This window comes from Panonychus citri, unplaced genomic scaffold (assembly GCF_014898815.1).
Source record: "Panonychus citri isolate SS breed McGregor unplaced genomic scaffold, ASM1489881v1 Contig00134, whole genome shotgun sequence".
Classification (NCBI taxonomy): Eukaryota; Metazoa; Arthropoda; class Arachnida; order Trombidiformes; family Tetranychidae; genus Panonychus; species Panonychus citri.
In genome coordinates, this window is record NW_026515539.1 from 464,380 (window position 1) to 752,737 (window position 288,358).

At 30.4% G+C, this 288,358-nt stretch overlaps 27 protein-coding genes, 1 long non-coding RNA gene and 1 other non-coding gene across 55 annotated transcripts; 14 read left to right on the plus strand and 15 right to left on the minus strand.

Annotated features, from left to right (window-relative positions):
- Nucleotides 1-2,936: 2,936 nt before the first annotated feature.
- Nucleotides 2,937-4,681, plus strand: LOC128391194 (solute carrier family 25 member 16-like). The gene is made up of 6 exons (XM_053351042.1): nt 2,937-3,210; nt 3,279-3,371; nt 3,456-3,589; nt 3,673-3,961; nt 4,075-4,206; nt 4,281-4,681. Exons 1-6 carry the CDS (start codon nt 3,168-3,170, stop codon nt 4,544-4,546), a joined length of 957 nt encoding a protein of 318 aa, XP_053207017.1. The 5' UTR covers nt 2,937-3,167; the 3' UTR covers nt 4,547-4,681.
- On the minus strand, nt 4,630-5,911 carry LOC128391193 (hemocyanin G-type, units Oda to Odg-like). Its single transcript, XM_053351040.1, has 3 exons — nt 5,531-5,911; nt 4,976-5,328; nt 4,630-4,884 (listed from the first exon to the last, which is right to left on the minus strand). Exons 1-3 carry the CDS (start codon nt 5,891-5,893, stop codon nt 4,632-4,634), a joined length of 969 nt encoding a protein of 322 aa, XP_053207015.1. The 5' UTR covers nt 5,894-5,911; the 3' UTR covers nt 4,630-4,631.
- Nucleotides 5,912-8,650: 2,739 nt separating this feature from the next.
- LOC128391067 (serine-rich adhesin for platelets-like) lies at nt 8,651-25,015 on the minus strand. Its single transcript, XM_053350910.1, has 3 exons — nt 23,644-25,015; nt 13,301-14,242; nt 8,651-12,107 (listed from the first exon to the last, which is right to left on the minus strand). The coding sequence occupies exons 1-3, from the start codon at nt 24,416-24,418 to the stop codon at nt 9,781-9,783; spliced, it is 4,044 nt and encodes a 1,347-aa protein (XP_053206885.1). The 5' UTR covers nt 24,419-25,015; the 3' UTR covers nt 8,651-9,780.
- Nucleotides 25,016-43,146: 18,131 nt separating this feature from the next.
- On the plus strand, nt 43,147-78,694 carry LOC128391062 (T-box transcription factor TBX2-like). Of its 2 annotated transcripts, none has more exons than XM_053350905.1 (6): nt 43,147-43,702; nt 73,425-73,692; nt 73,911-74,057; nt 75,641-75,717; nt 75,833-76,146; nt 77,764-78,694. In XM_053350905.1, the coding sequence occupies exons 1-6, from the start codon at nt 43,458-43,460 to the stop codon at nt 78,414-78,416; spliced, it is 1,704 nt and encodes a 567-aa protein (XP_053206880.1). In that variant the 5' UTR covers nt 43,147-43,457; the 3' UTR covers nt 78,417-78,694. The 2 variants fall into 2 exon arrangements, with proteins under 2 accessions (XP_053206880.1, XP_053206879.1); XM_053350904.1 differs by having other exon boundaries at nt 43,148-43,702; nt 73,908-74,057.
- On the minus strand, nt 43,697-44,856 carry LOC128391063 (uncharacterized). Of its 2 annotated transcripts, XM_053350907.1 has the most exons (3): nt 44,502-44,856; nt 44,106-44,300; nt 43,697-44,033 (listed from the first exon to the last, which is right to left on the minus strand). In XM_053350907.1, exons 1-3 carry the CDS (start codon nt 44,514-44,516, stop codon nt 43,995-43,997), a joined length of 249 nt encoding a protein of 82 aa, XP_053206882.1. In that variant the 5' UTR covers nt 44,517-44,856; the 3' UTR covers nt 43,697-43,994. The 2 variants fall into 2 exon arrangements, with proteins under 2 accessions (XP_053206882.1, XP_053206881.1); XM_053350906.1 differs by having other exon boundaries at nt 43,697-44,300; nt 44,502-44,847.
- LOC128391060 (ATP-binding cassette sub-family G member 1-like) lies at nt 66,333-69,682 on the plus strand. The gene has a single exon (XM_053350902.1). The coding sequence runs from the start codon at nt 66,921-66,923 to the stop codon at nt 69,216-69,218; it is 2,298 nt and encodes a 765-aa protein (XP_053206877.1). The 5' UTR covers nt 66,333-66,920; the 3' UTR covers nt 69,219-69,682.
- On the minus strand, nt 78,674-82,644 carry LOC128391061 (uncharacterized). Its single transcript, XM_053350903.1, has 8 exons — nt 82,444-82,644; nt 82,007-82,183; nt 81,277-81,457; nt 80,910-81,193; nt 80,705-80,841; nt 80,470-80,642; nt 79,880-80,388; nt 78,674-79,092 (listed from the first exon to the last, which is right to left on the minus strand). The coding sequence occupies exons 2-8, from the start codon at nt 82,166-82,168 to the stop codon at nt 78,685-78,687; spliced, it is 1,854 nt and encodes a 617-aa protein (XP_053206878.1). The 5' UTR covers nt 82,169-82,183; nt 82,444-82,644; the 3' UTR covers nt 78,674-78,684.
- Nucleotides 82,645-97,195: 14,551 nt separating this feature from the next.
- Nucleotides 97,196-98,794, plus strand: LOC128391611 (uncharacterized). Its single transcript, XM_053351527.1, has one exon. It carries the CDS (start codon nt 97,220-97,222, stop codon nt 98,567-98,569), a length of 1,350 nt encoding a protein of 449 aa, XP_053207502.1. The 5' UTR covers nt 97,196-97,219; the 3' UTR covers nt 98,570-98,794.
- A 149-nt stretch (nt 98,795-98,943) lies between these two features.
- On the minus strand, nt 98,944-134,427 carry LOC128391609 (cGMP-inhibited 3',5'-cyclic phosphodiesterase 3A-like). Its single transcript, XM_053351525.1, has 9 exons — nt 134,287-134,427; nt 132,215-134,103; nt 107,582-107,842; nt 101,991-102,166; nt 100,540-101,900; nt 100,138-100,439; nt 99,858-100,061; nt 99,379-99,763; nt 98,944-99,297 (listed from the first exon to the last, which is right to left on the minus strand). The coding sequence occupies exons 2-9, from the start codon at nt 132,242-132,244 to the stop codon at nt 98,981-98,983; spliced, it is 3,036 nt and encodes a 1,011-aa protein (XP_053207500.1). The 5' UTR covers nt 132,245-134,103; nt 134,287-134,427; the 3' UTR covers nt 98,944-98,980.
- Nucleotides 102,135-104,150, plus strand: LOC128391613 (uncharacterized). Its single transcript, XM_053351528.1, has one exon. It carries the CDS (start codon nt 102,488-102,490, stop codon nt 103,526-103,528), a length of 1,041 nt encoding a protein of 346 aa, XP_053207503.1. The 5' UTR covers nt 102,135-102,487; the 3' UTR covers nt 103,529-104,150.
- On the plus strand, nt 105,610-107,678 carry LOC128391614 (uncharacterized). Its single transcript, XM_053351529.1, has 3 exons — nt 105,610-106,794; nt 107,345-107,411; nt 107,537-107,678. Exon 1 carries the CDS (start codon nt 105,645-105,647, stop codon nt 106,560-106,562), a length of 918 nt encoding a protein of 305 aa, XP_053207504.1. The 5' UTR covers nt 105,610-105,644; the 3' UTR covers nt 106,563-106,794; nt 107,345-107,411; nt 107,537-107,678.
- A 99-nt stretch (nt 134,428-134,526) lies between the features above and the next one.
- LOC128391610 (GDP-Man:Man(3)GlcNAc(2)-PP-Dol alpha-1,2-mannosyltransferase-like) lies at nt 134,527-136,340 on the minus strand. Its single transcript, XM_053351526.1, has 3 exons — nt 135,311-136,340; nt 135,112-135,235; nt 134,527-135,025 (listed from the first exon to the last, which is right to left on the minus strand). Exons 1-3 carry the CDS (start codon nt 136,204-136,206, stop codon nt 134,660-134,662), a joined length of 1,386 nt encoding a protein of 461 aa, XP_053207501.1. The 5' UTR covers nt 136,207-136,340; the 3' UTR covers nt 134,527-134,659.
- Nucleotides 136,341-139,124: 2,784 nt separating this feature from the next.
- LOC128391142 (spidroin-1-like) lies at nt 139,125-139,946 on the plus strand. The gene has a single exon (XM_053350989.1). The coding sequence runs from the start codon at nt 139,125-139,127 to the stop codon at nt 139,944-139,946; it is 822 nt and encodes a 273-aa protein (XP_053206964.1).
- Nucleotides 139,947-141,419: 1,473 nt separating this feature from the next.
- On the minus strand, nt 141,420-155,834 carry LOC128391094 (E3 ubiquitin-protein ligase UBR4-like). Its single transcript, XM_053350940.1, is given in 4 exon segments — nt 141,420-147,828; nt 147,831-149,013; nt 149,101-155,042; nt 155,600-155,834. Coding segments are annotated over 4 exon segments (13,467 nt in total). The 5' UTR covers nt 155,640-155,834; the 3' UTR covers nt 141,420-141,526.
- Nucleotides 155,835-161,640: 5,806 nt separating this feature from the next.
- LOC128391096 (85/88 kDa calcium-independent phospholipase A2-like) lies at nt 161,641-164,377 on the minus strand. The gene is made up of 2 exons (XM_053350942.1): nt 163,968-164,377; nt 161,641-163,903 (listed from the first exon to the last, which is right to left on the minus strand). Exons 1-2 carry the CDS (start codon nt 164,287-164,289, stop codon nt 161,736-161,738), a joined length of 2,490 nt encoding a protein of 829 aa, XP_053206917.1. The 5' UTR covers nt 164,290-164,377; the 3' UTR covers nt 161,641-161,735.
- Nucleotides 164,378-164,517: 140 nt separating this feature from the next.
- Nucleotides 164,518-166,018, minus strand: LOC128391099 (TIP41-like protein). Its single transcript, XM_053350945.1, is given in 5 exon segments — nt 164,518-164,838; nt 164,922-165,017; nt 165,105-165,324; nt 165,326-165,523; nt 165,690-166,018. Coding segments are annotated over 5 exon segments (831 nt in total). The 5' UTR covers nt 165,851-166,018; the 3' UTR covers nt 164,518-164,682.
- Nucleotides 166,019-167,424: 1,406 nt separating this feature from the next.
- LOC128391104 (uncharacterized) lies at nt 167,425-168,867 on the plus strand. Its single transcript, XM_053350950.1, has 2 exons — nt 167,425-168,070; nt 168,269-168,867. Exons 1-2 carry the CDS (start codon nt 168,064-168,066, stop codon nt 168,583-168,585), a joined length of 324 nt encoding a protein of 107 aa, XP_053206925.1. The 5' UTR covers nt 167,425-168,063; the 3' UTR covers nt 168,586-168,867.
- Nucleotides 168,868-170,091: 1,224 nt separating this feature from the next.
- On the plus strand, nt 170,092-171,550 carry LOC128391101 (alpha-tocopherol transfer protein-like). Its single transcript, XM_053350948.1, has one exon. It carries the CDS (start codon nt 170,521-170,523, stop codon nt 171,295-171,297), a length of 777 nt encoding a protein of 258 aa, XP_053206923.1. The 5' UTR covers nt 170,092-170,520; the 3' UTR covers nt 171,298-171,550.
- Nucleotides 171,551-171,706: 156 nt separating this feature from the next.
- LOC128391100 (alpha-tocopherol transfer protein-like) lies at nt 171,707-173,056 on the plus strand. Its single transcript, XM_053350946.1, has one exon. It carries the CDS (start codon nt 172,097-172,099, stop codon nt 172,922-172,924), a length of 828 nt encoding a protein of 275 aa, XP_053206921.1. The 5' UTR covers nt 171,707-172,096; the 3' UTR covers nt 172,925-173,056.
- A 1,218-nt stretch (nt 173,057-174,274) lies between these two features.
- Nucleotides 174,275-178,159, plus strand: LOC128391097 (protein disulfide-isomerase 2-like). 2 transcript variants are annotated; one of them, XM_053350943.1, is made up of 7 exons: nt 174,275-174,719; nt 175,001-175,575; nt 175,813-176,139; nt 176,210-176,330; nt 176,581-176,759; nt 177,095-177,184; nt 177,988-178,159. In XM_053350943.1, exons 1-7 carry the CDS (start codon nt 174,578-174,580, stop codon nt 178,045-178,047), a joined length of 1,494 nt encoding a protein of 497 aa, XP_053206918.1. In that variant the 5' UTR covers nt 174,275-174,577; the 3' UTR covers nt 178,048-178,159. The 2 variants fall into 2 exon arrangements, with proteins under 2 accessions (XP_053206918.1, XP_053206919.1); XM_053350944.1 differs by lacking the exon at nt 177,095-177,184 and adding an exon at nt 177,293-177,382.
- Nucleotides 178,160-178,668: 509 nt separating this feature from the next.
- Nucleotides 178,669-179,527, minus strand: LOC128391103 (RNA-binding protein with serine-rich domain 1-like). Its single transcript, XM_053350949.1, has one exon. It carries the CDS (start codon nt 179,446-179,448, stop codon nt 178,783-178,785), a length of 666 nt encoding a protein of 221 aa, XP_053206924.1. The 5' UTR covers nt 179,449-179,527; the 3' UTR covers nt 178,669-178,782.
- A 108-nt stretch (nt 179,528-179,635) lies between these two features.
- LOC128391095 (putative uncharacterized protein DDB_G0282133) lies at nt 179,636-195,353 on the minus strand. The gene is made up of 3 exons (XM_053350941.1): nt 194,686-195,353; nt 180,789-183,919; nt 179,636-180,677 (listed from the first exon to the last, which is right to left on the minus strand). Exons 1-3 carry the CDS (start codon nt 194,695-194,697, stop codon nt 180,230-180,232), a joined length of 3,591 nt encoding a protein of 1,196 aa, XP_053206916.1. The 5' UTR covers nt 194,698-195,353; the 3' UTR covers nt 179,636-180,229.
- Nucleotides 195,354-212,737: 17,384 nt separating this feature from the next.
- On the minus strand, nt 212,738-230,587 carry LOC128391633 (galanin receptor type 1-like). Of its 2 annotated transcripts, XM_053351551.1 has the most exons (3): nt 228,920-230,587; nt 228,101-228,658; nt 212,738-214,291 (listed from the first exon to the last, which is right to left on the minus strand). In XM_053351551.1, the coding sequence occupies exons 2-3, from the start codon at nt 228,576-228,578 to the stop codon at nt 213,354-213,356; spliced, it is 1,416 nt and encodes a 471-aa protein (XP_053207526.1). In that variant the 5' UTR covers nt 228,579-228,658; nt 228,920-230,587; the 3' UTR covers nt 212,738-213,353. The 2 variants fall into 2 exon arrangements, with proteins under 2 accessions (XP_053207526.1, XP_053207525.1); XM_053351550.1 differs by having other exon boundaries at nt 228,101-230,587.
- A 149-nt stretch (nt 230,588-230,736) lies between these two features.
- LOC128391634 (phospholipase A1-like) lies at nt 230,737-238,180 on the minus strand. 3 transcript variants are annotated; one of them, XM_053351553.1, is made up of 6 exons: nt 237,856-238,180; nt 237,293-237,743; nt 237,189-237,223; nt 236,586-236,828; nt 232,983-233,864; nt 230,737-231,631 (listed from the first exon to the last, which is right to left on the minus strand). In XM_053351553.1, exons 4-6 carry the CDS (start codon nt 236,668-236,670, stop codon nt 231,183-231,185), a joined length of 1,416 nt encoding a protein of 471 aa, XP_053207528.1. In that variant the 5' UTR covers nt 236,671-236,828; nt 237,189-237,223; nt 237,293-237,743; nt 237,856-238,180; the 3' UTR covers nt 230,737-231,182. The 3 variants fall into 3 exon arrangements, with proteins under 3 accessions (XP_053207528.1, XP_053207527.1, XP_053207529.1); XM_053351552.1 differs by lacking the exon at nt 237,189-237,223 and having other exon boundaries at nt 237,856-238,179; XM_053351554.1 differs by lacking the exons at nt 237,189-237,223; nt 237,293-237,743.
- Nucleotides 238,181-238,287: 107 nt separating this feature from the next.
- LOC128391636 (tachykinin-like peptides receptor 86C) lies at nt 238,288-261,771 on the plus strand. 13 transcript variants are annotated; one of them, XM_053351564.1, is made up of 13 exons: nt 238,293-238,512; nt 238,678-238,813; nt 239,085-239,251; nt 239,541-240,185; nt 240,349-240,814; nt 240,915-241,059; nt 241,157-241,340; nt 241,516-241,645; nt 241,882-241,991; nt 242,185-243,845; nt 254,350-254,568; nt 256,169-256,516; nt 260,743-261,771. In XM_053351564.1, exons 10-13 carry the CDS (start codon nt 243,208-243,210, stop codon nt 260,855-260,857), a joined length of 1,320 nt encoding a protein of 439 aa, XP_053207539.1. In that variant the 5' UTR covers nt 238,293-238,512; nt 238,678-238,813; nt 239,085-239,251; nt 239,541-240,185; nt 240,349-240,814; nt 240,915-241,059; nt 241,157-241,340; nt 241,516-241,645; nt 241,882-241,991; nt 242,185-243,207; the 3' UTR covers nt 260,858-261,771. The 13 variants fall into 13 exon arrangements, with proteins under 13 accessions (XP_053207543.1, XP_053207541.1, XP_053207539.1 ...); XM_053351567.1 differs by having other exon boundaries at nt 241,516-241,635; nt 241,882-243,493; nt 243,602-243,845; XM_053351559.1 differs by having other exon boundaries at nt 241,516-241,635; nt 241,882-242,547; nt 242,870-243,845.
- Nucleotides 261,772-263,730: 1,959 nt separating this feature from the next.
- Nucleotides 263,731-266,051, plus strand: LOC128391036 (actin-binding Rho-activating protein-like). The gene is given in 4 exon segments (XM_053350864.1): nt 263,731-264,110; nt 265,577-265,671; nt 265,674-265,735; nt 265,801-266,051. Coding segments are annotated over 4 exon segments (486 nt in total). The 5' UTR covers nt 263,731-263,943; the 3' UTR covers nt 265,963-266,051.
- On the minus strand, nt 265,410-265,483 carry Trnat-agu (transfer RNA threonine (anticodon AGU)). Its single transcript has one exon. It is a non-coding gene; the product is annotated as a tRNA-Thr (tRNA).
- On the minus strand, nt 266,052-282,816 carry LOC128391035 (uncharacterized). Of its 4 annotated transcripts, XM_053350863.1 has the most exons (7): nt 282,677-282,816; nt 282,505-282,586; nt 281,903-282,407; nt 280,760-281,276; nt 277,642-278,062; nt 267,960-269,710; nt 266,052-267,875 (listed from the first exon to the last, which is right to left on the minus strand). In XM_053350863.1, the coding sequence occupies exons 4-7, from the start codon at nt 281,241-281,243 to the stop codon at nt 266,896-266,898; spliced, it is 3,636 nt and encodes a 1,211-aa protein (XP_053206838.1). In that variant the 5' UTR covers nt 281,244-281,276; nt 281,903-282,407; nt 282,505-282,586; nt 282,677-282,816; the 3' UTR covers nt 266,052-266,895. The 4 variants fall into 4 exon arrangements, with proteins under 4 accessions (XP_053206838.1, XP_053206835.1, XP_053206836.1 ...); XM_053350860.1 differs by having other exon boundaries at nt 266,052-269,710; XM_053350861.1 differs by having other exon boundaries at nt 266,052-269,710; nt 282,486-282,586.
- Nucleotides 282,817-282,958: 142 nt separating this feature from the next.
- LOC128391038 (uncharacterized) lies at nt 282,959-287,347 on the plus strand. 6 transcript variants are annotated; one of them, XR_008325738.1, is made up of 5 exons: nt 282,959-283,170; nt 283,296-283,501; nt 283,606-284,170; nt 285,294-285,383; nt 287,128-287,347. It is a non-coding gene; the product is annotated as an uncharacterized LOC128391038 (long non-coding RNA). The 6 variants fall into 6 exon arrangements; XR_008325736.1 differs by having other exon boundaries at nt 282,959-283,132; nt 285,294-286,406; XR_008325735.1 differs by having other exon boundaries at nt 282,959-283,132; nt 285,294-286,374.
- Nucleotides 287,348-288,358: the final 1,011 nt, after the last annotated feature.

Genomic DNA, 288,358 nt, shown 5'->3' on the forward strand with positions numbered 1-288,358 from the left:
AAGAATAAAAAGAAACATCATCATTTCTCATCATCATCTTCTTCGTCGTCGTCATCATCATGGTTCCTAGGAGGAGGTTGAACCCTGATGAGATTGATCTTGGTTGGAAAAGGTCGTTGACTTAAAAGCCTATATGAAAGAGAGAAGATGATGAAGAAGAGAGAGAGAGAGAACATGGAATAATTCACAGAGAGAGAAAAAAGAGAGTGGGAAAAGAAAGAAACATTTGGGAGGAAAGAGAAGAGTGGGAGAGAAAGAGAGAGAGAGAGAATATGAAAGAATAAAAAGAAACATCATCATTTCTCATCATCATCTTCTTCGTCGTCGTCATCATCATGGTTCCTAGGAGGAGGTTGAACCCTGATGAGATTGATCTTGGTTGGAAAAGGTCGTTGACTTAAAAGCCTATATGAAAGAGAGAAGATGATGAAGAAGAGAGAGAGAGAGAACATGGAATAATTCACAGAGAGAGAAAAAAGAGAGTGGGAAAAGAAAGAAACATTTGGGAGGAAAGAGAAGAGTGGGAGAGAGAAAGAGAGAAAGCATGGAAAGAGAATGAGAATGAGAAGAAAAAGTTAACTGTACATGAAGAAGAAGATGAAGGAGGAGGAGGAGGAGGTGGAATTGGGAGGAGGATGATAAGGTGGGAGATGGAAAACCGGGTGATCCATGGATGGTGATCGATATTTTCGTGGAGAAGCATAAAATTCACCATTTTTTATTAGGTGTGTTCCAAGTCAAATGTTGTTGTTTTTTTCCCTGAATGATGATCCATGAGAAGTAAATTCAATTTCAGATTAGAGAGAGAAAACTTTTCGTTTCTTTTTTTATTTTATCCTTGAATTGAAGTAAATTGAATTAATTGTTGGCCAATAACTTGATGGATGAAAAAGCAAAATCATATTTAACTAACTGAGATTCAATTTGTTTACTTCGTATTCGTGATAACGAACAAAACAAATGTCCAAAAACGAAAGTTTTCTCGAAAATTTGAATTTCCATTTGCAATTATTACGATGATTAACTTTACTCTCTCTCTCTCTCTCTCTATTTATTGTTTATCCATTGTATCGGCTCGGGTAATTAGTTAATTATTGGGTGATTAACTTTTATATGTTCATCTTGATTAATCCTGTTCGACTTTGTAGCTTTGGTTTTAATTATAATATGAGAGCGAAAAATAAAAATAGTAATCAAAACAAAGTAACAAAATTAAGTTAATTGTTGTTGATGTAATGTATTAGTGTTGATTGTGCTTCTCTGATAATATTATTTATGTAGATTAATCATTGAGAAAGTAATAAAGTGATTAACTTTTAATTGTTTGTCTCTCTTGCTCTTTTTTTCCCTCTCCAATGTTATTAATTATCTTTGAGCTTTGACTTTCAATCTTTGATTAATTTACCGTCCAAACAATTAATTAAATCTACTTAATAACTTATTAACTTGATAAATATTAGATTGTGTTGAATAAGATCAAATATTATCATGATTAAAATGATCGCTATTAATTTAAACATATACATAGTTACGATATGAACAATCAAGGAATCAATTATCACCATAATTATAATCATTTTTTGTACAAGCCAAATGTCAATTAACTGACAATTATAATTAATTGTTGATTAAGTGTATCATGTATATGAGAAATTGATGCTTGTAATTAACTAATTAAGAAGCTGTTAGTTCACCAATTTCACTCATTAACATGATTTAAGCTCTCGATCGGATCTGTTTGAGTTTTTTTTCAAGCAATTAACTGATCCAAGTAATTAAAGGTTTAAGATTTAATTATTATTAGGAATCATCAATTACTGAATTAAAACTTTCAAAGGGTTATCATTATTGTTAATTGTTATCCTTTCGTTGGTATTATATTTAAGATGAACTGGATTAAGAAACAATCCGATTTTTCATTGTAAATTGTTTGCAAATCAAGAAACAATTAAAGTTACTTTAAATTTGATTTCAACAAAAAGTTAATTTGATTGACATTCTAGCGACATCTAGTTTTCTTTGTAAAAGTTATTTGATTGTTTGGTTTAATTTTTCAATCGTTTAATAATTAACTTGATGTTCAATTGTTCAAGGAACAATTAACTAATCATGTGATTACACTGATTGTGATTTAACCTTAATCATTATTCAACTCAGGTCACCAGCGTGATTAATAAAAGTATATTATTAAATTATATTGATTGTTGGCTAATAACGTGTTGCCTGATTAACTGATTGTTGTGATTTGATAAGAAACAACACAATTAATTGTAATATGATTAGTAAATCATGTTGAGATTAGTGTAGAGTGTATATTAAGAAGTTAATTTAGTTAATCAGACAAAAAAAAACAACAAAGATTAAGAGAACCAACAATTAACCATTACGATCAATTAAAGTTGATTTAAACAGTGATTGTGATTAACAGAAAACACAGTAAATGATTAACTAACCATCGTGATCAATTGATAATAATCACTAATCACAACAAGTTAACAATGAAAAAGTTTAAATTTGTTTTTGTAACTTTTGAGAAAAAAAGAGTTGATTGTTTCAATTGATTGTTAATAAACATCCACTGTGATTAAGTTAATCACGATTAATGAGCCAATAATGGATGGAAGATGATTACAAGTGAATTGATTATGATTGAGAAAAATAAATTAAGATGAATGAGGTAAACAAAATTAGTTGATTAAATCAGTCAGTTAATCGTGATTTGGTCATTACAATCAACGAGATGGAAAAAGATTCAAAACACAATTTAGATCGAAAATTTTTCTCCAATTAACTGTTCTCATTTTCATCCAACAATTAGAAATGATCGTCAACCTCTGAAGAAAACAGAGATTGATTAAATTCAATCATTTTCTTCAACAATTAGTTTAATTAATTTCGATCATTTGTCTCTCTTAGCGACATCTAGTTTCTTTTTTCGAAAGCATTTAGAGTCATGTGTTTACTTGTATTCTTACATCATGAGAATTGATTGTTACCATGCTTTTTGTAATCTTCTTCCCGGTTAATTGTTGTTAATTAGTGTTTTTTTGTTCCTAATTATCGCTGTTTAATTGGTAACATTTGTCTTTTTTTCTTCTATCTTTCAATTAATTTCTATCAACTGAGATTTTCTTCATCTTTAATTGTGACCTTTTGGATCTGTTGAGATGGATAAAAATAATGCTCATCTTAAGACTTTCATTGCTGGAGGTGATATTTAATTGTCTCTAATTAATTTCTCCTTTTAACTAATTCTTTTGCACTTTCTTCTTTTTTAGGTCTCGCTGGAATGGCCTCAAAAACAGCGGTAGCTCCGTTAGATCGAGTCAAAATACTACTTCAAGCTCATAATGAGCACTATAAGCACAATGGTAAATGGAATTTGGAACTTTTTTTTTCTTCTCATCTTCTCATGTTTCTTTTTTCTCTCTCACTTTCCTTTTCTTTTTTTAAAGGTGTATTTAGTGGCCTCAAAGATATTGTTCAACGTGAAAAGTTCAGTGGACTCTATCGAGGAAATGGAGCTCAAATGGTTAGAGTTTTCCCATATGCTGCTGTTCAATTTTTCACTTTTGAAATATACAAAAAGGTAAATAATGGAAACCAGGTTGTGTATTAATAGAATAGAAGTAATTTTCTCTATTCTCTTTTTCATATTTTCTCGAAATTCAGTATTTACGTGATAATTTTGGAAACAATCAACTATTCAAACTGTGTGCAGGATCAGGAGCCGGTATAACAGCGGTCATAATGACTTATCCATTAGACTTGGTTCGAGCTCGTCTTTCATTTTCCGTTGAATTTTCCTCGACCAATGGAACCGTTACAACGGGACTTTTTTCATCTCCCCCTGGCCTAAGAATCTGGACATGTATCAGAAATATAATACATAATGAAGGTGGTCTTTCCGCTTTATATCGAGGCATGACACCCGCTCTCATGGGGATCGTACCTTATTCTGGTAAATACAATTTCTCAATACTATTGATCCACTTGATTCCATATTCAATGTTCAATGTTTAAAATGTCATATTAATCACTTTCTCCCTTTCTCTCCCGATCTTTTAATTTCAGGTCTTTATTTTTATACATTTGAAGAGTTCAAAATATTTGTATTGAAACATTTGCCTCATCTCTGTGGAACCCGAAAAGATGACAAACTATTTTTAAATATACCTTCGAAGCTCCTTTGCGGTGGACTTGCCGGTAAATTGAACTTAAATGATCAACAATTGAACAATTAACTTTACTAACTTGATTACCATTGTAAATTATTCTAGGAGCTGTTTCACAATCTTTCTCGTATCCATTGGATGTGGCCCGACGACGGATGCAGCTCAGTATGATGCAACCAGAGACAGTTAAATACAGTAAGGGTGTTTTACCAACGCTAATTTTGACCTACAAAGAACACGGAATTGTAAACGGACTTTACCGAGGAATGTCTGTCAATTATTTAAGAGCGATACCAATGGTTGCAGTCTCATTTAGTGCCTATGAGATAATCAAACAATCATTAGGATTAGATACCAGTGTTAATGCTTAAGAAATTGTTTTGAATTTTCATGGTATTTTTGTTTTTGCCAATTTGTTGTTGAGAAAAAAAAATCGTTAATAGTCAATATTAAATCTCATTTAGTTGAAGACAATTTATCTAAAGGTAAATAATCATAAGTGTAACATAAAGGTTTCTCCTGGATTCTTAAAATCTGGTCCAATGTAACATTTTGATAACCATCTAGTTCATAATCTTTGGTTAATTTAATTAATGTACCATTTAGTAACCGTTGATTACCATTAATCATCTCAAATCTTTGAAAAGATGATAATTGCCATGTATATAACCATCGGTCCAAATTTGCGTGATGAAGGTAAAAAATTGGACTGTAATTGTTGAAGAAAATTTCAAATAATAAAAACAGATTAAATAGAAAATAACGATTAAAAGATTAAAAGAAATGATGATGAAACTTACTCTAAAGGTGAAATCGGTGAATTCATATAACCATTTGCATCTAAACCACCCAAACCTTGGTGAACATCCAAATGAATTGAATCTTCCATGGCAACACGAAATTTTTCCGAATCTTTAGATGATTTAATAATGTCAACAATTTTCTGAGTGTCATTCCAAGGGTCCAATGTACCAGCCACTGATCCATAATAAGCACGTTTGATACAATTTGCCTTTCCATCAGGTAGCCTTGTGACAAGTGATTTAAGAAAACCGTTTACCACACAATGAAATTGTTCCTCTCCATTTCCACCGAAATATTTATCCGATAGAACAATACTCTTGTGTGGTTCCTTATATTCTTCAGAAGCATCCTAAAAGAAGAAAGAGAGAGAGAAAAATAGAAATTATAAAAAAAAAGAAAAAGAGAATTTTTTTCAAGAGAAAACAAAGAAAAAAAAATGGAGGAGAAAAAAATCAAAAGCCTAAACTCTTAATGGCGTCAAAAGAGAAGAAAAGAACAAACAAATGTTCTCTTTTGTTTTTCTTTTCTCCAGAAGAAAATATTAAACTTACCCAATATGGAATAGTTAATCCTGGTTTAATCCGTTGTAATTCATTTTCAAATTTCCAAATAAAATATCGATGCCACCAAAAGATTAGCGGTTGATTGTGAGACGAATGATAATGAATCCGATGAAAAAAAGCTAACCGATCAATGGTTCCATCTAAATATAATCTTTTAACACTGTTAATGTAATCAGCTAATTGTGATTCATTTAAAGTTAATATATTACGACGAACACGAACATTTAAACAATCATTTAGATTGATTAATCTACTGGTCGGTGAGAAATTAACTAAATTAGAATCAAAGTTTCTTTGATTATGTAAAGATGGCGGAGAAAATAAGTTATCATGTGAGAGCGAATCGCCCATGGCAACGGAAGAAAACAAATCAACATAATGACCGATTAGTAACAAAAAGAACAACAGATTAAGATGGATGATCATTAATTCTTTTTATTTTCGTTTTTTTTTTCTTCTGTTAATTGTTACAATAAACCGAAAGGCTAATTAACCAACAATCAACAGTTTAATGTTAATCTACGTTTCAGTTAATTTACATTTGGTTTGTTTTTCTTTAGTTTTTAATGGAAACCAGAAAGTGAACAATAAATGCAAATGGTAACCACAAGTGTAACCTCAAATTGTGAACAATTAACTTATTCCAAAGGTTTGATTAGCAATCTATTTGTTAATATGATCCATGTATAATCCATTGTCAACATTATGTGCCAAGCTACAAGAAGATTAAATTGTCAATCTAATTGGTTATGTAATTAGATCATTCCAAGTGTTTTCTTGATTTGCTTTTTGTTTTCACTCTCTGGAATTGGTAACATTTCATGGATTAAGAATCTAGTGTATTAAGATCAATACGAGATATGTTTAGGTGTAATCGGAGGAGAGATGGAAAAGTTTCACCAAACTGAATTTGCAACTAATTATATGGATAAGGAAAAAGGAGTAACCTTAGGACGAGAATAAAGAAAAGTGGACCTGAGGCCAATTTTCCGCAAGATCAACAATCAAGTGTGAAAATAATGAAAACGGAAAAAGAATCAATTTAAATTGATACCACCAGATATACGATAATCAATCTCAAGGATTGAATGATGTTTGAATCGTTAATCTGACATTAATTCATCGTCAATGATTAATTGTAATTCTTATGACTACCTGTTGATGATTAAGAATTAGGAAGGGAAAGAAGAAGCTTTTTGTTTCTTAACCAACAATTTAACTTGATTACACAAGGAGAAAAGGATTGAATTAGGTTAATTGAATGAAAGAAGATTATATTTTTACAATTTCTTACAATCAAATTAACTGTTGTTACTTTGAATAAATACAATTAAGTGTTAAATATTAATTGTCTAATATCATTAATAAGTAGTTTCCAAAAACAACAACAATGTTACAGATTTTGTCCAACAATCAACAGTGAAAAAGTTAATAACTATTAACCAAATTGTAACTTAATCCCTAAACACTAACTACAATTAATTTAAACTCTAACATGTCCTAATCTACTTACAGTGATTAACCAAATTGTACGCAAGTGGAAATGATTATAATTATTTGTTTGTAGAAATTTAAAACAATCAGTTAATTTGATTTAGAACAAGTCAAAGTGACTAATTCAATTTGCGACTTAATTGTAATGAAAAACTTTTTACTCTCAAAAAAGTTAATCATAATCTTTACAATTAACTTTCTCTACAATTCAAACATCAGTTGATATTAGGTAAACAACTAAGTAATGGCCAAAATTTTTTCGAGCTTACATTTGGCTTGATTGTTAGAAAACTTTAGATTTTTGATTAATAAATTTAGTATAATTAGAGAGGTTAGATAATAAGCTTTAACATGATACATAAATGATCATTTTAGGATGATTAGTTTAATTACAATTTAATTTTATCTAAAGTGATAGAATTTTTGTTTTTCGATCTTTTTTATTCGGAGGTCATTTTTTCGATGAATATTGAACTTTCGAAGATTAAAATTAAAACAAAATATTCATTGGATATCTGAGCTACTATTAAATAAATTTGAACAATTAAAACGATCAAGTTCAAATTTTATTTAAATTTAATCAAAAAATCATTTACCATTGATTTTCCATAAAGAGCCGATTTTCATGAAGTTCTTGATTTAGAATCAATTTTCATGTAAAAATCTCCATAGACAATGTCTCTTCAATGGTAAATGATTTTTTGATTAAATTTAAATAAAATTTGAACTTGATCGTTTTAATTGTTCAAATTTATCAATAGTAGCTCAAAATCAAAGAATATTTTGTTTTAATTTAATCTTCGAAAGTTCAATATTCATCGAAAAATGACTGAATAAAAAGATCGAAAAACAAAAATTCTATCACTTTAGATAAAATTAAATTGTAATTAAACTAATCATCCTAAAATGATCATTTATGTATCATGTTAAAGCTTATTATCTAACCTCTCTAATTATACTAAATTTATTAATCAAAAATCTAAAGTTTTCTAACAATCAAGCCAAATGTAAGCTCGAAAAAATTTTGGCCATTACTTAGTTGTTTACCTAATAGTTTTTGATGAATGAATTGTTTTCATTCATATAAAAGTTTGAGTAACAATCAGCTGATTAAGAGTCAATTCTGTAAATATTGTCATAAATTGAGAGATAATCAAATAATGAAAAGGAAAACGAATCAACGAGAAACAATTAACAATTAAAAAGATCAGCGTGTAAGTTTAATCAACTTAGTTGATTGTTGATGAAAACAATCAAAAAGAAAAAAATAAATCTAAATCACTTTCTCTCTAAGGATCAATGATTAAAACGAGTGAAAGTTAATTGTATCTTTCTCTATGGTTCAGTTGATTGTTGTTGTGAAAGCTAAATCATGTTAACCAATAACAACAATCAATAGTTCTTAATATAAATTGTAACCATTAAATTGATCAAAAATCTTTTGGTCTATGATCATGATTTAGTTTATCAACAGGTAAGAAAAACAAAATTAACTTACCAATGTTAATTATCATCAACCAAGTGGAAACATTGGTGAATTGAATCAACCAACAACAATCAAGTTAATTTGGTAATTTAGGAAAAAAATCACCAAATTGTGATCTCTATGATTAGTCAAGGAAGGAAGCAAATTTGTGAGCCAGTTTATTATTTTTGATTGTTGAGAATTGATTGTTAACAATCAACTTCAACAATTATCAAAAGCTTAAGATGAAGTTCATTGACAATTTAAATTGGTGACATTTTAATTGTGGATTAATATTGAAAGAAATAAAATTTTCAATTCTTTTCATCTTTGATTAGGTAAAATTGTAATTAAATTGGTGTAAAAAAAAATGATCATTTACAATTAGAGAAAAGGAATTAAACAAAATGAAAATACAATTAAGGAAATACAATCAAGGAGATAATTAAACAAACACATTGAGATTAAAAATAGAAACAAATTAACATTGGATTTACATAAGACAATTTGATTTGATTAAAAGTGGGGGGAAAAGTTAATTTTGATACATATCGTGTTAATTGTTGACATTTAATTTTGTATCATAATCATAATATAATGATAACTTTGAAATTAATAGTTTCCTTACCATTTATATTTTCATCGTTAATATTAAATGTAACGATGAAAATGAAACTAAATTAAAGGAAAAGTGATTTAGCAATTTAGATTTTTTTTTCTTTACAATGAGCAAGTCACGCTTAATGAAATTGGTTAATCATAATCAAAAATACAATTATGATTGTAAATCATAATAATAAAGATTTAGCTTGGCTTCTGAATCTAATATAATATTAACCTCCATCAAAATATCATCATCATGAAGACAATTTAACAAAGGCTAATTTAATTTTTACCTTAGGTAAATCACTTTGCATACAGATAAATGTATTAAATAATGATGATAATTCAGCTGATGATGATGATGATGACGATGCAATTAGAAGATGAGGAAAAAAAGTTCTAACTCAGTTCTAACCCCACAGAGTAATCATTTCTTAAGGCTCATCTAAAGGTGTTTATGATGAGGAAGATGAAGATGAAGATGATGAAGCTCAGTGAGAGTCACGTTATAATGAAGATGAGAGAGAGAGAGAGAAAGGATCTCCTTCAATTAAACTCTCTCTCTCTCTCTTGTGATGATTCACTTTCAATCTTATATAAGATGTTGATGATGATACTCTTTATTCATCATTATCTTTTCATCATCATCAACATAATTATCTTCTTATGATGATAATCAACAGGTTGAGGTAATTTTGGTTGATTCACCTCCAGCAGATGAGGAATTGAAAAAAGCTGCTTTTGCTTGGGCCACTTTTTGCCTTAAATCGCTGATGGTTGTTGGTGTTTTAATTAATCCATTGGTCAGTGAATCGGTTTGTTGATTTTGGTCAGTTGTTGGTGAATCAGATTTACATTCAGTGGTTCCATTGGATAATTTGGTTGTTGTCATTATGGAAATGCTTGTTGGTCCATTCATTTCCGTTTCTTCATTTTCATTAATTGACTCGGATGAATTGAATTGTTGATTTGTTGTTATTCCAGATGATGATGATGATGATGATGGATAATCATTGTTGGCATTTGAAGATGAGGTTGTTGTTGATATTTTATCATTAATTTCTTGTTTGTTGATTGTTGATGTCTTATTATCATTTGTTGAATTAACAGTGCAAACGTTAATTGTTGATGTACAATTGGTGACACTGGTTAAATTAGTTGTTGGTGATAATAATAATGATGATGATGGACGATTATATTGATTACTGATTGATTTAGATGAAAGTAATGATGATAAATCTTTCGGTAAGTTATCAGCTGATTTTTCCTCAAAATTAGTGAAACTTTTAACCAAATCATTAGATAGTAAAGTTTTTGTTGTGGTTGATGTTGTTGTTGTAGTTTTAGTTGTTGATGATGAATCTGATTGTTGATTAGTTGGTGAAGCGATTTCAATTTTAAAATTAAATGAATTACCAATGGTAATACCGGTCTCTCTTAATTCAGCTTCTAATTGTTTACCACCAATTTCATTCCATAAACTATCATTGGTCAATTCTTTGGTCATTTTCATTGAAATTGGTTCAATTTTTGTGGCAGTCGAGGTTATAATTGACGGAGTGGTTGTTGCTACTGTTGTAGTGTTGATTGTGGACTCATTGAGTGGACTTTTAATTACAACCATTGACCGATTCTTATTTACATCACCAATGGTCAGTTCATTAACTGTTGTCATTAAATTTTTCTGTGGTAATTGTGTCGGCCTTAAAAGAGATGATGATTTACCAGATAGTCCATTAGTCAATCTATCAGTTAATTCAGATGAATTTGTTTGAATTGTGATTGGAGATAATTTCTCAGGATTGTTAATTGTTGATGATGATAATGGAGATGAAGGTGAATAGGGTGTTGATGGTGAATGGGCCAAAGATGATGATGGTGTTAACCTTGAAGATGAGAAAAAATGACCTCCAGTAGCACTACTTTTAGTTGACCTTAAGGTGGGTGAAAGGGTGAACCTTGAATAAGGTGAAGGTGGTGGTGATGAAGATGATGGAGTGGATGATGATAGAGTAGCACATTGTCTTGAAAGGAAAGAGGAAGAGGTAGATTGTTGATGATGATGATGATGATGATTAAATTGATCAGTGATTGGCGGTTGTTGTTGTTGCTGTTGGGAAGATAAATGTTGATGTTGGTGTAATAATGATGAGGGTTGATGACCAGGGTGGTGATGATGATTATGTTGACCAGGGTGATGGTGGAAATGTGATGAGTAGAGACGAGATGATGTTACCGCTGATCCAATTGAAGATGATGTAACATTACCACAATCAATATTAGTACAACAATAAGTTAATGATGTTAAACATTTGTCACAATTTGGATCAACAATCGGACCGATTGCTGGTTGATAAGGATAAGATGGCGATCCGATACCATTGGGATAACCATTTGTTATTGAAGATGGCGGGATGACCGTTGATTGTTGGCCTGTTGGGGTTAAAGATGATGTTGGTGAATTGATTAAATTACACAGATCACAAGCACCCTGATTACTCTGGGCTAGTGGTGAGTGATTATTGTAATTATGTTGATTAGATCGTTTGGTTTTACCGGTTGAAATTGTCCGTAAGGTTTCACAGTAAATACATGAAGTAGGATTACCATAAGGTTTACATTTAATCTGTCGACTATTATTATCCAATGTTGATGATTTTCGTATCAAATTAGTGTTAATTGTTGTTGTCTCATAACCACAATTAATAGATGACAATTTACCGTTGGTACAATAACATTTATTTGACCTATTTCGTTGTAAAACCGTCAAAGATGATGATTTATTGTTGACCGATGTTGTTGTTGTTGTTGTTGTTTGGGTTGATTTAGTTTCTTGACTAGATTGTGATATATTGTTACTTTCATCATTCCAATCACCAGTGGCCAATTTACGTTGATTTAATTGTTGATCATTTCTCAACGATTTAGGTCCAATTGTTGTCAGTCCATTTCCACCGCCGTTGTAACTTAAACGAGCCAAAAATTTAGTAAACAATGATGGCTCTAAATTAGAGACAAAGGAATTAAAAAAAAGGAGGGAAATTAGAAAACGAGAACAATTAACAATCAAATCAATTGATTGTCTTTTATTTTCTTCCTCTAATTAGTAGAAAGTTAAACTAATCAACCATCTCATTTATTTATAATAATAAGAGAAGAATATTTTTAATTGTCCAATTTAAACGAAAGGAAGTTAATTGTTATTGTTAATTAAAGAAAAATAATCAAAGAGGAAAAAGTTTTTCCATGGTAACAATCAAACTTTAATTGTAAATTATTTTACCATTTAAAAGTTTGATAGAATTGGAAAATATTCAATTACAATTTACCTTGAAAGTTTTCACGATGAAATTGATAGTTAACTAAATTGTTATTCTGTTTGGATCAACAATTAAATTTGATGAATGAAAACAAAAACAAGATCGAAGTGGTAACAATGAAAATTATCAATTTCCATTCAATTGATTGGTAACAATCAGGAAATTCAATAGATCACTATCATAGTCTTATTGTTACAATTAAAGAAAAACAATATTAAGAAGAGATTCTTTTAAAATTAATCAACAATTTAACTGATTAACTGATTGTGCAAATTGTGTTGGAAAATTATTATTATTAAAATCGGAACAACAGGAAAAAAGAGGTAAGTGAATTACGATTAATATTTAGGTGAATTATTAAATATTATTGATTGATTGATTATTCTAATTGTTGGACATACAATAGAGAGAGAAGTTAATTGTTGTACTCCTTGTTTTGCCTAAGAATTAACAATTAATTGTTGTAATATCCACACCCAAACATATCCGGATATATCAACATGTTGATAACAAGGGGATAATCAGGTAAATCTATCAGCTGCTTATTAACAATCAGTTAACTAACATCAACAATTAAATTTATATTCTAACGGTAACCAAAAAAGTGACCTATTAATTGTTAAATTGTTATTGATAAATTAACAAGTGGATCAGTTGAAAAGGTAAAAATTAAAGAGACAAATTAACAAATCAAATTCTCAACAGGTAAAGTGTATTTACCATTAAAGAAACTGAATTAAAGTTAATCATAATCTTTAACTTTCTCATTCTAATCTCAGCGTGTGAGTTAATTTAGTACGTTAATTGTTTGGTGTTAATTGATTGTAAGAAAAACATCTCAAGAGTTTAAAGGGTTTTCTGCCAATTGTAACTTACTTTTAATTGTAACATTAATTGCATCGGTTTTACTTGAAGTTTCACTTGAGTCGATTGTCATTGATTTGTGAGCGTTAATCTTTTCTTTATGGTGATTAACCATTCTCAATGATTTAGATCGGGAAAAAGGTCCACCACCACCACCAGAAGTGAGAGTGGTTGATGATGTTGTCGATAGATTGGAAACTAATTTAGTTGAAGTATTATAATAATCAACGGCACCAACACGACCGCCGCCGGTACTATTACATCCGTTTTCTTGAGTCCGATTGATTGTTGCCTTGGACATTGACGGGATTCGTAAGGATGATGATCGTCGAAGTGAAATAATGTCACTTGCATCATCTTTTCCACCCAATAACATGGCCTGATTATCAATTCCACAATCCCAATTAACGGTAACATCCAAACTTTCGGTGGGTGTAATTAAATTACTTTGATTATCACTAATCACTCCACCGGCTCCATTGGTAGATCCATAGTAAGCTGATTCAGCTGAAGATGTTGGTGATCCATGGAGTCGGCTGATAACCTCATCGGGTGTCATAAGTGATGAATATAATCGAGCTGATTCCCGTTTAATTGTACTTGAAGGTGATATTGGTTCAATTGAATTATCTCCGGCACCATTTCCACCTCCAAGAATCACCGAGGAAGATGAATTAACCTCTGAACCCATTGAAGGTTGAATTAAACAGTAACCATCAGAGGCCGAGAATCTGACCTTACCTTCACGTTGTAACGAACGTAAAGTTTTCTTAATCATCTCCACCGTTGGTGGAGTAATATTTGGATAAGATGAACGAATCGAATCATTTATTTCACCAAGAAAACAATTAACTGATTGTTGATTAAATTCATTGATACATTTACAAAGAGCTTCAGTTAAAGGAGTAAACTTTGTCTGTCCAACCAACGACATCTCAACCAAAGGAACATCACCTAATCATCAAATTGAGAGGGGAAAAAAGAGAAATCAATTAAATTACAATTAATCTCCAACAAAACAATCAAGTTAATCAGCTAATCCACCGAGAAACAATTTAAATCCATATAATATTAACAATAGTAAATCTATTGGTTTTTATAACTTTTAATTATGAAGAGATTTGTTTTCGTTATCATTATCATCATTGACAACAATTTACCGGTTAAATTGTAACTATTAACAGTTTAGATTAATCATTATTGGTAAATTGTTGACCTTTAATTAGTGTGTAAATTGTATAATATAAGTTGAAATAAATTGTCCATTTAAACTCATCTTAACAATCAACCAACACAATTTATTATTATGTTAATCGTTTCAACAATATTATTTGAGTATATATATTAGATTTAAATTTAATAATAATTTTGAATAATAATCAGAATAACTATTTTCATTTAAAAGAATTTAATTGAAACTATCAATTTGAAAATTAATTAATAAACATGAAAAAACGAAATTATGATTGTAGTAATTATTGATATTGAACACAAGTTTTTGAATTGATGAATATGTTAATAAATAAAGTTGAAATAAACTAAATAAATTGTCATTAAATCAAAAATAATCAATCAAATTAAATAAAATCATTCATTAAGTTAATTAAATTTAACGTCAACAAAACAACAAATTTATTGAATTATGAAAAATTAAATTGATTTCATAAATTAATTTTATTTGTATATTTATATATTGAGTATATATTTAACCTTGATTTAATACTAATTTTAATTGAACAACAATTTAGTTATTCATAAATAATCACAACAATTAACAATAATAATCAAAACTAAATCTATTTCTCATGAAATTGGATAAACATTTTAACCCAGAAAAAAAGGAGAAAAAATCAAAATTCAAAAGTAGATTAACATGTTCACACCCCGAAGTTAACCCAAAAATAACCAGAAAACCAGAAAAAAATGACCAGTTATTTGAACCAGAACTTGTGGTCATCACTAGAGATAGTAAATCTTTGATAGTATTTAATTGTGAACAATCAAGTGTTTGCAATTAACAATCAATGAGATGGCGAGTGAAGCAAAATAAGAAAGCAAAGTTTGAAATATGAAAACAAAACTAGAAGTTCAATTGTTTCAATAAATTTAAATTGTTGTAATCTAATCCTGTTAATCAACAATAAACCAACAAATCACTGACCTAATTGTATAATTAAAATAGGTAAATATCACCGCCACTAATCAGTTAATTTAATTTAGGTCGAGTGTACAAAAAACAACCAACAAGAAACTGTGAAAATTTATCATTGATAAAGTAAATTAAATAATCATGATATTAGTCCCATGATTAATATTATATTAACAATTAACTAATTGTGTGTGGGCTAAAATAATCAGTATATTGTTAATCAACAGACAACTGTTATAATAATAAAAGTAAATCAATGTGTCAACAATTAACAATCAAATTAAAAGGACCCAAAGGTTTTTCCATAAGCAGCAAATCAAGTTTAATCATGATGGTGATTAAGATTAAATCAGTTTCCAATACAGGAAAGTTAATCCAAATTGTTGTTGTCGATTTTTTTTTGCGGCAAAAAAAAACTTGATCATCAGCAATTAGAAAAGGGCAACAATCAAGTTAATCATTTCCAGGTCACACTATTTACCTTTCAAACAGACACACAAACATACATATTATAATCATCGTAAGCTTAATCATCATGCTGATCATCATCCATCATCATCATCAAGCAAGAAATCTTGATAAGATGATGAGGATGATAATCATCTTAATCATCCTCATCATTTACCTGGATTTTGATTTTTACCCAAGAAAAAAAATCCAAATTAAGTTCAATTACTTTTGAATGGGAAACTGATTTACTTTTCTGGTAACCTATTAATTTTCACTATCAACTTTAATCACTTTTTGATTACGACTCAGCAATTTACTAATCACACACTTATTCAAGGTTATTTTCATAGTCTTCATACCATCATGATTAACTAATTAAATTTGCTTAATACCAACTAAATTAACTTTTTCTCTCCCATTTTGATTGATCAATTTGTAGCATCCCAGTTAATTGTTTCTCGTAGACTTTTCAATCAAAAGGTAAATTTATTAATTACTATTGGTGGTTTATTCAATTTCAAGTAAATCTCACATTAATTAATGGTTAAAATATTTGTTGTTGGTAAAATAATAAATCACAATTAGCAAATCACTTTAATCTAAGATAATTGATATCAAAGATAAATCAAATCAATGAGAGATAATTAATAAAAAAAAGTTAATTGTAACCGCAAGTTTTATAATAATAAAAGTTAATCAGATTAACTAGACTCATAATCTTACTAATTAAGCTAAATTATTATCTTAATAACTGTATAAACATGATTAACTTTTAATCTTATCAATGAATTGATTACAATTAACGAAATAATCGAGACGAAAGTTGAAAAGTTTCGAGTTACTAACAAAAAGTTTTTCGAAGCAAAAAAAACTTTTTTTTTCTATCCAAAAGTTATTAGATTTAATTTCACTTTTCTCTTATAATCTTACCTTTTATTATTCAGATTCATAATGAATATTAATTATCACAATTAAATCATGATGATCATCATAATCATCATTAGCTTAATTACTTCCTTGAGAGTCATATTCATCATCATATCATTTTCATGTTGATGATGAAACCTTTGATTAATTGTAATATAATACAATCAACAATTTTGTTAAACAACAATTAATAATAATCATATTGTACAAACAGACACACACACACACATACAAATATAAATACAATTAATTAATATGTTAAATTGCTGTTAAACACAACAACAATTGAATCAGAAATTGTAAAACACAATCAAATTTCAGGTTCACAATTTATATAAATCATGATAATATAAATATAAACAATCAACCTACAAAATACATTACAAAATAATGATAACTATTATATTCATCATCGTCTTTGATCATCATCTTAATCATCAACAATTTAGCTTAAATTGTAGGTCAATGTTGGAGAGTAACATGTTCATCTATCAATAATAATAATGTTAATCAACATCAACAATCAACTAACAATCAAAAGTCAACAACAATTTAAAGGGTGTTAGTTGATAGCGAGAAGAAAAAAAAAAGTTTTTCTTATATATAATATTTTATACTCATCACTAATCCTTAATCATCTTCAACTTAATCATCGTAATCAACATAATAATAGGGTAATTGTAATCATGTTAATTTAACAATTGTGTACAAATCAACACAACACTAGATTAAATTGTTTGAGACGGAAGATGTTGATTATAATTGAACAATATAAAAACAAAATTAAACTTTTATTTACCATCATCATGATTAACTGGATTTGATATTTGATAATAATAAATGATCACAATTATGAATTAAGATCACAGTTTCTTTTAGAGCTGTTGATTGTTGTTGTTTGATGATCATCACAACAATCAACTAAATAATTGTATAAGTGTGATAATGATTAGTATCAACTCATCCTCATCGTTTAATACAAACACAATCAACTATCATCACCATCACACTTTAAATATGATTAGTTAATCAACCATGAGATTGTCCAGTTAATTTAACAATCGTAACCATTAAAATCAAATTGATCAAACTGATCAGATTTAATTGTCATCATATTTGATGGTAATTAGGTTGATCAGGATACTATTAATATTTTGTTTAATCATCACAATTAATTTTCATTTCCTTCTTAATTGTCAGTTAATTATTATTTTCAATCAAAATCTTAATTGTATCATTATAATGATTTAAAGTAGAAACTTAATTTTTGTTGTTGTTTTGATTGTTTAAAACTTTTCTCAGTTAATTAGTTGTAATAATTTTCCAAAACAATCAAATTTAATCATGATAACAATCATTTATCTCATTAATGATTAATGAAAATTGTTTGATTCAATTGTTTATTAGTTAATTATTTTTGAAACAATTTAATTTAAGGATCAACCTGAAAAATTGACTTGATTTAAGGCATTAATCAAATATCAAAAGTTAATTAATGATTTTCTGATCCAATTGTGATTAAAATCAAACCTAAGGCTTTAAACAATCAAACTTAATTAACCATCAATATGAGTTTAAATTATCAGCAATTAAGTATTAATATAATCAACACAACGGTAATATAACCGGAAGATCAATAATAATTTAATATCATCAAAAATTTAGTCACAATTAGAAACTAAATCAATCAATATTTAAATCAATCTGCTTCATTTCCCTGTTAATTGTAATCATATTAACTAATTAACATGAAACAATCAACAATCACCCTTATAATTTAATGAAATCAACAAAAGCCTAAGACTAATAAACTAACAATTAACTTTAATCATCTTCCGGAAAACTATCAAATCAAATGATCATCCACCCAATCATATGATACATTTAATTTTGAGCAATTAAGAGACTTTCATTTGAATTAAATGGTTACAATTAAACTGAAAATTGAAATTAAAATTAACTAAAAAGATTCACTTTTAATGTTTATCTTAATTGTTGATCAAATTTAAATCATTTGAATGAAGGAAAACTTTTCATTTAATGTCTTTGGGTTAACTTGTTATACTTTCAGGCTAATCAGTTAATCATAAACCATCATGATCATTTAACTTTAATTGTTGATTAAATCCTCTAATGCGTTGGTGTAACCATAATCATAGGTAAGATGATTAACTTGATTAGGTTGATGATTAACATGAATTGGAAATTAAATTGCTAAAAAAAAAGTTTGACCTTAATTCAGTTTAAGCTTTTTGTTTTCATCTAATACTTAGTTAGTTAACTGATTGTTGTTGGTCAATTAACTAATTGTAGTTATCATTGGCAAAAAAAAGTGATTTAAAACTTGATTGTGAATCTATTTTTCTGCTCAAAGTTTATTATTAAATCACTTGATCAATGATAATCCATCATCAACTGAATTAGTTTTGATTGTTTGATTAACTATTTTGTTTGTTATCATCATCAATATTTGGTTATTTATGATTAACTGAAACAATTTAAAAGTTTAGCTTGATTTAGAGTTAATCAAACAATTAAGATTGATTTTGGATCATGATCACACACCTTAATTGTTGATGATTAAATGATTGACAACACTTTGATTATTTGGTTAAACAATTAACTAGACAATTGATTGAGTTACAATATTAAACCATTATTGAAAAGTTAATTGCAATTTTTCAAATATGGTTTTTAATTAGTAATTTAATTCAGTTTCTTAATTTAATTGCTAATTAATTCATAGTTATTTTTTGTTTTAAAAGTTAATTGTTGTTGGTTGAATATGGTGAAAGTTGATAATCACCAGCAGTAATATAAGAGGTTAGCAAATTGTTTTAATTGTTATAACAATTTAGGTTAAATTGTTTGACTAAATTAAGATTTCCATTGATGATTGCAAACAATTTAAGTTTGCAAAAAAGTGTTCATCATAATCAAACAATCAAATCAATTTGCAAATCGGGAAACAATTAAGATGAGTAATGATTTACCGATGAAAAAAAATACTATTCAAGGTTAACTGATTAAGTTAATTACAATTAACTTCATAATTATCTAACAATTAATCCTCTAAACAATTAACCACAGTTTCCAAAAAAATTTAATCAAAATCATGATAATTGTTTCTTATCCATAGCAATCTGATTGTTGATCACAATCAAATTAACTAAATTGTTGTTTATGGTCACACTCTGGAGGGTAATCAATGTGTGGGCTTAACTAACAATTGAAAATCGGTAATTAAACAATTTAGCCAACAATTAACGAGCCAAAAATCCTAAAATTTTAAACTATGGGAAATTATGGTTATCATGTATTAACAATTAAAGTTAATTGTTACGCTTTGATTTTTAGATAATCACAATCAGGTAAACTTATATAGCAAGAGAAAAAGTATCAAATTATCCTAATTAAATTAGCTGGAAAAGTTAATCAACAATTAAGATGAACAATTTAAAATTAGAATCTGATTGAGAGGCAAAACTTTTCTTAATTTAATTAACTTTGACTATTTTTTTTTCTTTCTTGATTTTGATCAACATGATTTACATTTTGATGAGAAACTAAATTAACTTAAATCAGTTTGGAAAAGGAAAATGAACCAACACCAATCAAAGTGAATGATTTAAATGATTACTTGATTGTTGAGAATCTAGAAAACTAAATCTGATTGACAATCGATCACGAAGATCAAGAAGAAGATGATCAATATAATCAATTGATTATGATAATGATTAAAAATTGTGAGAAGTGAGAAAGACACTTATTAATCAATTGATTTGATCAATTTTTCCATGACTTTGATTGTAAATCAACTAGTCGATAATCAAATTTAATTTCAATACATTTAAAGCTTTGACCTCATCTAAAGTGTTAACCAGGTAATCAAAGTGTGATCCCTTTTAAAACGATGAAGATAAACGAGGATAAATGATGAGGATGATAAAAAGCATCAGAATCATTATCATCCTTAATCCAGACGATGATGAGGATGAAGAAGACGAAGAAGATGAAAAAAAATAGAACGAAAAAAAACTTTTTATCACCGAAAGTCCGAAATAAAAAAAAAACTTATACGATATGAACACCCAAAAGTTTTTTACTCTCATCATAATGATTCATCATCTTCATCAACATCTCAGTGTGATTATCATCATCATTTATCCTCATCATTTATCATCCTCATCATCCAAACCACCTCCACCTCCTACTTAATTTCAATAACTTTACTAATATATTAGCATTACAATCATATCATAATCATGTTAATCTTAATCCTCATCCCTTTCTCACATCATCTATACACTTTCATCATCATCATCATCATTATTATTTTCATCAGAATCATTGGTCAGTCTGAATTTCATCAAATTCAACTCACATTCAAACTCTGGTTACCTACTGGTAAGATGACCAACATCATAATCTTCATCTAAATTACAATCTTCATCTTGATCCTCATCCTTTCATTACACTCACACTCACACACACACACACACATCAGGAGGCGATTGTGTCAAGATAACAATCAACTGATTTTCCTTTTTAAATTGTGATTAAATTAACTGATTGTGTGAATGAATAAAACAGTTGATTTATTACAATAAAACATGAAGAAAAAAAAAACGATACGAACTTTTTGTTTCATCATTATCATATATTATCTACCTGGATAAACTTTAGGGTGTCCACTCTCATTATTATTATAATATTGTGTTTATAAATATCATCACATACAATGAGTAATAACAACAATGACCAGGTAAAAGATGAGGATAAACTTTATCCTCATCTTCATCATCATCTTGAGGGATAACCAAGAAAAACAAAATTCATAAGCACGATTTAAACACTTACCTTGTTTTTATTTTTTCCTCTACAATTATCAATATATATTCAAATATACATTTCCTTTTCATCCTCATCCTCATCTTCATCTTTTTTATCAATTTAAATCCTAATCTCTCATTTGTTATTTACTTTGAGAAAACCCAAAACCAAAACCACTAATCAAATACAGTTAATCGTTAATTCAATGTAATTGAAAGTTTTATGTGCATATAAATATAATTTATAATCAAATAACTTTTAGGACAAATCATGATTTAGTTTGATTTGTTTGATCTTCAGTTATGTTTATTGGTATTAAATTTGATTGTGAACTTAACTTGATAATCTTAGATATTAACAATACGATTTAATTGTTGCAATATGTATAATTACATTGGGAGGTGATGATAATGTTAATTGTGTATTAATGGAAACAGGAAATTCAATTGAAAAGCTTTTGGTTAAGTTAATTGCAATGATCAAAGTAAATTGTCACTTAGATTTTTTCATCATCATCATCATCATCTTTGGATGCTGTTGATAAACAACAATGGTTTTTGATGATGATGATGATTAAATGTTGATTAAGGAAGTTGAATGATGATGAGGACGATAAAAAAAGGTTTATTGTAAAGATATAAGGAAGAGGGATGATAAATTATCATCTTCATCATCATTGTCGTTTGAATGAAACAAAAAACTCTGTTGATTATATAATATGAATGGGAGAACCTTTAATTTTAAGGTTACTAGTTTTTTTTTCTTCTGCTGATTTGCTTTGATGATTTTACAATGATGACAAAGGTGGAAAGAGGGCCAATGATGATGATGATGATGAGGATGATGATGCAAAAAGGTACATTTGAAGTTGGGAGGAGTAGATTTATCTTCATCATCTTCATCATCATTTTGAATCCAATGTTGGTAAACGTTTGTATTACCTTGGGATTGGGGAAAAAGGCTCTTATCATCATTTATCTTCCTCATCTTCATGTACATTGGTTTCTTTTATTATTATTTTTCTCCTTCTTCTTATCATGAGCATTGGAAGATGATGATGATGAAGATGAAGATGAAGATGATCACAATAGATTGTGGTTCTTGGATGATAAGTGAGCGATAGAGAGTCAAAGGTGGGAGAGTAATTGGTTGATACTCTCTTTCATCTTTTCATCTTTTTCAAAAAGAGAGGGAATATTGAGTGAGAGAGAAAAGGGGAGAGAATGATGATAATGATGGAAAGGTAAAAAGAAAATAAGTGAGTTCATCATCAATTTATCTTCTTTCTTTTTCTCTCTTCACCTTTTTTATTTTCGCTCCTGCAACACAGGTAAAGAGAAAGTGACTTCAGGGCGTTTTTTATGTAACCATAAAAAAAGAGGTAGACAGAGAAGATAAATAAAATAGACAGAGAAGATGCATAATGATTAAGAGAGAGAGAGAGAGAGAGAGAGAGATGTAGAAACTAATAATAACAATTGGCAAAAGAGAAGAAGATGAAGTTTACTTTTGGAGAGAGAGAATGAAGAAAATAGTGAAAGATTGACAGACAGAGGATGAGAAAAGATGATGAAGACAAAGAGGGTAAGAGAAGAAAAAACAGCTAGAAAGAGGGAGGAAGATGAGAGATGAGAGATGATAAAGAAACATCCAAATGAAGAGAGAAAAAGAAAAACAATTTTCAGTTCCAATTCTCAGGTAACAAGAAAAAAAAGAGAAAATAATTTCATAGACTTTTCCTTGATGATAAATTTAGTAGATTCTCAAAGTTCATCGTTGATTGTTGTTGATTGTATACAATTAACTTTACTACTCAGGGTCGTTCAGTTAACCATAATGGCCAGAACAAGGAAACTACCGAAAAAGAAAGTTTTTCTCACTCGAAAACTTTTTTTCTCTTTTTTCTACTAAATTAGGTTTACATTATTTACCAATAATATTACTATGGATTCACCTTGTTGATTTACTTGATTGGAATGACAATTAGGAGACTTACCTAAAGATTGTATCAAATAGCCTGTGGGTGGACGGATTATCCGCCGAGCATAAGCTGTTCGTATAACCTCATAAGCGTATTCGGAGCCGATCATGATTATGGTGGCGGGAAGTAAAAATCCTCGGTAATTAAGGGACGAGACACTTGAAACTAGGGACGGATTCCAGAAGCATCGGTAATTGGCCTCAACGAATGAAGTGAAAAGTTCTAGACCAGAGAAATCGATGGACGATGAAGAGGGTGGGGCAGGAGCGGTGGTGGAATTAGATTGGACTGGACATGTACAAGGTGGTGATAAGGATGATGTTAAGGATGAGATTGGTGATGAGGATAAATCAGAAGTGGTTGATAAAAGTGATGAACAATTTGTCTTATTATTATCACAATTTGTTGTGTTAATTGTTGATATTTGTTCAGTTTCATTTTGATTTAACTGTTGTTGGGGTGGTGAAGATGAAGATGAAGTTGATGATGATGATAATGAGGTGAAAGGTGAGGATTCATGAGAAGATGATGATGATGATGAGGCTGTTATACAAATCGCATCTTCAGAAATTGTTTTCTCATCAAATGATTCACCTGATTCATGAACATTATCATCGATATAATTTAATCCAGAGCATCTTTTACATGATGATGATTTAGATAAAGACGATGAGCCTGTTAATTGTGAACAATTAGGATCCCTGATGAAAGTAATTGCCAAACAATTACGAGCAAGAATTAAATTGTTCTGAGGTTGCCTTGAGTCAACTGAACGGGAACGTGGACTCATATTTGATATAAAACAAATTAACCGACCACAATTAAGTAAATTAAGGTGTAATAATTAATGATTAACTAATTAGACACATAGATATTTATTCATATACATATAAATATGAACATCTATTTACAGGCAACAATTAACTTTAATTTTTACTCCAAAATTGAACACATTGATTGGTAGTGATTAATATGAATGAAAAGATGAACAAAGTTACACAGAAAACAAAATTAACCAAAGGAAGGAAACAATTTATATGTAACAATTAGTGAACAATTAATCAACTGATTAGTTGGCAGTGTGTGTACAACAATTAATAAACAAATAAAGATCAATGAAACATTTTAGATGGATTAATAAACTTTTAATTGTGTCTGTTGATTATGATTAAATAGATTGTCATGAAAATGAGAATATAAATTGAAAATGATTCTGTTGCTTTCTGAGTTTTCATCTCAACAGCAACAAGTTATCATCTGGGAAGCAAGTTTTTCATCCTCATCATCCTCATCATCCTCATCATCATCATCATCCTACGTTCCTGGTTCACTCTTGCGCACTCTCTTGAACCTGGTTATCATCTTTATCATCATCAACATCATCATCCTCATCATGAACATGGTGAGTAAAAGTTTCCAGGTAAAGAATATGAAAAAACAAAACTTTCCAAAATTTGGAATCCAAATTTACCTTTGAGTTTTTTTTTTACTGTTAATCATTTGCTCAACAATTTAGCTCTTGATTTATGCAATTGGACAATTTAAAGGTTTACAATTAGTCATTGGGATTGTGACCAGTAATTGGAAACTTGAATTAACAATTAGCTTAATCATTGGCTGGATAATGAGATCAATTTGCTGGTTGGGTGTTTAAAAAATCAATGACTTTTAATTGTGATTAGATTTACATTTGGTCAGATTTAAACTTTGTAAGCTGATTAAGTTGATTATTGATGATTATCAATGTTTGATTTGATTGTTATTGATAAGTTTTAAGTTTTTTTTTTCTTGTTGATGGTGTTGATGATGATGATGATTAACTTATTATTTGATTGTTTAGTTGGTAATCAAACAATTTAATATTATGAAAGTGAAAACAATGTTATCTGATTTATTACAATCAAAAATGAAAATTCAATTGATTGTAATTAGTTACAGTTTAACTGGTTTTCTGGTTAAATTGAATGTGTTTAATTTGTTGTTGTTGTTGTTGTTGTTTTGATTGTTGATTCATTCATCAAAAGTGATTAACATTAACCACCACTACCACCACCACCCAATTTGACAATTACAATTAACAATCAACAATCAACTGTAACAATCAATATATCAAATCCTTTTGTAAATTTAGGTTGATCAATTAAGATATTAGAAAATGTTTAATTTAAATCACTGGAAATCAATTGATCAAGACAATCAACAAAAAGAGAAACAAATTGTGATGATTAATTGTATTGTCTTGTTTACCTCCTGTTGGTTAGTTAGTTTATTAATGATTAACAATTAAATCACATCAGGTTAGTACAAAAAAATGACCGGAAGCCAAAAAAACTTAGACTGGACATCATAATGATAACCAAATCAAAGTTTTTAATTGTAACCTAATTACTTTTTTACTTCAACGTTCAATGATTAAAACAATTAAAAGTGAATCAAATATTATGTGTAATTTATTTAAATTAATTGTGGTTAATCATTTTACCTCTTGGAGAGTTAATTGTAATAACGAGTGACCAGAGAGTGACCAGCAATTTAGGTTGACACATTGGGTTTCCTGTTGATGTTGATTTACCTTTGACTTTCAGCCTAATTAAATGTTTTAATTGGTTAACCGTTGTGTTTATTTTAATTAATCAAAAATTAAGAAATTTATAATTAAATTAATTCAATTGGTTTGCAGAATAAAAAAAAACCAGAAGTTGGTTATAAAAAGGTTTCCAGGTTAATAACAATTAGAATTTAAATTTTTAGGTTAACAATTAATCAAAATGAGAAATTAATTTATTTGATTAGTTAATTGTTGTTGTGTGTTGATGAGTTTTTGTGCTAATTGTGTATTTCAATTGATTTGTTAATTGTTGTTCAACTCATCACAAGTTAATTGAAACTTTTTGTTTTCACTTTCAAGGTTAATGGTGAACAAAAAAAACCACAACAACAACAATTAACTAAATTGTGATTTACTTGTATGTAACAAATGACCATAAACAATTTGTAAATTGTTTGTTTATGTCAGTGTGCATGGACAATTAGGTTTAAATTTGATTGTTTGAAACTAATTGTGGTCACAATTTGAAACTTGGACAAGGTTTTGTTTTTGTCTTTGTTGGTTGATTACATTAAATTGTTTGATTGATTGATTTGCAATTTAGTTGATTGTGTAAAGGTTATACGATATAACAATGAAGATGAAGATGATAACAATTTAAATCACTTACCAATGTAACAATCAACAGAGAGAGAGAGAGAGAGAGAGAGAGAGAGAGAGAGAGAGAGAGAGAGAGAGAGAGAGTTAATTGTTTTCTTAAATTTCGTTCATTTAATTTCTCGATCATCAATGTCAACAATCAACAATCAAACTCAACAATATGATCAACATATTCAATTGTTTTCATGGTCAAGGATAAGTTTACCAATGGACTTTAATTGTAATCAACAATCAGTAAATCACAACAATCACCCAATCATAATCATGGTCAGAATATGAAAAAATTAAATAAGCCAACAATTAGTGGACAGATAAAGTTATTAGTTGTGATAATTATTCAATGATTAGTAAATCATGAACTGAAACAATTAATTGTTAACTTGATTGTTTTATATTGGCAATTTGATTACACCTTGAAAATTTATTATTCATCTGATTAATTAACTTATTTATATAAATCAATTTGTTTTTGGACATAATGATTAACTTTTATTGGGTTAATTGGGAAGAAGTGAGTTTTATAATTAACAATCAAATCAAAAATTGATTGAAATTAATTGTTTTCTTCTTGTTTTGTTGATTCATTTCAGTTAATATTTAATTGTTACATCAAGATAATTAATCGATTACCAAACAGACAATTAACTTTGAATACAGTTAAAGACAATCAAGTTAGTTAATATTATATAATAGTGATTTGGGTTAATCAATTGATTGTTGATTGAATTAAATTGATTAAAATTTTTGCTCAACAACAACAATTTAAAAAAAGTTAATCATGAAAATCGTGGTTACCATTTAATTTTAAATCAACACAATCAAATATCAACCTACGTTAATCATAATTTTGCTTTTTATGATTAAACATTAAATTGTGAATTAAAATAATGTTTAAAAACAAAATCACAATTAGCTACCGTATTTTAATCATAGTATAGTTAACTAATCACGATAAATTGCTTTGAGCACAATTAAAATCGCGAAAATGTTCAAAGTAATTAGGTAAACATGTTGATTGAATACAAAGTAATGAATATTTTGTTTTAATCATCTTGTTTTTTTCCCAATAATTAGTAAATCAAAAATCATCATTAATACACTAAAATTAAATCACATTGATCATAATCAAAAGTTGATCACAATCAAACTGTTAATTGTTACAATTAGCCAACAAAAAGTTTGCTCAAGAAAAAGTTTTATTGTTAAGTTGAAAAGTTTTATTGTTATAATAAAATTGATCAATTTGAATGAAGAAAAAAAAAAGTTAATTGCAATTAACTAACGGTGATTTAAATGTTATCGATGATTAAGATGATGATGAGCTCCTGTTGAGTAATGAATTGAATAAGATGATAAAGATGATGAGAAAAGGATGAAGATGAAGATGAAGAGGTGGATAAAGAGTAGAAAAGATAAATTCGAGATTAAGATTTCGAGTTGTAAGTTCTAAGATCATCTTCATCTTTTGATCGTACCGTCTTTATCTTCCCCTTAGGGTATGATGATGATGAAGATGAAGATGAAGATGGAGATGAGGATGGAAAAGTTAATAATAGTTATCTGGTTATCCCACCCAACTGAATAATCATCTTGTGAATGTGAACACAAAATGAAACAATTAACAGAAACTCGAGCAATTAATAAAAGGAAGATGATGATTAAGATAATTATGATTAACTCGATGATGATGATGATGATGATAAAGTCAACCCATTCTCACGACACCAACACATATTGTTCATAATCATTGAGATTAATCTTAATCTCGACTTGTGAATGAATAAAATAAAAAAGTTCTGAACATTTGAATAAAGTTAGAGAAACTTTTTTTCTTATTAAATCATAATTTAAATTCAGTTTAACAAACTTGATTATCATCATGATTGTGATTAATTCAATTTTAAATGGTCATCTCATTTTCTTGATATGTTGTCCATTTGTTACTTTACTGTTAACTGATTAACCCAAGTTAATTAAATTGTCGTGAGAAATTGACTAATCAGTTTTAACTGTTATAATTTAGTAAGTTAATCATAATCAGAATTGACAAATTACTTTGATTCTCAAACGTTAATCAACACAAATGATTAAAAATAGTTTTTGTTTGACTCTAATTGTTAATGTGTAGGTTTGGACTTTTTTTTTTATTATCCTTAATTGCTTACAATTAACTAGTTTAATTTTATCCTGATAATTGATTAACTCATAGTAATTGATTTGGTTACTACCAATGGTATTAATCAACTAATTGTTTATCCATAATTTTGATTTGTGGCTTTTGTTTTCATAATTAATTAACCAAAGCTTAATCGTGATTAATTGTAAGCTTAAGATAACAATTTGTATTGTAATTTTGTAACAATTAAACATCATAATCAACACGAAAAGTGATGTTAATACAAGATTTACAATTGAATTAACCGGATAATCAGTAAATTGTTGCTATTATCTAATAAAAATTGAAGGTGAACCACAACAATAATGATAACAATTAACTTTCAGATTATCATCTTAATCATTATGAAAATAAAGTAAACTAATTACCATTTGAATATTTAATTACAAATCTCCAGTAATCAAAGTAAAATAATAATTCATTGATTAAAGTTTAATCATATTCAGCAAAAAAAAGTATTTATTAGTTAATCAGACAACCAGAATTCAGGTTGATTAAGTTAACAATTTATTAATCATTTGCAATCAATTCTCAACATGAGACCAGACAATCAAGTATATTGAGAGTTAATTATTCATCTAAATAATTTTTAATCCAGTGAATTTTGATTGTTAATCCATTTAACTGATTAACTGTCAATAATCAAGGTTAATTTTTCTATGTCTTCTAATTGTGTAACTAATCAATTGATGATTTAAATTGCTGGTGCAACAATTAACTTTGTTTTTCTCGCTTATATTAATAAGATACAAATCAAATTGCAATTTAAATTTCAGATTCAAATAGTAACAATTAACAGTGTGAATCCAAAATTTAAATTAAGTTTCACAAAAGTTAAAATATTTTCAACTGATTTAGTTGCTTAATTTTGAATGGGAGATAATCAAAATTAATCAACAATTTAGAATGCATTTGAAACTTGATTGTGATTAAGAAGTGGCAGAAAAAAAAAGTTTTATATTGTAACAATTAATAAATCATTTGATCAATAACATTGTGACCTGGTCTGAATTGTTAATCACAATTAGTTAGACATAATTAGCTGATATAATAATCAATCTCAATCAATTGATTAGTTACGATTTAATTATTGTATTAGTTAATTGAAGAAGAGCAATAAAAAGAAAATGGAAATTCAATTTTAGTTAATTTGTAACGAATCAACAATTAACTGTTAGTTAAATTCAATTAAATCTTTAATAAGGTAACAATTTATCAAAGAAACAATTAAATTTAAAAGTGGAAAACTTTTCTCGAGTTCTAATATCAAAGTCGAAACGTTTGAAAATAAGTTCTAACGACTCGGACTCGAACGTGCGTCACACTTATTTTATTATATCGATTGGACTGGAAAACATTGATGAGGAAGATGAAGATGATGAGGATAAGGATGAAGATAATGGCGATGAAAGGATGAGGAAATGAGTTCAATGATGACCAGTCAACTTAAAATGACCTAAACTATTTAGGATTGAGACGAAATTAAAAATTGATCATCATCATTATAAATAATAGACAATTGAGTTTACCAATCAATGATTTTTTTTTGGTATAACAATTATCATAACCACCCCCTTTTTAATATGATGATGATGATAATGATAATGAGCTAAGCTTCATGTGTCCAGCGCACCTTTATCATCACTTGACCATCATCTTAATCAGCTCAACTGTAATCATGTTGATTGTAAAAATTGATGATGAAATTATTTCTTACCTAATCTTTTGATTGACTTTGATTGATATCATGTTATTGTAATCATATCATAATCATGTACACCTTATCATCCATATCATCATCCTGATCATCATCAAATATAAACAGCAAAAAATAGTTTTTTTGTAATGGTCAAGAGACCAGAAAATTTAACTCGTTTGGTCAATACAAATATCGTGATTTTTTAACCTTGGTCAATATAAAGAAACTATTGATAATGATAATGTTGTTGTTGTTTGTTCTTAGTGATGAAGATGATTAAAAGGATGATGATGATGATGATGATTTCTTATTGGTCATTCTGTTTACGTTCAAATATCATCAACTTACCTTGGGGGTAGGATTGGTCATCTTATATTAGTAGATCGTGAATCTTATCATCAACAATCAAAGCGTTTTTTTTTGTAAGATTGAAAATTCATTTCAATTTAGTTTCGTGACTCGATTGGACCTTTGATAACGAGCCTGATGATCAAGACAACAAGAGGGTGGGAGGGAGATGATGATGATGATGATTAAATTAAAGGATTGATCAATTGGAGGTCAACAAGTTGATCAACTCTAAAACAAACCCAATAAATGAATAACAAAACGGACTTTAAAAGGTTAATTGATTTTTAAGGTCAATTCTTAATTTTATTACTGGTCAATTAATAGTGTCAACAGCAATCAGCTACAATAACATGTCAACGTGGTTACAGTTATATTTAATTATACATCTTTCATTTATTGATATTTGATTGATTGATTAGTTTTTAATTCATTTTTAATTTGACAAAAAGAAATCAAAGTAACTGGACAATCAACATGAACTTGAATGATAAACTGGACACGGGAATGAGAGAGGAAATTGATTCTGATTCAAATTGTATATTAATTACAGTTGAATTTACAAACTAATATGATGATGATGAATTTTGCTTTTGGGTTAACCAAACTGACCAGACCTTATGTCCAGTGGTGAAGGTCAGCTCATAATAATACCCTGAGCGTGAGTTGTAAATTTCAATCACCTGTTGATTGTTGTTGGTGAAAGTTGTTATTAGTTAATTCATTGAGTAATACAAGGTTGAAATACTTAATTATGATGATTATTATAATCAGTTAAATCATTATCATCTGTATCAGCTGTTCCGTGATGAGGATGATGAGGATGATGATGAGAATCTAAGAGAGAGAGAAAAAAATTTTCTCTTATTTTCTTAATGTAATCATTTCTTACCTGGAAAAGATTTGATCGCCTTTATAACAATTAAGCTTTTCATAGTAATTAAATAATCCAGGTAACAATTAAACTCTCACTTGTTACAATCAGTAAATTGTTCAATTGGTAGTTTGCATTTTTTTTTGTATATTTTAAATACAAATCAAGGGTCATCAGTATTAGTTAGTGAATCTAATTTGATTAAAAGTTTCAACTTTTTTCACAATCGGATCAAGGTTACAACTAATTAGATTCATTGATTGTTAAATTTGGTTGCTTACCTTTTATTGTTAATGTTTGTGAACAATTAAAATTTGTCATCGTATTTAATTTGTCACATTGATTAGCCTTTCGGTTGATGATCAACAATTAAACTCAAGTGAAAACAAAGCAAACACCTTAATCAAATTAACTACAAATGATTGATAAATCAATAATCGTCAATACCTTAACGATTAATGTTAAATTGTTGTCGATGTTTAATTGTTTACCATTTATGGTTAAGCAATTTAATTTGATTATTCATTAACTTTTCTTTTATTATTATCAACCTTTAATTGTTAGATTTTCAAGATCAAAATTGATTGTTATTATCTGATGACCTTAATATATAATTATTAATAGTTGGGCTCAGTTAAAGTTAATTGCAAAGATGATTATGATTTAGTTTTAAACAATTAACTCTTGATTACGCTCAAAGAGTTATTATCATTTTCTTGGGATCGATTTGATTTCCTTCCAGCAATTAAATGTTACAACAATTAAAAAAAAAAACTTTCTCAGTGACAATTAAATGAAATTCATCCAATTGATTTAATTGTCGATAATCAAGATTATATTTATCCAATTGATAATTGAACATCAATCTAATCAACACAATTAAAGGTGATAGTTTGATTACGATTTTGTTATTATTTATAATCAACTTTACTAATTGTTACTTAATTGTTTTGATTGATTGAAATTGTTATATTACATTAAACCATTCAGATAATTAATATAAATGACAAATTTTTAAATTTCAAACTGTTAATTTGCCCTTGAGCAATTAACTTGATTGTTAATTATTATCAGGAAAACTTTTTGACAAAAGTTTGACAACTAATAATAAATTGTTGATCAATACAATTAAAATTTTAATGAAACTCCCGATAAAACTTCAATCAATTTAATCACAATTTAATAAAATGATTATAGATGAAGAAACAAATTACTAAAGTAGCAATTAAACTAATCATTAATCATTTAGAAAGGTTTAAATGAAAATGATAATCTTAATCCAGTTTCATTTTTGTTAATTGAAGTTGCATCAATTAATTAAACCATAATTGTCAATAATTTACCGTTATAATTTTAACTGTACCACAAATAAATATCAAGATTGTAGTTACAATCAAGTTTGCTGTGATTATGTTTTAATCATAATTACGATGATGTTAATTAAAAAAAACTTTCCGATTCTCACTCATCTCCTTTTACTCAATTAAAAAAATACTTTTCAGTAATCAACTTGGTACACTATTAAACAACATTTAACGAAGTTAATTGTTTACATCAAATTAAACTAAATTGTGAACTATTATGATTAAACCCGATTTGATTACCTCAGGTGATCAAAGTTATAATTGTTTATATAAATAAATTCGATAAAAAAAGTAAAAGTTTTTCACAATTAACAAAATAAAGATAACGAGGGTTTTGCCGATCGACGTGATCGCTCACGTGTACAATATCGTTGGTTTCGCACGTGTTGTAACACCACACATTCGCCAAATATGCTTCCCTAAATGCGTGCTTATTAGTGTTTCCTCGATATAATCATATCGACAATATATATCGATATTTTTCCATCAATATTAATCGATATTTCTATCGATATATTGTGACTAATTTCAGGCCTTTATATCGGTCAGAACGACGACTAGGAGGTTGAATTTCAAGCGTTTTAGATTCGCTGGTTAAAGATGCGAGGCAAAATAACAGAAATTAATGACAATCCAGCCTCGAAAATTAAGATCGATTTTCAATGTAAATTCATTACTTAACTGATAAGATAGCACTTCTATGCGTATCTCCATTTAAAAGTGTAGTCGATCTTAATTTTCGAGGCTGTAGATAACGTTTTTTCGAATTTCGATATATCGATATCGATCGGTTCGTTTTCATGTGACATTACGATTATGGTATCAAATCCATTCGATAAGATGAATTACAATAATGCAAAATGTAATTTCAAACTCACAGGTAACGTTAATTAAATGGAGACATAATGTCAGGAATAGTGCTAAGAAAAGTAAGAATTGACAGAAAATTTCGAAGGTTCAATCAGCTGTCGCCGTCTATTGATAGAATGGTCAACCAAATCATTCGAACCAAATTCTGAGTTAGTGTTGCCAGCTAGCGGATCTTTTACCAACCTGGTCAGAATTTTATTCAACTTTTTTCTCACAACACTAGATGGAGCCTCTTGTTTCGAAAGAAAAATTTTACAAAAAAGTTTCGAACTAATTTTTTGTCGAAACCGAGAAATGGAATCGTAGTGACAGAACTTGACACTTGCTTCAAGTTAACCTAAAGTTTAGCCTTTGTTTATATTCGTTCCAACGATAGAATAAACTTAACGTCTGATGATCAACTTGATTACAATTAAATGTTACTCGAAATTAGTTGATTATCATGATTGGTGAAAAGTTGTCAACTGTTTTTAAAAAATTTCAAAAAGCTAAATATTAGATTTGATCATCAATCGCATTTAAATTAAACAATTTGATTAGTTGGAAATATGAATTTTTGTAAGAAAAAAAGAAAAGAGTTTAACTAATCCAATAAGTAATTGTAATTGTTACAACAATTAAGTGAAATAAAGAAGAAATTTTAATAAGTTAATCAAAACCAATTGTTGCAATTTAATATATTATATGTATGAGTGTGTGTGTTAACATTTGATCATGATAACTGATGATAATCACGATGATGAAAGATAATGATTAAGATGATGGGCTAGTTAAGCTGTTGATAAGCGGTGCGGTAGGTCCGGTCAATGGCCAATCATCAACAATCATCATTACTTATCATCATCATCATGATAATCATCAAGTGATCAAGCCGATAATTTAAAAAATGCTTTAAATTGTGTTCTTGTTATACCAACATAACAACAGCAAAAATATATAATTACTACTTTTTTACCTGGTTTATTTTTCATCCTCATCATCTTCATGGTCTCTCTCTCTCTCTCTCTCTTACTTATCTTCCGCCTCTTTCTTTACCTTTAATATACTACATTCCCTCCTCTACCACCTCCCCAACCACCCGCCCTCCACTTGGCCCCACTCTCTCTGTGTGTGTTTTGTTTATTTGTTTATGTTACTTGAAGTTAGTTTGTTGTTGTTGATTTGTAAGCACAACAAAAGGTTAAGGTAAACAAACAGAGCAAAAAGTTTAAGGTGAAGATGATGATCAACTATTGAAATTGTTTCCAATCATTATCATCATTATTAATATCACCATCATGAAATAATCATTCAATTATCCCAATGATAATCAATTTTTCATCAGGTATCCTTATCATCATCATCATTATTATTATCTGATGAAGCAATTTATTAATATTTTACTTGAGATACTTAATGTTTATTAATATATATATTAAATCATCATCTTAATCATCCTACCTTTCCCACTCTCATCATCTTCTTGTGATATCTTTCTTAGGGAAAAAGATTAATTTCTTATAATCAAAGTTAATTTTTTTCACAAGCCAGTATTTAAATTGCCTCCAGGCTAATTATATGATGAAACTAATCATCAGTAGAATCAACAATCAATTCAATCAATGTTTATAACAAGCAAATAGTTTTACTCTCTATCAAAATCATAATTATCATCATCATCATTAGCACTATCACAGCTTGATGATGAGTGAAAATTCAGTCTCTCTCTCTCTCTCTCTCTCTCTCTCTCTTGCATTCAATCACATCTTTCTAAGTATGATGAAGATAATTATCATCACCATCATCATCTCATAGTCTTTTTAATAATATGATTGATTGTCTTGCAATTTGTATAAATACAATAAAAACAAAACAAAATATTGAGATTAAATAATTTTCCCTGCATAAAACTAATTGTAAACATATCACTCTAATTATCAATTAATCATTTTGATATAAACCCGAAATCAATGAAGATAATCAAATGAATATCATATATCATATGAGAAAATGAAATGATGAGATAATCCTTGAAAAAGCAAACTGTGATTGTGACCATAGGATTAAGAGGGATAAGAATGAGATGGAATCAGATAAAAATGAGACAAAAATGGAAGAAAATATTTTCATTATATCCACAAGACCTCCATGTAATTATCATCCTGGAAGACAAAGAGAGAGAAATTGAATATCATCAACCTAATCAACAACAACTAGACTCCCTGTGCCGATGATAAACCTTCATGCTGAGTCAATTATGTGTTTCCATTCACTGTAAGAGGTATTAATAAAACAAAGAGAGAAAAAGAGAGATGAAGATGATAAAGATGATGATGATGGCGATGATCATGCCTACCTGGTCGGCACCCTTCCTATCTGGTTCATTGGAAGCATAATAATCATCTTACCTCATCTCATTCGCTTAGAACAAAAAAAAAGTTGAAATACTTCAATTCGATGTAATAATAAATATATTTACCATTGATGCGGTTTTTGGTTTCATCCTCATCATCAAGATGATCTGTTCTCCTCCCCCAAATCATCATCATCATCTGACATCCCACTGGAAACCGCTGATTAGACTGTAAAAGTCAATCTCTCTTATAAAGTGTATAATCATCATCAAATTGAACAGCACAAAATATTATTACGATGATTAAGTTAATTTAATCATCTGAACAGTTTCATATGATTACAAGAACAGGTAATAATATTGTTGATAATTGTTTATGAGTAATCACTTTGAAAAATCAAATCAACTCACAATCAATTTAATTTAGTACAATTTGATCAAAGTGTATTATCATTGAGATGAGAAACAATTGAATTGGTCTTGTGATACAATTACCATGATAATCTCATTGGAATTGATCCTTTTGAAAGAAAAAAGCTCGAAAAAGAAAAAAAGTTCTGACATAACTTTTGCTGAGAAAAACTTTTCCTAATCTTTATCCACTTTTTCCAAAGGAAAAAAGTGATTAATTGACTTTAATCTCCAAACTGAATATAAAGTATTAGCTGATATCTTCTTACTTATCCTCATTATCAGTTGTAATCTTAATCCTAATCTTGTCTGTGAGTTGATTTGATTTTGGGAAAAATATGAAAAGCAAAATAAAGTTTCTCATTAGGAAACCTTATCAATATCACCGGACCAGAATCAACGATAACAATTAAGGGTTAAACTTTACCCTAATCAACCCTGATCGCTGATTAAATAATTAATACTTGGTAATCATTTCTAATCATCTCCGTCACTCAAATTGCGACACAATTATCACTTTTGTTTTCATCAATTTAAATGATCAGATGAAAGATTAAATCAAAAACTTTCTCTCTCTCTCTCTAATTTTATTTAAATTGTTGACTTTTCAATGAAATCAAAGGTACACTAATCATTTAGAAATTGTTTCAAATGTTTTTTCACTAATTAACTTTACTATTGATTGTTTAGGATGCACACAGAGAGATAATTAAATCACAATATCATGGGAATCAAATGATGATGATGGACATTATCACGATGTCTATTGAATATCAATGAATAGTTGAATGAATTTTTCCAAAGGAAAACTTTTCCATCTTCTCTTGTAAATTGAGTCTTGAGGCCAATTGAACATCGATTTTACAATTTCTAGAACTTTTTCTTTTTCTTAATTTCTTATTTTTACTTACTCTTCAATATTATCTTCTTGCTAATGATGATAATCATCATGTTTACATGATGTTGAAACAAGAAAATAACATTTCCACTTGTCTGATTTTCTTGTTTACTAAAAATGAAGAAGTTTTTTCTCTTCTTCTCTTATTTTTTTTATCATCATCAACGCCCGTTTATTACTATATATATTAATATATACAAACAATTATCTTCCTCTTGCTCATCTTCATCATAATCATCTTTATCCTCCTCTTGTTATTAACTGGTTAATTAGGAAGTATGTTGGTGGTCATCATCAGTATCAATTTGATCTCTCAAAGATAAGGTAAAAAAAACCTGATAAGCGAAGGGAAGAAGATGAAGGAAGACAAGAAGATCATGATTATGAAGATGAAGATGATGAGAGAGAGAGAGAGAGAGAGAGAGTTGGTGTAACGAAAGGTGAGCGAGGAAGAGCTGATTGAGCTTGTTAGAGATAATCCAAGATGACTCTTTGGGAATGTACAGTGATTAAGGATGAAGATGAGAGAAAATTTCTCCAAGCCCTAAAAATTGATACCGATGATGATGATGATTATTTTTTACCTTTTCTCTTTCTTTTAGTGACATTTTTGTTCACTCCTTGTACTATCATCTTCATCTTGTTTACATGATGATGATAATGGTCAACATTTTCTGAGCTTTTCTCTCTCTCTCTCTCCTCTCTCTCTCTCTCTCTCTCTCTCTCTCTCTCTCTCTCTCTCTGGTCCACCCACTCATCCGTTTCCAAGAGGATGATGAAGGTGATTAATTGATGATGAATAAATTATCAATTCATTTTTCATTCATTGTAATCCTCATCATGGATTCTCAGACTGACCATTAATTTATTACAACAAAATGGATCATGATAAAGTTATGAAATGTTATTATTATTATTATTTGAGGTAAAAAACTTATTGAAAGGACCACATGAATTGAAATCGACACACCTTGATAAATTATCATCATTGTACTTGAGGTTTCCACTTTTCTCTTTCATCATCCTTATCATCATGTCTTGAATTATATCTTCATCATGATTATTGTTGATCCATTCAATTATTATCATTCTTGTTATTGTTGGTGTTGGTCATTGTTGATAAGTGACCATGAAATTTGAAAACAACTCATCATGATTATGATGAAGATGATAATATATCTGTTCATCCTCATCTTTTGTCATCAATAAGCAAAATATTTTATTTACTTTTTTTTTTGGTCTCTATGAAGATGATTGAATATTTTATTCAATATTTCCTATTATTGTCCATCATCTTGACCATTACATTACGATTATATAATTATGATGATGACCACCATCATCAATATCAATGCCTGACTATTTATCCGGTTACAGTTAGACAATTTTTACTGATGATCATTTTAGGTAAAGGGTAAAGAGCAAGAGAGAACCGTTAATGTTGATGTTTATTTGAATCTCGTCTAGAGCCAATGCATTGGGCATTTAGTACCAATATATGGTGACCCATCGGACTGATCGCTCAGTTTGTACAATTTAGATTCTAATAAATTTACAATTTCATTCAAAATCTTTAGTTTATTTATAATATTTTCTTCGTTCGTTAAATTCAACAAAACTTACCAAGAAACGAAAATGGTTCAAGTTAACTCAATAAGAGTCTCAGTTTTAAGAGTAACAAAAACAACTAAAGTAACTGTTGAACTATCATAATTTTGGTATTAATCTTGATCCGTGTGATGGGATAAACAATAATAACACAAAATTTAATCTTAAATTCTCAGGTAAAGTTAATTAAATTAAAATTTATCATGAGCGGAAAAAACTTTCCTAGTGATGGAATTGTAGTTAAAAATCATTGGGATCAGATGGCGCTGGTTTCACATTTTCGATGGCAAATAAAAGAGGAATTGAAAACGGTGTGTAAAAATTGGACTTTTTAGTTAGAAGTCGAAACTTTGTATATTTGTAGCGCCACTAATGAGAAGTCCAAATATATTTCTATCGGATATGATAAGTAGTTCGAGAGCATCGAGTTCGAAGTTGAAACTTGAGGTCAATTTTTCTCAGCAACGATGAGTTTTCAGATCATGAAATTTTTAATTTAACCGTTTTCTCTTGTTCTTCACTATTTGATTTTAAGTGAATATGATTAGTCAACTATATTTAATGATAATCATAATGATGACCATGAAAAGTGGATGAATGGTCATCATCATTATCATCTTCCTGATGATAATGATGACAAAGCTGTGATATTAGGCTGATCAAACCATCCCATTCCTGTCACAACATTAGTCTTAACCAACCTGTCCATTTTTCTGTGGTCAACCTGATGAAACAAGATATTGATGACCATTGGAGGAGGTTATGGTGGTAAAGTAGGAGGAGGATGACCACATGTTAATATTAATAATCATGTATAAATATACATAAATAATGATAAGTGACCAATGAGAAAGAGGGAGAAAGAGAGAGAGAGTTGATGGTCAAGTGGGACTAACATGATTATCATTAGCAATTCATTTAATCATGATAAAGGTTTGAAATTGTACAAACGGTACAAAAGTAAATCATTAACCTGGAAAACTTGATCAAAATGTAATCACTTGAAAATAGTAAATGAATTATAATGGTCATCATCTGATTATGAGGTTGACCAAGGCTACTACTCAGCTAGCTGACTGTTACCTGACTAGGAGGAGTAAAAGGAGGAAGAGGTAAATGAATTCATGATTAAATTCATTGATTCAGAGGTTCATGGTGATTCAATGAGAGATCAGTAACTTTTTTTTTCTGAAAACATTTATACCTCTTGTTTGATTAATAATGACCAGTTGAAATACCTTTGATTGTAAATGACCATTACTAATTGTTTCCATGTTCAGTTCAACTGATCATTATAAACTAATTAATCAAATACTATAAATCTAATCAGTTTCAGTGATTTAAACCTTAATCATTAAGTAACATACTTGTTTATCTCTCTCCCTCTCTCAATGATTAAGTTAATCAGTCAACACAATCAAGAAGAAAAATTTTTTTCAACTATTAAATGATTACAATTAACTGTTAACCAAATTGTGTTAACTTTTGTTTGTTTTTTGCTGGTCCTCAATTATCCTGATGAATCTTATCCGTTCATGATGGTGATGAATGAAATTTCATCTTAAGATTCATGATGAAAAGATTGAGATCACATTACAAATTTCATGATAATCATTAGTAATTACGGTTGATTACCTTTCCATGAGTTTTACCACCAAGAATAGTGAATGATGATGATGATGATTTTCAGGGAGGAGGATAAATATACATATACATATATAAGTATGTACTTATATGTATGAGAAGGAGGAAAAGGTTATAAGAGAGGGAGGGAAAAATAATCCACTCTGATAGAGATCAGGTTAATCAGAGAGTGGGAAAAGTTGACCAGAGGTAAACTCGAACTGGACTCGAGTTACTGGACATATACCTTGATGAGTGTGTGTGTGTGTCAGTCTGTATATTACCTGGTGAGGTGATTTCAGTTTTATTATTCAGTTAACAGCTTTTAACTTATCATTAAATATCATTTTACTCATGTAGATTCATGAACATTCATGGTACATGATGATAACCACCCTGGAATTATTATTATGTTGACATGCAATGGTTTCCAATGATTAAAAATTAACTTCGTAAGGGTGTTCAGAATAATTTGATGATTACTTTTCATTTACCTTTGATTTAGTTGATTATCTAACCAAAGTTAATTGTCAATTTTTATCACCCTTTATACTAATTTCATGTAATAACCAAGAAATGAGATGTTGATTGTTCATTGATTAATTTATTCAATGATTAAAGGTAAAAACAAGAAACAATTTGCAATAAAAAGTAATTTATTATTAGTCTAATGATGTTAATGATTATCTTTACGATAATTATACTTATTGATTAAAGTTAATTGTGTGATATAGGATTTGTCAATACACTTTAATGATGATAATCAATCTAATTGTTAAATCAATTGGTCTATTTGCAAGTAAAGTGATTACAAATCTCATCTTTTTTTTTTGTTTCTTTGCAATGGTTTTTTTTGTTTCTAAATGACCGGAAGTTGATTTGCAAAACTGTTGACCTTTCCATCAACATCAACATTCAAGTTAATGTAAACACGTTAAGTTGCAATAAATTTAAACAATCAACTTTGCAAATTGACAATTTACCTCGTTGAGGTTTTTTTTTGAAACATTAAGGTGACTTTGAAGAGGCCTCATCATCATCATCATCATCATCAACAACAACAACAACAACAACATTAGCAAAGGTAAAACTTGAGTTAATTGAGACAAAATGTATTCTGGTCAAACATTTACTCAACAAGAAGATGAAAAAAAGTAACAAAGTTTTTTTAACCAACCACTGGACATCCTCATCCTCATCATTTACTTGAAAGGTATCAACTTGATTGCCTTTTGTGTTCATATATATCAATTTAATCTGATTATCAGAACTTTGTTCTGGTCGATTTTGGTTAAGATTTTGTATGATGATGATGATGATGATCAAACCAAGGAAACTACCTTAATGATTCTGGAAACTACATGAAAACATGAAACTAGAAATAAAGTATAACATGGTTTCAATTGTTTTCCAATCTCAAGGGTTTGGGATAACAATTGATGATAATCATGAACATGATGAGCATGTTAGCTGATTATCCATGTGAAAACCAAAGCCTGTTCCTAACCAGAGGTTTTCTCTCCTCCTCCATCACTCACCCTGAAAATCCCTCATCAAGTTTTCCCTTCAAAATTTTGTTCCAATTTTAGTTTTTTTTTTGTATAACTTTTTTTCCCTCCTTCGATTTATTTATCTTTCCCTTTCTTAACCATCCTTCTCCACACCATCACCACCTACAACTACCTCTTCCCCTTCACATCTCTCTCTCTCTCTCTTTGTAGTTTCACTCATTCCACCCGCCGGGCAAAAAAAAACAGAACTCACAACAATTGTAATGCTACAAGATATTGACATTTAATGTAATATATAAAATAACATGTAACTTTATACCTTCCATATCTTTATACATTATTACATGAAGACAATTTTACAAAATTATCCCTATAGGTACAAGTAATGATGATGATGATGAAGATGAGGATGAAGAAGATACTAGTTAATTCAATGAATTTATCATCACTACTATTTGTATTTCTCATCCCATTGTAGCTCAAAGACACTCCCTTGGTAACTTTTGCCTCTCTCCCTCTTCTCTCTCTCTTTCTCTCTCTCTCTTTCTCTCTCTCGTTTTTTTCCATCCTCATCATCTTGCTTGTCTTCTTTCACCGTGTTTATAGGCAGATTAAGTTGAAAGAAGGTGGAGTTTCATACCACTTCCCACCTCCTCCATTTTTGGGTTGGATGAGGTGTCCGCCTTCGAACCTTAGTTGCTAAACAGCGCAGCTAAAAACTTATTGAATCTGCTCCGTCTCACAGTTTCCCGTCATTTTTAGCAGAAAACGATTCAACATTCGCACCTCGTAGGATATTTTCACTCTTTCATCTTCTTTTTTCTCTCTCTCTCTCTCGCTCTCTCTTTTTTTCTCTCTCTCTCTTTCTTTATCCATCTATCTCAGTGTTTACCTTTATTTCTGTGCTATGGCATATCAACAACCATACTTTTTTCGTCCTCCGGATTTTGATTATCGTCAACATCATTATTTCTCAGCATTATCAACCTTAGAATCCCATATTCCAGGATTATTTACTAATTCAGTGAGAGCCGAACAACCAGTGGACGATGATGGAATCGAAGATGATCCAAAAGTGTCACTTGAATCAAAAGATTTATGGGAAAAATTCCACAACCTTGGAACCGAAATGGTCATCACAAAATCGGGAAGGTGAGTGTCCAAAAATTTCTTCAATATATTTACTATTCTCGAGGATAATTATTGTGATTGTTCAATTGGACTCAAGTCTCAGTTTTCCTTTGGAACAAATTTTCCAACAATAAGAGACAATTGTGTTTTTCTTTCTCTTGTTGATTAACTTAACTGTTAATCGGTTAATCTCTATGAGACTCACTCAGTTATTGCAAACTCGTAGAGAGAAAAATTGAAACAAGAAAAAACAATAACATCAATAACCAAGAGAGAGAGAGAGAGAGAGAAATAAATGAGAGGGTTTTAACTTCTAAATCGGTCTATGAGCTCCCATTTCTCGTGATTTAACCTGAGCACGAAGAGAACAAAAAAAAAGATTATAAATTTTGAATGAAATTGTCATCTGATTAAGTCCACTAGCCATTGAGATAAATTCGGAATAGGAAATGTAACCATCATGATCCCATTCAACTCTTTCGATAATTTCATCAAGAACTTCACGAGGAATATCTTCTTCGAGCCTTTCATTTGCTTCCATGATACGACGTCTAAATGCACCGATTGGTATTCTACCATTTCCATCTGTGTCATATTTGTCAAATACTGATTTCCAAATCTACAGGTAGAACACAACAAGTTATAAAGATTGGAAGATGAAGCGGGAGAGAAAATAAAGATAAGTTAAGTAACTAGGAAGATGTTGACGAAGATAAATTAATATAATATTGATTGTGAAGATTTAGAAGGAAATTAGATTTTCGAGGTGTGTTGGTAGATCAAGATTGAAAGAGTAACCAAAATTAGTTAATGTACTTACTAATATGAGAAACATTGGAACCAGAGGTGATAATTGATGGAGGTTTGGGAGATGAAGTTGATGTTGTTGAGTAGATTGATGATGAAGGTGGAGGAGAAGGTGATGAAGAGAAAAATATTTCAGGTGGTGATGAAGATGATGGAAATAGAAGTTGAAACAATTAACCAAAAAAAGAGATACATGAAATGGATCAATTAATATTTAGCTTTTTTTAAGCTTTTTGAGAATTTGAAATTTTCCAATCTCAAGACAAATAGATTTTTAAAATTGGTTTTAAAAAATTACAAGATATTCAACTAATCTAATTGAAGGTTAAGTAGTGAAAGTCATTAAGTAGTTAAAAATAAAATGGATTAAAAAATGTAAACGTAACTAAATTAAATGAAAATGAAAGAAAAAAATTGGACAATTTAATTGTTAGGACAAAGAAAACATTTCAACATTTAAAGAGCGAAATTAGTGAAAATAGTCAAGCCGAACGACTAAACGTCGAGCATTTTGAAAATGATTTGTTTACATTTAGTTGATTCTCTTTGAAGGTGTTTGTTGTTTTCTAAGTGAATTAAAGTGATTCAATCAACAATCGATGAAGACTAGGATTGTATAAGAATCGCAAGAGTTTAACCCTTATTATCGTGGATTCTAATCTGGTGATAGCAATAAGGTTTCCTAATGAGAATCCATTTTTTCCCAAAACCAAATCAACTCACAGACAAGATTAGGATTACGATTCTGTGGATTATGATGTTAAGTTGGTGACTGAATCTTAATTGATATTTGTTAGAAAAACAAAAGATTTATATTGAGAAGATGATATTTACGTTACGTATTTAAGTTTAAGGTTCGAACATGTAAAGTTTTCGATTAACATAATCACCTAATGAACCGACGAAAAGAAACTCACCAAGTCTTTTACCTCTTCTCTTTTAACTTGATTAACATTGAATTTCATTCATGATTAAACATTAGATTTACTCATGGACAGTTAGAGTAGAGCTGAAGACAAGAAGAAATAGAAAAAAAAACTTCCACAGAAACATTAGAATCAAATGCGAAGCTTTTGTTCATTTTCGATGCTCAGTCTTGTTTTTCTTTCGAAATTCTGTTTTTCTATCCTTGTTTCTTTTTTCTCTCTTATCCCACTCTGATCATCATTTTCTTCATCTTCTTAATCATCATCAATTTCTCTTCTTTTTTTCTCAATTCACAAAGAGGATGAATGAGAGAGAGAGAGAGAAATTCATTCAAGTAGCAAACTTGAAATCTTCAGTTATTTCTCCTCAGTGTTGTGGTGGTGATGGAAAAGAGGAAAAGAGAGGGTGAGAGAGTGAGTGAGAGAAAAAGAGAGAGGAAAATAAAGTAAGTGATGATGATGATGAGGAAGATGATGAAAAAGGATCAATAAGTAAAGCCTTTTGCGCAAGTTTCTTCAAGTTTAGCTCTTAATTTTCTCGGCAAGTGCTTGATTCCAATTGGATGGAAATTCTAATGCTTTGTTCAAATATCCAATGGTAACTCATTCGATTTCACTATTTCCCTTGTTTAGAACATTTTTTCTTTCGAACATGTATAACCATTAGAACTTTTTTGATACTTTTCGCAAATAATATGAGTAAACAGGAAAGAAAAGACAAGATGAACAAAATTATTCTAATTTCAATACATGTTCGAAACACGAATCTTCAAAGTTCCAGTGCGAAAATTTGTTGAATCGCTTGTACGTATATTGGATTTACCGTTATTCTGTTCAAGAAGAAGGAGAAATAAAAAATGGTCGACAATTTTTACTCTGAATCTTTTTTTCTGTATCACAATCGACATGAAATCAATGTTTTCCCTCATGTTTGGATCAATAATCATGCAATTAAACTAATTCTGAAGATAATGATTATCATTATTATTATGATGCTAATGGTTAACAATAATAATAACTAAATTGCAACAATTGATTCAATGATCAATGATTTTGTTTTTCAGATATACAAATGTTGCAATTGTAGGTTAGGTTTTCATCTGCAAACACGCAAACGATTTTGCCTTTAAATTGTAAATAATCAACAAAACTTTTTCCAACAATAAGAGACAATTGTGTCTCTTTTTCTTGTTGATTAACTTAATTGTTTACCTATTGATTTAATTTATTTGAATTTCAATATGTATAGAGAACTAGAGTTTACTGATTTAATTAACTATTGTAACTGTTTAGCTACTGGAAATGTTTAACTCTTAATTGTTATCATTGATTTTTGTTCAATTTTCTGTAATAAGGTTTCCCAAAGAGGAAGATTTATTTTGGTTTTATTCGCGTTTCTGTCTTCATATTTTACTCAAAATCAAATCAACTCAAGGCAAGATTAACATGATTAGGGTGATTATGATGAGAAGTAGGAAGAGGAAGGAGGATGAGAGAAGATGGAAGAGGCAAAATGAATAGATGGGAATTAAGTAACTCTCTCTCTGTATTCTAAGGTATATCCACTTAAAAGATGAACAGAAAATCATCATTTACTTTTTTCTACCTCCATTAAATTTCTTTATTGACGATCTCCCTCTCTCTCTCTCTCTCACTCACTATTTCTCATCCTCATCTCTTGATACTCCAACGTCATTATACTGATGATTCAAGTCTTTTTTATTACACTTACCATCATCATCTTTACCATGATGCTTTTTCATGAGACGTTTTTTTCATCTCTCAACAAGATGAATCCATTTTTTTTTTCATCTTCAGTCTCAACATGTATGATGATGATTTTGCTTCGTTCTCATTTTCATGAGCCTGCTCAGTTTTCATTGTCATCATTATCCATGTTATCTTCATCTTTTTCATCTCTTCGTCTTCTTGATAAATCTGGCTTCTTATAACTAATACTTTCTAATACTGTGGGTGAAAGTGACGGTGGTGCTGCTGAGATAGGATTATATTTCTCATCCTTATCAGATTCTTTTCGAGGTGACCTTCTCTTCGCCATTTTTGTTTCTTCTTTCACTTTTCTTCTCCATTTCTCTCTCTCTCTTTCATCATCATCTCTCACCCACTGATTATCCATTTGTAGCATAACAAGACCAGCATGACAATTTCAATTGATGAGAGATGATTTTTTTTATTCATCCTCATCCTCATCCTCATCTTGCTTCTGATTCTGTTCAATGTCATGAAACAATATCCAAGAGAAGAAGATAAATCTTCTCTTCCTCCCCCTTCTACTCCACTTTCATCTTTCTCTCTCTCTCATCATATTGACTAAATAGTAAACACTATCATAGCATGATGATGATGATGAAAATGAAGATGATGCTTATTATCATCTCTTTTATCTTTCAGCCATTTATTGGATTCCTTTTTATGATAACTTATATATTTTCTCATCTTTATCTCTTTGTCTATTGCAACTCTTTCATCTTTATCATCTTTATCATCTTACTTTCATTTATCTTCACTGTCTTTCCTCTTTATCATTGTCCATTTATTATCGAGGTCATTCATTTAAACGGTCATTTTCAATGTCCAGCTAATATTTTATTGAATTAACTCACAAACAATCAACAATAACAACAACAAGATTAAACCAGCATTAAGTCAAGATGATAATGATAATAACTGATTAAAATGCTTTAATCTCAACTTGTCCTTTGTAATGAAAAACATTGCTCTCTCTCTCTCTCTCTCTCTCTCTCTCTCTCTCTCTCTCTCTCTCCAGAAAACTGACCTTTTCAAAGACAGAAAGTTAATATATCCGCTTTCCCTTTCAATCCAATGGTCACAGTCAGAAAAAGTGAAACAGTTAAGGTTTGACCTTCTCCTCCCTCGAAACTATTTAACAGTAAAAGTAAATGACCAGTCAAACTGACCAGTCAATATTATTACCAACCATTACTTTCACTATTCACATTAATCAGATACCAAAGTGCATGTTTGTCCAGTGTCCATCTCTCTCTCTCTCTTAACCCCTTCCCACCCACCTATTCATCCACTCTCTCGAACTCGTTATTATCACTATTATTATCATGATCTCTCATTTAAAATACATTTAACTCTTCATCTTCCCATCACCATCTTTCATCGTCTATCTTTCTCTTTCTCTTTCTCTTACTTTTACTTTCATATCATCATCATTACTAAGTGACCCTTTAAATCAATAATCACTTTCAATTCTTGACCAAATCGCCATTAAATCTCCCTCAAAACAATTTCTCAGCAATCTAATCAATTTAAACTAATGTGCATCATCCTCATCTCGTCATCATCAGAATCAAAATAGATGAAGATATTATGTTTATCTCTCTCTCTCTTTGAAAGCCAGACAAGCACATGCTAAAGATGAGGCAAGATGATGATGCAAAAAAAGAGATGAAGATAATTTTTGGAAGAGAAAAAATTTCTAATGAATCCAAGTTGTTGTTGTTGGTGTGTTAATGAATTTTAAGTTTTTTTTCATGAAAAAAAACATACATAAACCAACAAAGATCACGATGATGCTTATGATGAAAAGGCAATCTCATCATCCGTTATCATCAACAGTATCATAATCAACATCATCATTGGTGATTTATTTTTAAATCATTCATATAATACATTGTAAGTCTCCGAAGTGGATGATCAAGTGAAATGAGGTTATTACTTTTCGGAGGAGGTTAAGTGGAGAGGGCAACTTGCTGAAGGTGGGGTGGGAAGAGGGAGAGGATGATGATGATGATGATGTGGTAAGCAGTTTGTATATTATCATCAAGAGTAACATTAATTATTGATGATATTACATCGTCATAACTGTCAACAAGATGAGCATGAAAATGTGTCTTTATGTTGAAATTTTGCTCTTTCACCTCAATTGTAACATTATTGTCATTTGATTGTTAACAAATGATTTAAATGATAAGATGATTAGATAGATTCATTTGCAACAATTGGCTCATCTTAAATTGTTATCAAAATTGTTGATTGATTGTTAACAATTAACTTTGATTACTTGGGTGTTGATTCAAGTTATTGATCAATTTACTTGTTTGATGCTTCCTAATTTTTTTTTGGCAACTTGATGATATTAATTCACACAAATTACAATTAAAAACACCAATAATTAACTCACTAATTGTGAGGATATATTAACAATACCAAGTGAACAATCAAATCAATTAGTTAATTGTTTGGTTGTGGTTTTTAACACAAACTTTGTGGTTGATAAAGTTGACAGTTTGTTTTTTTTGCTTGGTGTTTGTTTGCTTACAGTAAAGGCAGAAAAAGTTGATTGTTTGTTAATTGTTACTGTTGATTTGATGCCAATTGTTGTTAAATTGTTTACTTTTGTCAATATTGCACATTGGCACTTTGTTTTTCATAACCATTCATTTGCATATCTTCAATATCATCAATCATGATCGTCATCATCATTAAGTTGATTGTTGATTATGATTGTTTGGAATCATCATTAACAGGGAAGCAAAAAAATTTATTACATTTTCCTTTTCATTTTTTTTTTCCTCATTCAAGTTTACCTGGAGAGAGAATCAGTAAATTGTTGAAAATACTTCAATACTTGAAGGTGATTGTTACCTGTTTTTTTATTACCTTACCTGAGTTTTTTTTCAAGATGATGATGATACTTATCATTAACTGTATTTGCATTTTATTATCATTAGAAATTCAAATAAAATAAATATTACTTTCAATACAAGTACTTATAACTATTGTGTATTTGCAAGTGGATATTTGTTTGAATGGTGATAATGGTCAGTCTACAATTATCATTGGACAATCATCAACATTGCCAAAAGTTACACATCAAGGTGACTACACTGACCATCAATGATAATCAGTGAATAAGTTGATAATATGGTGATTCTGGTGATTATCATCATCATTTGATTGTTGTTGTTTTTGTTGATAAAAATATATAATAATAATTAATGATGAGATATGAGAATTTTTTTTTGTCAGTTTATCATTGTGATTGTATCAAAATGATTGTGATAACAATTTAAATCATTACAATATCAACAGTTAAGGTTAGATAAGGTCTTTTTGTTCAACCAATTAGTTAATTGTCCAGAATAAAAAAAAATAACTTAATCTTTAAACAACAACCTGATACATTTTCATTGTTGTTGATTGTTGTGTGAAGGTAAATGATCAACCAAATGATGATTATCATTATAATCATTGATTTTAGATTGTGATTATGAATATATCATTAATAATGATTGTGTGTGTGTATATTAATATAATCAAGATGAATAAAAAAAATGTCAAGTCAATTGTTACCATTATAATTGCCGCAAGGTAACAAAATGATTGCTATTATTAATAAAGCATCTTCATCATCCTCATCATCTTGTGAATTAAAATTCATCTCTCTCTCTCTCTCTCTCTCTCTCTCTCTCTCTTGGATGTTTATCCTTGGATTCTCCCTGGAATGAGTTATATATTTTCGAGATGATAGATGATAATTTCCAATGTAAACTCAAGAGGTGGGAGATTGATGAAACCTTATCATGTTAACTGTAGTTTCTAATTTAGTTGGTGATTAATTGATTAATATTGAGCAATTTAACTTGTTCTAAGTTTCGAAAACTTCAAGTTGAAAACTTTTTATTTTGTGAGAAAAAAAGTTCTAATCGTCATTTGTGTTTTGTTTTAGCTCAATTATTTTTGCATAAAATTAAACATAATCAATAGTAAATTAATTAGTAAATAAATTGATCCTGTTTTTCATTGATTATTTATCATCATTTTAAAGATGATAAATTAACATAGTCAATATATTATATATATATGAAGATAAGATCTGTTTATCAATTGATTTGGTCAATCAATCATTAGCCATCATCATCAACATCATCTTAGAGGGATGTTGATGATTAGATTGAGATTGAGAAAAATTAATTGATTTGTTAATTTAAGGCAAGTTAACTTTATGGTGGGAAACTAATTGAGTGGCAATTTTTTAATCATCAAGGTAACATGATGATCATCATTTTCATGTATATAGAGTTTCTTGAATAATATAATCTTCATTGGTATTAAGGATATTGGATTAAAAGTAAACAGATATGATTTGGTTAACCGGAAATAGGGAGGAAACAAGGATGCAGTTAATTTTGTATTGTCATCATTATTCTTTAGCATCCTCATCATTTTTACTTCTCTCTCACTCTCATTCAATTCAATTATGATGACACACACACACACACGTCAACTCTTCCCATACCTCAGCCACTCCAGTGAAAATTCAAACCCTCTGAGCACAAATAAGTCACCATGAAACTTTTGTCATTCTCATTCTGAGTTGTTCAGTTCACCATTCTGAACTTTTCTCCATGATTCTAATGACAATATAGTGAAAGGATAGAGACAGAGAGAGAGAGAGAGATGATAATAGAAGCTATTGTTTTCATCATCACCATCATCCTCTCTCTAGGAGAGATGATGATAATCACCAAAGATTAGATTGAAGGGAAATTATTTCTTTCGCTTCTTAAAACTAACAATACAAGTGTAACATTGAAACTAATTAATTATCTTAGATTGTTGGAATCATATCAAAGATGATAATCATTTTATCATCAAGAAAAAGGAGGAGTAGTTGATATGATGTAATGACAAAAGGTTCTTCCTCCTCCCTCTTTCCACCACTAGCATTTGTTTATCAATATAATATGATAGAGAGAATGAAGAAAAAATAATTCCTCGTACATAATGAATAATATTTATTTCCATGTATTTACTTATATTACAGTTTTCTCCTCCCACTCTCACTATTTAATATTATTCCACCTCTACCATGAAAGATTAGGTGATAACCAATGAATGAGATTTGTTATTACTTGGAATTAACTTATGAATGAAATTAGAATAGAAAAAGAGAGAAAATTACAAATTCGATTGCAACTTTTTGTTTAAAGGTCAATCTACCATTTCCTTGGTATCACAAATCACTTATTCTTATTATTATGAGTTGACCATTGGTCACAGTAGTTGGTAAATCATCAATGTTGGTGATGATACAGGAAGATGATGATTTACATTTGGAAAGTGAAGAAGAAAAAAAAAATTTCTCTCTCTTTCATCATCTTTTCAAGTCTCGTGGCAACATTTTCATCACTCTCAATGATAATCAATGTATCATCATAACCCACCCCACCCTTACCATCATCATCTTTCATCCTCTATGATGATGATGATGATAATGATTATCATCATCATCACTCATCATTTGTGGCCTAATATCTAATAACAAAAGGGAATCAATTAGATGATGAAATTTTCAATGGAAATGAAAATTTCTTCCCATGTTTTGTCAATATCTCATATCCAATTCAAATAATCATCCTTATCAATTGTTATCATCACGGATCAATTGAAAATTAACTAATCATATGTATATTTATATTAGTTAATCAATCATCAAGTTAAACCAGCAAATGATTAGTTTGATTGCTGGTAAATTGATAATATTACAAGTTGTTAACATTTCAACTTACTCTACTCGTCTCAACAATTTACTCTCGGTTAAATGATTACCTTTCAATTAAACTTACAAGTCAACAATCAAAGTTAATTGTTTTTAATTATCATTCAAATATAAGGTTACCTTGCGAAAACAAAAAGTTATTATATCGATATGATTAAAGTTAATCAATTGCAACAATTACTTTAAAAAAACCAAAGGTACAACAAGGTAATTGATACGAGGAAAATGTTGATAATAATAATTATCAATGGTAGATTGTTTTAGAGAGAGAGAGAGAGAGATTGGAAGATAAAGAAAGAAGATAAGAGAAAGAAAAGAAAGATGAAGATAAGGAGATGAAAATTATGATGATGAGAGAAGACAAAAGAAGAGAGAGAGAGAGAGAGAGATGGCGAGAGAGCGGGAAGACAGAAAGGCAATGTGGAAGGTGATATTTTCTTGATTAGCTGTAGAATCGAGGTAAACATTTCGGAGAGAGAGGAAGATAGGTATTAGTGTGTCTCTCGCCGGCATCTTCATATTCATCTTCTTATCACCTTGCAAGATCTTTTTTTCCTTATCTTCCTGGCTCCTCTTTCTCTTCTTGCACCGAGCTGAGCTTAACTCACACACACTCTCATCCCTTATGCCTCTCTCTTCATACCCGGCGAGAAGTGGAAGACATTTTGTATTTTAACATCTCTCTCTTCATCTCTATGGTAAGTTAACAATTGATTAACAACAATCAACTCCGATTGTTGATCGTCAATTTTTTTCTTCTACTCTCTTTCGTCAGTAAGAAAATGTCAAGTTTAAGTCTCATTTGGAAGAGAAGAGAGAGAGAGAAAGAGAGGGAGAGAGAGAGAGAGAGAAAACGGAGACGATAATCTCCCATTACAATAATCCACAGGGATTAAAACACTAATTGTAAGAAAAATATTAAACCTACTTTTAATACTATGGATTTTACTATGGAGATAATATTTAATTGAAAACTTTTTTATCCATTTCATTGATCACTCAATAACAAATCGTTGCCTTCATCATGAAATTAAGGTGTTTAAATCATTGATTATAAATCATTTGAGTTTTTTTTCTGGTTCATGTTAAGTTGATAAAGTTTTACTTATTATTTGATAAGTTAATTGACTCATTTATTATCAGATGATAACAGGTAAGTTGTAAGGTAACTCTCAGTGTATCTGATATATTATATAAGACATGAATCATCAACAAGTAATCATTAGCATGATAATTAAGTTAATCATATGAAAAATGATCGGAAAACAAGTTACAATTAATTGTTGTTGTTTTTTTCTGTTGAATTATGTTAATCATAAACGTAGTAATTGACAACGTAAACACACAGAAACATACACCAGGTAAATATTATATTCTTGTTGCATGTTGATCATCATTTAGAATTTCAATTGTTACCTAATTGTAATTACGAACAGAAAGAAAAAGGAAAACGAGAAACTTTTCTTGTTATTCTTACATATTAACAACAAATTAGATTAGTTTATGATCTCGAAAAGGAACAAATTAAAGTTAATTATCAACAATCAGAAAAATTTTTCATCATTTTCTGCGCTTTTATCATGTTGATGATGAAAAAACAAAAGGTAACATCATAAGTCTAGAGGTTAACAGGTAATTGGAGAGAAATTATTACTTTGAGAGAGAAATGAAAAAACAAATTCGAAATGCGAGTTCTAAAAGTGATCTAACCAGTTCGCCAATTCTCATAATAAATATATATATTGATTTAATTGCTTATGATTAAGTTAATTGTTTGCTTGTTGCGTGTATGTAACAGTAATCAGAAAATTGGAAGAAGCAAAATTTTGGCAATAACTTTGATCCATTTCATTTGTAACAATTGAAACCTGACTGAACATATTGACCATCATGATCTTTATCATCATGTTAAAAGTTCATGATTTAATACTTAAAAGGTATTTCCGGTCATTGGAAAATAAGATGAAAAATGATGATAAAGTGAAGATGAAGATGATGATACCTGAGAGATGAAATTGCGTGTAAGATGAAATATGAAAGCTTGAGTTTGGATTAAAAATGAAGATGAATTAACGATCGCCTGCAGAGTTGCGTCGACAGAAGATGAGACCCGATCTTTCATCATATCTCATCATCATTTTTTATCTTCATCCTCGAATATCTTGTTTTTATTTTTCTCTCAATGGAAGAGAACAAAAAAGATGAGGAAGATGAAGGAAGAGAGAGAGAGACCACACACAAGCACATTGAGTGAATTTCGTTTTTGATATTGGGAGAAGATACAAGTTCCTTCATCATCTTCATTCTCTTTCTTATTCTTCTCTCATTCTCTAAGGAGATGAAGATAAGAGTATGAGAGAGAGAGAGAGAGAGAGAGAGAGAGAGAGAGAGAGAGAGAGAGAGAGAGAGAGAGAGAGAGAGGTGATAGGAAATAGAATAGAATTAGAAGAAGAAGAGAGAACTTGATTTCGATTTTTCCCTTTTTTTGACAGACAAAAGCCTTTCAACAACAGATTCAAATCCATTTTCAGGGATTTTACCTGTTCTGTTGATTGTTACCTTGATTTCTTGATCATTGTAATTGATACTCTGTATCTTAGCTACGTGAATTTCAATTCATCTACATTTTTTTTGAGGAAATCAGAGCTTCCTGAATATTGTTCATTGTGAAGTGAATTTCCTTTTACTTCATAGCCTTTGGTCAGATTAATAATTGATGATAATATTGATCAAATGTAGTTGATTGATTATAATTATAATGGTATGAATTTTGTTTTCAACTCAAAAAAAGTAAACAATGAAAAATTGAAATACAATTTACTGTTTAATTGTAAACAGTCAAATGATAATGTTGTTGATCAGTTGATGATGAAAATAATGATGAGGATGTTTCAAAACCCCAATTATTATTTAAACAGTTGTAATAAACTCAAGTCTTAGGCTACTAGTCAATGTTTTTTATTAATTCTTGTGTAAATTTATTTAACAATCAACAACAATTTACTCTGTTGATTGTGTTCAATTGTTAATGATTGTTGTTTAGTAAGTGAGTGTGTATTTAAGGATGATTTTTTTTCCTTCTCCCACCTCGACTCAATCTCCTCTCTCTCTCATTCTGAATGTTTACTCTTGGACTCTCTAGAAAATGAATAATATATTGTAAGAAGATGATAGATGATAATTTCCAATGTAAACTCAAGAGGTGGGAGATTGATGAAAAAGGAGGAAGATGAATGAATCCTTATCATGTTAACCCCACTTTCTAATTTAACTTTTGTTAAGTACTTTTAAATTAGATTGATTTTGATCCCTTTATGATGATGACGATGATGATGGTGGTCCTTTTATCATCATCTTCTACCTTCAATCCCACCCTTACCCATAGTTTGCTAATATGTTTATCACATGGAAATTGATGATGATTCTGATGATGGAGGCAAAGAAAACGAAAACCAAACTGATAGAAATCTTTTGAGGTTTGTTACTACAAATACACACTGATGGTGATGATAAGATGATGATGATAATACAATATGACAGAGAGAGAAAGATTTATATATATACAAAAGGAGGAGGAAGATGAGGGAGGGATGAAAAATCAACATTCGATGGACAAAAAAAAACTTTTTTTCTTCCATCAATACCTAACAAATGATACGATAAAAGCATCCAAGCTCATCTGATGAGGTTAAAGCTCAAGCTCTTACGCTTAAAGTAAAAGATTTGTATCTCTTTGAGGATTAATAAAATGATGAAGATGCTCATCATCTTCATCATCAAACCTTTATAAGGTTGATATTATTATTTTTTTACTCCACACTCACTGTAAATGTCAATATGATGCAGAAGCACAAAAAACGGATGCTTGTGATTACCAAGGTAACTGTTAACCAAATTGGATTCAATTGTATTTGGGAACATGTTTGTTTGTTGATCTTCCTCTCCCTCTCTCTCTCTCTCTAACATTTTATCTTCCACCCCCTTTGTTGCAATTCTCTTTCTCTTTCTCTGTCTGTGAAGATCACACAATGAGCTAAATGCATATATCCATTGCAATGGATACTCTTGATGATAATCATAACAATCAAAACCTATTACAATTAGGAAATGGTATCCGTGGTCTCAAGTCAACCTTAAAAATGGCTTAGCGATCCGTTTAAAAAGGCTCATCTTCATATCTTCATCTTTATCTTTGTCATCCTCTCATCTCCACCTCTCTCTCTCTCTCTCTCTCTTGAGTCTTCCAGCATCTCGTCTTTTTAACCAAGGTTATTATCATGTCTGTCTATTGGTTGAGTTTTTTTTCTTGCTCAACTATTTTGTTGTTGATTATCATCATTGTTTGGATGAATACTTAATCCCTAACGATAATCATCATAATCTTAATCCATTGTCATCCTTTAACCAATTTCAATTAATGTACAAAAATTACTCTCATTAATTGTATTGGTGATTATGATTAAACTGTGTCCATGAAAAATATTATCAACCAGTGAAAGTGACACTTGAGTTATCATTGTTATGATGATGATGATGATGATGATGAGGGAAGATGATAGTTACATATTTATCTTTGTTAGTTTTTTTACAGTTATCATTCTTGATTTATCATTTGCTCAATTTAACAACAATGTAATGTATCATGATTATGTTGATGAGGATGATTATCATCAAGATGAATAAAAAAAAGATGTAACTTTTTGTAACGGTTAAGTTGAGGTGACATTGTCTTCATCTCTCTGTCTCTCTGTCTCTCATCCTCTTCATCTTCATCATCTACATTACATTAATTGTGATGACTTTTCCTTATGCTCTACCATCATCTTCATCTTCATCTTCATCTTCCTCTTCCTCCTCCTCTTCAATCTCTGTGAGTTCATCTTCCCAACCTCTAGTTGAGCATAAAATGTAATCGCTAAAATTTTCATTCCACCAAGAGTAACATGAGATGTAACATTTTTTGTTACCCGACATCTTGTTGTTAGTTTGTTATTTTTTCTTATAATATCATCATTCACATCCTCATCTTAATCATCTCATTAAGAATCATCATCATCATCATCATCTATTTTTTGTCCCTACCTCTTGATTGTTGTTTACGTTTGTAACTATCAACACTAATCATCATCATCACCATAAACATTTGCAGTTTGATTTTCAAAGGAAAACAAAAAAAGTTCAGAATCTTTTTCATTTGCATTTTCAAATTTGCATAAAGCAACATTACATTACTATTTGCAATTATTGCATAAATGATTGTTTATCATCATCATCATCAATGACCAATCCTCATCTTAACAATAGTGAATCAAGTAAATTGAATAAAAAAAGACCACTTCAATTATACAGAAGCAAATATAACTCTAATATTATTCATCCTCATCCTTATCCTTCATCTCTCTCTCTCTCATTTCACCCAGAAAAACTTGATGATCATCTTGAGGTAAAAGATGAAGATGATGATGATGATGATGATGTTCACTTAATGATAATGAGAATCATCTTGTAATAGTAAATTTGACAACAATCGATTTGACTTACAAATGAAATTAATCTTTTTCCTTCATCATCTTCATCTTCAACCTTACCCATACTCCTCCCTTACCATTATCATCATCCACTTGAAACTTTCATCATTATCATCCAATCCGATATTCATAGTAATCTGTTTCTACTTTTTTTTCCATAGAAAATGCCTTTACTTTTCATTCATTGAACATTCATTCATCTCCTTACCCCACCCATTTTATTTGAGTAACAAAACACACACTCATACACCTTCCCACCCCAATCTCATCATCATCATCTTCATGATATCATCTCCACTACCTATAACTTTATACATAAGAATCGAACCAATAGAATAGAAAAAAAATCAAAATTTCTTTTCGATATTCACTTACATACACAATACGCAAGAAGAAAACTTTTTTTCTCAACTTTTTCTCCTCATCTTCTCTCTCTCTCTCTCTCTCTCTTCCATCATCATACCTCCTCCTCTTCTTATTCGCTAAAAGGTAAAGTCACCTGATCACACCTAAGTAACACCTTTTTACCTGCTTCTCACCTTGAAGATTATGCGTGAACAGGTAGGAAAACCATGATAACTGAATGAAAGATTATGTTATTATATAGACTTGATAAGAAGTTGAGATAACATGGAAAGAGAAAAATCTAAGTCAGAATGTCAGAACTTTTTCTTTCTTTTCTTGCAACTTTTGTCCAGCTTTTGAAACTTTTTTATTTTCTTCTATCTCTCCATCATCATCATCTTTTTTTTTCTCATCGTTATTATTAATATGTGACACTAATATATATCATTATTATTATCGTGCATCTGAAAGGAAAAGGATCTGATAAAGTTTGTTACCTGTCTCAGAATATATGAGAAGCTTAGAAAGTAAAGAGAGAAGAGAAAGAAAAATTTCTCCTAAATTCTTACCTGGAACTTTTTTTCTCTTTTCTTCAGATCAGATAAGTTTTTTCTTCTCTTTATGTATTGATTCCAAATGATGAAGATGATGATGCTTAGATCATTTTACTCGACATTTTCATTGATAACCTCCTGTGGTTACATCTATCTGAATCTCTCTCTCTCTCTCTCTCTCTCATCAACATCATCGTCCTTCATTTTATCATCAAACGATATCAACTCAATGATGTTATATATTGATGATGATAATCATCTTGATGTATCATCATCATCTTATTGGTACTATGGTCAAACGTGTGTCCAACTTTCTCGTAATAATATTACTCACTCAGTGATAAGATTGATGTCCAAGGATGATGAGAATGATACAGTTGACTTTCTCTCTCTCTCTCTTTCTGTACTTTTAGATAGATAAGATAAAGAAGATAAGAATGGAGAGAGAGAGAGAGAAAGAGTATCTGTCTTTTACTCTCTCATTTTCTCTTCTCATTGGAATTTCTTTTTCCTCTTCTTATTATTCTGCTTTTTCTTCTCATCATTTTCTTGAACATTCATCGGAAGAGGATGAAGATGAAGATGAGAAGGTTGGAAGATTGTAAAAGTCATACGAATGCTTTATTACCCTGATTGAGAGGTAAGATTATTGTGTTACCTGGCAGCTTAACCTCCTTCTCCCTCCTCAAAGGTATAAGATAATATAAGATTCCAGACTCCCACAGAGAGTGAGAGTGAAAGATAGACTAGATCTCTCTCTCTCTCTCTCTCTCTCTTCTGTTTATTTTTCATCATCTTCATCTTCTCATTATTTACTAGCTACAGTTTGTTGTTTTACATAACATAGAGTATGAGATGATGATGATAATGAAGATGATGATGAGGGAAAAAGCTATAAAATGAGTGAGAGAGAAAAAGAGACAGACTAAAATAATAAGGACAGGCTATTAACTGCTAATTACACACAAGGTAACATGCCCTAAGGGTGTTTGGTTGCTAGCAAAAAAAAATATATTCACAAATAAAATGCAAAAATGAACAGAAAAAAAAGAAAAGAGAAAAAAAAATTTTCTTTTCCAAAGGAGGTCATCATCTTTATCCTTATCATCATCATAATCTGTAAATTGATTAAACAGCTCAAACAAAAGTGTTTCAACAATCAATCAGCAATCAAATTAAATTAAAATCGGTTAAAGAAAATAATTGTCACAATAAAAAACAAACAAACAAACAATATCACAATTTCAATCTAACTGTTATTATTATTTATTGATAATAAACAATATGAATACCCTCACATACCCACCACCAGGATCACCCAATCCCCCAACCTGATTTAATTTTATCAAATTGTAACTTGATCAATTTAAACCTTAAACATGATAATTGAATTGTTATCATCATCATAATCATCATGATAATCTGTTAATTAAATTACCCCACCCAAAGTGATTATAATTGTAACAATAGTTAACAGAAAAACTTTTTTTTTCTCCATCAATGTTTTCAATTGTTGTTTCATCAACCATTTAAAATACACACACACAAGTAAACGTAATCAAATTAACCTGATTAAGACTAATGATAAACATGATAAAATTGTCACATCCTCCTCCTCGACCCATACCTCCACCTCCACCTCCTCCATCACTACCCACTCTTATTGTAAATCCACCAATCCATTAATCCTCAACCTCCTCCATAAAAACATCACTAGATAATAATATCCATTGATTTATATTATCAACCATAAATAATAACAAACATAAAACCATTGTACCAATAACCTTATCCAATGTTTATCTATTGATATTAATAACAATAGCCAGAGGTCAAGAGTCATAGGTTACTAATATTCTTATTAATTTTTAATATATCGGGTACATATAAACATATATATATCTATTGATAATCGTATATTGATCAACCCTGTATACCAATATTAGACATATAATATGTTGGTGTGTCTTGTCATCATTATTTACAACATCATGTAGTATATGATATTGGTCATCATGAAAATGACCATTTAAATAAAAGAAAGAGACCAAAATTTATCATTCTCTCTCTCTCTCTCTCTCTCTGTTTATCTTCCTCTTATCATCTTGATCCTCCTTTAACATTTACCAGGGACTTCACATGATTAATAATAGATATTAACAGTTGATTGTATTAGAAATCAAATTGATCCTTTCAAAGGTTTCCAATTACATTGAATCATATGAAATAATATTATCTCACTTGACCATTGGATTCATTATATAAACTGGACAATAAATTGATCTCTTTCTGCTAATTAACTAGACAATTTAACCTTTTACACTGTTAATTGGTTAACCATTAAATTGTTTGTTGTTTTTAGTTGTAAAAAACACAAAATTCAACAACGTTATTAGTTTGTTTATTGTAACGTGCTCATTGCGTGCTGGTTAATTTACTTGATTTAGTTTGTTTGTTTGTTTTTTATTGAGACAGTTAATTGTTTCTGGTTAACCAGGATGATTAACTTGATTATCATCATCATCATCTTCTGTGTGTGTTATATTTAATATTATCCAGCTAAAAACAGTAGCAATTAAGAAAATTGAGAAAACTGTCAAAAAATTAACATGAAAACGATCAACAATTTCAACCAAAACAATTAAACCAACAAAAATGATCAACAATTAACTTGATTTAAGTTTTTAATTAATATCTCATCATTGATATTATCCAATATTAATATTGCCTCTCATCATCATTGACTTTGATTTAATAACAACAATTAACTTTTGTTTTGATAAATTAAAACGTAAAAAACATTAACTGTTGTTAATTTAGTTAACAAAAATTTTCATAATTAAACAATTTACCAAATTAATTAACTTTGTATTCAAGGTGAAAATATTAAATTACTTTCATATTATTAATTGTAAAGTTAATCAATTAATCATTGGTTGATTATTGTAAACTAAAAGTGTGTTAATCTGATTATGTTGATTATATATATAAAATTATAAAGCAATTTATTAATTGTCAAGGTGAAAAGATTAACCCAGAAAACAAAATTAAATCAAGAATTAAACTTTTTCTTTGACAAGATAATCAATTAATCATTTAATCATCACCACGACAAGTTGATAATAAATTCAAATGTTATATTAGAATTGATTATTTTGGATTAGCTTAATTTAATTGTACTCAACCAATTAATGGATTCGTATTCAATTTCAAGATTAGGTTACTTCACATACGAACCATTTTAATTGTTACAATTAATTAACATAAAATAATTAGTTAATTGTAAACTCTTTTTGTTCAATTTGATGAACGAAGAAGCAAAAAAAAATTTGTTTTTTATCCTCTAACTGGTTAATCCCCTCATCGCCTTAATCCTCCTCTTAATCCTGGAAATATAAAGTTTCGTAAATGTGACTTACATTAATCTCTCTCTCTCTCAATAATATTATTAGTATTTACTAATTGTTGAATGAATTACTTTCCGTTGAGCCAAACAACAACAATTTAATTACACCAATTAAGCCAAGTAATCAAAAAAATCTTAGCAATTAACTGGTTAGGTGATTAATTTAATGATTTAACTCTCAAGAAAAATAACAAATTCTTGCCACACTAATCAACATGATAATCTTTGTCTCCTAATCTTTAATAACTCATGTCATTTGGCATTCATAACATTTCACAAATCCAGTTAATCCATTTACAAGATTAGCTTATTGAAACAATCATTGAGATTGAGTATTGTTCATCAAGAGTTAATCCTTAATCCAACAAAAAAAAAAGATGATGAGAGTAAATTTCCTCAACAGAACTTTTAATTTTTTTTTATTATTTCCTTCATTCATTATATTAAACAAATTCTCATCGTTAATCCTAATCCTTATCAGATGTTTAATCAACAACAAAATGATCACAAAATTAACAATATCATTCAATCAACTATTAGTATCCCTTGAGTATATTACACATCATCTTTAGCATCCTCATCTTCCTGGTTTATCATCATCATCATCAGATGAACCATTAGTATCCTTGATGAGAGAGAAAAGAGTAAAAAAATTATCATCTCTCTCTCTCTCTCTCTCATACTCATCATCGACATCAATACCCACTGCATAAGCTGTAGTTTTTTTATCATCTTTAGCATCCTCATCTTCATCCCTTGAGTATGATAGTATTTTTTTAATGTCAAATGAATGTAATGATTACTTTAATTCAATTACTCTCTCTCTCCTTGATATTGATCAGTAAATTGCTATCGATTGATGGTTATCAATGATGTAAGGGTAGACACACTCAAAGTATTAACTGTGATTAAAATTGATTGTGATAATCAATGTTAATCTTTTCAATTGTTTTAAAAATGTAAAACAACAAATGACAATTTGCAAATTCATCTTGTTGATTATTATCAAGATGATGGACATTGAGAGGACAAAACAATTAATGTTTCACATTTTTTCAAAGGGACAAAACTGTTTACCAATCAAATCAATAAATCAGCTTGTCAACAAGTCAAGATTGTTGTCAATCAACAATCAACTTAACAACAGTATACAACAATCAATATGATCATCTTGTCAACAACAACAACAACAACAACAACAACCCTCAAGGTATTCACATAGACACACATAAATAACCAATCCAAAGTTAACAACTATCAATTTAAATGATTGCCAATGATGATAACAGTTATTTAAAGTGAAAGCAATTTAAGTTAACCATCATCATTATTATCAAAAAATGTCATCAGTGGGTCAAGTAAATGGTTACCCTGTATGAAAAATACTAGTACAAAATGTCACCAGAAAAATTGTTACTTGTAACCTTATCATTACAAGATGATGATGATCATCAATTGCAATTGACAGTTAATCAATTGATTCTGATGATAATTGGTAATCATTTTTATTTTCTTGGTGACAATTCAACTGATGTTACGATTAACTTTGTTTTTTTTTGTTACTCTTGTTGTCAATGTTAATTCAAATAGCAATGGATAATCATATATATTTATACTGAAATTGAAGATTAAGGATAAAGATTAAGATTAAGATGGTGAGGATGAGGATGAGGATGAGGATGCTACAAGGTGCAAGATTACAAGTTACAATTAAGAAGCCAGAAAATCAGTGATACTGCAAATGAATAGGTTGAAACCTTAACAGCTTTGAAAAAAAAACTGTCACAGGATCAAGATGATGATCGGGCTTATGTAGCACTTACTTGGCAAAAGGGAAGAAGATAATGTTTAATATGGAAGATGAGAGAGAAATGATGAGGATGATGAAGATGAGATGGAGAGGCAAGTATTATGTATATACGATTTAATTTATTCTTTTTCTCTCTCGTTCTTTTATAACCTGACGAGAGAAGCTTCTTTTTTCTTCTCACTTTTCTGCTATCATCTTCATCTCCATCTTCATCGTCATTATCATCATGAGAGAGAGAGAGAGAGAGAGAGAGAGAGAGAGAGAGAGAGAGAGAGAGACCAGAATTTTATCTTACTTTTTTTTTGCTGATGTGAGAGAGAGACTAAAGCAATTTGCTGATCATCAGCATCATCTCATCATCTTGAACATCAACCTATGATGATGAAAATGAAGATACCTTTTCTCATCATAATTACACCGAGTACAAAGATGTCTCTTTGATTCCCTGGCGACGGAATCTGCAAGATTAGTGGATTAGTGTTTTTTTATCATATCTCTTAATCTCCTCTCTTGCTCTTCATGTTAATTTTAAAATTGCAATAAGTTTGCAACTTTGTAAGAAGATATAATGATAGAGAGATGGAAAAAAGAAAGAAAGAAAGAAAGAAAGAGAGAGATGATATACTTCTCATCATCATCATCATTATCATCTTTCAAAAATGATGATGCTGATTATGTGAAAGAGAATGAAAAAATAGACAGTAAATATTATCAATACCGAAAGAGAGGAAAAATTTTAAGTGGAAACAAATTTAAAGCCAAAAGTTTTTCATCTTTCATTCATCAATACTAATTATGAATCAAAGAATTAATTGTTTTCACATTTGAGAAGTCAATTTTGTATCGAACTGTAAAATTTATATACCATGGTTACCATGGTTACGTTCTGGGGAGAAAATTTGATTAAATCAATTGTGTCTCTTGAGCCAATTGATTTGAAAATAGAAACAATTAAATTGTGATCATTACTATTAAAAGGTGTATCTTATAACCTTTACCTTTTCCCTAAATATCATGATAAATATAATTATCAATCTGAAAATTGAATCATCATGATTTTCAATCAATAACCATGATAATGATCATAATTGATTGTTGAAAATAACAAACAACAAGTTAATTTATCTAATACTTGAAGTTTTCATCTTCATCATGATAACCATGGCAACGATTTGATGTCATTAATTATCATCAATTGAATGAGGATAAAAATAAATCTCATGATGATCATATTGGTTATGTAATTAATTAAGGCAATGAATTATTTTCTGGTTAATTGTAATTGAAATTGTTTCGTTTGCACATTAATTGAACAAATAGTTAACAACCAGTGTTACTAATTTAATACATATCAAAGAGAAGTAGAAAATAATAATAATAATCGATTTGACTTTCGAAAGAAAAAAAGTTCTAATTGAGTTCGAACTGATGAAAACTGATAAACCTTGAGAATCGTGAAAATTTATGATATAAATTAGATGATTTTATGAACTTATCATGCGATTGGGAATTATTACCTTCGGTAATTAAAGAGATTGGATATTTGTGTGTGGAGATAATTTCGATTTCGAATGATTTTATTTGTCTTCGACAAAAAAGTTCTAAATTTCTGGATGATTGATGCACTTGTAATTGGAATTAAGCTGATTGTTTACCTTTTAGAACTTTTAACTGTTTTGATAAATCGATTTTCATAATTTAATGATGATGATAAGACGAAGAAGAAAAAATTGAAATAATCGATTTTACTTCTTGTTTTTTTAGAACTTTTGTTTTCTGTTCTTTTTGTTTTCTCTTCATCTCAATAACGAACCAGGTCGATCAATGAACATTAAGAGAGCACGAGGTTAGACTTGAAATCGTTTGTAAGTAACTATTGATTACGATTAGAGACGAAGATAATGATGATAACCTTTCTCTCGACATTTGAATATAAATTAACCTCGAAAAGAAAAAATTGTCGAATTGAGTAGACACAAGTTGAAAAAAGTTCTAACGATTATTTGGATGATAAAAATATCGAAATAATAACAATTAACTTTAATCATTCATCTTCTAATTGAGTCTAACCTGAATTTTCATTAACTCAAAGTGAATTATAAGAAAGTGTCACCATAGTAAAAGAAAAACCTTCGATTAATAATTAGATTTAATTGTTCAAATTCGAGGAAAAGTGAACAGAGAGAAAAAGGAAAACATCAAGAGCAGAATTTTTCTCTCTAAAAGTCATGATTGAATTAAAGAATATCAACCATCAAGTTAACCATCGAAAATTAAATTCCATCCAGTGGATTTATATGTGTTCTGAATGATTCGAATCTCAAATTCTGACTCGATTGATCATCTTAACTCATCTAAACCAAATTCGCCAAGTGACCAATTCATTCCCGTTCCCGTTGAAAAAAGTGACCAAAAGGAAGAGGAAAAACTCCAAGAGCTGAACATGGAGGAAAACTCATATTCTGATAATAAGATTTACCCGGAAGCGGTTGTTTCAACCATCTCGAATAATTTACTCACCGATTTTACTATTTACTGGGAAAACTTTTCAGTTCCGGTTGAGGTTAACCCTTATGTCCGTTATATTGGCCGTAAACCGGAGTTTAAATATATTTTACGAAACATTGATGGTAACTTTAGGTCAGGTCAGTTGATCGCTATCATGGGACCGTCGGGATGTGGTAAATCAACTTTGATCAATTGTATCGCTAACCGTTGGCATGGATCAACTGAAGGTGACATTTATCTGTCAGGTGATCGTGCTCGTTTAAATATGGCCTTTATCCCTCAGTATGATAACTATTTTGACGTTCTAACGGTCAAAGAGACACTAGTTTATGCTTCGAGGTTACAAACGTCCACTCTGGTCGCGTCCAACTATTACAAGGCTTATAAGGCCTTGTCTCAAGAGGGACCATCGGCCAGATTGGATGTTCGTAGGTTCACAGTTTCCGATACAAATTATCACCATTTGGCCTCAAATCATATTCTATCTCTTTTTGGTCTCGATCATGTAATGTCCACTCGAGTTGGTAAACTTTCGGGTGGTCAAAAGAAACGACTCTCAATTGCACAAGAGCTCATCTCAAGACCGGACATTTTGATTCTTGACGAGCCAACTTCGGGTCTTGACTCCGCCGCTTCATATAATTGTATTGAGATATTAAGATCTTTGGCCTCAGCTAAGCCGTCAATGCTCATAATGGTCACCATTCATCAGCCTAATATGAAAATTTTTGAACTTTTTGACAAAATTTACGTTCTCTCAAGTCAAGGTCAACTTGTTTACGATGGTCCACCAGAAGCACTGGTTCCCCATCTCGACAAAGTTGGTACACCTTGTCCCGCTTTCACTAGCCCGGGTGATTTTCTAATTGAAATAGCCTCAGGTGAACATGGCCTCGAACCTTTGAACATCCTACTTGCCAATCCAACGGCTTTTGAAAATAAATTTGAACGAGAAACATTAGATCAGAAAATTTTGAACCATTCAGCATTTCGAGCCTCGTATCCACATTTTAAGCATTTTATTATCCTCTTTCAACGAGCTTTCATCTTAATTCTTCGTGACCCCTTACTGACCGCCTCCCGTTTTGGGATTCACATTTCAATGGCACTTTTTCTGGGCTGGTTTTATGGACCTTACATCGGTCGTTACGGTGGATGTCCACCCGATCTTGGGTCAACCTTTGATATTCATGCAATTCGCACAGCATCAAACGAAGTACTCGACGAAGCTAAAGGCCTACTGGACAACTTTTCCGCTCTATTTTTCTCTCTCCTCTTACTTATGTTCGGCTCTTTAACACCAATGTTAATCACTTTCCCCCTGGAATTGTCCATTTTTATCAAAGAAAAGTCCAACGGCTGGTATGGTGTTGGCTCTTATTTTCTAGCTCGAACTCTTGCCGATTTACCATTTCAGGTCATCACTTCCGTTCTTTACGTTTCAATCACTTATTACATGAATGGTCAGATCAAAGAGTGGGACCGTTTCAGTGCTTACTTGACCATTTGCGTAATGGTCGCTCTAATAGGCCAATCACATGGACTTGCGATCGGCTCATTTTTCGTACACAATGTGACCGCAGCCGTTTTCCTAGGCCCTGCCTCTTGTTTACCTTTACTTTTATTTTCTGGTTTTCTGGTTAAAATTGAGACAATGCCGGCACTCCTGCGACCGTTGACCAACCTTTCCTACATAAGGTTCGGTTTCGAGGGTGTCCTAATTTCGTTGTATGGATTTTTTCGCTGTGGCAAGGGGACAATGGAAAAAATTGACATGATGAAATCAATGTTCCAGGGATGGCTTAATAAAATGTTTGCCATCGCATTTGAAACAATAACCGGAGATGAAGATTCACCAGAACAAATTAAACAAGTTCGAGATATAACCGATTCTCTGACCACAGCAGTGTTTAATTCCGTCGGCGGAGGGCTAGCAAAAGGTGCAGGAGGCAATAGAACCGAAGTCGAATCGGGTGTGATGATTATCTACAATCTAAAAGATGATTATCTTCGACGAACCTTCTGGGTTCTAGCAGTTAATCTGTTCGTCTATCGATTTATCACTTTTCTCATTATTCGTTATCGAGCCTCTCATTGAGAATCATGAAGAAAAAAGAAAAAAAAAGAAAAACAATCAATCATCAAGAGACACACTCAGTGTTGATATTATTCATTGTATTGATTATCTTTGACATTAACATGAAAACTTGCGCATTCATAAAGATTTTCAGTGTATCATTTCATGATAAAGTTCAGTCTCAGTTGATGCAGAGCATGAAAAAAGAAAAACCAGAAAAAAGAAAAAAGAAAAAAAGAAAAAAAAATTCTGAATCTTATTTTCTAATCTTTTTCTTTTGTCTCAGTGCAAAAAGAAACAAATATTTTGTTGAAAAGTGTACACATGATGATTATCTATCATATTTATCTTTCTTGGAACAGGGGGAATTAAGGAGAAATATCAAATTCTGTGTGTGTATGTGTGTTGAACATGACACAAAGTCAACACTTGGAAGATAAGAAAGTTTCAAGAAAAGTTCTGAAAACTTTTTCCATTCAATTTTCACTGATCGTTATCATGGAGGAAAAAAAATTGTTTCTTTTCTCATCTTCGTCTTACCTCATGAGGTTTTCGTTGATAAAATGTTATCGTGCTAAAAGTTGTCTAGTCACCATCTATGGTGATACATACACCACCATGAGTAATACTATCTGAATGTAAGATCATACTGATGATTTAGAGAGAGAGAGAGAGAGAGGGTGGATTTTGTTTCACCTTTTGGTGTGTTTATCGTTAATCAAAGTGAGGTTTTTGCAAATGCGAAAAGTTTCAAGTTAAGCCAAGAATAACTTACGTGTGACAAAGTGCAAGACAAACGATGAAGATGAAGATGAAGATAATGATGATACCCAAAGAGATTCATGAGTTGGGGGAGTGAGAGAGGTAGAGAGAAAATGGAGAAAAAAAATAAAATAATTTCCATGGAAATATTTTCCTCTGCGACTTTTATCCTTATCCTCTCTCCGTGTTTGCGTGTCTCTCACAAATACACACACACACACACAAGACACACACACAAATACACTCTCAGCAAGACTAATACATAATTACCAAGAAAATTTTATCTGATTAACATTCAATTTAAACAATTAACTGATAATCAACTGACATCATGAATGTTTCAGGTAAACATTAACCATTGATTGTCAACCCAGATAATAAGATAAATACAATAGGAGAAACCAGAGTAACCTAGAAAAAAAAGTTTCTACTCCAAACCCAAACAATTTGAGACAATTAACTTGATTGTTAACTAATTAACTACGTTTATATTTACAATCTTGTCTCTTGCTGCCAGTGTAACAATAATTAAACAACTTGCTAAGTGATTTAAATTCATTAACCTAAATTGTGATACAGTTTACGAAATCATTAACTTAATCATTAAGCAACTTGGAAGAAACTTTTTCGTTTCTTGTTTATTTTTTTTTCTTGTCGAAAATGAAATGTAACAATTAACAACAACGATTGAACCAAATCAACACTAAACGTGATGATTAACAATTTTTTTTTACTTAATCATTGTACTAACAATCAACTGATCATTAACACAATAATCAAGACTATCATTGACAATCAATCAACAACATTTATAAACAGTTAATTATCATAATCATTAACTCAGAGACTCAATTACTTTAGAAATGTTTTCCTCTTAAATGTCAAGATAATTTACTAATTATCATCTTCTAATCATCATAATTATCATTAAAAAAAATGATCCTAATGATCATGGATGATGATGATAACTCGTTGATTACAATTTATATTTTAATTCACATTAAATTGTTAACTATTTGTTTAATTACAACAAAATATACATCGACTTATTTTCTGGTTCAAATATTTACCTTGAAAATTAACCTTCAACAATTAACTAAATCATAATAATAATAATAATCAATATTATCACCTTAATGATGATTACGTGTATGATATGTTATATTTACCTTAATCATGATTAACAATCAAAGCAACAATTAACAAACTAAATTGATACTTTCGTAATGATTAAAATAAAATAACAACAATCAATACTCAATTGATTATCAGAATCAAGGTTAAATTGTGACAACAATTGATAACACGATTAATATTTTATGATAAGTTGAATGTTACTAATTACCTGTGACAATTAACTAAATCATAAGCTAACACATTGTCATCCAATTTGTAATCAGATTAATTAACTGTTGAAGAAGAAACAAAAATGATCAATTAAGTGAAAGTCAACAAGATGAAATAATGAGAAACATTTACTTTTTCATGATAAACTTGAATTGATTCCGAGGAAAACACCATGATGATGATAATGATATTGAAATATTATCGCAATTTAAATGATGATGATAATGATGTTGGTGATGAGAAAATATTATCATAATTTTTACCTATAATCAATAATATCTCTCTCTCTCTCTGTGTTTGTGTAAATGCTTGAATAGTTTGTCCAATAATAAAAAGATATGAGAGAAAAGTAAAATCCAATAATATTGATCTATATGAGAAACTAATATGATAATATGATATTATTATTAGTTATGTATTTTGTCTGGTATATTATCATTATGGGAGAGGAGGAAGTGGAGTGGGAAGAGGGAAAGTGGGAGGATGGAAGATGAGAAAGGGAGGAGGAGGAGAGAGAATGAGAATGGAAAAGTATGAGAGAGAGAGAGAAATATTGGTTATTCGAAATTTTCTTTTTGTTCCAATATGATTTTTTTCCTTTCGAAATTCAAACAGAAAATGAATACCCCCTCTCTCTCTCTCTCTCTCTCTGCTCTCACTCTTCTGGCTTTGGATATAAGTTATTGACTCTGTATCTGTTTCCATTGATGAAAAATATGATTCCTGTTATTTTTTTCATATCTTGTGATATATGTTACTCATTGTTATCATGATGATAAGGTGGGTGGGTGTGGATGACAATATAATCAGATGATGATAACCAATTACAAGTCATCTTATTGACCCGAAGTATAATATTTGTTTACTTTTGTTATATTCGAATGTCAAAATCTATTGTTAGAGCAGAAAAAATACCGAATAGAGAAAAAAAAAAGAAGCTCAAGCCTCTATTGATACGAACTTTTTTCCTTCTTCTTTTTTCTCTCTTATTCTTTTCATCTTCATCTTCCTGATGAATTATAATTGATAATGATAATAATAATGATGATGATGATGATTAGGATGATAATCCTCTTGTTAACAATATGTCATGGCTATATGATTTTTAAGAAGAAAACAATGAGAAAAGGTAGAAAGGGAAGATGAGGAAGATGCTGATGATGATGAGGAGAGAGAGAGAGAGAGAGACTATCTATTGATCTTCATAATTTTTATCTTCTTCATCATCTTCATCTTCATTTTCCTCTTTCTTTTGTCATTCTCAATTTTCGGTCATTCTTTTTTCTTCTTCTCATGCAAAAAGTTATATATCTTGAGATGATCTTCCTCATCATCTTTTTATTAATATTATCATCATCATCATCTGTATTTTTTGCGCTTCATAATGATGATAATAAGATGATCAAGATGATGAAAGTAAAGAAAAATATTAAAATCGATATTTACTTTGCAAAGGAATATCATATCCTCATCCTTTGGGAGGAGTAAAGTAAAAGGTTTTTACTATTATGATGATGATCGTGATGATGATGATGCTGGTGGTGGCTATTGATGATTAGGATGAAAGATGAGGATGATAATTGGAAAGGATGATGACGAGAAAACCCTTATTTGATGTAACCTATTATTTGAGATTCATCTTCATCTGTTTCAATTCTCACTCCCATTGGGTTACCTATTCACCTTTTGGTAAATGTTTTTATCTTCATCATTATCATCATTATCTTCATCATCCGCCTCTTTCCTCTCTCTCTCCCTATTTCATTAATCATCAACCTTTTCATCATCTCAATCAGTATCATAATCAATCTGATACAAAGTTATCAAGTAAATTGAGACAATGAATCAATCACTAAACAGCAACTGAATCTGAAAGCTTGAAATTTGATCTGGAACATGATTAAGTTAATTGTTCGTTAATCATTCACTTTTTTCCCCTTAACAATTAATCAATCGAGGAAAAGTTCAATGTCTATTTCATACTGAGTCAGAACCAGAGTTTGAACTTTACTATTATCATTATTATTATTATTATATTTTCTCGAGTCGAATTGTAATAAAATAATTCCAGCCAATTCTAAATTGATTGATTTTCTTTTATCATGTTTATATTGACAGGCGGATGTTTCCACCCTTCAAAGTCCGAGTCTCTGGACTTGATAAAAAGGCCAAATATATAATGCTAATGGACATTGTGGCCGCTGACGATTGTAGGTACAAGTTTCACAATTCCCGTTGGATGATGGCGGGCAAAGCTGACCCGGAGATGCCTAAGCGTATGTACATACACCCGGACTCGCCGTCAACGGGTGAACAGTGGATGCAGAAAACGGTTTCATTTCATAAATTAAAGTTAACCAATAATATAGCCGATAAACATGGATTCGTAAGTATAATAATTAGAACTTTATCTTTATCGAACAACAAAAAAACCCTTTACCCAAGCAGAACCATTGAACATGAATACTCACTGGCTTTTCCAACTTTTTTCTTTCCTTTCTATCTCAATGCTCATTGGAAATGTAATCATGGATCAATCTTGGAAAAATTAACATTTCTAACAATCAATCTCAACGAAAATTGCAATTGCAATTCAATAAGCAGACAATATTGAACTCGATGCACAAATATCAACCTCGTTTTCACCTAGTCAGGACAAATAACCTCATGAAATTGCCTCATAGTACATTCAGAACTTACGTTTTCAAAGAAACTGAATTCATTGCCGTAACTGCCTATCAAAATGAAAAGGTTTGTAATAATCATAAACAATTAACCATTGAACATTTATATATAGCTTATAATCATATTATCATGATATCTCATTGTGTATATAATCATAATGATTAACAGACAATGACAATGATAAACAATCAACAACAATGACAAAACCACAATAACAACAACGACAACGACAACAATAATAATAGAAAAGTTTGTTTTTTTTTCTCCAACAAACAAAAAAAAAGATGAGGATGAAAAGATAAACTTCCCAAAGTAAACAATTAACTCGATTACAATGAGAATTGGGGGACTCGATAAAAAGTTATAGAAGTAAAAAGTTTTGTTCTGAACTCGAGTGAAAAATGTTCACTCTTGGTTAATCATTAACAATAACATGTTGTCGTAAACATCCAACAATCAACTAACAACAATAGAAATTTAAATCGTAAACAATTAGTAACCACAAGAACCGACAATTAAACATTATCTAGATACCCATAAGTATATGTATAATAATATACGATATCATTTTCATTATAATCCCTTAATTAATAGTTGACAATTTAGTTACTCATATAATCCTGAATTTATTTATTATATCATTTGAAAGGTTAATGATTAAGGTTTGAGAAAATAACTGATCAATTGTTTTGTGTTGGTCAATCATTTTTAATGGTCAGTATAATGATAATCTATTGGATTTCAAGTTTCCACCTTTACCTGGTTATTGTGAGGTGGGTTTAAATATTATTATTATCATGATGATGATGATGAGCCAAGTGTCAGGTCAAAACGTGAGGTTGATTAAAATTGTGTTAATTGTGTTGATAATTATGATTACAGGTTTGATGATGATTAGTTAATCAGTTAGAGGAGAAAGTGTTTGCCTAGAAAAAGATTCAGCTGAAAGCCGTTGAATGTATCACTTTGAAAACTTTGATTATCTGATTGTTTCAAGTGAATTAAATTAATTTACATAATAGTTATGATCATTGAGAGTGGACATTGGTCATGTCCCATTCTCTCTCTCTCTCTCTTTTGTATATTTTTGTCATTTCGAACTGAAAAAAGTTCTAATTCTGTTTATCTTTCCATCTAACACCTAGATTTTAATGGTAACGGTTATTTAGCTTTTTCTTTCATTAATTTTATTCATTAATTTATCAGATCTCTCAGTTGAAATGTATCACTTTAATCAGAGAACCAGAAAAATAATAGAAATGAAAATAGACAGAGAAAAAGTGAGAGATGATAAAAAAACTTTTCATCTCTAGGTGATTATGATGATGACAATTTCATCAGATAACAAGGTAACTAATATCTCGTAATGAAATGAATGTGACATCAACCAACCATATCAATTAGGTATTGGTCATTATAAAAACATTTTCCAGCAAATGACCATCACAATTATCATATTAGTTTGGAAAATGATATTGATCAATGAAATTTGTCAATTGGACAAATTTAAGGAATTGTCGATCGTTGGTCTCGAAATTGATTGTATTGATTGTCGTTGTTTCGTTTTCGCAACGAAATGTTCAAATTTCCAATGTTAATTTTAGTTCTAAATTGTTATTAATAATTTCTAATTGATGTTTGTTTTTTAGATAACGAAATTAAAAATTGACAACAATCCGTTTGCAAAAGGTTTCAGAGAAACTGGTGCCGGGAGAAGTAGTAAAAAGTAAGTACAAAGTAAAGTGTAAAAGTGACCAATGTCCATTTCGATGGTCAAGTAGAATTTTTAATTTTTCGAGTAAAAAAAAGAACACTAACTTTAATTTTCTATTCGCTTCCAGGCAATTGGTTATGTGCAGCCCACGAAGATTAGTTTCCTTTGATTCAGATCCTGAGACTCGTACAATATGTTCATCGGTTCATGGGGATAAGATTAAAGAAAATGGTAGAGGAAGTGGAGAGGGTGGAGAAGGAGGTGGATCAGAATCGGGTGGTGGAGGAAGACGAGAAGATGATAAGGTGATGTTGAATGACCACTACTCATTGGACAATGAACCTTTAGATATTGTTGATGACTCTCACGGACCATCAACTATTAGTCCAAGAAAAGAATTGATTCTTCATTCACCAGGGGCATCTGTTGATAAACTCGAAGGTAAATAAACAAATAAACAACAACAAAAAGAAAGGAGAGAGAGAGAGAGAAAGATGATAATACTTAGTGTGAAGATAACATGATGATAATAATAGATGAAGATGATTACGATGATTATGATGAACACGCTATAAGACAATTTTCATCCCGATTTACCTGTAAAAAGAGGCGAGTTGTATGTGCGTAAAAAAAACTAACCTCAATCTGTTTTATTTTCCAATACCTTTTGTGTTTCTATTGTACTTGTGACAAAGATTAAGATGAAGATGATGATGTCTACAAGAAGATGATCTTTCTATTAGCATCATCATCATCATCATCATCATCATCATCTTCATCTTCTTTCCCTACCATTACCTTTATTTAATGTCCATTTCCTTTTCGATTTACCTTCGACATCTCGATTGATTGTGGATATCCTTTTATTTTCCTCTCTCTCTCTCTATCTTGTCATTTGTCAAAATAATCTTATTACAAGATGAGGATGAGGATGAGGATCAGGATGAGGATGATAAATACCTGGAAATGCAATTTAGCAAATAATCAATTGCAATTCTTGCAAATACCTTGTCCATATCAATAGGTAGACATAATATCCTATGGTTCCTATTTTTTTCTGTGTAGTTTTTTAGGTTATCCTGTATGTTTGTAGTAGCTTTTAGATTAGGTTACACAATTGATGATGATAAGGATGATAAATAATAGGATGATAATGTCCACACCCATTTCATTGATCATATTAATAATAATCATCACCCAACTAAATATAGTTAAAGTGATTGTATCTCTTGTGTGTATTGTAAATTGTTTACAATTGTTTTACCTTTAATTTAATTTGATCAATAATTTTTTACTAATCAATTTCCTTTTCTTATTACAATTAATGATCAATTTTCAATCATGATATCACTGATTATTTTGTTAATTCATATTATTCTGGTTGATTGAAACAATACAATTGCATGATAATCAACAATTAACTTGAAAGGATCAACTTGATTATTTCAATTTTTTGTTTTATTTTCACTCAATATTTTTTTAATGAAAATAAACAAACAATAATAATTAACCAAACAACAATTAACAAGTAATTTAAGACTGTTTAATTCAATCAATTACAATTTATTAATGTTAATTATATGAGATGTTGATTGTTTGTTAAATTGTTTTATGTTAGTTTATAAAAAGTTTTCCTCTAATTTACAATTTAAATGTTTGAAAGTTAAATAGTAAACAATTAAGTAATAGCTTGAAAGAATTGGGTACAATTTAGTTAATTGTAAACAATTTAGATGGCGAAAAAAAAGAAATGCTAATCAGCTCATTTTCAGCTGATCAATTTTTAGTACAAAATGAAAATAATTTAACTGTTCAATTGTTAAGTGTAAGTGTTGTGATTGTATTTGATTATCATCAGAAATTCATTAAAAACAATCAACAAGCAATCAAATTAACAATTAGAGTTGTAAATTCAAATTCTAAATCATCATGATCATATTATTTTCCCACCATCACATTTTCACCTTACAATTTGAATGAATGATTGACATGAATGAATTAAAATTTTTTTCGTTTTTGCTTATTTTCTGTTCTCTCTCTCTCATTGTTTGTATTCAGATTCCAAAAAGGAGAATCATCATCTCCACCATGATCACCTAACCGGCGGTGGATCAGGAGATTTTATTACCTCATTACCTGAATTAAATAACAATCATATTAGCAATGGTACGACTACCACCGCCCACAATTTACATAACATTGCAAATCAGTGTACATCCTTACAGAAAGCGATCTTGTATCGACCTCATCCTGGTTTACCGTTACTTTACCAGCAGCCCCCGGTCAGCCCTGAAGAGGTGGCTCGTCCAACACCAGGTTTAGGTTTACATAAGCCATGGACACCAAATTTCCTAAGCCATCTTCACCATCAAGCTGCCGCCGCCGCTGCAGCAGCAGCTGCAGGAGGAGGAGGAGGAGGAGGACCAACATCACTAACTCCAGGAACTGGTGACACAGTGACAACAAACGGCAGTGGCAGTAGTGGCGGCGGGGGAAGTATCAGCGGTGCAAGTACTGGAACCCCTGCAAGCCCTGTATCCTCAGACTATTCACATGCAGCCACAGCAGCAGCCGCAGCCGCAGCGGCTGCTGCTGCAGCATCATCACCAACCTCTGTACCATACCCGTTAATGCCCTCGCTTGGACCATTTCCCCACCTCGAGTTTACCGCAGCCATGAGACTTTACCTTGCACTTAATTCATTCAATTAATTTCAACAAGTAAAACAAAACAACAAAAAAAATCAATTAACTAATTAAACACAAAAAACATAAAATCAATTTAATAATAATATTTATTCAACACACATCCATACCACAACACCAACAACAACAACAACAAAACTACAACTTTCCTCCTCTCACATCATCAAAATCAATCAACATCAACCAACATCAACCATCAACAATTAAAAACAAAAATTACAATTTACCAATCAACAATTATAAATATACAAAAAAAACTTTGCTTTCAATTGTTTTAAATTACATTTGTTTTTATTGTTTCCAATTTTTTCTCGTGATCATTTTGTTTACTTTGAAAATATTGACCACTGGTCAGTTTAACAGTATTAACGTATCTACTTTTGGTGTAGCCAGGTAGCCCCACCCTGACCTGTAAATTTCGTGAAAATTTACTCAGATTTCCAGATGAATATAATTTCCCATTGGAATGAATAACTTCCGGGTTATCATTAAATTGATACAATTGGGATTCCAATGAACTATCATTATCATTATCATCAGGTTGCCTTTTAATTGATACATTTAATTGCTTGTGATGATGAAGATGAAGATGATAAAGATGATTATCTTTCGTTGAAATATTTCTTCTTCTTCTTCTTCGTCTTCGACCATAACCTTGTTGACCATTATCCAAACATAGGCTCTGAATAATATCCAATGTGAAATAAAAAGTGATGATGATAAATGAGAGAAAGATAAAGATAACCATCAAATCGTTAAAAAAAAGAAACTTAAACTCATCTTCATTATCTTCATCTTCATCCACCAAAGATAATTGCAATTACTGAAGCTTACATTTGGTTCTCATGCGCTTGACCATCGGTCGGTTGTTAACAAACACACAGAAAAAAAAAGATCCAAGAGTTTGATCTTACCTTGAAACAAACTTTTTACCTTTGCAACAGTTTTGTCAGATTATTGAAGATTATCATCATTATTATCATCATTTAGCTTCTGCAGACTCTTTTGTTGACAGAGAAAGTAAGTGAGAGAGAGAGAGAGAGAGAGAGAGAGTAAGAAGATGACCAAGGAAGATAAAGTTTACTATGAAGTCGAAGATAAAATAACAGCAAAAAACAGGTAAGAAAAAATTTCTTCAGGTAAGTTGTTCAATTCTAGTTAATTGATAAATGAGCTTGATGACATAAGTGCAATCACAAAAGTAATCAAGTGATGATGATAATAATCATTTAGCAATAATAATTAAATTGCAATTCGTTAATTGTTCACATTGTAAACTTAATACATTGAAACTCCTCCCTTGTAATGGCTCCTCTCTCTCTCTCTCTCATCATATTTATCCCTCCTTCTCAATTTGCAGATGAAAATGAGAGGCTCATGAAGATGAAGATAATGATTATCATATGATAATGAAGATGATGATATTTAATTGTTGTTGTTGATTGTTGTAAAAATATTTATTCTCTTACCGGTGAACAATCAGCTTCCTCTAAACAAGCCATGATTTTGGCTGTTATCCTGATTGAGCCATCATCTGGCATATCTTGAAACATGAATGCTTTGAAATTGAATGCAACCGCAAGGGGGTTGCTCGTATCACGATAAGGATGATAAGGTGCTAATGCTGAGTAAACAGGGTTCCGGCAGCCATTGTCCAGTACTAGGGTTGCAACTCCTCCCACTCCATGACCAATACCTGTTCCACCTCGCCCATTACCACCCTCACTACCTCCTCCTCCTCCTACTATTCCTCCACTATCTTTACCTTTAGAGTCTTTCCTTAGTTCATTATGTGATTTACTATTACCTCCCGTTGATGATGATAATTCATCTTTACCTTTCTTTTTCATCAGCTTGTTAGTTATCGTGGTGGTGGTTGAGGTCAAGCTAGAGGTGTGGTCATCTAGTAGATCAGAGTCTGTCTCTCCTTCATGGACCATGTAAACCTTAAGGTCAGTTAGTTTAGCAAATTTCCACCCTGAAAGTGAAAATATAATTGATGAGATTTTCTTTTCTCTCGAACTTTTTTTTTCATCAAAATTCTCTCTCTCTCTCTTACCGTCTCCGGGTTTTACTATCGCTCGAAATTGTAACTCCTCTCCAACCTCGATCAGACCATCTATCGGTATCTCTTCTGAATAGTAGGACATACCAGCGGGTTTCGCAAATAGTCCCACTTTTACGTCGACTTCGGGTTCCAAACTACTGTAAACAGTTTTCACTGGCCTATGACTGAATTATTTAGATAACATGGATTAGATTTTTCCTTCGAATGAAAAAGTTCCAATACTTACACATTGGTCCTAAAATCGAGTAATGAACTTTTAGCCATCACAGGTTCTTGTGGTCGACAGACAATAACGATATGTTCATCTTGAGCTGTTCGAAGACCGGAAATAAAGGGAATTCTAAGAGTAACTGACATCCACTCCTAAAGAATAATAAAATACTCAATTTACAACTTTTCTTCTTCAAAACTGACCAATGGCCGAAACTCACCTTTCCATCAGCTGATCTCTCTGATTTAACTCCACATTTATTAAAATCATTGATCTTCATATTATAAATGTTAATCTTTGAGGCTGTTGATGTGGATGATAAAGATGATGAGACAAGAGTCATTGAGCAATCGGCTTGAGAGGATGCTAATGATGATGAAGATGATGATGTCTCTCTATTGGTTTCAATGTAATCCTCAAAAATGGGTGGGACTGAGTATCCTGAAGGTAATGTTATCATGGATGTAAAACTTTTCCCTTCCCCTCGATTGTTACATTTGATATCTAATAATAATAATCAAGACAATTGAATTAATTAGCTGATTACATGATTAACACACCACAGTCCGCCCACGTAATCAACTTACTTTGAGCTGTAGGTGTAAGGATTTCTTTCATATTTAATGTTGATGCGGATGATTTCATTTGTTGGTGTTGCTTATTGGTTGAAGTTGGTGGTGGTGATGATGATGAAGAGGATGAAGATGAAGATGAAGATTGCCAAGTCTCAATGTTAGTTGGCCAACGGTCAGTTTTACTACGTTTAAACTGCAAGATAAATAAGAGAGAGGGAGATGTTAAATTGATTTCAATTGTTGTTGGTCTCTCATCGTTTCCGTTTCCGGAAAGTGTGTAAGTGTGTTTGTCATTTGGGATTTGGATTGATGCTTATTTGACCTCACGTGTCTCTATGTGTGTAACTAAAGGTATCAAATTATCAGATTTTGAATTAAATCAAATTAAACTACATAAATGAAAGAGATTGAGAAGATGAAGGTTATCAATGGTCATCATCAATTGGACAAATTAAATGTGGTCATCATTGAAACTGATTATTCATTGTCAACCACATATCAACATTAACTTATAATGGTCACTGTCCGAATGGATCAATGGTCATCTGTAAGTGTGTCAAAAACAAAGGTCATCACTTTTTCTTTATGGTCAATAGTTTGTCTATTTATGTTTATGGGAAAAAAATACAAATGAAACAATACATTTTGACCTAAAAGGGTTTGGTCATCTACTGATGGTCACTAATGGTCAGTTTGAAAATTTTCAAAATTCTCTTTTGTAATTGCTTAACATTATACTTACTCTTGTTTGATTGAAATTATATTGATCATTGTGATGGTCATCTGTTGTTGTTGTTGTTACCTCCTTGACCATTAGTTCAATTGAGTTAATTGTTATAATCAATTCAATTAACATGAAAAATGATAAAAGTTGAAATTGTTGACCAACAATCAATGTAATCATTTTGTAATTGTAATCCTTAAACAAATAGCCCAAAGAAAACAGTAAACAAATTAAAATAAGTCAACAATTAAATGAACAGCACAATCAATAAATTGTAATACTAATAATGAATCGGTTAATTGTTGATAAAACGTTAATCAACATCTAAAAATGGTTAATCAAAATGAAAATTAAAGTTAACAAATCACAATTAACAATAGTTGATGTTTGAACAAATGAAAATATAAACAGTTTGCTAATTCAATTAATTCAAATATAACCTTTTAAATTGTTACCTTTTTGAGTTGATTGTTATTTACTAAATTAACTAAATCATTGAATGACCACTTCTCATATATTTAATTGTGATTAGTGAGAGGGACAACCTTTTTAACTGTTGTTGATTGTTACATTTGGATCCATATGATTAACCATTAGGTTAAAAGGGCAAATATCAAAGGTATTAATCTGATGAATGGGAGATTGAGAGAGTTGAAAATATCATCCAAAAGGATGAAGATGATAATGATGAAGATAAGATTGATAGACAGCTGATAATAAGATAAATCCTCTGTCTAAATACACAATCAATATGACAAATGTAAAAGTAACTGTGAATTGGGGCAATTTAAGGTTAACAATGAGAATCACAATCCATGTAAGTGATTAGGATTAAAGATTAACACTAATCAGTTGGATAATAATATGAAAAATTTCATTGGGTTATCATGATGATCAGTTAATTTTGTTTTGTCTTAACAATTTCTCACGGAAATGATTAAGTAAATTGCGAATCGGAATTAAACAAAAAAAAAAGTCAAGATGAAGGCTGAAAAATTGGTCAAGAAATTGCAACTAGATATTTACTCAGTAATCATCCTCATCTTCATCAATGAATGATGATAAGAATGCAATTATTTGGTAAATATATTAAGTGGTCAAGTTAATAATTATGCAAATGACCAGGTAAACATTTGCAAATGGTCAGTGTGATGATTATCATCATCCTTGCATAAAATGATATATAATTTTGTATTTGCTTTTTTTTCAATTGCTTATTTACAATGTTACAATTTGATGATGATGAAGATGAAGATGATGACCTCTGTCTCTCTCTCTCTCTCTCTCTCTCACTCACTTACTCTCTATGTTTGTTTACTTACCTACTTACTTACCTACCTGTCTACCTTTACAAATGATGATTAGCAAGAACAACAATGTTGCAAGTAAAAAAAAAAGTCACAGGAAGGAAAAGTTAAAGGAAAGAGAGAAAAAAACAAATGTAGAGAAAAAAAATGAACAAATAGCCTGAGGTGAAATAAGGAGAGAGAAACACGAAAAAAAAAGTTACTCTCACTCTAATCATTGGTCAAGGTAACAAGGTGGACTTTCCCTAAATGTCCATTCAATGAAAGTCAATTTTCACGGTCTGGTTTAAATACACAACACATACACGCTCATTGGGACTTTTCAACAACCTTATAAATAATCATGAAGATGAAGATGATGATGATGATGATGATGATAACCAATTGCAATCAATTATCTTGACCTTAAGAGTAAAACTAAAATTGACCGGAAGGAGCAATCTGACTACTATTAAGAAACCATCATTATAAAGGTGATGACAGGTAAATCAAATAGTAGAGATGAAGATGAGGATGAAAATAATGATGATGATGATAAAGTAAGTATTTTACCCTGAGGCTAATTAGTAATGTAACTTAAATGAATGTAAATGAATTTAAATTTTGTTTCTCCACTTTTTTTATTAATAATATCAACTTGATGTAATTTTGTATTGGTCAATCAGTTAACTGGTCAAGATTAAAGTAAATGTTTGATTGTTTTTTTTTTCAATACTTTTTCCTAATACTTGAATCTGTTTATCTTTCTGTTTGTTTGATTTTATCACAATTAAAGTTAATTATTTGAGTTTACATTTATATATAAGTACAATTGTTGCTAAATTGTTACCTATTCTTGATTAATGATTAATAAACTATCAAGCAATCAACCGATAGGTAACAAGCTGGTTTACCTGATTTCCGGTTGTTAATTGTTAACCAAAATCATTTTACTCTTACAACAATCAGTAACAATTTAACTGTTTATTTTTCCCCCCAATGATTTACCTGATTGTTACCTTGATTATCAGCAATTAAAGACAAAGGTAAATATATTTGTTTGTTTGTAACATTATAATTATCAATGGGTTTCTACATATGGTCAATGAAGGTTAAAGGAAGAGGTCGAGAGGTCAAAGGTATAAACAAATCAACTGTAACTTAATCATCATAAATAATATTAAACATAATGAAAGCTTTTTTTTTTGTTCAAAGTAAATCAAAAACTAGCAAATAATAATAACTAACCCAAAGGTAACCAATTGGTCAACCAAGTGGTCAGTATATAAACATTGGTAAACAATATATTATAACATCAGTAAGCGTTTAGTGTTACAGATTAACCAGACTGACCACCGGAGAGATGAAGATGCTGATGAGTTGGTTGATGATATTGAGTGGAAAAGGTCAGTTAGGTAAATGTCCATCAATAACTGACCAATAACTTGGCAATAACTTGGGAAGAAAATTTTTTACTCTTCCTTCAATTTTGTGACATTTTGATTACATTTACATTGAGAAACTTAAGAAGCAAAGACATTTTGTCATCATCAAGAGATGAGAAAGATGATAAATGTTACCTTGAGAAACTTGATCTCTCTTAATACAATAATTAATATGATAATTAGTTAATCTTTTCCAGATTAAAGTTTTAAATCAGTTAAGCGCGACAACAATTAAAAATTAAGGTAAGTTGATAATTAGAAACAAAAAAGATGAAGAAAAAAAAATTTTTTTTTCTAACTTTTCGTGTCTCCAATTAACTTTCTGATGGTGATAACCTTGCACTTTGAAAATTGTCACCTCTTTACTCCCACTTTTGATGATGATGATTAGTTAATTAGCTTTTTACATTAATTAATCATCATCATACTCAGATAAATGATAATCACTTACAAGGTAAGAAAGATAAACAATCAACAAGGTAAAAAGATATTAAAGTGACAATAAGAAGCAATAATAATAATCATCTCTTTCCTTTCATCATCATCATCATCGCCTTAAGGGTCAGCTTATTATCATCATCATCTTCATCATCCTCATCACCCATGGCACCAAAAATACCTGTGAACAAGGTGAAACATGTTAACAAGATGGCTGCATATGTGAATTAAATGTTGACAATGATTGTTGATGATCCCTCTCACATAATAATCAACTCACACAGGCTTATCATCATTATTATCATCATCATAATTATCCTAATTAACATGATTATTATGAATTGTTTATAAATACACACACACACACATAGACACAGGTAACAATCAACTCCTCCCAGCTCATTAAGGTGATGCTTTTTTTACCTGAGTTTTTTTTTCTGCTGTTTTTTTAACTTATCCTGTTGCCTGAGTGTGTTAACTTTGGTTAGATCAACTTCCTCACCTGGCTCGTAAGTCTTATCATCCTCATCCTCATCATCATCATCATCATTATCTTCCTCATCATCATATCTGACTCCTTAAATTACCCTTAATTAACAAGAGGATGATAAAGATGATGAAAGGTAAAACCTTACGTCCATGGGTTAAATGTTGATTACTTCATAATCTATGGGGATCAAATTTATCCCTCTAAGAGGTTCCTGCTTTTGAATTATCTTCCTTATCATCATTATCATCAGTAATTATGATTACTATTTACCTTTTGAGAAAAATGTCCTTGACAAACAAAGTCCAGGTAAGTCCATCATCGTAATCATCATAATTCAGAGGCCTTTGTAAATAATTGTTTAGTAATCTACTTGTAAACACATTGGTCAGTTTAACTTAACTTGTTGACCATTACAACATTTTTTTGGTTCCTTTTTTTTACCTTTTAATTGTGTCCATCTATTGGTCAGTTTGATGAGTGAAAGATTTTGTTTAGAACTTTTTTTTTTACAACTTTTCGTTTTGTTCCCATTCAATGATAATATTCAGATGAGAACCATTGAGTTTATCAGATAAATTGTTGGTAAATAGGAAGTGATAAATTATCACAACAATTAACTTATCATCAGATCAAATTTGTGACTTTTTATGATTTTTACCATGAAGAAAGAGGGAAAAGTTATTTATATATGTACATTTAAATGACCATTGGTCAAGTTACATTAATAAAAACAAAAGCAGAATAAACAGTTTCAAGTAACATTGAAAATTGATGATGGTCAATGAAGATGACCAGTGATAATATTCATTGGTTAGTAATAAATATCAGGGTATTCATGAGATAAGATTATCATCTTCAAGTGGAAATTGCAAATTAATGTCCATTGAAAAGTTTTCATCATCTTTTATCATCTTTTATCATCATCATCTTAATCTTTGTCATCATTTCAATAGTAAATGAATAGCAAATGATATTGTCATGATAATTTGAGGTTAAAGGTTAGGGATATAAATTACAGTTTTTAAATGGTTGATGCTTTTTATTTGCATTTGATTATCACCATTGTTATTTAGGTTAAGCAATCAAGTACATGATGATAATCAGTGTTGGTGGTGGGGAGGGTGGATCAAGATGATGATGAGGATGAGGCAGTGGTGTTGGTGGTATCACTGGATATGTAAAATGTTATGTATATGTAATAATATGATGAAAGGAAATCAAAGTTATTATGGTGATAATAAATCATTTTGAATGTTGAAGAGATGAAGATGAGGATGATAATGCTTTTATTTATCAAATGATGCGGATGACAAAGATGCTGATGATAGGAAATAGTATCAGCATCCTTAAGACACGTGATCTTTTTCCTTCTCTCTCTCTCTCTCAAAATCATCAGTTATGTTTTTTTTTGTCTTCTTCTTGTTTATCATGTTGCTTACTTTTTGGATGATGATGATGATGGTGATGTGACTTTTTCAATATCATCCTCATCTCAACATCCTTCAGCATCCACCCACTTGGATGATATCATGTAAACTTGTAAATTGGCTGAAAATAATATAATACTTTGTCATCTTATCATCATCATCATCATCATCATCTCCATTGTTATTATTATGATTACATGTGTAGATTTGATTTCTTGTGACTTTTTTTTACATAGACACACATTCACTTATTAGTAACAATCATTTTTAACAAGCTTCATTGTCCTCGATTTTGACTGTTGGTCCTCTCTGTATATTTCCTAGAGGGTGGTGGATATGAAAGTGGGTGGGTGGGTGCACACTCTCATGTAGACACACTTACAGTGAAAATTTTGTCTTTTTTATATTTGTGTCCTCCTAATGATACCAATATAACTATTGATGTAATTTGTTTGACAAACTAATGGTATATATTGTTGGATGTGTTGTCGTTGTTGTTGTTGTGTTGTTTTTGATGTTTTTTTAATAAGTTTTATGTAAAGGAAGAGGATGATAACATGGGATGTGGATGAGGTTGAAGAGTGGGTTGATGATGATCCGCTCGATAAAAGATGAAGATGAAATTTTCAACTAATTGGTATCAATGTTAACAAGTTGATGGTTGGATGAATTTTAATTTACAGAGACACTTAGTTTCATCTTTCACCTCCCATTTTATCAAATTAGTTTGATAATGGTGATGATTATCATGATATATTTGATGATGGTGATAATGGTCAGTTGTAAATCTTTTCATATCATTGATCCTCTTTGACCGTTGAGATTTTTTTAACTGATGATATTTAAAGTTATGGATAAGCAGTCGAAGGTGATTTGTTGTTGTTGTTGTTGTTGTTGTGGTCAGTAAACTTTAGTATTATCTTAATGGTAATGACCATGATAATGATCATGATGATTACGATTGTGATTCAGTTCATCATTTGATTGTTGATGAAACTTTTTTGTTTGTTTCGAAATAACAAAATTATTATAAATGGTTAATGATGTTATATGAGATATGAGATTTTTTCATTTTTTATCATTTTGATTGTATCAAAATGATTGTGATAACAATTTAAATCATTACAATATCAACAGTTAAGGTCAGATAAGGTCTTTTTGTTCAACCAATTAGTTGATTGTCCAGAATAAAAAACGTAACCTTTAAACAACAACCTGATACATTTTCATTGTTGTTGATTGTTGTGTGAAGGTAAATGATCAACCAAATGATGATTATCATTATAATCATTGATTTTAGATTGTGATTATGAATATATCATTAATAATGATTGTGTGTGTGTGTATTAATATAATCAAGATGAATAAAAAAAATGTCAAGTCAATTGTTACCATTATAATTGCCGCAAGGTAACAAAATGATTGCTATTATTAATACAGCATCTTCATCATCTTCATCCTCATCTTGTGAATGAAAAAATCATCTCTCTCTCTCTCTCTCTCTCTCTCTCTCTCTCTGCTCTCTACCTTTTGTAGTTCGTGATCATGTTAACATTTGATGAACAATTTGTTTCCTTTTCTAGTTATATAATTAGGTGAAGATTGATTCTTGTTAATAGGAAACCATTTATACCCTGAGGGTCAATCTATTTACCTCACACCGATTATCAAGAGTAACAAGGAAGGAGGAGGCAAGAAAATGATGATGATGATGAAGATGAGGATGAGGATGAGGATGAAAAATAAAATAAAGTTACAACCCAAACGTTTTAATAGTAATCATAATAATACAAGAGACCCGCCATCATGAAATAACCTCATTAATATCATGAAATCAGATTATAACAAACTAACTTACAATTATCATCATCATTATGATTAACATTGAGATGCTGATAATCATAATAATAATTAAGATACATGAAAAGCAATCAAATTGCCTTGATGAAAATCAACAATCAAGTTAAGAAATCAAAATTAATAGTTGAAAAGCAAAAAAATTAATTCATATTAATGATTCAATTTGGTTTCTTTGGCCTTCTTCAAATGATTACAATTAATAGCTAACATTTCAATTAACTGATATTATAATTTTACTTGTTGAGAATCGTTGTCAATTGATTTGTTTAAATCAACAACAATTTAAAGCTAATCATCAGGTTGTCATTAATTATGTTCATTTTCATTTGAACAGCTCATTAAATTAACTTTAATTTGTTGCTAATTTGTTGTTTCCTCAATGTGATAATGTTTTGAAAATTATTTATATTAATTGTTGATTGTTGGAAAACCACATCAACACGAAGAGACCTTTTTTTTGTCCAACAATTAACACGCAATTTAAATTGTCTCAAAGTTGATGACATTTTCATCATGTAATGAGAATCAAGTTAATTGTTGTTGTCAAATTCATAATCACCATTAATTGTTGACCATCATGTCCATCATCACCCATTTAATTTTCCTTCCAATGATTCAGTGATTTAGATGAGGAAATTTATATTCTCAGGAAAAAGTAAAACTAATCATTGTAACAATTAACTTTCATTTGTTTTAAATACTTTTGGGTTGACATTTAAGTTTGAGTGACAATTAAATTGAGACAAAAATAAAATGATTTTAATTGTTGGTCACGCAAAGGATAAAATGAACATTACCTTTGGAAATGATAATAGTTAGAGGCTTAATTGTTAACTATTAACAATCACGGTTTCAATCATTTATTGATTATCACCAGAAAGATAAACCAAATCAACTTAATCATTGATTGTTAACAAGAAAAAGTTTAGAACTTTTTTTCTAACAACTAACTCCATCTATGAATGGAAAAGTGAAAATCTCGAAAAATTGGAAAAAAAAGTTTTTCTAATTGAAAACTTTTCTAATCTGTTTCTTTTTTCCTGATAAAATCAATTAATTAATTTGTATCAATTTCGAATTTAAATTTTTAATTCATTAATTAAAACCCAACGAATTAATTAGCATTTCTATTACCATTACGGAGGAAATTAATTGTCTTTCTCTGTATCGGTTGTAATGTTCAATTCTGTGATATTTAAACTCTTTCGTTTTGCTTTTAAATGATACTAATGATGTTTTCTAATCGTTAATGATTAACTTAATCATTAACGATCATCAGAAAAGAAAAGCTCAGCAATGAAATTATATGTATTATATTTGAGTGTGTGTACTTTTTTTTTATATTTATTTATATGTGAAATCTAATCTTGTTAGTGCGTTAATGATTAAGTTAATTACATGCTGAGCACGAGAAACAAGATTAACTAAATGATGATTATGTTGATTACGTTGATGATGATCAGTTAATGGTTAACTACAGTCAACCAAGGATAACGTTTTAACGTTAATGATTATGGATAACACAATAACAATCAACATCATCATCATCATATTCATTACCATTAACAAACAATTTACCAACAATGAGTTGATTGTTGCCTCTCTGTTTTGTTTTTTCATGGTAACAATTAAAAAAAAACATTGTTGGTCTATTGTTGATACTAATTAAAGTGTCTTGATCATCATTAACCTTTTACTTAATTCAGTTTCAGTATTTATATCAAACAATTGGTCAGATGATTTAAAGAAATGGAAAGTTAATTGTTAATTCACTTTCTAATAATTAATTGTTTGCTTATGATGTATTTACTATTAATGTCTATGTATTATACGTTACATAAATTATTTAGACAATTAAATTAAAATTCTGTAACAATTAATCTTGTTTATTTCTGTGTATCATTTAGTTAATTTTGTTTAGGTGAATCAATTTACAATTTAAATTGTTAATTTTTTAGTAAAAACAATCAAATCTCAGTTAAATTGACCATGAAAATGACAAAATTATCAACTTACAATTAACTTATTATTATTAACAAGGTAATTCAATATTTATTGTTGACAATTAAGTTAATCGTGATGATAAATATACATCTAGTTATAATAATTCAATTATCACAAGACAAGGTAAGTTGATTAAGTGATTAAATTTAATTGTCAAGGTGAAAAATTGTTAAACCAAGAGTAGAAAAGTTATCCCAATGTTGATGAGATCACAATTAATAAATTAATCAAATTTTTCCAATGGTTTGTTTCACCTTAAACGTTGATGATAATCAAGTTAACATGATCTATGTTTGATTGTCAATGGTTAATCAAAACCTTCCCATCACGAATTGATTTTACCTTATTTATCATCCTTATCATCATCATCATCATCATAAACATCAACAACAATGAAGATATATCACCAAGCCCATATATTATTACATTAACAAGATGATGATAAGACAGGTAAATAAACACACCGAGGAGGAAGAGGAGGAGATGATGAAAGAAAAGAAAGTGAAAAAAAGATGATGAATGAAAATCTTATATACAAGAAATTGAATCAAGTTGCTCTTCTAATTATCCTTATCCTTATCATTACTATTATCATGATAAAATTGACCACCGTTCACTTATAATTGACCACTCGATGAAGGTAACATCACGAGGAGATACAATGAGAAACCATAGAGGTTTAACTTTAACCAGAAAATCGGGAGCAAGAGGAGGAGGAAGGAAAAAGATTATGATGATGATGAGAGAGAGAGAGAGAGAGAGAGGATCAAGAATTTCATTCATTAAAATGACCTCTCAACGTTTACGTTTACGTTACAAATTCCTGCACCCACCCCACTCCCACCCACAAACAATTGCCGCATTAGCTAAACAATTTGTTTACATTTCTTGTTTCATGGGAAAAATTTAAACAACGATCATGATGATGATGATCATCATCACTATTATCATGATTATCCTCATCATCATTTTCATCTTCCTCATGACCATCAATTTAATTTCCAACAGTTTGACATATTCAATGAATCGCATTTCCATTAAAACCATAATAATAATTATCCACCCTCCACCTCCCACCCTGTAACCTCATGTTTCTCATCCCACGCCTCATGAAAATCAGCTTTAAAATGGTTAATCTTTTACTTACAAGATTAACATTTCTTAATCTTGTACAAGGGATTAATAAATTTCTTGCTATTCGGACAAATTGATTGTACCAAGTTTATTATATAGAATTGATTTTACAAACTGATTTGAACACTGATTAAATCATTTGAAATCATGTGAATCAAATTAAATTAACTTGTGATTGTGAAAAAGTTTTTCTTTCCAGTTAATCTTTTAAAATATCAAAATTAAACCAAATTGATTAACTAATATGATTATAAGATTAACTTAAAAGTAAATGATTTGATTGAATCTTTTGTTTCTCAATGATTGTTGAAACATGATTTACTTTTATTTAGTTAATTAACTATTATTATCCAGTAAATTATTGTCACAGTGTGATACCTGATGATGACAGGTATGTGAATATATGAGTAATGATTAGATTGAGGGTGGTAACAATTAAGGAATGAGGATAAGGATGATGATGATGATATTCAAGCACGACATCAAATCTAAGGATTAACAAACATCATCAAGATGATAATAATCAACATATAATAAGTAATTACAATGTTTAATAATGATAATGATTGTAATGATTAAGCTTAACAGGATACATGTAATAATAATGATAAAAATGACAATAAACAGCGACAACAATTAGTTTTATATTTGTCATCTCTCACTAACGATTAATTAACCAGCTAGTTAACTATTATGATGAGTTAATTGTTCAATTTTGTTGTAAATTGAAAAAAAAAGTTAAGTAAAGTTAATGAATGAAATGAAAGACTAATAATAATAATAATTGTAAACACACACAGAGGGAATTAAGTTAATTGTTATGATATTACATGATTGTAATGATGATGATGATGATGAGATGTTCATCCCAGGTTGATTTAATTCATTATCTTGAGGGATTCAGAGGGATAAGAGGAGGATGAGGGTGGGATGAAGGAGGTGAGTGTTTTGGATGAGAAATTTTTTCTCTTTTCTTGTTTATTGTTTAGTTTTACATCACAATTAAGATGATGAGGATGATGAGAACCTCCCTCCTTGTTATAATGAAAAAATCGACCTTGGTGGGGCTCACTTGGAGCCTCATCCTCATCATCTTTATCTTCATCATCTTGATGGAGGTGGAGGAGGAGGGAAAGATGAGAAGGAAGGAAATATTAGTCTTGTTTTTTTTTTTTTACGTTTTTTTTTACTAAACTTACCTTGATTTTTTCTCTCTCACTCTCTCATCATCATCATCTCTAACTGGTTAAGGTGAAACCCACAAAGTGGTTAACCAGAGGGAGAAAAGATTAAAGATGATGATGAGAGAGAGAGAGATGAAAATTGAAAGTTACAGTCTTTTATTTGAATGAACGTAATAGTAAAAGATTAGTTGTATTTAACTAACTACTACAATTACTAATGAATGATGATGATGAAACGGATGTTGATGAAGTAAACAAAAGGAGGAGTGATGATGATGAGTAAAAACAAACAATCATCATAAGTATATCAAGTTTCCTAGTAAAATGGTTAATTTGACAATAAGTCAAAAACTGTATCCTCAAACTCATCCGCTTACATCGTTCACTTTATCATCATCCTCATCATCTCATCTTCATTGTAGGTATTCATATCATCTTTCATCAGCTGACCACAGCACCTTCGTTGTGGTCAACATTTGATAGATAAAAAAGTTAACTGACGAAAACATAGATAAAAGTTGACCAATGTCCATCGTTGATCGGTTAATATTTTTCATGTGAATGAATTGAAATCGTGCAGAGGAAGAGGAAGAGGAGGATGAAGACAAATGAAGACTAATACATGATATTTATGTTTTCTCATCTTCTTACTAATATATTTTATCTTCCCTTGTGTGTTAACCATTGTTATTGAATTGATAAACAAGACTGTTAATCTACCTGGTGGTTGAAAGGTTGGTATAGATGAATAAGGGAGTGGGGTGGATCAGGAGGTGGGTGGTACATCATGGTGGGTGTTATTTTGCTCCTCGCAAATATCCAGGTAAAGATTCATGTTTGTTTAGTGTGTGTATGTTTTGTTGTTCATGCTCAACCAATCAAGCAATCACGATGATGATGATGATTATGATTAAGGTTGGGGACGATTAAAGGATGAGGTTGTTGTTGATTATGATGTTGATCAATGTTAAGAATAGGTTTTAAGATGATGATGATGATAATGATAAGGATCAAGATATGGTTGATAATGATGATGAAGGTTATAGGGAAAGGATGATGAAAATTACTCTGATGATGAGGATGAAAAACTTACCTGGTGGGATGATGATTACTATCCTTGTACCTTTATTATCATCTTGTTGGTAGTAAGGATGATTAGGATGATGAGGATGAGGATGATAATTTTATTATCTTTCTCATGGTAAAAATTGATTTTCTGCTTTTCTAATGATAACTTGTTATCATTTTAAATCATATGTTACAATGTTTACTTTTCAAAGTGATTGTTGATTGATTGATTATTATATATTGTGAATTAATAGTTGATCTGGTTGTCGCTTTTCAGTTTACTGACCTAGTTTACTAGTTGACCAAGGGTCAGTTGTAGGAGTATTGTATTAATATGTGATAATTGTTGTCATGATAAAGTGGATTGGACACAAGGAGGACACAGAAAAGCCGCCGGGGTAAAGTTTGTTGACTAAGCTGTTGAAAAATTTATGATTCCTTGTTATTGATAACTTTGTATACTTATAGTGTGTCCGATAACAGGTTAAGATAAGGTTTTCTTAGAGGTGGACAGTGGTCAGTGAAGATGAGAGAGAGAGAGAGTGAGAGAGATAATCTTTCTCTTTGAATGATAGCGGAAAGTTAGTGATACTATGAGGGTGGGGAATCTTAAAGGTGGAAATTGTTTTTCTCTGTCAATAAAATTTCAATGGTGGCTAATGAATAGGAATCAATCCTCTTGACCTCTGGTCAACTGATGATAAAAGAAAGAGAGAGAAAATAAAAGGTAAAAAGATACAAAAGTGGTAATTAATGGAGTCTGATGATGATGATGATGACGATGAGAGTGAAGGAAGATAAAGGATAAAGATAAGGAGTGAAGATAAGAGCTTCTAGACATAAGGATGAAGATGATGAAGATGAAAACAAAGAAACTAAAAGATGATGAAAAGGTTATTAGACAAGTAATGATATAAGGAGGATGAGGAAGAGAAAGAGCCAAAAAAAGATGACGATGGTGACGAAAAAAAAGTTCTTAAGTAGTTCTTAACATTGACTCTAATAATGTCCAGTCTCGGAGGACGAAGGCGATGACCAGAGAGAGAGAGAGAGAGAGAAAGCTAAAGGCGAAGAAAAATAAAGAAAAGACCTTTTCTCTCTCTCCTTTACTGTCTTACAAGAGAAAGAAAGTAAAGGATGAAGATGATGATGACCAGTAAAAGGGGAGGTCAAGAGGCAAGGAGGCTTAAGGAGAGGAGGAGGGAAACCAATGTCACTATCGTTATCTTGGAGTCAATCTAAATTATAACCTTTTGTTGTACTTTATGTCTCAGTGTCACGGTGGCTTGGTCATCTATGGTCAATTTTTATCCTTCCATAGTCACAAATATGCATTGAAATTGATATATTTAAAGGCTACTCTGTGAACTGACCAGTACAGACTATTTTTTAACTGTTCTCAACACTGTAGTCTTTCATCATCACTTTTTTTCTGTCTCTCTCTTTTACTTTGCTTTGAAAACAAAAAGCACAAAAACTGACCACTATTGACCATGGAATAAGTTGAATATATTCTGTATCTCTTACAATTAAATTAATGAGTACTTTGAATTTACCTTGATTGAGGTAAATTGACAGGTCACCAATGCGAATGACCATCATCGCCATCATCAGATGATCACAAACTGACCATTGAAAAGTACATTAGTCTTAATCCTTTTCTATTTTTTCCTCTCTTCTCAATTCTTTGCTTAATATTTACTTACCTTGATCTTTTTTAAATCTTTTAAAACACTTTCTATCATTTATATTTATAGAAACCATTGGTCAATCTATTGGTCATCTTAACGTTTTTGCTCCTCTTCAATTTGATTAAGGGAAACATTTTTTTCCTTCTTCCACTGATAATAAATACAAATGCTTTTCAAAACCAACAATCACATTCTTGTCAACCTTTTGTTGTCCATTATCATCAATTGATTGTAATTTCATGTCCATTCATAGATACACGTGTAGGGATGATAATGGTCACTGTCATGGTCAACGTATCATCATCATCATCATCATCATCATTGTCAGTCACAATAATTGCTATCTTGTCATCTTGTCTTCCTCCTTTTTTTTCATCTTCACTTTGCTTTAACACAGGTAAAAAAAAAGCTTAATCTCTCAGGTATTTTCATCACTGATTAAGATTAAGATTAAGATGATCTTCTCATTAACTTGATTCTCAATGAGTTATTGTAATATTTTCAAGTTGAATTGATTGATGAAAAAGCTTTTGACAAAAATTGGTGACGATTTTCAACTAAATTCAATTCGACCAAGTAATAAATTGATTATCGATTTGATTTATAATTAATTTTCAGTCAACTGTTAATTTAGATTAACTAGAAAACTTTTTGTTTCGACTTTCGATCAACTTACTCCATCTATCGGAATAAAAGAGTAACTTTGATTTTCCATTGAATTTTTTTTTCGGTTCACAATTTATTTTCACTTTTTAATTGTTGGTTCTTTTTTTTTGTTCTTGAAAAGGTAATTAGATTGTAAATTTTTTAATTGTTTACTTTTTCTTACTTTTGGATAGTTAAGTTAACCAGTGTGTAACTAATGGTGTTGATTCTGTGTCATTTGAATTCATGGTAATATGAGCAAAATTAATTTCTACTGTTAATTAATTGTTTTAGTCTCCTGATTATCTGATTGTGATTTAGAAACTTTTTATTATTATTATTGTTCTGATTTTCATCACAAAGAGATTTCAGATTAGACATTTATGAGAAGACAATTGTTAAAAGATAATTAAAGACAATGAGCCATGGAAAAGTTAATTAAGATTAGATTGTTAATCAATCAAATGAACAGATCGCCAATTTAGATTAATTTTGTTTGTTACAATTTAGTTGATTGTTGGATTATTATTTAAGGTTGAAATGAGGAGAGTTAAGAGAAATGAGACATTTTAATTGTTGTATTAGTTTAATTTGTATTCTGTTTATCGTTAGTTGGATTATTAATTGTGATTCTGTTGAAAATTGTAACTGCGATGAAAACAATGCTAATCAAACCGAATTTAACCTTAATTGTTTAATTTTGTGTGATAATATAGTTGATGGTACAAATAATGGTCGATATGGTTATGAGTTGACTTCGATTTCCGAGGAAGGTCCATTTTTTTTATTCGACACTGAAGAAAAGGTCAATTTGAGAAGGTCAGATATTCGTGATGGTCAATCGGGTGTTAAATTACATCTAATTGTCCGGTTAATTAACTCTTTAACCTGTGAACCGATGAAAGGTGTTTATGTTTTCATTTGGCAAGCAAATGCAAAAGGAGTTTATTCAGGAGTGGACAATGGTCAACAAGATGGAAGGCAATTCTATGATCCAAATGATTTTTTTCAAAATAATTTCCGTGACTTTCGGGATTTTCCAGATCGAGATGGTGAACACGGTGGACCTCGAGGTGGACACTTCGATGATGACGATGAACACTATCGACCAAGAGATGATGATAGATGGAAATGGCGGCGAGATGATGGCCCACCGAGAGGAAGAGAAGATCGATTTACCGGTCATCCCGACGAACCCAAACCATGGATGAGGCCAAATGAGTGGAAAAGCCCACGATATCCCATTGAGAACGATCCAAATGACGAACCATGGATTCGAGATGAAGATAAATCCACTGATCAAATTAAAGATGAAAAAGAAACAATTAAAAGACAAGATCATCCACTGAGTGTCCAATTAATCAAATTAAAAAGCCAATCGGACAAACAAAACAATTTAGAGACAATCAACTCAGCGAAAGATTTTTATAAAACGATAAAGTTTCCTAAGCCCATTGAGAACTCAGCTCATCGTCCTGATGATTACTCAAATTTCAAGAAATTCCCTCGTCAAAGGCCAATAAACGAAGACCGTTTTCTCCGTGGTTACCAATCGACAAACCATCATGGCGATGCTTCATTTATAACGGTAATTCCGGGCTGGTATCGAGGTCGAAGTCAACACATTCATATTGAGATTTATCTGGACATAGAATCGCCAGAAAATGTGGCCTATGTTGGTCAATTGTACTTTCCCACCGATGACCGGTCACTAATCAGTAAATTGGAAACAACTAAACCTTATAATCAGATTCCCTTTTCGTTAACAAGTCATGAGGATGATGAAATTTTCCAACAATCAAAAGGCAATGAGTTGATCATTTCATTAGAACCCATTGGAAATGGTTATCAAGGTATTGTTACAATTGGTGTTGACCCAACGATAACAATTAAGCCGTTTCTTGATTAATTAATTCACAAATTAAGTTACATTGACATAAAATTAGGTTTTATTTTTTTCACTTTTAAATTGTTGATTTTTTTAGCAAAAAAAAACTATAAATATTTTTGTATAATTTTTTTTTCTCAAGTTAATTTTTCACAATCAATGTTTTGTTTGGACCATTAATTAATTATTCACACTGTCTTCTGTCCTTTAAATAGTTAATCATTAAACAACATTGATACATTTAAATTATTACATTGATTTCATTTGTTTTCTTAATAATAATCTGAAGAGTGGTTGATTAAGTGGTTTGTGTATGTATGTGTGTGTGTATGAATTATATTGTGAATTGATTATTATGTCTGGCGATTTGAATATTGATTTAAATTTTCTCAGTCCAATTGTTTCAAGATTGATATTAAATTGTGATCAATATCAACTTGGATGATTTGGATTATCACTAATTGAGGTTGGTGGTGTTTCTCCAGTATTACCAATCTCCTCTGATTCAACAATATCCTGCAAGGGCTGATTGGAACTGAATACAGGGGTGGATGAATCATCACTACTGACGGAAGGAGATTCATCATGATGTTCCGGTTTACTGTTATTATTATCATCTGAAGTATTTTTAGAAGATGAATTCTCCCTGGTTATCACATTAACCCAATATTGATAATTTTCCTCTAGATGTTTGGTCTGAAGACAGGTAACTTTTTTCACCTTTTGCTGTTGTTTATCCTTCTTTAATTCTGAAAGAGATTGAGAAAAACAAAAGAGATTAATGGTTAATTGTATCTTGTTGATTCTAATTTCAAGTTTTCGTTTATTACCTGAAGATTTTTTCTCGAATGATTTTTTTCTTTCATCTTTTTTATCTATCGGTTGATTTTCTGTAAATTCAATTACACCCGGAAGTAGACCAGCTTCTCCATATGAGTTACATAGAGGAGCAACCAGATGATTAATAAATGATTCTTGTAATTTGGCAAGTTGAGGATGTTTCCGATTCATAAATGGTGATATTTGTAAACCCAGTTTCTCCTCTTCATCACCCTGTTCATAAAATTCCTCAGCAATTCTGTAAGTCCATTGTAGGTGAATATTTTGCTCTTTACATGGACCATTAATATCGGCCAATTTGATGCACATCTCCATCACCAGAAGTCTATCGGTCTCGGAAAACCAATCGATTCCTGGAGCATCATCATCATTAACCTGGAAATTCAAATGGAAACAATAAGTGAAAGGTGAAAAAAAATGATATGAGTAAAACGAATGAAACGGAAAAAGAAAATAATCCATCACGAACTTTGGCATTGAATTCAGCTAATATATCGAAGTGACGCTTTAGATCAGTGGCAAGAATAAATTCTATAACAAGGAATCGAAATCTTTTAAATTCAGCTTTATCAAGAACACGAAGCCAATTATATTCCTCTTTTGATATGAACAATGCCCAAGCTGCGGCTGCATGATGATTCTCTAGAACAGAACGATCATTATAAAGGATAGCCTGTCAACAGAATAAAATATTAGATAACATTAGTAATGAGAATGATTTTATCATATGAGAAGAAAATTATATTTACTTGAGCTGAAAAAGTTTGAACTAAAAAAGCATTGGTTCGACCTGGATGATCATAATCATGCATCGCCGATGCGGTGTAAAGTGCCATTATCTCAAGAGCGGGGAAATTGGCACCCATTATACCATAACTATCATCACAGGTTGATATGTGTCGAAGATAACTTTTCGGAAGTGGTCCAGAGGAGTTTTTCAGTAATGGTGAATCATCTGAATCTAATGGAATCTGAGGAAATCCTGGAATTTGTTGAGAAGTTAAATAATAAACTCCATGTAAAACATCAGCAGCATGCATACGATTATGATCTAAAAGAAGAAGAATTGAAAGAGAAAAGAAAACAATGGAATTAATAGAAAAACGAATTGGAAATCTAATGAACTTTCCTGAACTTGGAATTCAACTTACATGGTTTCTCTCTGTAACCTAATTCTAATGCTCTAAAGTAACTTAGAAATTCAACTATCGGTATTTTAAATGCTTCCAATAAACCCGCTTCATAAAATATTCTGTAAGTTAATTGACTTAAAATTGCTCCATTAGATGATAGATTAAGCTCAAATATTGGATAATCCCATTCATTGATACGATTAAGTAACGGATCATGGGCAAGGCGTTCAAGATTATAGAAAGTATCTCCAATGGTTAGATTACCAAATGGATCAAGATCAGGTTCAACTGGAGGTGGCGGTGATTTAATTGGCCAAGTGGGCTGAGGTTTAGCTTTGGTTGAATGAGAGGAATTGGTGAAGGCTCTTAAAGCGATACCACAAAGTAGACAATAAGAACCCTCTTTGGCAGTAATCATGTTACCTGAGGTGGTATTCATGTTATTACTTGAATTTATTGAATTATTGTTGTTATTTTTGGCGGTGGTTGTTGTCCCGAGAGGCTGGATATTGGTTAATCCTCCGCCGGAACTTGATAAACTTGATTCGGATGGACTTGCGGTGGTAACACCTTTAGATACTGAACATACTGAACGTCGTCCACTGTTGTTTCCTCCTCCACTGGTTGTGGTGATTAGGCCTACACTTGATAATCTACTGTCACTGATTAGATTGTCATCGACTGTTGTTTCACTTCCACTTGGACTATCGTTACTTGAATCATAATCAGAAGTTAAATTTAATCTTGGAATTGTTTGTTTAAGAATTTGACAAGCTCCAATTGAATAGGATGAACCATGATATGGATTAATTAAAGGTTTATCGGCAATTGAATCTATTCTTTTATTATTATTATCGGCACGACGGTCAGTTGATGAGGGTGATTGATGATGATGATGGTGTGATGAGGATGAAGATGATGATGATGAAGGATATGAAGGTATTTGTTGGATTTGGTGGGAATGTTGCTGGAATTGGGGATGTAATGAGTGTTGCTGTTGATTCTGTTGTTGTTGTTGTTGTTGTTGTAATTGTTGTTGATGATGTGATTGATTGTGTGTCTGTGATATGAGTTGAGATGGGAGAGAATGATGAGAATCTGGTGAACTGTGAAGATGAACATGACTTGGTGAATGACTGGCAGAAGTTGAAGGCTCACCACCGACACTGACACCATGTTTACGAGTAAATTTAAGATTATTTAGATCAATCTCGGGAGGTAGTGGCTGTATAAAATCACGATTACCACTGTCAAGTGAAGATTGAACCAGAGAACCCAATTTACGATCACGTTTCTCACGTAAATGAGACAAAGCGCCCAACGGAAGAGCTGTTGTGGAAAATGATCGACCTCCTTTAACCGGTGGTTTCTCAGATGGACTGAAACGGAAAAACAAACACATTTAGAATATACTTAGAATTTAAAAATAGAAGCCAATAAGACGATTTAAAAAGAATCACAATTCTAACCTTAAAAACGAGGGTGGATGAGGTGAATTTGGACTTTGGGCTGAACGGAAATTGGTGCATCGTTTACGTGAAGGCTCAGGTTCCAATGTTGGCATTCCGGTGGCAGAAGTTGTTGTAGACCATGTTGAGGTTGACATTCGTCGTAATACACTAGGGGGGACATTCCGTCTTCCTCGCTAATTAATTAAAATAGAGACAAAAGAGAGAAAGTAAAGATAAACAATCAACGAACAGAAATCAACATCGACCAACAGAAAATTAACCTTAACTTTGTTTCGAATTCAATAGATGGCGCTCGTAATCGAATTTTCGTTTTCTGGTTGATTTTCTACAAATTTTTCTCTCGTAATCTGACCTAAATTCCTAATTAACCAAAATAATTAACTAACCAAATCTAAATTACTCTGAATACCCTAGCCCTCAGCTATCCAACAATATATAAATTGTACCAATTAACCCTCCTCACTGTGTAAAAACTGTGTAGACTCTCCTTCACCATGTCCACCACGTGTCTTTCAACTGACAACTCAACCTGTTTAGCCGCCATTAATGAGATAAAGGATAAAATCATCGAGATGAACCTGCCGAAAACTCGCAAAAAAGATGTAGACTTTCTGCTCTCCAAGATCCAGCTTGTGTTAGATACCCTGAACAACCCCCAACCAACCACCGCCAACGCCGACCAATCAATCAGCCAAAAAATCCTCGATAAACTCGAATCCTTAACCACCCCATCAACCACACCAACATACTCTCACATCACCGCCTCAAGACCCTCTCCCATCACCATCATCATCAAATCTAAAACCGAAACTACTACACTGAACGAAATTAACGAAAAACTAAGATCAGCAATCAAGACCAACCCAGAAGTGAGAACAGAGTACATCACCAACAGCCCAAATGGTATAAGAGTTACGTCAATGGATAAAAAAATACAATCCAAAGTCTCGGACCTGCTGATGAATATACTTCCCGCTGATTCCTTTACCGTCGACCCACTCCAGAAGTTAAATCCTCAGATTGAATTCACTGCTCAAACCGACCAAATAGAGTCCATCGAAATGTTCAAAAAGCGGAATGATATTGACCAAAATGAAGAGGTAATCTTCGTTCACTCCAAGGAACTACGGTCACCAAATAACATAAAAACGAAATGGCCCAGAACCAAAGTGATTGTCAGAATGACCCGAACCGCCCGCGAACAAATCGAGAAAAAAGGGAAAATCTACATTGGTGGCGAAGGAGTAAAATTCTATGACAACTACAATGTAAGATGCTGCTACAAATGTCACCAAGTTGGTCATACGGCCAAATTTTGCGCTGGTGAATCCCAATGTGGTAAATGTCACGCAACAAACAGCCATTCCACCTCCGACTGTACGTTCGCTGACACCTTTTCCGAATGCCTATTCTGTAAAAATGCTGGCTTCCAAAATACCAAACATCGACCACGAACTGCGAATTGCGCGTCATTTAACCAAGCAATAGAAAAAATCAAAAATATAACCGATTGGAACAATGGATCTAATAATTAAAGCCCATAATTGTCACAAAGAAATAGCTAAAACACAAAATATCATCAACAAATTATCACATGACGCGTCGGTTGTACTGCTTCAAGAGCAGAACAACAATACAATACTCGCCTTCAACCACCCAGCATACTCAACCTTCATCAATGGCAACACCACAACAATCACCCAACGAAGTAAACTCATTCGGCACCGCGCAATTGGAAACGACTGCATTCTCACCATCATCAAATTCAACAACAAAAAAATCGCTATCATCAACATCTACCTTAACCCCACACTCACCACTCACCAAATTAAACAACAACTACAGCTCATTTCTACCTCACTAAAAGGTCTAGCGCAACTACCTATCATCATCCAAGGTGATATCAATTGCGAAGACCTAACTTGGTCACCACAATTAACCAGCTCATCCAACCAAAATTCAAGCCAGGCAATAAACGATCTCCTCGTCAGCCACTCCTTAATCATCCCTTACAACCCAACAACAATAGCCCACACATACATGTCATTACAAAACAACCCTAAATGGATCGACCTAGTAGCCACCAACCAACAACCTTCCCATATCACCGTAACAGTCAAACCTGCAACCTACGACCACTCCGAATTCACCATCACCCTCAACACCCCAACCAGTATAATAACCCAACCGATACAAACAAAGAAAGTACTAAACATCAAAAAATACACCGAAGCCATTTCATCTCACATCGACACAATTCTCTCGTCAACAACCCCCTCATCACTCCAAGAATTAAACAAAATCCTTACCGACTTCACCACATCATGCATATCATCACAACAAAAACACATCATCGCTGTTAAAGCTAATCAAACCTTTAGGCCCCAACTAAAAGAGCACATAAAGTCCCTCCGCATCGCCCAAAAAAGTTACCTGAAGGACAAAACCCGGGAAAAACTAAATGACCTCAACAAAGCCAAAAGAAAAATTTTTACTGAAACAAAAAAGATTGTTTGTGAAAAATTCGACATAGCGAACCCCCAATTCTGGAGAGAGATAAAAAATATCATCAACGAGCAGGATGAGCTCTCTGATGAGTTCATCTTGAATTCCCACAAAATTCAACAAGAATTCGAACTCATTGATCTCTCCTCAATTTCTTCACCAACCGATAAACCACTACAACAGCCCCCAAGCAGCAAAGCAGATCTACCCATCAGTGAAGACAGGCTAATCAATATAATCAAGCGTATGAATAAATGTGCACCAGGCCTTGACCTGATAAACAAATCCATGATGCTCACCCTAATAGAATCTCATATCAACCTCTTCCTGTACATCTTCAACACTCTTTACATCAACAAATTCTTTCCCTCATCATGGAAAATCTCTCGAGGAGTAATCATACCAAAAGCCGATGGTAAAAGAGGTCGATTAATTCAAGTTCAATGCACCTTTGCGAAGATTCTGGAATCGCTTATACAACAGGATATACTGGTCAAGATCCCTGGTGATTACTTCGCTAATCAACACGGATTTCAAAGATCCAAATCAGTAACCACAGCTGTTGAGAACGTGCTCACCTCCTGTCGTAAAGCCCAGAATAGCGCCAGAAGATTTGTCATCGTACAATCTGACCTAGAAAAGGCCTTCGACGAAATACACCATGCCTGTATCCTAAACAATTTAATATCGCTCCGAATACCTGATGACACCCTCCTTCGAACTATGAACTTTCTGAAAGATCGCTATGCTTGCATCATAAAAGAAGGTAAACCCATGGTCAAAAGAACGATAAAAGGTGTCCCACAAGGTTCAATTCTTGGACCTCTCCTCTTCATCATTGGCATCAACTCAGCACTTATTGAGCTGGCAAAAGTATCAACCATCAAAACTCCCACTCTTCCATCAAACCAACATCAACAAACCTCATATTATTCATTCTCCTGTGACTTCACCATCTACGCTGACGATATAATTGCCACAATCACCTATGGACAACACCTCTCTTATGCACCCCATTATGTAAATATAGCCATTTCATCCGTCTTAAAACTCATCTCATCGACAATGTCCAAATGCTCATTAACAATCTCAGAGGAAAAAACCAAGATAATCAGCCAACAGGAAAACATTGATTATCTCAAAGCTATGGGAAGAAATGTGTCAACTAATGGTTGTATCCTCGGTGTACCAATCTCTCTAACTAAAAGTGGACTCTCTCATTATATGATCGATATTGATCAACTCCAGCTCCACCTCAGGAATAATGTACATAAACACTCTAAATTCCTAACCCTTGCCAAATTTCTCCCCAACAAAACAGCCCGAATAATTAGCTCAACATACTTCGAATCCACAGCAATCTTTTTAGCACCCCTTCTCATTCCCACACTTCTTAATAATCATAACTCATTCGACAAAATCAATCAGTTCACCGACACATTAATAATCAAATACTGCAACAAGACACCTAGACAACGAACCTTACCATCCCTAGGTATCTCCCAATTTACACCTACAGCATTTAAAGTAATACAAATAGGATTGAAATATATTCTCAACAGGATGGACCAAAACAGTTACCTCTTCATTCTCCTTTTGAACAAATTTCCTAATTACCTCCCTACAGTCCCAAACAACGTAATATGGTCAAACGCTAAATTAGAATCCCGCAGACTATCGAAACAATACATGGATCAAATGTGGCTGATGAAAACCGACCCAACAACGAGACTCATATCCAGAGAATGGATAACATCGAAAGAAAGAACGAAAAATAATTGTACGACACGCTTATTACTTGGAGTCTACGATTTCATCTTAACAAAAGAACCTTGTTCTTGTTCATCCTTATATCGTGACTCAATTCACCTAATAACTACTTGCCCTAAATACGACCACGACAGAGAAAAAATTCGAGAAGAAATGGAACGATCAAAACAACAAAACATCTTAAAATTCTTATTCATTCACAAAAACTATCACATTGACCTTTTCCTTTCCAAAATCAACCTGAATGAACTCAACACCAAAACTAACATGATAAACTCCCCCACCCCAACCTAAATACAATCATCATCAAATCATAAAATAATTCTGTAAAACTACCCTTTTGTATCTCAAAGGAAGCGCAAAATAATGCTACCTTTGCTCCAAGTGAGCACCCACCCAATAAAATTCTGGTTTGTTCTTTTTTTCTTTTGATTGTTGTTACTTTTTCCTTTTTTTAATTACGATTAACTTGATTTCTTTTGTCATTAATTATTGTGTCAATTGTTGTTCTTTAGATGGTCTAATGGTAAGTTTTTGATGAGTTAATTATTTGGTCGTGAATTAGAAAAGGAGAAGAAATTTTGATTCTGTTCAATTGAATTGAAAAAAAAATTCTCACCAATTTCCCTAAACGGTTTTCTTAATTACTCTTTAGCTTTTTCCCCTTTAGTGTTGTGAGATCTGTTTTCCAATCTGTTAAGTGATTTATTGTTTACCTGTGATATGTTTACTCTTGGAAATTAATTTGTGATTGTCTCTTGTGAACAGTTGAATCAAGATATTTGACACTTTTTCGATATTCCTTATTGGTTTTATATATTCAAACCTTTTTATGTCTTGAGCTTTTCTAGGCTTTATCAGTTGCTCAATTTTAGGATTTTTATTCCATCTCAATCTATTCTTTTATCTTTTTTCTCTTCTCTCCCTTTTACTCTCTCTCTCTCTTTTTCTCTCAGTCTCTATCCTTTAATGCAATTCATGTGGAAAATGAGTTTGATTTATTTCTTATGAGTTAATAGATGGCAATATCTTGCCTGATTGATTCTATCTCCTTTTCTTTATTTTCTTCCTCCAAGGTTTGATTTTCTTGCCTTTTACGATCCAAAGGAGTTGTTAACTTTTCTTACTTCACCTTCTGTAAAAGTAAGTATACATGATTGATTGATGATCATTATTCTTGTCTGATCACACACTAGTTTGGATTAATGATAAGACACAAAAATACTTGTAATAATAATAACACTGTTTCTTTATTCCTTTTCTTCTAGAATGTTTTGTTTTCTCTCTCTCTCTCACTCCACCAATGTATTTACCTTAAAGGACATGAGCTTTTCTCCTGTATATGGAATCTCTTGAGGCTCTTCACCAGGATCAAAGTCTGTTAATGCAACCGCTGCGAAAACATTTGACCGAGATCGACTTGATATTGATGCTATGGGAGGCGATAAAAGGGAGGCAACCGCTCGTAGGCCAGAGGAAATGTGAGCTGGAAGAGTTGGATCACTTAACATATCAGTTACAAGACCATGAGCTTCCGTTATAAGTGCAACATCCACTGATGAACGAGATGATTGCTGTAAAATGATAAAGATAAAAAGACAAAGAAAAAAGAAGAAGAGAAAATAAATAAGAAAGATTCAAATCTAGTGAATAAAGTGATACAAATTCATCACTAGGGATAAGGTAATTTTTTAACAAAATTTTTCCTCAATCAACAATTTCACAACCTATTGAGATCCTCAAGACATTGAGGTCAACAAGACGAAGGTATCAATTGGTTAATATTAATTTATTATCGAAATGTTGATATAGTTGAATTTCTCATTTATTTTGCCTTTGATTTATTCCTTTTTCCTCTTAATAGCCATTGAATAATGATTAGGTTCAACTACAACACACCAATATATTTGCACTCACTCAAAGATGGAAGACGAGAGAGAGAGAGAGAAAAAGGAAAAGAGAGCGTACACCCTGATATTATCTAACCAATATTCTGGATTCTGGATTCAGTTGAATTGACATGGACCTTTACCATTACCCAAAACACTTTCAGGGTTCACCTGTCTTCTTATACCTAATACATATTAACTCATCAATTGATCTATGTTAAGTTACAGATTATTCATTGGAGAGAAAGGGGAAAATAAGCTCATCTTTATCATCTTGATGTGTATCCAATATCCAGTTATGTACTTGTGTATATAATTTGAAGAGATGAAATACTTTTCTCGGTGAAAAAAGATGAGGATAAAAGAAAAAGCCAAACCAAGGAAACATCATCATCATTCATCATCTTGAGAAGAAGCAAAAAAAGGACTTTATCAAAACAAGAATCACTTGATCAATTTTGTATTATTATCGAAAAGGAAGAATAAGAGAGAGAGAAAGAGAAAAGGTGAAAGAGAGAGTTACAAAAAGGAATAAGAATTAAGTCTCTTTGCCTTTATTTCTTATCTGAATGTCTGATGAGAAGCAGAAATAGAAACGCAAGATTTGTTACCGAAAAAGATTCACAAGAACAGAAAACTATCGATCAGTGAATTCCATGAGAACTGGAAGATAAGTCAAGAAGAGACAGAAAATGATGATGATCAAGATGATGGAGATAAAGGTGAGCAGGAAAAAAAAAGAGTAAGCAAAGTTACATGTCATCCGATTTAAAGGTAATATCATGATTCAAATTTCATATAATATTTTTGACAAAAATTTTTCTCCCTCGCTATTTGTCATCCTCATCATTTTTCCTCTTGGTTATCATCTTCACATGATTTAATCATACATCTTTTACTTTCTATTTATTGTTAGATAAATCACTCAAATTGATGTTCCATACCAAAGATTCAAATCCATGGGCTAACATCATGAAATCCAGTTACTATTAAGATGATAATTTTGTCAAGAAGCAGAACTAAATTCTGATCCATTTCTTGAAGTAAGAAAAATTAAACAATTATCAAAATTATATTAATAATAATCTAAATAATGATCATCTAAAAGATAACTTTAGGCTAAAAAGAATGAGACAAAAAATGAATATTCATATTTTGGAAAATTTTCTTTCATATCATGATGATCATTGTCAGAATATTATTCTAATCATGATGATATTTTCTTCTTCTTTTTCTTTAACATGTTAAAATCTAACATTTAAATGTTATATCATTTTTTTCTTGAATTTTATTCTCATCTTTTTAGCATCTTTACCATGATGGATCTAAATGTTTCTCCATCTTTTTCAATTTATTTTCAACATTCTGAACAAAGACATTTCATATTTCATCATGTTCATTATCATCATTTTTACCTTTCTGATCGTTGTTATTATCATATGAATCCAATTTACATGATATATATAAAAAACTAATACCGTTACTTAAAATTGATCATCATCACAACTTCCAATTACCATTAGAAGTATAATGATAATTAACAATCAACTCATCTTAACTTTTAACTCTCAGTTAATTATCATCGTTTAACTTAATCAACAGGTAAATTAGAAAATTAAATTAACTGTTGTCAGCGTTTTTCATTGATGATCAGATTGATCATTAAATGAAGGTCAAGTTACCATAATGATGATGATTACATTATCATCATCATCTAAATCAAGTGATGATGATAATGATTCCAATAACAATTATTTGATGTTATCTAATCAAGTAAATCAGATCAAGTCCACTTGAGCTATTCAACCAACTAAACAGAAAAGAAAACTTAACAATTAACCAATGTTAACGATGAAGCAGAAAATTTCAAATCTAATCAACCTTATACACAACTGAATTAACCTTAATCATAAATAATCAGCAATATTTTCACTCCATACAGGGAATTGGTATTATTTTTACTCGGAAAATGGTTCACTGATTGTGATGGCCTAAGTTTCTGGTGGTGTTAAATTGTGATGATTAATATTGTTTACCTTTATGAAGATAATCAAATAAGCAGGTATTAAGTTAATTTTCATGTCCGCTTTTCAATATGATCATGTTAATCATAATTATATGATAATTTATATTTTTTTCATCATTATTACAGGTAACAAGTTTCAAAGCCAAAAATCAAATCGTCATCACAATTAAAATTGCTTGGATAAGCATTAAAAGGCAACTAATTTATTAAATGTGACAATTTAAATTTAAAGTATAAGATTAACATATAACATGTTAATCTAATTGGTGATGTTGAAAATTTCATTGGAAACTTAATCAATCGTGATCACTATCAATCAAAAACAATTGAATTTATTTCCTCTCGACCGGAGTTACAACAATTAATATTGATTGTTGATCTTCCTATCTGTTTAACAATTAACTTGATTTCACTCTATTAATCATATTAACTTTTCTATGTGTTTCTTTTTCTGACCATTACGGTAATCAACCCTTATCACAATCAAATGTAATCAATCAAATTAACAATAACAACAACAACAACAACCAAATTAGGAAGTTATTAGAATCAAAAATTAGGTTAATTGTTTGGATAATAATCAATATCGATTTTTGATTTTCTTTCTAAATAATTATTCTTGAAAATGATTCACATTTACAATTAACATAATGTTTTGTTTTAATTAAATTTAATTTCAATTTAATTTAATTGTAAACTTATAATGGAAAACAAAACATCAACATAACATTACCGATAACAATTTAATCATCACCACTAATCAACTAATTGATCAAATTGGATTAACAATCAATGAATTTAAATATATATATATTTTTTTCATCAAGATTGTTTAACCATTAATTAGTGAATTAATTAATTCCCTTGAGCAATTAACCTTTCGTGAGTGTAGGTTAATGTTAATTGTTTCTTGTTGGCCATTAATTTCAACCATAACAATTACAACTCGTTTTTAATCATAATAATAATATTAATTTATTGATTATTTGGTTGTCTCCAATGTTCAATTAACTTTAATTGTTTACAACGAGAAGTAAAAAAACTTTAACACTAATCAGTTAATTGTTGAGTTGACATTTCAATCCATCTCAATTCAATCAATTCACTAACATCAACCTAATTGTTACTATTAATATCTTCATCATCATCGGAACACTGATCACAATTAAACTAATCAATCAATTGATTGAGATAATAAAAAAAAAAGTTAATTTGTCTCTTTCTGATGATGCTAATTAGTATTAAACTAATACAAATCAACTCAATCTAAATTTACTAATCAAGTTAATTCCTTGTATCTTATATTTTATATAAGATTGTTTCTCAAAGTTAATTTACATGAATTAGTGGATTAAATTAACTCCAATCATCGTCATCATGAAATGAAATTAACCTCAAAAGTCAATTATTGAGTTAATTGTTAGAAGTCTCGAGAAAATTAATTTACTAAATATCCTTCAGGCTTATAATCATGTCTGATTATTGGGTGTTAATTGCTTTCTCTATGGTTCATCAACTAGACAATTAAAGTTACCCCAACAATCAAGGATCAACCAATAAATCACCATAATCAAAAGTTAACCATTAGTAATTAACCTTGAGCGATGATAATTGTAATTAAAAAGCTTAAACAATTAAATAATTTTTATCGTTTCACTTTTAATTTGATTGTATCTTTTCAATCAAATTTGTTGATTGTTTTCTGTTTGATTGTTCAAACAATTGGCTAATTGTCCTTTGGTATTGATCAATTTTTACCTTAATTTTGATTTATTAAACAAAGTATTGGTAAAATTTTACTTTGCTGATTGTCATGTTGATTATAATGTCAACAATTTATTAATTGTAATCAATTCTATCTCACAATTAATCATTGGCTTGATGATCAACTGGGAAAACATAATTTGAACAAAATGATTAGACATTAGAGGTTTTTAATGATTGTTAATCACGAACATGATTTGATGAGTTGATTGTTATAATCATGAGCAATAGACACACACACATAGACTAACAATTAACAATTAATATTAATTCAGTTGAGAAAGAAAAGTAAAAAGTCTATTTCCAAACAATCAAGCGCAATAAACGTCACAATCAAAAAACTGATCTGATTAAATTGTTTAATTTCAATCGATATTGAATGTTAATTGTCAATTGATCACAATCAATATTTAAAAATAACAATGAAAATGTTGAAAATTTTGTATAACAATGTAACTAATTGTAAGTGAATACAATTTAAAAAAGTTTCAACAAAAAGACATGAAAATTACTGTTGATTATTATTGATTGTTGATAATTATGATGGTTTAAATTAAGATGATTAGTAGAAACAGCTTAAAGCTATTAAGACAAATTTCATGAGCCTTTTTGATTGTCATCATCATCATCATCACTCTCGATGATGAAGAAACATAATCATCATTTGCAATTGATTAACTTTAGTCTATTAGTTTGTCTCATAATCATTAAACTCACTTAAGGCTAAATTAAAATACTCATGGAATTGAGTAAATAATCATCATCATCATCATCATACAATTGTCATCCCTCATCCTCATCCTCATCATGCTAACTAATTTCAATCATCTAATCTCAATTAATTGGATCATGATGACAAATTGTGACTTCTATTCAACCATCAAATTGAAGATGTTGCAGTTGAATTGGTTAGTATTTTCATCATCATCACTTTCATGATTTACCTGTTCATTTTTACCTTGACGATGTGAAAATAAACATCAGTTTCATGATGAAGATAAGGATGATGATGATGTGGAAGATAAAAGTTTCTACTTTCTTTTTTTTCCTTTTCTCTACCCCTTCTTAAAATCCCTTGAGGAAATTATCATTTCATGAAGTTCATTGAAGAGAATCAAATGGAATCAGAATTATATTATATATACACTTTTCCTTTTCTTTAGAATTAAGAATAATTCAGATTAGCTTCATCTTGGAATTGAAGATGACAAAATTCTGATGATATTCTTGAGAATGGACAAAAAAAAATTGGGTGTGTTTTCATTGAAAATTCAATGATTATCATGATACTTTGTTTCCTTTTCAATGGAATACAAATCTTTTCATTTGTTTCAAGTTACCCTGACAATTGATTCCAATTGATTATCGTTCAAGGATTTCAGGGGAGACAAATAATGAAAGATTAATATTTGAATATAATACAACCGATGAGTTATTTTTTCACATGAGATAATCTCTGAATGTAATGACTCTCTCTTTTCATTGAATATCAAATGAACTTTTTATCTGTAGTTTCATGAGTCTATCTCGTGGTGATAGGTTGAATATAATGAATAGTCATTACATTTAATGATGAATTTATTCATAATGAGATGATTAATATTGTTATCCCAATACTAAATAAATCTATCATTCAAGTTACACTGAATCTTTGAGTATCCACCATGAGTTTCATTCAGTTTTACCATGCAAGGAGGATGAGTATATTAATATACACCATCATGATCATCATGAAAGATGATGAGTTTTTTTATCATTATTCACCTCAATTGATTAAAATCTTGTTTCTGGGTCATAATGATAGCCAGAGATTGAGATGATAACCAGGGTGAGGAGACTAAGAAAAAAACTCATTTCTCAGGTAAAAAGTTCTGATGATGAGAGAGAGAGAGAGAGAGAGAAGGGATTTTCATCCTTATCTTCATCATCTTCCATGAATACACAATTCGCCCAATGAATATCCTAATACATGATTATTATTACATGATAACCATTTGCAAATCACCATATTGATAAGGTATTGATCATCTTTGATTATTTTAAGAATCCTTATCCATCCCTGATTGTCTCATCCATCATCATGATTATCATCATCGTCTCATCATCTTCATTATATTCAAACTCAGAACTTTTTGTTTTTTCCAGGTCACTTTTTTTCTTACCTCAGGTTAACAACTTTAATCATCATTATAATCATCACATTATCATATTTATCATGTTGGTGATGATGTTTCTAGGCTTAAGTAATCATGATAACAACCATGAAGTGTAATCATGAATTCTGAAAACTCTGAAATCTCCTCAGTTTCTTGGGAATGGATTTTTTTGGCTCTCCTTTCAATGAATATCAACCTTAGGAAATGCAGATTCAGCTGGAAAAAATGACGGAATAATGATCAACATTTTAATGTGGAAATAAAATTTTCATGATGATGAATATTCATTGAAAAGTTCAGATGATGAGAATCGTCGTCATGATTGTTATTATTTTTTTTTCTTCGATTGGTTTTTCTTTATCCATATTCATCTGTCATCTGCTGGCCAAGACAACCTCATGAAACATGATTTTGACTGACCAATTGTTGAGATGGACACAAGAATAAGCAACCTTCATGTGTATTACCCACAAATCTCATGGTTATCTCATGAATATTTTGAGTAAATTTTTCTCCATGAAAAGTTTGAAAAATTCTGGGTAAAAATTTTCCCTCATCTTCTTTTCCCACCAATCTCATTGGTAACAATAATATTTTCCCATGTTACTTTTGCAGAATTTGATCAATCAGAATCAATCTCATGATTCTCATGGTTCAATAAATTTATGACATGGAGTTATTATGACAGTGGGAGAAGATACGAGAGAGAGAGAGAGAGAGAGAGAGAGAGAGAGAGAGAGAGAGAGAGAGAGAGAGAGAGAGAGAGAGAGAGTGGGTGGAAGATTTGATTTTCCTATTCGACAGAAAAGAAATTGAAATTTATGAGATTATTTCCAGAGCTTTTTGTTACCTTTCCCATTCAAAGATTTTTAATATCATGAATCTGCTGCATGGTAATGATAATCTCATAGGGTGAACGATGATTCACCTGAGTTCTTGGTGAGGAAAAAAATTCTGTCTCTTAAATTGTTGCCAATGATTCAGATTCACTGGTTATCCATTAGATTGATTATACTTTCATTTTCACCATGATTATTATTATCAAGATTCAACATATTCACCTCAATTTCAACCTGATGATAAACTTTTATCTGATCAAAATTCTGGGTTCAATTTCACCATTTCAATGATATTCAAAGGTTTTGTTATCGATCATATTTCAAACTGATAGAGTTGAAATTCATTTCAGATTCATGGTGAGTTTTGTGTTCATTTTTCAAGGCCAAATGATAAAAATTCATATAATCTGATTATTTATTAATTCAGATGAACATCTTATTTCAAGGTGAATTCAGAATTTAATTGAAACATTTTTCACTTTGTTCTATTGAAAGAAATGAAAGTTCCAAAGCTCATTGGCTGATTCGAGTTCTAATTTTACTCATTGCAGATTCATGATGATGAAATTCATCAAGTGGATTCGGTGAAAGGATAAAGTGAGAGAAAGAGAGAGAGAGAGAGAGAGAGAATTGAAAGAAAAAAAAGTTAATCTTATCTCTTTTTTTTTCTACAGAATTTTTATCATCTGTTGTGTATGAGATTCTACTGAATTCATGGTAATCATCATGATCTAATTTCAATTTTCATTCTTTTGATTATCTTTTCTTTCTTTCTTCATCATTATCAGTTTTGGTTATTAACAGACTCATTATTAATATCATGGAATAAAAAAAGAATCAGAGAAAAAAAAGAGAGACATTGAAGATTTTTCTTCCATCATCATCATATTCTTTATCGTCATCATCATGATTCTGATGGGGAAGGAAGAAAAAATCTCATTGAAATATTGATTTTTTCCCTGAATTCTTGTTCAAAGACGAGGTTAAGAGTCTCAACATGAGCATCTTATATCTACCTTTAGATATTAAGGTTAATAACAGGGGAAAATCGAGAACAAAACATGGAATCAGAACTTTTACCAAACTATTGCTACTTCGAGAAAGAAGATAAGGAAAATGATAAAGATGAAAAGAGATGATGAAAAAGAGAAAAGAAAAAAAAACAAACTCGGAAATGTACTTTTTCTTGCAGTTTTTTTTGCTTTTTCTCTCCCAGAAGCAATTCTGAGTTTCAGAGTTTCTGAGTTTCTGATAATATTAATAATAAGCAAAAGCAAATTGATTCGATAGTAAGTGGATGATGAGGTGGTGGTGGGTGAAGACGATTTAGAACAGGTAAGGAAAAAGGTGATGAGAGAGACGAGATGAGATTTTTGGAGGTGGAAGATAAATTTCTCCATCATCATCTTCGATATGATGACGATAACCAAGTGTCCAAAGATATTTAAGGTTGAAGGACTTTCTCATTGAATTGATTGTTGGTCCACAAAAATGGCTTGTAAAGGTGATGAAAAAAAGGAAGGTAGAAAAAAAAGAATAGAAGAAAAATGTTCTTTTCTATGCTTCTCCCCACTCTCTCTCTCACACACACACACTCACCTAACCCACCAGAATCTTGCTAATAACTACCAACTCTATTATATGTATTATCTTTCTTCATTTTCATCCTCTCTCAAGATTCCACATCGTTTCCTGTTCCTCTTTTATGTCCATCCTTTGATTATCCTTTTCAGGTGATAAGTCAAATTAACTTTACTCAAAGTGTTCGGGTCATCAGTCCAATGAAAACAATGACCAGTGGACCTTTTCAACCTTAACATAAATACATTACCTGTAAATAGTATTATCATCATCAACTAAACAAACAATGAAAATGAAATTAACATGATGTAATTTAGATACATAAACTGAATTAAGAAAAGAAAATCTGATTCAACTTTTTTTTTCTCTATTATATTCAGAAAATATCGAGTTAGAACTTTGTATTTTGTTATTTCTTTTTTTTTCCAAACTCGAAAATCGAACTTTTTTTTACAACTTTTGTTCTAATTAGGAGTTTATTATAAATATAATATGTTTTTCTTCATATACATATTGTAATATGTTTGCTTACCTGTTCTAAATTTTATTCATCATCATGAAGAAGAAGATAAAACATGAAAATCAATAAGACTTCGAGAATATTGAGTTAGAACTTTTTTCTTTCTCTCTTTCTTTCTTCTCATTGAGAATATAAAATAACATCAATAATAATAATATCAGAATATTCTTTGATATTTCGAACTGCAACTTGGAGTTTTCCATTTTGTTTTGTTCGAATTTCTCATTTCTCTCTTCCCCTGTTCATATATTATCGGAAATATAATTGGAATGAAACATTTTCCATCCCACACCCTATCTGATATTCAGAAATTATTATTATCTTATTAATATATTTATAAACCAATTGGATATTTATTACATGAGATTTACAGTTAATCTCATATGATCATCAGAATATCTCATCAATTCATGAACTTTCACTTTCAATTCTTGTCAAGTATGAAATTCATGATAATCTGGTCATCTGATTAAGTCGAGAAATTTTTTCCTTCCAGCATTCTGATTCTCCATGAAAAGGGAATCATATTTCACGAGCGATTAAATTTCCATATTAACTTTAATGAATGAATAAACTAACAGTTGATAAAAAAGTTCTGAACTGAATTATGAGCACTGAGGAAATTTCTCCCTTTTTCTATTCATCATTTGATATTATTACAATTCTTAATTATTTGGCTCATTTGTTCAACTTGTTGACTCAGAATCATCATGATCATCAATTAAAATCGCTGACAATTTATCTTGGGAACAAATTGTTCATCCAATCATTATAATGATTTTATTGAAACCTCAAGAATCAGGAAATCATGTTCAGATGAATTTATATTTATCCTCATTCATGTTACATGGTGAATTGTTGAACATCCCAATTGAAACTTTTCCTCGTTGTTGTTGATTTAACTTTCACTTGAATTAATGTTCAACTCAACAAATTGGGTTAATTAATTGTTACCAAGATAAGAAAAGCCACAATTAAATCATTCCAATTTAGTTAAAGTCAGAAAAATAATCATCATGAAATCACCATGAAAGTGAAAAGAGATAAATACATGTATATAGCTCTCTTGAGAGAGTGAGAGAGAACGAAAGAAAAGAAAAACTTTTTCTGAACAAAATTTTTTACACTTCACCTTGAGGGTGGAAAATATTGAATCTAAACCATGATAATCTTCACAGGGAATGCAATTGATTTACTTATCTCAACATTCACATACACCGAGGGTTAAGCTTACATTTGTCACAGAACTTTTAACTCTCTCTCTCTCTCTCTCTCTCTCTCTCCATGATCCTCCTTGATTCATTCTGAAGTTTATCCAACCCCCACTCTCATCTTCCACCTCTTGATTGCTATTGTTTTTCTGATCATCTCATTCAATTCAATCTGACAGTTTCATCTCAATTTTAATCATCCACTCTTATTATCCACAGGAAATGTTATCAAGCAAAACCATGAGACACCAGGATTCAGCTTTGTACTTGGATTGAATCACCTGATCCCCTCCTCATGTTGTTAGTACAAGTAACTAATTTTCATACAACTATTTCAACTCCTTCTTCTTGTTGTTACCAAATTTTCATGATAAATGTTCAAAGTATTCAGGGTAAATGGTCAATCTTTCAAGGCAATTTTCACAAGATGTGACAATTGTTTCATTTTGTTGTTAATAATAACAAGAGAGAAAATCAATTTAACAAAAAGTTATCCTTCAATTATCATGTTCAAATTCAATTGAATGTATAAATCATGAATTTATCATTGATAAAAAAAAACAACCATGAAATTTTACTCTCGTTGGATAATATTTATACTGAATTTAATTTCATGAACTTTTTTCATCTATTCTTCATGATATCAATGAATTTTCAAAATCATTATTCATATTTTTTTCTCTTTACATGAGATGATCATCACGCAACTCATGATAATGTTCAGAATCATGATAAACACTCAAAATTTTGCTTCCATTTCCTGAAGATAATCAAACATCAAGAGTTTTAGATTCTAAAAAGTTCTGTTCGATTCCTTTTTCCTTTTTCTTTTTTCATGAGATCATGAGGTTTTTGTTCAGCGAATTGAGTTCACTTTGTTTTTATCATGTTCAGAATTTTAATTATAACTAGTTTATAATCCACACTTGATTAGATGAGAATTCAGTTTTCAGGGTGAAAATAACAGTTTAATTGAGATTAAAGTTCATATATATGATTAAGGAAAATTTCAGCTTTCATCTTGATCAAAGTTTTCTGAATGTTAATTAAATCCAATGAATTTGATTTATCATTGAAATTTCATGATTAGCATTTGAATCAGAAATCATAATGAACTGAGTTTCCAATATGTACAAGTGATTGAAGTAAACTCAAGTTTAAAAGTCTCGAACTTGTATTAATAGAAGGAGAAAAGTTCTAACCATTTAAACTGAATTGGAAATTGAAATTAAAACCAAATCAATTTATTCTGTGTCATGATTAATTTTAATTCATTTGAAATTGAACTTTTTCTCTCCAGCAATATTAATTTTCACTTTGATTGACACTTTTTTAATCTAATTGTTTAAACTTCATTATCATGATCATGATGAAATTCAAAGTGATAACCGTAGGTATATAAAATACAAAGAATTGCTGGAAATTCATCATGAAAAAAAAGGTTCAGGTTCAATTGATGAAGGAGATTGAGTGTTGAGTAAGAGCACATGGAAACTTGAATAAGAAAAACAAAAGTTCAATGAGATTGTGAACTTATTTCATTGCTCAAACCTTGAGATTCAGATGAATAGCAACAGATTATCATGAATTTGTTATCAACTAAATTCAGTGATCTCATGATGATGATAATATAATGATCATAATCTCATCTTATATATTATTATTATTATCGAATCAGAATCAACATCATGATAATAATCAGAATCATGAGATTATCATTACCATCAGCATGATATTGTTCACAGGAAACCCTTGATGAAACTTGACACTTGATAACAATCAGTGACTCATACAAGTGACTCTTATTAATAGTGGAAACTATTAACTGAATCAACTGATTAGTTATTAATCATATACACTCAGAGTAATTTCAACCTTTTGTCCACCTCGTTGTTGTTGTTGTTGGTTTTAAAATGATCCAATGATTAGCAGCTCAAGTGACCAGACAAACCACTTGACCAAATGGTCAACTCAAAGTTAAATCTATTTAATGTCCATCATAAATTCATGTTTTATGGTTGAAAGGTCATAACCATTGACATGATATGAATTAATATCTATTATCAAGATGAAAGATTTTCGAAAAGTTTAGCTATCGAAAAAGACAGAGAAAAAAATGTTCTACTCTTTTTCCTTTGTTTTCCTTTTTCATCGAGAACATTTCAATGCCCTCGAAGATGGAGAAACAATTGATGGAGTAAGTTGAAGATGAGAAAGAAAAAGAAATAAAAGATTTGAACTCGAAAAAGTTTTGACAATTTAATCTCAAGAACTTGGGATTCAAATTTAAAAAGAATTAAATTAATTATCGAAGTAGAAAAAAAAAACAAATAGTACTTGAAGAGAAAACGAACAAAAATTATTCTTACCAAGTTCGAGAGAGAGAGAGAGAAAGTAGAATCGATCCAATATTTCCCAAGTTCTAATGAAGTTCTAGGAAATGAATTGATATATTTTCTTTTACTTTTTCTCCCAACTGATCATAAATATCAAAGTGATTTATTGAATAACAATAGCGTTATTAATAATATGGGAATTGTGATTACGATTGAATACCTTTATCTGATTCAGAATATAAAAAATCAGAATAATCAGAAAATTCTGATATATAATATTATCTCTCTCTCTCTATTTTTCTATCAATTGTTTCTCATTCTGTCAACAATGAGATTACCTTGTATGTCATGATAATAGTATGATAAGAATCATAACCATTACCTATGAATACCTTGAGTATCAGATTCCAATGAACAATATTGATTCAGAATGTGATTCAATATTCATGTTTACCTTTTCTCATCACAACTCAACATGATGATGTAACTATGAATTTTTTTATTCGATGTTATTTTTCATTCATCATGTGTGATTTTCTCACTAATTCCTACCTGTATCTCTCTCTCTCTCTCTAGCTCTTTTTCTCTATTTTCATGAAAAATTCAGATTTAAATTCAGTTGTCAATCGGTGATTTCCATGAGATGAAATCATAACACCCACGAGAAAATTTTCTAAGAATTTAATTCTCTAACTGTTTCCCTCCTAATCTCAAACACCCACTTCGATGTCGTTACGATTCAGTGTGGGTATTATTTTATATCGAATCTGTCATTCTAATTGTAACCAGTTAATTATAATGATTAAAATGAAAATTAAGTTTGATTGAACTTTTTTTTCCTCATCAAAAAGTAAATAAAATAAGTTTCAATTTGATTTAACTGTTGAGATAATTATTGAGAATTTGTTTTAATATAAATAGTTAATTGTTGTCACATATAAACTGTTATTAGATTAACTTTAATCAATAATATTTATATTCAGTAAATAAGTTATTAAATTGTTATAATCGTAACATTGTTTAAATAATGATAATAATTACAATCAACAAAAAACAATACAAAAGCCTATCAAGTTAAGCAATTCAGTTAATTGTTGTTGTATTGTTGAAACGTTATTGATGATGATGAACAATTAACTTTCAAATCAAAAAGGGATTAACAGTCTAATCAATTGATTATTAGGTCAGTAAATCAATTGAAAATCAAATGGTTGTAATTTATTGATTACAAGAAAAAAGTATCAATGATAATAAATCACAATGAAATTATTGACTCGTTTTGGTTTTCACTCGCTGACCACTGGTCATTTTGATTGTAATCGTTGGTAATCATTGATCTTCCTCTTTTATTGATGATTTTCATAAAGCTTTTGATTGACAGTTGAATTTATTAGTTAATGTGATCGCTAATGGAAAAGTTCAATGTTCAGTTTCCATTGAATGAATTTTATCATGTTGTTGTTGGAGATACAAGTCAACAACATGGGAGAGGGGAGGTGTAGGTGATGATGATGATGATGATAAAATGTCAGAAATATTTTTCCACTCCCAGATAATTTTTCTGACAATTCAATCAACCATTCAATGTTTTTTCTGATCTCTGATCAATTCTGATAATATTCAATTCAATTCATGATCATTTTTCATTACATGTTAACTTGCATTTCTTTGTCTATTGTTTTCTGCTCAAACAATTAAGTTGCATATCAACTGATTAATGAGTTGATTGTTGTTGCTGTTTACCATGAAAATTGGCAATGAAATGAATCTTCAATCAACATAAATCATACCCTGGGGGAGAATTGAGATAACATTTATATATATTATCATCAAAGTATAACAACATTGAGGAGGATAAATAATAGGTGAATGTTGGAAATATTTTTCTGCAAAAATCAGCAACAATAAGATATGACGACAATCATGGAAAGTGAGTGATAAAGTGAGAGAGAGAGAGAAATAGGGAGAAGATGAAAATTGCAAAGTTGCAAATTGACAATTTTCAGGATTTCAGGGTAAATTGAATTGTTACAGAATTTGTCAAAACAAAATCACCTCATGAAGCTTTTACTCCAACAATCAAATGATTTTTGCAATATTTCAGAGTTGAATTTAACCCTGGTTCTCATTCAAAGTTGTGATGTGTTTGGATTCAATCATCTAAATCAGAGTATTTCATCACCATCATTATCATGAATTTGAGAATGAGAAAGCAAAAAGGTGAGCAGCATTAACTTTTAAAGCCTAAAAGTGAAAGGGAATCTAAAAGGTTCAAGTAAACATTTTCTTCAGTTGAAATCCAAATCAATGGAAACAGTGAAAGAAGAAAAATAATTTCAAGGTGAAATTATCGGGGTGGGAAAAGGTTCACACCTTTGATAACTTGATCGGCGGATTATATTATATATTTTTCCGTCTCCCTCAAGGTTCATCATCTTTTCTTTATTCATATAAAACTACATGAATTCACCTGAATGGTTACTATTGGAAGAGAGGAAAGAAATTTATTCTCTTTTTCTCTTCTCAAGTAATTCCATTTTCCATGAGAGGAAGAGAGAGAGAGAGAGAAACATGAGCGATAACACTGGAATTGAGAGAATTGGAAACGAATATCTTTCTCTTTCTCCATAATATTTACTCAGAATTCTGATAACCTTTTAGATAATAACATTCTGCTCATTCTCTTTGTCATTACTACCATCATGTTTATCATACATCTACATGATAATCTTTTAAAGATGAATAATAGACTGAATTAGCAACTGAACAAAATTTTTCTCATCTGCTTTAAACCGGAATTCAATTCCCTACCTGGAAAATAATAACAAACAAGAGTTAAGACTAAGCTCTTGTTTACATTGATATTATTATTATCATCCTCATCTTTATCATCTTGTTAAGGTTTTATGTTTGTGTCCAAATAAGTGAGTAAATATAGTAGATTGTCAAATATTATTAAGCAACTTACCTGAGTCTAAATCTCATGTTAATATTATCATGATTTGAGACAATGAAAAATTTAAATATTCAAATGAAATTGAAAAGCAAGAAAATAATGAAATCATTAGATGAAAGTTGATGATAAAAGTTTATCATCTTCAATTGAAATGGATTCAGTTTCATTATCATGAGAGTGCTACAAATGTATAATGTATTTACCCTCGTCATCATCATCATCATCATGAGTATCATGTTTACCAAACCATCAACACAATAGCTTCTGGAAAATTATTATCATCATTTGGATAATAAATGATTATTATGAATAACAAGTCTCATGAAATTTACTCAGTTACAAGTCACAGGAGAGAGAGTGGAAAATGAATCAAGGTGGAAAAGTGAAAATTCAATTTTCTGAGTAAACAATTTTTATGCTCGAATACTATTATTATAATATTATATTATAATGCTAACCTTTTGTTATAATTATCACTAATCTGATGATGACCATCATGATAAATGAGATATTTCATAATTCATCTTCTAAAATATTCAATTCTCATCTGAATCGAGAACATGGAAATATTTTGCAAAAAAACAATTGGAATCTATTTCTCTCTATCAATTTGAAATTCTGAGATTATCATGGTTTGTGAAATTCCCCCATGAAATTTTCTTCCTCTCTCTCTTTCTCTTATTGTGATAATAAATATTATCTTCTCAGCTCATTATTAGTCTGATCATGTTTTCCAATATAAACTGGGTGACAAATAATATTTCTCTCATTTCGGTTAATATTGTTATTGAAGATTCAGATAAATTCATGAGATTTGTGGATACTGAGATTGTTGCGAATTACTTTAGTTTTAATTGCTGGAGATTGTTTCAAGTTGAGTAATTGTAAAAGAAATCAATAATTATAAATAACAATTTGACCCAGAAAAGTTTTACAATTTAACTTGAAAGTTTCCGTTTTTTTTTATTTCCTTCTGTTGATAAATAACTTTTCTGAAAAAATAAATTCGTTGGGCTCTGAAATTCTGGAATCGATATTATTTGTCACCCAATATTATTATTATTGTTATTATTTGTACTTGATTGTAACAATCTAGTTAATATCTTACTCTATCATTTACCTAACAATCACCCATTCCCAGGAGCAATACATTAACCATCATCATCATGATATAAATATAATATTATTTTTCCAACTGACCCCACCCACCAGAACTTTTCATCATATATATTCAATCAATTTCGGTATAACCCAAGAAATGAAAAAATGATATTAGAGTTTCCATCATTCCTGGTTCATGGTTAGACAATTCAGCTGACCAGGAAAGTGGACATTGTATGAGAGAGAGAGAGAGAGAGAGAGAGAGAGCAGCAATAAAGTTCTGGTTCGTGACTCAACTTGGATAAAATTTGGACGAAAATGTCAATCTGAAAACTTTTATCATGGTTATCATCATCATGGTAAATGTAATATTCTGGTCAGTTTTTGGTTCCCCTGATTTTGATAAATTTTTTTGTTTTCAGCCTTTTCATGGTAATCATCATGATCAGACTCATGATGATGATGATAACCTAATGAACGGCTGATTAACTGTGATTGTTGATGTTGATAATTAGTCTGTCAATCTCAACATTTTTTCCTTCTCTCTCTCTTTCTCACTTTCTACCTTAATTGTTGTTATAATCACGTTAATCATGATGATTAGAGGGAGTTAACATCAAAGTTCCAATGATATTGTATCAATACATCAATGTACATTCATTATAATATGATAATTGATTTAATCAACAGCTCAAATTGATAAGCAAAAGATTAATTAGTTTCCTATGATTGCAAATTAATAATAACAACACTTGATTATGTTTAAACCTTTTCATGTGACATAATTAACCCTAACTACGATTAATTGATATTTATCAGATTCTGTTCATGACAGGACCAAGAGAATTGATTAAATTGATTTTCTATCCATTGATTGTTGTCTCTGGTTAATTAGTAAAATCTTCATGATGATAATCAAGTAATGAGAAAGTGTTAATATGAACAAATTGAGAGGAAAAAAATTTATTGATTAACTTTCAATGGGGAATTGTCAATGTTTTCAATTGGTTTGTATTAATAGTTGATTGTGATTGGATTAATTTAGAATCTGATTTTGGAGAGAAAAATTTTCTCTCTCCCCGTTTTCATTGATAACCTTGTTTGCTGGACACTGGTCAGTATATGAATGACTCACACTGAGAGTTAACTATTAAAACTAATCAGGTAACAGTTATAACAGATAATCAGATTGTGTATGATTATTGTATTAGCTTTGATTAAATTGCTGTGATTAGTAAGTGAAAAAAGGCTTTGATGGTTAATTGTTTGCCTCAAATAACTGGATCAACAATCTGATTTATCAATTAACTTTTATATTATCAGTTTGTGTTTGGTTAAAATTGATTAGTTTGATATAATTTCAAGTTAATTGTATTTACTTTGAGTTGGAAAATAAATAACAACAATTAAATTGTCGCTTCAACCAAACTAATACAAATACATCATGTTGATAAATCACCAATTTAAATTATGATTATTGATTTGAGCAGGTTATTTAATTGTAAACAGTAAAAACAACAACAATTAAGCTTCAATTGTGGATGAAAGTACAATTTTTATAATTATTAATAATTTTAAGTTCCAAAGTTTCAGCGTGAAAATAAATCATCGTCACCATGATCTTCATGGTGAAAATAGTATTGGATTGAAAAAGTTGAAACTGAAATGGTTGGTTGATTTGATTAATTTAATATCCAAACAAAACTATGGTCATTCAAGACTGACCATTGGCCTGGTTGGAAATTATCATTAGGATAACATGAAAATTTTTCAAGAAAAAGTTGATATTTGAAATTTCATCTCATCAAATGATAAACAACATGAGAGTAAATATTGAATTGGGATGAACTTTGAATTCAATCTGTCATGATTCATGATAATGATCATCATCATGAAGACAAAAACATAATGATAACATGAGAAAGGTGTAGGATTATATCAAGAAAATAAAACTCATCATGATAAGAAGATGATGATGATGATGAAGGAGAGAAAAAAACTGAACTGAACCGATAAAAGTTGAAAAGATGAACTTTCAATGTTTTCTATTCCATTACCTGTAATATTACCTGGGGGATCGGTGAGCAGAAAAAAACATAATACCCAGTGAGCTTCATATATATATATTTCTATAAGTATTCATCATGAAAATGAACTGAATCATCATGTATATCGTTTGTTAATGTTACAGGTAAAAAGTATTAATACCTAGACAATATCATCATGTTACTTTTGTTGTTTATTATCATGAAAAGTGATAATAACATGAAAAAGGTATGCAAAGGTAAGGAAACAAAAAAGTTGAGTTTCTTGATTCAATATCTTATATTACATGAATCATTCTCATGGTTTTAGGAAAACATCATGTAAATGAGATGAAAACTTTTGACAATTTAAGTGGAAATCATTTCCAAATAATGTTGTTGTTGTTGTTTCATCATCATAGTGATCATAATACTTTGATTGTGATCAATGATAAATATTCAATTTTATATCAAGAAATTGCAATAATCTTTTAGATATTGTCAACCAATTCAACATTTATCATTTTGATGATTGTTATTTGACAATTGTAACTCAATTAGGTGACAATTAAAGTCATTAATTAACTCAGGGAGAACTGAGAAAAAAAGGTGATTAATTATTGAGAGATGGTGAGGAAATATATTAGATGAGAATTAATTAATTAAATGAGTTAACCAAACAATCAATCACTATGTGTTTATATATAACATGGTGATGACCTTAATTCATAGATGACCCTTTGGAATGACCAATCAACTGATTCTAATGAAAATGAGCATTATTTTATCCTTTATCGATTCTGTGTTCTAATGGTTAAATTATATATTATATGTGGTGAATTGTGAAGAAAGTTGAAAATGATAAACATTAGGAATCGAGAAATGAATTCCTATCAATCCGGAAAAGGAAAAGGACAATTTTTCATTATGGATCATGGGAATTCAAGCTTATCCTCCTCTCTTTTCAGCTACTTGGTCAATATTATTATGTTGGTCTCTTTTTTTCTGGTAAAAGTGAAAATAATTATGTCACTTGAAAAGGAACCGGAACCAAACTGACCAGAAATAATATCATTTAGTTTATTTTACTTTTCCATGGGAGAGACAGAAAAGTTCACATCAATTCATTTATATAAACATGATCATCAAGTTAAACGATATTATTAAAATGAAATGTTCTTGGGTCTGAACGTGGAGTAAGTTAAATGCATCTTTTTTCCCGCCGAGACATAATAGTGAAAGTTTATATTCACCACCATAAGAATAACTTCAACGGTAGAGAAAAGAGAAATTCTCATTTTCTTTCATTGGAATTGAGAATTTGGAATATATAAGTAAAAAGAAGAAGAAAATTTCGGTCAGAATTTGTAAGCAAAGAAGTAGAATGAAAAATTGTTATTCTTTTCTAGATTAAAATTGTCATTTCCTATTCTTGAGGCGAAATCATTATCAACATCATCATGGTGGTGCTGATGGAAGAGAAAGAATAAAATAAAAGCAGATAAATGAAGGTAAATTCAGGGAACCATGATGATTATCATCATGAAAATGATTCCTCATGAACTTGTTTCTTTTTGCCATGACACTCACAACACAGAACAGAATCTAATGTTACACATGGAAAACCAATCGATATTTTCACTCTCTCTCTCTCTCTTTCCACTCTACTCCCAATTTCCATTGCAATACTATTGCTGTACAATCATCATGATAATCATCATCATCATCATCATGATAAAAAAAACAACCCAAATATAAAACGTTTCAATGATTTGTTATTGTCTTTTTTTCAGAATTGTCAGAACTTTTTTTTCTGTCTTTCAAATGGTAAACATTATCACGCCAATAAAAACATACTAAATATGTAATCTAATGATGATGATGATTAGTTTAGAGTGGTCAAGATTATATATCTGTCTAACTTGACAAGAGGTCAGTATACGAGTTCATTTGTTAATCATATGATTAAGTCTCTGGTGGTTATATTTTTTTTCCTCATCCAATTCATGAAAATTATTCATGTTATTTTTTCAAGTTTACAGTTCCACTGCTCAGTTTCTGTAATAATTTATAAATTTTTACATTGGTAGAGTTGGAAAGTGGGTGTATGCTGGTGGGTGGAAGTTCATGATATATAAATGATACATAAATGAACGATAATTGTTCATTAAGTCACGAAGAATTGATGATTAAAGGTAATTTATGGGAGAGAAAACTTTCTTTTTTTTCTATCGAATTACTCAGAATTCTGATTCTCAATCAAGAGGAGATTTTCCTTCCATGTTTATTGTTATTATCTCGAAGGAGAGAGAGAGGACAAATTGCAAATCCTTTCTCTCTCTCTCTCTTATCACCTTCCTCATTTGTCTAAATATCATCATCATGATTATCTAAATAATCAACCAGTCATGATGGTGGAAATTTATTCAGAATTTCAGCTTAATGGTCAATATACAGAAAACGATAACAATTAGAGCATTGGAATATTTAGAGAGAATAGAAAAAGAAAACAAAACAATCTTTGAATCGAATAAAATTAGAACTTATTAGAACTCGATGAGAGAGAAAGATGAAGATTAGAAATGACAAATTGATGTAACATTTATCATCTAATTAATGATAAAGATAATCTTCTTTCCTTTCATCTTTTTTTCCTCTTACATATTTCTCTCCAATGATAACAACTCAATCTAATCCTTAGAAAGCTTATCCCCTGAGGCTAAAAAAAAAAGGATACAATAAGCAAGGAAATGATGAAATAACAACAACAGTTTCTGACACATTTATCTTTACCTTAATTATTATCCAAATATCCTAATAATAACAATTTAATTAATCATTAAATGATTATTATCAAAAAGGATTAAGATACAGGATGAGGATTAATGATGAAAATTAATCCACCAGACAATCAATTGAGTTGATTAATTTACACTCTGTTTTTGTTTTGCTACTTACTGATGGTCAAACTTGAATAATAAAAAAATACTCACAATCAGTGACTCATAATCAATGGTCAGTTAATCCTAATTGCATTTCCAATCAATAAATTGTTTGACTTAATCAAAATCAATAGATTATAAGTTTACTTGGTTGTTTGTTTTGCTTTTTTTTCATAATCAATTTTTCCAGGTAAATTGTGATCAAGATTAATCACTTTTTACTAAAGTTAATCAACTAATTTATCATCGTAATCCAAATGAATCAAGTTAATCATCAACAAATCATTTGTGTTTATCATTTGTGTTTATCATTATTGTGATAGTTTGTATCAATTAATATTAAATTGTTGTGAATACCCTCATTTTTTTTTGCTAGTTAATCATAAACAACAACAATTAGATATATTTGTTTCTCGTAATTGAATTTGATTATTATCATCATGCTGGCCTTACCTAACAATTAATAAATCATCACAACACAAAGTCTTACCCTGATCATCACCATGAGTGGTTAGTTAATCAACAATCAAACTAATTGCTGGATTAATAACAATAAGAGGAAAAAAGTTTTCACAAGTTGATGTAATTTATATATTGAACAAGAATAACAAAAAGGTTAATCAACAACAATTATCATTAATAATTATCATTATGATTAAGTGATCAGATAATTTAAATTAACCATTAGATGAAATCTCATGTAAGAAAACAATTAACATGTAATTGTTTGAACAACAATAACAATTAACTGATCCAGTTCAATGGATTGATAAGAGACAAAAGCAAGAGTAACAATAAAAATAAACAATTAAGCTTTTTCTTGCCTTGAATTAAACTAATTAACATGGAACAATTAAAATAAACGATTACATATATATAATAATAAAATCGTTGGTAAGTATTTAATTGCTGGTTGATAATCAAATCTAATTTTGTCAACTGATTGAATGAGAAAAATAAACCAAAAAGTAAATGATAAAATTAACATTGTGTAAAAGTTGAGCTCCCATGTTATTACATGAGTAGTTTTTCAGATTGAATTACGATGAAATTTCAATCAACTATACACTCATCATCATCATCATCATCATCCTCATCGTCATTATCATCATCATCTTCACCTGAATTTTCATCATCATCATTATCATGTTCATTAAAATGTTATGAGAAAGAAAATCTCTAAGAATAAATTTCAATGGAAAAATAATAAGTAAACATTTACATTGGATGTTATTATTATCTTTACACATTCTGAAGATTCTGATGATGATGATGATAAGCATGATGATGAGGATGAAGATGAGGATGTTTTATACAAGAAAAAAGGTTATAAGATAATAAGGAAAGTGTCTTAATAGTATTAATATACAAAAAAAAGACATGAGTTTACATAGGAACTGGAAGGAAAAACGATTCTGAGATAATTAGAAAAATTAATTTCCAAAATAAAACTCATATTCTATTTAATTGAGGTTTTCTTTTTCCATCCTTACCCCACCCTTTTGTCTCTTCCTCATCTTTATCATCAGCATCTTCATCTTCCTCATCATCATCTTCGTCTTAAGATGACATGAGAAGATATTAATTTACATAGAGATGAGAGTGTTACATCAACACTTGGAAAAAGAATAAGAAAAAAAAAATTCATTTTCTATTATGATGATTATTTGTTGTTTCCTCTCTTTTCGTTAATAATCATCACAATTTAGTTAATTCAGTTCATTTTACTATGAGCAATTATCTAAATTAACAAGTTAACAGGAGTAGTTTATGTTTTAATTGTGAATAATTAATAAATGTATAAACAATTAAAGGCGACATTCAATTGAAAGTTATTATTATATTAATATAACTTTACGAGTCTCTAGTTAATCAAATATAATTATCGTTAATAAACAACAATTACAATTAATTATCAATAATATTATTATCGTTATTTGTCATTTTAATAATGATAATCATTAAGATGATCATGTTAATTGTACTGTGTCACAATCAAAATGATCAATATTTAATTGAAATGATTAACTTTTTCCAATTGATTGAATAAAGTTAATCAACTTGTTGCTTTTGTCAATTCAATTTCTTAATTGTTCAACTATAACAATCATTTGTATTTGTAATCATTATTATTATTAACTAATTAATTAATTTCTGTATGTTTGTTATGATGGTTAATGATTAATTTTTAATCATCATCATTAATATAAAATACTTGATTGTGATTAAAAGTATATCTATGTTATAATATTAATAATTAACTTGTAAAAAATTGATTAAATTTCCAGTTCCATGTTGTCATCAATTGTGATTAGGGTCAAACAATTAAACTTAATTGTTTTCTTGTTAAATATTAGTAACAATCAGTGATGATGAAATTTAGGTAATTGTTTTAAATTGTTGCTCTCGCTTTAGGGATTGATGATAATTACTAATAAGTTACCAACCGATTACCGGATAGGAGGATAAATTGTTGATGATTTAGTTGGTTAATTGTGATTGAGAAAAATTTTTTCATTGATTATTCAGTTGAGTTAATTAACATGGAGAGAGAGAGAGAGAAAAAAATAAACAATAACAACAATTAGGTTAATTACTTACCCTTGAAGATTGACTAGAGTTGTTTCCCATTTCTTTAAATTGTTTCTTGTTGATTAGTTGATTGTTGGTCTCTCTCACTCACTCACTCACTTATCGTTGGTTAAATTGTTTCCTTGATTATAATTTAAAGTCCTTGATTTGATTAATTTACTTGAAATGTTGATTATTATTATGATATTTCAATCGGATAAATGATTTACTTATCAATGGATATGATTTATGCTGTTTAATTTTGGGTTAATCAACATGGTTGATAATCACAAACTCATTGAGAGACACAATTAATTAATTATTTATATACTTAAATTGTTACACTTTAAGGCCGATAATAGATTAATATGGTTCCATTATTGATTCTTGTTTACTATTATCGTACCAACACAATTAAGACTATGAACATGATGAACATTTTGATATATAATAACAATTAGATAACTATGATGATGATAATAATAAACAATTAAAGAGTGAGCGAGCGAGTGAGTGAGTGAGAAAGAGAGAGATCCAACGATTGGAATTATATTAAAAGAAGACACAAAATGTTAAATTGTTGGTTGATTGTTACACTTATCGGATTGATTTATAAGACAAGAACAATTTATTTCCATGAATAGATAATATAAGATATTGGATTAGTGTGGGTTTAGATTTAAATCGCTGCAAGAGGTTTGTAAATACAGCGAAAGTGAAAAAGAAGACACTGAATTTGAAGAAAAATAGACAGAGGAGAGAGAAAGAGGGAGATTTACAGGTAAACAAACAAAGGTAGATTGGAGGTGGAGGTGATGATGATGATGATGATGATGTTACGACGTAGATACGTTTGGGTTGACGGTGGATTTTTTTACTTTCCCTTTTTCTGTGGTGCGATTGGAAAATAACATTCAGTGTATTTTAACAATGATGACATGAGGAAGAGGAAAAAGTAACGTTGAAGATTATGACGATGATGATGATGATGATGATGAAATGAGAAGAGAAATTGATGACAGAACGTCAAAGGTAATTGAAGAAACGATTTTAAAAAGTTTTAGTTATCTTGAGGTTAAATAGGTGAAGATAAATGTTGGAAAAGATTTTCTTTCTCTCTTTTTTTCATTATCACTTTTTTCATTTTCACTTTTTCTTTTCTATCAAATTTATCATCACTTTTATCATCTTTTCCTTCATCATCATCATCACCATCCTTTTTTTAAACATTAGTTCAACTTTATCTTCTTCATCGTCTTCATCATCTCTTTAACTTTATCTTTGTTTATCTTCTTGTCTCCTTCGAACTGGATATTTGTTGTTGTTTATTTATCTTCTTCTCGTTAACTTTGTTTTATTTAGTTTTCTTTTGATCTCTTTTACCTCTCTCACTCTCTCGCTCTCTCTCTCACACACACTCTCTCCCTCGGTGGGTAACGGTAGTGATGATGACGTTGATGATAATGACGATAACTGAGGGCAGAGGCTGAAGATAAACAGTGTTACTTGGATACGAATTTTTAACCGGTAAGATTATCAATCAGATGAGAGATATTGATGTTCGTCTTTGGATTTGTTGATATGTTGCCTAATTAATGTGAAGATTTTGATGATGATGATGAGGAGGATGAGGATGAGGATGATTGTGGTCCAGATTATCAAGGTAAAAACTGTTGATAGAACTGATTAAGTATAAAAAAAGAAACCGAGGGAAGACAAGTTTGTTTTTTTCGAACAACAAAAAAATCTTATACTTTTATGTTTCTCTCTCTGTGAGTTTCTGATGATTCAGTTTTCTCTTGCTCCTTCTCATCTTTCACCTCCTTCGTCTTTTTCCTCCTTTTCCTTCATCTTTGCTTTTGATATTCGAGTTGCTCGGTTATATCAAATTCGAAGTGTATACATACATGTGTATATACCTGAGAGAGAAAGAGAGAGAGAACAAGAAAATAAGAATTAGAATTCTGGCCTTTAGGAAATAGAAAGAAGACAAATTTTCGAAACAACGAAAAGATTAAAGTTTTTTCTTCTCTTTGTATGGTAAATGCGCCATCTTGGGTTCGTCTTTTTTTCTTCTTTTTCGATTTACCTGTCGAACTTACCTGTTAAATTCTCTCTTGCCATTCAATATAATCGTGTTTCGACTTGGGAGAGAGAGAGAGAAAGAGAATATTCAATTTGTTCAAATGTTCCATCATCAATGTTATCATGAGGAATTAACTAATTCCTCTTATCAATAATTTCCGTTTCATCTTAATGATAATTTCTTAGAGATGGGAAATCTCATTATAACCTAATTGTAAAGGTTATAATTGATGTTTCCTTTATCGTAATTTAATTAATCATTTACATTATTGAGAAAATAATTTTTATATATATAAGGTAAAAGTCGATGGGATTAATTAATTATTAACACTGTTAATTTAACAGTTGATTAGTTATTCATCACAAGGTTTCAGTTAGTTGATTGTCAGATCAACGGGATAGAATCGAGTCAAATATATCAGCTACTTGAGAACAGAATTTGTCTTCACTAAATTTTTCGACATGTTTACGAGCAGTTTTTCGTATGTTTGACAATTTTGATTGTTTACTACGAACAATTTCAAGTAAACAATCAGCATATTCATCTGATGTCTCGGCTAGAAAACCAATGTCCCTCGATTTGATGATGTCCATCTTTGGTCCACCCGAATTGTGTGCCACTACGATTAATCCAGCGGCCACAAGCTCGACGACTCCGATTCCAAAATGTTCCTCTTTCATTGTGTGAATGCCAATGTTACTCGTTCTCAGATATTCCAATAGTTGATCAAATGTTAAATTCAATGCAAATGTAACCTTTAAATTGCAGAATAAGAAAACAAGTTAAATTGGTCATTAATTGTTAGGAAAAAAAGATGAGAATCTTAATTTTTTTTCTTTACTTTGTCTTCTACATTAAATGATTTGCAGATTTCACGTAATTTTTCAACTTGATCTTCATCTCGTTCATCCCGACAACTTCCTATAAGGATCAATTTAGCCTTTGAGGATTCATTTGGTTCCAACCTGTGAATATGATTGAGAAAAATAGGAAATTAATCAGTAATCAAAATCATTAAAATTTAGACAATTTCTAATTACTTTTCTACAAACTTAGAGAAACTGTGAATTTGTTTGATGTGATCTTTTTCTGGTCTAAATTGTGATATTGATACGATTTGATATTCTTGTTTATCATCAACGGGTAACTCTTGGAAAACCTCAGTGTTACATGGAGGATAAACCAGGTGAATGTTTTGATTGCCCCATAAAGATGAGATATGATTACGAGTCCAACTTGAATTGACCATAACCAAATCAGCTCTTCGACCCATAAAACCATAGAGAATGGCAAATGCTTGATAATATAACAGTTTCCCTCTTGAAAGGATGGCACTTGAAGCGATAAAATTACGATTGTTGACCGCTTCTCGTCTAGATGAGACATTGGCCAACATGTCAACACTGATTGTCGGAAAGTGAGTATAAGTGGCAACCTTACAGCCACCAAAATACTTGAATAACGGATAAGTAAACGAATAGCCCATTGTGTCAATGAAAACATCGGGTGGAAATTTGAACAAAGCTTCAAATCCTAAAATGATCGAGGCCAAACTTTGGAATAACAGAGTAAACGCAGGATATCTTTCAGCTTCCACCAAGAATCGACTTTTAAGATAGACAAAGGTCACATTTTGACTTAAATCAATTCGAAAAGTAGTTAAAACCTTGGACAATATTACGCTACCCTCAACATTCTGGTCACCGGTATAAATGACATATCGATACTTTGGATATCTGGTTGTCAACAGTTTCAACATAACCCATAGGACACGTTCACCACCTCCTCCTGCATTACAATATGGGTGAAAAAAGGCCACTATCGGTACCGATTTACCGCTGGAAACATTTCGTTTAACCGATAAATAGACACGTATCAAAGTCCAGAGTAAAATAAGCGGACCGATAAAGAAAAGGGAAAGAAAATGAATCAACATTTTCTCAGAAACATTTAAACAAATAAAGAATCAATTAAAAAAAACAGTCAATTAATCTGAATCAAGATCTCAAAACTAAATCAAATTTAATTTAATTCACTCTAAATTAAACAAAAGAGACAAAATCAAAACAAAAATACTTTTTCCAACATATGATGAATCAGCTTTCGACGAAACGAAAGTAGTGACATCTTCGGACTAGAAAAGTAACTAAAAAGACTACATTTTGACCGAAAAGTTAAATTCTTGGACTTTGGCTAATGCCAAGAACGAGCTCATTTTCGGCTTGATTGGCAAATTAAAATTTTTTTCTCAAAATTGAAAAGCTACAATATGCAATTCTATAAGGTGGCCAGTTATTCCAGTGCTTTCGGACCATTGGACATTGTTCAATGGTGAATGTACAAAGTACTTGGGAGAGACCACATAACCGATTGATAACTGATCGAAAGCCTCAAATTTAAACTGAAATCGAGTGGAAACTTAATCAATTGCAATCAGAATTAAATTCAATCATCTCTACCTTAAAGAAGATTCATTTCCAACAACAGATTCAGAATCGAGATTGGAGTTTATCAATCAGATTCACTTTCATCATTAATTTCTTACTCATTACGATTATCACATATCCCCCCAATTTTTATCATCGACAATTGGAAAGCAATTAAATTCAATTGTTCATAGTTAAAGGTTATTTCTTATTAATCTATTGAATATCAGTTAACTTCTTGATCAACAATAAATTTCCGATAATTCATTGAAATGTTTATCTCTTTAAGTTTCTAATCCACTGATTCGGCAAAGAGGTTTAATTTTAATTTCCAATTGATTGATTACTTGTTTATCTAATTGTAATCATTTCTTAATTTCCTTTTCAAGTTTCATCTCTAGAATAGGAATAGTAACCTTTTTATATAATGAAACAACAATTAAATAGTTAAATTGTTTAACCTTCAATGGTTTCCCATTGGTTCAAAGATTTGACCCAGAAAACTAATTGTTACTCAAAAACTTGTCGATTATCATTATTGTTTTACTTAATTGTTAATCAGGATTTAGGATAATCATAATATCCGGTAGCCTCAGGCCAAGTTAACCTTTTAGGTTCCGGACATAATCCGGACAAAGAAATTGTTTTGAAATTTCCCTCTAAATCATTGACAATTAAAGATTTCCTATCATGATTAACCGGAAACCCAACGTTGAAACAATTTAACCAACATTAATCAACGATTAGTAAAAATCTGTGATCAACTAACAAAATTGATTAGCAAATAAATTCAAGAGATGAAATTAATAAAATAATCAATCAGCTAAATGATATTAATAAATAATATAAACAAAACAATAAAAATAAATAATAAACAAACTTAACTGTAACAATCAACTAATCATTTTACCCGATATCGTCAACGATAATTTCGTTGGTGATTCAAATCAAATTGTATCAAGATTTAAAAAGTTGAAACAATTGATTATTATGCTAAATTGAACACTCTTAATTCAGTTATATTGTTCATAAGTGATCAGACTGATTATTATCAAATTGTAACAGTTAACTAAATTATTTGAGGTCATTCCCTTGTAAATTGTTGATTAAATTGTTGGGTCACGGAAAATCCCTTTTAACCAAATGATTTATCAGATTAGGATTAAAACGGAGACACGGTAATTTGAACAATGATTAACTGTGATTTAAGATTTAGTTTAAATTGTTGGCATAAAAAGAAAGAGAGAAAAGAGAGTAAAAAGTTAATTATTTGCTACCCAAATTCGTGTAACTAAATTTAACGTAACAATAATCAACCGAATTAGTAGTTAGTATGAGAAAGGAAGCGGAATAACAATTAGTTAATTCTCATGATTATATTAACCATAATTGTTTTTACCTTTAAATTTTTTTCTTTCTCAAGATAAAAGGATATTATTGTTATCGTAAGAATTGATTTTAATTAATTCAAGATCAAGATTAACTAACAAACGAAACAATTTACTAATCAGAAAATATTAGAGTGAAGACAAAATTGGAAAACCATTGGAAATATCAGATAATCAACAGTCTAATTGTCCAGAGTTTTGCATTGGATGATTAAAAACGAAGCGTTGATTAACTAACTTTCAATCGCAACTCTGATTTGGTCAACAATTAGTAAATTGCTCGTAGGAATCTTGACTAACAAAGACCGAGACCAAAAAGCTAAGAAGATAATCTCGACCTAATTATGGACAATTTTCTAGAATCTCAGCTCAGGTCAAATTGACGCATTTACCTTGTTAGGACCCGAAGAAAACGGGTAATGAGTGACCACTGGTCAATAAGATTCTGCTGCAACTATAATCCTGAATTTAATCCTGAAATCTTTGTCTCAGTAAATTATTTGCAACAATTAGAATGAGCGAATTAGTTAATTGTGAGTAAGTTTAATTTTGATTCTTTTTCTTTGTTGATTATTTGAGTGTGGAAATGTTTCATCATTCATTGTCTCAGCTTGATTGCAACTCGCTTATTTTTGTTTACAAATTGTAGTTAATTGTTACAATTAAGTAATTGACTCCACCTTAGAAAACTAAATAGCCCTAAAATTTGGTTAGGGATGGGAAAAGATTGTAAGACAAAGTGAAAGACAGAAAAAAACCAAAAATCGAAAGTGAAACTTAACTCACTCAGTGTAACAATTAAGCTTTCGTTACAAGGGCATCAACAATTAGCGACTAATCCGTTTGTCACTCATATATAAATACCGGTATAGTTAATAGATTATTCAACAGTCAACAATCAACACTCGAACAGTGAACAATCAATTGAACAACAAATTCAACTATAAATTCAACTTTAAATACCAGTGATTTATTACTATTACATTTTTACCTTTTCTTTCAACGGATTTTAATTGTTAATTGTTAACTTAGTTTTCAAAATGGTTTCTAAAGTGTTTTGTTTGTTAGTCTGTTTTACTTTAACTGTGCAATTGGTTTACACTCAAGAGGATTTTGATGATGGTCTTTCTGGAATCGGTGGATTAGATCAGGGTGGACAGGGAGGTCTTAGTGAACTTGGTCAAGATGGTCAAGGATTTGGTGAACTTGGTCAAAGTAACCAAGGTGGACAAGGACTTGGTGGACTTGGTGGACAAGGACTAGGAGGTCTTGGTGGTTTAGGTGGACAAGGTGGTCAAGGTGGACAGGGAGGTCTTGGTGGACTTGGTAATCTAGGAGGTCTTGGACTTGGTGGTTTAGGAGGTAATCAAGGTTACGGTGGTCAACAAGGTTATGGTGGACAGCAAGGAGGTCTTGGTGGATTAGGAGGACTTGGTCAAGGTTTAGGTGGTCTTGCTGGTCTTGGTGGTGGTCAACGAGGCTTAGGTGGACAACAACAAGGTGGTCTTGGAGGATTAGGTGGACAACAAGGGTTAGGTGCTTTAGGAAATGCTCTTGGAGGTATTGGTAATCTTTTGGGTCTCGGAGGATTAGGTCAACGAGGAGGTGCCGGTGGTCTTGGTGGTGGTCAAGGTTTAGGTGGATTAGGTAATCTTGCTGCTCTTGGTAGCCAAGGATTAGGTGGTGGACAAGGAGGTAACCAAGGTTTGGGAGGACTTGGTGGTCTTGGTGGTTTAGGAGGTGGACAAGGTCTTGGTGGCGGACAAGGATTAGGACAAGGTCTTGGTGGTGGTCAACAAGGTGCCGGTTTAGGTAATCTAGGAGGTCTTGGATTAGGTAATCTTGGATTAAGAAAAAAGTAAATCAACCGATTACCACCTAATTAACCAAAACATCAACAACAACAATAAAAAAATCTCAAAATTACAAAAAAAGTGACCATCAAAATGTGTCTGATCCCATAAATAATATCCAACAGACAAAGACAATTAAATATGTAAACATATCAACCGAACAACAATTAAAGGAGAAGGAGAAACAATTAATCTACTTTAAAGAATTAGTGACAACGGAAATTACTCGAACATCAAGAAAAATACTTTTTCCGGTTTCGGGTCATTCAAGTTTGTCCAGTGAAAGATAATTTGAACAACCCTGAAAAAAGAAAAAGGAGAGAAAAAAAAGTTCTATTCTCACCCTCCCCTCTCCCTCGAAATCCACTTTTACCGGTGCCACCGACGGAAGATATAAGGTCATAATCATTATCATGCTTCACTAATCATCCGAACTCATAAACATGATAAATTCATTTCTCTCTCTCGGTGAATAATTAACCAACCGAGAGTGAGAAAATAGATTAGAAATCAAATTAAAGGGAAAACCTTTAATTGTTGTTGTTCATTTGTAAACTATTACAATTTATCCCCAGGGCCAAATTAATTAACTGGATCCGATTTTATTGCGATTGTGATTATGTATTTGCTTTTAATTCCTTTTTTTTTTAATTTACCTTCTTGTCGTTGATTCCTTAATTGTTTTCCATTCCTCTAAATATCTTTGTATTTATCTTTCTCTCCTTCGCATTGATTAACAATTAATTATTTTTATATATACAAAATTTTTAATTTCTCAATTGATTTCTCATAATGAATATTAAATTTTGGACAAAGCAATTAGAGTTAATTGTATCATATTGTTTTTTTTTGATAGACTTTTATTTTCATCAATCTATCCAATTAATTTTCAATAATACATCTCACAGATGAAATTAGTTTCTTTTTTAGTTTTGTAATTAATCAATTGTTTTTTTTTAAACCACATTACATATTCTTAATTGTTGTTTTCATATGTTTGTGTGTGTGTATGTGTTTGTGTTATGTGTTTATGGTGAAGGTGAAAGTTGGTGGTGATGAAGGTGGTAAATTGATGCGGTGATGAGTTAATGTGTATGTTTATGTTTCTGCTGAATGGAAATGTAAGAAAGAGGAGGAGGGAAGTGATTGTGAGGGTGGTGGTGGTGGTGATGTTGATGTGGAGAAGCAGAAAATTGAAGGACAAAAAGTGGTAAGATTTTCGAGAGCGAGTGAATTATTTCATCCAATGAGTTCTAGCGTTTGACGAAAATTTTAATTGTTATTGTCGCTTCAACAATTTTTCTCTCGATTTAATCTTAATCCATAAATTGTTTTTGTTTAGTTTTTTTCGTGTCTTTGTTTTAATTTCATTTGTTGTTGTTGTTGTTGTTGTTGTTCCCTTTAAATTGAATAATTGATTTTGTAAAAAAGAAACACTATCAACAAGTTTACTCGTCGCTGGTGTGAAGAGAATGATAAATAATAATAATAATAATAGATTCGAGAGCGATGAAATTTAGTTAATTGATTTTTTTTCTAATTGTTGAGTTTATGTGTGTGTGTGTGTGTTTGTTTTTGTCTTTGTCTTTCTAATTTAAAGGTATCCGGAAACATGATTCAAGATAAGTATCTGGATCAGGCACCAAATGATGAAGGGCAAGTACGTCGATCAGTTCGTAAAATGATTGGCATGGAAGTAGATCTTGTTCATAGAAGCGTAATAATTTATCACCATTTTCGAGTAGTGATTGATCATTGTTTCGTATGTATTCAGCTAAGGCAAGTGTCCAAGTTTCACAGGAAATGCCTGAAGTTTCATCGGCAGTTGGTAAAACCGATTTAAACATGATGGAATAGATGGAATCAATGAGTGCGAAAAACAGAAGCGATGTTTTATAAGCCGAATAGTCGAGTGGGCGATTGTCAACCAAATGATTTGCACCTTTAGGTGTTATGTGTCGCGCTTGGGCTGTGATGAGTAAACGTCGAAGGAAGGTTGAACGGTGTTTTTTCCAAAAGCTGGGTGGATGAATGACCAGAGAAAGTGTTGTCCAATAGAAGGGACCATCAGATTCGTAAGAGTTTTCTACCCATTTGGATGATGGAAGGTCAAGAAAAGAGGCAGATATTTTTTTCGATTCACGAGCAGCACATCGAGTAGTATTGATAACATAAAGAGCCATGTGAATAATGTAAGGTATCAGGTGGATGTTTGATTGTGGCCCACCGCCACCCGAATCAAGGGAAAATGATTCTTCCCCAGCGAAACGGAGTAACAATAGTTTTAGATCGTGAATGGTACAAGGGTAGCTGATGTCACGATGACCGGTACACTCTTGAAGGTAAGTGTTGTGACGAGCAAGACAAGAGGCAAAAGCAGATTCTTGAACAGAGGGACCCCAAAGAGGTAAAAGTCCATTACACTTGGTTGATGCGTTTTGTAGCGCTGCAGATTCCCACTCATCTCGACCTCGAGCATGTCTAACCGCGGCCATGTGACAATCAACGTGGACAACATTGAAATGGGTAACAGATGAATAGCCCAAAGTTTTACGAGATTTAAGTTCGAAAGGTTCAATGGGACATTCTTTGGTAAACGTGTAAATACCAAGAACTTTGGAAGGTTGGAACTTGTAACCTTCTCGACAAATGATACAACTTAAACCTTGCTCTTCACCTAAATCTTCAACTTGACGGAGAATTGAACTTTTGGCCATCACTTGTCCACGTTCATTGGCCTTCATACCAAGTTCACCGAGTTGTTTCTGTCGAACCGCCATAGCGAGTTTCTTTTTCTCTTCTTTGGTCTGTTTACGAACATGTTCAATCTTTTCGGACACCACCGAATTCTGATATTTTAACGCTTCCAGTAGCATTTCTGCTAAACTGCCTACATGAGAATCTGATGAAACTTGTTCCAGTCCATGGATGACCGGAATAGATTCTGCTGCCACCAACATTTGACTACTTGGATGACCAGAACAAAGTCCAGTTAAAAGTCTTAGGACATATTTGAGTGCAGGTCGTTGAGTGAACTCTTTCCATTCCTCTGAAGTTGCAAGAAGGGCTGATTTTACCGCCGGTGCATGAATTTTAAGATAAGCTAATGCATTTGAGACAATATCTTCATTGAGAATAAAATCTTTCAAACGATTTCCATTTTCATTTTTCTCGATTCCTTGTAACATTACACAGAAACAATCAATTCTAAAATCGTTCTCAGGTGTATGATCAAAGTCAAATTTGTTGAAATTAAGATGAGGCCTAAAATGATCTAAAAGTGTCAACATTTTCTCCTTATCTCCAAGGGTTAACAATGGGGTAACTTTCATTAGAATGTGCATCACGTTGGTATTATGACGGACATTTTCATGTTCGGCTGCGTTTAGAAGAAACTTGACATCATCTTTAGTACCACAAGTTTCGTGGTAAAATCGATCATACTCTTCACGTGATTGTTTCGATGCTTCAACCAGAATATTTTCCATGATAACAAGAATCATCTCAAGTAAATTTGGTTTAACGGTGGAAGAGAAATCACCAGATTCGGCAATTATCGCCATTTTGAGAGTCGACAAAAGAACATTAATTGCTTTTAAAGATGGATTTATAAGAGATTGTCGATTTTGCCGAACCTTGACACAATAGTCGAACAGTTTGAGTAAAACTAGAAGGAGAGGTCGACTTCGAGCTGAAAGATCTTGAATAACAGCTAAACGTTGTAATAGAACCTCTAGACCTCCACATTCAGACATGACATTGGCCATTTTGAAAACTTGTTCGGTGTCAACGTTTTCATTGTTCTTCGAGTCGAGAGTTTGAATAAACTCTTCAGTTGCATCTCCCATTAATCCTCGCATTCGGTAAATTACTCTCATTGCTTCGGTTTCATTATTTTCGGTAAGCCAAATCTTTTTGTAAACCTCTTCAACGGGAAGATCGAGAGAGATAATCTTGTTACAAACCAACAATTCCATACCCGAGTCATCCTCGAGTAGAGCGATTAGTTCACAGTCTTGACAAATTTTGTTTTTAATGTCTCTCATCAGTGGACCCATTCCAGGTTCTGTTGATGGATAGGGATTTCCAAGCATTCGTCCTTGAAGGAAATCTTCATGTTGCGGATCTTTTTCCAAGTTGATGAAAAATTCGGAGGTATCATTTTCCTCGGGGTAAATGATGGAGCAAAGTCGCTCAAAAATAAACACTGGTGTTCGCAAGTCATCAAGTTTACATTTGTTTACTGCTTCAACACAAACAGCCATGAAAGATGAAGTTTCACTTTCAGTTCCGGTTGTCATTTCCTCAAGTAATTCGAGTAAATTGTCTTGGGTCTCATCGATGATTTTTGTTCGTTGAACAACCAATTTTCTCAATGAAAGATAACCATTGAGTATAAATGCCACAAGACGAGATTTGTATTGTTTACGAATCGAGGGAACATCAACAAACACCGTTAATAGATCAACCAACATTTTTAAGGCACATCCTTCAGAAAGGTCAGAATTCAAGGTTGTTTCTTCCAGTTCGTTAAGTTTTTCAATCTCTTCTGTTATTAGGGAGCCAAGATGTAATAAGACTCCTTTGAGAGAAAGATAATATTTCCAATGGTCTTGACGAATAAGATTATGATAGAGAGTGAAAAATTCTTGTGAATATTCTCGAGCTACACCAATTTCATCAAGATACAAGGTGAGAATATCAATCAGCTCTTTTCGGCGACTAGGGGTTTGGAATAACGCTCCAACTAGTGAACAGGCCATCAAACGAACGGTTCGTGAAAATTTGTTAAACAAAACGGAACGAAGCCAATTATTTTCAGCAAGTTTACAATAAACCTTGAAACGATTACGATCGAGAGTCTTTTCTTTCCATCGATTACCATATTTTTCCATTAAATAAAGAGCTCTAACAATCTCTTTCGATTTGAGACCTTTTTCCAAAGAACCTGTAATAGGTAACGGGATAACCTTTTTGGCACAACGCTTTTTCCAACCAGCAAAACTGTGTCCCACATCTTCGGCTAACCATTTATTCAGATCAATACTTATTTGAGCACCACGAATCGTTACACCGGCCATTTGTTCAATCGATTTATCTTTATTCTTTTTAGAGATAAATGAGTCTGGTTTAATGAGGTTAATTAAGAGTTTTAAACACGGAAGTGTAATTGATTCGAGGACCGATGGACTATTGTAAGAGAGGGCAACACGGAAAAGACGGAGAACACATCGAAGTCGTTTTTCCCAACAAGAGTCTTCCCTTTCTAGGGAACAGATTAGAAGAGCGATTTCATGGCGAATTGATGAAGTTAAATCGTGTCTCATGGAAGCGGGTGACACCAGAGAGGCGATAATTTTGTACATTAGCATATCATTAAGTTGTTCCGTAGCTTCTGGATTATCCAGTGTAAGAGTTACCAATAGTTGACGGACTTCTTGGCGTACAGATGATCCACCGGTTCGTAAATTGTAGTCAACTAATTGTTTTAAAAGTCCACTTGAACAAAGTAATCGTCGATACTTTAATTGGGTTCCAAGAGCTTTAAGAAGGGTAATACAAAGTTCAACTACTGCACAAGCACAACCATAACAACGACCTGAAGCTGATGAAAGGGAAACGATGAATTTTGAATCACGTCGAGTTGCACTTCCTTTACTACCACCACTGATTGATGAACTTTTAACTGAAGGCGTTCTTGTTGTAATACTGTCACGTTGAACATTATCATAATCGACCAGCTCTTTTCGAGAGGCTAAAACTTTTTGTATAATTTTACTTAGCTCGTCAAATGAACCTTTACACTCAACACAATATTTATGGGCAACCTGTTGAATGGCTCTGTTAACATGGCCTGATGAATTAGCTGCTGGAACATTAATTGGGCCGGTTGAACCCGAATAACCGGAACCGGAAGGCACAATACCCAAAGCTTCATCGGACATTTTATCCATGAATCCATGTTCCTGAATTCTTAGTAATAACAATTCCAGGGTTGGTTTATTGGCAATTAATCCTTTATACACTCTATCTGCTTTCTCTAAAAGAGTGTTAATTGTTTGAACGGTTTTCTTTCGGTCTTCTTCATTTTCAATTGGATCAACGGAAAATGTGGGCTTAGCGGTCAGTGTATAATCAAACTTGGCGTATTTACTGAAACCACAAGAGTTACACAGGAAAGGATCTTTTTCATCATAATTGATTGATCGACATTTGTGACATTGGAAAACATTTTCACCACAATTGCCGCAAACTCCAGGATTAGCGGGTACCGATGCTGAACAACGGGGACATTGAAGAGTTTCCGATGAGGCTTGAATGTTTTCATAGAAATCTGCATATTCAATCATTAGATTACAGGCAACAATTGGCAGAGGAAATTCAATTTTAACATCAGTTTGACCTGAGGCTAGTTGACATTTTTTAGCTTTATGCCAAATATTAGTGCGATTTTTCAATTCAACCACTGAATGAACTGATCTATTATTGTAATAGATTATTAATGTTTTGACCATTTTAGACCGTTTGATGTCAGCGATTCTTAAAGCTATTTTAGAGATGGTATGACTTCCAACAAGTTTGACAATTTGAGTGGTTGTTGTGAATCGAGAGTCAACCTTAACTGAAGATAATTTCATGTTGGAATAACCCACTTCAGGATTGTTACAAACTAAACAAGGTTCAGATTCTAAATAATAACCATCAAATTCAACAAGATTTTGTAAACTATTGTAAATTGCTGAATTTGGATGATTTAGAAGTAACTTGTTCTGATGGCGTAGAACTGCTAATGCTTTATCTCGGAATTCAATTTCCTTCTCTTCGGGTGCATTTGAACGCAAAGTGAAAAAGGCCAATAGATCAACAAATTGTCCAGCTTTTCGTCCATAACAGGGAACCTTATCCCAAAGTGACCAAAGAATGTCCAGTAAGATTTTATGCTGAGCTGGATCATCGATATTTTTATACATGTTAAATATCAATGAGTGAGTTTGCAATCGGAGGGATGATGAATTAGATTCAAGGAGGAAACATTGAATAAATTGATTTAAAAGTGACCTATCCAATTGGGTGATAAATTGTTGGGCAAGTAAGGCAGCTAAATTGGCTTGTTCACGAGCAGCAGCGTCCAAAGTATCTAAGACAGGTAAGCTGTTGGTTGTTGTCAATGATGTTGAAGGGCCAGCGGTCGGGGCAGTTGTGGTAACAACTGTGGTTGATGAGGAAACAGATGAACCACCTTGAAGTATTGTAACCGGAACTTTAATACCACCTTCAGGAGGTTTAATTGATGAAGAGGTTGAGGAAGATGATAAAGGTTGACTGGGTCGACATAGAGCATATTGAAGTAATTGAAGGAAAATCGGTGAGACACCTTCATCGAGTAGGAAGCTCACTTGCATGAAAAAGGTTAACACTGGTGCACTGCGACAAAATTTTTGCCAATTCAATGTTCGAGATGAAGCAATATCACAGCAAGCCTTTAGATGTTCAATTAAAACTATCGTTGAATCGTAGGTCATTGAAATGATGACACCTTGATTGGCCGTTGAAATTGTTGATGGTGATGATGTATTGCTTTGATCAGCTGATTCAACGAAACCTCCTTCAAGGCAAACTTTTTTAATCTCATTGAAGTGATATTCCAAGGCATGGAAATCTCGAACTTGTCGATATTTTTCCTTTGAACCACAAATAAAGTTGAGCAACTTTCGAACCTGTTTACGAATAGTTGGTGCTAATTGAATCATCATATATTCACAGAGAACATCAAGCCATGCATGTGGAAAGTTAATCTGCTTAGAGGAAAGGTAACAATTTGATATTTTCTTAATTTGATAAGGTAATTTTAGAACCATTTCCGTCAACAATTGTGGATAAGTGGCAAAATGTCATCAGCGTGACCTTTTACAAATTGTTTCAGAAAGAAAGGTGACATGTCTTGAACTGGTGTAATGTTACGAGGCTTTAAAGGTGTGGTCGTTGTTGGTGTGCCCACGGTTCCTGGTTGAAGAAAACCAGTTATACTCCGAGATGATGTTTCGTGATCGGGTTGAACGTTTTTCCAATAATCTTTAAGGTTAACAAGAGTTTGTAAGCAAAGTTCAAGGGTTTCTGAGTTTAGAAGTGATTGAGCAGTAAGAAGAGAACACAATCCAAATGAAGATGAACCACCAACAGCAGAACTAGAGCCTTCCATTTGTTCATGAGATAATGATGACTTAGAAGATGATGATTTCATTTGAGTCATTAAGATACTCAAAAGACGCATGATAATTAATTTAACTTCATTTTCGGGTGTACGTTTGGTAAGTGTTTTAACATCACGACAACCATGGTGAAGCTCAGTTATAAGAGCGTTAAGAAGGGAAACAAAAACAGATTTATCTTTTTCGTTGGAACAATCAAGATCAGATGATAGCATCACGATAACCTGCATCATGGGAATTGAATGAATTCCTCCAATACCTCGAATCTCTGAAAGACTACCAACTAATTTCTCTAGTAAATATAGTCTTATATTGTGTAATTTATGATTCATTGAGTCTGGTTGAGACTCTGTAGTTTCAGATCCTGTCTCCTGGTTTGAATCACGAGGTTGACCTTTGGTATTTGCATCGTCACCGTAGGTTGAACTACGCCCTGAGGCACCATGTTCACCAATCACAGATTCAACTCCACTTGCACCACTTTCAGATCCACCACCATCGGCTACATTTTCCACTTCATTTGCTACTGGACTTGTACGTAAAGTTGAACCATCGGTGGCTGCTGTTGATCCTTCATCATCCGATCCAGCGGCTGAAGCGGTAGTATCAGAGTAATGGCTCCTGTCCTCCAGAGATCCACCTCGCTGAGATGATGATTGTCCACCAGATGATGATGCGGCGGATTGTTCAATAACTGATAGACTTCGAGCAGCGGCTGCTTGTTCTTGAAGACTTGAGACAATCGCTAATTCAGCCATAGGATCATCGTGATCGTCAACATCGGCAAACTCAAGTAGTGGAGCATCAATCACTCTCATAAGCCCAGAAGCGGCGACTTGATCTAATTCTTCAATAAGCTCGAATTGCTGTTGAATAAGATGTTGAGAAAAAGGGTCAATATTATCAAGACTAGCGGGTTGATCAGAGGGCATGGAGGGTAACCTTCCACCTACATTTGAACCAATGGCATAAGAGCTACTAGAGCCCTGACCAGAGTTTGAAGTTTTAGGTTCCCCTGATACTCCTGGTGTGGTTGTTGAAGTAGCCGAAGCCGATGCAGAGATAACAGTGGATGAGGTTGTTGGTGCTTTTCGTTTCCTAACTTTTGGACTTAAAAGTCGTATAAGTGATTGTCGAGCTCCAAAACTTATTACCGGATTTTTACAGAGAAACAATTTCATTAAAAGCTGAGAAGCTGTACCAATGTTACTTACATCAACCAAGGTAAAGGCAAGAATTATTTCAACAAGAACTTGAACCGTAGCCTCGACATGAACAAGTCCAGAGGCTGCGATAGATGTTAAAAGAGGATTTTTAGGCCTCATCACATAGAGTTTCCAAAAGGTTTCACTTAGATAGATGAGAAAAGAGTCACCTGATTTAACCTCTTTAATTGAACTTTCTACAAATGAAACCGATCTTTGTGGTCCACCGGTAAGAGAGGGTCGATTTGGTTTACTGGGTCCTTCAATTGACCTGGCTCGAGATAAAAGTTCAGAGCAACTTTTGCTTATACTCAAATCATTCACTTCATCCTGATCATCTGTTGATCGTTGTTGTTGATTCTCAGATTGAGTTATAGCAAGGGTTAGGCACTCACTAAATTTGATGAGATTTTCAGGTCTTGATATGGCGATTGATTTGGTCAAAATGATTAGACGGTAGAAAGCTTCACCGTCTAATTCACCGGCTCTATTTGCTTCGGAAAGCGATTTTATCACATAATTAAGAATTGCAGCATCTCGGTGGTTATTGAAGAAAATTTTGTTTTGGTGTAAAGTGAGTAGAAGATATTTAATATTTTGGTGAACAGGAACTGGAAATGGGTAAGTTAAAAGATTTGTAACAATCTCCAAGGCTTGTTTGTGAATATTTTGTCTTGATTCAGAAGAGTTTCCAACAATTCCTAAGGTAAACGATCCATCTAGAACTTCTAACATACAGCTGAGTAAACGATCCAAAGATGATAACGAGGTAGCATAAGGTGAGGCTAAACTCATTATATCAAAATCGGAAACATTGGTGACTATTGATTCGGTTGTATTGGTACCAGAACCAGAATTTTCTCCTTCTTCATCAGGCCATGCAAAAATCTCCTTAGTTTTACCATAGACTTTTATTGAATCTACCATGGTGATGTTATTAGAATCACCAGAAACTCCAAAGAAAATGCTCAACTTTCTATCAGCTAACAAGGATTCTTCACGGGTTAATGGAAAATCATACCAACGATTACGTGTTAAATAAACATGAATGGGTCTTCCAAAAATTTCAATATAAGAGGGAACCTTAATGATATCTTGAGTGCCCAGAAATAATCGTACACCACAAATTACCATATTGGGATCGTTGTTGGTCACCTCAATGGTAAAACCATCCAATTTAGTTGACGCTATGTACATACCGGTGGCATTGAGACGATTTTTTAATTGTTGAACATTATAAACGTGAAGAACATCATTACCACCAAATTCAATGTCAGTTAATAATGTACAATGTTCAAAGAAGTCAATTGGAAAGCTAACAGTTCCACCCGGACCCGTTGTGATTCCAGATGAAGATGATTGTTGCTTATTGGGTTTACTTGATTTTCCCTTTTTAGATGATTTAAGGCAAATTGATGGTAAACCAGGTCCATAAGTTAAAGCTGAACAGAGAGATGGACGTAACCAGAAATTAGTTGCTTCCGGTGAGGCCATGTAGATTCTAAGACTTCCGTCTTCACATAATAAAATTAGGGTGGTTCTCAATTCACCGGAAGATGTTGTATGTCTCACTGGAACCATATCGGTTATTTTTGATTTCATGCTGATAAATTGAATCTCTTGGATGATGAAATTTTCCGTTTTAATCATGAATACTATTGGATTGTTTGATTGTTGACAGATAGCGCAGACAAGACCAGGATGACCGTGAATTTCAGACCATTGGCACAATGGTTGTGGTCCAGTTTGAGTTGAGGTTGGAGATGTTGATGATGTACTTTTTGATCCTTCTCGACGTCCCTCACCTCCATTGGTACCACCACCACCACCAGAAGTGGCAGATGATGATGATGATGAGGTTGCATTGGTTGAGTTGTTGGGGTTAGATGTTTCGATAACAAAGAGCCGAGTTATTTCCGTTGTTACCTCAGTCAATGCGGTAACAAAACTTTTACCATTGGCATAACTAAGGAAAAGAAGTTGTAACATGTGAGAATAATAGATTGACACACCGCCAGAATTTATTTGACCTCCAGAGGTTTCACGGACATCATTGTGTTTAACGTCCACCACATTGGTAACATAAAAGGGTCCATGACGAGCGGAAGATTCATCGCTTAAAATTTGTGAATAAATATGACCCGCGGAAGAGATAATTAAAATGTGACGCTGATTATCGGTTATCACAAAGGTTACATCTCGAATTTTACCCGATGGAAGGAGGAAGAAAAATTGTGGTGCAATAACGTCAACACTTAAATTAAACACTTTTACAAAGTCCATTGTGATTATAGCTAATTCAGTTTGGGTTCCTGGTAACCAGATTGATTTGATTAGATAATTTCCTGCTTCCAGTAATGGGTGAAGGAGCAGATGACCAGATACATTGCCATTTGGATTAAAGGTGAGCACATGACAATCCTTAAGACCACAAACCGCGAGAAAATCTTCATTACAAGGATTGGAGGCCATGGAAAGGACTGTAAATGGTATGGGTGCTGAGGCTAAACGGGAAAGGGTAAACTTTTTCTTCGCACAATCGGCTTGTTTTAGAAGAGCGGACAATTGGAGGAGAGTAATTTTACCCTTCTCATGACTAACGGCAAGATGTTGACGTTTACCAAAAGGTGAAACAAGTGCACACATGGCTACCCGGCGTATTACATTAGTAGATATTAATTGACGAATGGCCTGACCTTGTTCACCTGAATAGCTTAGACGTACATTTTCAAAGGCACCTTCTTGAGAGCCCAAAGTGGGTACCATTAGTTGATCAGTGAAATCAATTGACTTGGGTTTTTCATGAAGATCTTTCAAAGATTTTTTGGCTCGAATAGAACAACCAATGGACGAATTGGCCTGACAGTTTTTAATTATCGAGGGAACGGTAACATTTAGAAGTTCTAAAATGGTTGAGCCAACATTACGATTTGCTAGAAGTGAGAGTAAATCTTTTTTACGAGACTGTAATTGACGAGCTAATACTTGGTATCGAGCTTGATTTTCTGAGGATATTTGACGTTTAATTAATTCATCACCTAGGCCACAATCTCCGTCCGGAGAAGAGGTTCGACGACGTGAAGAAGAACGACCATTACTACTCTTACCATCTTGACTACTTGAATAGGCTGGTAAACGATATGAGGCGGAAGTTGTTTGTTCACTTTCATGTATGTTGGGTGTTCGTTTGGTTAACGCTAAACAAGAACCATCTTGTTTAGCACCACAATCACAGAAGAAAGAACCATACTTCGAGAAGGTAACATCATGATCTTTGTGGCAAACTTTGGCACAAACCGTACAAACACCAACCCCATCGACAAGTTTACAAGTATGACAATGGTACCAATGTTGATTCATAAAATTTTTCAATGTTATCGTAAAGGTACATAGCTTATTGCACAATGAATCTTCATCCGATTCATCACCAGCTGATTCATCATCATCAAGGCAGGTTAAATCATCAACCCATTCAGATTCCAGGTCAAGTGAACCTGTAACACCACCAACGGCACCTACAACACCAGAACCAGATTCCTCTGGAGGTAAGGGTGAAGAGGGTCGATCAATTGAAGAGTGGGAGGAAGAATTATTATCACCACAATTGTTGAAAAGTTTAAAAGCTTCAAAAACATCTGACAGGTAGGAGAGCATGTAACAAGTAGATTCAATGATAATCTGATGTCGACCAGAGGTTACATTGTTTTCCAATTTTTCGAGTACATCTTTTTGAGAAAGATATTTACCACAAACATCTAACCAACCGAAAACAGCTTTAACAAGGTCAAAGTGACCGGTACCCGAACCAGCACTGGCCAGGGTGGTCATTGTTGAGAGAAGATCGGGAAAACCTTTTGCATCTAAACTAGAGGAAAGGACGATGGATGCAATAGGAATCAAGGCAGATAAAAGAGCTCCGGCAACTTCTTCATCGACGGTGGAATTTTCTTTAACAATGTAGGAGGTTAAACTTTGCAAGGCTAAACGATTCTCTGCAGTTAGGGAGAAATTAAATTCACCAAGGGAGTCACTTTTTATACAGAAAAGCTTATTAAGCCAGGCTTGTAGGTATTTCTCATTCTCTTGAGGTGTAAAATTACGTAGATGGGTTAAAGATGAGCAAAGACGAATCAAACTAATGGAATCAGCGTTTTTCTCGGTCATCTCAAACAATTTGACAAGAAATTTTAGAATTCTACTTGAATAGGCGGAGGATAAATTTTTGGATGAAGCAGAAGTTATCAGGCTAACAATACCACGTTTATCACGTTTAAATTCAGTATCAACAGCCGAAGATGAGGTTAAGGATGTTGATGATAAAAGGTTGGTTAAAGGTTCACCAGAATCCATATCACAGAAAAATTTTTCAAGGGCAGATTGACCGGCCGATACCTCGAGGAGATTTTCAATTAGTTTAACACATTCGATACATATTTTCTCATCAATAAATTGACTGTGTTCCGTGAGTATGTCAAAACTATGGTGAAGAGCTTCAATATAATTTGCACAAAGAAATTCATCACTTTCACGAGAATCCCAAATATTTTCAATTGATTGATTACAATAATTGTTAAATGATTCAAGGGTTAGGTCAAGACCTAAAGGTATCAATATTTTGGCAAAATATTCTTTAAGTTGACTTTGAAGGTTAGAAAAGGAACCACTGGCAGTTGACCATAAAAGTATTTCTTCAGCGGCTTTTAAAAGGGTTGAGGTGACATGTTTAAGGTTTGCATTTCTAGTAATAAAACAGGGATCATCGGAGGAATAACTAGAGGTTAGTGCACTGAAATGGAAATTTTGTGAGAAAGAGAATGCAAATGCTTCGGAGGGTAAAACTGAAGAGGTAAATTCTTTACGCCAGGTAGATGAAGAAGAAGATGATGATGAAGCAATACCACCACTGTTAACACTAGAATTGGGTAAATTTGATTCTAATTGAATAGTATTCCACTTGTCCACAGCCTCAAGCAAGCTCTTAGGTAAATAATTAACAATTGACATAGCAAAAGGACCTAATTTACCGACCGCTTTAACGGTGGTCATTCGTAGGAGAGAATCATAGGCTTGAAGAGTTCGTATATTTTTTAGACTCTCATCCTCAAGAGGTAAATAATTAAGAATGGTCCATCGAATTTGGTGAAAGAATAATTCAATCAGCTGAATAATATTGGGCAGGATTTCAGCGGCATTGGCTTTTGCTTCATTTAAACTTTTTTGACTTTTTAACCAACCGGCATCATTTTCCCTTCTTTGGATAGAGGAGGAAGATGATGGTGGAGGTGTACTTGTATTACTACTACAACTGCTGGTAGTTGAGGTGGTGATGGTAGTTGTTGTGGTGGATGATGATGATGTTGTAGCAGCTGTAGTATTATTGGTGGTAGAGGTTGTGGTGGTACCAGTGGTAATCGAAGTGAGTGCAGATAATGATGATGGAGAAGAACTGTTCTCACTGAAAATACTAAGACATCCATCTAGACAAATCATTGTCTTAATGACCAACGTTTCCAATACAAACATATCATATTTCGCTAAATCTGCTAGATTGACAGGATTACTGTTAAATTTAACTTTCATTTCATTAAGAAGATGACTGATAAATTGATTGAGAACTTTAACGCTAGAAGAGAATGCCTCAGCATTTTTGACAATAGATTCATTCAGGTTGGTCTCGGTTGAAGGTGACCCTGTACCAATGGAACCAATGGAAGACATGATGAGAAAAGGGAAAAGAGTAAAAAAAGAATATTCGATTAGAAAATTGCAAACGATTTGGGAAATTTTTGGTACAATTAGATAACAACGCAATTAAGCGTCAGGTTTAGTCAAATAAGGGTCTAAGAGAGAGAGAGAGAGAGAGAGAGAGAGAGAGAGAGAGAGAAAGAAGTGAGTTAGAGAAAGGTGGAGAAAGAAAGTCAAATATCAAACAGGAATGAGAGAGAAAGAGAGGTAAGGGAGCAAGGAAGAATATTAAAAAAAGACAGAGATAGACAGAGACAAAAGGAAAGAGGAATAAGGCAAAAAACAGTAAAGATGAAAAACACAAATAGTGAAAAAGAGGAAGATAGAAAAGAGAGAGAGAGAAAAAAAGTAGAGAGAGAAGACAGAACGACACACACACAGGCGAAGAGACAAAAATGGGAGAGATTGTGAAAAGAAAACCAGGAACACAGGGTTGGGGTAATAAAATGTTTCCAATTTCATTGAGGAAAAAGAAACTGTAGAGAAAAAAATGAGCACTTACCATGGATTTGATGGTCAATATTGTGATTATTATCGGACATCTTGATGACTACTGTAAGAGAAGTCACCTAAGAATGGGGAGGGAGACCAAACCAAATAGAAGAAAGAAAGAGAAATAGAAAGGGTTAGTTAATTAGAAACCCATAACATAATAGTAATGATTATTTAGCAGTAATTGTTTTTTAGTTCTGTTTTTTTTTCTCAATTAGAAGACATTTAAAAACAGAGAGAGAGAGAAAAAGTAGAGAGAAGACAGAACGACACACACAGGCGAAGAGACAAAAATGGGAGAGATTGTGAAAAGAAAACCAGGAACACAGGGTTGGGGTAATAAAATGTTTCCAATTTCATTGAGGAAAAAGAAACTGTAGAGAAAAAAATGAGCACTTACCATGGATTTGATGGTCAATATTGTGATTATTATCGGACATCTTGATGACTACTGTAAGAGAAGTCACCTAAGAATGGGGAGGGAGACCAAACCAAATAGAAGAAAGAAAGAGAAATAGAAAGGGTTAGTTAATTAGAAACCCATAACATAATAGTAATGATTATTTAGCAGTAATTGTTTTTTAGTTCTGTTTTTTTTTCTCAATTAGAAGACATTTAAAAGAGAGAGAGAGAGAAAGATGAAGAAAGACAAGAATAAGAGGATGAAAGAGAGAAAAGGAAAAGGATAAAGAGACACAATCAATAACAACGAAAAATAAACACAACGATAATAATAATCGACACTCACACAGGCTCAAGATATTATTCCATGAAAAAAATAAGAAGAAGATGAAATGATGATGAGAAAAAAGAAAGAGGAAAAAGAGGATGAAAAAGAAGAGAAAATATTAAAAGGAGAAAGAGAATGAGAAAGATGAAGTTGGAAAAGTAAGTAAAGAAAGAGAATAGAAAGACTCACACATGTTAGAATCAGAGCGACATCTACACTTAGAATAGAACATGAGAGTTTCGTCTCGTTGGCGCTCATTATGTTTCTCAATTTCGGTTTGTTGGTTTAATTTGTCTTCTCTCTGGTTAACCTTTAATTCTGATTGTTTTTTCTTTAATTGTTTTAATTAATTCTTTCAATTTGGATTATTTACTCGGTAAGTTGATCTGATTTACATTCTTTCCAACTGTTTTTCTCTCTATTCACTCAATGTTCCATTTGTTTGGTATGTTCTCTTTTTCTTTAACAATATGGTGGCTTTTGTTTTCTATTTTTATTCTACTTTGTTTCTATTTGCGTTTTTTTTTGTTTCTTTTTTGTTTGTTTGGTGAAAATTTTGCTAATTTTTAATTAGATTTTGATTAATTTTCACTGATTCTCTGGTATAATTAGAAGGATTTTTTTGTTCGTTTCAATGTTTTGTGATTCTCTTTGCTTTGATTCGCCATATTGAGTTGGAAGACTTTCTCGGGAGAAAAATATTCGGCTGCTTTTTAGAATAGAATTTTTGTTTTATTCTTTTTTGTTTAATTGTTCTTTTCTTCTCTTGTTCTATTTTCTTGTTATTTTCTGTTTATTTGGTTTTGTTTTTTTTCTGTCATATTCTTCATATTGATTATCGTTTTTAAAGGATAAGAAATTGTATCATTTGAACAGCTGATGATGGATCAATTTATCTTTCTCATTTTCACTTAACATTATTGCTAATTGAAGTTGAGATATTTTATGATTAGCGAATCTTATTCTAACTTATTGAAAATTCTCTTTCGTTATTTCAGTTATCTGATGACAATTCTAGTAATGATTGATTATATAGAATTTCAGTTTGAAAATATTAATAAGATGATCAGTTTAACATGAAAGACAAATGACTAATGAGAACTGAGTATCTCCTACATCTTCGTTGGCAGTTTCGTGAATACCTCGTGTTTAAAGGACGAAAGATTTTCCAAATTTGAATATGACGAAATCAAAGGTTATTATTAGAAGAAAAAGAGAACAAAACAATTTTAAGAGAAAAAGAGACATCTAGTCATGGAATCGGGTGATAGGCTAACTTATTGGCGCTTATTACGCTTCCATTTTCAACCTTTTGAGTTCTAATTAACTTCTAAATTGTTTAGTTCGGAAGTGAATCTGATCTTTTGAATTCTATTCACATGTTTCTCATATTCTATTATCGTTTCCTATTGACTCATGTTGATTTTTCCATCATGCGAAGGCGTTTTTTTCGCAAGGATTCTCATTCTGAGTTAAATAGGCACTTTTTCTATTGATTTGCTTTTAGTTCTAATTCTTATTTATTGTGACTAATCAATCGAATGACAGTTAATTGATTAAATCTCTCAAGTCTCTTGTCACTGAGACTTTGTCATTGGATCAGCTGATTTTATGTTCTTTCTTTTCATTTTTTTTTTCAGCGAATCAATCATGACTTCAGCTCTAAATTTTCATATCATCGTAACGATCATTAGCACTTTAAGCTCATAATTTGAAAGAAATTCATAGTCAATTGATCTAAATTAGTATTAAAATCTTATAATTTATTTATGAGATGATTAGAATGGTTTATGATTGTACAATTTACGGATTAGAATCTATTGGATTAGTATTCATGTTACATAATTTACAATTTTCTTTTTAAAAAAGAGATAATCAACTGAGAGTTCAAATTGTTAAATCTTTCGTTTTGAATTATCATTTGGAGATTTGTTTCTCCATGTTAATCCATCATCTCTCCTTCCATGTCTTTCAATGATTTCAATTCATCGGGTAGATTTTTATCAATAGAATCATCTAGTTCTCCATCAAGAGAATCAAATTTATCTTTTTTACCTTTATTCTTACTCATAACTTTTTCCTTTGCATGATGATGTTCATGAGAAGATGATAATCTTCCCCCATGAATTGAACTATGATCAACACCTTTGTAACCTAATGGATGAGAGTATTTACCTTTAAAGGTAGAATCATGTTGATCATCACCCCAACCACCACCACCACCACTTCTCATCGGTTTCTCGTATTTATCGAATTTCATTTGATCCATTTTCTTTTCCATGGAAGAAGATGATTTACCTGAATCATTATTCCATTTTTTCGATTGTTTCTCCTTTTTATCATGTTTTTCCATCTTCTTTTTTGAACCTTCCCTTGATCCCAGTTTCTTCTTTGAAGATTCCAAATGAGATCCACCAGCATCACTTGCCTTCTCTTTAGAATGTCCCATCTTTTTTCCACTTTTATCACTATGATGAAGAGTTGTCTTCCATTTTCCACCCTCCTCTTCCTCTGAGTGTCCACCCTTATTCCAATTCCATGTTTTCATTAATCCATCACCACGATTCCATTTTTTATTTAATCCCTTGTCTTTACTCTTATGTCCACCAGATTCCGAATGGAAACCATTTACCTTTTTCGCTTTATGTTTACCTTCACCGAGAAACATTTCCTCATCCTGTTTACCTTTGTCTAATTTACCTTTACTTGATGATTTTAAATTCTTCCAACCATTGGAATCAGCTTCTTTATGAGATCCATGATTTTTCTGATAACCTGAAACTTTGGAATCACTTTCAACCTTTAAATCGGATACTTTATCTGAAGATAAATCAGGTAATTGTAAACTCACTTGAACACAATTAATCACAAATAATAATAATAACACTGACAAGTAATTAACTGATCCCTTTAACTTCATGATCCAAATTTTGTAAGGTGTGGTTTTGTTGAGTGTTAACACTTTTACAATCAAACTGTAAATGATCAACAAACTCGATCGCCGTTTTAATATAAGAACAATTTTTCCTCCTTCTAACTCTCCCGCCACGATTGTTGAAAACACTCAAAATAATGAGGATAGAAAGAGAGAGAGAGAGATTGATTTTCTATTCTCTCCAAATTAACCAATAGATTTGTTCATTTTTTCTTCTCTTGTACCAGTTAATTGTTTTTTTTCTGTCATTAATTGTGTCAAAATTTATACTCTCTTTCTCAATAGGCCTAACAATCAACAATAAACGAGGGAAAGTCACATTGAAATCAAAAAGAGAAAAGAAAAATTGTTCTCTATCTCTTTGATTGATTTTGCTAATCAGTTTTAAATTGTTTTCGCTTTTCTCTTTCTGATGATTAATCTGCTCCCTTAGCTCAAAAGATTTAAGCCAAGACCTTGGTTAATCCAACTGTTTCCTTCCTCTCACTTAATCTTTTTTTTAGCTCCTCTTTTTTTCACTCTCGCTCTCTTTTTTCTCGAGAGGCTCAGTTTCCACATGGTTCTTGTTGTTCTTGGTTAATTGTTACAACCAAATTGTTTTCACAATCAACAATTATTTCTCACAATTATCTTACCTTCTTATTACCATATAACAGGATTAATCGCCTACTGGATTATCGTAAATACAAGAGTATTTAATTTTGGAATCAATTGATTTGGTGATTTACTCTTGTGAAGAAAAGATTTGAATTTTTTTTCGCTCCTTCCTCTGGTTATTGTTGTTGTTTCGCTTACATTTCTTGGTTTCTTTTTCTCTGGTGTCTTCATTGGTCATCTTGCTGTCGATTTTAATTGCAATAATGTCATCCAATGGTAACAATGAGTGTAAATTAATTGTTGATTGGTTAATCCACACAGTTGATTTGGATAGTGATCAAGATAAAGATGTTAGAAAGTACAACAAAAAGGACAGGAGGAAAGGTAATTAATCCATTATTTTAATGTATTTTCTTTCAATGGAACAATTGAATTATACAAATTTCTCTTTAAATTTCTAACAATTAACGTCAATTTTTAAACATACATATTAATCTGGTGATCATATTTCATGTTCCTTGTGTTTGTTTACAGTTGAAAGTTTGTTGTTGATATTGATGTTGAAGTTACGGTGATTGTTTTTAAAATGTCAATGATTTAAGTCCAAGTTTAATCTTTTTCCGATCAATACAGATAAATATTATAATCATGGCAAAGGTGACAATTTCAAAAATAAGGGAGTCAAAATCCGATATTACAATGTGCCCGAAACAAGATATGAGGACAAGGATACTCCACAATTTAATCAGCAATTTTCGTTTTATGTAAACGATAATGAAGGTACAAACTTTGAAGAAGGCAAGTATTGATGTGGCCACGATCACAATTATCTTGCGATGTCGGTATTGTTGTTGAATTGGTTCAACATCATGAGCCAATAAATAAGATTCCGTTTCAATGGTAAGAATAACATGAAGTTCAATTAATCGTAAAACTGAAAAGACCAATGTAGATGAAAATGAAGATAATATAATAGCTAATAAAACCATTCTAAGAGCGATGAAATTAACGGTCAACGATTCAGCTAAACTTGGCTTAATAGTGGCCGTATAATGAGCCATTGCCATGAGTAAATTAACTAGAAACAATTTTATAAACACTAATATTCAATTTGAGAAAAAGAGAGTTAATTGTTTGATGATATTCACTTGAAAGAATCAAGTCAAGCAATAGATTATTATTATTATTCATTTTGATTTCTATTAATTTGATTGGTTATATCGATTCATGAATTCACTGATTATCTGGTTATTAATTGTTTACTTTTTCTTTTCATTGAAACAGATTAACTTCTTGTTTGTGTAGTCACGATAACGATGATTCAGTTTCATTTTCTTCTCGGAGGTGACCATGGGATGACCAGGGATTTGATTGATTACTCCATCATTTACTAATGAATTACTACTAATTACTACCAACTATGGCACTATTAATACTATTATCACCTCTCTTTTTACAACACTTTTACCTTCTATGTCTCCAATAATCAAGATTCATAGATTTTCCTTAATTGTAGTTTCTGTCCAATTTAAAATTGAGTAAAAAACTCAGATAATTGCAAATTGTGACCTTAATTTTTACTTGTCTTCAATAGGTAAACTAATTGTAACAATTAACAACATTACATGTGATCTCCTATTATCCAACTATTTACTGAAACGTCAATAACCTTAACATTTGTTTTTTTTACAATTAACTCTGATTACCAATTTGATTGATTAATTTTTGTAATTGTATTACAATTCCAATGACCATGACTTAATTAACTGAAATATAACGCAATCAAATATCAAAATGAAAACTACGTCAACTCTTTTATTTGGTTTACAAATTGTTGATTTCGTTGAATGGTTAACATTGATTGTTTCACAATCAGTAGATTTGTTAACTCAATTTAATCAAATCGAAAATTTCTTTCACTTGATCTCTAATCGTGTACATGAAGATCTTAGCGAAAAGCATCCCCTCGACTATCTTTTCATCTCGAGTTTCATCGAGCGGAAGTTTCTCTTTCAATGGAGGATTAAGCCGATAATATGGAATCCCAAGTGACCCACACCAGGCCTTTGACCGCTGGACAACGTGATTATCGGGATGAGTGGCCAGTTTGACCACTAGCTCGCCCAGCGTGATGTATTTAATTGCTGATCTAAAGGCGCCAACTGGATTCTTACGGAAAGCCATGTTACCAAAATCGTAGTTACCAACGGAGATTGGCCTTGGTTTACCATTACCGATGGACAGGACAAGATTGAGTATCTCCGATGATGAATCGTCATCAATTGAAATTTTTGAACATGAAGATTTGTACAGTGAACTATTGTTATTGTTGAAGAATTCAGTTAAACAATCAAGTGTCGGATTATTGGACGTTAGACCGCCGTCAATAAACGGACCATAGGGTTTGAAAAAGGCTGGAGCTGCTGATGAGGCTCTAATTGCTTCCCATACGGCAAAATCATCTGATGACCTGTAGGGTTGACCATCCATTTGAATGGGCTCATTAAGGTCAATCTTTGGTAAGTAACTTCGGAATAGATAGAGACGAGGCGGGTCACGATCGGCTAATATCGCTGTGATCATTAGTTTTTTATCCGTAATTGAATTGATCTTCCGATCGGCGCCTATGTTACGCTTTAAAATCTGTTCTAATGCCTCAGTGTTATGTGGCCTTTTCGGGTTGAAAATTTCATCTTTCAACTCAAAATATTCGGCTCGTAGTTGTTTCAATGGCTTACCAACAACCAAGGAAGCAGCAATAATAGCGCCCGTTGAAGTGGCCCCGATCCAATCAAAATGATCTATCAACGGTTTATCAAGTAACTTTTGCAGTTCAAGTAAACTTTGAATTCCAAATAAACCCTTCATCCCACCGCCGTCGATACACAACATGTTGACCTTTTTCTGTCTGTTTTCTGTTGTTTTCGAGGAATTACAGTTCGAATCTGCAGTCAAATGTCTAAATGGATTAAAATATTGAGCAGGAATCGGATCAGGCCAAGTGGACAATGGATGACCATTGAAAACACCCTTGAAAGCACAACCATCTTTACAGCCGTAAGTCTTAGCCGGACATCTTGAGGCTCCTAATTTTTCAAGGACATATAACATATCCAAATGGTCTGGTGTTGATCGTTGGGATATACGATGTCTTGGAGTGTGATTTTTACTGTTAACCAAATTAAAATCACAATCGTAAACAATTAAGGCCTGAAAACCTTCACGAAATCCAACAGTAATCGAAAAGTGTATCGGTGCTTGTCCATTAGGTCCAGGGATGTCGACATTTGCCCCCGCATTGAGTAAAGGTAACATGCAATCAAGTCGCTTACTCCTAATCATTGAATGAAGTGGTGTTTCGTTTAACTGATTAACAGTCAACAATTTAAATCCAAAGCCAATTAACTGGGTCATCAGTTTCTGCCGTCTACACCAATGAAGTGGACTACCGGCGTGTTTACATTCACTGAAATCGATACCGGCCAACATTTCGGGAGTGAAATTGATTCGTTGCTCATCTTTGTTGACTCTTAATTGTGAAGATCTTTGGATAATATTTCTCGTCGAATCTTGATCAGATTCAATTCTTTTGAGGGTTAAAAGTCTTATCGTGAGTCCAATTCTCATGAATTCGTGAACATTACCAATCTTTTCATGGACACAGGCCAAATGGAACGGAGTATAACCTAACTGATTAACATGATGGAATAAAGTTAATCCATGAGCTTGGTGTAAATCTTTAATCACCAATCGTAATAAACTAGTTGAACTAATTGCTGATAAATGTAGGCAAGAATTACCTTCGAAATCAATCAGAGTTAAATCAGGTTTACATGTTAAAATCGCTTTAACCATTTCAATTTTTCCCGTTTTAATTGCAATTAACAGTGGAGTTTGAAGGTAATCGTTTTCATTATTGTTCAATTGATCACAACTAATTGGTAAGTTAAATACGTTAATCATTTCAAGAAAAGTGGCAATATGGATCCACTGCCAATCCATATGGGACAAAGCAACATCAACAATTGATTTGTAAGCTCGTAAAACTTTTTCTGTGGGGACAAACAAACGACAACAATTAAGAGGAAATTGTCTCCAATCAACTAATTAACTTACGTTTCGTTTTAAAGGTTATAAATCGCTCGATCTGCTCGAAAATGGCTGATAATCGGATTAGAATCCGTTCACTTTCCCGTTGATTGTTGGTCGAGAAAATTGTATAACCTCCTGATGAAGATGCTTTTTTAATTACAATTTGATAACGATAATTGTCCTTTGAATTACTATTATCATTGTACAAAAATATTCTTCCAATTGATTTGACTAATTGTAATCGTTTAATATAATCATCAGCTCGGTAATAAGTTTCATTTGAATATTCTGGTTGTCCTTTAATTGATTCACTAATTGATTGATTTTGAACACTAGACTCACCCATTGATGATTTAATTGATCTGAGATGATTTAATTTGATGAAAAAATAGACAACAACAAATCTATTCACAATTAAGGTTAAATTATTTCAACTAGAATCCTTGATTATTGTAACACTTTTTTTTTACTGACAATTTGTCTCATCGAAGAGTCAATTTCAATTTAGAATCTGTATTGAGCTAATTAAGGTGGAATTGTTGATTAATAAATTGTCAGTGGAAATTTAAATGTATCAAGTGTTTAAAAAAATATAATTTGTCAATTCAAGTGATTTATTTTTCTTGTGGCTTTGAGATCCAATGGAGATGTTGATGTTTAATTTAGTTGTAGTTTCGATCAATTGATTAGGATAAACTGGATGAAGGAAAAAAAATTGACTTTTCTCATTTATAAACAATTAACAAGGAAATTTGAGTTTGGTGTAAATGGCTTCTTTTGTTGGTAATCGTTGACTTAATTCAACTGGATCAAGTAAAATATCAATTGGTAGTTCAACCTTGGATATATCTTCCTCTTTTCTTGTGTATTCACGGATCATGTAATTTTTGTCAACCTTTAAGATAATAGAAGAAAAAATTAATTTGATTTAGACGATTGATAAGATGATTTACTGATTTTCGACTGTTTGAAACTTACTTCGTGATAGATTCTTGTGTCATGGATTCGCACCATTACTCCATCAACTCGAAGGAAATATCTGAGTAGAATGAAGAAGCAATGTCTCATCACTCTCTGTGAGAATTGGGAGAGAGAAAGAAAGAAATTAGATTTGATTCGATTCGATTTTGGGATTGGGAAATTTTGTTATGGAAAACTAACTATTTTAACGGAGCATTTGGCAACTCCATTATCTGCTAGTTCATCTTCAAAAAGATGAACTTCATCATAGAAAAGGATATTTTCTTTAACTTTAAGCTTTTCAATGTCAATCCGTTCGTTTGTTGGTTCTTCTAGTAAAGTTTGACCATCACGACTTGCAAGTAAATGACCCTTGTAGGTTGTGGTAAAAGTCCAGTCAAATGGATTGGGAACTCTTTTGATTGTTCAAAATCTTCTCTGCCTTTAACCATTCCTGAGAAACTTCAACTTTCATCCCTTCGGGAGCTGTTTTTGGAATTGACTTGAGTGCATTAAGACAATCAAACTCAAGACCAAATCCTTTCGTATTTTCCAAGCGTAAAATATTTTTAGCAAATGTCATATCAGGAAAATGGATAAGAGATAATTCTGAGTTAAATCTGTAAACAGAAAGAAAATTATTCTTTTAGAAAATAAATTAAACAAAACATCAACGGAAAGAGTTAAAAGCTAAAAAGACAATTGTTGCAAATATCTATTGACCATCATCACCATCAGAACAAGATTTGATTTCCAATCGATTGTCTAACACTTAGATCTACTTACTTGCAAAAAAGACACAATGGATTAGATGGTTTAATTTCACACCCATCGGAACAACTTGATTGTAAAATGTGACTCCGACGAGTAACAATTGACCAATTTTGAAAATTATACGTTTGTTGATAAATCCCATCAAAGTGAACACTATCAACCGGTTCTGACATTTCTCATGCACCAAGTGAACAATAACAACTTTCGAATAAAATTCCAGCCAGTCTAATACATAGGAGATAAAATTAATCAATTAATTAGAAGTTTAATTCAATTTAACTAAAGAATTTAAATTAAAAAGGTTTTCATTGTGTAACAAAATTGGAAAAAAACAAAACCAAATCCAAAACAAACACGAAAAAGTAAAAAGCGCCATCTGATTTCTAAGGTTCCAACCATTTTGGTAGAATTTTTTTTCAACCGTTTGGAGGGAAAAAACAAAAAACTGACTCACTTTTTCTTGTTGTTCTTTTCTGTGATTGTTGTTATTGTTTGTGGCTTTTTTTTGTTGCTTTTCCATTTTAATTGTTTGCAATTATGGTTCAACTGGTTGATAAAAGTGATAAAATTAATGAGAACTCACCTGTTGATACAGATTCTAAGGACAAATCAACGATCATCCTTTTCTATGAGATGGCTCAGTTATTGGAGATTAATCTTGACCTGGAAGTGTTGACTCTCTGTCGTCGGATGGTTGAGAATGGAGTTAATCCTAAGCTTCTGGCTCAAGTAATTACAGAAATTAAGAAACAAGATTAATCGATTTTAAATTTCTCACCTTTTCTAATGTTTAATTAAACAACAACAACAATTGGAAATGAATTTGAAAATCAAACTTTTAACATGAAAATAGTTATTCGCTCAATAGATGGCGACACTTCTTTTCATTAAAAGTTAATTGACTTTTTTAATTGTTTTCACTAATTTTCTGATGTTAATTGTCACTAAAATAGTTATAATTGTTCAACGATTCTCATCTACAAGGTTAGTTTATAATTTCATGTACAATTTGAGTTCAAATTATTCAAATCTTACGATTAAAGGAAAAATTTTTTTCTCTTCAATTTTTTGTTTCAAGTGATTATTTTCAATCACGCTAACTAATTACTAACTTAATTGTATTATAATCATCAATTAAATTACATCAGTCACTATTATGGACACGAGAAACCTTGACTTTTTAATAATCAACTGTTAATTCAACTAAATGTATAAATAAAAAGCTCGGATTAAATTGTTGAGATAAACAAATCAACAGGTTATCATTGTGTGTAAACAACAAATAGTATTTAATTAAGTTAATTGTTTGAAACTTTTTTTAAGAAAATCAAAATGCTCATACAAATCTACATTCTAATTAACCTTGTTAACCTATTCTGTTAATTGTGTCACAATTAACTTCAATACAGATTCTCTGTATAAACGGTTACATGTACACACCCAAATGGATCCATTAGTCTAATACCTGATTTAATTTGATTAACAATTAACCAAATTAAAAGTAATACACAATTAGTAAACAGGAGATTGAGAATGAGTATCAGCACCATCGTAGTAATGGTAACAAACAATAATCAGGCCTTTTACCTGTTCAGGTAATTTGTTTTCTCCTGTTGAATAAAAGTCAAGGTATTAATACAAATGATGGAAAGGTAAGAAATTATTTTCCCTTTTATCATCATCTCATCATCTCATCTCTCTCTCTCTCTCTCTCTCTCTTTCTCTCTCTTCTTGTTTTGTTTCATTCAGATTGAAACTCATTTGAGGTTTTAAATTTCATCTTCTATGATTTAACTGCCATCACCATTTAAACCAATAAACCACAACATCAACAATTGTGTTTACCTGATGAAGAAAATTATTTCTCACTTTTGGTGATTGTGTTTAGTGATCAGCTTGTTTGTAGCAATTAAATGCTGAGAGAGAGAGTTGATTAACTGTTGACAATTTGAATCTACAAGATCATCCAAGGATCATAAGTGGTCGACCTTTTCGATGACCTTAATTTGGGAGGAAAAGTCTTACCATTTTTACAATTTATTCTAAATCAACAACGAATTACCATGTAATCAGCCCCAAGGAAGTGAAAGAATCATCATCATTTCCATCAAAATATATCATCTCTCTTTCTCTTTCTCTCTCCCTCTCTCTCTCTCTCTTCATCTTCAATCTTATCTTCAGACTAACATTTACTCCACACACACATATAAACACCACTGATAACCACTCCTAAGAAAATATTATCAACGATAATCACCCAAGTCAATGGTGTAAAAATCTCATGAAACCTGTTCATTGATTCAAGTATTGTGTCTGATTGTTGAACAAAAATCAAAATATTTCCATCAAAATCAGTTAAATATTGTTAACAAACAAATTCACAAACATGTCAGGTAAGATTCAATTTCAAATTGCTAATCATTAACTAACCAAAACAATCAGTAATCAATATCAGCCATCTAATATTCAATATAATTTGAAATTGACTCTCTAATCAATTTCAAATTGTAATTAATTTTACCATCACCTTAACGAACCAAGATTAACACTAGACATTAATTGTTTCTCCGTTCATTTTATACACAATTTAGGAGCTAAAAAGATCGTCATTGTCAACCAAACATCGTCCGAGGTTCAAATTAGGGTCACTAATCCGTTTCGTGCCTTTGGAACTGAAACAATCAAAATGGGCAAAGAGATGAACTTTAATTTCACCCCTTGGCACAGTTGCGTTTGGGAGGAATACTTTTGGCTCAAAGTTTGGTACAACGGCAAATATTTAAAGGTGCCCGCTTATGGGAAAGGCCGTGGGTACGACGATTATGTTTACAAGATCCGACGGGAAGGCATTTGGGGTAAGCCGATTGGTTCAACGGAAACGAGTCGATTGTTAATCAAATGGCAATGAGACACATACAATATACCAGGATAACAATTAACTCTCACCAACCTTTATAATAATCTCTCCATTTTTTATTATCAGCAATTTGTCTGTTAAATTGTCCAATTAACAGTTACGAAAATGGGAAAACTTTGATACCTGTTATTACCTTCATTTACAATTAACCATTGTTTAAATCATCATCATTAATTGAATATAAATTGGTAAATGGAAAACACAATCAATGGACTTTTAATCAACAGCAACAATTGATTGTTACGATTAAATATATTTCTCTCTCTCTCTCTACTCATCATGATTCTTCAGAATTGTCCTTGAGTAATTTTTGTTTTAAATCAACAATTGAATTTAATTTCTATCGTTGTGTTGTTTGTACATCTTACAATCTAATTGATTAACCAAAGAGTGGAAAAAAAAACTTGACTAAATTAGACAATTGGTAATTTGGACAAGGTTAATTTGATTGTAACAATTTAAATCAATCCAAGAGTTTGAATGTAAATTTATACTCTTATTGATTAAATGAGATTTTGCTGGTTAATTGTTGGGAATTATTATTCCAACTGGTGAATTATATTAATCAGCAACAACTAAGTTGCTGATTTAACAATTAATTGTGAGTTAATGTACAATGAAAAATTAGGAAAAGGAGGTTAATCTACTTGAATCAAAATGAAATTATTGTTAATTGTTGTTTATTTACTGATTACACTGAAACAATTATAGTAAATCAATTGAGTGAATTATTTACTAATTCAGATTATCAAAAATTGATTGTGGTCTCTTAACAATCAAGACATGTTTACCATTGAGAAACCTGGATAATTAGCAAGGTCAATGAACAGTTAAACCTATTTACAATTAAGTTAATTGTGAGATTTGTAGTTAAGGAATAGAGGCTTGAAAATGATGAAAGATTAACAAATAGTCACAATTGAAAGTGAAAATTATGAATCTTAATCAGATTGATTAACTATCAAGAGAAGCAAAATTTAAAAGTTGAACAATTAAAAAAAAATTTGTTCATTCAATGATTTCCAAATAATTAAACCAACAATTAAACCGGTTGGTAAACAATTACACCAACTGTCCAAGCAATTAAAGTCACTTGAGCTAATTGTAATGTAAACAATTTACCTGAAGGTAAAAATTTTGTCTCTTAATTAAAGTTAATTACAAGTCAACTAATCAAAATTGATCCACTGATTCTCGTGTCAAATAAACTGGATTAAATTAAGACTTACTGGTGATTACTGGTTATCTAAAAATACTCAAATTAGATTTCTCAATTAATTTACAACATTCAATTTAGAAAAAGTAATCAATTAATTACCAAAGATTGAACTTTACTAATAATTAAATAATACAATTCTATTAATAGGATAACTGAGACTATTAATAATCTTTGTAAATAAAATATTATCAGTCAATCTAAGGTAATTTAATGGTGAATTAACTTAAGCTTAATCACTTTGTATATGTATACCTTGTTATCTTGATTGTTGATTTGATTTAAACTCCCAATTACCATGATCACCACCTCTTTTCAATCATCAAGTGGATATAATAAACAGGGAAAATAAATTTCAAGTTCATATCCTCAAGCTAATCAGTGACAGAGAGACACAATATTAACCTTGGACAAGTTGGTGAGATAAATGGTGAACGCAGTGATCACAACAATTTAAATTGATTGTCCTTCATTCAGGTAAAATCCTGTGGAAGAGAAAGAAAAAGTTAATTATCAACATCATTCAATTGTAATCTAGCGATATAATAACATAGGAGATCACTAATTGTGAATCAGTTTAAATTTTGTCTATGAAACGACAACAACTTTTTGTTTTGTTTTGTTCCCTTTGTTTGTGTTTATAGTAAATTAGTTAATCAAATTGTTATCATTTGTGATTAATAGAAACAGAAATACAACAAAAAAAAAAGATGAAAGATTCTTGTGAAAAACAATTAACTGAATTTCGAGAAAAATTGTCAACTCAAAATCGAACCAAGAATTTAAATCTTGACGATAAATTGTTATTACGATTTTTACGATCTCGAGATGGTGATGTGTCCGAGTCAATGTCCACTCTTCTTGCTTATATCGATATAATTGATAAACGATCGGATCTTTTTTCTTGGAGTGAGGATATTAAAAAGGTGGTCAATTCTGGTGTTTATGTCCAGTATCCGGAGAGGACATCAGATGGATGTGTGGTCAGTTTGGTGACACCAAGTAAATGGAATCCAAGTGACTATTCATATAGTATTTATATTAAATTGGTCATCTTTATGATTGAAATGTCTCTTTTGGATGAAGAGGTTCAGAAAAATGGTTTCATTGTGGTCATCGATATGAGTGGAATCCGATGGACACACATTTACCATACTGGTGTTTCCGATGCTAAATTGTTTTCCGATCTCACGGAACGTATATTACCTCGTAAATTGGTTTCTCTTCATTTTGTTAATGCCAATAAATTACAAGACGCTGGTCTCATGTTGTTCAGGCCATTTATGACTTCGTCCACCAAGAAAATCATGCACTTCCATGGGAAAGATTATTCAACTTTACATTCATTTGTTTCACCAAATCTTTTACCAGAATCACTTGGAGGATCAGCCAAAGATTATCCAACTTCAATGTACAATCAATTGCTTGAGAAACACAAGGAAGAGGTGATGCAAATTTGGGATCAATTTAGAAAAATCAAAAATTGAATCAATCAAATTAACAAGTAACAAAAAGATATTATTTAAAATTTATCCATAGGAATTAATTAGTGGGATAATTAACTCCTTCCATCCAACCATTGTTATTGTATTACTTTTTTAGATCAAGGATCATTGGTTAATCATGATTGTTAATCATTGACTTTTTCTTTTTATATTTACTCAATGGTTAAAATCTTCAATTTGATCTTCAAAAATGGATATTAATAAAACTTTTCACTTCTTTGATAGAGTCCAAAAATGTCCGCTGGCTATTTAATAAAACTGACCACTTTATCAGTTGAATTGGTAATGACAATTTAAAGTTGTTGTTGTTGTTGTTGTCGTGTGCGTGTTTGTGTTTGTTTGTCCTTAACATTAATCAACTGATTAGCTTTTATATTCTTGATCATTAAAGGTCATCATCTTAATTATATTATATAATCCAGCCTAATGAGCGTAATCGTCGTCTTAATAAGTTTTGTTTCTTGATTGATTAAGCTTTTTTTCCTGATTGACGGATCCATAATAATTAAAAGAGGAAAAGAGAGTTGATGAAATGAACAGTTAATTGTAAGCAATCAACAATTAATTATTATATCAAACAGGTTATTTCCAAGGTTCCAAATTAATTAATCCAGTCCTCACTAAGTGAAAGTGATAAAAAGTAAGAATTAACAGTTAAGGGTTAATCATTAATGTACCATTGTTTCAACTGATTGGTTACCATTTTTATCAATAACCAATATCAATATTTATAATTTAATAAGTTGATTATTCAAGTGATTCCGGGAAATTGTCAACAACGATGACCAAACTTGACCTGATGGTGGTGGAAAATTTCACTAGTAAATCACAGATCCAATCTAAATCAGTGTTGGATGAATTTCGTGATCGAGTCCAGTCCAATCGTAAAACCTCAGGATACAATTTAAGTGACCAATTGTTATTACAATTTTTATCATCTCGAGAATACAATCAAACGGAAGCGTTAACCATATTGTCCAATTATTTGACGGTAGTTAATGAGAGGCCAGACTTATTTTCGTGGAGAGAGGAGTTAAAAAGAGTGGCCAATGACGGGATTTATGTTCATTATCCGATTAATAATGTTAACGGAAGTAAAGTGGTCATAATTAAACCCGGTTCTTGGAATCCAAATGTAATTAGTTTCGAGCAATGGTTTCCACAGACTTTGTTTTTCTGTGAGATCAGTTTAATGGATCGATCGGTTCAACAGAATGGGATTATCGGTATAATCGATATGCGAAATCTTTCCTGGTCACAAATTTATCACATCGGTGTTTCTGGTAGTCGATTGGCCTCACACATAACCGATTATTGTTTTCCTTGGACTATTCAAAGTGCCCATTTAATTTACGAGAATCGATTGACCAATATGGCATTTAATTTGTTTAAACCATTTCTTTCAGCTAAATTACGTCAAAGAATTAATTTCCATGGATCCAATTTGGAAACTTTGTACAAATTTGTTCCCAAATCAAATTTACCACCTTCATTAGGAGGAACTAATCAAGAATTTTCTGGTGAATTTTACAATAATATTCTTGACCAACATAAACAATCAGTTCTTGACCATTGGCAATCTTTGAGGAAAAGGAAAGTGTCCAATTAATGTTAAATTGTCCATCTTTTTTTTCTCGTTCTTCTATTCCTTGTTTTGTTTGTATCATCGTTAACTGTTACTCAATAGTAATAGAGGAAAAATAAATCAAAAGTAGACAATTAAAGTAATGTTTGCGACATTTTCCATTTTGATTTCGTAATGATGATTTCCCCAAATCAATGATTATCCTTCTGATATCGTAAATAAAATTCATCTGCACGCTCGTCACTGTTAATTTACAACTCAAGGTGAATAACACAGATTAGAGGATCTCTCTTGTTTTTTTTGCTCTCTTTTTCTCTCTCCATCTAAACGCCTACAACTGCTTCCTACTTGAATTGGAATTTAATCTTTAATTGTTGTTGTTGATAACCCACAGGAAAAGAGAGCCAATTTTAGGTAGAAAAATATAACACGCAACAGGCGAGAGAGAAAATGGAAAAGTTATACTTTAAGGTTATCATTTTTGTTCCATCTGATACAATTTTCTCTTTCTTCTTGTTTTCATCGTGAGTTTATTAACAGCTTAGGTTTCGTGGTCATTCTGGTTGATGAATTGGCGATGATTCTGCAAAAAAAGAGATACGAAATTACGGTGAGAAAAGAGAGAAAGAGAGAGAAAAAAGTAAATACGTAAGGAAGAAAAGATTAGAAAACAACAAACGTCGACAGAGGAAATTGAAACAAGTTTAGAATATTCGGATGATGATGATGATGATGATGATGATGATGAAGACAATCAGGAAATTGAATTTAACCAATTGGGAAGCTCCACGGTAACTTCATCATCATTACATCACTTTCTTTTTCTCTTTCTCTTTTCTACCCCTGAATTTTTCCCTTTCATCCACCAACATCACACTCATCATTGAGCTTCTCTCTCTTTCTATTTTTCTCCCTTCTCTTTATCTTCATGGATCCAGAATTTTTGACACAACAGGATCAGAGAAAGAGAAAGAAAGAAAGAGAATAAACAAGACAAGTTCTGTGCGAAAGAAAACAACAAATTAATTTTCTCTCCATCTTCATGATCCTGAATACAAATGATGGCGAACAGAAAAAGAGAAAAAAAACCCAACACTTACCAGTAAAGAAAAACAAATGATGCGACAATGAAGAAAAAGAAATGGAAATGGAAAAGGAGAAATAGAAAATATTAATTATAACGATGACAATTAACGTGTCATTAGTTAATCAATCAATTGTTATTCTCGTTAATTCAAACATCAGGTGAACATCGAACAACATCAATTCGATGGTCGATACATCGGATTGATGTTCTTTCGATGTTCTTATGGTGACGTTGCTTTGATTCTCTTTCTGTTTTCTCTTTAAAATCATCATCATCTTTTTCTCTCTCTTTCTTTACTTTCTTTCTAATTCCACACTTTCTCAGTCTCTCTTTCTTTGTTCAGTTTAAAAGATTAAAAGTGTTCAGGTTGTTCTCTCTTTTTTGGAAAATCTCTCCGGCTTAAGCCGATAAATCCAATTGCTTTAAATTGTTTCACTTTAATTGACATTGTCTGTGGTTAATTAGTAACAAAAGATTGTCTTTTCTTTATTTCCATTGGTTGACATCATAGTTGAAATAATTTTTTTCTTCTTTTCTTTTTAAATTATTTTTCACTTTTTTCTCTCTTTGTGGATTTATAATATTTCACCATGAGAGTGATACTTATCTTTTGTCTTGCCGTTAATCTGGTCTTTACCTCGGAAGTTAAAAAAGAGGAAAATGTTCTAGTTTTAAATAAATCTAATTTCGATGGTGTAATCAAAGAGAACAAATATGTTTTGGTTGAATTCTGTGAGTAATTTTCCATTTTCTTTTCTATTCTCCAAAAGTGTTGACTTGTCAGTTTTTTCTCTTTCTTTTTCTCTCTCTCTCTCTCTCTCTTTCCATTTTTTTCCTTGCTTGATTTTCAAGTTTTTCTCCTAATTTCTAACCAATATAATTATTTAATTTGCTTCTTTTTTCTCTTAATGTTCAAGAATGACCTTTGCTTTATCTTGACTTTAATTTTGGCTTTGTTAATTCACTCTGTAGTAATTGATCATTGGTTAAATTTTTTCTTTTATCTTTTCTAGATGCACCTTGGTGTGGTCATTGTAAAGCTTTAGCTCCTGAATATGCAAAGGCAGCTACAAGCCTTGCTGATGAAGGATCTGAAATCCTTTTGGCTAAGGTTGATGCTACTGAGGAAACTGATTTAGCTGAAAAATATGAAGTTCGAGGTTATCCAACTCTTAAATTTTTCCGAAATGGTCAAGCATCTGAGTATAATGGTGGTCGAACTGCTGACGATATACTCAAATGGGTTAAGAAAAAGACTGGACCTCCAGCCCTTACCCTTGAATCCGTTGAAGATGCCAACAAACTTAAAGATTCCGCTGAGGTTGCCGTCGTTGGTTTCTTCAAGGAAGGTGAAAGTGATGCTGCCAAAGCTTTCCTTGAAGTTGCTGCTACCATGGATGATCATCCATTTGGTATCACCTCTAATGATGCTGTTTTCAAAGAATTTTCCGTCTCCAAGGATGGTGTTGTTCTTTTCAAGAAATTTGATGAAAAACGTAACGATCTTTTCGAAGATATCACCCAAGAGAGTCTTAAAAAATTCATCACCAGTAACAGTCTTCCTCTTGTTGTTGATTTTAGCCATGAGGTAGGTTTCCACCCCTTCATCTTCATCACTAGTCTTTGTGTGTGTGTGTGTTTTTGATGGTTCAATGAGCACTTTGCTTTCTTCTTCCTCAATCAACTTGAACAAATTTAAAATTTTCTTCTCTTTACCTTTTTCCCCACCTTATAAACCTTTACCAACAATCATCTTTTTTCTATCTTCTCTTGTTCATCAACTTGTTTTTCTTTTCTTTCTCTCTCTCTCGCTCTCTCCTTATAGACTGCTCAAAAGATTTTCGGAGGTGAAATTAAGTTCCATAATTTACTTTTCCTTAGTAAGAAGGCAAGCAGCTATGAAAAAATTGTCGAAGGTTTTAGAATTGTTGCTAAAGAATTCCGTAATAAGGTTCTTTTTGTCACAATTAACACCGATATTGAAGATCATGAGCGAATCATGGACTTCTTCGGACTTAAGATTGAAGATGCACCAGGTATGAGATTGATCCGACTTGAAGAAGATATGATCAAATACAAGCCTGAAACCTCTGAAATCAATGAAGAAAACATCCGATCATTTGTACAAGGTGTTATTGACGGTAAAATTAAGGTAATCTATCATAATGGTTTAAATCATTGGAATTTTGTAATAATTTATTCTTCTTTCATTTTATTATTAGAAACATCTCTTAACACAAGACGTTCCAAGCGATTGGGACAAACAACCCGTTAAAGTATTAGTTGGTAAAAACTTCGATGAAGTCGCTCTTGATAAGAGCAAAGATGTTTTAGTCGAATTCTGTAAGTACTAAAAAATAACGAACAAAATTGGAAATTTGAAATTTTCGATTGGCTTTGCATCTCAATGTATTAGGAAGAAGTTGTCTAATTACAATCATTTTTTCCTTGTTTTACTTTTTGGGGACAAAGTAAACACACTGAGTAAACACTCAATTGTATCAGTGTCTTTTCATTTCTTCCTGGTTTATAACATTTTACTAATCATCACAATTTAATCTAACTTTTTTACACTTTATCTTTTTACTAATAGATGCTCCATGGTGTGGACACTGCAAACAATTGGTGCCTATCTATGATGCCCTTGGTGAAAAATACAAGGACAATGCTAATGTTGTTATCGCCAAAATGGACGCTACTGCCAATGAATTAGAGCACACAAAGATTAACAGTTTCCCAACAATTAAACTTTTCAAAAAAGATACCAATGAGGTAAGTGTTTTTCCCCATAGGATTTCTCAAGCTCAAACCATACAACAACAACAACGAAATGATTCCATTTTGAATACTAACACCAATTCAACAATCAACAATTTAACTAACATTTTGTAGATATTTAGCTTATTAGCATCTTAATTATCGGTGATGGCAAAAAAATGATCTATAAGGGTAATTGCCTAATCAGGTAGTAGCTCAGGATTTTAGATAAATTATCTCTATTTGATTTTTTGTCTTCTCAAAGCCCACTTGATATATTCATTTATTAATTTTGTTAATTGTCACCAAACTAAAATGATTGAGTTAATATTACCAAACATGATAATTAGGTTGTTGAATATAATGGTGAACGAACCTTGGATGGTCTGAGCAAATTCATCGAGACCAACGGAGAATATGGTCGAGCCGCTCCTCAGGAGGTATCATATTTACTAATTATTTCAATATTTTCTGCCATTTTTCTTGCCATGGTGTTCCTACCCACTCTCCCCTTACCCTTTAATCCGGTACAATCCTTATATCCCAAGGTGTTGGATTACAATGGGGAAAGAACCTTAGAGGGATTATCCCAATTCATTGATAGCGATGGAAAACTTGGTGCTAGTCCTAAAAAAGAGGTTTGATCTAACTCTACACTTACTAATTTAAACTAATTTCTCCCTCCCTCTATCACTTCCTCCTCCTCCTCCTCAACTCGGTTCCCCTCCCAAAAGTATCCATCTTTTTGAATACTAATCAATATTAACCATATTAACTATTCACTAATTGCATACAGTGCAAATGAAAGTTTATTAGACATGTTTCTTCAACTTTAGTTGCGTAATATTGTTTATATTATGAAAATCTATTTCTGTTAAATTTCAAACTCACTAATCCTCATGGATTCTGTTTTGAAACTGGAAGGAAAAGAAAAGATCATTAACCATTTGAAAGGTCTTTTCTATTCCACTTATACTCTTAACTTTACGATTACAATGATTAACTTTTTACTTTCATTTGCTCTATGCGCTAACACTAATTGCTCCTGCTAAATTCAGCCAATTACATGTCCATGAAAATCAAATCAACATTCACTTTTTCACAAAACCTTTCCTTCATCTTGATCTCCCCATGTTCTATTCAATTCTTCTCAAGCAATAACTCTTTTCTTCAGGTTAATTGTTACAAATTCTGTGCACCATAACTAATCGAATCTTTTTTATATTCTTTTTTTTTACCACAGGAGATCGACGAAGAAGAGGAGAAAGAAGAAAAAGCCGATCCCAAGAAAGATGAATTGTAAAACTCGTCTGATGAAATGTTTTTTTTCTAACTTAATCAACATCTACACGGGAACAACCATCATCTAATTTTATGATAATTAAGATTAAAAATGTACTCATTTCTCCGTTTAATCGTCGCATTTACAAATTTCTAACAATTGTCTCCTTAATCTCTCTTTTCTGCTCTCTCTCTATCTCACCTTCCTTTCTTTCACTCTTTTAACTGTCTCACAATCGATCAAAAAAAAATGTAATCACACTCAGAAAAGATTAGCCCATGTCAAGCTTAAGTTTCATATTCAGTTGATTACTTATCAGATTGTAAAGTCTCTCCCACCTCAATCAACTGATTTATTTATATCAACAGTTTCACTAAAAAAATTATCCTATGGTCTTTCACCTTAGCTTGATTTTTTTGTTCATTTGGTTAACTACTCTGAGAAATTAATCTTCCAAAACTTTCAACTATCTGCAAAAATTTAGTTATCATTTATGGGTGTGTACAATCAACAAAACTTTAGAAATGTTCAAAATATTTTTTATAATTCGTAATAATTAAATCTAGTTGTCCTGTGATTCATTTAAATGAGTTGTTAATTGATTCTTTTCAATGGGAAGAAGAAAGAAAATTTGACAATTGATTAGAAATTAAATGTCAAAGTTTAATTTTCGCGTCTCTGGTTTGCGACAAAATCAAAATGTTTCAATTTCTATGGGAGGAAATGAGAGTATTTGTAAGGAATGAAATGAATGAATTACGGTGGTGTCCTTGACCTTGATCGATTTCGACGGTACCTTGGAGGTGATCGTGAATACCTTCGATTACGACGAGGCATAGATCGACGTCCCCATCCACCGCCACCTCCTCGTCTCATTGGAGGTCCGCCGTAGTTTCCACGTGGTTTCTGTGAGAAGACAAGACTGACTGTTATTTCTTGTCCGTCTACTTGACCACCGTCCATGTATTTGATTGATTTATCAGCATGTTCCGGTTTCTCAAAGTCAACATATGCAAAGCCACGGGAAAGATGAGGATGTATACGATCAGGTGGCATGTCAACACTTCTAATTGGTCCATAAATACTGAAAATTTCTGAAACATGATCTTTGGTTACATTTTTAGTTAATCTGCCAACATGAATCTTAGAAGCTCGAGGAATTGGACTTTTCCGATGTCTTGCTGATGAAGATTTACGCTTATCTCCATCTCCAGAGGCAGATGAACGTGAGGATGAGCGTGAAGATGAATGTGAAGATGAACGAGAAGATGATGCAGATCTAGATCGTGACCGAGATCGTGATCGAGATCGAGATCGAGATGACCTTGAACGAGATCGTGAACGAGATCGAGAACCAGATGAACTTGATCCACTGGAACCACTTGACGATGAACTTTCACTAGAAGATGAAGAACTAGACATTATTTCAAAATATCGAATAAAAAATTAAATCAAAACAAAGAAAAAACCATTTATAGGGTAACCTAAAAACCGGAAACCGAGAAAAAAACCAGCGAGGGAACGATTACTAATTACGAATAGAAAATTCTATTAAAAATTTAACAAAGAAAAGTTGAAAAAGTTTATTTTCTCAATTAAATTGAATCGAAGAAGGAAAAATTTAATTTGGATTTTTTTTAATTTTTCGTTTAGTTAACAATCAAATTTAATTTACGTGGAAAAGTTGTTTCAATATCTAATCAGCATTGATATCGAAATGTGTTTACCTTAATCAGTTGAAAAGGTTAAATGATTTACAAGAAAAAATTTATGATCAATTAAGGTGAAGAAAAAATCGTTTAACACAATTAGTTAATTGTTACAATTGACAATCAGATGTATTTTAAATGGTATAAACATTCAACATTCATATTTATATAAATAATAATAGAGTTAATTGTTTTACTTTGATTGTTGATGTAATTAAATTTTCTTGTATGGCTTGGGATTGAATTTTTGTTCAATAGAGTTAATTTGATTTAATTTGATTGTTGATTAAACTAAATTGTGATGGAAAAATGTAAAATTTTTTTTTTCTTATTAATGAAAACAAAAAGTTAATAATAATGAAACAATTGAAGATGAAGATTTGAATGAAGATGAAGATAATAATTAAAGATGATGACGAGGATGAATTAATCAATTAATATGATTTTGTTGGCGTTTAATTGTTTTTGAGTGACAATTAATTTTATTCAGATTTTCATGGCAAACTACTGATTGGTTTAATTGTGGATGTAGATAAATGTTGATCTGATTGTTGATCAGATGGCGATTTAATTGTTGTAACTTCATCACCAATTTCTGAATCAATTGCTGTTGGTTGATGATCATCAGAGGATTTAGATGATGAGGTTAATTGTTGATTCAGTTCAGAAGATGATGAAACCAATTGTTCATTTGATTGATCTTTTGAATAATTAATATCTGCGTCTTTAAATAATTCCTTGAACTCTTTAATTGTTAATCGTACATATCCTGAGGGGGGAATGTGATCAGCTGATTCGTAGTAAGCATGATACGATTTAGATGAGTCACTTTTCTCGTGGTCATCGGAAGTTGTACCATTGGAGTTTGATCGATGTCCGAAAATAACTTTTCCATTGATTGGTTTATCTTTTTCATCTAATTTAACGAAAACGAAACTTTCACTAGGAAAAGAATAGAAGAGAAAAGTGAAAATAATATTAATCGATTGATTGTTTATCGATGTTATTTATTTTTTTTCTTGGAATTTTCGAACAAAAAATCAAATGTCTTACCCGTCATCAGAATTGACCGTCGAATCTTTTTTAGTTGAATTGTCGCTCTTGACTCTAACTTCGCGACTGTTACTACTTTCCGAGTAAAGGCCAGATGAAGAATGAGAATTAGATTGATAGTGTTGATCGTCGTAATGTTCAGCCTTAGCGTAGATCACTTCTTGACCTCTAATCCGATCACCGAATCTTGGACTATCGTCTTGGTTAACTGCTGATTCGGTGAAGGTATTTTCTCTCGCGGGATAATTGTTTCCATCGGCGTTACCATAATTCTGAGGTGAATCTCCTTTACTATTATCATTGCCGCTTTCGTCGTTGGTGTTTACTGAATCACCGCCACCATAGATTGGAGGTGGTGAGGAAATGTCTTGTTGATTTCCTCGATTATTGTTATGATTATTATAACCATCGTCACCTTGATTATTATTATCACCATAATTTGGGCCATCAACACCTCGAGATCTGTCACCTTCTTCGTGACCTTTACCATTTGGTTCACCTTCACCTTTGAGGACATTGCCAAGAGAGGGTATTTGATTAGAGATTAAATTGATCAACATTTTAGTGTCTAATTCACTTGGTGTGGTGTAAGGTTTTCCATTGAAATCGGGTGAGGCTCCATTGAGAAGTTCAATCTTGGGTGATTCGGCATAATTAACTGAAGGTGTCAAAGTTGACCCATGGTTATCTCCCTCATCGTTGTTACCGTTATTTGTTTCATCTCGATCATCATTGTTACCTTCCGATTGATAATCTTTACTTGGCCGTTCAATTTGACCTGAATGAGCATTCAAATTGTATTCTGGACCAACTGGATTTGGATAATCGGTCACTGAATGGTCACCATGATTGGAACCATAATTACCTTCATGTTGTGAATTTTGCTGTTGATTACCATCGTAACCCTGTTGACCACCATTATGATTATCAATGTTTCCTTGACCATAACCATTGTTTTCTGGTTGTTTATCATTTTCGTCATCGTAATTAGTTGATTCGTAGTTTGGTGATCCGGTTGTTGGATAAACGGATGAAGGTGGTTGTTGATCAGAGTAGCCATTTCCTTCAGTTGGTCGGTTAACTATCTCAATTGAACCAGGAGTTGGACCTTGGTCAGTAACATAAGATGTTGATGGTTGGGGTTGACCTTGATGGTGTTGCTGATGTTGATGTTGTTGGTGTTGGTGTTGGTGTTGGTGTTGATTTGGTTGATTTTCATCACCGGAATTGTATTGGTTTGCCTTAAGATCGACCAATTGTTCACCGTTAATTGGTACAACTTGAGGTGGACTTTCGAGTAGATGATCGGGTGAAACATCATAACCTCGAGGAACTTCAATCATTTCGTAAGGTGGTGATTGAGGTCCTGATTGTTGATGATGATGACCAATAACTGGACCTGAGGGTGGTGATGGTGGTGATCCTTGATGGGGATTGTATTCAATGAAATGTTGTTTACCAGGTTGACCTTGTCCTTGTGGAGGATGAATTATCTTATATTGTAAATTGGTCATTGGCTGTTGACCATGAACCATTCCAGGGAATCGAGATTGTTGTTGATTAGTGTTAACTTGACCACCGACAGTTTGACCATTACCTGAAACATCAGGACGTTGAACTAACCTGTCAATGGGTACAACGGATGGATGTCGATCTTGGTGAGCAATTAAATGGATTACGTTTAAATTTTTAGGATCACTGGAACTGTAAGGTTGAGGATTTAATTGTGGACGACCAATTGGTGATCGGAATTTCGATAAAAGTGGCCGGAAGATTGATGAGATTCGTGATTTAATCGGATTGGCAGCTAAATTGTCATAGATGATTGGAGAAGGTCCAGTTATTACACCCGAATGACCTGGAATGTGACGTCCACCTCCTGCAGATGAAGGAGAAGTGACCTTTATTGGAGGACGACCAATCGATCGGCCACCCTTTTCACCGCCGGGTAGTTCAATAACTCGAGCACCATCTTTGACCGCACCTTCAACTAAACCATGTTCGACCTCGGGAATAATTTTTAAAACCTCTTTCTCAATATCTTTAATATCATTTTGGGTTAACACTTTATCATGATCGGTTTCAATAGCGACCGGAACGGTAACATAACGTTTACCACCTTCACCAGTGGTCACTTTCGGGTAGAGTCCACGATTAACGGGAAAAGCATCAACAATACCAAAGTCTTTCCTTATATCTCTACCGCGCTCTTTTAACTGTTTGATTACCCGATAAGCGTGAAGTTCAGCATCTTTAACGGGTTTACCACCGGTGACCTCATGGCGATTAGGACGGGGCCCAAGATGAGAGCCAGGAAGTGGAAGACCACGGCCAAGGTAAGACAAATGTCCAGGATGAGGATGGAAAGATGGACGAGATGAGTGACCTCCTTTCATGGAACCAGGGAAACCATAAGTCGATTTACCAAAATTATGGCCCATAGATGGACCATAAAAACCGTGGACAGCGCCGGTTGAATATGGACCTGGTGACCCAGGGAAACCTTTACCAACTCCACCAAGATAATCATCGATTTTCATCTGTTCCATATCAACATGACGATATTTTGGATTCAGATGAGATTCTGAAGATTCTGGTGAACTCAATGAACCAGAGCCCGAAGTTGAAACAGGTAAAAGAGTTAAAGGTGAAGAAGAAGATGATGAAGAAGATGATGATGATGATGGAGTAGATGATGAAGATGGCGTTGAAGAAGAAGATGAAGTTAATCCATTAGCTGGATTAACTCTTAATAAATGATTACCATTTGAGCTTAAAGATACATTTCGTGAACCCGCCGATGTAATAACAACTCCATTGGCACTTGTTTGATTATTATTATAAAAGTTATTACTATTTGTTGGTAAATTAATATTAGAATTTAGAAAATTATTATTACTATTAACATTTTGTTGATGATTTAAAGTGCTACTATTATTATTGCCTGGAGGGATTAATAAACTTCCAAGACCTGAAAGATTATCCTCTGATCTTAATCCCGAAGCCGAAGGAGTCATTGGCTTCCAACCTCCAAATCTCCAAGTCATTTGCTCACCAAACGATAATCTCCTTGTATTAACATAAGGTTTTCCTTCAGTTAATTGATAACAGGTAATCAATATAAATAGAATCTAAATTAAGAACAATTAACAATAATAATAACAATTAGAAACGAGTAACAAGTAATAACAATCATGATAACCGTCAATGTTAATGGAAAGTTTTTCTCAATCAAACTATTATTTGAAATGATTTAAATTGTTTACACTTATTGTGGAAAAGGTTATTGGGTTTAATTTAATCACAATTAACAAACATGATTTGATTGTTGATGAGCTTTTCAATATCTGTTGTCCAGTTTAAAGGGTAAATGACCAATGGTTATGATGGGAAAGTGACATCAAGATTGATGGATAAAGTTAATTGTTGAATTATCATCTTAATTAGTGTGTTTTATTTATAAAGATTTGTTATTTTGTCAACACAATTTACAAATCAAATAATTGTATTAATAGTAACTCAACAATCAACTTAATTACTGCATCAACATTGACCTTTAAATGGTAACAATTTGGTTTCTCATCAAATTTTACTAATTGTTACCAATCAGTTTGATTTGTTTTCATTTGATTAACAAACTTGATTAAGATTCTCAAACTAATTGTTGAATTATGATTACATGATTATAAGCTAATTAAAAGTTGACAGTTATAATGTTTTCCCATTTGAAAGGTTAATGGAAATTAAAATTTTCATTTTAAATTGTTACTAATTAACAATCTGAAAAATAAAATGATTTAAATCATTCAAAGTCAATTACAATTATATAATCATCATTATCGTTGATATATTAATATATTTTTGCTAATTGTTGATGATATCAAATGATTTAATCATAATTACCATGATGGGATATAAATAAATTGTGACCTTGGGTTGATATTTATACACAATTTATAAATTGTAACAATTAAGGTAACTATTTATGGTTAATTTAGAGGTTTACAATTGAGGTTATAATAAAAAGGGGGATAACTAAATTAACTGAAATCAAGACAATTAACAAATGACAATCAAGTTTAAATGTATCATCATCATTATCATTATTATAATATAATAGTTGATCAACAATTAACTTTAAATTGTATTATTATGAATGAAAATGATCAGAAAACAATTTAGTCAAATCAATTTCAATTGATTGATTTAAACTATCAGATTAAAGTTTAACCTTTAATCAATTGCAAGGTCTTGGACCAACAATCAACATGATAATTGTTAATTGTTACACTTAATTGACCAATCAAAATGTAATTACATAGACAAAAAATGACAATTGAATTATATGATTTGATTTAATTGTTATTAAGAGAAAAAGGAGAAAATTATTATTCAAATTGTTATTAGATTAAATTAACTAATCACTATTGAGCAATTTAATAGTAAATGAAGATGATTATGATTAGCGTTTTTAATTTTCAGGTCAATTCCCGTCAGGAACCAAATCATTTGCACAACATCATCATTGACAATCAACAACAATTTAACAATTACAATTGTTATTACATTAATAATAAACAGGCAAATCTTTAATCACCAAGTTAATCAACATAAACAGTTGATTGTTTGGACAAACAAACAATCAACTAACAATTCCCATGCTTTACATAAATTAAATGTTATAATCAAGTAAATCAAAAGTTACAATTACAATTAACCTTTACTACCTGTACCACCATGAGTGATTTAAAATAGTGATTAACAGAATTAATTGTTAACAGTTAATTAAATTGTCCATTGATATATCACCACAAATACACAAATTGCCAACCATCAATTTCAAATTAAGGTTAATGACTGAAAGTAACTAACAATTAACTCATCTCCTAATAATCATCATCATGATAATATTTAATTGCTATTCAAATTGTCAATGGTAATTTACTTGTTAATTGTAACAGGAAGACTTTTGATTAATTGCTGATGTTGCAACTAAATTAAATTATATAAAAAACCAGATACTAAATAGGAAGAGATTCCGATTTGAACAATTTAATTTAAATTGTTCAAATCACTTCTCTGATTTAATTGTCTTACTTAAATTTACTCTCTCCTAATCTTGATTAATTAATTGTTAGGCAAAAGGTCAAATCTCATCTTTAATTGTAACAATTTAAAGGTTAACAATCAGTAAATCATTTGTTTTACTCACTTTCTCTCACCTCTAACAATCAATTGATTGTTAACAATTTAGAATCAATTATTGATTATTAATGTGAGAAAACAAAATGGTCAATGGTTAAGAAATAAACACATACACACTCACACAATTAACTAAATTAACTGAATCAAATCAATCAAAAAAATCCTCTCTTTGATTAACAATTTAATTTAATAAACCCCAAAAACCATTTACAACTAAATGAAATTATTTGAGTGGGAATAATGAATGAAAACTTTAATCATAATCAACGATAATTGGAAACACCTTTTAATTTAATTTTCACTTTAACAATTTAATTTAATTTACCATTTGATTAACAACATATAACGAAACAATTGTTACACAATTTACTCATTGATTAAAGTTGACAATCAAATTAAATTAATCACCCTTGTTTACTCAAGGTAACCACGATTAATAATGAATGTATAAAAAGTTGATCACAATTAAATTTAATTCATTTTCACGGGCGAGGTCAAAATCTCATCTATTAATTGTTTTCTTATAACAATCAGCTGATATTTGTTTACTATTATTGATGATTAATATCACAATGGAAACTTTAATCCTTCCAGTTAATCAACTGATTAATTGGTAACAATTTAAAACTTTTTTCATCAATTTTTCATTGGACTGACATTTTCAGGATAAATGAAAGGTTAATTGTGACAACATTTTCTTACTAAATATGATTAATAACCAATTAACAATCAAATTACAATTTGAGGTCACAATCAAATGGTAGTTATAAATCTTGTAGTTAATCACAATAATGATAATCATCATCATCATCATCATATACATAGATGATTAAAAAGCTTAACAATCAACTGATTGTTTGATACATTTGATGATATGTTAACATGTAACGATTATAATGATATCTCAATAAACGATAAGTCAAACAATTTAAATCTAATCAAACCAAATGATTAAGGTTGTGTTGACTAATGGTGAATATTAGTTAAATTATGTACCACCAAATAGTAATCAATGGTAATTAGTTGTAACAATTTAGGTGAGTCACAATCAACAATCAAGACAAGAAAAAAAAAGTGAAACCAAACAGAAACTAATCATTGATTTGATTGTTATCGTTAATTGGTCGGTTTTTTTACCTTCATCTTGGTAACAATTAACAGTTTCAATTCTATATTTGAACAATCCTGTTAATTGTAACAACAATTAGAATCCTCATTAATCAGTTAGCAATTTAATCAAATGATGAAAAAGCAAATAAAAAACTCAATCAAATTTGTTTTACAAATCGAATGAAAAAAAATTGGAGTTAATTGTCGTTGCGAAATAGAATCACAATCGGAATCTAAAGACAATTAGTTAATTATGGAGATTTTCTTTAAGTCTCTATATTAATCTTCATTCATTTATCTAAATTAAAATCCAACGGATTTATAACAATTAATAAATTGCTCGAGCAACAAACTTATTTCATTAGTCTCAAGGATCGTGAGTTAATCATTTACAATTGAATCTCTGTGACAATTTAAAGAGTTAATCATTTAAAGACAAATATTAATAGATTAAGGTGATTCTCATCTTAATCATGATGATGATCAGGAAGATGATTAAAATTAAATAAGGTAAAAGTGATTATCTGTTCATTAAACTGGAACCAGAATCCAATGAAGCTTGAATATTGAAGCAACAATCAACAACAATCAAGTGATGAACACGAATACAAATAAACAGAATCAACAAATCATCATCATCATAATCATCATCATCTCCATCACAATTAACTAATTGTTTCAACAAACAAACATCATGTTTATAATTGAATAATATGTTATGTTGATTTTGTGAGAAAATTTTCTCCAACTCTCACAAACTGGATTAAGGTGACAATTTAGATTTTAAATTGTGATTAAAATCATCATCATCATAATCATTAGACTCAAGAGCTAATAATAATCCGTACTAATTGTTATATTATTTATTAATAATCAACTAATGGTTTGGATTAAATTTAAGCTGATCTTCAATAACAATTTAAAACTCTTGGTGGGAAAACTTTGATTATTTCAAATTTAATTCTTAATTGTTGTAACATGATATTATCAGTTAATCTCACAAGTATAAATATAATATAATGTTAATGATTGAAAATTGTGATAATGATTTAAAAAGTTTGATTGTATTATTATTAAATTTAGTTAATCCATTTGATACAATCCAATATAATACAAAACGTTATATACACAAAAGTATTAACTTAATCATCTAATATAATTAACAATTTAAATTGCTTGGTGAATATGAAACTTTAAATTACTTTTTCATATCAGAAACTTTTTAATTATAATGGCTAATGATTGATGTTTGTATGTTTACCTGTGATGTTATTAATTGTTACATTATTATATAAATTAAGATAATGCCAATCATTAGGTTGATTGAATTGTTGTTGTGAAAATTATTGGATAATACAATTAACCAGCAATTAAGTTTTCATAAGATCAGATTAGTTGTAATAATAATATAATGATAACAAACAAATAAACAAACAAAAAGTTTAGGAAAAAGTTTCAATTGTTGGTGAAAATTTTTTTCCGAGTAAAACTTGAAAATAAATCGTGTTAAAAATTAGATCTAAATTGTTCAATCTAATTTAATTGTATCATCATCATGATTGTTTAACAATTATTCATCTCGAATTTCAGATAAAAAGAGAAACTTTTTTTTTCAAGGAAAAGAAAAAACTTTTCGGAAGTAGGAAATGATTATCGTTGATCGTTGGAAACAATCAACGATAATCAGCGATTCGTATGATACTAAATCTGCCAAAAAGTTATCATTCCAACCGATGTCAATGTTATTAGAACTTTTTTTCTAACGAAAAAAAAAACAAAAATAAAAGAGGAGAAAAACTTTTAGTTCGAAAATGTGAAGTTCAGTTAATATAAGTGAAAGTTTCCATCCAATTGTTTGGGAAATTGTTCAAGCCTGATAACCAGAAAGGTTACCTGTTGATTTGCAGGGTGATTGTTGAGTAATTACCTGTACCTTATAAGGTGAAAGTGACCATTGATTATATCAAATTCAAAGACCATTGAGTTTAACGATTAACAAGAAGATGATTATGATTGTCATTATCATCGAAGAGGAAAAACAAAATAGATTTCCGGAATTATTTTATTGTATTCTATGAATTTTCAGCCATTATAAGAACCCATCACCATCATTATCAGGTTCAGGTGAGGCAAACACACGCCAGCGTCGTTAACAGCGTGATAAACATTTAGCTTTCGTTAGCATCGTTGGTACAACTATTACACAATAAGAACTTTTTTTCTCTTTCATCTTCTCTTTCAACTAAAGGAAGTGTATCTTTTTTTACCTTTACTGATTAATCATCATTATCTTCACCATCATCATCATCTTACTGCATTTCAATAAAGATACAATTAAATTCCGATTCAATTAGGCCACTTTATCGAGTTATCGTTTGGCGAAAAAGTTTGTTGTCTAACAATTTAAATTAACCAAATCTTCGTGATTAACAATTTAAAAAGTTGTTTACTAATCAATAGTAACAATTAGACCTTAGAGTTATATAATAATTTAGGTGATTAAGAGCAGCAATTTAACTCGGTATGATTGTGAGATGTGAATATTATCCCTTATGAGTATCAGCTAATCAAAGTAACAACAAATTTAGATTCTTAATCAGCTTTATTATCATAATTTAGTATCTTAATTGATTGAAAACTGTTATTTTTATATAATTGATTGTAAACAATTAAAACGAAAGGTACAAATTTATTTTTTTTCTCACATTGATTTCGTTACAACGAAAGTGATTTGAAAACTTTTTCGCTAAGTAGCAATAGATTATTTCCAATAGGTAGTAGTTATTTAATCATCATCATGATTAACTGATTATAAGCATTGATAATGGTCACAAATGATAATCATTATAATCAACAATCAATGTTGTTGTTTGATTGTTACTGTTTAAAATGAACAACTTTATGTTGAACCTCTTTATGTGTATAATATATTTGAGAAGCGGAAAATGGTTGGTCAATTAACTGGGCGGTGATTGTGATTATGATGATTAAAGGGGAATAAGATTTGATGATGATGATCAAGATTGAAGATCTAACATGTTGTTAATAGTTGGTGTTCATTGAATGATTACAAATTGTTCAATCATCCATCAATCAAAAGGATAAAATAGTAAAAAAAAGTTATGTTTACATCATTTCCGAAGCTATTTGTAGATTGGAGAGAGAGAGAGAGAGAGAGAGAGAGAGATGATAAGATGATGGGGAAAAGATGAGTGTTCATTATGGGAAAGGATGATGATGACAAAAAAAATGAGAATGAAAAGAAAGTGAAGATAATGATGATAACAGGTAAGTAGACAGACATGAGGTGATGATGATGATGATAAGGATGATGGTCATTAGGTTGGTCAAGTTTGTTTATCATGATGATGGGAAATGAGTGAAAGGATGATGATGATGATGATGATTGTGAACAGAGGAAACCGATAGACGGACTTTAATTGTGTGACTTTATCATCATGAAGATTAAGATGATTGAGAGAAAAAAAGTTCTGAAATCGAATTGGATTCAACCGGTTACCCAGAACACAACAAAAACCCTAATCAACTAAATTTAAGGTCACAACTAGTTAATTGTTGATCGTCACTAATTATAATTAAAAGCCATTTAGTTACCAATCGATTATGTCATTCACCTTAATGGGAATCGTCAAAATTAACATAATCATCATCAATAATCATCTAAATTATTGCCACAATTAGGCTGACCAATATATGTTGAGAGTAGTAAATTTTAATCAAACATAAATCTAATTTTAATCAGCAACAATTAACGATCATCAAAAAGGAAACAACAACAATAATAAAAATCGTAAAAAAAAACAAAACTTTTTTTTGCTTGTTTTCCTTTCGTTGATTGGGTTTTAAGATTTTTAATCAACGTTTTAACTTTTCTCGAGTTGATTGTTGATTAAGAGATTATTAAGATTACGATTATGATTATGATTAAATGTTGAATAAATTGTTGAGCTTGATTGTTGTTCAGTTTATTATTATGGAGGAGTGTAAATAAAGCTCGTACTTTGATTTACCAAATTAGCTCAATTATATTCAAACCTAATCAACGATTATCATTAACAGAGGGCGAGATTGTTAATTGTTGAGTTAATCACACTTACGATGATAATTTTTGATATAATAATCAAATAGGGAAGTCGTTAATTGTTAGGCTGTGATAAATGTCTTTGAGTTTAAACAATCAGATTAAAAAATGAACAACAACAACAACAATTAGCAAAGAAAATGAAAACAAAACTTACAGAAAAGTTAATTAATTGATTGCTACGAAATCGTTGATGAACTTTAATTCTTAATCGTAATCAATACAATGAATGAACTGTAATTAATATTAACCTGGTTAATTGTTAATTTAGGTTCGGTTTTATTTTTAGTAACAATTTAATTCTTGTATATATTTTACCTTGATTACTTTTTATTCATTAACTTTTTTTACAATTAACTCGATTAATTGATGTTCATATTTACATTTTTCTTAATTTTTTTCAATTCTTTTTTTCTTAATTGTTGATTAACTAAAGCTTGCTAATTGTTGCCAGGCCAAGTAAATAATAATTGTATCAGGTCAACATTTGATTAACCAACTTGGAGTCTAATTTAATTTTGATTTCAACATTACTATTTATTAATTATTCTGATTGTTCCCATAGTTTAATCAAATTGTTATTGACTAAAAATCAACAATAATCATGATAATTAATCAACAATCAAAAGTTGTGTAAATGGAAAAGTGCAAAAGTGAAATTTTTTCACAATCAGTGTAAACAATTAAATCTAATTGTCTCCAGGTTTGTGTGTGTGTGTGTGTAAATTTGATTGATTTAAAACAATGAGTAATTGTAACAATTTGATCAACGTGATCAATTAATCAAAAAATTTGCGAATCAATAAAATAGACAATCAACTAATCGTTGGAACTGTTGATTAATTCAATTAAGATCTTGACAAGATTATCAACAAAATTGTATCAATGGTTTAAATGGATGATTAAATCAATTTTTCTCATTCCAAACTTAATTGTGCAAATTTGTAGCGGTAACAATTAAATCTTAATCATAATCAACTTTTCTTTTCTCGTGGACTATTAATAAATTACTAATCTGTATTAACTATTCATGTATATACAAGTAATTTAAAGGGTAAACAATTAACAACAATTTGATTGTTGGTACGGAAACTGTTGGTCAAAAGTTTTCTGGTCAATTGATTGTTACTGTTTATTATTATTGGAAATTGATTGATTGGTGTTGAGACGATAACAACAACAATCAAGTAAGTAAACAATTTAGCTTAAAATTGTTCACCATCATGATTAGTTAATTGTTGTATTTCTAACTACCTGATGATTTGTTTGCAAAAAAAAAGTGAAACATCCTAATCCATAACAATTTAAATTGTTGATTATAATAATAGTTACAGTTTTTCAACCTTCACTTTAATTTGATTGTAGATTGATTGTCAATATATACTAACAATTAAATCTGACACTAGACAGATAATTAAAGTTTGTCAAATTAACAAATTGCCTGCTAATGATTTAAATAATTGGTCAACAATTATTAAGCTCAAGTTAATCAAGTTAATTATCAAATATAAGTCAACCTTGTGATGATAAAATTAGTAAATGAATAATTATAATTGTTTAAATACTAATCAGTAACATAATTGACAATCAAGGGAAACAATTTGTTGACAATTAATTTTGTGTGTGAGTGTTGTTATTGTGTAGTAAATTGTTTGATTGTTTTAACTTGGTGATGATCAACCAATTCAGGAACAATTAACTACCCACAACATTGACAATCAATAAATTGTGAATTTCAAACGGTAGCAATTTAAATTGGGACAATTAAAATACACAAAACTAAATCAGTGACAATCAAATGGCAAATCTAAATCAAGAATCTAAATAATAAACTAAATCAAATTGTAATAATTGACATGCAAATGATTTAACAACAAAAAAGGTAATCAAAGTATCCAAACTAACTAACTATTAATAAGTTAATCACCATTAAGATTAAATCAATTTGAATGAATATCAATGTAATTAAATGGATTAATTTTAATTTCTTCACCATCACCATCAACAATTTGACCTATTATGTTGATTAGAATAGATAATCTAATCATAATTAAGTTAATCATCATTATCATTTTCATCACAATTTCTATCAAAATATTATTTATGTGTATTAATGTAATGAATTAAGTTAATTGTAACTGATGATGTTGAGATGATTAAGGATGAAGAATGAACAAAAAAAAAACTTTCTAATTGTGATTAAGGCTCATCATCATCATTTAAACTGGATCGTAATTAAATGATAATCATTATAATAGCATTGATTGGTGATCATAATCAAAAAAGTTAATCAAGGTTAATTTTTTGAACTGAATTAGTTTTTTTTTCAGTTTAAATTGTGTTTACCAAATTAAATAGTTTTCGGTTCCCAATTGATTATTAAGGTCATCATGATAACTATTTAATGTGTCACTTTGATTTTAGAACAAGAAAAATTAAATTGTTGGTCACACACACTCACAGAATTAACTAAATTACTATTAATAGTAAATAGTAAATAATATTATCTCTTAAATACTCGAACAATTAATTAATTTAGTTTAGTATTCTGATTGAGAAAAAAAAAGAAACTAAACAACCAAACAAAAAGAAAAATATTTTTCGTTTAACTGTTGAAAATTTGATTCGATTTGATTGTTAATTTACCCTCGAGGCGATTTTCAAGAAGATGATACTGATGAGATGATGATGATGATGGTGATGAAGACGAAGATGGAGATAATTTAAATTGAGACCTGAATTTAGAAGAAAAAAAACTTGGCCTAGAACTTGAAATGAATCGAGAGAATGAAACAAATAGAAACAATTTTTTTTTCTCTCATTTTCCATTCTAAAAGTGAATTAATTAGAAATCAAATCGAAATTCAAACTGACCAATTAAGAAGAAAGATAAAAGAAGACTCATCTTACTATTAACTTATCATCTTTCATGTTGTACCAATTAGAACTCGATCTAACAACTCGATCTATTGACTTACATATCCAATCCATACCTGAATCTAAAACCTTGCAAACAAATAGTAAACACCTTAAATGATGTTGATCAACATGATCAACTTGAAATATCATCAACAATCAAGGGGCTATTAAATAACCACTCCTGGCCTCAGGTCAGTTTAATGGTATGAAACAAGGTTACAGGTTAAGAAAACAGTTGATGATGTAATAAATTTACCGTTATCTAAATTAAGGTTAGGTAATCAAGAGGAAAAATTTACCTTTGACAATATAATTCATGAAATATAATATTTTGTATTTTTGTTTAGCTTTAAAATTGGACAAAAATAAGATAATCTTAATCAGGTTTATGATTAATACGATGATTAAATTACAATTAACTTGTTTTACCATCAGTTTTGTATTCACTTTGAAAGTGTTGAAACAATTAGTAAACATTTCAATTCTATTATATATTGGCGGTTAATTCATATTCTTGATTGTTATGTAGTGAAATTTGATTACAATTAAGTTAATATTTACCTTGAGATGCATTTTGATTGTTTTGATTAAATAACTTTCACTTTGATTGAGTCTTTTTTGATTGTTTGTTTTGTTAGTCTCTTCAGGTATAGCTGGTCAGTATCTTGATGATTGACCAGAGGAAAAGTTTTTCTTGATTGAGGTCAATAAGTAATCAATTTTTTCGTGAAAATTTGATTGATTAAGATCCGAGGATGCTAATTGTTGACACTTTTATTACTCCTTTCTCATGAAACAATTAACATTCATAAAATCCTGATAATTTAAAAATGATTGAGAACAAATTTTTTGATGATGATGATGATGAACAATTTAACGGTGTACAATTGATTTAACCTTAATTGTTAACCAAATCAAGTCATTATAAGTGATATTTATCGTTGATTAAAAACTGGACACACAAAAGTAATGAAAAATTTTTGGACATAATCAATTTGAAAAATAATCACTTAGTTTCTTGGAGTTGATTTTGTTGATTAATCAGATGCAATTGAAACTGAATTAAATGTTACGATGATAATCACAGGTAAATTACACAAAATCACAGATTAATGTGATTAAGAAAATGGTTACTACGAATTAAGGAAAATTAGTAAATTGATGATTCTTGTTTCGTGAGCTCAATGGAAACAAATGAAAGAATATGAAAACTTTTCTTACCTCTATCTCTCTCTCGCTCTCATCATCATCTCTCTTTCCTACTCCATTAAACTGTAGTAAAACAAGTTTATCATCTTCATGAAGAAAATATAAGAGAAGACAATCTCTTTCTTCTCTTTCTTTTCAACATCCTTCCTCTTACTCTTCCTCTCTCTCTCTCTCTCTCCTCCTCCTCTTCATCTTTTATTGATGAAGATGAGGATGAAGATGAAAAATCGATGCTACTTTTTTATTTCTCTTCTTTTCTTCTATTCACAACTTATTACTATTATCGCCATAAAGATGCTGATCGTCTACGAATTGATAATTTAACGAGAATATAAAAAAAATCCATAAAAATTGGTAACAATCAACTAATTCAATTTGATTGGAAATCACAATTAGCACCATCAATGAATATACATTAGTTAATGGTAACAATCAAATTGTGTGCGAAAATAATAATTCAAATGATAATCAAATCTATGAGAGATAATCAATCGAAATCTTTTCTTTTAATTGTTGATCATCATCATTAGTATTTGATTAATAATTAGTTATGATATGATTAAGAGATATTTAAATGCTGATGAATAAATTTCAATGATCCAATCCAATTGATTAACATGTAATTTAATCAACAACCGGAACAATAAAATTAATCCTCTCATCTGATTCATTGATTATATAACAATCTTATTGTTTAAATCAGTTGATTATGTTGATTTATCGGTGTGATCAATATTGGATTAGAGTTGATTTATTTATATCTAATTGTATCAGTTCGTGGTTTTCAATGGTTCATTTTTTTTTCTGAAAAAATCCTCATGAAAAAAAAAGTTTTTTCAGTTTCGATTGCAATGATTTCATGTTGAGCTTACCAGTTAATTGTAATTGAAACGATTACGAAAACAATGATTTATATACAATTAACCTGATGCTGTGATAATAATCAAAAACATACAGATAAAATAATAAATATATCAATTCAATCAGCAATCAATAAATTGTTGGTTATCCAATAAAAACAGGAAATCGGATGCTGAGCATGAAACAGAAACGGAAATCAAAAAGTAAAAGTAACAATTAATTTCCTACAATCATTATCATCTTTCTTATTGTTGATTATCTTGACAATTAACTGTATCACTTGATGATAATTTATTGATAGTGAAAGTTGTTTTTTTCCTTCAAAGCGAAAATGAAAATAATGATTGACTAGAACTTTTCAGTTCGAGAATCAAGTTCGAGATTCTCAATTGAGAAATCAATGTGAAACTTTTACCTTTTCAATTTGAGAATTTGATTGTTGTCTAATCAATGTGATACTTTAATGATGTGGACCATTAATTAATTGTTAATTGTAATAATAACGAGATGTTTAATTGTGATTAAAAGTTTCTCTAAGTGAAAGTTAATTGTCGGCGTATCGTCTTCACGTTTTTTTGTTATTCTCGATTCATTAGTTAACCAGTTTGTATTTAATTGTTGACAAATTGTTGCTTGATTCAAGGAAAAAAATAGTGTTAATCAACAAGACAATTAACAAATTTTGTCTAAATGTTAATCATCATATTAAATGGTGTTGATTATCATTAAATCAAATTAAAAGTAATCATGTTAATCATCATTATCATTAATTACAGTTTGAACATTTTCAAATAGCCACAAGAAATTGTTAAATACAATTTACTAATCACAATTAAGATTAAGATTATCAAAAAAAAAGATCATCTAATTGCTTTAACAATAATCATCACCATTATTTAATCATAATCATAATCATAATTTGATTTGTTTTATTATAATACTAATTAAATGAAAATGCTAACAATTAATAGACTTGAAAGTAATCATCAACTAAATCAAATTCATCAAGAACAACAATTAAACAGATCAACAATCAACGCTTAAATCATCAAAAGATTTTCCAATCTTGTATATAAACAATAACAATCTTTAATTAAATTAACTAAATTATTATATTCTTAATTGTAATATCATTAAAATTAATACAGAAATCAAATTGTTTCAAAACAATTAAAGAAAAGACAAAAACAAAACCAGAAACAAATTAAAGTTTAAACAAACTAATAAATCATTGGGTACGAGCAAACTAATCATAATTAAATTGTTCACAATTAAATCACACATTTGAATTAGTTTAGTTTGTTAAGATTAATCTGATTTAATAACTATGATAATTCAAAGTAATAACAACAATTTAAAAGTTACTTTTATTTTTGGCGCGAAAAAAAAACAAAATTCAAACTTTTTAATATTTTGAATGTTTAATTTTTAGTATTGTTATTATTTCACAATTTATAATTGCTCATAATGATATATTAATATAAATATGATCATCAACGTGATCAAAGTGAAATGATCATTGTAATGATTGTAATCATCCCTTAATTGTTAAGGTGATAAAAAAACTAATTGAGACTGAGAAAAGTTTTCAGTCGTTGGACATTTAATTTAATAACAACAATCAAACTTCAAAAGTAAATAGTAAATAGTGATAACCTTAACCAGTCCCTCTAATTGTTATCATTAAAAAAACTTTCCCCTTTAATTATATCGTATTTGTCTTCCTCATCATCATCATTAGTACAAAAAAGATTGGCACGTTTATTAAAATATTCGAGATGCAAATTCGAGGGAAAAGTTTTTTTGTTTCTCTTTTTTTTCTCGAAAAGTTCTGAAAATCTTTCATCTATGTCGAAGGAGATTCTCTCCTTTGCTCTTTCATCAATCTCGATGAATGGTCAACAATCCTTACTTTCAACTCTCACCTGAGATTTTCAATAGCAACTGACCAGTCACTTTCTTCAATACAATGCAACTGAAACTGACCACTCACCTTATATGTCCATTAACAGTTAACTGACATTCTGATTGTTGTTGTTTATTGTTTTTCTGTTTTTATTATTTAATCAAATCTTTCTTACCTGTTGAATGATTTTAGTCAATAAAAATAATTGTAACCAACTTTTGTCTTTGTTAATAAATAACAATTTAAACAATTAAATTTTACTCATTAGTTAATTGTTGTTGTTGTGGTCATTTGTTTTATTATCATTTCCTTTTCCTTGATAATAATAAATGAAATACAATTGAATGGTTGCTGTTGATTTAGTTTGCTGATTGTAATGATCAGTGAATTAAAATATAAAGAAAAAAATTGTTCATTTTTAATTTAATTTTTTCTCCTCAACAATCAATTAATCATTGATTAGTTGATTAGTTGATTAGTTGATTTACTTTGATGATTTTGATGGATTAATTAAGATGATACAAAAAAAGATTGATAAAAACAACAACCAGTTAATTGTTTACTTGATTAACTTTCTCTCAATCTCCTTAATCAGTTAATCAACGGATATACAATTTTATTGGGTAACTATTAATACGTTTTGATTGTGATTTAATAATTATCTACTACTACTGGTTGATTGTTATTGATTAGTTAATTTTTTTATTTCTCTCCATTTCTTTTAGCCTTTTTTTGTCGGTGGTTTCTGGTATTAATCATTGAAATCTAATTATAATCATCTTAATCTGATGATTAAAGCTGTAGCTGAGATGATTAGTTAATCAGAATTGAGAAAAAAAAATTTCTCCAATTGAAAAGTTAATCATAATTATAATCATCTTCTTGATTATTGAGATAAATATAATTCGTAGCAATTGGATGATGATGATTTAAATTAACTTCGTGTATTGGGTAACAATTAAAAATGAAATTAACGGAAAAAAATAATCTAAAATTCAACAATTAGAAATCTAAATCAAGTCTCAATCCTCAGCAATTCAATTTATTAAACTGGATCAGTAAAGTGATTAGTTAATTGTTGTTGTTTTTATTTTATCATTTTCTGTTTCAATCTGTTAATGTGAATCACTTTGTCTTAATTGTTACGTCTCGATTTTAATCAGCAAGTTGATTAATCGTTATTACGATTACCATGAATATTTAATTACAACACATTCGTTACTAAATATATGGATTGTTAATTAATTTTCTGATCTTAATCATCTGGATATGTGAATAATTAATTGTTGACCATTTTTTATATCTTCTTCTGTTGATTAACTTGATTGTGTGTTGTGTTTATGGCTAAATCGTGATCAGATAAAAACAATGATTAATTTAATCAACTCACTAATTATATTACGTGTTTAGTTTTAAATCATTGGGCAAAAGAGTTAATTGTTAAACGAAATATCTACTTAATTATGATGCCCTCCCCCTCAAACAATTAACCATTTCCTAACTACAACTACTACTACTACTGATTGTTACCCTGAACAATTAATTATATTAAACAATTAACACTTTAAATGATCAAAATTTTGATTGTAATAGTCAATCAACAATCAAGTATTTCAGTTAACTATTGACCTTTGCCTCTTTAATTGTTTAAATTACTTTCACTTTTACAACAATTAGGATAATATTTATCAACAGAATTGATTGACTTTTGATTGTCCTAATCTATGATTGTAATGATTAGTTGATTTTTAAATTGTTACCACCATTGGATTGATAAACTGTAAATTACTTAATCGTTTAAGATTAACAATCAAGAGCTTCTGAACTTGATTAACCAAAGTCAATTGGTCAATTTAACCTCTGGACAATTAGCTTGTTGAGATTGTGTTGAATTAGTTTAGAAAATTTAATTCCTTAATTGTTTGAGTAGTTTGCCAAAATTGGCACTTAAATTCACTCGGTGTGGTCAATAGTTAAATCATTTTTGATCACAATTTAATAAGTAATTGGATTAATTAGTCATTTGAATTTTAAATCCAAGGGAAAAAAGGATTTCACCTCAAACAATTAACACTTAGGAACTTTTCATTTCATTATTAATCAATTAATCAACCTTGAGATATAAAATTGAATCGTTAATCATGATAATCAGAGTAATTGTTTCTTGTTAATTCAAATGATTAGTGAAATACAACAACAATTAACAGTTGATAATCCAAATCTGGTCAAGTATTATTATCATTATGATGAAAGGTGATTGATCAATTTTACCTTCGGAAGTTAATTGTAAACCAGACAAATTACCTTCTAATTAGATCAAATCAGATAGCAAATCAAATTAACTATTGAGCTGATTGTTAAAATTGATCGATGAGAATCAAATCAAAAAAAGTAACAACAACAATTAAACTTGTTAATTGTTGTGAAAACTTTTTCCCATTGCAACAATTGTAAGTCATATCCATAAATTGTCAACATCTATTCGTTAATCATGATAAAACTAATTGTTACCTTATGCTGATTGTGATTAAACGTGATTAGTAAATTGTGATTTAACCATTTACTTAAATCACGACGAAAAAGGTGAAAATTTAAATAATCAACTGATTAAGAAATTAATTCAAACCTTGTTTCCAATATTATATTAATATGACTTTTTAATTGTTGATTTAGTTAACAAAATACTTTAAATAAAAAGATGATTAACTAATTGTGAATGAAATTAACAATTTAAAGGGAAAATAATTTACTATTAGAAACAAATTAAAATCTCATAATTCATAATATTACTAATTCTTAATTGTAATCAATTAACAATCAAACTATATTCTTCCTGGATAATTATAACTCCAGTAATCAAATGATAATCACATTGAATGAATTTAAAACTCAAATAGTGAAACAATTAATTACTAAGGGAAAAAAAGATTTTCTTCCAAAAAATTAAGGTAACAATTAACAAACTAATCACAATTAGCGTGTATCAAGTATCTAAATCAAGGAGAACGGAAAAAAAGTTTTATAATAAGAAAGAAGATCCGAACAAAAAAGTTCGAGAATTGAAAAGTTCTAAGAACGAAAACTTTTTTTTCGTTCTTCCGAGTTCTCCTTATACACTTGACGACTAATTGTAGATCTGATTGATTGTTGTATTTAAATGATAATCTAATTAATACTAATGATCACTAGTAAGAAAACCCTTTGATTACCTTTGATTAGCTAAATATTAATAATCTTACAATCGGAAAAAAAGTTAATTGTGATCAAAGATAAAACTTTAATCACCATCAAATCTAACAAGATAATCAGGGAATAAATTAATTGGTAAAAAAAATGTAACATTCGCATGTAATATACACAATAAAGATAAATTATGATTAACAATTAAATGAAAGAGAGTAAATTGTTGGCACGCATCGGCCATACACTGATTGTTGTGATATTGTATTGTAATTAATATCATATCATTGGCACGCAAGTATTAAATATCATCATCATCATCATCATCATCATTATCATCAAAAGAGTTTCAAGTTGATTCGAACAAAAAAATTCTTTTTTCTTACTCACCTTTGTTTCTTGTTGACCACCATCACCACCCCACCGGTCATCAGGTGATGATTATTATGATAATAATAACACGCACCTACTTTCATGCTAGATTTAAATGTGATATAACAATATTTGATGATGATGATGCTAATTTATCATCACTATCATCATAATAGTCGTCATTATCCGGAAGAGGTATTGGAATATTTGTATTAGAACTTTTCTTTTCTCTTTGAGTTCGAAATTTTTTTTTTCTTCTCTCCTTCCTTTTATCCTGAACACACACACACTTAGATTCTACAATGAATATAATATTCAAACACCAGGATAATGGATTGAAAGATATTATATTAAGTTAGGGATAGTGAGCGAGAGAGAGAGAAAGAGAGAGTTAAAAGATTAGGATAATAAAGATCAGGCTGATGATGATCATCTTAATGATTACAAGAGATTTTCCAATTTAATCACCTTAGTAATAGTTTGATAAAAAATTGTATTTAATTTGATTCATTGAATTAAATGGTAATAAAAACAAAAGGTAAGATAAGTTGATCATCTCATTTAGGGATGAGGAGGAAGATGATGAAGATATTTGGTTAATGTGATTGTTTTTTACATCATCATCATCACCATCGTAATTGTAATGAAATGATATGTATGAAAATAGATTAGTTATTAATGAGACTCGGTAAATGGATACAACAATTGAATGGAAACGGGTGCGGACTTTTTTTCGTGTGTATGAGTGAGTGAGAGAGAGAGAGAATGATGATGATGATGATGAAGGAGAATGAGAAAGAGAAAGTGGTGGAAAATTTGATGATGATGAAGATGAGAAAGGTAACAAATGATAAATTAGTTGGTATTGTTATTCATTATGATGAAAAGTTTGCATTAAGTTAATTTGAATACGAAGCAATTGTTTGTTTTCTGCTCCAAGCAAATATCAAATAACCTTTTATATGCGTGTTAGTGTGGGTGAAATAGGAAGTAGATTAAGGATTATATGGATTATGGATTAACTCTTCTCATTGGATTAAGAGGGAAGAGGGAAAAGTTTCATTGATCTTGGTACTTTCCTCGGGAACTCAGGACACGGACGATGATTATACTTATCATGGTGATGGACAATTAGTTTAAACTGTTGTGTCTCCTTGTCGTTAATTGCTGATGATTGATTAGTCTCTTTAATCTAATTTGATTACTTGGTTAATTGTTTTTCCCTCTTGTTTAATCCTTAATGATGATCAATTATCCGGAAATATTTAATATCATTTATTTAATATTGTTCAGCTTCAAATATTTAAATTACGATTAAATTGATATTATTGTTAATTCGTGTTCAATCCTGGTGATCAAATCATTCTGTTATATGATTACAATTAAGATCATAATGATGGGTCATGATTTGATTGTTGATTATAATTAATAAACAATATGTTTCATTTTATTCAACACAATTAACTTAATCATTTACTTTCATCTTAATTGTTAGTCCATGTGTCTTATTACAAGCCTTAATTTTGTTTCTAAACTTTATTTAATTGTGATTAAATCTTGCTCTTTATTGGCAAATTATTGTTAACCAGATAGTAATTAGATTTGATTGTTTTAATCAGACAAAAAAAAACAAATTGAAACAATCAAGTGAAAGTGATTAAGTTTCCAGTTACTTGATAACCTTAATCTGAACAATTTAATAATAATTGTTATTTAATCAATTGATATAATCTTTAATTATGAGCTAATACAAATATTATGAAAGTTAATCATTAATTTGGTAGAAACAAAAAAAAAGTAAAATAATGAATAACAATTAATTGTCCAGATCTAAATCAAGTTGATCATGGGAGTTGATTACAATTGTTTGTTTTTCAATCATTTCAAATGATTTGATTAATTTAGATTGTGATCTTTAAGGTTTAACTTAATCATGTTAATCAAATTACCAATTTTCTGCATAACAATTACAATTAAACCTTACGGGTAAATCACTTTGATTTAATCATGATCAGATCTTGGATGAAATAATTGACATAATCATGAGACAATCATCATTTGCAATTAAATGATTAATCTTAATCACATTTAAGAATCATGGTAATCAAATCAAGTCATCTTAAAGATTTAATTGTAACAATTAAGTTAAATTATATTACCAAGTGATGACATTTACCTAAATGAATACAAGAAATAATAAAAAAAACTTTTAATCACAATTTGATTGTTTGTTGATTGCAAATTAACAAGATTAATTGTAAATTAACCTAAACATAATTAACACACCTTAAACACCCTTGATGATTAGATTAAATCATTGATCATAAAAATTTTAATTCTATAATCAAATTATGAAGAAAAGTTTAACAAAATTTCCTGATTGTTACAATTAACTTCCACCAGCAATTAAGTATCAAATTGATTATCACAACTTTAAACATTATTGTTTAAACTTATCATGCAATCAATTATTACTCAAACCTTGATGATTAACTTAAAACAATTAACTAACAATGATTTAAGATGAGCGCAAGTTAATCATGATTAAAAGTAGATTAAGTTAATTATATTTCCTTTTATTATAATTATAATGATAATCTATTAAATTGAACAATTGATAATCAACATTTCAATTAACGCGCGTTCACAATGTAACAATTTATTTTCCGTAACAATTAACATAGCAAATCTAGTTGAGCAATCAAGGAAGTGAATTATAACCCTGATGATTTAAATTGTTCACAATTAGCTAACAACAATTAAAAGGTATTACAATGATGGTTAAGTATGTGGTTAACTTTTTGATTAGGTTTTCGCAAAGATTGTCATTTAAATTGTTTAATTGTTGATGGATTTTTGTTTGAGAAAAATGAAATCATGACTTTGTATCATGATGATGATGGTGAATATGAATTTCAAACAATTTAAACTGAATCAAAAGATAGTAACAATTAGAGAGGAAAAGTTTAATCATCAATAGAGTTAATTGAAAACATGGTAACCATTGAGACTATTAATACCCGGATTCTATCAGCAATTAGAAAGGGAATCAGATGATAATGATGAAGAAGATGAGGAAGATGAAGATGAGTGGAATGAGATGAAAATGATTATTCTGAATATAAATAGCCTCAGGTGCTTTTTTCTAGGTGGACATGAAGATAAAGGGAGAAACAGTTTCTTAATCATCTTCTTATAATATTTTAATCCTAATCCATTTGAAAGTGTCTCAGCTTTTCAATCCCAAATGAAAATTTCATTCATTTTTCCTGATGATAAATTGATCAACTGATTATCAAACAAACAACAAGATTGAATTGCAACAAGTTGAATCTTAAATGATGATAATCATCACCTAATTGATGAAAATCAATTGTAAATAAATTGTTAATGAATCAGAGTCATCATGTATCAGGATATGATCAAAACAATCAACTGAATACCCAATGAAGAAACAAACAAACAGAAACAACAATTATCTTTGAGTGGACACAATTAATTATCATTAATAAAAAGATAACGTTTTCACATGTAATCATTAATATAAGAATATGAAAAAAAAATCAATTACTAAATGATAACTTAAGTCTCTTTATCAATATGATTTATTAAGTATAATCCAATTGATACCAACACCTCAACATGATAACAGGATAATGATAATGATTAAGATGATCAACTTGATCCTCATCAGTTGATTAACTGACCCAGTGGCAAATATTTAGTATTAATAATAATCAAGAAAACTAGTTTGTCTTCCCAATTGGATGTTAACATAATTTAAGATTTTTTTTCATCATCTTCTACCTTCATTTGGACTCCATTAATTTAAGATTATGATGATGATGATGAATTATCATCATGATCATGGTGAAAAATTCAGAAAATTCAACTTTTTTTTCTGTCATAATTTAATTCAGTTCAACCGGATCATCTTAATCTAGATGATAATGATTATTATTATTATTATTATTCCTTCACCTTTGAAGATTTTTCAGAAAGATTCAAATGCCACTTTTTTCCCGCCGAAATTATTGTAAAAAACTTTTTCGACTTGATGTTCATTATATAAGTTGATTAGCTAAATTGTGAACATCTTAATTGTTACTTTGTTACTAAGTTCGTGTTTTAATAGATTTAGGTGATAATCGTGAAAAATGATTTACGAAAACGAAAAAGTTAATCGAACTTTTTGTTTCTTGAACTTTTTTTTCTTCTCGAACTTTTTTATTATTGTATTTTCTTTCTTAATTGAATATATTATTAGATAATTGTTTCTTAATAACAATTTAAAATGTTTGTTTTTGTCCTGTTCCATTAGTTAATTAGCTAACTACAATATTCAATATCTAAAAAATAGTTAATTGTAAATTAACTTTCATTTAATTAACCAAACAAATCTCAATAATCACCTTGAACCTAACAAATAATTAAGTCAAATTAAGAGATGACCATTGAAATCAATAATTATAACAACGAGTAAATAATTAATTAAACAATTAAGTAACTTGGGAAACATATCAAATTACAACAATTAAAATTAACATTAGGTCAAGGTTAGGATTAAATTGATAATTATAATCCAGTGAAAGTAAATTGATTAAAATTTATTATAGATGATTGTGAGGGAACCAATTAGATTGTATTGATTAGTTAATTGTCTAATAATAAAAAGAAATTAACTCGATAATTATAATTTAATCGAAATTTTTTTAAATTTTCTCTAAATGAAAAGTTTATCATCATAATGATAATTATATGTTTCCAAGTCCAATTATGATCAATGAAAATTATCAGAAAGAAAACAAATCATGATGATTGACAGGTAACAATCAAGTTGATTAACATTTTAATCAACTTGAAATTACTGTTAACTATTTAAAGAAAACCTCATTATTTACACCTTACAATTTAACGAGAAGAGAAAAATTAATTGTAGATTATCATCATTAAGAAGATTAACTTGGCTGATGGACAATCCTCATCTTAATCATCATCATCATCACCTTGTATTTGACTCAGATTCTTGTAACATGTTGATCTGAATCAGAAATTTTGAAAAGATGAAGAAAAAAAAAGTTCTGAGACTTGTCTTCATAATGATGGAGATGATGATATGTTAGAGGATCAAAAATATCGGACACTCCGTGCCCTGGGGCTATGATATCATAATAAAGATGATAATATATTCAGAAATGATGAACAAGAGTAAGAATAAAATGAATGAATTTCATGGAGTCAGAACTTTTTATTATTATTTTCGTTGAAAAATGTTCCTTATTTATTAAGAGAGAAAAACTTTTCCATCTTAATCATCATCACTGATTTACTATCAACAGATCAATGAACGTTGATTAGGTTGATTTTTTTGGTTCATTCTTGAAACAATTAACCAACAAAAATGAATGATATTATTTTACATTTGTATTCTCACTGAGTAATAACATTGAAATCATTTCTACATTTGTAAACATATAAAATTATCAAAACGTTTTAACTGTTAATCTAAATCGCTAAAAATAAGTCACTTTAATTGTCCCAAAGTTAAACCAATAGTTTTTCATGATAATCATAATTTAATAATATGATGTCCTTATTGACCTAATTGTGCAAAAAAACTAATTGCAAACAATTAAAACTTTTTTGATTGATTTTTGTAACTTTTTCTTTCCCATCAGTTGATAAAATTTATATATTTAAACGTTAATTGTTCAAACGATTAACTGATTTGATTACTTTTTGATTATACTAACGATAGATGATTGAATTTAATCATCTTAATCTTGGGCATATTTTGATTACAATTAAACTAATGAAGTAATTTAATCAATAATAATAATTGTGAAAGTGAAAACAATTAATCAAAAGTAAAAGTTAAATAATAATCAAAAATCATGATAAGGAAAAGCACAAATTGTATTCAAATTGATTTAATTGTGATTTAATTGCAATTAGCAGAGATGATTATGAATTTTTTTTAAAGGTGAAAAAATTCACTGAATCGAGTTGGATTAACTCAATTTAGTTGGCCTTGATTCCTTAATTACAATCAATTTAATGGACAATCGATTTATTTTATTCCAAATCACAATTTTTTTGATGTGAAAATTTGATGAGATGCAAAGTGATGAGGATGATAAATGATTATGATGATGAAATGATGACCATCAGATTGACCTGACCTGAGAAAGTAAAGGTTAAGACAACCAATGGTTGTATTTTGATTCCTTGATTATTATTGATTGATTGAAAGTTAAACAACAATCAACCCAACGGGAAAGTGAATAGTAAAAGAAAATTTAACAATAACAATCAAATTAAAACTAATTACACTCAAAGTGAAAAATTTTGCTCGAAAAACAAATTTGAACAGTTTAAATTGTATTAGAAAATAATCAAATTATGAAACAATTAAATATCAATATTATCATTTGATTCTGTAATTAAGCTTGATGATTAACTATTAATAGTAAAATGCCTGAGCAAAAGTCAGAAAATATCAAGCAATTAATAAATTTTTGTATTAGATGAACAAAAACAAGACCTTGATAGTTAATTATTGACAGATGATTAACTTTGATTGTTGACACAATTAACTCACTAATTTATTGGGGGTAGATTTTAACCTAATTATTGAAAATGTATAAGAGGAAATTGAAAAGTAAATGACTTTGGCTTTTTTTTCATCGAATTTAAATTTTCTTGGAATTTAAATTGTTGGTTAAAGAGAAATCAAAATGATGAAAATTAATCACAATTAAGGAACCTAAAGGTTATATAATAAATATTAACAGATTAATCAAGCAACAGAATCCACAGTGTGAGGGCAATTAAAGGTGATCATCATCATCATCCTTCTGAGCCTGAAGATGAGGATGAAAAATGGATTCAAATGTAATACGGTCAAGGAATTGAGTGTTACCTTTGCTACTGGAAGATGAGGATGAGGATCTGGATGAAAAAGGTGAAAAAGATCCTGTAATTTGTATAATTTTATCATGAATCTCAGGTATCAAGGTATTTATCATCATCATCATCATCATCTTAATACAACTTTAGTTTTCAATGTTTACTTTTTTCCTTCTCAACTCTTTTCATAATATAATCAATTTTGATTATATGATTTATTTTTTGTAATTCTGATCATATGATGATCTTGATCACTGATTATCATAACTGAATTGCTACTCCAGTTTAATTGGTTGTTCCTACAACCATGATTATCTACAATTTACCTTAATCCTTGATTGATCTCATCTAACTAATCAATGAAAACTAAGAAAATATTTGCAGATTTGAACACTCGCTGAACAAATCAATTAGTGACTTTAATTTACAGTCTCTAGAAAGTAATTGGTTGTACAATAGATTGTAAAATTAGATCTCTGATAGTATAACACTGTAGTTTGAAATATTTGATTTTGTTTTGGAATATGTAACAATTTAACTAAATGGTAAAAATGATGATTAAGGGGAAAGGAATTGATTGTTACAATTTAGCAATAATTTGATGTTGATGAAAATTCAATCCCAGATACAGTTGTACTTACGATTTCCTGGCAAATTTTCATAGTAGAAACATTAATTAACAATAAATATGAAGCATATTAATGATGATGATAGTAATTTATCAATTAATCATCATGTTTGACGATGAAAGATATCATTATCATTATCATGATCATCATGTTAATTATATACTTGAAACAATCAAGATTCATTAGCATATTGATTGGGGTTGACATTTTGGTTGGAGATCAAATAAGAAAACATCACCAAACAATTAAATTTAATACTAATGATTAGTACAAACAATTTAAACATTGATATGAACTATGGGGAGTAAAAGGATTGTGTGATTTAAGTTAAATTGGTTGATTTTTGAGGCAACAATTTAAATTGCTTTAGGCAAATTAACCAGAGATTCAAAATGTAACTAAATCTCCCGCCGGGTAAATTGATTCACAATAACCATCATTATAATATTTGGAGTTTGAATAGTAACAATTAACAAGCACAGTTAACTAATTACGGTTACAATCATGATCAATATAAATACTTTTCCGGATTTTTATGATTACTAGGAAAATGTAATAATGTTTACAAGGTTTGATGGTCAAATTGATGGGTCATTTTGAATTTGATTCTGGTCAAAGTTGATCAATAACATTGATTAACTAATCATTATCCTTAAATTGTAAATGGTTACAAAACTAAATTAACCTCGACTCAAACCTAATTATCCTTAAGGTGTTTGTTTTGTTTTCTGATTCTCATCTTTAATCGTGATCAATTTGATTGTAAATCATTTTGAATCGTGTTTAATTTACTTCATCCTAATCAAACATAGATAAACTAAATTGCTTCTGATTAAGGTGCCACTGTAAAAAGCTAACGAACTGATTAACTTAATTGTAACCAAATCAATATCTCCGTACCAAGATCAAGTATACAATTTATGTATAAAACTACAGAGTTAATTGTTATAATTAACAGACAGCAACTATTATTATACAAACTTGAATGTTAAAGTATTAATTTCATGATGATTGGATTGATAATCATAACAAACAATACAAATTGATACAATTTAATTAGCACAATAATTTTGTATCATCATTAATTCAGTTATATAATTGGGAATCAGGAATAAGGAAGCAAATTGATTACCGTTGATTGTTGTTAAATCATATTACAAATAACATAACAGACGAAAAAAGTTTAATTGTAATCAATTGATCAGATTTGTTGAAAAATCAATTGATCTGATCTAAATTTGAGGTCCAACAATTTACTAATTTCCGTATTAAATAATAAGTAAAAATTTAGCCACCAATTTGATATTAATCTAATTCAGTTTGACAATTAAATCTGTAAACAGTCACGATGATGATGATGAACATGATGATTAAGATGAGGTATCAATAAATATATAAATTTTTGAATACTGGTCAATCAGTTTTAATGGTCAAGTGTTAAATTGTTAGCACGTTATTATAATAATTTATTAATGAAAGAAAAAGTTTTTTTTTTCTGTTCACAATTAAATTGTTGACGTTGATTAAAAAGTGATTGAAACTAGTTTATGATAAATTGCTATATAAATAGTAAGTATTATTATTACAATATATCTGATGATGATTAAATTGTTTGGTTGATTATGATTAGAAAGTTATTGAGATATTGTAACCTAAAGTTAAATTGTGTCTAACTGTTAATCTGATCTAATCTGTAATAATAATAACCGTTAATCAAATTGATAAATAATGAACGTGATTACTTTTCATTGTAACATCTACAACCAATTTGGTTAATCAGTTGATGAGAGAGACTATTGATTGTTGATATATAGCAACAATTGATCCCTCCAACTGTTACAATCAAATCAAATTAAAATAATCAGACAGATCTACATGATTAACTTTCATCTCTTTATTATAACATCAAATTATAATTTCATTAAATTGTCACTATTTTAATTGTTATCAGTAAACTGGATCAGTTTAATAATATAAACCTATTAAAGATTAAATTGTTTAAAAAGTTAATCCAATAATTAAAAAAAAAAAATGCTTTTCATGATTAACCAAAACAATCAGACTTGTGGCTCCATCTTTATGATAATTTAGAAACTAAAAGAACCAAGAAAATTTTGTTTTCTAATTTCAAAACTTTTAATTGTAATAATTGAATTTTAATCTAATTTTGAATCTTATTTTTTTCCTATTCAATCTCATACTCATATTTATATCCTATTAATATCTTAATTTTTCAGTTATTTGTTGAATTAGTTTCTCCTTGATGCTAAATAAAAATTGTAACTCAAACATTAATTGTAAGTTTAAATGAAATAAGATTAACTTAATCCTTTAATAAAAAGTTAATCCTCTGAATGTGAAACCATTAAAAGTTTCAATTATCAATTGATTGTGAATGTGAAAGTTTATCACAATAAAAACATTATCATGATTGGTTGATATTAGTATTGTAGCAATATTAATAATAACAATTAATTCATCGGTTATCCAATAGATTAGCAATTTAAATTGAATTAAACATAATCGCAATGAGCTAGAAAAATAGGAAACTATCTCATCTCAATCGCAATGATTACTGATAAGTAATATTTAGTGTTAACAATTCAATTATGATTCTTAGTTAACCAACTTGTAAAAAGTTATTAATCTTTGGATAATCTCATTAGAGTTAATCTCATGTCACTTGAGAGAGAGGGAAAGAAACTACTTTTCATTGTATCCACGTTCTAATGTATGTTTACATTCAAGAATTCTCAGTAACTGAATTAGCAGAATCATCATGGAGAGAGAGAGAGAGAGAGAGACGATCTTTTGATTTTCCAATGATATTAATTGGATGAGATTTCGAGTTGTATATTTGTCATTCCTTTGTCGATATCTTGTTCATTTTGAATCTTTTCCCTATCAACTATAAAATGTATTGAGTATGTTTCAAATTATTGATATTATTTAACTGAATTGGAACTTTTTTCATTTCGGATTTTGATACTTGAAGTACATGATTTATGTGATAGTAAACTATTATCATTATGAGAATACACAATAATATTATTACGATAATATGAAAGTTATTCAAGCAAATGATGATGATGATAATTTAATGATGTCAATAATGATTAAACAGGGTGGTGTATGGTGAAGAGGATACTTTTTCATTTCTCTTACCATGAACTGAAATATTTGACCATTAGAAAGAAACATTTATCTGACCATGTGAGAATTGCCTTTTATCAGAATCCATTCATCCTTCAATGATTTCATTCTCTCTCTCTCTCTCTCTCTCTCTCTCTCTCTCTCTCTCTCTCTCTCTCTCTCTCTCTCTCTGATTCAATTGGTCAATGTCTGGTCAAAACATCTCATAATCATCATGGGTTTCAACTGAATCCTCATCTTCATGGTTAGAGTTTCTCCTTTGGAGAAAGTGTATTGTATTAAAATGTTCACTGTTCAATTGATGGAAAATGAAAAATTCTGATTCAGTTTCAAACAGAAACTTTTGATAATTGACATGAAGAATAAAAATGGGAGCGATGATAATATAGAAGATGAGAAGGAGCAAATTGGATGAGAAATATTTATTCTTTCATTGGATTGAATCGAAGATGAATTTTTTCATCTTCAGGGGAACATTTTCCTTCTACCCCTGAACTCCTTCAATCCTCTTCAGTTGTCACAGTTTCCGCTTCCTACTCATCTGTTTCAAGGTGATGATGAAGATAATGATGATAGAGAGGATAATTCTTACTCGAGTTTCATTGTCATGAAACTTTTTTACAAATTGAAGTTTTCATTGAAAAGTATCAACAAAATCAATTAGTTGAGAATTGTAATTCTCGTTTTCTCATTACAATTAACTTTCCATGTTAATACATTGATTATCATTACAATTGCATCAAATATAATTAACTATATCAGTATTTACATGAGATATTTTAACAGTTTAGATTGTAATAATATTTGAATAGTACAATTAACTTTATATTCACCTTTAAGTTTTAATTTAATTGTTTTTTTCGTATCATTTTCATTTGTGTCATGATTTATTATCAATTTGTTTTTAAAAGCTCGATAAATTTAAATCTGTTATATGAATTTTTTCAAGAATTCAATGGGATTGAAACATTTAATTAGGACGAGATTTATTGTTTCCGATTGGCCCAATTCTAGTACCGGACACAGTATCGATAACTTGAACAGCTCGAAAGTGTTGTATCCAATTTGGATTCTGATCTATTTCCTTTTCTATCCCCACAACCGGCACCTCTATCGGTACTGTTGATTGTATTACTATGATTGGATTTGGCATTACGTTCGTTAACACTGTTATGTGACAATTGAACCATAATTGATCTTAATTCGATGGCTCGAAGTCGCTTTTCTCGTTCCGTTCTGATTAGAGCCCAATAGACGATTGGATTAATGGCAGAATGAGAATGACCCAGGACAAGGGTGAAAGGCAACATGTAAAGTGCAAGGGAAGATTCTGTTAGGTCAAGATAAAACGAGGTTACATTATAAGGCAACCAGCAGAAAACGAAAACCATTGTAATTGAGATTAAAAATCGTGAAAGATGCCGACGATTAATGGTCATCTTTTTTTGCGCATTTATTTCCGGATTGGTTAATATTTCCAGATTATCAATTGTCGTTGAATCAGATGATATGGTTGTTGATGATTTAACCCGGAAGGCTTTCTTTCTGGACGAATCTCTTAGATTGGTTGTTCCTCTTCGAGCGGCAAGTTCACGATTAGATATTACAAGTGCAAGGGAAACACGAGTATGACAATAGACAAGAATGGTACAGGGAATCAGATAGACAATTATAAAGGTAATTATTGAGAAAAGTTTCTTATGTGTATCACTGGGCCAAATTTCAAGGCAAAAGGAAAATGAATAGTCCAATAGTTGAACTCGTTTAAGTTTACGGACAAAAAGTATTGGTACAGGAAGTAAAGTCGAGGCAAACCAAACGATACACAGGAAAAGACCGTTGAGCGGGGCCAATTTCCGCATGGAGGCAAGGTCACTTCTCTGCATTAGAAAGTAACGTCCAAAGGAAAGGGCAGTCATTGAGAGAGTTGTTGATGTAATAGCAACTCCTAAGGGAGAGAAGAAGAAAAAAAAATATTATCGTTATATTTATTAGAGAAAAATATTCCATGATAAATCAACTGTAATCAAGTTACTCCGAGTATAACAATTAGAATCAGAATTGGGCCAGAATATTGCATCAATCCACTCGAACGTATTTATGGTTCAACTATTAATAATTTCACAAGGAAACTCAATATATTTCTTGATGAAAGTTTCATTTATCTTGGTTGGTCAAAACCTTGAACTGGTCAACCTTGATCTCCCCTAACTTTTATCATCTAGGTAATAACGATAACAATTTGATATCGTTAAAGTATTAATAATAATAACATTCAACTCATCACTTGATCCACTTCATCATATTCACTACAGCATCCTCATCATCATCATCATCTCCATCTTCATTCAAAGTATTCTCGTACAACAATCATAATAATAAAGGATAAATTGTAAACAAAAAGTAATTATTTTGAGTAAAGTTCATTATCTTCAATTGAGCTCGATTCTTTTTCCTCCCTGAAAACTTTGCTCAATTGTTCATCCACCTACGACATTACCCGCCTCTTGATCATCATGAAACTTTGTTGTTTTTTTTTCGGAACCAAAATGTTTTACTATTATCCAGTTCAACCTTAAAATAAACAGCCTTCGGATAATACATACATGTAATATCATATTATCAAAATAACGGTAAAATACAAAATGAGAAAAAAACTCAACTCCATGATAATATACTTCCCATTACCTTTTTTTTGTAACCATCATGTTCATGGTGATTTTTTTTGTTCCTACAAATAAGCTTATAATGTACCTAATTCAAAATGTTATCAATTGCAACTTTTTTCTTTGTGTTGTTTATAATAAACTAGCAGCTGAGTCAACATGTAATATCAACACTGAAAATCATCATCATGAACATCATGATTAGCTACAGGTGAGTGATTGTTGCATAATGGGAATCGACAATTTCAAATATTAATAGAAATGTAAAAAAACTGGGAGAGAGTAAAAATATTCACACAAAAGCTTATTAAATTTACTATTGATGATTTAATGGGATGTTGAATTTTTTAAAAGTTCTGAATGAATATTCAGTTTGATTCAATTCTGCTAGTTGAGTTTATTTGATAATTTGAAAGGCTTCAATTTAAATCTCTAAAATCAAACTATGCTAATGATCATCATGAATTCATTTTGATGCTTATTAGATAATGAATGTTAAGAAACATGGATGAGTAATAATATTGAATTATTATCAGTATGAATAAATGTATGTATGTACATGTTGCCTCTGGGAGTTGATTGATTTGTATCCATGAAAATGAATTCTAATAATTGAAATTTTATCCAATCAGGGTAACAAGAAATGAGCAATTTGATCAATAGTTTTTATAGATTTTTGTATCCTCATCAAGACACAGAATCAATTCCATGGTGATTATAAAATAAATGAAGCCACTAAACTAGTTGAAAGTTTCTAACATTTTATAATTCTCATGAGTTTTGTTTTCACATGATGATGGTGATGAAACCTGCAGCTATCGGCTGAGCATCATGATGTCATGGTGATTATTTGACTTTTATATAAATTATATTTTCAATTAACAGGGAAAAGAACAAAAATTTTATTCAAACTTGATTCATATTTGTCATTTTTTTCTTGTTCAGTTTAATGAAAATGTTTACAAAAGAATATGATATAACATTTACCATGGAACATGATGAATTTTCATGAGGCAAAACGAAAAAGGAAATGGGTATAAATTTGAATTCTATGGTGAAACAAGACAAAAAAAACTCAAACTCGAAAAAGAGTAGAATTTTTTTTTCTCAGCAAATCTCATAGAATCCATGTCAATGTTATCGTTACTCCTAAAGATCCTGAATATTGCATGAGATTCACGAATCCCAGTCAAACTGGATTAGGAACCATGATGATCATCATTAAATAGTTGAAACAATCGTATTAATGATTAATTGTTATTGTAATTAGACTGAATTGGTTTGAAAATCAGCATAAACGATTGAAATCAAACTAACGATTAAATTTAATCGTTACATCAATTAGCAATCAGATTAATTCAATAAATATTTAATCGTTACCCTGAACAATATCATCAACTTATCTTCAATCAGAAAACAAAAAAAAAGTTCACATCAACTGATTTTCCTAATCAAGTTAACAAACTATTCCAAGTGAACTATTGATAATTTGTTTCAATATTAACAATCAATTTAGTCAATTGAACAACAATCAAATGCTACATTTATCATGAAGATAATACTAATCAGTGAAATTCAGTTTATACACTGAATCTGAATTCAGGAAACTCTGAATACCTAGTGATTAGTATTATTGATTAGTTTGATAGTAAACTGAAGTTCCTGATCAATAGCGAGTAACGATAATGATGTTGAGTCAAAATAATCAGCTTAATTGTTGAATCTTTTTCACCATTCAGCTTAATATTATCAGAGTAATATTGATATGCATAAATCTGAATAATTAACCATTCGCTGATCACTGATGATTAATCATGAAGATTAAGATGATAATTGTAGTTGCAACTAATTTTGGATGAAAATATTATTCAAGCTAATCAATTGATCATTAAGATAATATTAGAAGATGACTAGATTCAAGATTAATTAAATGGCCTTAGGGTATAAATAGTTACCATGAAAAAGATTGAATCTTGAATTTTCAACGATTGATCACAATTGTTTTTCTTACTGTGATAATGATCATTGTAACAATTGGAGGTAAAAATCAACCAAAGGGTTAATTGTTGATTAGTTAAATTATGGAAATACAAAATTTTTATATATAAAAGGAGCGCAATTAAAGTTAATTGTGCAAGCGACTTGAAATTTGGTGTAAGTTGATCATTAAAAAAGTTTTTTTTCCGATCTACAATTTAATCATTAACATGTAAATGTAATTAGTCTCATGTATCATATAATTAAGTTCATTAATTAGTAACAAAATAACAATAATGAATGGTGAAAAAAATTTATACAAATGATTTAACAATTAAAATGATTATTTGACTGTTTAAATCAAGACAATTTACCTTTAATCTGATTGAAGATTAAAAGTTAATAATTTGATGTTAATCCTCACACTGTGAGTGATTAGTTATCAATATGACTAATTAAATCTGATAACAATGATGAAGATGAAAAAGAAACGTAAAGATTAAGGTTTAAAGAGTTACAATTCATGAGAGGATTTCGTTGACCATTGGTCAATAATAAATCTTTATTACTCTGGTTATTAATATCATTCATCATTCATGGTAAAGGTAACCAAATGTTGGAATCAAAGTTAGTGTCAAACTTTACCTTCAACCATCATGGTGAGAGTGATTCTAATGTATCATTCATCTACTTGACCATTAGCAGCTTTCAATCTGTCAACAATCATCATCAATATCAACACATTGACCAAAGACAAAACAAAATTGATCCTTGTCTCTTATGTATCAATGATACAATTTGTATACATGTAGAGATTAACATTGTTATCGCAATTGGGTCAATCTCATTGTGATCATGAATCGGATCAGGATAAAAAAGTTGAGTTTTTATGATTTACTTTTGGTCACAGAATTAATTGAATTTCATTGAGCAAACTGAATCACCTGATTATCTTTGTATGTCCACTTTAATTGTGTCCATCCTAATGAAGATATTAAGGTTTCTGTTTACTTGTTGACACTGGAAAAAAATTGATTCTTTGTATCGTTAAAATAAACAATTAAATCAACGTTAAATCTCATTTGAAAGTTAAACCTTCATCTAAATTGTTAATCCCTTGTTTACCTTAAACAATCAGATTTAATTGTTACCCTAAAGTTTATAGTCAGAGTCTTGTAGATAATCAATAACAATGAACATTGAAATAAAAACCGCTAATGATAATGATGATGAGCAGCTTAATTTACTTGGGCTTAATTGTTACAATCTTCAAGTTAATTTCTATTGAATAAATTGTATCTAATCAGCTTTAATCGTTTCTCTCATGTTAATAATAAAATTACCGTTATTTTCCCAAGACTTATAATGTTATCCAATAATTGGAGTTAATGAAAAAATTGATAAAATGAATTCTTAATTTTCTCATATCGTTTACATGATAAATGCATTTACAATTAATTTCATTGATTTCAAAGAAAACCAGACTTGATGAATCAAAACTTTTTTTATCATTGAGAAACTTTTCCCTGATGAACATGTAAAGTTCAGGTAAGATATTAAATTCTGGGTGAGTTTGATTTCATTTCTTTAATCTTATCATTAACCTTGAACTCTGTAAATGAAAGATAATTAGATTTCACCAGAACCATGTACATGGATAATTGAATCATCACTGATAATATATATTTCTATCTGCATGTAAAATTGATTGTAGATCTTAATCATCATCAGATAATTTAGTTGATTTATTTATTAATCTTATTCAAATGATTATCGATGCAAACGTAATATTATTAACATGGAATGGAAATACTAAAGATGAACCATGAAAGAAAAAAAATTTCCAAATGATTATCTTTACGAGTATTATATTCATTCATCATGTTAAAGGATTTTTCTTCATCTTCATCATCTCATCTGAATAATTCATTGAGATCATGTAGATAATCATCATCTTCATAAAGTGAGATTGTACTGTTTTTAAGTGAAGTAAATAAAGTTATCATTGAGCAATATTAATACATGATACTTGATACGTAATCATGATTAGGAATCATCATAACATAATGAGTAGAAACATTTATTATATCATTCCAAATACCAGCTCATGAAATTTACTGAGTTAAAGGTAAATCTTAGGTATTATATTATTGTATTAGACACTTTCCACCTTTCTATCATGATCATCATGATAATCTTGATACAGGGAAAATGATATGTCATGATTAAGATGAAGAAAAAAGCAGAAAAACAAATGAAAATGATCAACTAATCATCTTATTGTCATTGAAGCAAAAATTCATTACATGATGATGATTATTGAGCATTGTTTAAATCCAATTTCAGGCTAAATGTTATTATTATCCACACTGATTATCATCAGAATCAGCATCATGATCCTGATTAAACTGAATCAGCAAACTTTTTTTTTCCAAATCAAGTTTACTACTAAATGAAACTATTTGTTTCATCCTCATCTTACAAAGATGAATGAATGAATATTATGATGATAAAGATGCACTACCAATGTCAATGAATAAGATTCAACTTGAAAATCTGATTGGAAGTAAAAAAAAAGTTCTTATAATAATCTGATTCCATATAAATGAACCAGAAATAATGTATAGAACTAAAGAAAAGTAATAGATTATATTTTCAATGTCAAGAGTAAATTGAAAATGTTCATCAAAGTTCTTGAGGATGATGATAATTCAGGGTAATGAATTTGTAAAGAGAAAATTTCAACATTTTCTACTATCCAATATAAGAATTTGCAACGGAATTGGAACCCATGATAAATAGTATTCCACCATTAGTAATAATAACACCGAATGACCAGTGGAAATTATCATTATCATGGAGAAGGGAGAGAAAAAGTTTCTCATCATCTACGATTCTTAGTTGATCCAATTTCATTTCCATGACTATTTCATAATAATCATGAAAATACCATTGAAACAAATTTAATTTCGTTTAACTTTTCTCATCTCATTCATTTATGAACATAATTAAAGGGCCATCATCGAGCGATGGTCAGTTGAAACCTAATTCTGTATCACTTGGAGGTAAATTTTTTCCTTAAAAGCTTGATGACCATGTATTTCATACTGTTGAATACCTTAGGTGATTTACTGAGTCTTGAAAAAAAAAGTATTAATGATGATCAAAGATAATTAGGTTAATATAATGAAGAGAATGTTGTAAAAAAAAGTTCTGGAAAAAGTTTCAACATGGTTAACGTAATAATCAGCAAGCAAATGATAAAATCATTAAGTAATATCATGAGATGATGACGATGATGATATGCAACTTGTTGAGACTTAGATTATGATTAATTTAATCACATTGTTGTGCAATTTAATATATGTTGATCTAATTTTGTATTCTAATAGTTACAAGCAGTTTGTAAAATGTTGACTTAATTGCTTTTAGTATAAGGGAGAGACTGATTTTTAAAATGAATTTTATTTTCCTCTTCACTTGATTGTCTTTAATTGGTGTAGTAATTGAATTACTTTTACATCAATTGGTTTAAATTGTTGCATCATGAATGCATGGTGACAATCAGTTAGTTTTGTCAAGATTCTGGTAAATCAAGTGAGTATTATTCTTGAAATTTGCTGATGAATATCTTGATGAAAATCATGGTACTTGAAATGATTTTTCAATCAACACAATTTATATTTTCTTGTTGATTATTAATCCACTTGCTAGAAAATTGGGTTTTTCTTACCCGCCGGGTTATTATCAGCCTCCACTTAAGTCCTTGGAATGATTAACAATCATGAAGATGATATGTATGAATTGTATTGGAATTAAATTTCATGGTAATCATAACAATTCACTCTCAGCTTTCAGTGAAAATCAGTATTACATGATAAGCTAAATTCAGTTATACTGGTTTATCATATCTTTAGGTAATCAGCAACCAATTAGTATTAATCTACATGATGTTACCCTGAAAGGAAAATGGAGCTAAAAAGTTGCTGGGAATTTCTTTCTTTCTTTATTCCGATGCCTTGAAATTTTTCAAATTTCGATGAACATTTCAGATAAAAGGAGCACCAACCATGACAATGAGCCTTTGTTGAAAGGGGTGAAAAAAGTTCTGAACATGGAGTTTCATTCAATGCTGTTGCTCTCCTAAGTCGATGATTACAATTCAAAAGTGCTGAGCATATAATAATTTCATCTTGAGCAATAACTTGAAAATATTGGTGAATAGAAAATCAGAAAAGTTCTAATCTTCAGAGAAAAAAAAAAAATTCAAAATTCGATCTCATAACTTTTTCTGGTTAGAATTTTTCTCTTTCTTTCTGTTATCCTTCATTTCTAATCTTACAAATTGAATTCATTCAAGTTCAACAATTTGATTCGAGGAAATCTTTTAGCATCCTCATCACTTATGCTTCAAATTCAGATCATTTTACCAGAATTAGCGAAAAGAAAATTAAACAAAAAAACTTATCTTCCTTTCACTCTGACAATTCACTTGTAATCATCTTCATATTTATCATCATCATCATCTTCATCTTCATCATTGTTATGATAATCATCTTTGTTTATCTTCAAATGCTCATACCCTCTGAAACCTTAAGGGTATTCAGATAAAGTGTAATCTGTTTAATCATTAACTTTGCCCTGATTATCTTACTCCTTATCAGTTTGACATTTTTCATCATTATCATGCATCAACGTGAAGATAATGATGAAAACCTTAATTAGCATAAAAAACTTTACAATAATCAAGAGTAATTAGAAACGATTGAATTTACATCTAGATGTTTATCAAGATAATCAGGTAAACATTATTTGACTAAATTACCATGTTAATTATATTTGAATTTATCGATGACAAGAAAGGTTTTACTACCTGTTAATTGTTGACAGTTTTGGGTTGAATCAAAACCAATTGATAATATAAATCAATCACTTGATATCTAAGCTCAACTTTTGGTTATATTGATAAAAGCTTGGAAACTTTTTCTATCAATTTAAATGATAACCGGAAATTGAAACCTTTTAACCATCATGAAGTCATGGGATGATTAAGATGAAGACAATTCTCACTAAACCTAAACCTTTTTACCTAATGTGTCTTATTGGTTTTTCGGGTATCACCCTGTCATTTTTACATCATCTCCAGTTGAGTATCACATGTAAACATCCGGTTCCTCATCTTACTTTTTTCATCATGTTCACATTTCTCTCTCTCTATATCTTTATTATCATCGTCACCTTTTTCTTCATCATTTCTTTTTCCGCTACCATGGTGACACATATTGATGAATTTATTTCATTTCTTTTTTTTCTGAGATTTTTCCTCCCTCTCTCTCACTCTCTCACTCACTCACTATTTTCTATCACCTTCCATTGAGAGAAAACAAAGAAACAGTAAGATAACTTCATCTTCCACTTGGAATCGATTCAATTAAATTAACTGTTATTTTGTTCATCAATATTTTCGTCATCAGCAACAATTACATTTCCAAAAGTAACTCTCAAGGTAATCTGATGGTGTCACTCTCATTGTCTTGTAAGATTTCATTGACGATAATCAACATTAATTGATAGAAATAAAGAATTAAAAGAAAGTCATGATTCTTATAGAAATTCAATTGACATGAATACTTACAAGATTTAGATGAAATAAGATAATCTTGATTATCATGTAATAAGAGGGATGGAATCATAAAGATTGCTCAACATCATGTGAATAATAAAACCAGAGCTCATTTACAACTGTCTTTATATTTACTGACCGTTCATTAGGTTTATAGTCAGTATACCCTTGCAGTTGTAATAATCAATCACAACTGATAGGCAGATATACCCTAAGGCTATTGTTGAGCAATAACCGTTAGTTATGATGCAATAAGATCTTGTATAAACATGAAAAACTGTCTGACCTTTGAACTTGTATCAGCCTCATATGATAATAAAATATATATATATACATTTGAGACAAACAAAATATTACTAATGATATACAAAGTACCATGGGAACATCATGAAACTCAAGATCAAATCTACTATTATGTAATTTTACATGTTAACTTAGTTAGACTGAGAGGAAAAGGTTTCAGATTATCTTACAGTTGAAATGAATAAAATAAAAACTGGACATTAACATGAATGGTCAATATTGTTAGATGAAATTTCACCCAATTGTTCATGGTAAGAAAAGGTAGAAATTTTTTTTACCTTTTATTATTAATATTATTCATTGGATTGGATAAAGAGAAACAAAAAGTTCTGATTCATTTTGATTGAAATCAATTTACTTTTAATACTAATGAGTTACAAGAAAACCAGAACCAGGGGAAAATTTCACAGATTTATTGAATTAACAATTGAAACTAAAAATAGTTGATTCCAATTCATTGATAACTTTTTCATGGTAAAGAAAAACAATATTATTCACATAACCGGAAAAAAAGAGTAAAGTTCAGAGTGAAAGTAATAACAATCTGATAACTGTTGGAGTGGGAAAAGCTAATTGGTAGTAATAGTTTTTTTCTGCCTGTTGAATATAAGATATACTCATGAATTCCTTGAATACCCTGAACAAATTGAGTTCACAATCAATTTAATCATCAACCTTATTGTTAGATATTTATGAAGTGTAATTCTAATTGAATAAAAAGCATTGCTCTCACGTATATGAATTGATTCATATTGACTGATATTCGTGATCATATTTGGTTCCCAAGAAGATTTTAAATTCAAGAATTAGCTACTATTTGTCTTTCATGGGAGGAGAAGACTAAACTTTTGTAATATTGAGTAAATACTAATGAATTTCATATGCATTTTGAATTTATTAGTAGTTCAATATTAAAGAGAATTCTCTTTTTTTTCTCTCTCTCTTTTTCTATCGTGTAAACATTCAGACTGAGAATTCACAATTCATCTGAGAATAAGATCTAAGTTCAAGTAGGTAAAAGGCTAGAAAAATGATTTTTTATATGCTTCGATTTGCTATAAATAATTTTCGAAATTCTGATTTACGAATTGAGTTGATTGTTGAACTTTTCTTTTTGATTGATTATCTTTTGCTTAGAACTTTTTTTCTTTGGCTTCAAGTTTTGATATAATTCTGGTTTCCAAGGTTTCGAATTCAAGTTCTAAAAGTAATTTCATCAAACTATCGGCCAAATGGAAAGTAGAAAATTACTTCACTTTTTATTCTCTCTCTCTCCCTCTCTGAATTATTAATATTTTTCATTTGGAACTTTCTCTCTAATCTCACCCTTATTCTGAATTCGAGTTTCCAAATTTATTTGGAGTTTATAATATTCAGTGTATTGGATTAATTATTTCTCTAAATCGACGTGAATTCTCATGATGGAAACTTTTTCGTGAAAATGTCATAAAACTACAGTGTATTAGGGAAAAAAGCATAAAAATATCGTTATTCTTTACAAGAATCTAAGTAATACCTTATAATCATCAGCTAATGTCCAGTTATCATCATCGATTATAATGACTGGACATCACGAAAACTTATGAATCAAATCAATCGGAAAGTTTCATTGAGAGTTGACTTATAATAATAATAATGGAAGTGAAAGAAAAATCATCATCAAGAGAAAAAGAAAAAACTAATTCTCCTATTGGCAACTTGACCATACTGACCACAAGTTGATTCAATATCATTATCGTTGATGCTTCAAATGCAACTTAAAATCAGAATTGAACACAGAGAATTGTTTTTGATAATATCACATGAAGAATGATAATTATTAGTAAATTGTAGTTCGAGAAAAACAAATTAGTTCCGAACTATTAATCAAATTGAGGTTTCGAAATTGAAATGAAAAAGTTTCCATTCAGAGTATTGAAAGTTCTGGAAGAAAATTAAAACCGTTCATTTATGAAAGTGATTAACATAATCAAGAATTAATAAAGTAAACTTTTCATGAAATTCACTCAAACAGAATTGTAATCTTATGTAATTACGGTTATAACGATTAAGCAAATGGAGGAAACTGATTAGTTTGATTGGATAATTAGGCGAAAACAGCAAATTGTTGACTATTATTATTGTTACGAATCGAGTTTCAATTAACTGAACTTTTGTTATGAGGATGATAATGACCATGAATATGAAGAATAGAGAGAAAATATTGAAAGAAATTTGTTCATGGAGAAAATGAAATAATATCTTTGGATTGAATTAATGTTATATGAGGCGAGAGAATGAAAATTTCGTAGAGAAACTTGATCATCTTTCATAACCATCACAATGGTCAATTGTTCATATTCTTAATCTAGTTTTAACACTCGACAATTATCATGGTCCACTAGGTGATCATAATAAAATCAGCTTATGGGTCCATCTTCGTGTAGGTGGGAATCAGGTTGGTCAATTGTTCTGTTGTCCATGTTTTCGTAATGAGATGACCATGTGAAGAAAGAAAAATATTCTGAATTCTCATATTAAAGAAAAAAGTTTAATTCCAAATAACATGTGAAATTAAGGTGATGGTGCTCAAAGAAATGATCATAGGTTCTAATGGGAACATACTCTTCATGTAACATTGTCTAATCATGGAAAGATAATATTAATAACTATTAATAGAGGGGAGAAGGATTTGTAATGAGAAAGATGAAAATTCCAATTGAAAAAAGTTCCATTAGCCTGATGAGCCTTTTGTTTACCTCAAGCTACATTATTTTCATGAGTATCTATTAATACAAGAATCTGAATCAATATTGAAATTGAAACTCGATGAGGCTGATAAAGGTTGGGAAAAAAACCTCTGGCCTACTATTCAGATTTTACTCAGATTCTTTACTTTTTATCTATAACAGAAATTATCATAAACATGATACCAGGTAGAATATAAAAATCTATGGTTTCTGAATGAAATGATCATGTTCATGATATAATAATAAATAGAGATGCTTTTGATTGATCAATAGAAGTTGAAATTTTCTCAACATTTTCTAACTAACAATAAGTTTTGATTCATTTTCATGTGTATCTGATTCAGGGAATTCAATTACTATTATTCAAATCGATTCAATAATAATCACTAGAAGGTCAGAATCTTTTTCCCACCTCGTTAGAATGAAAAATGGTACATTATTAATATTTACTCATGGCGATAATAATAATATGATATTCAAATTTAAGATTCACCATGTATCTTTCAGGGTGATAATAAAGATAACTTTTCTATCATCATATTTATTGTTATTGAAATGAATTTTATTGAGTTATCTTCATGTGAGGTTTAAGGATAGACAAGGTAACTTTTTCTGTTGGAATAATTTTTTTTTCTCTCTCAATTCAGTCTCTCAGGGATTGAATTTCATGGGAACAGATATTAGATATTGATTGAATTAGTAAAAAATATCATGAATATGTTAATACATTCCGTCATGTATGTATCAGTAACTCAAATGGTAATATAATTTCATGGCTCATTGAATCATGGCGATGAACTTTTTTTTTCCTAAAAAATGAAAAAACTTTTTCAACCTGAGGTTAAAATTTCAATCTCATCATCAATACTAATCGTGGTTATCATGGTGCTCACCCTTTTAGACAAAGTCACTCGATACCTGGTTACAATCACCATGAACATGTGTATGAAATTCATGGTAACATAATTGAATCAGAACTTTTTTTCTCTATCTTTTAATCAACGTGATTTTATCAATATCAATATGACTGAATTATTATCTCGCCCTCATGATCAGAGATTGATTTTCAATGTGATTGAAAATTATTAATCATCTTTTTGCTTTCGATTCCATCATGAAATCAACTTGGAATATCAATTGGTTGAATAGTGATAGATAGAAGGGTGAAGTCAATTTCGGAAAGAAATGAAAAAAAAATGAGACATGATAAAATATCAAATTCCAAACAAAATGTAATAGATATTGAACATTTCTCATCATCTGAATTTCAGGGGAATCGAATCAATAATTATTGTTAATTATTATTACCAAATAACAATTTGGAGCAATCAATTATTATTAGATAATCATGTTACATATAATTCATTTTCTATCATGTGAAATGTTACGAAACATTAACCAGAACTTTTTCAGTGAATGAAACTGAAATTAATTCGGTTTGGTTCAAGTTCCATTTCCGAATAAAAAGTATGAAAAAATATTCGAAAACTTTTTCTTTCTTCCTGATCCTTTAACACTGAATCTTATGGAAACTTTAAGTTTATATCAACTTTTCCCTCCGGTGATTAGCATGATGAATACATGAAAATGAATCAAAGGTTAATATGAATTATCATGAGCATCCATTGAGACTGATGGAAATAGTTTCTGAAAAGTGAACATGATGAGCAAAAAAAAGATACTCAACTTAAATAGAAGGTGAAAATTAACATGATCTTTTCATGATGTTCAATTTTTAAGATTTTCTGAAAACTGAAAGAAAAAGTTTTTCCTTTTTGTTGCGAATTTCAAATTCAATGTTTTTCATATTTTATGAACATTCACATGAAATTATTGTATTACTTTTCATCAAGGAGATGATAATTTACTTGAGAAAACATGATAAGTGCTGAAATATTTATCCAACTCATTTAAGAGCTTTTTAACATTGAATTTCAGAATTTTCAATTGGATTCATGATGCAAATTCACATTCATGATTGTATATATTAATATATTCAAACTTTTATCTCTTGATTTATTTACATGTGAAAATTTCATTCCAAGTTCAGTTTAATTATTAGCATCACCATTATGACATCATTTTCAAGTTTCAACCTTAAGGTAATTTGTTTTCAATATTATCTCACTTTTCAAGGTGACCAGTGAGTATTTATCTTGACCAACCGGAAGTGTTTACAGGTAAACGGAAATTGATTTCATGATCAATTGATGATGATGGTTAATGTGAATTTGGATAAACACAGAGGAAGGAAATTGATTGTTGAGTGAAAAATGATTAACAATTAAACGAGCACATTAATTGTTTAAAGAGAAAGAGAGAGAGAATCAATTATTAACGGAGCAAAGAAACGGATTTGTTTGCCATCGGAAGTGATGAGATTATCTTGATATTAATGAGAAAATGTTTGATTCAGCTGACCATTGGGTGGATAATATTGGAATTGGTCAATAACTCACCTTGTAAATAATGAACTACTGTACATGCTGTCTCACCGAATCTCCAGATTGAAGTGTTCTTAACGTAGGCCACAAAGGGACAGCAAAAAAGGATGACCAATAAATCAGAGATACAAAGATTGATGACCAATAGATTTGAAGTTGTCCTTTGATAATATGTTGACCTGGTGTCCACATGCCAATAGATTATACAAGCATTGCCCAGTCCACCGATGAGGAAAAGGATAAGGTACAGGGTGGAGATAACGATAACACTGGTTTCACGATAATTGGTCTGAGATTCAATGAATTCAAGTATATGAACCTCTTTATCTGTTGATGATATTTCCGTGTCCGATATACTGGTCACTACATTGTTACCACTTTCATAACCATAAAGTGAACTTAAATTATTATTATTATTATTACTATTCATGGACAGTTCGAGACTCCCGATTCGTGAGGCTGCTGAAGATGCGTCAAGTCCACTTGATGACATTGGTACTAGAATTGAAGATGATGGAAAAATTGATGATCGATTCCATGAGGTGTGAAAAATGGGTGAGGATGATAATCCGTCTAGATGAATTTCCATACAAAAAGATTGAATCGAGGATTATGAATGTAGAAATCAATTAGTTCAGTTAATCTTTTGATTCCATTGAAGAAAAGTGAAATCAATGAGAATAAAATTGAGACATTTTGTCAAATTCAAGATTCTAAGGTGTGAAAATAAGATTAACGTTAAATCTGATTAACTTGAATGGTCAAGGAAATTGAAATTAAATAAGGTGAGAATGAGAGTCAATTTGAAATCAGATTAAATCAACTTGTTGATACTTAATCCAGACAATTTTGATCCATCTCCATTTGATCCGAGATTGAGTTGAATGTGATAAGTTCAATTTACTTCAGACAACATGAAACTTTTAGAAGAACTTTTTTTTTTTTATTGTCCACAATCAATCCTGATGAATTTGATGAACTGTTTATCAAAGTTTGTAGAAAGAAACAAATAAGATAAATTTTCTTGGTGTATACTCAGAGATTCACCATGAAAAGAGGTAAAAAGTTGAAAGTTATTAGTGAACGAAATTCTGGTTCAACTGTATTGTAAATGGAAACTGAGTGAGTATAAATAACTGAATGGATTCTGTTCACTTGTGAACATGTTCATGGAGGAGAAAAAGTGATGATAATGATGATGGAGTGAGTGAGAGAGAGAGAGAGAGGAGGTAATAGACATGAACAAAGGAAAATAATAGTAATAGACTAGAGAAAGATTGAAAGTGATTCTCAAGAAAATTCAGTATGATTCTGAAAAGAAGATGACAGGGAGTGAGAGAGAGAGAGATACGGAGGATATTAGAAAACATCTTCATCTTTTTATCTTCCAAAGAGAATTCATTGTTTTCTTCTCACTCTTCTTATCATCTCTCTTTTCTTACGAGTGAATCTGTTTATTTCATGTTATTATTATTTCCTTTCCGTTTTTGACTCAATTTTCATGATATTCAGTGGGCGATGATAAAGTGACAAGAAATCAAGTGAGAAAAAGGAAAAAAAAAATAATTGTCACTTAATAGCAAACACATTATGAATTCAACATGGATTCCAGAATTGAGATAACGGTATTATCATCATCATGTATTTATTTATCGGGCTGGTTAACAGAAACAGTTACCAATTTGTAGCAATTTAAAAGGTGGAAAAACAAAATGTATTTCACAATTTCATTGACAATTTCTGATAAATCACCAAGACCATCATCATCTAAATATCATCCATGACAATCATCATGATAAAGGTAACATACAAAAGTGAAATCTCAATAAATTGTCAGGGTAAAGAGGAAACAAAAAAATAGGTCGAGTGGGAGTTTAGTATTGTTATTGGCACTTTCAAGAAATCTGAATTACCTTTATTTTTTGTATATTGCAATAAAAGATTATTGGATTGTCATCATTATCATCATGATGCTTCAAGACTCGGAGAATGATGAATAATGATCAGAATTTTGTGAGAAGGTCAGAAAAAAATATCAGAAATCAATCAATATTTCTAATGATGGTCAAATATTATTACCTTAGAGTCTCAGGATGTGGGTCGAAGGTGAAACTTTCCTATTTCCGTACTTACCATCAACTTATCTTTTCCATGGAATCGCAAGTATTTTGATTATCTTATAACAGGAAACTCATCAAAAAAGAATCAGGTAAATAATTCAGATTAGTATTCGAATCTCTTATTCAGGAAAAATCGAGAGAGATTATTTATCTTCTACCTTCATGTTTTCCAAATCTCAGAATTCAATTGATTTTTTAAAGACTTTTCTTCATGACTAGTTCATAATATCTAATACAATAATAATCATCTGGTGTAGGTGGTTAAGATTACATGTTAAATGATGTAACATTTGATTGATTTGCATTTTTAATGGTGAATAACAATTGACATTTATGATTAGATTCCGGTTAAAGATGACATTCAGCTCATTTGTATTATTATAATTTGTTGACATAAAATGAATGAAAATCACTTTCGTTGTTAACCATAATTGTCAATTAAAATTGATAATTAAAAGTCTTTCAGTTTGTAAACAATCAGATTAAACTTTAAGGATTGGGTTTAAAATGAATTTGGATGATCGTTAATCATAAATGTAATAGATCAATACTTAATCAACTCAATTTATCTTAATAAAGACAATGAATATTAATCTACAATCAATTAATCATCAATTGATGAATTATGTATTAAGGAAATAGTTTTCTTATCATGGTGAACTTAAGTTTTGCTGGTTAAATAATTAATTCTTACAATTCGTAAGGATAAAGATTCCAGGTCGAAATAAGATTCCAAATTGTATCGATAGATGGTGACGGTGAACAGAAAAGTTCCCAGAACTTTGTGTAACTCAGTGTGACTGGAGCCATCTATTGAATTGTGGTGAGTATATTGAGCATCCGATTGATATTATTACGTCAAAAGTATTATTGGTAAGTGTATTTGTGAATAAATTAGGTGGGGTGAATCTTTGAAAATCTACATGAGTCCCTCGAGGTTTCCAACGAGGAGAATTAGAAAGGTGAGAAAAAAAAGTTCAACAGAATGGAAATTGTTCAGCAGTTTTTATATACTGAATTCCACGACCTGGTCGTTCGCGACTGTAGTAGCCCATTATTGAGGAAGCCTTTGGTGAGGTGTCAATTGTTTTACAGGGATTTTTGGTCTCCCAAATGTTGAACGATTTACAGTGAACCGTATTGAAGTTACACTCGACCAGAGAAGCGATGAAAAATTGTCGGGCCGCGATGTGATCACAGAGGAAATTGGTTGCCTTGGTGCACCAGGGTTGTTTGTACCCACCGTTCGGATAAAAGTCAACATGTCCCATTGGATTGGGAATACCAAAGCGACCGGCACGGAGACTTGAGATTGGGGATTGCTCATCGAACCCGGAAGAGTGAATAACGTCCACAAAATCAGCATCGTTTTCATTCAATGTCGTCTCCTTATTGGTATCGGCTAAATGGTCGCCAGGGTCCAATCCTAAATCAGATGAATCAAAGATAATCAGCAAATTGAGGACAAAAAATTTAGTTAGTTAAATTGCAAAATTAATTCTCTAGATATTGGATTGGAGTAAAAAGATTAATTAATAATAATTGATTGGTAATCATGTTCAATATCAAATATCTCATTTCCTAATTATCAGTTTTACTCCTCGTTAACAAAACTAATCGTTTCAACTTGAAGCAAAAATAGAAACTGATTATCAACCAATGGACTGAGTTGAACTCTCAATGTTAGTTTTTTTTACAGAAAACAAATTAGTTAATTAACAATTAACGATAATCTTAGATAAACATATATGAATTTTCTTAGTGGAGGAAAACTGATTGATGATTGTGAACAATCAATTGATTATTCCAATGTTAATAACATGAATTAATGACTATAAAGTTGAACAATAATCAATTAAGTGTCACTTCAAATTAAATTAAACAATTAAGCTTCCAAATGATATTAAACACCAGCAATAAAAAAATTTGCAATTCATATCAATCGTAATTGTTTTCACAATTATAATCAATGGTAAATTTTCAGTTGCAGTTAAACATAATGATAAACGAAAGGCAAAATTTGACATGATAGATTAATTAAATCAATTGTTGATTGAGTTTTTGAAAATTGGAGCAATCAAATTGATAAATTGTTAAAACATAATCAAATGCAGTATTGGGCAAACTGTCAAGTGAATAAACAATTAGCTCTTAATTACAACAACAATTCAATCCTAATGATTCAAGTGATCTCAAATGATTAACCTTTGTTGATTAACTTTTTACAGTTAATTTGCTTTCCACTAATTAATGATTATTAGGGAAAAGGTTTAATCATATCCTAATTGTTACCTTGAAACAAACACACAATTGAAACTAATGATGTTAATCTAAATTGATCAGGGTTAATGATGTGAGTTAATTTCTCAATCAATATCGTAACAAATGATGTTAAATCATCGACTAATTTGGTTGATTGTTTTCACACCAAAATTACAATTGGCAAACTTTTCAAGCATAATCAAATTTAATTTCTTAACTGTTCAGTCAATTAAATCAATGTTTCAGATAGATTGTTGATAATTGTTGTCTGTAAAGCTATCGACCTTTGAGTGAGTAAGAATAAGATGTTATTGATTTTAATTCAATGATTAGGAAGATAATCAAAGAAGAAGATGAATAAGAATCAGGAAGAGAAACTTAGTAAAAGGAGGAAAAAGATTCAACTGATTAATGTGTGTATTTTAAAAGCTAATACATATTCAGTGTTTGTAATTGTTGGTTGATTGTTATGATAGAAAATTCATCTCATGGATCATGAGCTTTAATTATCTTACCGGTAACTCTGCCAATCTTGGTACCGAATAGTTTGTTACCCCAAGAACAAGCAAAATGTGAAACTTTGGCACCTAACGAATAACCAATAAGATGAATATTTTTTGGATTAATAGACCGGTGAATCTTTAGTTTCTCAATCAATAAGGCCACTTGTCGGCCAACCAATTCGGTGTTTGCAATGGCTCGAAGAAAGTTACCAATTCGAACGGCTATTCGATAGTCAACAACAATGACCGCATCAGTATCGGTAAAACGTAGGAGACGTTTCATCATTTCAATATAATCCGATTCACTGCCACTCTCAGTGTAACCATGAATGATAAAGGCAACATTACTTGAGGCGGGAATAGCTGAGAGACTTTCATCATCTTCGTAGCTAATTGGAACTGGAGCATCTTCTGGTGATTTGTAGACGAGAAATTTGGTCCTCACGAACGAAGGTAATTCTGGAAGGAAACAAGTTCTTTTCGAGGCCGATTCACCGGTATTGAAACAACCTAAACTTTTGTAACAAATTTCACCTCGATAGAAACAACCATTGGCCGAAACTTTTTCCATACCTGATAACATTGATGATACAACGGGATCTAAAGCAGAAAGTAGGAAAGGTGAAGACGATGATGAAGATGATGATGATGATGACAATGGATCAGTTGAAGGAGATGATGGTGATGATGATTTAGATGAAACTGATGATAATACTGATAAAGGTGCACTTAAGCCAATTCTATTTAAAGTAGGATGATTAGCAACGGAACCAACTGATCGGCTAATTGTATCTATTCCCGAATTGAAAAGAGCACTGAATCCCGATAAAATTGATCCAAGACTCGTTTCCATGGACATATTCCAGTTCTTTGTTTTTAATTTAATATTTGTACCTAAAGAAAATGAAACAATTAAAAACAGCGATTAGTGACAATCAATAATTTATTCATCTTATTTTTCCTGGTTATTATATTTATAACAACCAGGTAGCCTTGTTGTTGTATTAAAATCATTTCTGATCATGGATGAAATTTCACTGATAGTAATCAAGATTCTTGATTAGTATGATAATCAAAGTTGACCTTGATGCTCTGATTGTTGTTAACTATTGAAATCAAAGGGGCTGAGAAATAATATTTTTAACAATTAAAAGTAACAAACAAGTTTATCCCTTTTAATTAAATTATATAAAACAATCTTAATTAATCAATAACAAAATTAGTTGTCTTCGTGAACTGGCAACAATCCCAATCATTGAATTGATTAAACAACAAATTGTGAATAAACAAAAATCCTGATTGTGACCTGATTAGTTACCATAACAACGATCAATAATATTAGGATGATCAGAAAGTTTTGCACGAAAATTAAGGCTAACAATCAACACGTAATTAAACCTAAGCCTAAAATCTTAGAGAAGTAATTTTTTTAACAATAAAAATTAAGAGTTTACTAATTGAAAACTATTAGAAAAATTGAATTTTGGAAATTTTCTTCCAGGTCAAAAATAGCGATGAAAATGGCCTCAAATTATTTTTTTATCGTCGATGCTTTCGACGAAGTAAAAAATGACCTTAGAATAATGATTTCAATATTTTAAAATTATTGAAATAAAATTCGATATTTTTACTTTGATAAGTGAAATTTTCAACAATTAACTAATCACAATTAAGGAGAAAATTAAATTCAAAATTTGGTCTTTTTTTTCTAGCAAAATTGAGAATTTATGAAAATGAAATTTTTTACCATTGAGTAGATGGAAAATTTCATGATCTCGTGATGAATTTTCAATTTTGCTAGAAAAAAAAGACCAAATTTTGAATTTAATTTTCTCCTTAATTGTGATTAGTTAATTGTTGAAAATTTCACTTATCAAAGTAAAAATATCGAATTTTATTTCAATAATTTTAAAATATTGAAATCATTATTCTAAGGTCATTTTTTACTTCGTCGAAAGCATCGACGATAAAAAAATAATTTGAGGCCATTTTCATCGCTATTTTTGACCTGGAAGAAAATTTCCAAAATTTAATTTTTCTAATAGTTTTCAATTAGTAAACTCTTAATTTTTATTGTTAAAAAAATTACTTCTCTAAGATTTTAGGCTTAGGTTTAATTACGTGTTGATTGTTAGCCTTAATTTTCGTGCAAAACTTTCTGATCATCCTAATAATATAAAGATAAACTAATAGATGGATAATTAGTTTATCGTTAATCAACAAAATTATTTAATTTCATTCAAAAGTCTTGGTAATTACAATTGTGTAATTTGCTCGGGAAATAAATAGTATAAGTTTTCATCTCTCTCTCTCTCTCTCTCTCTCTTTCTTTCATTCCTGAGACATGATGAAACTTTCTGTTTATAATGTTCAACATGATGATTTACTGATTGAAATTGAAACTTTCCATCAATCTAATCAATGATTTTGAAATAATCAAAGCTATCAATCAATCATAGAGTAAAAGTTTATGGACAAGACACATTCCAATGGTCCCTGAGGGTCAAGAAGTCTTATCAATATTATAAGTGGTACAAATAATATCTATCATCAACATGATATCTAATAAGATAGAATAGATTAATTCGAGTAGAAAAGATTGACAAATGTCGTAAATAATATCGAAAAAAAAAAAAACTTCTCCAATTGTTACATTGGTATTTTTTTTCTCGTTTCCTTGTGTATCTTTCGTCAGACTTTAAATGGTAAATCTTTAGAATTATTTTTCTTCTTCGAATGTCAATTTTTTGGCCTCATCATTTTGGGTGATTAATATAAATGGAATTGGAATTAAATAGAGCAACTGGTTATTTGGTTGAGAGATGTAGAGAATTTGTTGTTCACAATATCTCATCGGTCAAGGAAGAAAAGAAGATAATATCAAGATGAAAAGGTATAAAAACACATAAGAGAAAAGATGAGAGAGAGAGAGAGAGAAAAAAAAATCATGTAACCATGAAAATGATCGTTTGCATTTTCTTCACCATTGTAATCATCTGATTGATCGATTTCTCTCTTTGTTATTTCATCTACTATTCGGGTATACGGATCATCTTTCAGTGAGAGAAAGAGAGATGAATAACATATTATGATTGAAGGAAATAAGTGATGAAGAAGTAAATTTGACTTGAGTAAAGAACTAACGAAATCTCAGTAGACATGGAGAGAAGGAAGGAGAGAGATAGAGGGAGAGAAAGGAAAAAAATAATAACCAAGAACATGATGAAAAAGAATAGAGAAAAAAAATTAGCTCTCAACCGATCATTAACTATGGTTGACCATTAAGAATGGTGGTGACATATTGCATGACAATTAATCTGTGATCAGAGGGAGAAAGGATCAAATCAAGGTTGATATTATCATAATGAACTGACCATTTCAAACACCTCGTTATGTTAATGAGAAGTTGATAGAAAAATATAATAATTAACTTAGATAAATGTCTCTAGAACAATAGTTTCTATAGGAAATGAAGAGTTTGAACAATTAAGACAATCACTGGTGAGATGAAGATGAATCAAAGAAGACAAGGTCAAAAGAAGATAAATAGGAAGAGAGAGAGAGAGAGAAACATTTCCAGGCAATCAGATTAATCGCTTAATCAACATAACTCACCAGAACATGGTTGAAATAGAATCACTATGGTAAATAATAGACTTGTTGACACTACTAGTCCAAAGGTTTTAACTGGAATCACCATGATAATCAAATCGTAATCAATTTGGGTGGAAGATTATATTTGATACAAAAAAGAAATATAAACTTTGTTGATTGATGAAATTTCCACTGAGTTGATTCCGTAGTCATACAAATAATGAAGAGATGATAGATTGTCCAAATTGTAATTCAGTTAAATCACTAAGAGAAAAAAGAAGGAAAAATTAAGTTAGATGATTAATATTTTGGTGACAATTAAGTGAATATTGTTAACAAGATTTATAATAGAAATAGGGAAAGAATTGTGAATAATCAATCAATGCGATATTCTTGGTACGAGAGTAAAGGGAAGGTAAACATTTCCATTATTTTTGGTGATTCAAGTTTAACAGTAGCACAATCAATTGATTCTGATCATCACGATAATCATTTTATCATCTTGTTTTGATCAAGATGATGATTCTAAATGTAGTTAAATTAGAGTCGTTGAGCAACTTTTTCTTTTTCCAATTTTGTTCCACCATCATCAGGTATTTTCTTTCTCTCTCTCTCTCTCCTTACCTGTCGCTTTTGAGTTTTTTCTTCTGTCTTCTTATCTTCCAGATGAAGAGAAACATCACCATTAATACACATCCTGAATTATCTTCATGTTGATCTTTTTGTACCTGTTGATGTTGTTTCCATTTGATGAGATTCAATTCCAAATCTAATGAGCTCCTTCTCTTTCTGTCTTTTCCTTATTCTTCCTGAACTTTGTTATGATGATGATCCTTCTCTTTCCAAATTGCTTCTTTTCTCACCTTGATCTTTCCTCTTCTTCTTCTTCTTCCTTAACCTTGGTATCAAAACGTTATCGATGTTAACAAGTATTCATACTCAGAGTGACACAAAACAAGAAACACTAGTTATTCATTCATATAAATGGTGGAAAATGGGTGAAGGGATTAGGCGGGAATTGGAAACAACCAGCAATTGAAGAAAGGAGAAAACTGGTGACAAGATGAAAAAATTCCAATGACAACAGTGGCAATTTAGAATAAGTTATTCAAGTGTCACCCAAAATACTGATCCAAATACCAAAATAAGACGAAGGAAAAAAAGAAAGAATCTCAAAACCTAAAAGGAAAACCAAAAGAGAATAGAACATTTGAACGAAAAAAAAACATGGCGTCATTGCCTCTAATTGTCTATCCCCTTTTCTTAACATTACCAATTACGGTTAACTTACCAATTAGAATTAATTAATTTGAAAATTTATAGAGACAAAAACAATTGAAAGGTTAAATTATTTACAATTAAAACCAACAATCAAAGAGATTAATACGTTTTTATACTTATTAGATTGGAAACACAAAGAGAAGCAAAAGAAAACGGTAACAAGGGAAAATTAATTTCTAATGATTATGGTTTACACTTTAAATACTCTTAATGAAGGAAGAGAAACAAAAGATAAGATGAGATAACAATTAAAATTAACACTTCATCTCAGTAAAGGGAATGAAAACCTGTTAAAGAAAATTTAGAAAAAACAATTAAACAAAGAAACAATTTAATTAACTGTTAATTGTGATTAGGAAAATAACCAAACGATGTCAATGTTTCAACGAGGGAAAAGATAATCACATGATCGATCCCAATGCCCTCTACATGTCACATGGATAATAAAAGAAAAAAAAATTATTCTTTTCTCTTTTCAAGTTAATTGTTTTTCTTTATCAGTTTAATTTACATTTTAATTAGTCTTTCTTATCAATTGATTGATTAGTTAATTTGGTTAACATGATCTCTGACTGATAGAAGTTAATTTCTTTTGTTTCTTTTGTCTTAATCTTGTTGATTCTATGTGACATTTTATTTGATTGTCTTTGTTTGTCTCCAGGTCAAGGTAATGAGATTATCCAATGTGTGTAATTATTACAAATATAACTAATCACTTTCCTTTTTTGTTAATTGTTATAACAATTTCATGTTATTGTTGTTTTTTCTCCTTCATTTCCTGATTCCTCTTTGTCTAATTGTTGGTTTTTATTTTTCTTTCTTTCTCTTTCAGATGATTGTCTTGTGATTCCTTATACTTGGGTCTTCCCTTTTATGTCTGGGCCTTAACTGTTTCTCATTAACTGTTGTTTTTTTTATTCTTCTATATTTGTGAATGTCTTTGTCTCTTTTTGCATTAACATTCAAAGGTAATTTTTCTTGACCGTTAGGTTGATATATTCCAATTATTTGGTCAACATTTCATGGCTCACATTCATTTGAGTTGGTCTAATAAATGTGGAGAGATGGAGAGAAAAGAGTGATACAAGTAATGATTCCATATGATTCTCAGTTGATGATTAGTATGGAATCAGTTTCTCTCTCAATCTCTTTCTCTCTTGCCCATTATTTCCTAAACTATTTCATTGTCTTATGTTTCTTTTTTCGAAATTACCTTTTGTTTCAAATATTCTTTTTCAGGTATCTCATGGTCATAATGGCTTTCGGAGGGTTTCTTGATTCTCTTTGGTTAATAACATTCCAAAGTTTACTAAAGGATTCATTTCGTTATTGTCATAGAAAATTCTAGGATTTCTCAAACAGCAATCGAACACTTAAGGAAAAATAACAACAAGCAAACCAGATAGGTATCAATTGCTCCTAAATACTAATTTACATATTTAATACGAGTGGTGAAAAATCAGTGAAGGGCAAAGATAATGAGGCGAAAATCAAGTGTTGATACTACTTGTAATAACAACGATCTACTTTAATCTTTATTGATTGAATACCATAACAATTGATAAACTATCTTCATTATCTTTTCCGACTTCCATGATCGAATAAATCATTTAGAGTATTTATCATCATCTTCCTTTGCTTTCACCTCTTCCTTTTACATTTCATTGGTATTTTTATTCTCTCTCTCTTCAATAGATCTAATGTTATTGCCTGCAAGCTAAATAAAAATCTTTGGATTTTATTGTGTAAACATGAAGACAACCAACGAATCATCATATATATTAATACACGAATAAGGATAACCAAAGGATAGTGCAGACAATTCACCTTTACATACACCAAACCTGAAGAGGCAAAGTTGTCAATGCAAAGAAAAAACGAACAACAACAGCAATCACAATTCCCAACCTCTAACTGGTAACTCTTTTGTCAAAAAAAGAGAGAGAAAGAGGAACGAAAAGAATAATTTGGAACTTAAATTCCTCACTTATTACTTGGGGGAAAAGGAAATGAGAAGGAGAAGAAGAAGAGAGAAGATGAAAAAAGAACAACAAACAATTCTTTACGTTTCCACCGAGATTCTTATTCTATTTTAACCAATGTGAAGATAAAAAAGTCAAAGAGAATGTGATAAAAACAATAGTACATGGAATGATAAAATTATCTATTGAGAATGAGGTGTAATCATCAATGTTTCTCAACAATCTATTAATAACAATACCATGTGATCAATTCTACCTTTGCACCCACGATGTGGGAGTACATAAGATACTTTGTGATTATAAATAGAAAACAATCAGACACAGAATCACATATATTCCGCTGATTAATTATCTCAATGTAAGTGAATAATGAATCATATTAATTGATTTGAGTTAAATTACTTCCGATTAACATGACAAAAACAATAATCAAGTTACTTGATTTATCTATTTAAATACTTACTATTAACTCAAATCTTATTAATTTTATCCCATTTCTTATATTATTTCCCATACATTAGGTTTACTATTGATGGTAAAGGATAATGATCTCAATGATGATGATGAAACTGATGGAATCATGAAAAAAAACACCAATCGCTGATAGATAATTTTCCTCATGTGTTTATTTTTATCCACGATGATTTCTGGGATAACTGTATAATCATCTTCATCTTTATCTTCATCTAACTTCACTTTTGATACCAAACTATAATCATAAAGTTATTTGTTCATCATATATATTGGAACGTATCATTTTCTCATCATCATCATCATCTTTTGCCTTTGGTTTTATACACAATCAATTATTACAATTTTTCCAGTTGCTATCAATCCTAGCAGAGGAAAAGGATCCCCATGATTATGACAATATTTTTCCACTTCTATCCTTCCTGTTGTCACTTAATAGCTTCATCAATAATCAAGGATACCTTTAGGCTAATCGATATAACTTTCGATATCATCATCTTTCTCATTGTTTTGACGGTAAAAAAAATCTTCGCTAATTGAATATTCCTTTGTAAATTTAATTCTCTCTAATTGTTGTTATTTTTCTGTCCTTTTTTATGTCCATTCTCTTATATAGCAACCATGGAGTAAAAGAAATTATCTTTATCTTTATCGTGTATGTTTATCCAGAGAAGAAGCAGAAAGAAGAAGATAAAAATCGTACATTGTAATCTCTCGGTCGAGCTAATTTTCCTTTCCATTAATCTATCTGTGTTTAAAAGGTATGGAACAAATAGAATCAAGATTGAAGATTTTGATTAAAATCGTCAAAATGTTCATCCAAACTCTAACTTACTCACTCACTTTCTTCTTCCCTAGGATCTATGATCTTTTGCGTTTCCAAGGATTGTTCAACTATGCTGAATATCGGATTCTGAAAGTCAAATAACCAGAATAAAATATTCAATCTTTTGTAAAGACAATGATATTCCACGTTAATAACAATCAATTAGGTATTCGAATAAGAAATCAACAAGAATCTAATTCTCAAGGAGAAATAAAGGTGAAAAAAAGTTTTCTTCCTGGAGAAAATCCCAGAGAATATCTCTCTCTATTGACATTCTCTATAGACAGTTTTTCCTCAACATTTTCTCCATAAGAATTCAATAATATGGATCATATATCATGAATTTTAACTAGTGGATATCGTCGATGTCGATCTTTTCCCTTTTTCCTAGATTTTGGTTTATTTTGAGGTGACAAAAATTCATTATTCATACGGATTGGTGAAACATGATAGTGGTTATTTTAATTATTCAATCTCAAAGGTGAAATAGGAGATAAATGTATTCAAGAAGGTAAATCAATGTGAGGAAATTTTTCACCCCCATCACCTATCAAGTGAATATAATTAAATTACCAACTTATTTTGAATTAATTATGATCATTATTCAACGTTCTTAACATTGATTGAAGATCGTTGTATATTTGTGTATTGGTGAAGTTTAATTTTTATCTATTTAATCACCATGAAGTAATTTATTTTTAGATTGTCATTGATTAATTCAATTCATCTTTTATTTATCTAAATTTTCATTTCCTAGGATTTTACGATTGGAATTTATTTTAATTATGATTGTACGAAACTAACTACTGACATCTTGATCAATGGATTTGGCATCTTTTCCAGCAACAAGTTATCATCTAATTCTCGGTGGTTTATCTTTCCATGTGATTACAATTGAATTGATTATTCAATCTTTGGACAATTGTTTGATGGGCCAAGTTTGAATATCTGTGACAATGTTGATGTTGGCATTTGATTTATTTTGATGTTATGTTTTGACGAGTATGAAACTACCACTTTGTTCATTTGTCTCATTCTATATATTTATTTTCTGCCTTAGATCAACAATTAAGCTGATGAAAACCGTAATTACCAAGTGAGAAAAATGGATTCAAAGAAAACGTTTCATATAAATTAATCTAATCACGGAAACAATGACTTACTACACCTTGGAGCTTTAGCCTCATCATCTTTATCTTCCTTTTCGTCACAAATCTTGGTGTCATCTTTTATCATTCTCTTTCTATTCTTCATTAATTTATCTAAATCGCCTCATCCACTGTGACGATTTTCTCTCTCTCTCTTTATCTTCATTATCTCTTCGGCCTCTCCCTCCCTTTCTCTGTGCTCTCTTAATACTTATCTATATTTTTCTTTTCTCACTTGAAAAGGAGAAGAAATAAATGTGATATTAACTCGTAAGGTAAAAAAAAATGCGCAAGACTAATGAAGTTTAACCTTGCAAAGAGAGAGAGAGAGAGAGAGAGAAAGAGAAAACGAGTTACCAGAACTTTTCTCTTCATACTGAACAGTTCAAATTGCAGCGTCAATGAACATCGTTGTTATTGTGAACTGTTCACATGAAATAAACATGTATCTCTATTCAAGTTACTCATCTTCTTGTTTAACGAAGGGAGAAAATTTTTTCTCATCATTACATTAACTTTTATCCTCTTTCCTTCATCTTCTTCTCTTCTCTTTTCCCTACACCATCATCATCACCAAACCCTCTCCCTAATATTCAGAGAGTGTCATCATTATCTTAATACAACGAATTGAATCCTTTGGAATCTTTTGCTGCTCATCAATTATTATAAATAAGTGTCCAAGTTAATTGTGTCTCCATAAGTCTCATGATCATACTAAAAGTTCAATAATAATAGTTTTTACCATCATCCAGATCATTGAACGACATTATTATTGTCCACATCATTATTGTATCATCTTTATATTTATTGTCTAATATCTGATTAGCATCATCAATCCAATGAAACGTTTGGATTGATTTTTTCATCTTTAACTCTCTTATTTTTTTTTCTTCAATTCTTTCAGCTGTGTGTAAATAATAATACTAATAATAATAATGTCCTACGAATCTCGAGTTGGCAACCTAACATACCAACGCTGTGATCCATCATCTTTATCATCCTCATCATCATCATCCGTACTTTTGCCTTGTATTGATTGTGTATCACCGATGTGTCTCAATATGTCCACTCTATTTAATCTCACCTTGGGCAATTTAATTCGTGACCAATCACTTTCACCCAACACTCTATCTTCATCTTTATCTCTTACATCACCTCTCTCATTTCCATCGGGCGATTTATCATCGGTACCAGAGATACCCTTGGATATAATGGTCAGAGGTAATGATTCAAATTTGGATGAAAACTCAAAGGCTTATGTAATCTCAACCCATGTTAAATTACTTTGGATTTTTGTTTACATGATAATGATCATGATGGCCACTCTAGGTAATCTTGGGATTATCTGGATTATAATTGGACACCGGAAAATGAGAACAGTGACCAACATATTTATACTTAATCTATCAATCGCTGATCTGATTACTTCAATTTTAAACATTACCTTTAATTTCATCTTTATGCTTTTTGGTCAATGGTATTTTGGTTACTTTTTCTGTAAGATAAACACATTCATTGCTTATTTAACTCTTTCCGCTTCCGTATTCACCATAATGGCCCTTAGTCTTGAAAGGTAATTACATTAACTATATATTCCTCTTTACCTTAATCTTAATCCACTTTGAGAGAGAGAGAGAGAAAGCGAATTGATCATCATTAACTTTTATTTTATTGAAGTTTAATCGTTGACATTGTGGAGAAATTGTTTCATATAAATTGTTGATTCTTTCGGTTAACTCATTTTTTACTCTGTTAACTTTATATTAACTTATAATCAATCAGCTAATCTATTGTTTCCTTTAATCATGTTGATTAAAGGAAACAATTTATTCAAATTGTTCAATTTCCTCATTTCCCATGATAATTATCATGATTTCAGGTTATAAAAAAGTGAAGTTACATTGATATGATAATTTTTCATTCAGATTGAATCATTCCAGTCACAATTATCATGCTAATATAATAATAATTTATCTTAATCAATGTTTATCTTTTTTTAGTTTTATAACTTGAAATACAATCTGAGACTTGAGATATTATTAACTGAGAATCAGAACTTTTTATTAATTATCATCATAATTAACTAAATATATTATCAAGGTAACAGTTGAATTGTTATCAATGATTAATGTGAATACACTTTGAATTATATATTAATATTATCATATAACCAATATAATATTTAAGCATAAACAATTTACTTGATCAAGTTAATTGTTTGCAATAATATTAATAAAACATGATAAATTGAGTGAATACACTTTGATTACTTTCTTCCTGATGATTGAGTGATTAAAGGCTGAACCTATGAAACTAATTAAGTTAATTATTAGCCAGTCAGTTTAGAGAAACAACAAAATATGATTATAATTATTGTTTATAATTCTGATATTGTTGATACTCATGTAAACTCATTGTTAATTGTTGATTATCTTGTAAACAATTTTCTTCAAGTTTCAATTTATTTTCAACTGTTGATTTAGTAACTTTTTTGTTCAAGAATTTCTTGTTCAATGATTTACTGATTATTATCAATTGGATTTATTAAATTCACTCTTGATAACTTGTTCATCCTATGGACAAGAAAAATCCCTCCATTGGTGTTACATTAACTCACAGTGGAAAGATTTTGTCCCACCTTGACTCCCGCTACCATAGTATTGAAGATTTAACAATAAATCTAATAGTTGATTGATAAATACAGATTGACAATCAATTTTAATTGAATTTTATTGAATCCAGATTATGACTGGAAACATAAAACAAAAAGATATCCAAACCTAATGATATTGTTTTTAAAAGCTTCCGTCTTAAAATTAATATCTCCCCTGGAAATTGTTACCAGGAAATGATGATTACCAACATTCAGTAGCAAATTACATTAGGATAACTTTATGTTGCTATTTTTCAGCTCACTCATTCACTTACTCTCTCACCTTCATCGGATTAACCCTAATTGAGTGACTTGAAAAACTATCAAGAAACCAGAGTTGATCGATCGTCGATATTTTTTTTTCTTCTACCTGATCTTCTGAATCCTCATGGAAAAAAAATCATGAATAATTAAAGTGGTAAAAAAACTGCATAGACTTTATCATGACTATTATCACAGATAATTAATTGTTAATTGTTCATCATTAGCAGTAATTATCTGTTTTCTATTGACCAGGAATTGTTCAGCTGAACGAAATCAACTAATCAACTAATCAACACGAATGGTAATGATTAACATTTATTAGATTGTTTCTACAATTCTGCTTATTTCTCAGTTCGTGAGAATTTGAAATTTTGTTTCTTTGGTGTTAATCATGAATTGCTAATGTAATTTTGCAGCACGATTGTAATTTGATTCATCTCTTTCGAGATTATCATGATTACCATGAAATATGATTTTTTTTTCTCTTCTTATTTTGTATTATTCATTTATGATTAATATCCAAACTTTTTGTCTTCTTTATTTACTTCCTAATAATTGAATGAAGGATAATCATCTTGATACAACATATAATTGATTAATAACCTTTTCCACAAATTGAAACTAATTATTGTAACAATCAGCATAACAACAGTTTGTATGATAAGATGATTAAGTTTCTTTCCATTTGAATTAGATTCATTGATTTAAACTCAGTTCGATTGTTAATATGATTGTGCTTGAATTTGGTTGATTTAATAATCAACAATAATTATTGTTCTGATCATGGAAATGTAATTAATATCTTTTGGATCCAATTTATTTCTTTTATCATGGATGTAAATCTAAGTCTCTTTTTCTTCGCCATGGCGATAGTTTGATGATCCATGATTCTCATCAGAACTTTCAGGATTTACTCAATGAACTATTTCGTTCTGAGTAAGATATTACCATAGATATTGTCATATACTCCTCCAGAAAAAAAAACCTGAATAAAACTTTTATTATGTTCACCAATCACTACTATTTATTACTGAGAATCATGATGATAATCTCATGATTAAATGAATTGTGAATAAATTATGATCATATAAATACTCACTGGCTTCAGAAATAAATCGACGAAAACAATGATAACGATAAATTAAACCACCATGAAACTTTGATTTTCTCCTAGAACTTTTGTCATCACATTTTCATTGTGATACTTTGATACAATTTCAAGATGATCATGATTTAGATACAATTTTGATGGTGTAGATAATTGTAGTTATGATTCAATGAGATTAAATGTCTCAAGGTTTCATAGTCTGAACAAAAAGAATAGGAGAGAAAAAAAGTTCCAACGATTAATCCTTCCTTTTCTTAATCTTTACTAATTATTATCATCATGAAAGTCATTCACGGTGCTAATGAATTTTGCATTTTGAAAAGTTTCAACTTTGAAATCCTTGAAATAACAACTTCATTTGAAACATGATAACCTCAAATAAACTTATGGGAAATACAATTCCCAGCATGCTAGTGATATTAAATACATTTATCCATGATGAAAATATTGTTACTCATGTATATTCAGGCAATTTATCATGCTAGGCGATTCCATTTCAACAATGATGATGATAATAAGTGTAATTTACCTCCCACCATGTATCTTTAAATGTAGATTTGAGCTTGTTAACCCTTGATAATGATTCATGTTTTTCTTAGCATCATGATTAATATTTACTTTTTTTTTCTCAACAATATCAATGACATTTGATCATAAATGAAGTTTTCAATTTTTAGTATTGAGTTTTCCCTGTACCAGGAAATGATTTACCATGCACTCTCTCTCTCTCACACACACACTCACACTCTCTCTCACCTTTCACCTCCCACTTCCTCTATGTCACTGAGTAAATATTAATAAGCAATAGGGAAAACATGGTTTATAAGTAATTGAAAAACTTTGAACACTATTAACGTAATGATTTTGAATTGAACTTTTTTTCGCCTCATTGTATCTTAAGCCTTTCAATTGGTACTTGAACTTATATCATGACTTTTTTTTTCTTTCCTCATGATAATCTTTCCAAGTATATATTTATTTATATGATTGTTACATGTTGATGATAGTGTATAGGTGATATATTATTATTACCGTCTTAATGATTTGCATTGAGTTACTTGAAATGATGATCAATTAGAGTTGATGATAAATTGAGAATATATTATTTGATTATTAACTTTGCTTGTGATTTTCTTCATGATATATTATCACCATTAATATTAATACAAATTGATATATGTAAATTGTTAGGAAAAAAAATTCTACCAAACTTTTGAACCTTAATCAACTTTTTCTTTGATTAATGTGATTTGAAATAGAAAGTTTTTAAAATTCTGATTCATTTGCAAACGATAGTTTCATGAGCAAATTGAAGTTTCCATAACTTAAGTTGAACACTTTATCAATTTTACTTAAAGTTTATATGTTTATCATTCTTTTCCTGTTTTTGGCAAAGGTAATTGAATCTTTCTCATTCATAGTTTTAAGTTTCAGGGTAACCGTTGGTATTAATTCTTGCGTGGTGACCTTTTTGTAGATAGATTGCTCCTTGATTTTGAGGATTGAAATGACCTCGAATCCGATTGACTTCATGGTTGATTGGCAACATTAAAACATGGGAAACTAATTGAATAGTTTTTTGCTGGGATTTGACTCTTTTATTCATAAAATTTCAACCTTTTATCGAATATTTTTCTGATCACTGAATGAAATCAAACAGAACTTTATGTAATTTGACATTCTCATGTCAAATTACATCTTCCACTTGATCATATATCTGTGATTTCTAAATTCAACTATTCTGATCCCTTAGATTCACTCTCAACAATCAAGTTGATTGTGAGAGCAAAAATCTTGAGAAACTTTATCATGAAATGTTCAGTTATTATGATTATGGTTAGGATACTTGTCGATGATGATGATGATAGAATCCATTTTATTGATTCTAAATTTTCTTGGAACTTCTTGAAATAATCATATTCTGTGAAAATAACATTCTATATACGATCATCACCAAAATCAGAATCATCATTATTCTTACCCTGAACTTTCTCTGAATTGATTGTGAAGTTTTTCCATGATTTTCCAATTTTCTCACCTTTCAATAAACACTTTTCCTTTGAGCTGTTGAAATGGCTCAGAAAATTAATCTCATCATGATGAACTTTATCAATTTTATACTCCCAATTGTTGCTGATATTTTCTGACCCTGAAAGGCACCCATTTGCCAAAATTTCTACCTCACTGATTGAAATTACACCTAATGTATCATTTCTATTAGCGTAATTCATTATTTTAGAGCATTTGTAACCATCAAAGTGAGCAGAGACTCTTTCTTTGCATAAAAAAAGTTTACTGTAAGAAGGAAAAAGTTCATACAGGGCTTTTCAACTTCATTTACGCACATTTTCAGTTCAAACTGTGCATTGTACATGTAAGAACTCCGAAAAAAAATTCCAAGGTGATTGTTGAGTTTTCACGTTGATATTTATTCCAAACTTGATTTACAAATGTACCTTGTTACATAATCGACCTGTCCAGAGCATTAATATCTTCGTATCATATCATATGGACGATCATTAGCTCTTGTGTATCTTAAAGAAAAGTAAATGCTGTAGCCGAATACAAATTCTTGTTTTCAGTTTTCGATTATCGTGTAAAGAAAACGTACAAAATAGCTGAATTTCCCTGTAGCTCCATGTAATATTCATGAAGATGAAAAAAATTCAACCTGAAGTATTTTTTATACACCTATTGATCAATGGTCATTACTAATTTTCTGAAAAAAATATTAGTGCATTAGAATGCAATTTTTTCAATTCAATTTTGATTCATTCAAGTGATACATTCAATCCTAATCTTTATTCATTACAATAATGGTAATAATAACGATTCTGAGTCTTGTTCTGGTGATTATCATGAGTTTGGGGATAGAAAATCAATATCCTTGTTGTTTTCCAATATTTCAATGGTTCATCTTAAATTATGCCCTCATTGTATCAACATTGATGAGACAATAAATCATTAGACTTTTCTTATAACTGATAATCAATTGATTGTTGATTGTAAAATTGAATCAGTTTTTTTTAAAGTTCTGTCTTCTCAGAATGAGTAACATTTTAGTTTCTATTTATCATTATTTTGATATAAAAAACTCTTACTTTTTTTTGCTTCTCAAGAAAAAAAATTATTATTTACTCAATGATAGAAGGAAAAATTGAACTAAACTATTATCACCATGAAAGAAATGATTTTGTCTATGATCTGAACCAAATGAACTTTTGATTATTTCAACATGATTAATGATTTTTCATCTTAATCATATTTCCCATCTTAACTTTTTACACAATCATCTCACTCACTCCTTCAACCTTAATCTTAACAGTTTGTACATTATACTCATCTCTTATTATGATAATTATTTACATTCATGTATCAATCATGATGATAATGATGATGAAAATGATAATCTATCAGAGACATAATCATGTTTCCAGAGTATGGATTATGAAACAATCTAAGTATTAATACAAGCTAAAGTTTCCATTGCCTTTGTCTTTCATATTGAATCAATTTGTCTAATGTTACGTTGGGATGATGAGGATGTTGATTCATCATGTTGATGAGTATTGGCACTTTCCTTGTAACACCAATACCAAATGTCAATACACTTAATTATAATCAAAATGTTACCTGATTTACGTAAACACACCTACTCATAGAGTTAGTCTTACTCATTATTACTCACACACTAATAATCAATTAATAGTAATTTTTTTCAATCTTCCTTCATGTTAACATTCAATATCGTCAATGTTAATTTCGGAAATGATTTCGACTTATACAATTCCGTCTATTGAACATTAGATTTTAATTTGTTGATTAGAATGACTTTATGATCAAGATTGGAGAGAGAGAGAGAGAGAGAGGGAGAGATGTTAGTTTCAATTCGGTGGCTCTTAATAATAGTACCATGATTGACTCTGATTGATATAATTTGAAATGACAGACAGACACATCATTGACTGACAATTGGTCAGTTTGATGATAACTGGACACTGATTTAAATTACTATTCACGATGAAAGAATACAAATCATGATGTGACTTGAGTTAATTACCTTTCAGAATAGTTAATGTGACATATTGTTGATTTCGTCTAGACTTTTTTCCCTCACCTTTAAGTTGTTGCTAATGAAACTTAATTATTTTACTACTAATGAGATAATCTTAATTAATAACAAAATTGTCGAATAATTTTAATGAAAAAGAGATGTCCGTTAATTGCTTCAATGGTCATCATCATTTGTACATCACCTTGAAATTTTCATTAGATTTGTGATGAAAGTAATTACATCTTAATTACCAATTGACATTTACTGAACTAGTGAAACTTTCCATAAGTGATTCCTTAATTGTTTCCCTGAACAAATTCAATCTAATGAATAATTTCCGTACAAAATTCAAGAGTATCTCATTTCCTTTTGTATTAAATCACATTGTTGCAATTATAATGATGAACAAAATATTGATCATGAAATTAAGTATATGAAACCACAGAAATGGGATAAAAATAACTATCAACATTTGATTTGATAATCAATCTGATAGTTTGATGAATATTATTTCCTATTTGTGTGAATATGTTTCATGACTTTAACTCACATCAACGTAAACCTAAATTGTCAAGTGTCAAAATTAATTGTGATTAATTATTTAAATTGTTATTCCACCACTAAGAAAAGTTAATGACAAAAGTAGCTATTAGTTAGTAGTTATATCTGATTATTGATTGTTAGTTTAATCAGCTGATGATTGATGAATATCACTGGAAATTAAATTATACAATTTGCAAGTCAAAACAATCAACAATCAATTGAAACCATCAATTAATTGTAATCTAATCACTTTGTGATTATGTTGTTACTTTTTTGCTTCAATCTTGGTCTAGATTAAGGTTTTTTTTTGTTTCCTTAATTGTTTCTCTTGATTGTTGTCATTTAATCTTTTGATTATAATCCAATTGTTCAAGTTGACTATGTAAGTGAATAGGATTAAGATTGTAAGTTGATCCTTATCCTCATCATTTTCATTTGAATAAATTAGTATCCAAAGCAGTTGAAAATTTGCTTTTCTATCTTGTTGATTGTTACAATTAATTGACTTATTAGCCAGATCATAATGAATGTTAATTGTTGGAAACTTTCCATGTAAATTAATTGATTGGTAATCACATTAAAATGTCATTAATTTTAACAATTAACCTTAATTTTCGGTGATTAATTTTCATCTTAATAATCACATCCTAACTTTGAAAAAGGAAAGTGGCTTATTTTTGATTATTTAATTACAATTAGCTAATTGCTAACTCGATTCCTCTTTTGTAACCAATTAAATTAGCTTTTGATTTCCTACTACAATTTAATGATTGTCTATTTACCTTAATTATCATTATCAAGTTAACGGTAAAATATTCTGATTACTTATGAATTTAAATTTGTTTGATGATGATGATTATCATTGCAATCAAAATGTAATTTATTCAGTTGAAAAATATTAATTCAGTTTCAATTGTAATTTGATTTTTCATTTTCACCATTTTAATTAAGGAAAATGGTTCAATTTTAATAGGAAATGAAACATTTGTGTGATTTTATTGATTAACCAGGAAATAAATTGTTGCCTCTCTCATTGAATTTTGATGTCGATTAAATATTCACCTTGATATGAAATCCATATTTCATCATTACCTTTTTAATATTATCATTATCTCAGGTGATTATCACGTTATCGTTAGGAATGAATTGTTTCCTTGTCTCTGACATTTATTGAACACTTATAAGTATTAATAGATGATGGTGATGATGATTAGATGATATAATTTAATAAAAATGTTACAAAATGATGATGATGTTATGCAACTTATAAATGAACACAATATCATGGTAACTATTAGTTGAAATGTTTTCTCAATGAATCTTATCAATCTGAACTTTTCTTATTCTGTTTACCCTGAAATAAAATGAATATGTAATGAAGTTTGATGATGATGATGATAGATTTCAGTTTTGTCAGGATGGAGGGAAAATTTTTGCTTCTTCACTCCCTGAATAATGATGAAGATGATACATTCTAAGAGATGAAGAGAATAACATTTTCCTCATATTATTTCATTCAATTGACTCTTTTTTTTTATTAGCCTGAGGGAGATGAGAGACTCTAATGAATGTCATGATAATGGGAAAAAGATATGATTGATGAATGAAAGTAAATTTGAATATATAAAATGAGTGCTCATTTTAGCTTTAAGGTGAGTGGTGATTGTGGTTTAAATTGAATTAATGATTAATTGTGTTGTAAGTTTAATGATTATAATCAATTACATAGGTTATCATGTGTTCAACTAGTTAATCTAATTCACTTTTTGTTAAGTCTATGCTGGTTAATTGTCATTAACAATGTATTACATTTAGCTATTGATTTACTTTGATTTTTGTGTATATTTTTAATCACCAACACTTTGTTGATTATATTCAATGTTCAACCTAATCAAAGTAAACAATTTAATTTTCATTATAATTGTAAACAAGATCTTCACATGATAAAGTGTCTTACCTTTAATGTTTATCTAGATATTAAATTGTTAGATAAATATCAAAGTTGATTGGTTACTAATATACAATTAAAACTAATTGTAGCACTCAAATATTAATAGTAACACAAATAAATCAGATTGATGAGATTTTCATCTTAATTGTGAATCGGATTAATGCTTTGTTTAACCAGAATTTGGTTTTTTTTCTGTTCACCTTAAAAGATTATGAAACAATCAATCAATAGTTTGAATTGTAATAATAGTTTATGGATAAGATGAAATGAAATTGAAATTGTGTCAACCATGTGAATATCAATTGAAATGAATCAGAATTTTATTGGTAACAATTTAAATTGTGTTCCCATTCGTGAATCTTGACACACAAATTAAATTGCTGTCGGTTTTATGTAATTTCAAATGAATTGTAAATGTTAACTTGCCTTTCAATTTTTTCATCCTGGTTCATAAAAGATTATCATGAAATTCATCATGTATAACATGATGCAGTTAAATATTTGAATTTATATTAATAATCCTTCAACTTTTTTTTACTTCTTTGAAGATTGAACTTTTTGTCCCTTCCACTGGTCAGTTGGTGTTAATTTTTTTGTTATTGTTGAAAAATGTCAATATCAAATTGACCTAAATGATATTAATCACTCAAATTTGATTATTTAGGTGAAAATATTAAATTATCATTATTATATTTTGGTCACTTATTGAATGGTCATCCAATTATTGAATTTATAATTTTTAATGAAGATAATTTAATCAGATTAACTATTATGATGCTTATGTGTAAGTAGCTGTGTCTGAGTTGGTCCTCATCATCGTCATGGTCATCGGGATTTGAAGAGCCAATACTCTGGTCAAGTTTATATTTTACCGTTAGTTTAGTTCATCTCTCTTTTCAGGGTTGACCATTTGCTATCTGAGTCTAGACTTGACCAGAATGTCAATGCAATGTAAATGGACAAAACAAGATTCTTGATTCCTTCGTGAATTGAATAAAATGGTAAAATTCAATAATGTATCTAGAAAATGATAATTGAAGATATTTGTTTACCTGGTGATTGGTGATCTCAGTAGTGGTCATTGATTGAACTTGAAATGGATAAGCACAAAGAAACAAATTGATAAACTTACCTAATGACAATAATAATGGTCAATAGATATGAAAATGATAAACATATTGATTTAATATAAAGACTGAGATGATTATGATGAAGATGATGATGATAAATGAACTTGATAAGATTATCACCATGACAAATATTGTAGATGACCTTTAGGTTTTTGAAATGATAACTTATCACTTTTGGTTAACTGGTGATAATTTGATTGTAACAAATTACCATGATAATGATATTTGTTTTTGGTCATCATCATGAATCTTGAACTGAATCAGTTCCCTTGATGAAAGTTAAAGATTGAGTTTACATTTTCCTCTCATTTTTTCAATTTTTCCCATGAATTTATCATGAATTTTTTCCCATTACTTTTTATCTTCTTTCTCAGGTACAGGATTGTTATTAATCCAATGAAACCTCGGATCACTCGACGAACCTGTGTTGTGTGCCTAACCTTTATTTGGCTCATTTCGTCCCTCCTCTCATTGCCCACCCTGATCTATGCCACCTTCATGTCCTTTGACAATCAATCAACCAACATAACGAGACACATTTGTATCCTCCGATGGCCCGATGGTGGACCTGGAGTATCAAATGCTGATTTCTAGTAAGAAACTTTACTTGACCATCACTTGATAAAATAACCCTTCCAATCCTCATGGATTCTCAGTTTGATATTCAATAGGAATACATCTCATGTAAATTCATTTATGATAAACTGTCCCCATGGTTTTTTTTTCACTTCAATTCGGATGCTGATTCCTATTGTTGATTGTTGATTGATTTGAATTGTTGTGAATATGAATTGAACTGAGTTCCATTTCATTCTGTTCTCAACTTCCTTCATGATAATATTTGCTTCTTTTCATGGTCATTTTATTCCCTTGCAGACACTGAAATGAATTTCTTTGGAACTTTTTTTTTGTCTCATTGCTCGATAATCGAGAGTACCATTACTTTTTCATACTTTATTTCCTGAACTTTAGAATCATGAATTATCAACCCTTGAAAGTCAAAGGTATTATAAATTCAGTTTCATTTCCTACACTTTTTCATCTCCTTGGGACAGGAAAGTATAAACTGTTCAGTACATTGAGTGTTTCATTTTATATTACCATGAAAAACTCACCATGAAAGTAATATAAAGTTTCTTATGAATTCATCTATTCAATGTAATTATTTTATTCACCATGAATGTTTGGTTTATTTTGAATCAATCATTCATTTCAAGCCAAAAAGTTACGATAGATTTTGTTTCTGATCAAATAATGAATAATGATGATTATTATTGACTCAATTTTTCATGATTTTATCTCTGAGTAAGAATTAAATTTCAATCCATAAAATTATAACCCAATCAAAAGTTGAATTGTACAAAAAATAATCAATAATTATCCTTGGACAGTGTCCAAGTTTATTTTTGGAATTCATTTTATTTAATTACAGTCTTTCCGACCAAAAAGAAACAGTTTCCAACGAGCAAGAAACGGGGGTGGGGAAGATTTTATGACTCTTGTCTTCCAACTCAAAGGTCCTGACCTTTACAACTTAGAGGGAACACTTTGCAAGCGACGAGAAACAGTTTGCATTTTAGGTGAAACAGTTGAGTAAAAATTATACAAAAAAGTTATCAATTACTACAAATCAGATTAATTAATTAATTTTTGATCATCATTCTAGTGATTAATAAACTTAAACGATAAAACGAAACTGGGGCTTTAGATATATCAATAAAAAACCGAGAGAGCTGAATATTGAAATTTTTAAAAAAAGCTGGTAGAGTAGCAAAAGTCAATAGTCAATCAATTCATGGTGATTTTTTAATTAGTAATTGAGAAAACCACGAATTCAATGTTTGTAAATCAAACTGTTTCACCTAAAATGTAAACTGTTTCTCGTCGCTTGCAAAGTGTTCCCTCTAAGTTGTAAAGTCGTAAAAAAGGGGGTCAAGACCGGACGGTCATAAAATCTTCCCCGCCCCCGTTTCTTGCTCGTTGGAAACTGTTTCTTTTTGGTCGGAAAGACTGTATCAATTTTTTCCATTATTAATCCTTTTAATCAGCACTGATTATCTAGTCAAATTATGGATCAAGTTTTAATTAAATGTTGATTATATAATCAATTCAGTGAGATTAAATATCATGCAAATTTGATTGATTTGTTAATTAATATTTTTTTTTTCTATTCCATTTTTTTTCTTATTATAGTTTTAACGTAATTATTTTTGCCGTTGATTATGCGATCCCGATGATCTTGATGACGGTCACTTATTACAGGATTGGTAAAGTTTTCTGGGGAAGTCAGGCCATTGGTGAACTGACCGAAGGTCAACGGGAAGCGATTCGAGGTCGACAACGAGTTGTGACCATGCTTATAACGGTAACCGTGCTATTTGCCATTTGCTGGTTACCTTATCATATCTATTTCCTGTACATGTACTATGACCCGGAAATAATGAATCACAAATATATATCAAACATTTATCTGACCATCTACTGGCTCGCAATGTCCAATTCAGCAATTAATCCAGTTATCTATGCTTTTCTCAGTAAAAGGTTGGTCATTATCCAATTGACTCTAAATTTTATATTCCAATGCTGATCCTAATATCCTTTTCATTTTGATAATCATTAATCCAGATTAATGATAATCTTTCACTTTCACTTTGTCTTTTTGTTTTCATGGTAAATGATATAATTAATTTCTGTTTATCTATCAGATTAATTTGGGATCTTACTTTCATTTAATTTGGTATCAATTCTTATTTATTAAAATTGTCAACGATAAATCAATTGGTTTATCAATAGTAGATCAATCTAAAACTTTCCTTATGTCCAATACTGTCTAATGTCCAGCTATTTGATTATTGTTGTCCAGTTAATAGTTACTTTTGAGATAAATATTACTAATATACCTTGAGTTTGCTTGTTGTTCATGATGAGATTTTATATTTGTGAAAAACAGGAAACTATTACTACTCAACCTGAACCTAAGTAACATTATTATTTTGTTTCTCTTTCTATATAGTTATCATTATTATTATTTGGACATGATGATGAAAAACAAAACAAAACAAGAAACTGGACACAACAATTAGGTTGAAATAGATTGTGTCACAAACAGAAGATACTTTTTGTTTTCTTCGTCTAAACTTAACTATTATTGCCACCATTTCAATTCTCATACATTCTGAGTAGCAACTTTTCAATTCTCTCCCATTTGAAACTCTCCCTGTATCCAACTCAGGATATTTACTCTCCCTGTGTCTCTCTTCATTTTCATCATCCTCAAGTTTCCAGTTCTAATGAAAAATAACAACAACAACGAAACTTTAGTCTCACGTTGAATCCTCATGAACTCATAAGCCCAAACCCATGGGATTCCTGTGAGAGAGAGAGAGAGATGAAGAGTGATATTCATTGTCTCATCTTTATCTCTTTCATTTCTCACCAGTTCCATCATCATCATAACCAGCTCATAGACTCAGTTAGTTTGATTGAATTTCTACCGGAGATTTTTTTCCACAAAATTTTTTTTCCATTGTTTCCCATCCTTAGGAATCTGTAAAACAAAAAGGAATCAGAACTTTCCAAGTAATCGAACCTGAACTATTAATATCTTTACATTTTCTCAATCATCTTTTATTATCTTCCTACATCATCCTGATAATTATCATCTCTCTTACTTTTATCTTTCTATTATTTTAATCTTTGTCATCATTTTGTCTTCTTCCTTTAATTACATCACTATTAAGCTTTTTCCATCCATCCTTTTACCCTTAAATATCCAATATCAGGTATATAAATAAAAATCTTATCACTTTCACTGCTTTAACATGAAAATCCTGCTCATCTTCATGGTTCATCTGAGCTCTGAGATTTCAATTTTTATGAAAAGCATCAATCTATTTATATCCTTCATCTTGAAACATAATAAATGATAAAATGTATTAACCTTTTAATTACATAGTAGTTAAATATCAAGACTTTACTCATTCAAGATACTGATTATCATTTTGTTTTAATCATCATCATTATCACTATCAGAAATGATTAGGAATCCATGAAACTTATCATCATGTTCAATTTTCTATCATATTATAATGTTGATGATTTAATAGTTACCTTTAGTTGATATTATTACTAAACTTTTTTTCCTCAGAAAACTTACTTTGTTTATGAAGCTTTTTGATTAATAAATTATCATCTCTCTATCATGTGTAGGGGTTCATGATAATCGTGGAGTTTTTTTTTTCATTCATACTTGTATTTGTTAGACATCCTCACTATCAATTACTTTGATCATCATCATCATTAGCATCAATAGGAGATGATGATGTAAAAAAGGCTCTCACAATCGAGAATGAGTTTAGTTTACTGTGAAGCGGAAAAAAAAGTTCTAAGAGAAGAAGAAAAAAGTTCGATATTATATTGTAACGATAATGATGAAGATTCTAGATTGATAAACACAAACTATTGACAATAGAAAACGAGTATATGATTTAGACTATGAATACCCTTATCCTCTTTCTCATCCCCGGTGAGGATTATTATTATTGTTACCTTTTGAAATTTTCTGCTGACCGATATCATGAATGTGTAGGTTGATAAGAATGATGGAAATTAGATGAAAAAGTTCATGTATCCATGAGTTTTAGTTTGAATAACATGATAAAAGAAAAAATTTTTTTTCTTCCAAACTAAATGTTACTATTTATTATTATTCTCGGATGGTTATTGTTGTTATTTCTATACAACAATCAACCATTATTATTATGATATTAGACATTGAATGGTTAACTGTTGACCCATTTTGTGTTGATAGCAAATTATTAGATGTTGATGATGATCAGTAAATTGTTACTATTATTATTATCATTTACAGTTATGTTTTATTAACTTTGTAGTCATGTTTGTATTTTATTTCTGGGTCACCTTTATTTACCCTTAGGGTTTGATTGGTTGTATTATATTGTTGATAAAAAGTTATTAATGACTGATATCATTTTCCAACTAGATGATTAACTTGATGATGTTTTAAAGTTACAATTTGATTGTTATTCTTGTTGAACATTGAAATTTAATCTCTCATGTAATAAATATATATAATTTTCATGACTGAAATGATGATAGTTATTAGTTTGTCTTTTATGATGTTTCATTGAGACTTTTGTCTTTACGAACAAATAAAAGCATGGAAAATGGGAAAAGGAAAAGGAAATGACAAAATGATACTAATTTCTCAATGTCTAGTTGATAGATGATTAATAAGACTATAAACAAGAGTGAGAGAGAGAAAATTTTTCTTCTCTTCCGAATTGTTTACCATGATTAAAGATCAATTAGACTCCATTTATTGTTGATGATTCTTTGATTTCGAATTGAAATTTTCAATATTTTTTCAACTTCGGACAAATTCATCAATAATCATGGTGTTGTTGATGAGAAGGGCAATATTAGTTGTAAGAAAACAACTTCGTTGATATTACCTTTCATCTTTTACCTCCCTTTCTATCATGATTCACATTATTATCTTCATCTTATGTGTGAGTATGTCAACTTTATCATGTCTTCCTCACCACTCCCTCTCTTCACGTTAGTTATTGTATTGGCTTTTCCTTATTCCTCTTCTTCCAGAATCTTTTTTCTTGCTCAACTTTTCAATATATTCTGATATGTTTGTGTAGCATTTAAGGTTAGATAAAAGTTTCTCTCTGTCATTGTTAACTGTCAACTCTGTCAGTTAGAGTAAAATTGAAATGATAACCCTCATATATGATCATGGATATAATTTCAATCCTTAACTTTTTTTTTCATGATGACAATGATTGTAATAATAACTCTCTGAACAGAGAAATCAGAACTGTTCAATTTATCTGAATAGTTATTAGTTACATGAGGAAGTTACATGAAAGAGTATCAGATAATTCAATGAGAATTCAGTCTCTCTCTCTCTCCCTCTTTCTCTGTTTCTTATCTAATTTTCAATACTATGAATTACATATGATAACAATCACAATTCCGTTTGTGATAATAATGATGAAAAACAATTATGTAAATTGTTATCAATTGAGTGGTGATGATAACACTAAATGAAATAAAACCTTGATACCCTTGAACTGGAACTGGATTTACATTTAATTTCCATCATTATTATCATGAAGAAGATGATGATGGTGATGATGATGAGATTCATTCATGGATAGAGAAAGAGGAAAAGGAGTAAAGGAATTGACATAAAAAAAGAGTCTCATTAATCTGAATCATTTAACAAAAAAATAACTCTACATCATTAACAGGGTGGGAATTGTGTATCAATCTATTTTCCCTCCGTTGATTATGATCAGAGTAACAACAAGCGAATCAAGTGATTACGGTGATTTAATATCTCGATATTAGCATCCATGAAAATATTGCAACGATTTAAGTTAAACTCCCTCAATCATTAGAAATCCTTTTGATTAACTTAACATTTTTCCATCATTATCCTAATAGCAAACATTTATTTACATACATTTGCTATCTGAATATTAAGGTAGACACAATTGATAACCATAATCAATACAGAGCAATATGATGTTTGTGATGTTTGTTTACAATCTCATTTACTATTTAGTATCAATTTGAATGAATTTCTTGTCAACAAATCTGACAGAGATTTAAATTCTGTATCTATTAATACCTCAGAAAAAGTTATGATCATGTTTCTATTTTCTCATGGAACTTTTTTCATCATCATGTTTCATTTTCATCTAACTTGAACTTTATTTTTTCTCCTACAGGTATCGCAATTACTTCCTCAAGATGATTCCATGTAGATTCGGGAAGAGAGGAGGATTCGATAAAGATAAATCAATGAAGACCAGTCAGAAAACCGTCGAGATTGAAATGTTATAGCAAATGTAATGGTCAAATCCATTCGTAACTATTTGCCTCTCTCTCTCTCTCTGTTTTTGAACATTGAAACAATTTCAGTTACTCACTCAATCTCTTGACAGTCAACTCAAAAACTCATCATCTTTACATCATCACCATGATGAGTTGATTCATGATTTTTTATACATACAACAGCTACACATCATTATAACCATCATCATCTTTTCAATGCATTTACTTTGCTTGTTGAGTTTTGTTTTTTTTTACGTTTATGTTACTCAATGAAAACAAAGAGGGAAAAAAATGAATCTTCAAATTGTAATGTAACAGTTTCCACCTCCGCCACTACCATGAAAAAATATACACACACACACCTCATGATCATGTTCCCTCTCATTTCCACTCTCTCTTTCCTTTCAGTCCCATTTGCCTCATTCATTTTTGACGAGACTTCAAACAGATCGTTTTTTTTTCTGCTGATCCTGAACAAAATGTCTTAAAAGAGATGATGAATTTAATCAAGAAAAAAAAATTCTGTACTCAGTCATTCATCTATGATGATAATATGTACCATGTATATGATGGAATGAAAAAGTTACTCTTGATGTTGACCTACTCAAAGAAAGAGAAAGAGAGAGAGAGAGAGAGAGAGAGAGAGAGAGATGATGATGATGATGAAATGATTTACTAATAGTTTTGATATGAACTTTTTTCGTCCTCTCTTTTTTATCATCTTTATCCTCTTACATCTTATAAAATGTTGGATTTCATGATAAAAGGATTTCACCTCATGATTCAGATGATTATAACTCAGCCTCCGATTCATCATAAAAACTTTGATGATTAAAAGATAATATAACAATTACAATGATTTCAATTGTAAAAAAAAATAATAATTTAACAATAAAGAAAAGGACAAATTTATCAACCATTAAGACTTTTACATTGTAATGTCATTGATTGTCAATCTATTCATATGAATGATTGGGATTCTCATTAATCATTAACCTGGTTGAATAATCTTTTCAGTGGTTAACTTGAATAGATTGACCATTATTCAGTAAAGGTCAAGTGAATCAACACAGATGATCAATATTAAAGGTGAATCAATTTGTGTGAATGTTAATTTGAATGTTGACAATTGGATTTGATTGTAATCAAAAGGCTAATATAATAATAAACGAGTCTTTTGGTTATCGATTAAGTTTAGATTATGATTTAGACTTGACTGTGAGTGGTAAATATTAGCTGATCTAATGGAGATGAGTTTGAATCTGAATTTACCTTTGGACTTTTTTCCTCATGAACTAAAATTCATGGTGTTTTATTGATCTTACTTTCTGTGTCATCTCTTAATGTTTTCATAATGAACATAGTCTCAATTTCATGGGATAACATTTGATAATCATCATCATTTTGTGTAACATTTTTCTTGAAATTTCATCTAAGCTCTGTTTCCAGGGTTTCTGTTTTCAGGGAATTATCTTGAAAATGTTATCAGATATGTACTATTGAGCCTGAACTTTAGATTCTAAATGAATTTGTTCATCGTGATAAACTTTGAAAAGGATTCTTCAGATTCTCATCCTAATCAACTGATAATCTTTCATCCCGATTCACCTGACAACCGGATATCCGTTTACTCGTAATGAAAAGATAACAACAGAGCAAAAAAAACTCAGATTAAACTTGAAACCATATCAATCTAATCAATCATCTTCATCTCTAATCTCTTGTATCTAATTGTAATCCTTTACATGGTTAAAAAATACACGATTGTTGAAAGTTTGCAAAACTTTGATTATCGAACAATTAAAATTAACAATCAGCTAATCACTTCCTACAAGTAAGTTTAATAAATCCATGGATGAGCTCACACTGATTTGGAATCAAAATCATTGCTTTTTAATCAGCTGATTATTTAGCTCAATGACCAAGAAAACTCAATTAACCATTTGATTTGCATTCATCATTACAATTGCATCTTTCTCAATGCTAACCAATTATGCCAATTGGTCAATTTAATTGTTTTATTGGCTTCTTAATGATAATGGTCTAGCTTTTGATCATTGAAATTTTTCATGGTGATTTCATGTATCCGATTCAGTTGATGCTCTGAATTTATATTCACCAACTCAAGTTAATTCCAGGTTTGTGTTGACTTACAATTCATCATTTTATTCATAAGTCTGACATTACGATAATCATGATAAATGTTAACTGAATATTACTTGACCATAATCAATAAGAAAAACGATTGTAATTATTATTTTGATAAATTCGATATTTGATCATTACGAGAGATTCATTTGAAATTTAGATTCAATAGTTTACGATCAATTTGCTGATGAACAATATGTTAATTGATTACTTTTTGCTGAACAAATTGTTGATCACAAAGAAGAGAAAGAAAATAATTCTGATCAATTCTGTATTTAAATCAATAGTTTCTCCATGAACCATGATCGTCTTTTTTTCAGCTCTTAGAATCATCTTAGTGAAAAGTATTTCCCTGGTGTGGGTTGGTGAGTGGGTGAACCATAGATCTTAGTGATTTCATTAACACAATTAGTTAATTTCAAGGGAAAATTGTTAGTTTGCTGGTTAATTACATGAAGAAATCGTTGCTTAAGCTTTAAATTACATCAACATGAATCACCAGTAACTTTCATGATGAACTTTTCCTGTAAAATTTCATGGCAAACGTCAATGAAATAACAACACCAACAACAACAACACTACCAACAGGATCACCTTAAATCCATTGAAAAAATCAACAACAACATCATCATCATGTTCAACCTTGGGTATGTTTGTATATCTAAGATGCTGAAATTTTTTTCTGGTTCAATTGGTACTGAATTAAAGATGCACATGAAACTAATTAACTCCACTCTGATTCTGGATTTGATCCAGATTATCAGATAATCATGTTCACAAGGATTATCCTTCATCATGAAAGTAAAGTGTAAAATAGTAAAGTCTAAAAATTAATGTTAATCTAATTTACAATCAACAAAGAGTTACAATTGAGATTCACATTGAAAAGTACAATTCGTCTTAATCAAATTTAATTGTGTGATTATCTGTAGTTAATTGTTCCCAATATGTCTAATAATTTAATTTCATCGCAATCATCTGATTCTAATAATAATACCATTTCATCATCATCTGTTTGTATAAATATGACAAAAACCTCAACGGCAACAATTAAAACCAATATCAATTCATCTGCATCTGAACAATTAAAAAAATTAACCCAATCAAATACAAGGTGAGTTAATTATAACTAATTGTGGTATTAATTAGATTGATATAGTTTTGTTTTCACAAGTCTCAATGATGCCTCTTTAAGTTAATTGTTTGAAAAATGAGAAATTAGGTTAACAATTTATTAATCATTTTAAATTGGAAATGGAAATTGATTCATTAATAAATCAGTTAATTGTCACTTACTATCTGATGATAATAGGATTAATTTTGAAAACGATTTTGAATTTTAATAACTGTTGGTCGTTTTAATTGTTATTATTATTATCATGATGATTTGTAAATATAATATTTGAATACAATATCGTTAATTGTTGTTGACATTTGATGAGTTTGAATAATAATTTCTGATTGTGTCCAAGTGGACACTTTAAATACACTTTGATTACAAAATAAACACTTGACAATCAGAATTACAATCAAAATGATCATTATTGTGGTAAAATTATTCATCATCATCAAGAATTCTGAGTTTCCCATGAAAAGTTATTTAGTGATTCAAATATTACCGTTAGTTTGTTTTACCACATCTCTTTTATTGATTGACAATTATGATTATAATTAAGGGAATGATAATCAGGATTTAATATGAAACATGAAACGATAAACCAAATGATACAATAAATGTGAATTCGTAAGAAAGTAATAAGATATTATCCGAGTTCAGAATTTACATGTACCATGTTATCAGAATTTCTTGTCATAATGTTGACTTTTTTCCTCTCCTTTTCTTTTCTTTTCATTAATTAAATCACGATGATGATGATCAACTTTTCGAGTACTTGATGATTAATCATAATCACTACAATCGATTCGAGATCAACTATTGGTTCTTATTTTTTTTCTTCTTTCTCTAATCTAATCTAATAGTTTTTAGATTTTTTTTTTGCTTCGATTTCTGTTGAGTGTTGATTGTTATTGATTATTTGTTGTTATTGATGATGTGAGTGTTTGATTAGATTTAATTGATTAACTGTCGATGATTATATTAGAATAAAAAAGAAAAAAATTCTTCTCACAAATGTTGTTCTCTCTCATGAGGTTTTATTAAACTTAATTAGTTGATACTTAGTTAATTAACAATCGCATCGGTAAACAACATTGATTGATATGAATTGAAAAGTTTTAATTAATCAGGTAAACACCAATTAAGAACTTCAAGTAAAGGTGAATAAGGAAAAGTTGAAATCACAATTAGATTTGGAAAAAGTTGTGATTATGAAACAGGATTAAGATTCTATATGATCGATGACGATTTAATTGATTGTTCTCGTTGATTTTTTTTCGAAAAATGCAAAAATTAAGGCCTTGCTGGGATTCGAACCCAGGATCTCCTGCTTACTAGGCAGGCGCTTTAACCAACTAAGCCACAAGGCCGGTGAAATATTATCAATAAATATTAGATTTTATAGTTAACACAAGTTTTCGAGAAACGATTTAATTCAATTGCGAACACTTTTACTATTAAAGTTATGGTCGACCTGCTGAAGGATCTAAAACTTTGGCTCGAGCACAAAAAGCTCATGCTTACGTTTCCAACCAAGTTAAATATCTTTGTGAGATAATCAGGACAGTGGAGTGGCTGCTGATGACGGAACTGTGGCCATCACCTTCGGACGATTATTCAAGGTAATTAGTTGATTGTTTCCCATCTTCTCACCAAGGGTTATAATTATCTTTCCATCTTCGATTAGATTTATGTCGCTATTTCGGACAAAGTGGTCGGTATGCTGCTTCGAGCTAGAAAATATGGTTTCGTCGATTTCGAAGGTGAAATGTTGTTCCAAGGTCAAGATGATCAAACGATAATTAGACTTATTAAAATGCCTCCTAAAGAATTTACATTTAACTTTTAATCGTTTAAATTAAAAGATTTAATCAATTGTAAATTCTCAAATGAAAAATGATTATCTATTTTCCGGAGTAAAAAATATTTTATTCATCATTTTGATTGGTCTAAATTGTTGTAGAAAAATTTTATTATATTATTTTTGTTTTGATCGCAGAAAAGAAAAAAAAAGTTGTTGAGGTCAAGAATTAGATGTACAATTATTTACAAAATCGAATATTATTTTCTAATTTTGATAATACATGTGTAAGAAAAGATGATTGTGTTTTGCAAAGTTCGTCAGTTCGAAGGTACAAGTTTATCTTTCCTTTTTCATTCGAAGTGTCCATAGGAAAAAAGGGTTTCCATCCATTGGATTGATGTTGTGGGGATGATGGTCAATATCCAATGATGGACGTTTTTTTGTGGCGCAACATGGAAATTGTTCAAAATCTTTGGTTTAATTGTTATTTATCATTTATGTATAATGCATATGAAAAGCGGAAAAATTTCAAAAGTGTAATCAAACTAATATGTTACAAGGGAGCTTCTGTTTTGACAGTGACATGCTACAGGGAGAGAGGGAGAATGAGAGAGAGAGAAAAGTGATGAATTCGATTCTGGTTCTTGTTTGTTTATGACTCAAGGCTTAAAGTGACCAGAAATCAACTCGAATTCATTGATGGCCTTTGATTTGGATGATGAAAGTGCTGAAAACGTTTGTTAAATTAGCACAGAGAAAAGTAAAAAGCTCTTGGAAATATGAATCAGTCGTGTGTAAATTAATACTAATTTCAACTAATTTATCCACGTGATAATTTAAATCAGGAAATAGACTATTTTTTATTCATCCAAATGTAAATAAAAATGTCCATTGATTTGAAAGATGATGATGATGAGGTGGGTTGATGATAATGACGATGATGATGATGATTTACAATTTCTTTACACTATCTTATAGTCATACTTGTGATACAGCCGTTGTTGATTTATCGACTGTCCCATATCTTGGATCATAATCGGACGCTGTTTCTGAACCATCGTATGAATTACGCCAGGCGATTACACCGCTCGGCATATTATTGATATTATTAGTGTGAGGCACATAGTTGGTTTGGGGAGTGTAACAATATTGATATTGATCAACAACTGGAGTTGGATATCTCCATGTGTTTAAATCATTGGCCATGGTAACATAGGGTTCATCGGGTAATCCCGTTACCGATCCTCGAAACCTTGAATCATTATCTGAGACAGAGGAAACATTATGAATAGAGCCAAGATCAACAATATCCTCGATTCTCATGACGGGTAAAGGTTCATTACGTTGTTTAGCTTGTTTAACTTTATCGTAATGTGATAACAATTTATTGGCTGGAATTGAATCAATTGGACTTATCCCTTTAATACTTTCATCCATTAGTTTTGAGGAATCATTTTGATAAATTAGTTGATTGTTTATCAACTGTTGTTGAGTTTGTTGTTGTTGTTGTTGCTGCTGTTGAGTCAATTGTTGTTGTGATTGATGATGATGATTTAATTGTTGATGTGAAATCTGTTGGTGTTTAAGTGTTTGATGAGATGATTGACTTGTCACAAAGTGATTAGTTGACCCAAGGTCAGTGTTACCACCTTTTACACCCAACAGTTCATCAGAATATGATCTGTATACAGATTTATCTGGATTATCTGTTCCCATTGAACTGGGTGGAAGTTTATTTTTTACATTATCTTTAGAATCCATTGAGTCAACGTTGCCTTTTCCAGAATGATGACCTGAACCAGATCCTCGGCGTTTACGACCAGCGACAAGGCAAATTATGAATAAAAGGCTTACAAGAATAAAAAGAAATGATCCAACCAGAATTGCGGTTACATGCCAAATACCAAGTACACCATTGGTACCATCACTGAAGAAACCTCCCCGACTCCCGGTGGCCGCTGAATTTAAAATATCAAACAAATCCGATGAATCAGAATTTTGAAGGAATGACCCAGGCGGCTCACTATTTATTTCAGGCTCACCATTCAGATAGATGTTAACCAAGTTTGAAAGTTGATACGATCCATGGATATCCTTCAATTGCATGGCCACAACATAAGGGCCAGAAACGATAATGGTTCCTTTCGGAATTTCAAATTCTCTTACAAACTCAGATGATTCAAGTTCGATTGCCGATCCTAGTCGAACTCCATAAGAATTAAAATCAGACCGAATGAATGATCGTTCAGTCCAATTGAAGATTTTAATTTCTTCGATAGATGAGATACCGTGTGGAACTATAAATTCAGCCTTTATAATGTATCGAGTTTCCTCAATAAGAGAAACTGTTAAATCAAATGTTCGAGAGACTCGGACAAAACTCTCGACTGGTGCAATATCATCAATATAAAATGAACCACAAGAAATTACTCGATTAAGAAACTTGTAACCTGTGATAACCTTATCTTCGGGTACCGATGACCCACAACAAGGACGATCGCCAATACCAGGGTATAGGGAAAACCGACCCGAGGCAACGATCGCTTCAGCTCGAATGAATCGACGTGATGGAACATCAGAGACTAGATAAGACCAAGTTCCATCGCCACGGGTAACATCAGGATCTCCAAGTCCATTGTCAACCATTTGAGCTGTCGAAACAAGGCCACCAAGTTCATCGTAAAATGCAATTGAAACTGATGCATTTTGTACATATTCAGTAAGTCGTTTGGTAAGTGAAACGTAGGCAAAGATACGATCACGGGAGGTGGTGGTTGATATTATCGACTCAGAGGGGGCTAACCAACAGGAACCTGCTATAAAGTTACTCTCCAAAACTGGAGCAGCTATTGATTGTTTGGGTGGAGTAATAAGAGTAGTTGAAGGTAGAACAGCAATGGCCACCATGTAGGAGACGACATTTGGATTAAGTCCACTCCATTCAACCACCCATAGTCCATCTTGTTGACGTTGAGGGTAAGCGGTAAAGGTGTAAGTAGTGAAAGCAGATAACAATATTCTACCACCATATTTGACCTGAACATCGTTAATATAAACTGATTGTTCAACTCTTTTACCACATTCATCGGAGGAATGACAAAGTAATATTACTTGAATTGAGTAATTGGCTTCAATTAATGATTGATCAACATCAAATTTGAATGTAAATTTATCGGTATCTGTGGTTGTTGCTTTGGATAAGACAACTAAATCTGTTGGATTAAGATTATTTCGTGAGAGAACAAGTGATTCAAGAAATGCTATCTGATTGTAGGTTGATCCAGGCATTTTAGTGTCGATATGAGGTACAACGTTCAATTCAGCTGAGGCCGCTTGAGCGAAACGCATTAAATCAGTGTAATTATTTTCACTCTTGTAAGGATAGATGACAATTTTAACCTTGATATCATAGGATAACAATTCTTTAGCATATGATTCCAAAGTGAAACGATCCATCCTGAAATTACCCGCGGTGACAATGTAAAGGTGAGTAATTGAATCGTCCACGTTTTTAACATTCCCTCTTAATTGTTCCATGGCACAATCAAAACAAACAGGTACATTTTCCGGATGACCCTTAACTATGGCTTTACTTTCTAAAGGAATAGCTTCAAATTGTTTCAATTGATAGATTAATGGCTTATATTGGTCTAAAAGTGTCCGAATTGGATCTAAAATCATCACATCATCATAACCCGTTAAGTGGTCAAAAAATACTGCCAATCGCGGTCGCTTCGTAGTGACCATTGTGAATTTAGTGATACACTTATTGCCAGCAATCGGTTGAGTTTTCCTGGAAGAATCAGAAAGAAATCAAAATAATTAGAAACTTTTCCAACATTCAGATAGAAACAACAATTAATCAGCAAATGATAAGTTAATCATCCGTAAGATGGAGTAGCACAAAAAAAGTTTTGCAAAAGTTTGTTGATAAAAGTAACTCAATAGATGGCGATATGTTCCCAGTTCATTTTTTTGTTTTGATTATTTGTTAAACTAATAGAAACCAAATCAATAAATTATTACAATGATTAATCAGTGAATGGATAAATTCACGAATAATCGTGGATTCCATCATCTGGTTAATATTGACAATGTAAAAATAGTAAATTGGGTTGAAAATAAAACTAATAAAGTTGAAAAAACAAATATAAACAATATTTTTTTTTCTCTCGAACTTTATTAAAATTATATTAATCACGCAATCAAGTCACTAACTAATATTAAAACAAAATAACATTCAAAGTTGAATAAATATCTAGTATTCATGTAATTCATGATAATCACATGTTGAGATAATTTAACCTTCTTGATAATTATCAAAAAAAAAAGGAAAATAAAAATCGATTGATTACTCACAATGGATCTTAATCATTTTCCTAAAAATAATGGGTAACAATTATCATTAGAAATGTATAAATACTATTATTATAACAATCAATTATCATCATTATTAAATTAATGCACAAAACAGGAGTGCGAGGGAATTGGAGTTTAATATGATCAAGTTTATCATCGCTTAGGTAGGAGAGAGAGAGAGAGAGAGAGAGAGAGAGAGAGGGTGTGGGTGGGGATGAGGGTTGATGTGGGTGGAAAAAGTTGATAAATGTTAATAGGAAAAACTAAACGTAGCAACAATTAAATGATAATATGAGTGATCAACATCATATTCATTAATTGCTCTCCATTTAGTAATAGGAAGAAGTTTTCAAATGATAATAACAATAAAATTATTTAACTGTTCATTCAATATATCATGATAATTGTTGCTGATTGAACAAAAACAAACTATTATTATTATAATTAAAAGCATTTGTATAATATTATCATTCAAGATCCAAATACAATAATCAACTAAACATGATAATAATATCAAACGAAAATGATTATCAGTCTAATTCAGTTTCCCCTCATGATTATTACTCTATTTTATCATCACCATGGATTCTCAACTTGGGTGCTGAATAAAAAAACACTTTTCTCATATTCTGTTATTAGGAGATAAATATAAAACCTTAACTATCAAGTAGCACGGAGACCAAAGTAAAGCAACGGAAGAAACATAAAGAAAGAAATTGACAGAAATGATGATAATCATCATCATCACAATAATAACTTGGTAATTGAGTTAATCTTGGAAATGGACCCAAAAATATTATCAACGAGCTGAAGAATATCAAGTTTTCTCAGAGCTGAATAAGGAACCGAAAATTTTTACCTTTACCTTGAAAAGTAAAGTCATTTTTTACTCTCACTATTTAAAACCTTTTTTACAGTAATATTATCATTATTGCCCATTATTATCACTATAAAATGCAAGGTAAGGAGAAAGTGGGAGACAGAGAGCGAGAAGATGAGAGTATAAGATGACTATCATTATGTAAGAGTTATTTTACCTTTGCACAAAGGTAAAGATAAATTTTTACTCTTTCAATTTGTATTTAAGATTATAATTTGTACGTTGATTGTTGCATTTGTTTCTCAATGTAAATTTATCTTTTTTTTATGCTGTTAATCACTTATCAAACTAATCTGATAATCAAGTAAATTTAATCTCCTTGTCATTATCATCATCGGTTACATATCTAATGCATATTATTTCAATGATGATAATCATTTTACCTTATAAACCTGAAAATGCTAAAAGATTTAAGCTAAATCTAGTTACCTGGACAACATTACTTTTTTTTTACTTGATTGCTGTTGATTTTTGTTAATGCTGCTTGGAAACTGACAGCGTTACATTTGGATGATATTAGTGGATGAAGAAAAAAAAATCCTCATCGTGTTCATGATAATGATAATAATGGTAATACTAATAATAATACTAATGAGGATGATACATGGTGGCCTAGTGAGGATTTACCTTTTTTTTAGAGTTAAAATAAGCTTATGATGATGCATAAAGCATTTTCCAGTCAGTTTCTAGTTAGCTTAGAGAGCGAGAGAGAGAGCATAATCTTAGGCAACTCAAATTACAAGTTATTAGTGAGCTGAGAGAGAGAGAGCAAGAGTTTGATTTGCCCGTCAAACAAGTGAAATTAATTCAATATAAAGGATCGCGAGAGAAGGATAAACTGAGAGAGAGAGAGAGGAACTTGTTGAGCAAATGACCTGGTAAATCCTTGAGAGCTTACAGGGTGCCTCACCCCCTCCCCTTCCTCTCTCTCTCTCTTTAGGCTTAAAGTCTTAGCAGCAGTGACGCTTTACCGTCAATTTCATCCTCATCTCTTCCTCATCATCATCAAACAAAAACCTGACATTGAATTTTGTGAGACTCATTACTGATTATTTTTTCCCTCTAAGCTCACCTTGGACAGGGTTGAAAGGTAATGGTTGTTGTTTATATTAATATCAACAAGATGATGATAATTGAGTCTCTCTCGTTTTCTTCATCTTTCAATTCGTGATAAGGAATAAAATATTCCCGTTACTTGAGAAAAAAAAAACATTGCGTTCAATATGATAATATTGCGAGAATCATTTTCTTTCAGTAATTATATCAAAAAGTATAATGATTGTTCAGGTTAACTAATTAAAATGAGATAGAGGGACTTTGGTTAAATTTCTGGTTTCAATATAAGATTAAATTGTTGAATAATCTTTTAATCACTTTTGAAATTAAAAAAAGGGCTCAGGCTAAAATTAAATTGGAAGACAAGTGATCAGATTAATTTTTCATCATTACCCAATTAATACAATTAGTCGGATAGATTTTGTGTACCCTCTTCTAACCTCAACTAATCTGTGCATCATTTTTTTTGGATGCAACAATTAGCTAATTGTTTGCTAACAGAAAGGCTTGTGTAATCATCAACGGAAAAAGTGATCAATTTAGAAGAAAAATTAATTGCAAATTTTCTCAATCAAATGGGTGAACGTACCTAACCCCAGAAAATTTCATTAGATCCTCTTTTTTTTATAATATAATAATAATGATAATCAAAATCATAATAATGTGATCTGATCAGCTCTGAATCGTCAAATACCCGGCGGGTAAATTACTTTTATACAGGCACACACACACACATCCACACCATATACAAAGCAAAACCTGAAGAGATGATGAGGAAGATGAGGAAGATGCCTTAAAGGAATAGATTCCTTTGACATAATCTCAAAGAGAAAAAAAAAGTTATCAGATGAAGATGATTTTTGAAAGTTTGTTCAAGTTCCTGAAAATTTTGCAACAATTTTGTCACATTCACCTTAACTTTTACTTTCTTCCTCTCTCTCTCCCTCCCCTTCTCCATCTCTTTGATATTCATCTGAAGATGCTGAATGATGATGATGATGCAGAGCCGATGTAAAAGTGTCATGATGATATCAATGATAATATCATATTAAACTAACTAACCAAACCTTTAATTAGTAAATAAAGTAGCAACAGTAAAACTTTTTCCAAAGTGTATCAAGAGAAAACTATTAAATTTGATTATAATCAAATAGTAAATTAATGAATCAAATCTCGGTGGTTATCATCATGAGCTGATAAAATATACAAAACAACCACACCTATCATTTCATCTTCTTCCCTTGATGCAAAGAGGAAAACAAATGCTAACATTAAATTGATAATCTAACAACCAACATATGATATAAACTCATTAAAGAGCAAAAACTAAACACAAAATTATAATAATTGATTGTAGGAAATTTAAAGTTACTTTAATTACATGTTAATTGTTTTGAACCAAAACAAACAGACTAATCAGTAATTTTGGTGTTTTCTAAATATTAAATTATTAACTTAACAAATGAAAATTGATATTCACTACACTTGATTAGTAATTATATTCATTGGATAAACTTTGTTTTCTGTTTAAAGTTTTAAATTATACTAATTAAATTGTGATTCTACTATTACATAATTTAATCAACTAGTACAAGATAAACATTAAATCAGTGGGATTAAGCAAATTGAAACCAGCAACAATTAAAAATGAATGTAATCAAGCAATTTACTAATTGTGATCAATTGGGACAGTCAAACCATGAAAGTAAAATTAATAAACATTAATAATGATGATTTGTCAAACATAGTGATTATTACGGTGATTAAATTAAATTTAAGTTATATTGTTAATTATGGCGGAAAAAGATATGGAATATGAATATTGAGATGAAGATGAAGATGAAAAAAAACATAAAGTTCATGGGAAGATGAAGGAAGATGTAGAAATGAGAAGACTTATCATCATCATATATAACCTGCAATCAACCTCGTCAATTCAGTCAACCATGATGTCAGTTCAGTACATTTCACTCATGTGGATATCATGATAATTTGCAAATCACAAGGTGAAGGAGTAAGTGAGCTGATGAAAAATAAGATTTAAGTGTGAGAATATTGATCCCGGAAAAAGAGGTGAAGATGAAGATAATTTCAGTCTTATCATCATCACCATAATCATCATTATCATTATCATACACAAAAAAAACACGTTACATTTTTATGTAAAAAAATGATAAAAAAATAAGAAATGATACCCAACACACTATGAGAAGAGGTTATGATTATTGTGATGAGAAATGATAATAATCATTTTCATGATAATAATAATCATCTTCATCATCATTATCACCATGATGAGTAACATAAATTTGATACGAAAAAAATGACCTTGTTCAATCAACGTTATATTTGTATCATTATCATGATAACGAGTTAACATAATAACGTTACAATGATATTAACAATAAATATATATTAATAATAACGATAATGATTGTATCTGTTTCATTTCAATTATATTAATCAACAGGAAAAAAATAAATTGTTATAACACAAAAATACATTCACAAGCTACTGTAAACTTTACATACACACACACACACACAAACACTTGATTCATTTACGATTGATTTCCGTTTCCTTAAGTAGGTAAAACAGTTTGAATATCAAGATGAACATAAAAATAACAAAAGTCTAACCGGTTCAGTAACAATATAATCAGTAAAATCTTTCAATAGGAAAATATCAACTACTATCCATAAACTTAACCCAAACGTTACGTTTGGGTAATAACGTTACAACATTTTATATCTTTACCGTTTATTTCATCATTTCATCTTCACCCTACACACTACCATTAGCTTATACTAGCATCTTCTCCCTCCCCATCCAACCACCCACCTTACTCATCTCTTACCTCTCTCACTCTCTCTCTCTCTTTTATCATCATCTTATCCTATTTTTTACTCTTCATTTTATTGGTTTGCCATTCAAGCTTTTTTTCATCTTCTTTTTCATCTCAACAGTTTAAGATTAAATTGGATTGCAATTTAAGTCCATTATTGACCATATCGTACTCAATTCACTTGCCATCTTATCATCGTTATCATCATTATTATTATTTGATAATATTAACTGAAAAAAATACTGAGCCAATGGCCTTGCAATTGGCTAACTGACCATTGGGATGCTAAGTTTTTATATTTATCATCTAACAATTTAATAACAACACAATGAGCTTTTCTCAACTAATCAATGGCAGGTAATGTTTCTGGATAGGAAACAATTTATTGGTAGGAGAGGGAAAGAGAGTGAGAGAGAGAGGGAGAGAGTCATTAAGATTAAATTGTTAGTGGTGTTGAAACTGAATTGATGAAGATTTAACAACAATTTAATGTGTAAATTGATGTCTTTCTATTGTTTTTTGATTGTTTGATTTTTTTTTTCTGGTTCCTATCAAAACCTAAACTCTACATTTGTCTGTTAATCATCATTTCAAGATTATCATTATTACTACAATTTACTACCATCATTATTATTGTTATTGGCAATTAACATTGAATAATTGAATTGTCAAAATTTAATGATCACACAAACAATCAAAAAATTAAATGTTAATTACAATTGAGAGACAATAGATTAGATCCAATTATCCATAACAATGAGATAACATTTAAAAATGAAATCATTATTATATTTGTTGGACAATTGGAAACATTGAAATCAACAATCAACTAATCGTTGATAACAATGATGATTATTGATGACTAATGTTATTGAAAATCAATAGGAAGTATCAAATTTTTTTTCCAATGATAATCACAATTGAATCCATTAGTTAAGGTTATTCTGTTAATCATCATCCTGTAAACTTAAATATCAAAAATCATGATTACTAATAAAATCCTAATGTTATTTATCATCTTTCCTCAATCATTTAATTTCACCATTCGTATGGTAATGATTAACTTCATCATAGTAATTACAACAATCGAACTAACCATTAACAATTAAAGGAAAATGGGAAAAAAATTAATAGCAATCAAGCCAGAAATTGTTGATCGTGATTGCATTAATAATTTAACCAGAAGACAAGAAACAATAAAATTCCTGAATCAAATTCATGATTAAATTTTTACATGTAATCAGATAAATCGTCTGGAAATGATTAACCCTTTATCTATAGATAGTTTGATTGATTGTAGAGATTAATGAAGCCTTAATTGTAACAATTTCTATGTTAATTTGAAATAGCAATAAGTTGATTATCATCATCGTGTTGAACAACAAGTTGATAATAGATGTGTTAAAGTGTTGTTATCATTTTGGTATAATTATCATTTGAAACAATTAATATCATTTAAAAGTATAAATTGATCATTATCACTGGTTTACAATCAAAAATGATTATCAATAAAATTAATGAGATAATGACAAAACTGATACCCACTAAATGTGTTGATACGAGGGGGAGAGAGAGAGAGAGAGAGACAATCATTTTATAAGAAAGTAATAATAACAAATCGCTTTGATGTTTTGTTAATCATCAACAATTAAGGTTATTACTTTGCTTTTAATCACTATCAAAGATTGAAATCAATCTCTAAGTTTGGGAATATGAAGACGTGCAACATGCATCATTATCATCCTCCTCATCCTCATCCCAAATACATCATGTTGTTTACCTTTAGCAAGAAAAAACAATCTCAATTTGCAAAAGTATCAGAGTCTACACATAGGGAAGAAAAGATGATGAGGATGGAATGAGAGTGAGTGAGAGAGTCATCGATTACAATTAAACCACTGCAGGTAAATGCCTGTTTTAGTCTCCCTCTGTCATCTCTCATTTTCTCTCTCTCTCTCTCTCTTCCTCATCCTTCTCATCATCTCTCATCACGAATCCTTCCAGGCTTATTTGCTAGAGAGCTGTGAAAATCATCTAACTATAGTTTAGGAACCAGTTTTGTTTTTGACTTTTTTTTGGATTTTTTTGTTTCTCTTTAAGCCAAAAAAAAGTTTATGTTTAGTTACTTGAAGCGAAATCGTGACGTGCCAGAACCCAAGCTCATGATAATAATGTTAGCTAAGAGCGAGAGATAAAGAGTCGTGATGTACGCTAAAGTAACACAAATGTGCTACAGTACGTGAGAGGCGATACACACTAAGCATAGGTCAATAGATATTCAGTTTTGATTGTATTAGTTGTTGATGCAATGATGAAATAACAACAACAGTATCACAACGTCGTTGCAACAAGTATTATCAAACCATCAGCATGAGGTCAACATCATTTTAGCAAGTAAAAAGAAAGAGAGAGAGAAAAAATTAATCAGTGAAAAGATATAATGAGAGAAGATGAAAAATCATGATCAAGTCAGGATTTTAATTTCATCTTCATCTCAATTTTGTTAACCTTGATAATCGTAACTTTTGCTGATAAATGATTAGTGCAGATCGATCATTATAAAGAAGAAGAAGAAAAAACTTACCTGAAATCAGGGTGATTACGGATAACCTCAATAATTGATTTTCCATCACAGAGACGATTTTGTTTGGTGGGTGAAAAGGCATCATGATTTTCTTCTGAGCAAAATGTTGACACACTTGAGGAGCAACTTGTCATAAGGCGATCCGAGTTGGTATCAATAGTATAATCAGGACTAAATTTATCATTTTGATAACTGTGTTCACTGAAAACACCATAACGGTAAGTGGCCCACTGGTGAAGGATACTTTTCACCCGAGCAGTTGAATGGGTACTACTGGTGACAGGGGAATCATCAGCTGTGTTTTCACTCTGAAAATTGGTCGACTTTTCAAGGAAAATGTCTTGCGATAAATGAATCAATTTGCCTCCCACACCACATTGACCATATTGATCTGTATACGGTTCATCATTTAAACTCGCACCTGAGAAGATTAAATAGAGAGAGAGAGAAGAAAACAAAATTAGTCCGAGAGAAATTACTTGTTGGTTATATTGTAAGTGAAGGTGATGATTAATATTTTACTCAGTAATGAACAAGATTTTCACTTGATCGTTTTTGTTGTTGTTTTTGTTGTTCATGATGATGATGATGTTATTATAATTATAACAATAGTATGATAATAATTCAACAAGAAAGCAAAGGTTGAAAGGTGAAAATATAAATACGTGAGATCGCAACAACCTGCAAGAGTAATGAGTAACCATTTTGAATGAGAAAAAAAGAAGAAAAAAATCCAAGTCTGGTAATAGCAATAACTATACGAATATACAGTAAATATCATCAACATCGTCATTTTCATCTTCATCATTAAGCAAACTAAGGATGAAGGTTAATTCAAATGAGGTAAAATATTTTCCTCACTAGAATTCATATGAGTTTCTACCATAGGTTTTTATAATCAGTGGTTATGGCTCATTAAAGTGTAGTAAGATTTTGTTTTTCCAAGATAAATTTGATTTTCTCATCTCTTAATCTTCTTTACTCACTTGATTGGTTTTCATTATCATCAACATCATCAACACAACATCATCATCATGGAAAACCGTATATAGTATCAGCATTTAGCATCTCTATCCAAGTAATGATAATGGTTAACCTTTAACACACAGGTTCTCTCTGTCTCTCTCACTCTCTTATACTCACTAAATAACCATAGACCAGGATCTTTGATTTTAACAATATTACTTTGGAAGATAAAAGTTAATTGTTGAGATTGGTAAGTGATTCTTAATTGTGATTACAATCAAAATAAACATTGAGAATGAGAGAGAGAGAGAGAGAGAGAGGCAAGAAAAACGATCAGTTAACAATATATAAGCATAAAATGGCGAAACTAATGAAGTAAAGACCATTAGAAAGAGATGATAACAAAAGATAATGAAGATACTGTTCATGATGAGCAATATGAAACTTTGGACTTTGCTAATTACAATTTACATAGTAAACAGACAATTAAACAAAAATACAATCAACACAACATTTGAAAAGTTGACAATTTAATTGTATTTTCCCGGACCTACTAAAAATAGTCTCAAAGTTTATAAACATTGAGAAAATATTATTTCATGGTTATAATAATAATGTTATAAAAATGTGATAACAGTAAAAATTAATGTTTGACAAACAATGACAATAACAGTTATCAACATAATGATACATAATAAACGATAATAACAATGTTAATATGGTCAAGGAGTAAGTAAATTGTAAGTGTATCAACAGTGTAAATGATGATGAGGAAAATTAGAGGATATCAAGAGGGTAATTTAAAAATCTAGTCTCGATTTGATGATGATGATAAGGAAGATTATGAATGCACCGTTGTTGTTCAATCAATTGGAACTGTGTTTATTTCCTTAGTGGAAACATTTAACTCTCTTCCGTTACTATGAAAAAAAAAGACTCTTGTCCTTTTATGTTGATATTTTTTTCCAACTTTTCGTGGGACAAAGACTCACTCACTCACCTTGTGTACCTCTCTCTCTCTCTCTCTTCCTTCCACTACACCTATGGTTTTATTTTCTTTTTCTCCATCAAAGGTAAAGGTATATATATACACCTTTTCTCATCTTTCTCTCTTGCTCCCTTCCTCCCTCCTTCTCTCTTTCTCTCTCTGTCTGACTGACTGTGTATTTAAAAACCAAGCCCAACCCAAACCCTATTGTTACTACCTGTAATTAGTTGCTGCTAGTTGGCTTAAAAAAAGCAAACGGTTTCAGGTAATAGATAATAACAATAATAGTAGCTACTGTTTAGGTAGCAGTTTAATGATATTGCTCAACAAAAATATATGTATTATCAAAATCATCTCAAAATATTAAAGGTAAATTATAATAGTACAATTGACATTTTCATTTATTTTTCCTTTAGTTTACTTTTGATTACTTTTCTTTTTTTTTCTCGTCATTGTTATTATTAGCATTCATCATCATTCACCTTTACTCCTCCTATTACCTCCTCCACCCTCTCATATTTCATATTATCATTTTCTGCATTTCCTTTAAATGGTAAACATTTTCTTCTTTCTCTCTATTCTGGGTTTGGTGTATTTTCCTGAGAGAGAGGGAAAAGTTTACGTGTTGACAAAATCATTTTGAATATTTATAATGTGTATAAATATCATCTCTCTAAATTGATATTTCTATTTCTATTTCACCTGAGTTTCTTTTTTCCTGACCTATCAGAACTTAATATAAATGTGACATTTGAATTTCACCATAGTAGTAGTGAAGGTAATCATAATGAGTTAAAGTTTCCATGTAAATACTTGCAATATTAATTCATATTCAATTCAAATATAAATAAATAACAATTTGAAACGAGAAAATGTATTTTTTTTTTCATCTAAAATAGTAAATAAGAGTCTAAATTGAAAAAAAATAACAGATGAAGAGATGAAATTGAAAATTGTTTGAATGATTCTTGTAAATAGTAACATTAATTTAAAATGAGATTACAACTCTTGCCGGTGATTTCGATAACTAATGTAATAAGGGAACTTTACATGAAAATTGTCCTACAAATGATAAACCAGTTGATTATCATGCTGACTGAAAGAGCAATGAACACACAAACATGAAACAGCATGAGAGTGAATCATAATGAAAAGGTAACTCACCATTTGAATTAATGTAAATATCCGTATCCAGGGCAGTAAATGTTCTGGTTGTGTTGATACGACGATTACCAATTTTACCTGACCATTGGTCAGGTATTAAAACAATCACTTCACCAAAGCACAAACTTTGATTGGTTGCAGTGTATAAAGAATTGGAGACTTGTTGAATTTTCTCCTCTAAATTGTCAATTAAAGTTGAAACAAGATTAATTTGTATGGCAGGATCAAAAGAGATAACAATATCCTTATAAGAATTGTTGTCAACGTAAATAGATTTTTGTGAAGCATCAACCAAAGTAGTGGACACAATTAACAATACAGATAAACACAGAATAACACTTTTAATCAGTTGATTACCAATTGATAATTTTCGCCTACAAAAATCACCAATGTGAGAGAATCTCTCTGATTGTTGAGATCTCGTCATGTTGTTACTCAAATTACAATAATCCGAAAACAGAGAACGGCACAAACGAAAAGTCATTTCAATGTTAAGAGATGAGAGAATATCGATCAACTGTAGGTAACCATAAAAAGAGAGAAAAGGCAAAGAGTTAATATAATCAACAGAAGAGAAGAAAAAAGAGGAAAAAAAATGAAAAAAGAATTAACAAAATTGAAGAATTAACAAAATTTCAATTGGATTGAGATGACATATTGAAGAAGAAGAGAAATAAAAAAGAGAAAAGAAAAGAAAATTTCGACAGATGTTGAAATGTTAAGTTAACAGTCCAATGTAAGAAAACAAACTGAAACTTGGTTCAACTTTTTCCCACCAAATGGTGAGCAAAGAAGAGGAAGATAATAGACAGAGAAGGAAGAAAGAGAAAAAAAGGAAGACAGAGATGATGAGGATAAAGTGAGTAAACGATCAACTCTTGAAAAGCAACTTGAGTGAGTCTTTCTTGCTTTTCAGGCCTTTCTTTTTTCCTTTTTTTCTTATTGCAATTTTTGTACATTATCATAAAATGAGAAGATGAGGATGAGGATGAGGATAAATATTCACAAAGGATTGAGAAAGTGATTGAGAGAGAGAGAGAGATGAATAAAATCACAATAATCAACTGATCTTCATCAATTCAACAATCATGCTAATAGGAGATGCAATGATTAGCAATAAAAAAAAATGAAATTAACTTTTACCTTTGGGTTTCTGATATCCTGATTTATACTGAGAGGGAATCATAAAACATACTGTTGATTTCAATTGTTTCCGATCACAATCAACAGACAACAATCAGCAACAGTATTACACAAATGAAGACAATGGTTGAAAAACCGACAGTAGCAAAGACAAAACCAGTTTGTATTAATGTAGCTTTTTTTTTGTCAACCATCAACACCACCGGTATAGTTATTATATCATCAACATCTCCTTCACCTCCTCCTCCTCCTCCTCTGTCATCAATGTTAAATAGTAAGTAGCAGTTACCTAATAGCAACAAAACACCAAGAGAAGCAGCAACAGCAGCAGCAGCTGATTAAAACACCATTAACAAGAGTAGATACACAATGTTGTGGTTATTAACATTAATTATCATCCAACAATTAACACGTAACCAACAACAACAACAAGAGAGAGAGAGAGAGAGAGAGAGAGACAAATGAATATGATACAGACAATAGTCCAATGATGTTATTCCCAATCCTAAAGGCAAAAGAATAAAGGAAAACAATGAGAAAAGAATAGAATAAAAAAAAATGGAAATCAAAATTTTCCATTAACCTTGCAAATCAATAATCACCATATAATCTGTTGATATCCCAAAAGAACAAGTTAACTACTGATCGATCAGAAGTTAATTAAACGTAAATTGAGTTAATTATCTGTAGAAAGAATAATATAAGAAAAGAAAAACAGAAGAAATTATTTAATCAACATCAAAGAGAAAGATATGGAAATCCAAATGTACTCACAAGAGATAAAAAAAATCAAAATGGACGATAGACTTTCACCTTTTCCATTTCCATTTCCTTTCCCTTTGAATTAAACATTTTCTTCTGTTGATTAGAAGTTAATTGTTGGTCTTAATTGTCCACAAACAACACACATTTAAACGGATACATTAACGGATAACAATTAACAGAAATCAAGAGCAAATGAGAAAAAAGAATTTTTTTTTATTCTTTTCCAAAGCGTAATGACTACATTAACCCTCGCCCATAGAGAATCACAATGGACTAATAAAATCACATGTAATTATTATTGCGCTTTTTTGTCGACATTTTTTTCGGATTATTTTCATTTTTAATTCTCTTTCTTTGCTTTACCTTTGTGGCTTTTTGCCAGTTTCATTTTGGTTTTATTGTTATTCTATTCTTCATCTTCATCATCACCGTGAAAATTTATATCATGGAAACAACAACGAAAAGGTAACAACAATTAATAATATGGTAACAATATGGTTAAGGTGTGTGTCTATATGTGTGCCTATGATTAGTGTTTATGTTTACCTGTAAATTGGTTACACCTTTTTCACTTCCGTTAACATGTTACAATCTTGTGATTTTATTATTTTTTTTTCTTCTTTTGTAGTTTGATAAACATACTGGTGAACATGGTGATTATGTTGTAATTAATAAGAGAATTATCTTCTCTTCCTTTTGATTTTAGACTGTAAGTTATGTATGGAAATTCAATGGACCAGTTGATTGGGGAGAATTTTTTTTTTCTTCTCTTTAAGATTCCAATGGATGAAGAGACTTGAAAGGCTTTTTTTTCTTCTTTTTTTTCTGTCAATGGTTGGTAATCTTCTACAACTCTTTTCTATGTTCTTCTCACAGTGATTTACATTCTTTTCGCTAATTGTTGTGCTTGAAATTCTCTTCTTTTTCTTTTGTTTTAGCTGTGTGATTAACAATGGAAATTGGAATCCATTCCAGGGAAAATGCTCCAAGGTAAATTGCTGTTGTCGCCATTTTCCGCCTTTATGATGTCTCCAGATTGGATTATCTGATTAATTGATTTTCATACCATTTGAAATGTTCTCTCATTGGATTAACTCAATTCTACTTGTGTATTGTACTTATAAGTTTTTAGTCGTTTCCTTTGCTGATTTGACTGAAACAAACACACCGACTCTTGAATCTCCTTCAGGCCATAATTTTGCTGTTAATCCATTTACCTAAAGGATTCAATTGAAATTCATTGTCAAGAGAAAACAACAAAAATGAAAGAGATACAAACAAGAAAAACAATGAATGTCAACATTAGTGAAACGATGGAAACTCTCATTGTCTTATTTCAATCAGCTGTTACTTTATGATCTCAATATCAACAACAATCAAATCAATTGTCTAATAATAATCATAATAATATATTGATATATTTATATGTTTATCATTGATTAGTTGATTATTGTTGAATTGGTAAAATAATGATAACTTTGATTTCATCTATCTCATAATCAGGTAAGCTTGACCAATATGTTATTTAAATTAACAACAATGAGATAACCTTAATCACTAATCAACCGATAATCTGTCAATACCAATTAACTTTTTCCATCAAGTGAATATCTTTTAATTCAAGATATAATAATAATCTTAAAATTCATTCATTAATCTGAAGTGAAAAAAAAATCACCAACACCAACAATATATAAATGTTGTAAATTTCTTGAAGATGATGATAAATAATCAAACAGTCAAAGACTTGATTGTTGTTGTGTTGATTTCTGATACAAATTACAGAAAGTGTAGGTTGTTGATTGTTGATGTTGTTGTTTATTCATCATGTTTCATGTCACTTTGAAGGTTTTTCAATATACTATGTACATCTAACACCAATTAGCCAATTTTGATATTTACAATTTCTATTTGTTGATTGAATCAGAAACGAGAGAGAGAGAAATGAGATGATATCCAAAAAAGTGAAGAAAAAAAAATTCTATTCTAATTTGGATCATATTCTTGTTTATCATTCTTGTCAAAAGTGATGACAACTATTTCCTTTCATGGTTACATCACTTTTCATCCTCATCACTTTTTATCAGCATCTTGTTAGTATACAGTTGATGTTATGATAAAATCACAACAACAATCAAACTAATCCAATTTGAACTGAATATTTTTCTTATTATCCTTGTTTGACCATCACAATCAACGATTAACTTTTTTACTGATTAATGTTAACGATTAATTGATTGATTACAAGACATTGCAGATAATTAAATTAATATTTTATTATTATTATTGTATCATTTTAATTGATCAGGAAAAGATTTGATAAATTGACCGTTTTTAATTTAATTGTTTCTCTATTGCCACTTAATATTTATTAGTTAACTAAATTCCACTCCTTAATTTATTATCATCACTAATTGATTGTAGTATTATTATTGTAATATAATTGTGATTGGTATTGATGTCGTTGATTGTTATCATGATTGAAACTTTCCAGCTTCTGAATTTAATAACAATTACAAGTTTACCAATGAAAAAGTGATAATCAAATCAATTACTGAACAACAATAACGAGAAGTAAAAAATTGAATCAAACTTTTTCATTTATTATTTTCATTCATTGTTACAGGTTAAGGTGATGATCAAATTGCATGGTAATGAACAGAATCAAATGAAATGGAAATGAAATTAAACAATAATTGATACAAAATGAATTAAGGTAACTATGGTTGGAAGATTTTTCTTTTCTCATCAAAAAGACACACAGAGGAACAAAAAGAGAAAGTGAAAAATAAGGTTAACATGGAGATGAGAATAGAAAAGTGAAACTATTGAACCATCGATGATGATGATGACAAAGATTGAATGTTCATCATCATCATCATTGACCTTGTTTGATAAAAACATAGGTTTCTATGGATTTACAACAATAAATAATAACAACAGGTACCCAACAGTTTTGTTACCTTTTCTCAACAAGTGATGAGGATGATGATCAGTAAATAAGTTACTATGGTAACCATTTGATTATCATGGTTGGAATGAAAAAAAAAGATGATGATTTGTGAGGGAGCAAAAATGTTAGACAAAAGAATCCAATGAGATGATAGAGATAAAGGAAAAATATTGATGATAATAATAGAAGAAGCAAAATCCAAGGTGATGAGGATGAAGATGGAGAGAAAGATGAAGATGAAGATGAAGATGATGTGAATCTATTGAAACTATTGGTCAATGTTTTCCAAATAATAACAGTTTGATTAATTTTTAATTCGCTTCAATGGTAACAATCAATTATTTATTTAAATCATAAGTAAACTTATTCTCTCTCTCTCTCATTTGGAGAGCAACAAAAAAAACATGACAATGAATATGAACAATTAACAATATAATCATGTTGATATGAACAAGATGATGATGTAAAACAGTGAAAAAAGTAAACAATAACATGTGAGAATCTTATATAATTCAGTCATCCATAGTGTTCCAATAATAACTTAATATGCTTGAATAACACATTGAATATTTCATCTTGATCATTATCTCCATCATCTCTGAAAGTTCATATAAAGACATTATCATACCTAATTGATTTGATTTGATCAACCCCCAGTGAGTAAACACACTTGAAGTCACAATCATCAGCATCTTAACCATCATCATCATCATCATCTTTACCTTTATCTTTTTCCATCATCAATTGACCAAAGGTCAGTCTTATTATCCTACAATTGAAAAGCAGGTAACCTTTAATACCTTGTTGTTATTTGTGTTACTCTTGTTGATTTAAATTGAATTACAATCTTATCATGTTTTACACGCCCTATTTTATTAGTTTCTTTAGCATTTATCATCATCCTCATCCTCATCTTTATCTTCATCATCATCTTAATATGATTTTACCTTTTTCTAATTCCAATTGATTTGTTTAAAGAATTAAATCTTAAAAGAAAAAGTTTAATCACAAGAAAATCAAACAACGTGAAGAATAAGCAAAAAAAAAATCACTTTCAGATTATCTTATTATTGATTCTTAATCTGACAATTTAATCTGAATCAATTTTGAATTATCACCGAATTGACCAGTAACGTTGATTGTTTCAATTGAATAAAAAAAAACTCTGATCCTATTTGATGATTGTTAAGATTACCAGGGAAAGTTAATTTTCTTTAATTTCTCCATAATAAGTTAACCATGATTCTTAATTGTAATTCTTATGATTTAATTGCGAAATGTTGATGATGACTAACGAGCTGATACTTTGTTGCAAAGTTGATTAGTTGATTGGCAACGATTTCGAGACGATTTGCAATTACAATTAATCATTTACCTGATTCTCTACAATTATTATTGTTGTTGTAATTACAATTTGATAATTTATTGTGTTGTTTTTATTTCAAGCAGATTGTAAATCAATTTGATTTTAATTTAATTTTCTTGTAACTCTTTTCTCAATTTACAGATGACCATGGCAAACAATTAAATTTAATTGTTACCTTTAAATTATCTGCTACCTGATGTTGTTTATATAAATCATGAGAGACCAAATTTATAACCATAACCATTGAAAATTGTAACAAACAGAAAACATGAATGACAATTGTAATTACAATTAACTAATCATCAATGAGGCTCCACCTTGTAAACAATTTGCAATAAATTTTGCAACTTTGTCTTCATCATGATGATGATGTGATTTGTTGTTGGCTTACCTGTGGTAATAATTATTAAATTGTTGATGATTTAATATCATGATGGTGATACAATCTTAACAATTGTTAAGATTTATTATCAACTTTAATTAACTTTTTTTATCAATTTGAATTGTTTGTTTGTTTTTAAAACTCTTATCTTGTTGTATTATTATTAATCCTTAATTGTGATAATTTTAATCCATAATTGATAACCTAACATGAGGATTTCTATTAATATTATCACGAATGGTGAATCAATTTCCACCTACTGATTGTTATATTGATCTGATAACAATTTATCACAACAATTAGTGTAAATGTTTTTCTAATCATGAAGATTTATATATATTATTACATCTATTGTTTTTCTCAGGTAAACATCATCATCTTTTCATCATAATCAGATGAAGATAAAAATGATAATAACAATCAGTTGGATAATTGATACTAACAATTAACTGTTAAACCTTTGCAACAGCAAAGAATACAATTTAATCGCTCTATCCTTATTATTTTCATCTATAACAATTAATCATTAATTTCCAATCAAACGATTGTAATTAAAAGTGTAAAAATATACAGAGAGAAAGAGAGAGAGAGATGATGATGATGATGATGATGATGAAACAAAAATCTCTTGATTATTTACCTTCTCGTTATGAATTGTTACCTGGGCTACTGTTAGTATGGACAATATTAGCCCTACAACCTTTGACCTCTAAATCTTCACTTTGACATCCATGTAATCGATGATGAAAAGTTACCTTTGTTTGTACAGGTAAGTAAATTTGTTCGTGATCATTTTTCCCCAGGATTTTAGCCTCAGGGTAATTAAACTTTTCGTGGATAATGATTGTTATATTGTGTACAAATAAGATTCAATATATCAGTTAATAAGTAAAAGGTGCAAGAAAAGATGATGAGGATAAACTGGCGATGAAGATGAAGATGAAAATGATGATGAAGATGCGAGAACCTTGAAGATAAATTGAAAAAAAT

Excerpts from the sequence above, each read along its gene's own strand:
- LOC128391061 (XM_053350903.1), bottom strand. The coding sequence starts at position 82,168 with ATGATTACATTGATTGTTGGTCAACAATTTCAACTTTTATCATTTTTC. Across the intron at positions 80,842-80,909 it reads AGAGATCAGCTGATGGAAAG|GAGTGGATGTCAGTTACTCT; the intron begins GTGAGTTTCGGC and ends ATTATTCTTTAG. Across the intron at positions 80,643-80,704 it reads CTCGATTTTAGGACCAATGT|TCATAGGCCAGTGAAAACTG; the intron begins GTAAGTATTGGA and ends TAAATAATTCAG.
- LOC128391613 (XM_053351528.1), top strand. The coding sequence starts at position 102,488 with ATGTCCACCACGTGTCTTTCAACTGACAACTCAACCTGTTTAGCCGCC.
- LOC128391193 (XM_053351040.1), bottom strand. The coding sequence starts at position 5,893 with ATGGGCGATTCGCTCTCACATGATAACTTATTTTCTCCGCCATCTTTA. Across the intron at positions 5,329-5,530 it reads GATTAACTATTCCATATTGG|GATGCTTCTGAAGAATATAA; the intron begins GTAAGTTTAATA and ends TTCTTCTTTTAG. Across the intron at positions 4,885-4,975 it reads TCACCGATTTCACCTTTAGA|TCCAATTTTTTACCTTCATC; the intron begins GTAAGTTTCATC and ends CAACAATTACAG.
- LOC128391035 (XM_053350860.1), bottom strand. The coding sequence starts at position 281,243 with ATGACTTTTCGTTTGTGCCGTTCTCTGTTTTCGGATTATTGTAATTTG. Across the intron at positions 278,063-280,759 it reads TATTTACATTAATTCAAATG|GTGCGAGTTTAAATGATGAA; the intron begins GTGAGTTACCTT and ends TAATCTTCTCAG. Across the intron at positions 269,711-277,641 it reads CGTAATCACCCTGATTTCAG|GAAAACTCAACCGATTGCTG; the intron begins GTAAGTTTTTTC and ends TGATTCTTCCAG.
- LOC128391634 (XM_053351554.1), bottom strand. The coding sequence starts at position 236,670 with ATGGTGATTCCAGTTAAAACCTTTGGACTAGTAGTGTCAACAAGTCTA. Across the intron at positions 233,865-236,585 it reads TCTATTTCAACCATGTTCTG|GTACAAATATTAAATTAAAA; the intron begins GTGAGTTATGTT and ends CATTTTCTTTAG. Across the intron at positions 231,632-232,982 it reads CAAGATTGGCAGAGTTACCG|GATTGGACCCTGGCGACCAT; the intron begins GTAAGATAATTA and ends CATCTGATTTAG.
- LOC128391096 (XM_053350942.1), bottom strand. The coding sequence starts at position 164,289 with ATGGGTGAGTCTAGTGTTCAAAATCAATCAATTAGTGAATCAATTAAA. Across the intron at positions 163,904-163,967 it reads TATAACCTTTAAAACGAAAC|AAAAAGTTTTACGAGCTTAC; the intron begins GTAAGTTAATTA and ends TTGTCCCCACAG.
- LOC128391614 (XM_053351529.1), top strand. The coding sequence starts at position 105,645 with ATGGGAAGAAATGTGTCAACTAATGGTTGTATCCTCGGTGTACCAATC.
- LOC128391097 (XM_053350943.1), top strand. The coding sequence starts at position 174,578 with ATGAGAGTGATACTTATCTTTTGTCTTGCCGTTAATCTGGTCTTTACC. Across the intron at positions 174,720-175,000 it reads ATATGTTTTGGTTGAATTCT|ATGCACCTTGGTGTGGTCAT; the intron begins GTGAGTAATTTT and ends TATCTTTTCTAG. Across the intron at positions 175,576-175,812 it reads TTGTTGATTTTAGCCATGAG|ACTGCTCAAAAGATTTTCGG; the intron begins GTAGGTTTCCAC and ends CTCTCCTTATAG.
- LOC128391194 (XM_053351042.1), top strand. The coding sequence starts at position 3,168 with ATGGATAAAAATAATGCTCATCTTAAGACTTTCATTGCTGGAG. Across the intron at positions 3,211-3,278 it reads TAAGACTTTCATTGCTGGAG|GTCTCGCTGGAATGGCCTCA; the intron begins GTGATATTTAAT and ends CTTCTTTTTTAG. Across the intron at positions 4,207-4,280 it reads CCTTTGCGGTGGACTTGCCG|GAGCTGTTTCACAATCTTTC; the intron begins GTAAATTGAACT and ends AAATTATTCTAG.
- LOC128391103 (XM_053350949.1), bottom strand. The coding sequence starts at position 179,448 with ATGTCTAGTTCTTCATCTTCTAGTGAAAGTTCATCGTCAAGTGGTTCC.
- LOC128391060 (XM_053350902.1), top strand. The coding sequence starts at position 66,921 with ATGATTCGAATCTCAAATTCTGACTCGATTGATCATCTTAACTCATCT.
- LOC128391142 (XM_053350989.1), top strand. The coding sequence starts at position 139,125 with ATGGTTTCTAAAGTGTTTTGTTTGTTAGTCTGTTTTACTTTAACTGTG.
- LOC128391067 (XM_053350910.1), bottom strand. The coding sequence starts at position 24,418 with ATGAGTCCACGTTCCCGTTCAGTTGACTCAAGGCAACCTCAGAACAAT. Across the intron at positions 14,243-23,643 it reads CTATTTGATACAATCTTTAG|GTGATGTTCCTTTGGTTGAG; the intron begins GTAAGTCTCCTA and ends TTTGATGATTAG. Across the intron at positions 12,108-13,300 it reads AATTAATGTTACAATTAAAA|AGCCATCATTGTTTACTAAA; the intron begins GTAAGTTACAAT and ends TCTCTAATTTAG.
- LOC128391611 (XM_053351527.1), top strand. The coding sequence starts at position 97,220 with ATGAGACATTTTAATTGTTGTATTAGTTTAATTTGTATTCTGTTTATC.
- LOC128391101 (XM_053350948.1), top strand. The coding sequence starts at position 170,521 with ATGAAAGATTCTTGTGAAAAACAATTAACTGAATTTCGAGAAAAATTG.
- LOC128391610 (XM_053351526.1), bottom strand. The coding sequence starts at position 136,206 with ATGTTGATTCATTTTCTTTCCCTTTTCTTTATCGGTCCGCTTATTTTA. Across the intron at positions 135,236-135,310 it reads TTCTCTAAGTTTGTAGAAAA|GTTGGAACCAAATGAATCCT; the intron begins GTAATTAGAAAT and ends TCATATTCACAG. Across the intron at positions 135,026-135,111 it reads CATTTAATGTAGAAGACAAA|GTTACATTTGCATTGAATTT; the intron begins GTAAAGAAAAAA and ends TGCAATTTAAAG.
- LOC128391100 (XM_053350946.1), top strand. The coding sequence starts at position 172,097 with ATGACCAAACTTGACCTGATGGTGGTGGAAAATTTCACTAGTAAATCA.
- LOC128391062 (XM_053350904.1), top strand. The coding sequence starts at position 43,458 with ATGGCATATCAACAACCATACTTTTTTCGTCCTCCGGATTTTGATTAT. Across the intron at positions 43,703-73,424 it reads GTCATCACAAAATCGGGAAG|GCGGATGTTTCCACCCTTCA; the intron begins GTGAGTGTCCAA and ends TTATATTGACAG. Across the intron at positions 73,693-73,907 it reads TAGCCGATAAACATGGATTC|CAGACAATATTGAACTCGAT; the intron begins GTAAGTATAATA and ends CAATTCAATAAG.
- LOC128391609 (XM_053351525.1), bottom strand. The coding sequence starts at position 132,244 with ATGGGAAACAACTCTAGTCAATCTTCAAGG. Across the intron at positions 102,167-107,581 it reads AAAAGCTCATGTCCTTTAAG|CGAGGAAGACGGAATGTCCC; the intron begins GTAAATACATTG and ends TTAATTAATTAG. Across the intron at positions 99,298-99,378 it reads ATTCGAGAAAAAATCTTCAG|AATTAAAGAAGGATAAACAA; the intron begins GTAATAAACGAA and ends AATCTCTTTCAG.
- LOC128391095 (XM_053350941.1), bottom strand. Across the intron at positions 180,678-180,788 it reads ACGGTCAATTCTGATGACGG|TGAAAGTTTCGTTTTCGTTA; the intron begins GTAAGACATTTG and ends TTCTTTTCCTAG.
- LOC128391633 (XM_053351550.1), bottom strand. The coding sequence starts at position 228,674 with ATGGAAATTCATCTAGACGGATTATCATCCTCACCCATTTTTCACACC. Across the intron at positions 214,292-228,100 it reads AGTAGTTCATTATTTACAAG|GAGTTGCTATTACATCAACA; the intron begins GTGAGTTATTGA and ends TCTCTCCCTTAG.
- LOC128391636 (XM_053351556.1), top strand. The coding sequence starts at position 243,208 with ATGTCCTACGAATCTCGAGTTGGCAACCTAACATACCAACGCTGTGAT. Across the intron at positions 243,846-254,349 it reads ATGGCCCTTAGTCTTGAAAG|GTACAGGATTGTTATTAATC; the intron begins GTAATTACATTA and ends CTTCTTTCTCAG. Across the intron at positions 256,517-260,742 it reads TATGCTTTTCTCAGTAAAAG|GTATCGCAATTACTTCCTCA; the intron begins GTTGGTCATTAT and ends TTTCTCCTACAG.